Raw genomic sequence first — 288,358 nt, forward strand, 5'->3', positions numbered from 1 at the left:
GACAAGCATCGTTGAATGCACAACACATCAAACCTTGAACTGGATGGGCTACCACGAACATACAATCGTGGCCACAGGGGGTACCTGGTAAAGTGGCCACTGAGTATAAACCTCTGTTAGATCTCCCCTCAGCCTCCACTGCCTCAGAGGAAACAACCCAAGTTCGTTCAGCTTGCACATGCCCTCTAACCCAGGAAGCATCCTAGTAACACACATAAAAGTTGCTGGTGAACGCAGCAGGCCAGGCAGCATCTCTAGGAGGAGGTGCAGTCGACATTTCAGGCCGAGACCATCCTAGTAAACCTCTTTTGCACCCTCTGTAAATCCCCGACATCCTTTCCACAATGAGCGACCAGAACTGTATTCAAAAATCCAGATGTGGCCTAACTGAAGTTTAATAAAGCTGCAACATAACTTCCTGACTTTTGAACTCAATGTCTTCACTAATAAAGACAAGCATATCATCAGATCAATAAGACAAAGAAGCAGTAGGCCATTCAGCCCATCAAATCTGCTCTGCCATTCCATCAAGTCTGATCCCAGATCCCACTAAACCCCATACACCTGCCTTCTCGCCATATTCTTTGATGCCCTGACCGATCAGGAAACAATCAATTTCTGCCTTAAATATAGCCACAGATTTAGCCTCCACCGCTACCTGTGGCAGAGCATTCCACAGATTCACTACTCACTGGTGAAAACATTTCTCGTTACTTCTGTTGTAAAAGGTCGACCCTCAATATTGTGCAGACCTTCAGAGAATTCCAGATTTATCTCTGTCAGGATAAGAAGCCTTTGCCGGAGATTCTTCATTTGCAACAAAGACATTCAAAATAAAGTGACAGCTTTTGTATAATGAAAAATACACAATACTGGGAAACCTCAGAAGGGCAATAATGCAGTGGAAAGAGAAACAGAATTAATGCTTCAACTGTTAATGGTCCTGGCATCTTCTCACTTCCTTTCAAGTCCAGAAGAAGAGTCTTGGCTAGAAATGTAGACTCTTTATTCATCTCCGCAGATGCTGCCTGACCTGCTGAGTTTCTCCAGCATTTTGTGTGTGGTACTGTGGATTTTCAGCATCTGCAGAATTTTTCATGTTTATGATTTAATGTTTTAGGTTCCATCAGTTTCTTTTCTCCCTCCTTTATTAATCAATGTATTTCTTTCTCAGTAGCCTGTTAGACATTGAATACATCTCTCCTTAAAAATTTACTTCCTTTACGGTCTATGCAATGTTCATTTCATAATTGCTTGTTTTGGTTGTGAACAAACAGCCTATTGCCTTTCATCTAACCATATCAGCTCGTAATTTCATTTCCTTACCAAGACAAGTATTTAAAACCTAAAAGTTCTTGGACAAGTTACAGTTATACAGTATAACAGGGAAGTGCCCTTTTCTTCTGGTCAGATGGAGGTGAGCTGCGGCCTGTGTCAAGATTGTGGCTCAGATTTAATTGTTTCGTTAAGTTTGTAGGGATGGTTTTCATTTATATTTTTATTTATGTAGATCTGGCCCAATGAGCCATAATGCCTGGCAACCCACCTATTTAGCCCTAGCCTAATCACAGGACAATTTACAATGACCAATTAACTTCCTAACCCAGTACATCTTTGGATGGTGGGAAGAATCTGGAGCATCCTGAGGAATCCCATGGGGAGAACTTACAGACTCCTTACAGATGGCACTGGAATTGAATTCCAAACTCTAACACCTTGAGCTGTAATAGCATCATGATAAAAGCTACACTACTGTAGTGTCCTAGAGAGAGTTAGTGGTCAAGTTAGGGTTGATGGACAGTTGCTAGAGAGTTAGTGGTCAGATTAAGATTTAGGGATGGCGACTGGGGAGTTAGTAGTCTGGCCAGAATCTAGGGCTCCGCTCTGAGCTCCACATTTGAAGTCAAGTGACTCGGCTGAGTTCAGCCCTCCGCCCCACGCTCAAGTGCCAGCTATGTGGAGAGTGACAAAGGACAAAGGACATCTGTGAATGTTGGGCTGTCCCAGGTCGGTAGGCCCAGGAGTCAAATATCCATGCAAGCCGGAGACATGCGGCTGGCGAGTTGGTGTGCCTAGTGTTTGAGGCTGGAAGTCAGGGAGCCATCTTCAGCTAGTTTTGATACTGGAGATTGAAGCCAGCCGGTCAATCAGGAGTCCAGAATTTGAAGCCCAGTGACTGCAGCCTGGAGTCAAGAGGCCTGTCCTGGAATTGGAGGACTGTCCATGTATATGGGCGGGTGGGAGGTAGGGAAAGGGCTTATTTTGCCTAAGATTGTGCTGGGGGAAGCCAGCAAGTGTTGCCCACACATCCTAGCACCAACATAGCATGCCCTCATTACTCAGCAGAACAACACAGGACACAACAAAACAGAACATAAAAAGCAAAAATACAACAGCAGCAAAATAAGCCCTTTCCCTACCTCCCACCCACCCACACAAATAATAAATCAACCGTGATGGGATGGCAGAACAGGTTCGATGGGCCAAATGGCCCAATTCTGCTCCTATGTCTCATGGCTTTATGGTCTTACTATCTGAAGGATTGGATTTATAGAGAAAGGATAATATAACAAGTACTCAAAGAGAAGGAATATTGCCTGGAAATGAGACAGCAAAAACAATTTGGCTTGACATTATTAATGATCAAGTGACACAATAGACTCAGTTAACTGCCAGCACCAGATGAACAGATCAGCCAGTGTGCTGTCCAGGCATGTATGAAACTACAGAACATATTTTGATAGTCATATGGGATTTCAATATCCCACAGGCAAAGTACAAAGATCTAGTGGGGCAAGAAATGACTGCAAATATTTTCTTGTTTGCACATAGTAGAATGCCAAGCCAGATGTTAGATTTAGTATATAAGAGCCAACTTAGAATCATTCATAGTCCTGAAGTGAATAAACCGAGGCCTAAGAAGATAAAAGAAGTTGTGAAGATGACAGTAGAAACTAACATGAATGCAGAGAAAATTATGAGATTACTCTAAGCAAACCACAAGACCAAAAACCTGTCACTATAAATCTAACTACAGCATCTTCTTTCGCACTTCAGTTGTTTGTTAGTCTTTGTTTATGTTAGTTTTTTTTCATAAATTCTTTAGCATTTCTTTGTTTTCCTATAAATGCCTGCAAGAAACTGAATCTCATTGCAGTTCATGGTAACATATACTGCATGTATGATGATAATAAATTTTACTTTGACTTTGAACAGCAGCCATTCTATATGACAGGAATGGAAGAGTCAAAATGTGTTGTACATACAAGCTCTCCAAAATTACTTGAAAACATTCTACATAAGAGTTTGAAATAAAGATGAGAGAATGTAGAAGTGAAAGTAACGGTAGTAATAGTACTCCTGTGATCACTCGAGTTGAATATGAGTTTCCCCTCAGGGGTTCTCTGTTGGTAGGTCTCCGGTGGCTGTGGATCCAGGGTTCCAGACCTCACAATCCTGCTGCCTTCACCACTTGCTGATCGCCACTGGACTTAATCCGTAATGTCAGGGTCGATTCCCTTAATGAAGAATGCCTGTGCACGAATTTGCTTAACGTGGGGAGGCTGATGCATCCGTAGCCTCCACACGGTCCTTGATAGATCAGGGTCAGGTTCCAGTGTCATAGAATGCACGACGACTGGGGACCTGGGGAAATGAAAGTAACCGTGAGAAAGTCATCGATTTAGCAGCATGCAGAGAAGAATCAGGATAAATGACTCATTCATTTTCAAAATGTCATTTCTGTGCACTTTTTTTTGTAACAATCAGTCCTCTGGTGTATGTAATATTGGTAACAAACAATAATTATCGCTTCAGGGCTGTGACGCCCTTAAAGATCGTGTCAGGAAACCAACTGCTATCCGGGCTGCAGCAGCGTGAATAGAAATTTCCAAAGGCAATCGGTGAAGAAACTTTTATTAAACTGGAAGTATCTTGTTTGAATGCCTCTGATGAAGGGTCTCAGACTGAAATTTCACCTATTTATTCACCTCCATAGATGCTGCCTCACTTGGTGAGTTCCTCCAACATTTGTGATTACTGCTCAAAAATTCCATCATCTGCAGAATCTCTTGTGTCCTTTAGGACAGAGATGAAAAGGAATTTCTTTAGCCAGAGATTGGTGAGTCTGTGGAATTCATTACCACAGACAACTGTGGAGGCCAAGTGATTGGGTATATTTAAAGCAAAGATTGATTGGTTCTTGATTAGTAAGTGTATCAAAGGTTACAGGGAGAAGACAGGAGAATAAGGCTGAGAGGGATAATAAATCAGCCATGATGGAATGGAGGAGCAGACTCGTTGGGGCAAAATGGCCTAATTCTGCTCCTATATCTTACTGTGTTTGTGACTTCTTTCTGTTCCTATGTGTGAGTCAATACAATGTGGCTCTTTAGATATGAGAAATATACTGCGTACACGTATCTCACAGCAAAGATTGATCTCTAAACTATTTATAAAAAAGGTTTCAGAACTTGCTGCTTACAAGCATTCACTTATTTTTCTCATGAGAGTAAACAAAAGCAGACAGTGTTGGAGCCACAGAGTGTTTTTTTTTAATATCACGAAAGCGATGTGAAAAACTTCTGAGACGGTTTAGTTGTGTGTGAAAAGTGGCCACTCGATGTCAATTCATGCAGTTAAAAGAGTGAGGCCTCCATTGGTTGGGGTTGACCATGAATATTGCATTGTAGATGTCACCAATATGTGATACACAAGCTAGGTAGTACGACATGCAGAGCAAACTGCTGCCCATGCAGAAGGCTGCCCCGCTCCAAGCAGTTGATGAATCCAAAGATAACAGCCAAGACCGATACAATTTGGCAGTTGCGGTGACACAGGAGTTGCCAGGCAGTGTTGAATGTAACATAAGACTGCCTTAGGGACTCCTGCTCCAGATTCTTTCCTTGGGGTTTACTCCCGAAGCCTTCCCCATGAGTGGGCATGAGAGGTTTGAGGTCAGAGTTTTCCTTCTGCTAGATGAGATGCCAACCACGGCTGATGAGCCCCATCTGCCTAAAGCAACTGGATTTAAGGTGCCAGTAACCCGCCTTTGCCCCTTCCCTAGTCAGTAGAAACAGTTCTGTGGGGCTTAGTAGGTAAGCCACACATGAAGGTCAAGAGCTGGAGTTAGTTGTCGGAGGCTATTTGAGTTGCACGCCATTGGGAGCATTTAACAGGTAGTGGGAGCTTATCCCTAAAACCTTTCCCTGCTATATTAACCTTAAGGAATGAATAAAAATCTTGCCGATAAAAGAACGAGAATAATATAAAATACGTAAAAGGGATAGTGAAGGAAACTAATAAAAATGATTGGCATAGAGAAGAAAATCAGTTAGATTAAGTAGGACAGAGAGGTAAATGAAGGGGGTCTCCAAGAGCACCAGCAGGCAAACTTACAAATATAGAAGACAACACACACAAGATGCTAGAGGAACTCAGCAGGTCAGGCAGCATCCATGGAAATGAATAAACAGTTGGCATTTTGGGTCAAGACTTTTCATCAGGACTGAAAAGGAAGGGGGAAAACACCAGAATAAAAAGGTTGTGGGGGGGGGGGGGGAGAGGAAAGGACGCTAGCTGGAAGGTGGAGCTAGGCGGCTGGGGAAGGTAAAGGGCTGGAGAAGAAAGAATCTGATAGGAGAGGAGAGTCGACCATAGGAGAAGAGGACCCAGGAGGAAGTGATAGGGGGTGAAAAAATGTAAAAAGGCCAGAGTGGGGAATAGAATACAAGGAGAAGGAGAGGTTTTTTTTATTGTAAGGAGATTTATGCCACCAGGTTGGAGGCTACCCAGAGGGAATATAAGGTGTTGCTTCTCCATCCTGATGCATTGCCTGTTGAAGCAACACACATCAAAGTTGCTGGTGAACACAGCAGGCCAAGCAGCATCTGTAGGAAGAGGTGCAGTCGACGTTTCAGGCCGAGACCCTTCGTCAGGACTAACTGAAGGAAGAGTGAGTAAGGGATTTGAAAGTTGGAGGGGGAGGGGGAGATCCAAAATGATAGGAGAAGACAGGAGGGGGAGGGATGGAGCCAAGAGCTGGACATGTGATTGGCAAAAGGGGATACGAGAGGATCATGGGACAGATGGGGTACGACACCTTATATTCCGTCTGGGTAGCCTCCAACCTGATGGCATGAACATCGACTTCTCTAACTTCCGCTAGGCCCCACCTCCCCCACGTACCCCATCTGTTACTTATTTTTATGCACACATTCTTTCTCTCACCCTCCTTTTTCTCCCTCTGTCCCTCTGAATATACCTCTTGCCCATCCTCTGGGTCCCCCCCCCAGCTCCTTGTCTTTCTTCCCGGACCTCCTGTCCCATGAACCTCTCGTATCCCCTTTTGCCAATCACCTGTCCAGCTCTTGGCTCCATCCCTCCCCCTCCTGTCTTCTCCTATCATTTTGGATCTCCCACTCCCCCTCCAACTTTCAAATCCCTTACTCACTCTTCCTTCAGTTAGTCCTGACGAAGGGTCTCGGCCTGAAACGTCGACTGCACCTCTTCCTACAGATGCTGCCTGGCCTGCTGCGTTCACCAGCAACTTTGATGTGTGTTGCTTGAATTTCCAGCATCTGCAGAATTCCTGTTCGTTGCCTGTTGAAGATGCTTTTGATGGTGGGGTGGCTAATGCCCATGATGGAGCTGGCTAAACTTACAATCCTCTGCAGCTTTTTCTGATCCTGTGTGCTGGCCCTTCCATACCAGGTGGTGATGCAACCAGTTAGAATGCTCTCCACAGTACATCTGTAGAAATTTGGACCCTTCCTGAAATGAAGTGTGGTCTGTCTTATTTGATCCCCCATCATATCTTGCTGCAATTACTAGAGCAGATGCATAAACTGTCAAGAATATTTATGATTCTCAGTCCATAAGACGATAAGACATAGGAGCAGCATTAGGCTATTGGGTTCAGTAAGTCTGCTCCGCCATTCCATCATGGCTGATTTATTATCCGTCTCAACCCCATTCCTCTGCCTCCTCCCCATAACTTTTGGTGCTCTTACTAATCAAGATCCTATCAACCTCCACTTTAAATATACCTAATTACTTAGCTTCCACAGCCGTTTGTAGTAATGAATTTTACAGATTTTCCACCCTCTGGCTAAAGAAATGCCTCCTCATCTCTCTTCATAAGAGACATCCTTCTGTGCTGAGCTGTGCCCTCTGGTCCTAGACTCCTATAGGAAATGTCCCCTTTCACGCCCACTCTATCTAGGCCTTTCAGTGTTCGATAGGTTTTATTGAGATCCCCCCTCATTCTTCTAAACTCCAATGAGTACATGCCCAGATCCATTGAATGCTCCTCATACTTTAACCCTTTCATTCCTGGGGTCATTCTCGTGAACCTCCACTGGACCCTCTCCAATGCTAGCAGATCCTTTCTTAGGTAAGGGGCCTAACACTGCTCACAAATTTGACCAATGCCTTATAAAGCCTCACTCCAGTTCTTCTTCCCAAAGGTTGACTAAGGTTCTTACTTGCACAACCAAAAGGACGCCTTTTGGGTTGTTTCTGCAACTTCCCATTAGTCTGCCTAGATCAAACCTGATTTGTCCTCCACTGTTTCCATGTACCTGCTGTGAACTCACGGCAAGACGACCAGTCTGGCCTTATATCCAGCACCAAGAAGAGGGTGATTAGAGACATCCAAAATACATGTGGAATTTTTAGTAAGCATCCCTTACTCCCAAACACAAACTCTACAAGGCAATCTTCGGCACTAGAGTAAACTGGAGATATCTAATTTTGTTTTGCCTGAACATAAACATGGAACAGTACAGTACAGTACAGGAGCAGGCCCTCTGGCCCCTGATGTCGGTGCTGAACATGATGGCAAACTAAAATAGTATTAGGCAAAATAATTCCCTGATTTTGTTCTGCGCCTAAACTTCAGTCCCAGGTGTCTGTTATTTGCAGCGCTGATGGGCATAGAATATGGCAGAATGCAGGCCCTTTGGACCAATGATGTTGTACCAACCCTCTAACTTACTTCAAGATCAACCTAACCTTTCCCTCTCACAGAGCCCTTCATTTTTCTTTCATTCATGTGTCCAAGAGTCTCTTAATGTCCCTATGCATATAACTTTGACAGCACATTCCACACACCCAACACTGTGACCTCTGACATCCCACCTATACTTTCCTCCAATTGCCCTAAATTTATGCCCCCTCATATTAGCCATTTCTGCCCTGGCTGTCCACTTTATCTACACTTCATGAGGAGAGTTTGATTTAAAGGGGAGGAGTGTTGTATATTTGCAATTTATTGTGTCTGCCCTGCATTGCTGGTGTGCTGGCTGACAAGTAGTTAACCAGCAGGGGGAGGCAAGAGGAAAAAAATACTGTTGCATGCAGATGGACAACATATGCCTTCCTCAGTATGATTATAAAGGTTATAAGAACAGAGCAATAAGAGAGAGAGAGAGATCAGAGAAGAGAAATGAAAGAGAGAGAGAGAGCAATCAGAGGAGAGAAATGAAAGGGAGAGACATGTAGAGAGGAGAATGAAGAAGAAACAAAAATTGGGGAAAGAATCAGGGCAACTGAAGGAGGAGAGGAAAACACTAATAGAGAAATGAGGGGGAATCACTAACAGAGAACAAAGAATGAAAAATAGCTAGGTGATGGACAAGCTCGGTGAACGGGAGATAGAATCAGTAATGGAGGGATAAAGGGAATCATGACAGGGAGGGGGCAGAAGGAACTGGGAAAGGGAAGAATGGAGGGATTCAGGGCAGGGAGAGGGTTGGAGAAAATCATAACAGGCACAGAATTGTAACAGGGAGGGGGACAGGAATGCGTAACAAGAAGGGGTCTGTGGTATTTAGAATGGGGGACAGAAGGATTCATAATAGGGAAGCAAGATCCATAATGGTGGGTGGGACAAGACAGATTCATACTGGTGAAGACACAGAAAAGGATTTTTAATGGGGGACAGGACTCATAAAAGGAAGGGACAGAAGAATTTGTAACAGGAAGGGGGACATAAGGATTCATATTGAGGAGGGGAACAGAGGGTTTCATAACAGGGAGGGGGAACAGAGGGATTCGTAACAGGGAGGGGGAACAGAGGGTTTCATAACAGGGAGGGGGAACAGAGGGATTCGTAACGGGGGGGGGAACAGAGGGATTCGTAACAGGCAGCAGGGAAACAGAGGGTTTCATAACAGGGAAGGGGTAACAGAGTTTCATAACAGGGAAGGGGGTAACAGAGTTTCAAAATAGAGAAGGGGTAACAGAGGGTTTCGTAACGGGGTGGGCAGAGTGAATGGTATTGAGAGAATAGTAACTTGATGGGTGGAGAGAATCGGTAACGGTAACGGTGAACGGGATAGAGGAATAAATCAGTAACAGGAATAGAGAGAGTCAGTTAACAGGGAGAATCAGTTACGGGAATAGGAACAGGAAGAGCGAGCGAGAGAGAGAGAGGGGAGATAGAGATATAGAGTCAGTTGTAGAGTTGTGCAGAGAGAAGTCAGTTAACAGGGAGGGGGAGAGAGTGAGTGAATCAGTAACAGCCTTAGAGAGGGCGAGCGAGCGAGAGAGACAGACAGACAGTCAGTTTCTGAGAGAGTATGGCAGAGAATCAGTAAAGAGAAAAGGGGCGAAATAGCGAGAATTGATAACAAGGAGAGGGGGAGGCGGTCGGTTCATTAATCCGTGTCCGGTGGCACCGGGTCCTTTGCAACTTGGGCTGCTGGGCTGGGAGTGCCTGGGTGTCCCGGACCAGGCCGGGCCGGGCCTGTCTCCGCCCCTCCACAGCTCCCGGACCGGCCGCGCTGATGGCGCAGACGAGCTGCTGCGGATGTTCCGAGGTAAGAGAGCAGGCCGGGATGGAGGGGGAGGTGGCGACTGGGTGGATGATCCGGAGTGCAGGGAGGAAATGGGGAAAGGCTGGGACCTTCGCCTGGGCCGGCTTGGTTCGTTCAGCGGCCTTGGCCAAACCGGGGCGCCGGAGCTCGTGGAGCGGGCTCGGCTCAGGCCCACGGGGAGAATGATGGTGGTGCTAGGGGGTGGTATCCGTCGCAACACGGCAGCACGTCTCCGGCGGGCGAGGGGAAGAGAGCTGGGAGCCAGGGGGAAGGAGAGACTGGGAACTGGGAGAAGCGGGGGCGAGATCCCGAAGGAAGGGCGGGAGAGGGGGCCTGGGTCCTGGGGGGACGAACGCGGGAAGGCAGAGCCGAGGTCCCGAGGGAAGGGGCAGGGGAATGAGGGAAAGTGGGGGGAGGCTAGTCTCCTGTGGAATTGGGGTGTGATGGGGGGGAAGAGTCTGGGTCTGGGTCTCAGGGGGAGGATCAGGCAGAGGAAGGAGGGCCTGGGTCCCAGGTGGAAGTGGGGGCGAGCTGGGATCCGGGGGTGGGAGGAGGACCGTGGTTCCAGGGGCTGGGTGCCGAGTGGAAGTGTGTGTGCTTGCGTTGGGAGGAGAGGGGGTTCGGCGACCCGGGTGGCAAGGCAGGTGAAGCGGGGAAGCAGAGGTGGGCCAGTATACCGGGGGGAGGTATGAACGAGAGGAGAGGAGAACACTGGGCCCGAGAAGGGGAAGGGGAGCCGATAGAGCCTTGGCCCAAGACGGGGTGGAGAGGTTTGGCCCGAGCTAGGAGAAGGGTCGGGGTGGTAAAGGGCGATACACTGGAAATTGCTGTCGAGGTCTGTGGGTGCTGGGATCGGCCCTCAGCTCAGTGACTGGTCCTGTGAGATAGGGGGTTCCGTCCCGGGACCCCGCTTGCTCGCAGTAAAGTTATGCAACTCTTGCCCTTGAGTTAAAATTCCCTGGGGGAGGGGAAACTCTAGCTCTTTGCTTTGTGCAGAGTGGAGGGAGAAATCCCTTAAAACATTTCAGTAATGTTGCAGCTCTGCCCACGTGAGTTCATCCAACCTTCCACCCTCGTTTTAACTCACAATTTTAATACCGTGGATTCTAGTCAATTGGGCTACTTCGGGAACAGTATGTTTTGACCCAATTAAGTGGCTGCTCCATTTGTCAAAGTTTCATGGAAGTAGATAAAAAATGTATAATAAGACAAACTACCGTTTAACTGAGTAACAAATTATGTATTTAAATAAAATACAGAAAAAAAATAGAATACTACCAGTAGTACTATAAGACTGCAACACACACAAAATGCTGGAGGAACTCAGCAGGCCAGGCAGCATCTATGGAAAAAAGCAGTCGACGTTTCGGGCCGAAACCAGTCGAAGGGATTTCCCGTATCTGCAGATTTTTTCTTGTTTGTGGTTTACTATAAGACTGTATATTAGTTCCTAATAGTTATCAACAGAGGAATTCATCCAGTGTAGATAATGAAGAAAATCAGTGCAGATAATGCACTGTCTTCATGCAATGCTATTGACAATTGCATCTTCCAAATTTTTATTTTTGTTGTAACATTCAAGATGATTGTCAGTACCTTCACATTTCTTAGTACTTAACTAGTGAAGTAGTGAAGTCATTTCATTTTCTCTCCTGGGTGTTTCAGGTACTTCTAAACCTGAATGCTTGAAATTGCAGTGAGTAAAAAAAGTTCAGAATTCTCTTACTGCTTATTTTTTGCCAACTATCTGTGACAAAAATCACTGCTTTTTGAATACAAACACACATAACTGACAGTTGAAAAACTGTTCACTCTAATGGCCACATACCCTGGTTAGTCTGCATGCACTTGTGTGGCCGTTAAAACATTCGGCAACAGTCTCCTGCCCCAACTAAGTGGCATAATGTTCCAAATACATCCCAGTAATCTTCTTGATTAGTTAGAGTTGTCCCGAATAAGCAGCTGTCCCAACTAGCCGCTGGCCCAATTGACTGGAATCTAATGTATTTAACTTCATTGTGAGAGTCTTTTTTTCTATTGGTGGTGTATTTTTTTTCTATGAGGTTTATTCTGGGTCCAAATATCAAACGTTACAGCTGTGAGTGGGGCCCAGAAAGAATGTTTGAAATGAGGGAGCAAAACCCTGTACTGAATAACTTAATTCTAGCAGCAGTGTTTGTAACAGGAACTTGACTGGTCATAAGGAAAATAAACTTGGGCCACACGGACTGTGACGGTAGTCTGTTGTGTGTCATTGAAGTCGAGCGTCTGTTCTTAAGCTTTGTGTTCTGTTCATAGAAAATTAAATATTTCAGATAATGATTTCAAAACTCCTCTATCAGTTTTTCCTCCACCCTGTTTCGAGTTCTGGTTAAATGACTTAGATCATAAAACTATGCCCTTGCCACACTGAGTCAGATAAAGCTTTTCAGGAATATAATCAGGCTTCTCTCTGTTTTAAACAGTGACCTGGGCTAAGAGTAAAATCTTCACTTTGTCATGCTTAATGTTCCTTCTTTGCAGGCCTTATCCTTGACTATATTCTTTGTGAATCCAGCTTTTTAAAAAGTTGCAGCAATTTTGTGTATATCACATTTCTTTAAAATTAGAAGCAAGCATGTTGGGCCATTTCTGGTTTTGAGTTGGCAGGCAAATACATAGGTTATCTGAAAGTATTATTTTAAGGTTTGGACTGCTGAAAATTATGAGCATTGGTTATGTTATTCTGCATTTAATAACTTAAAACAGTATTTAGTGAAGTAACAAGGTAGCAATTTTCAGTTAGATGTCATTATTTTTGCTGTGAAGCTGTTTTGCTTGAATGAGTTAGAAAACAACTTTTTTCAGAATCAGGTTTAATATCACTGGCATACATTGTGTAATTTGTTGTGCAGCAGCAGTATGTTACAATACATAAAAACTAAGTTACAGTAAGATGTATACATGTATGTACACTGTAAATAAGTAGGGCAAAAAGTCTTTTAAAAAAGTGAGGTAGTGTTCATAGGTTCAATGTCCATTCACAAATCTGATGCCGCTCCTGAATCATTGAGTGTGTGTCTTCGGGCTCTTGGATTCCTGTCTGATGATAGCAATGAGAAGAGGGCATGTCCTGGGTCATGGGGTCCTTCATGATGGATGCTGCCTTTTTGAGGCATCACTCCTTGAAGATGTCTTGGATGTTGGGGAGGGTAGTGCCCATGATGGCGATGGCTGAGTTTATAACTTCCTGCAGCTTATTTTGATCATGTTCAGTGATGTAGCTAGTTAGAATGCTCTCCACTGTACATCTGTAGAAATTTGTGAATGTCTTTAGTGACATACCAAATTTCCTGAAACTCCTAATGAAATATCGCCACTGTCATAAGACCAAGAATTGATTGTGCACTTCTGAAGTCCACCGTCAATTCTTTGGTCTTACTGACATTGAGTGCGAGATTGTTGCTGCACCACCACTCAACTAGCTGATATATCTCATTCCTAGATGCTTTCTTGTAACCATCTGAAGTTCTGCCAACAATAGTTTTGTTGGCAGTGAATTTATAGATGGCATTTGAGCTGTGCCTAGCCACACAGTCATGTGTGTAGACCAGCCTTTCTCAACTTTTTTGCCCTGGAGGAACCCTTGAGATAATTTTCAGGTCTCAGGAAACCGCTCTAAAAATTATTATATCTACAGCTCACGCTAGCGAGATCAGTAAGGTGTAGATATGATAATCCAAAAATAATTGTCAATGCTCAATTAAGTAGAGGATGAATTTTTAGCCATCCTTTCTTGAAAAATAGAAGGTAGTTAAGCTTAGCTTACCTCTCTTGAAATTAATCTCTCTTTCTTTCCCTTTCATAAATTTGAAAAACTCATAAGACAAACATAATAAATTTCTGTTAAATAACTGGCAAGCCAAAGTGGGATTTAATTTTTCTAAAGGTAGGCACACTAGATTTAATTTTTTACTACACCGGTAGAGTTTGTTTGCTCCAATAAGTCAGTCAGCGGTATATAAGGGGAAGTTGGGGGAGATAATTCGAGAGGGAAAGGTTGATGTCACAGCTCAAGTTGGGCAAGTCTATTTAATGCTCGGGAAATGCATTTCACGCTCTTCATCAGCCTACCGTCCTCTCTCCGTGCAATATAGCGCTCACAATCAGCCTACAGTCCTCCCTCTGTGCAGTACCGTACTCACCAATTATCAATGGCCTCCCCTCTCTTGCATCAAAAGCTGAGAATGGACTCACCTAATAAACATGGTTCTGCTGTGCACTGCCATACTGGGCTGAGAGACTGTGAGTGAGGTTGCTAGAGGGGCTGCCCACCGCTGCGAGCGCTAGCATTGCACATTGCGCGAAGTTCAAAGAACAATGTTTTTTTTTAATCACGATCTCTCGCAGAACCCTAGGATTCCATGAAACCACAGTTGAGAAACCTTAGTGTAGACAGAGTCGAGTAGTTGGCGAAGCACACATCCTTGAGGTGTGCCAGAGTTGACTATCATAACATAACATCTCTGATAATTGTCGAATATTCCTATTTTAGACTTCCTTTAGTTGACTATAAAGTACACTTAATTTAAGGTTATATGACTGCTAAAATTTTCCTTCCCAAGAAAAGAGACCAGAAAGGATCAGGACCCAGGATGTTAGCAGAGATTAATCTGTCAACATTTCTCTCAACCTGATTTTTTAAAAAATAGATAACCAATGATCATGTGATATTTCTTTAGTTTCTGTTCTCTGAATGGATTCTTGACTACAAAAAACAAGTGTCCTCATCGTGTCTGTAGATCATTGACCCAGACTTTCGTGGGGCTTTTGAATTTGCTGCAAAAAAGGACCCTTACATTAAAGGTGTAAATGTCATGAGGCAGTTAACATGTACCAACCCTTGAATTTGACAGTAAATGACAGCAGCAGAAAACTAAATGCAATTTTCCTGAACTACTGCACCACACAGACACACACACACACACACACACACACGCACACACAATGCTGAAGGAACTCACAGTCACATAGCACCCATAATGGGGAATAAATGGTCGATATTTCGGGCTGCGTCCCTTCATCAGGACTGGAAATGAAGGGGCAGAAGCCAGAATAAAAAGGCAAAGGGAGGAGCACAAGCTGGCATGATGTAGGTGAGAGGGAGAAGGTAAGTGAATGGGTGGGGGAAGAGGGATGAAAGAGAATGATGTGACAAATTAGGAGGTGATAAGAGGAAGAGGCAAAGGGCTGAAAAAGAAGGAATGTGTTGGCCCTTTTCTATCCAGTCCCGATGAAGGATCTTGACCAGAGACATTGACTGTTGATTTCCCTCCATTGATGCTGCCTGATTTGCTAAGTTCCTCCAGCATTCAGTGTGTGTGTTACTCAGGATTTCCTGCATCTGCAGCATCTGTTTCACTTAACTACTAGAAACTGTTATATAGCAGCTGCATCAACTTTAACTTTCTAATATGCTGTGCTACGGAGAACTCTTCTGCAGTATATATATGTCTTAGATACTGACAGGGGTAATAAACTCCTAATTTTTAGATTAGGGTTTATATTGTCTGAATATTTAGTGGAATTTGTTGGATTTTAGGAAGTGAGGTGCTGAGAACTGACTAATAAATCTTTTATTGAATTCATAGTGCTACAGAAGCTTGCAATGAGGGAAAGTTGCTGTGGGGTTGAGTACTTGATGAGCTCCAACTGTGCTTTATGTGTTCTGACAGCCAGCAGCTCTCAAATATTTGCATCATATTTACCAAAGAGAGCATTGGCTTGTGGTCAAGCCTTTATATATTAATTTATTAATAATAGATACTGCATGATGCCATCTCCAAACAAGAAACTGTCCATCTTGAAGCATTTCAAATCATAGTCGGGGACTTCAACCAGGTTTGTTTGAAGAAAATCCTGTCCAGTTGCCATCAGCAAATAACCTGTAGCACCAGAGGTCCCAGCACACTAGACCGCTGTTATACTAAGATAAGGAATGCCTCCCATTCCATGCCCAGACCACATTTTGGTAAATCTGATCACTTGGCTGTTCCCCTCCTACCCACATACAGGCAGAAGCTAAAGAGCAAAGCTCTAGAGATTAGGACAACAAAGAGTTGGTGGCGGGAGGCAGAAGAGTGGCTGTGGAATTGCTTTGTGTCTGTGGACTGGGCTGTGTTTAAGAACTCATCTGTGGATCTGAATGAATACACCATGGTTGCCACGCACTTCATTAAAACATTTGTAAATGAGTGTGCCCCCACAAAATCATTGAGAGTCTTCCCTAATCAGAAGCCCTAGTTGCACCATGAGATCTGCAATCTGCTGAAAGCCAGATGAGAGATATTCAGGTCTGGTGACCAGGGATGTTGCAAGAGGTTCAGGTGTGATCTCTGGAAAGTCATCTCATAGGTGAAATGGCAAATCTGGACTAAATGAATCAATGAAGGGTGCTGGAGAGCTGTGGCAGAGCTTGAAGACTATCACATCTTATCGGCGACAGTAGGGCTTCGCTGCCGGATGAGCTCAATGCCTTCCATGCTTGCCTTGGCCTTCAAAACATAGGCGAACCATCGCGAACTCCCACTGCCCCTGATGAACTTACGATTTCAGTCTGAGGCTGACGTATAAGCAGCCTTCAGGTGGTTGAATCCACAAAAAGTATCCAGCCCAAAAGGGTACCTGGCCAAGTCCCCAAGACCTGTGCTGATCAACTGGCTGGAGTGATCACTAAGATCTTTCCATTCTCGCTTTGGCAGTGTGTACTACTCACCTGCTTCAAGCAGGCTTCAGTTATACCGGTACCCAAGAAAAACGTGGTGACCTGCCTCAATGACTATTGGCCAGTAGACCTCGCATCCAAAGTGATGATGTGTTTTGAGAGATTGGTAGTGAAACAGATCAACTCCTGTCTTAAGAAGCAACTTGAGATCTGCTCCAATTTGCCTTATGGAACAACAGGTCCACAGCAGATGCCATCTCGTTGACTCTTCACTCAACCCTGGAACATCTGGACTGCAAAGATACATACATCAGGATGCTCTTTATCGACTACAGCTGAGTATTCAATACAATCCCCTCAAAACCAATCAATAAGCTCCTAAACCTTGGCCTCAATATGTCCTTGCGCAATTGGATCCTTGATTTCTTCATTTGCAAACCCCAGTCTGATTAGATTGGCAGCAACGTCTCCACGTTCTCCATCAAAACAGGTGCACCACAAGACTGTGCTTATACCCCTGCTCTACACGCTTTACACTTATGACTGTGAGGCTAAGCACAGCTCCAATGTCATATTTGTGTTTGCTGGCGACCACCACTGTTGTTACCCGAATCAAAGGTGGTGATGAATCAGCATATTAGAGGGAGATTGAAAATCGGGCTGAGTGGTGCCATAACAACAACCTTTTATTGAATGTCAGCAAGACTAAGGTGCTGATTATTGACTTTGGGAGAAGGAAACCAGAGGTCCATGAGCCAGTCCTCATTGGATGATCAGAGGTAGAGAGGGTCAGTAACTTTAAATTCCTCAGTGCTATTATTTTGGAGGACCTGTCCTGGGTCCAGTACATGTGCAATTATGAAGAAAGCACGACAGCACCTCTATTTCCTTTGGAGTTTGCGAAGATTCAGTATGACATCTAAAACTTTGACAAACGTCTATGGATGTGTAGTGGAGAGTATATTGACTGGCTGCATCACAGCCTGGTATGGAAACACCAAAGCCCTTAAACAAAAAATAAGCCCATTGAGCACACCTATGTGAAACACTGTTAGGGGAAAGCAACATCCAATATCAAGGACTGCTGCCACCCATGACATGCTCTCTTCTCACTGCTGCCATCAGGAGCAGTGCAGGAGTCGCAGGACTTCACACCAGCAAGTTCAGGAACAGTTTCTACACCTCAACCATCAAGGTCTTGAACCAAAGGGGATAACTTCACTCAACTTCACTTGCCCCATCATTGAAATATTCCCACAGCCAATCTCATGTTCAAAATATCTATTGCTTAATTATTATTATTTTTTTTGTATTTGCACAGATTGTTGTCTTTTGCACACTGAGTGCCCACGGTGGCGTGATCTTTCTTTAATTCTGTTACGGTGATTATTTTATACATTTATTGAGTATATCTGCAAGAATCTGAATCTCATGGTTGTATATGGTGTCATATACATAGTTTGATAACAAGTTTACTTTATACTTTGAACTAATCTACACATGGCAAGTCCCTTGACCTGCTGATTGGCTAAATATTACTTTGGCGTATGATAAGACTGGCTTCTGCAACTCTCCTAAAACGTAGTTGTACGGGCCTAACAATAACTATGCAAATTGTATTTGTTGGCTTTCGCTAGGTGATGAGTAAAATGATTTTCGAGATTCTAAAAGAGTAGTGTATGCACCATTTAGGATTGAGGCTCTTAGAGATTCTGCAGGGAGTTGAGGTTGAAATAGTCAACCTCTGAATTCCTTTGCAGAGAATTGATGATAATATACTTTGTTTTCTGGTGTAGTAGAGAACAGTGTGTTTTCAGAAATTTCTGGATGAACTTTTCCATTGGGATCTGTTTCTTTTGAATTTGGAGGAAAATTGGCTTTTCCTTAATGCTATTGGCAAATTATTGGAAGTACTTTGGACAAGTCACTCTCAGTTTAGAGGAGCAACACCTCATATTCTGGCTGATTAGCATCCATCCTGAGGCTAGAGGTGGCATGAACATTGAGTTTTCTAATTTCCAGTAATTTCTTCTCCTTTCCCCTTCTTTCCATTCGTCATTCTGGCCAAATGTTTATTCAGCCAAAGCTAACTAACTGAATTCTGGCTCCCCTCTCACCCTTCTCTTCTCCTAACCTGCCTACCGCTCCCCTCTGATACCCCTCCTCCTTCCCTTTTCTTCCATGGTTCACTCTCCTCTTGATTCAAGATTTTCTTCTTCAGCTCTTTATCTTTTCTACCCATCACCTCCCAGCTTCCGATTTAATTTCCCCTTCCCCTCACCTGGTCTCAGCTATCAGCTGCCAGCTTGTACTCCTTCCCTCCTCTTCCCCCACCTTATTCTGGCTTCTTCCCCTTCCTTACAGTCCTGATGAAGGGTCTCACACTGAATCATTGATTGTGTATTCCTCTCCATAGATGCTGCCTGACCTGCTAAGTTCATCCAGCATGTTGTGTGTGTTCCTCTGGAGTTTTTGGTATTTGCAGAATCTCTTGTACTTTGGATACCCTTGTTCTATTGCCCAAGCTGCTTGCATTGAGGTTTCCAAAAAGCAGGTTTAATGTATTCCAATCACTGCAGGAGAAAATCTGCAGATGCTAGAAATCCAAGCAACACACAAAATACTGGAGGAGCTCAGCAGGCCAGGCAGCATCTATGGAACAGAGTAAACAGTCGACCTTCCCGAAATGTTGACTGTTTACTATTTTCCATAGATGCTGCCTGGCCTGCTGAGTTCCTCCTGCATTTTGTGTGTGTTGTTTTAATGTACTGTATGTTTGGTTGAAACTAATGGTATAATATCGTGTAGAATGCAAAGGATACATCTCTAGAGTAAGAATATGATCTTTAGTGCTTGATGGTGTGTTTCTTACCATAGTGCCCATCCAGAAGTTCATATGGAACTTGGTTTCCATGAAAGTGTCTCCTGTAACTTGGGACTCTTGGTCAGCATTTGGCTTTGGAATGATGGTACTCAAAGCTATGCAATCACCAAAGTACTTTCTAAGATACTCTGCGTCTTGCCCAAATAAATTTTTGTAAATAGTGACTTGTGAAAAATAAATCTCACCCTGAAGGTTACAGCTCTAAGCTAAGAAACCTAAGGTGAAGTGTCTACTGAAGTACAAACGTATGTAGACTGTGGACAGCAATTGACCCAAGCTGAGGCGAATTGATGCTTTTGAGGTGAGCGTATTTGGAGAATATGGTATCTTAAAGAACAAGAGTATTGTATATGTTTATGTATTTGGTCAAATATTGTTGCTAGTTGCAGGGCTATGCACACATGTAAAGGTGCCATTTTTTGAATGAAGTATTAAACTAAAGCCCTCTCATACAACGGACATAAGATTCAATGGTATTATTTCATAAAAGAGCAAGTAAACATCCACACAAAAGATTCTGGAGATGCTGGAATTCCAGAGTAACACACACACAATACTGGATGAACTCAGGCAGTGTCTTTGAAGAGATATAAAGAGCTGATGCTTTGAGCCAAGACTCTTCATCAGTTCCTGATCTGCTGAGTTCCTCCAGCGTTTTGTATATGTTACTCTAAGTAAGCATCCATGGTATTTTGTTCAATATTTAGTATGTAATGAACATAATGTATCAATACTATCTTGTTTTTGACAGTTTTGTGTTAGTCAATCGTTGAAGAGTTTGGTTCCATTAAAGATGTGATTGCACTGGTAATAAAGTGGTCTCAGTTAACCAGAGGCCATGGAAACTTTTTATTTCCATGAGGGTGTCAAGGATACTGGGATATTGGGGAAACCTGGCACCACTAATGCATTTTCTTATCAGCTAAATCTTAAAGACTGAGAGAGAAATGAAGGTAGGATGCACAGGGTAAGTTAGTTTTCAAGTTGGTGAGAAAAAGAGATATGAAAATTGATTTGAAGAAGAGTGAAAAATGACAATGGAAATATTTAAAAAATCTTAATCCCCATGAAGTAGTAATGAGACAATTGAACTGGCCTCTTTCTCGGCAAGAAGGGTTAATTAACATTACAGCCATAGAGTTGTAAAGTGCAGGAACAGGCCCTTTGTCCCATGTTGATGACTACCATTTTTCCCATCCACACTAACCCATTTGCCTGCATTAGGAGTGTATCCATCTATGCCTTGCCTATTTAAGTGTCTGATAAAATGCTGCTTAAATATTGTATCCAATTTCACTACCACCTCTGGCAGGATGTTCCAGATATCAATCACTCTCAGTGTTTTAAAAAAAAAAAAAAAAAAAAAAAATCCTGAATAGTCTTCTGCACTCCCGAATATATCACTGATCCTGTCCTTTTCATAAATCCTTCCAACTCAATCACCCACCTTCCCAGCTGCACCACCTCCTGTACTGTGAGCGCCCAAACCTTCCCAGACCTTTTCAGCCATTTTCCTGAGGGATCCGGAGGGGAGTTTCCATGGCCTGGTCCGTGATTCCTTTTCAGTGGGGTCATCTACCAGTATCCACGATTCACCAGATTGCTAATAATTGAGATTCCAGGATTGATACTGTGAATGCCTCTAACCTTTCCAACCCGATATGTATAATATTGGACCTTGGTTGTCTTGTCTTCATCTGATGGTATCAGGGTATTACCAAATCCAACATATGAAAGGTACAATTCCCTATCACCTTCTGCTGATAAAAAGACATTCTTCCTCAGGATGGCAATTGTGTTCAATTTTATTGGAATACTTTCAGTTATCTGTTGGGAGACTTGCATCAGTCAGTTTCATTTTCCTACCAGGTTTGATCATCTTAAGTGTTAGTTGTGATTGTGGGCTATCTGTATGAAGGAAAAGGCAGATATATTTATATGCCATCAAATGCCATATACATATTGACCAGTAAGTTTGTGACTTTGCAACTCATTACCACATCTCTTAATTGTCTGAACTTGGTGGGAGAGTTGGTTTTAAGTTATAGTGTGGTAATTAGTTCAATTATTCTCCTGCAGTTGAGCCATCTTTGACTGCCTCGAATCTAGCAATCCGGTTCCACCGCTGGTTCGGACATAAATTTCACCAGCCTAATTTCAAATTTCCCATGTCACTGCGCCAATCCGTTGCCTCTGTTTTGGTGGTGCCATTAGCAGAATTAGCTATTGGCATGGTCTTTAAAAGAAGTAAGTTGTTCTTCTGTGCTATTCTGCATTTATTTTCATGACCTGTGCTTCATGGGCAGCTCTGGGCCTGTATTCACTAGAATTCAGAAGAATGAGGGGTGAAAGGCTTTGATAGAGTAGATGTGGAGAGGATGTTTCCTATGGTGGGAGAGTCTAAGGCCAGAAGACATAGCCTCAGAATAGAGGGGTGTCCTTTTAGAACAGAGATGAGGAGGAATTTCTTTAGCCAGAGAGTAGTGAATCTGTGAAACTCATTGCCATAGGCTGCTATGGAGGCCAGGCCTTTATTTAAGGCAGAGGTTGATAGATTCTTGATTGGTCAGGGCACGAAGGGATACAGGGGGACGCATGGAGATTGGGGCTGAGAGGAAAATCAGATCAGCCATGATGAAATGGTGGAGCAGACTCGATAGACCTAATGGCCTAATTCTGCTCCTTTATCTTACAGTCTTATGGTCTTATTGTGGTGTGAAGCACAAATACCATATGTTATTTATACAAGATAAGGTGGAAGTTCTGAAAAAACTTGACAGTGGTGTGTCTGTGAAAATCATATGTGACTTGTATAACATTGGCTCTTCCACAGTTTATGATATAAAGAAACAAAAAGAAAAGTTGCTTCAGTTCTTTGCTGACAGCAAATCAAAAAAAACAGATGTCCATAAGGAAAACAATGAAAGATGAAAGATGGAAGATGTTCAGAACTAGATCAAGTTCTCATAAAGTGGTTTAAATCCACATCAGTGAAGGTAGAACTGTCAGGAGACATGGTGAATGAGCAAGCAAAATTTTGTCATGAAGAATTAGGACTGGATTATGAGTGTGACTACAGTGAAGGGTGGCTTCAGTGTTTCAAGCAGTGACATAGCATAACATTTTGTGCAGTGTGTTGTGAAACATGTTCAGCAGAGAAGGAAGCAGCTGCTGGGTTTGCTAAGTTAGTTTCTGATGAAAATTTAGGTCCTGAGTCAGTCTGCAATGCGGACGAAACCGCGTTATATTGGCGTTGTACTCCAAGACGAATGTGGACTACCGAGGATGAAGAATTGCCAACAGGCTAGAAAGCATCCAAAGATCGTGTCATTGTGTTGGGCTGCAGGAACCCACAGGTGTAAGTTGTTAGTCATCAGCAAAAGTTGAAATCCCAGAGCTTTCAAAGCAGTTTCCAGTAAATTATCATGCCAACAAAAAAGGATGCATTACAACTGACATTGCATTGGAATGACAAACAAGAGGATATCTGCAGGTGCTGGAAATCTAAGCAATACATACAAAATGCTGGAGGAACTCAGCAGGCCAGGCAGCATGTATGGAAAAAAATACAGTAGATGACTCCCTCACTACCATTCATGGCCCCAAACAGTCCTTCCAGGTGAGGCAACACTTCACCTGTGAGTCTGTTGGGGTCATATATTGTGTTCGGTGCACCCGGTGTGGCCTCTTCTACATCGATGAGACCCGATATAGCTTGGGATTCCGCTTCGCTGAGCATCTGCCAGAACAAGCGGGATCTCCCAGTGGCCACCCATTTTAATTCCATTTCCCATTCCTATTCCAATATGCCCATCCATGGCCTCCACCACTGTCAGGATAGGGCCACACTTAGGTTGGAGGAGCAATACTTTATATTCCGTTTGAGTAGCCTCTAACCAGATGGCATGAACATCAATTTCTCAAACTTCCTGTAATGCCTCTACCCCCCCCATCACTATTTCCCATCCCTCTGTCCCTCCCTCATGTTATCTCCTTGCCCGCCCATCGCCCACTCTGGTGCGTTCCCCCCCCCTCTTTCTTCTTCCATGGCCTTCTGTCTCTTTCACCAGTCAGCTTCTTTGCTTCACCCTTCCCCCTCTGTTTCACCTATTGCCAGGTGTTTCTCTCTCCCCTTCCCCCACCTTTCAAATCTACTCAGTTTCTTTTCTTCAGTCCTGATGAAGGGTTTCAGCCCGAAACGTCGACTGTAATTTTTACCATAGATGTTGCCTGGCCTGCTGTGTTCCTCCAGCACTTTGTGTGTGTTGCTTACGTTGGAATGATCTTTATTCCAGAAGCATCCCTCTGTGACTCTGATGGTCTGGACACAAATTTTAAGCTACTGCTGATTTTAGATAATTGCTCTGCGCATCCAAAAGCCAAACTCTTGGTAAAGAATAATGTGTATAGTATCTACCTGCCACCTAACTGTACGTCATTAATTCAATCCCTGGACAATGGCATATTAGCTCTTTGAAGGCTAAATATTGCTCCCTGCTTATGAAGCAGCTGCTGAGTACAGTTGATTCTGGCAGACCAGTATAGGAATTTGTGAAAGAATTGCTTTTCATTTGTTGTTTTTTTTTCTTCTTTATCCAAGGGTGAGGTGATCATCAAATGGGTTAGAGGTGTTTATTTATTTAATCGTAACCTAACCACCTGTGATTCAGCAAAATCACTAATCCAGCACTGTAGAGGTTCCAATCATTCCCGATTAGTGGTGGACACCCTGTACAAATGGTGGGTCAACTGAACTAACCTATGGGACTAGAACAGGGTAAGCTTTGACCTTATTGCTGATGGCCAAGTATAGTTTCCTTTCCATGTAATGAATCGCCTTAACAAGGATTTACTTGGATTGTGGCGCTTTGCAGCAGCAGTTGTGCTAGTGTGATTACTTTTTTGCCACCACATTGCCAGTTTTGACCATGTGCCCTTGGGGAAGTGAGAAATCAGAGAGCAAGTAATTTGTTATCTTGGTAAGGAGACCAGGCTTCATTGTTTTAATGTCTAACCTGCACGCTCAGGGTGCCCGTGATGATGGACTCGGTGAAGATGTGGGGCAATCATTGAGGAAATAAGGAGAAGCATTTTTAATCAGTGGCCACATTATTAGGTGCCATTTTCACCCCAGTGTAGTTTTCTGCTGCTATAGCTTCAATGTTTTCTGTATTCAGAGATGTTATTTTGCACACCACTGTTGTAATGCAAGGATCAGCTCATGATAAAATGGCAGAGCAGATGCGATGGGCCGAATGGCCGATTTCTACTCCTTTGTTTTATGGTCTTATAGTCTTAAGGTTATTTGAGTTACTGCCGCCTTCCTGTCAGCTTGAACCAGTCTGGCCATTCGCCTCCAACCTTTCCCGTTAACAAGGCATTTTCACCCACAGAACTGCAGCTCACTGGATTTTTTTTGTGTTTTCTGCTTCATTCTTTGTCAACTCTAGAGACTGTTGTGCATGAAAATCCCAGGAGATCAGCAGTTTCTGAGATGCTTAAACCTCCCCATCTGGCACCATCATTCCACAGTCAAAGTCACTTAGATGACATTTCTTTCCCATTCTGTCGTTCGATCTGAACAATAACTGAATCTCTTGACGAAGGGTCTTGGCCCGAAACGTTGACTGTACCTCTTCCTATAGATGCTGCCTGGTCTGCTGTGTTCACCAGCATTTTTTGTGTGTGTTGACTGAATCTCTTGACCATGTTTGCATGCTTTTATGCATTGAATTACCACCACATGATTGATTAGTTATTTGCATTAACGAGTAGCAGTACAGTTGTACCTAATAGAGTGGCCACTAAGTATGGAGAGGTACTTCAAAGAAAAATGCACTTAAGCTCTTGGCTTGCTCAGCAGTTTTAAAAATAGCCTGGTCCCTGAGTATATTTATATAACTCATGGAGGTATCATCTATTATAGTCATTTTATAAGAGCCTAATCTGCTTTGAGATTGAATTTGGTATTGAAAGTATCATGCTACACTTGCTGCAAAATTAACAATCTCTTTTCCTGACTAGGAGGATTTTTTTCATGGGAAATATGGGTTATTCTGTTTAAACTTTGAATATACTCTCATTTTATTTAAAAAAAAACAAATTATATTACTAAGCGGTGGTATTGAATCCACTGATATTTTCTTGAGGCTTTTAAATTGAGAAAACAGCAGTCTCACTTCACTTTTCAACACAATATTGTACAGAGGTTGGCAGTCTTCCTTGGAGTGACTGTAAGGATGACTCAAAGTTCAAAATAAGTATTATAAAAGTGCATATAGTAAATGTCCCTGAGATTCATTTCCTTGCAGGCATTCACAGTCGATACACAACAGAGTCAGTGAAATACTGCACACAAAGATGGGCAAAAGCCAGTGTGCAAAGGAAGTCAAACAGTGCAAATATAAAACTAACAGTAATAATGAATAAATAAAAAATAATTTTGAGAACATGAGTTGTAGAGTCCTTTATAGGTTGTGCATTCGTTCAGTGTTGAGGTGAGTGAAGTTACCCATGCTGGTTCAGGAGCCTGATGGTTGTAAGGTAATAACTGTTCCTGAACCTGCTGTTGTGGGACCTAAGGCCTCTGTACTTCCTCCTCGATTATTAATTATAAAATATAGTGAAATATGTTGAAAATGGTGAGGTAGTTGGTGTTCTTGATAACCCTAATTTATAAACTAATCAAAATTCAGGATTGGTTAATATCATTTCCTGTACAGAAGTGTAAGAGGAACAAAATAATTGTTACTGCTGATCCATTGCAGCACAAAAAAGCCACAGAAGATAACACAGTAACAATTAGAAAAAAAACTCAATAAATATAATTATATAAGATAGCTTATATACATTGCTTGTATGTCCATAAAGTGAGACTAGGTTGTACATAAAGTGTACATAAAGAAATAAAAAAAGTGGTGGTGGAATTGGTGGGTGGAGGCGGTGATCAGTTTCACTGTTTTTGACTCTGGTGGTACTGGCACGGATGCTACATAGCCTATTCCCTGACTGGAGTGGGACAAACAGTCCATGAGCAGGGTGTGTTGAATCCTTCATGATGTTACTGGCCCTTTTCGGGTACCTTTCTGTATACTTGTCCTTGGTGGAGGATGGGCTGGTGCCAGTGATGCGTTGGGCCATTTTTGACTAGAATTAAGTACCTTTAACCAACCAAAATATTTTGCCTTTCCTCCAACTGTAGATTTATCTTATATTAGACTTTACATTGGCAAAGGAAGCCAGGCAGTTATCAGGCCTTCCCCTTAGCCACTTCAGCAATTGTAAGGATATTGTAATGTTAACTTAATTCTAAAAGTGATTAGTACAGTTTTAAAACGGACTTATTCAAATATAGCTGTCTTCTTCAGAAGTTTGCGACAATTTGGCATACTATCTAAAACTTTGACAGACTTCTATAGATGTGTGGTGGGGAGTATATTGATTGACTGCAATAAAATATACAAGTATTCCATACAATCTGGGCAGAAAACAGTGATCAATTTGTTTGACCAAGTCCGGTTGTCCCTTGCCTGCTGAATGTACCAGTGAACTATAATAGTAACTTCATTGTGGTTTCTGTTCCCATGTTGACACTTCATATGCTTTGATTCAGATCATTGTGGAGCATTATACACATGGAGATGATCATGCATGATTATTAGCTTGGCAGAAGTAGTGTATCCGAACGGAAGAAATCACTTTCTGCAGTGCTGGGAGCATCTTTGATTTTGCTGCCTAAGCCATTTAATTGAAGTGCAAGGGATAAGAGGCATCCAGAGCAATCTGTTTTTCCTTGGGAGCACAGAGATATTCTGTGTGCTGAGCTTAAAGGAATGATATTGTGGTTGATAATCAATGATAGATTGTTTACTGTGAAAATTGAATTGCGCACAAAATGTAGGAAATGTAGTGGCACTGCAGAATTTCAACGGCATAAATTGTGGAAGTACAGGTTTTATTTGTAATCTATATTAGCTATTGCAATATTTATGAACTTATTGCTGTATAGTTGGTTTCTTTTACAAACTTGCGCCATAATAGGAATGAAAATGTGCTAGTATTATTCCTCTTCAATGCATATCAGGTGACAGCAATTCAGATTGGAAATCATGATAATTATTTTGAGTCTCTTATCCTTACTAATTTAATATTGCTTTGCATTTTTTTTCTGTTTATACTTTGCCTCTTTGCCATTTACAGTCTGGGTTGATAAAACAAACAATAGATTGAATCTTGAATCTAACGCTAAATGTAGCTCCTCTGGGATTGGTTGATTCAACTGTTGTAAATTTATCCCTAAATGATCTTAATGTATTTCTTTAAAAATCCCTTGTCTGAAAGTGGGAAGCTGGTGCATGTGGAATCTTTAAATTGGAAGTCAATTCCAGCAACTTCACTGTATTTTTCCATTGTGGAGAGCTTATTGTTCATTTGTTAATCAGAGAATATTTTTGTGCATTGATTGCCACAGCCACAAATCCTACCCAGATTAACATTTCTTTCACTTCAGATGTGTAGGATCCCTACTTTGTGGGACTCTATCTTTTTCTACCATGAATTTATTGTAACTTTTTTAACCAGTTTTGGCACAATAATTGTGCAAAATTATACTGCATCATTTGACCAAAAGAATTGGGGTGGCAGCATCTGGACATCTCCTAACGGGACATTTAGCTAACAAGTAAAAAATTTTTGAAGGCAATGCAAAGCATGTTGCAACCTGGTATTTTTTTCTCTTTTTAGGCAGCATCATTGTTACTAGTTGAGACTAGAAAGTCATTTAAAAGTTGTGGACTGAAATTCAATATCAAGTCCATAATAGTGTTGAGGTTTCTGTCCACTGAGAGGTGCCTGAGTCATCAAATCTGAGGCCATGAAAGATGCTACTCATATGTAAGTTTTTATTTCACTACTGTCATTGTCATATCATTACAAATGTTCATAAACACAAGAGATTCTGCAGTTGCTGGTAATCTTGAGAAACACACGCAGAATGCTGAAGGAACTCAGCAGGTCAGGCAACACTTATGAAGTGGAATAAACAGTCAACATTTCGGGCCAAGGCATTTCAGGTCACGATGAAGGGTCTCAGCATAAAAAAACATCAACTGCTTATTCCTCTCCATGACTGCTATCTTACGTGCTGAATTGTTCCAGCATTTTTGTATGTGTTACAATTTCTCAGCTGCTTTAGTTAGTATGGTTACTTCTATGGAAGGCATAGGTAAGCAAGAACTACAGTTCTTTCCACACCCCAAGTTTTTAAGTACATTGGAAAAAGATGGTGAGAAAAATGATAGTATATTTCAATTTTATATAATTATTCCTGACATATTTGGCAAAAAAAGTTTATAAGTTGTTGTAAGAGCACCTAATACTTCAAAGTACTTTGGATTCCGGTTAATTTGGCCATTGGTTAATAGGGGCAACTGCTTGATTGGGATAACTCTTAAAGTACCAAAACTAAAAGAAAATTGCCAGGATTCCTTTCCTTCATTTATTTGGGATACTATGCTGCTTAATTGGAGCAGGAGACTTTTGCAGAACTGGTTCTAACTAGTATCAGTTGTGGGCACGTGTGGCTGTTGGACGCTACACTGTACTTCGAGGGAATAGTTTTTAAGTAGCGCCAGTTGCATGTGTTTTTTGTCAAAAAGCAGTGTTTGTTTTCTCTGATAGTTGGAGAGGAAAGAGCAGCAAGACAGTTCTGAACTGGTTTGCTCACTACAGTGTCAAGCTTTCAGGCTTTGGGATGCCAGAAATGGTCAGTAGTGAAAATGAAACTACTTGAACAACTCAGGAACTATCAAAAATTTGAAGGTAGCTGTTGTGTATTTAACATTTCTGTAATACTTGAGTAATATTTTAAGGAGATGCCGGTAAGCAGTGGGTTGAAAGATGAAGTGGTACTTATGTTATTAATGCTGGTGTGTTATGTTATTATTCTGTTATGCTGTGTACCCCCAAGGCATGAACTTCGGGATTTTAATACCAAATGCTGTTTCTTCATTTTGAGTGTCACGGGCTTGAAATTCCCATGAGTAGTTTGGGTCATTGTATTTTTTTCAAGAAACTTCCCAGAATGTCCTTGAATCTTTTCCTTTGACTGCAACATAATCTCTTCCTACTATAGAACCTGAAGTAGAGCGCAGTTTTATGAATCTGGTTTTAGCATCTAAATGACGAGGCCTGGTGAGTGTAATGGGGGTGTCAATGTTAGAGATGGTGTTCTGGGAGAGAATGTTGATGTTGGTTTGTTTTCCAGAACCTAGGGGATCTGTGTGAACTGTGGTGACTGGCTCTTGTTAAAAAAATTTGTATATTACTGTGTTCATTTCCAAAGAAATTGTGTGAAATCAAATCATCCTCAAGCCCAACAGACTGCCTGAGGAGAAGGCCCAAAAGCCAGCCATTCTAATTCTACTCCCCATTCCCATTTCATCATGTCGGTCCATGGCCTCCTCTACTGCCGTGATGCTGCCACTCTCAGGTTGGTGGAACAACTCCATTTTCCGTTTGGATAGCCTCCAACCTTATTGATTTCTCCAACTTGTGGTAATTTCTCCCCCTTCCCCCTTCTCTCCTTTTCCATTCCATATTCTGGCTTCCCTCTGAAACTTTCTCTGCTTCTCACCTGCCTATCACCTCCCTCTGGGGTACCTCCTCCTCCCCTTTCTCCCATGATCCACTCTCCTTTCCAATCAGATTCCTCCTTTTTCAGCGCTGTATACAACCTTGAGATTCACCTCCTTACAGGCAGCCAGGAACCAGAGAACCCCAATGGAATCCATTAAAAACAAAGTAAGTCCAGTGTGCAGAGAAAGAACAAAAACACAGATCATGCAAACAATAGAAGTAAGTGATAACAATTCACAAAGCTAGGCATCACTGCAACCAGAAGTCCACTAGTTTCAGGCCATAGCCTCAGTCCAGCACAGAGACAAGTGAACCCAGCAGTGCAGTGAGCCAAACCGGCCCGTCTCTCGCCTCTGACCCCAACATCGTGACCATTTCACTCTGGCCTGGCGCTCAAATTGTCCGAACCTCAGGTCGTTCTTCGCTTTGAACGGGAGGGAGGGTCAGCCATTTGGAGCTCAACTAACAGGATTACTGCCAAGCCAGAAGCTGAGTACAATGAGGTAGGCTGATACATTGATGAGTATTGCAGTTGCAGGCATTTGTGGAAAAAAAATGATCCTTTGTTTCTGTGGTTAGGTGGGTATTAATGATTAGGAGAGTTCTACCCAATAGATTTGGGTATACATCCTGTGTATTTTTGGGACCTTGGAGTCATAGGGTTCACATGACTATATTTCAAAACTCTTGACATGTGCTTTTGAATGTTCTTATAGCAACACATAATGTGCTTCTATCCCATTCAAGCCTTTTCTGTTTCTTGTTTAGAGTTTTGGTAATTTTTTGACGGCTCTATTTGGACAACACAGTGCAGGGTTACGTTACAGTTTTGAAGTGTTTTGCAAAATCAATCACTTTGATTATCACTGACGGTCTGTCATGGAGTTAGTGTTTCATGATCTGTTCAAAAATCTGACGGAGAGGAGAAGAAGCTGTTGTTAAAGTATTGAGTGTGTGCTTCAGGTTCCTCCATCTGCTCCCTGATGCAAAGATGCTCAACTCCGACGCCACAGTCTTTTCTTGCTGCTGCCATCAGATAGAAGATACAAGAACCTCAGGACTCACGCCACCAAGTTCAAGAACAGTCGCTACCCCTCAACCATCAGGCTCTTGAACAAAGCTATACTTATTTAACGAGTCTTACCATGTCATTTTATGCTCATTATTTATTGCCATTTATTTATTATCTGTAAGCAGTTTGTTTACAGTTTATAGATCCTGTTTGCAGTTACTGTTCTATAGATTTGTTAAGTATGCCAGTAGAAAACTAATCTCTGGGTTGTATGAAACATAGAAACATAGAAAATAGGTGCGGGAGTAGGCCATTCGGCCCTTCGAGCTTGCACCACCATTCAGTATGATCATGGCTGATCATCCAACTCAGAACCCTGCACCAGCCTTCCCTCCATACCCCCTGATCCCCGTAGCCACAAGGGCCATATTTAACTCCCTCTTAAATACAACCAATGAATTGGCCTCAACTGTTTTCTGTGGCAGAGAATTCCACAGATTCACCACTCTCTGTGTGAAGAAGTTATTCCTAATCTCGGTCCTAAAAGGCTTCCCCTTTATCCTTAAACTGTGACCCCTCGTTCTGGACTCCCCCAACATCGGGAACAATCTTCCTGCCTTTTAGCCTGTCCAATCCCTTTAGGATTTTATACGTTTCAATCAGATCCTCCCTCAATCTTTTAAATTCCAATGAGTACAAGCCTAGTTCATCCAGTCTTTCTTCATATGAAAGTCTTGCCATCCCATGAATCAATCTGGTGAACCTTCTTTGTACTCCCTCTATGGCAAGAATGTCTTTCCTCAGATTAGGGGACCAAAGCCGCACACAATACTCCAGGTGTGGTCTCACCAAGGCCTTGTACAACTGCAGTAGTACCTCCCTGCTCCTGTACTCGAATCCTCTTGCTATGAATGCCAGCATACCATTTGCCTTTTTCACCGCCTGCTGTACCTGCAAACCCACTTTCAATGACTCGTGTACAATGACACCCAGGCCTCGTTGCACCTCCTCTTTTCCTAATCGGCCACCATTCAGATAATAATCTGTTTTCCTGTTCTTGCCACCAAAGTTGATAACCTCACATTTATCCACATTAAATTGCATCTGCCATGAACTTGCCCACTCACCTAACCTATCCAAGTCACCCTGCATTCTCTTAGCATCCCCCTCACAGCTAACACTGCCGCCCAGCTTTGTGTCATCCGCAAATTTGGAGATGCTGCATTTAATTCCCTCGTCTAAATCATTAATATATATTGTAATCAACTGGGGTCCCAGCACTGAGCCTTGTAGTACCCCACTAGTCACTGCCTGCCATTCTGAAAAGGTCCCATTTATTCCCACTGTTTGCTTCCTGTCTGCCAACCAATTCTCTATCCACATCAATACCATACCCCCAATACCGTGTGCTTTAAGTTTGCATACTAATCTCCTGTGTGGGACCTTGTCAAAACCTTTTGAAATCCAAATATACCACAACCACTGGTTCTCCCCTATCCACTCTACTAGTTACATCGTCAAAAAATTCTATGAGATTCGTCAGACATGATTTTCCTTTCATAAATCCATGATGACTTTGTCCGGTGATTTCACCGCTTTCCAAATGTGCTGTTATCACATCTTTCATAACTGATTCAAGCATGTGGTGACATGTTTGTACAATGATAATAAATTTTACTTTGAACTTTGAGAACGGGTCATGTCCTGGATGGTGAGGGTCCTTAAAGATGGATACCGCCTTATTGAGGCATCACCCATTGAAAGTGTCCTCGATGATGATGACAGCTTTAGCCCTGAGAATGATGTGTAATTTTAGTAGTTAAATTCCTTTATATTATGGTAAGAATTTTCAAGTTAATTCAAGAATTCAATATTATTACAAGCGCAAGGAGAATGAAATAATTGTTACTCCGGATCCGGCACAACACAAAAAAACCCACAAAATAACCCACAAAGTATAATGAACACAATAATAATTTAAAAAATGCAATAAATGTAAATACATAAGATAGCTTATAGACGTAGATTGATTGTATGTCCATAAAGTGAGGCTAGAATATACATAAAGTGCCTGACGGGAAATAAAAGTAGTGATAGAGGGTAGAGTTAGTGGGTAGAGGTGTTGAAAGTATCTGTTTTTGAGTCTGGTGGTCCTGGTGTCAATGCTACGTAGCCTCTGCCCTGATGGGAGTGGGACAAACAGTCCATGAGCTGGATGTGGGGGTCCTTCATGATGTTACTGGCCCTTTTCTGACACCTTTTCTGTACATATGTCCTTGATAGTGGGTAGGCAGGTGCCAGTAGTGCATTGGGCAATTTTGACTACCTGTTGTAGAGTCTTCCTGTCTGCCACAGTGCAGTTTCCAAACCATGCAGTGATGCAGCTTGTTGGAATGCTTGCTACTGCGCATCTGTAGAATGATGTGCGTATTGATGTGCATAGTCTGGCTGTCTTCAGCCTCGTCAGAAAGTAGAGTTGTTGGTGAGATTTCTTAACTACTGGGATCATGAGAGGATGTGTGTGATGTGTACTCCCAGGAGTTTGAAACTACTTACAGTTTTCACTGCTGTGTCACCAATATAAAGAGGGATGTAAATGGTGTGAGTTCTTCTGAAGTCGATAACCATCTCTTTTGTCTTGTTGACATTAAGGAAGAGGTTATTTGCCTGGCGCCAAGCCTCATGCTCTTCCACCTCCTCTCTGTAGGCTGTCTCATCGTTGTTGGTGATGAGTCTGACCACTGTCCTGTCATCAGTGAACTTGACAATGTGATTGCTCTTGTCTTTGGCCATGCAGTCATACGTGAACAAAATGGGCTCAGCACACTGTGCTGCAAGGACACCCATTTTGAGGATGATCAGGAGGGAGACGATGTCCATGAAGAAGTCAGTGAGCTGTTGTGCACCCCTCCGGGATGTTGTTTGGCTCAGCCGCCTTACAGGGGTTGATTCTACACAGTCCCTGTCACGTCTGCTGCTGTCACAGATAGTGGCTGCTCACAGGGGAGGAGGATGGCTTTTGTATCTGGCATTGTGTTGCGTGCCTCGAAGCATGCATAACAGTTGGTAGAGCATTGGAGAGGGGGGCATCACTGGTTCAGTCGACGCTGATTTTCTTTGTGTAGTCAGTAATGCCCTTGACACCCAGCCACATACCCAGGGATGGTTATCAGACAAGTTTTCCTGAATTTCTTTTGTGCAGACTGTCTTCTCCAGGCTGCTCTGAGAGCTGTTCTGTCACCGGACTAGAAGGCTGCGAGCCAGGCCTTTACTAGGGAGCGCATCTCTGCATTCAGCCGGTGCTTCTGGATGGGCTGTGAGCTGCCCATTCTTGAGGTACCAAAGTCATCTACACACTTACTAATGTTGCTTCTGACAGATGAGGCATATTCCTCAAGATCTGTGTCTGTTCTATTTGTGGTAGCCTCCTTGAGTGTCTGCCAGTTAGTCTGTTCAAGTAATGGTAATAAATAATAGATCAGCTTAGTAATGACTCCAGGCTTCACGTTATCATTTGAATGTGATAATCTTCAAATGTTCATTAACTAATTATAATGCAGTTGATTGGGCCGCAGGCTGCTTTTGGATTGTAAACTGAAACCCTGTTATTGCTAGTGATTACTGTCTGTCACTTCTTGTAGTTGCATAGTCTATATCAAGTGTGTTTCTCTAAGCTCTTGTTATAAATGTTCTGTCAAAATGTGAAATTGTATGATAAACACATTTTATTGAGACTTCTGAAGCTCAGTTGCTGAACCAATGGGCCTTGAGTTAAATTCCATTGTGCAGGCATTCTTTTGTTTTCCCATGGCATAATCAGGCCTTTTAAAGCTTTATTATCATCGGTTCTTATAATCACATCAGATTCCTTATGCCACCCTTTAAGTAGCCTATTTTGCAGCAATTATTAGCAACATAATATGATGCCATATAATAGAAAATGTGGTCCATTGTTCTGTGCCATCTCTTTGAAAAACATAAGTCGATCTACTGCAACACAAAATACTTGAGGTACTCAGCAGGTCAGGCAACATCTCTGGAGAGGAATAAACAGACAATTGATGAAGCCCAAATCGTTGACTGACCAAGAGTCTCAGCCCAAACCGTGTGTTGTTCTGAGTTTCCAGCATCTGCAGAATCACTTGTGTTTATAAGTAGCTCTACTTCTCTGATCTTTTACCTCCACTTGTTATCCCTTAAGACATTGTCTTGAAGGTTTTTACTTGAATCTGTTTCCACATCCCTTTCAAGTAGGAAGGTTTTCTTGATTTGGGCCTTCATCCCTGTTTAACTGGCTAATTTTAGTTTTGGAATCCAGTGAGCTTATGTATTCCTGTTGGGGAGAGTCCAGAAAGGATGAGTGATGGCATAGCTGGAACCGAGATTGTGATTTTAATTTTTAAAAAAAGAACTAAACAAAAGAGTAGACATCGCAAATGGACAGGTAGTGGCATAGAAAACCTTCATCAAGAATTCATGGTTCAATTAAAACTGGTAATATAATACGGTCAAATACGACAATCTGAAAACTCAAAAATAGGCCAAAAGCATCCTAAGTAAAGCAACTATTGGAATATTCTCAATGTTTTAAAAAGTTTCTGCAAATTTAATTGCATTATCATATTGAAAAACATTGTGGCATAAGTGTGCTTGATCATATAATTTTTCACTGGACAGAGGTCCAGATTTCTATCACTCTGTGCAAAGTCTTTTTTCAACATCTCACCCTTCAACAGGTTATGCTTCTTTGTTCTGGAGTCTCAAATCTAAGGATTAGATTCCCTCTATCATATAAAATCTGTCTAACTGCTTTAGAGTTCAATCGCCACTTAATCTTCGATATTCAAGAGAATGGAACATTTATCTATGTAACCTGACTATTTTGCCCCTAGTATCAGAGTATCGGCTGTGTTTCAATTGGTAGGATTCTTCTGAGTACAATAATCTAGAGAAACTACAGTGGAATGTTGATCACTGCCTTTTGTGAGATGTTGAATTGTGGTTATGTCTTCTCATTTTGATATAATGTAGGAACCTATGAGTTTAAAGTAAATCCAAGCCATTATTCATTCCTCAATTAATATTACTAAAACAGATGGTGATTACCGTGTTGCTGTTGGTGGGAGTTTGTTCCATGCAAATTGGCTGCTGCATTTACTGTGTTAGCAATGATGACTTGAGAATACATTGGCTGAAAAGTAAATGCCATGTGCTATATAAATGAAAGTCTTTTTCTAACTATTGTCCCAGTGAGTATGTTGTAGCAAGGATCTTGCTTCTGTTACACACAGTTGCTATTAGCTGTGCTGTTTTGTGCAAACATCTTACAGATTAATATCTGGTGACTCAAAGTGTTGGAATTGTGAGTACAGCACTTAGTGTGGACTAAGCCTAACGTTCGATCCAAAGGGTTATGTAAACACATCTTAGTTTTGTATTCCGGTAAGTGATAAGAGTGACTCAGATTGATGAATGGGAAATCTTAGTTTGATTTATAACATAAATGTGGGCAGTAAATGAGCTTGTCATAAGCATGAAGTTGTATATAAATGAGAAAAGGATGGTATGAGTTTACGGTGCAGATTCTATCTATTGATATATCACATCTCTGAAAAACAACACCTTTGGCGAACAAATTTAAAACTCTTATGCATTGGATCCCAGTGTATTGAATTTCAAATAAGTGGGTAAGTGGTAGAAATATTATCAGGCCATGTGTATTCTAGTGGTTAATTTTGGTACTTTTGTAAAATATGGAACTGTTCATGCTTGAAGCAGAGGTTACTCCTTTGTGGTTGAGTGCTTCTATTTTTGGTTTTACTCAAACAAAAAATTAGTGGTAGTGGTACTCGGCTAAAATAGAAAATTAAGTTCACAAACATGAGAAACTAAGTTTAAAAAAAAATCAGTTGGTTGCTATACCCCCGCCCCGTGGGTACCGTTAGCATCTGCCTTTTGGAACTCTTTAGAAATACTTGATTGTTGATTTTTATTCCACCTTACCATTAGTTATTTGTTATTAGTTTTTCGGATGTAAGTTTCAATTTTGCACATAAGACAGATGGCTGTACAAATGTGTAATGGCAACAGTGTGACCCTGTGGTTGATAATGTGAGTATTTAGTAACTTGGTCCAAGAAGGTCCTGGAGGGTTCTCCTGCCGGGACTTTGACAGGATTGGTGAAAGAAGTTGATAATGACCGTTCACATTGTTGGAGTGTGAAGTGGTTTCCAGTTGGAAAATCAGACTTTTGGCCCAGTGGTGTTTCTGTTGTTTGTAACATATAGCAGGGGTAAATAATTTATCATGCTAATCACCGGTTTGTGGCACATTTTTATTCCATTTGGTCACAGTTGCTGAACTTAAAACTCTTTGAATTTAATTCCAGAACATTTGTCTTTCAAAGTTATTTCTGTTTATGTTGTATCTCTGAGGGAGGATTAAAAGCATACTTGAGGCCTGATCAGCAGCTGGGAATTAGAACACCAAGAATTTAAAACACCCTGCAGTTTTACAATCAAAACACCAGTTAGGGGCGGATTAGGATTATCTTGATGTCACTACAGGTGAAATATATGCTTTCATATTCCAATGAGATCATATTGTTTTTTTTCCTTTGGAGCAGGCTGTAATGAGGGAGTTGGCTTGTAGTTATAGCTTTCCTTTTAACTGTTAACTGTGCAGGAAACATAACTTTTTAACATAATAGTTTGTGTTTATAAAGCATAGCAAAATCCCTCAAGATAAAGCAACTTTGAATAATCCTTTCATGTGAGCCAAGTAAATTGACATATTGTTCAAATCTGCACCATATGTTCCCCCAGAAACTGCGTTGTGACCAATAATGAGTAAGGATGTTAGCGGCAGTTTGTTCTGACCACTTGAGTTAAAGGTTCTGGTGATGGCTGAAGTACTTCCCTGGCTATTTTTAATTCCTGATTTTTAGTCTTTAAGGGCTATCTTCATGATTATACCTCTTCTCTTTAAATGAATTTTACAAGTATCTCGGCTAGAGCTGCTAATGATAACCACAAATAATGTTCTGTTGGCAAAAGAAATCATTCGAGGAGGGAAGTGCGTTGATAAAATGCCTTTTGGGTCCCGGAGATGTACCAAAGTAACAGTTATATCACTGGGGAGATCCAGCCCTTACTGATGTTAAACACGATAGAAAAGCTTATTTTTTAAAATTTATTTTGTGGTAAGGCAGGATAACAGACCCAACGAGTTCACGCTGCCCAATTACTAACATGTGACCAATTAATCTACTAACCTGCACATCTTTGGAATGTGGGAGGAAATTGGAGCACCTGGAGGAAAACCACATGGTCCCAGGGAGAATTCCTTACGGACAGTGGTGGGAATTGAACCCATGTCACTAGTGCTGTAATAGTGCTATGCCAACCACGACACTACCATGCGGTCCAGTCTACTGAACAGCATTGTAGTAATGACTAATAAATCTGGGACATTATTGAGAAATAGAAGTTGTGCATTTCCTTGGATCTTTTATAATAATTTTCACAAGTAGGAGGGCATTTGGTTATATGGGTCATCTGAGGGATGGCATCCTGAGCAATGCAATGTCAGTCCCGATTATAATCACTGTTCCCTTTACACTCTGTGGGTGCATGGCCACGCAGTAACTGAAATGCTCTTGCATACATAGCCTTTGTTGCCATACAATTTTTCAGGCCAATATATAAAAATAAACACATTTATGCTCACAGCAATGATTGGTCAGTGCAGTTGTAATTAATTAATAAGTACACTGATACATACATAAATAGAGGTAAAGTTGATTATAATGCTCAGGGCCCTGTGACCTTCTCATTCTGGTCCCTGCAGCCACTGAGCATTTCCTGGATTCCAGACAATTTGGCTGAAACTCAGACCTGCATGACATTCAGTTTATTTTTGAAATGTTTATTTTTAAGTTTTCTTTTTCATTAGCTTATTGTGACAATTCAGAGTTTTGGTATTAATTGTGCATGAGAGGTAAGAAGCTACTGTACAGGGAATTGAAAGTTCAGTTCTAATGCTTTGTTGTGTTATGAGCTTACCAGAGTGGTATTTCAAACTGGTATGTGTGATGGAACGCTGCAGTACAATACAGGCTCTTCAGGTCATGATGCTGCCTCAACTTTTCAACCTATTCAAAGATCAACCTAACACTTCCTTCCTACATAGCTCTCCATTTTTCTTTCATCCGTGTGACTTAATCTACATTATTAAGTAAAAAATAATGTTCTCATTTCTGAATCAAACAGTGATCCAAAACTAGTGCATTCTCCTTGGTGCTTTACTCTAGTGTATCATTAAATTAATTCTGTTTCCTATTGATGTAATAAATGATGCCTTATAGAAACTGAGAACAAGAATAGGTCTAAGGTATCATTTTCTGTCAAAGTCCTTCATAGATTGTATAAGTGTTCATAAAATCTGTACTTAACATTCTCTGATGAGAAGATTCCCAGATTAACATTTCTGAAGTCTCTCTTTCCAGGTACCATTCTAGTAAATTTAATTTGTACCTTTTGGGACAGCAGTTTATTGATGCAGTATCTGAAATGCCCCGCTTGAAAGGCAGTAGTGTCGTACTTTACCGACTGCTCTGTCAGACACTTTAAGCCCCATTTGAAGTAGTTGCACCCTGGTTCCTGCATTGGCCACCCAAAAACCAGGATGCAAGGAAGTTATCCTCTATCCCAACAGACTGCCTAAGAACAATCCAGAATAAGAATCTGTACTCTATTTAAGCCTAGCTAGTGTAACTAATATTTATCTATCCAATATCTATCCATCCATCCAGTATTTGCAATTTGTCTTCTTTTGCACATTGATTGCTTGTCAGTCTCTGTGTGTAGCTTTTCACTGATTCCATTATATTTCTTTCTAATGCAAATACCTACAAGACAATGAATTTCAGGGTAGTATATGATGACATATATGTACTTTGACAATAATTTTACTTTAACATAACAGAAGTGTAGTTCTTCCTCTGATGGGGCTTTCAGGAATAAGCTGACATGCGTATGTGAAGGAGATCAAGGTATACGTTCATTGTAGCATCTTTTATTACAAGAAATCATTCTAAAGCATTCTGTTGCCAACGAAGGAAGTGTCATCATTGGTGTAATTTAGGAAAGGTAATGATTATCTGTTTATGCCATAAATAATATTAACAATGTGTTTCTATGAAAAAACTTCATATACAAATTTGTGCTGATCTCCAAAAGCTTAGAGAATTTTGTGTGTTTTTTTTGTCATGCTTTCTTTTGATTGTAGCACAACATCTGTGTTATTAATTGTTCATTTTATCATGAATGCATAGTATGCTGAAATAGCTTTATTGCTGGGAAACCTTGCCAAATGGCAGTGGAATCTTTGTTACTTAAACTGAAAGTAAGTTGCTCAGAGCCGCATGGAAGAATAAAAAGCCTTGAACCTGTAGAAACTGAGAATAGTCTGGTTGGCCTGCAGCTTTATTCCGTGAGTTTAAATTGAAATATGGAGCATTTAACTTCCTGAATGTACCTTTCATAAAGGTACATTCTATATCTGCATGTCTTATTGGGCTTTTCTCTTTAGAGTGAAGGCGGATGAAAGATGATTTTTTAGAGATGTACAAGATAAGAGGCATAGATTGTGTGTTTTGCCAGAGACTTTTTCCCAAAGCAGTAGTTGTTCATACGAGAGGGCATAATTTTAAGGTGATTGGAGGAGAGTATAGGCAGTATGTCAGACACATCAAAGTTGCTGGTGAACACAGCAGGCCCGGCAGCATCTCTAGGCAGAGGTACAGTCGAGCCGAGACTCTTCGTCAGGACTAACTGAAGGAAGAGTGAGTAAGAGATTTGAAAGTGGGAGGGGGAGGGGGAGATCCAAAATGATAGGAGAAGACAGGAGGGGGAGGGATGGAGCCAAGAGCTGGACAGGTGATTGGCAAAAGGGATATGAGAGGATCATGGGACAGGAGGCCTAGGGAGAAAGAAAAGGGGGAGGGGGGAAACCCAGAGAATGGGCAAGGGGTATAGTGAGAGGGACAGAGGGAGAAAAAGGAGAGAAAGAAAAAGAATGTGTGTAAATAAATAAATAACGGATGGGGTAAGAGGGGGAGGTGGGGCATTAGCAGAAGTTAGAGAAGTCAATGTTCATGCCATCAGGTTGGAGGCTACCCAGACGGAATATAAGGTGTTGTTCCTCTGACCTGAGTGTGGCTTCATCTTGACAGTAGAGGAGGCTGTGGATAGACATATCAGAATGGGAATAGGATGTGGAATTAAAATGTGTGGCCACTGGGATATCCTGTTTTCTGTGGCAGACAGAGCGTAGGTATTCAGCGAAACGATCTCCCAGTCTACGTTGGGTCCAGCATCTGCAGATTTCCTTGTGTTTGCAGGATGTCAGAGGCAAGTTGTTTTTTTTACATAGAGCAGGGTGAGTGCTTTGAATGCCCTTCCACGTGTAGTCTTGACCTGACTTCAGGTGCTGTCTATGGGTCAAATCAAATCAGCAAGGATTGTGCTGGGGGCAGCCCACAAGTGTCACCAAACTTCTGGTGCCAACATAGCATGCTCATAATTTACTACCCCTAACTGTATGTCTTTGGAATGTGGGAGGAAACCAGAACATCTAGAGAAAATCTACATGGTCACGGGGAGTGTTAGGAAATATTCTGGAGTTAGGATATATAGCAAATATTAACTTCACCAGCAACCACTCTTCAAACATGAATGTAGATTGTAGACTGATTTTAAAATGCAGTCCTGAACAGTAGTTTTTCTGGAACTCTGTGGATGGAGTTGATTGCAAACCAGGCAGTGCTGATTAAAATCAATTTTGCGTGTCTGCAGTGTGGGTGCGAAGAAGGAAGTGTGTAAGAACTATATGTAATTCAAGGGAAGCATTGTAACTATAGAATTGTCCTGCTGTTACTTTTGACCTTTTAGCATAATAAAAGTCATGTAATGTTGGATCAAGAGGCCTCTTCCTCCAAGAGTGTCTCAATATTATGCCTGTTGCTCGTTTTTGTTGAATAAAATACTTCTATGTCCACTAGCTTTAGTGTCTGTCAGGTGATATTGTTCACGTTACAACAGGGAGAACGTACAAACTACTTACAGGCATCAGAAAAATTATCCCAATTCACTGGTGCTGTAACGGCATTACGCTACCCACAATTATAATAAGTATTTCAGGTGATATAGATTCAAACAGATCTTAGGACTGGTGCACTGATAGCTGGAAAAAAATCACTCAGATAAAAAATTCATTGAGTCAAAAATTGCAATGAATAGTGCCAGCTGTCACTTTGCTTCTGAATGTGAGAAAAGTCTGCCACAAAGATCTAGCAGAATCTGTGGCAAGAACTTCATGCATCAGTTCAAGCGAGCCCACCACCTGTAATATCATCAGGCTTCTGGTCAGCTAGCCATACTCAGTCCAGAGTTTAAATAGGACAAAGCAGTTTTTAATAGCTTTCTAACCAGAATAAAAAAATATATTTGATTAATGCAGAAGCAGAATACAATGTTAATGGCAGAATTCTTAGCTGTGTGAAGAAAGGGATACACTGAAAGTTGTGCAAATTGATAGGGTGTTTAAGAAGGCATTCTTAATGAAGGCATTGGTTTTGTTAGCCCTCATTATTTGGGGAATCAAGTTCAAGATCCACGAAGTAACATTGCAGCTCTATAAACAACAGGAGTTCTGCAGATGCTGGAAATTCAAGCAACACACATCAAAGTTGCTGGTGAACGCAGCAGGCCAGGCAGCATCTCTAGGAAGAGGTGCAGTCGACATTTCAGGCCGAGACCCTTTGTCAGGACGAACTGAAGGAAGAGTGAGTAAGGGATTTGAAAGTTGGAGGGGGAGGGGGAGATCCAAAATGATAGGAGAAGACAGGAGGGGGAGGGATGGAGCCAAGAGCTGGACAGGTGATAGGCAAAAGGGGATACGAGAAGATCATGGGACAAGAGGTCCGGGAAGAAAGACGGGGGGGTGGGGGTGGGGGTGGGGGGGGACCCAGAGGATGGGCAAGAGGTATATTCAGAGGGACAGAGAGAGAAAAAGGAGAGTGAGAGAAAGAATGTGTGCATAAAAATAAGTAACAGATGGGGTACGAGGGGGAGGTGGGGCCTTAGCGGAAGTTAGAGAAGTGGATGTTCATGCCATCAGGTTGGAGGCTACCCAGACGGAATATAAGGTGTTGTTCCTCCACCCTGAGTGTGGCTTCATCTTTACAGTAGAGGAGACCGTGGATAGACATGTCAGAATGGGAATGGGATGTGGAATTAAAATGTGTGGCCACTGGGAGATCCTGCTTTCTCTGGCGGACAGAGCGTAGACGTTCAGCAAAGCGGTCTCCCAGTCTGCGTTGGGTCTCGCCAATATATAAAAGGCCACATCGGGAGCACTGGACGTAGTATATCACCCCAGTCGACTCACAGGTGAAGTGTTGCCTCACCTGGAAGGACTATTTGGGGCCCTGAATGGTGGTAAGGGAAGAAGTGTAAGGGCATGTGTAGCACTTGTTCTGCTTACACGGATAAGTGCCAGGAGGGAGATCAGTGGGGAGAGATGGGGGGGGACGAATGGACAAGGGAGTTGCGTAGGGAACGATCCCTGCCGAAAGCAGAGAGTAGGGGAGGGAAAGATGTGCTTAGTGGTGGGATCCCATTGGAGGTGGCGGAAGTTACGGAGAATAATATGTTGGACCCGGAGGCTGGTGGGGTGGTAGGTGAGGACCAGGGGAACCCTACTCCTAGTGGGGTGGTGAGAGGATGGAGTGAGAGCAGATGTACGTGAAATGGGGGAGGTGCGTTTAAGAGCAGAGTTGATAGTGGAGGAAGGGAAGCCCCTTTCTTTAAAAAAGGAAGACATCTCCCTCGTCCTAGAATGAAAAGCCTCATCCTGAGAGCAGATGTGGCGGAGACGGAGGAATTGCGAGAAGGGGATGGCATTTTTGCAAGAGACAGGGTGAGAAGAGGAATAGGCCAGATAGCTGTGAGAGTCAGTAGGCTTATAGTAGACATCAGTGGATAAGCTGTCTCCAGAGACAGAGACAGGAAGATCTAGAAAGGGGAGGGAGGTGTTGGAAATGGACCAGGTAAACTTGAGGGCAGGGTGAAAGTTGGAGGCAAAGTTAGTAAAGTCAACGAGTTCTGCATGCATGCAGGAAGCAGCGCCAATGCAGTCGTCGATGTAGCGAAGGAAAAGTGGGGGACAGATGCCAGAATAGGCACGGAACATAGATTGTTCCACAAACCCAACAAAAAGGCAGGCATAGCTAGGACCCATACGGGTGCCCATAGCTACACCTTTAGTTTGGAGGAAGTGGGAGGAGCCAAAGGAGAAATTATTAAGAGTAAGGACTAATTCCGCTAGACGGAGCAGAGTGGTGGTAGAGGGGAACTGATTAGGTCTGGAATCCAAAAAGAAGCGTAGAGCTTTGAGACCATCCTGATGGGGGATGGAAGTATATAAGGACTGGACATCCATGGTGAAAATAAAGCAGTGGGGGCCAGGGAACTTAAAATCATCGAAAAGTTTAAGAGCGTGAGAAGTGTCACGAACATAGGTCGGAAGGGATTGAATAAGGGGTGATAAAACCGTGTCGAGGTATGCAGAAGTGAGTTCGGTGGGGCAGGAGCAAGCTGAGACAATAGGTCGGCCAGGACAGGCAGGTTTGTGGATCTTGGGTAGGAGGTAGAAACGGGAAGTGCGGGGCGTGGGAACTATAAGGTTGGTAGCAGTGGATGGGAGATCCCCTGAGCGGATAAAGTCGGTGATGGTGTGGGAGACAATGGCCTGGTGCTTCTTAGTGGGGTCACGATCGAGGGGTAAATAAGAGGAGGTATCCACGAGTTGTCGCTGTGCCTCGGCAAGGTAGAGGTCAGTACGCCAGACTACAACAGCAGACCCCCTTATCGGCGGGTTTAATAATAGGGTTAGGATTAGTGCGGAGGGAGTGGAGAGCAGAGCGTTCCGAAGGAGTGAGGTTGGAATGGGGACAAGGTGCGGTGAAGTCGAGACGGTTGATGTCCCGTCGGCAATTAGCAATAAAGAGATCCAGAGCAGGCAGAAGACCAGAGCGAGGTGTCCATGAAGAAGAGGAGGGTTGAAGACGGGAGAAGGGGTCATCAGTGGGGGTGGAAGAGTCCTTGCCGAAGAAGTAGGCTCGGAGATGGAGACGGCGGAAGAAAAGTTCCGCATCGTGGCGAACACGGAACTGGCTGAGGTGTGGGCGAAGGGGGACAAACGTGAGGCCCTTACTGAGAACAGAGCGTTCTGCCTCCGACAGTTGAAGGTCGGAGGGGATGGTAAAGACCCGGCACAGATGAGAGCTGGGATCAGAGGGGGGAGGGGGGAGGCTGGGGGTGTCAGTGGAGAGGGGAGGGTTGGGGTGAGAGGAATATGGAGCCTCTGAGGGCCCAGGAGTTGACAGTGGGATCTGAGGAAGATGGGGCTGCAGAGTGGTGGTGGGGGAAGGGGAGACGGGAGTCACAACAGCAGCACATAAAGACCTGGCCTGGAGTTGCAGTTGGTGGTTACGCAATCGCTGTGAAGGTGTCCATGGTCGTTGCTGGAGTCCGGGTTTTGAATATGCCCTGAGGTGTTGGAGCCGGCCTACATCTACGGACTCCAGAGCCTGCTGGCCCTGAAACTAGCAGGCATGAACTTCAGATTGCAGCCCCTGCCACTGATCTCGCCGGCTCCAACACCTCAGGGCACTGATCTCCCTCCTGGCACTTATCCGTGTAAGCGGAACAAGTGCTACACATGCCCTTACACTTCCTCCCTTACCACCATTCAGGACCCCAAACAGTCCTTCCAGGTGAGGCAACACTTCACCTGTGAGTCGACTGGGGTGATATACTGTGTCCGGTGCTCCCGATGTGGCCTTTTATATATTGGCGAGACCCGACGCAGACTGGGAGACCGCTTTGCTGAACACCTACCCTCTGTCTGCCAGAGAAAGCAGGATCTCCCAGTGGCCACATATTTTAATTCCACATCCCATTCCCATTCTGACATGTCTATCCACGGCCTCCTCTACTGTAAAGATGAAGCCACACTCAGGGTGGAGGAACAACACCTTATATTCCGTCTGGGTAGCCTCCAACCTGATGGCATGAACATCGACTTCTCTAACTTCCGCTAAGGCCCCACCTCCCCCTCGTACCCCATCTGTTACTTATTTTTATGCACACATTCTTTCTCTCACTCTCCTTTTTCTCCCTCTGTCCCTCTGAATATACCTCTTGCCCATCCTCTGGGTCCCCCCCCCCCCCCCCCGTCTTTCTTCCTGGACCTCCTGTCCCATGATCCTCTCGTATCCCCTTTTGCCTATCACCTGTCCAGCTCTTGGCTCTATCCCTCCCCGTCCTGTCTTCTCCTATCATTTTGGATCTCCCCCTCCCCTTCCAACTTTCAAATCCCTTACTCACTCTTCCTTCAGTTAGTCCTGATGAAGGGTCTCGGCCTGAAACGTCGACTGCACCTCTTCCTACAGATGCTGCCTGGCCTGCTGCGTTCATTTGCAGCTCTATATGAGGGCTAAGTTGGTGAGGGTTGACCATGGCTATTGTATCCTAGCTGTTGTGACGAGAATACACATAGATTAAGATGTTAGCTGTCCTGTGCTGGCACCATTGGGATCAGCAGTTGGTCTGCCACCTGTCTTCAGGAGAGAGAGAGAGATAAGGAAAACAATGGAGCAGCATTTGGTGATGTTAATGAAGGGACGGGAGAGAGTAACGGAAGGAGAGCTGTCAAGATCGGCTCCCCCTTTGAACCCTGAACTGTTTGAAGTGATGGACAGGCGATACCCCAGCAGGGGGATAAAAAGGGACAGGTTCGCTAAGGCAAGGCACACACGACACACCGAGGTAACGAGACCCTGGAAGCGGTGCGTCTCCCACAAGTCGGTGGGAAGTTTTTGAAGGCTGGTCGCGGGACTAAGCCATAGACGCACAGGGTGGAAAGGCACGATCGGCAGGAACCTGGTGTGTGTCCGCCCTTGCCTGGGTGCCAGGTTCACCGCAGAGAAACGATCGTATCTGGAAACGGAGGGGTCACGGTCGGTGACCTCAGAAGACATCACAAAGGGCTCCCCCGAAAGCTGACTGCGAAGAATATCGAAGGTCTGTGTGGAAGCCGTTTGAATATTCATTCGTTTTGCTCTCTCTCTCCTTCCCCCCACTGTCCATCTCCCACGGCAGCGATTACTGCGAATTGAACTGAATTCAATTGAACTGAACTTTGCGTCACTTTGAAACTGGTCATTTACCCCTAGACGACAATAGAGCTTGATTGATCCTGTTATTCTAATTCTGTGTACATGTGTGTTTATCATTGCTGAACTGTTGCATTTATTATCCTTTTGATTAGAGTACTGTGTTGCTTGTTTCTTTAATAAAACTTTCTTAGTTCTAGTAATCCAGACTCCAACTGAGTGGTCCATTTCTGCTGGTTTGGCAACCCAGTTACGGGGTACGTAAGACTGTCTAGATACCCGAGCCAGGGCAGTACAATATGGAGAGCGAGCTGTTGCATATGTCGCAAGCTGCCCCTCTCCACTCATACGATGAATCCAAAGGAACAGCAGAGACCGATACAGTTCGGCACTAGCAACATCACTGATTTGTCCCTGATGGTTCACTCCTGAAGCCTTCCCCATGAGTGGGTATAGCTGCAAGACAGCGGAGGTTTGAGATCAGAGTTTTTCTTCTAGATGAGCTGCCAACCACAGCTGACAAGCCACATCTGCCTGAAGGAACTGGTTTTAAGGCACCAGTATTCCACCTTTGCCTCTTCTCCTGTCAGTAGAAACAGTTCTGCTGGGCTTAGTAGGTTTGCTAAGCCATCCGTGAAGGCCAGGTGTTAGACCTAGTTGTCAGAGGCTGTTTGAATTGTGCGCCATTCGGAGCTTTTAATAGGTAGGGGGAGCTATAGGTAGGGCGTACAGCTATAACAACATTAAGGAAACATGCAGCTCTATAAAACCCTCTATATTAGGCCACACTTGGAATATTCTGTTCAGTTCTAGTTGCTTGATTAGAGAGCATGTCTTATGAAGAGGTGTTGAATGAGCTGTAACTTTTCTGTTTGGAATGAAGGAGGATGAGAGACAACTTGATAGAGATTATAAGAAGCATCATGGAGAGGACGGTCAGTAGCTTTTTTCCCCAGGATACAATAGCTGAAACTAGAAGATAGCCTTTTAAGGTGAGTGGAGGAAGGTTTGGGGGAAGATGTTTTTATTTACACAGAGAGTGGTGACCTGTAATGCACTGCCAAGGGTGGTGGTAGAGGTAGATACATTAGGGATCGTTAAGAGGCTCTTAGGGATCGTTAAGAGGCTCTTAGATGACATCCAGATAAAAGTAAATTGGAGGGTTATGGGCTATGTTGGGTTAGATTGATTGTGGAATGGGTTCAAAGGTCACACAGCATCATGGCCAGAGGGCACGTACTGTGCTGCACTATTTTGTTTTCTGTCTTACAAGCACAATGTTTAAAAATTTTTTTTTAAGTGTTTATGTTGGGAACTTACATTTGCTATTTTTTTCATTTAGCTCTTAGGTAGTTTGCAGTAATCATTATTTGTTTATACAACTAATTAAGCATAGGATTTTCTGGATAATATTTCAGGGAACTGCTGTATGAATATCCTAAACGACATCTGCTGTTGTGTCCTTTTCGGATTGCAAGAGAGAATGTTTATAAAAGTGCATCCAGTAGAGGCCTGTTGAATCACAGCAAATATCAGTGAATTTTAAACTAACCAAATGTTGACAATCTGGACATTGTGTTACTGACACTGTTTGCTGGTTCTCCTTTGTGATAGTTTCAATATCATTTAGGCCAAATACTTTATACTTTATTGTCGCCAAACAATTGGTACTAGAACGTACAATCATCACAGCGATATCTGATTCTGCGCTTCCCACTCCCTGGATTACAAATATTAAATATTAAAAATATTTAAAATAGTTACAATTAGTAAATATTAAAAATTTAAATTATAAATCATAAATAGAAAATAGAACAATGGGAAGTAAAGTAGTGCAAAAAAAACCGAGAGGCAGCTCCGGATATTTGGAGGGTACGGCCCAGATCCGGGTCAGGATCCGTTCAGCAGTCTTACCACAGTTGGAAAGAAGCTGTTCCCAAATCTGGCCGTATGAGTCTTCAAGCTCCTGAGCCTTCTCCGGGAGGGAAGAGGGACGAAAACTGTGTTGGCTGGGTGGGTCGTGTCCTTGAGTATCCTGGCAGCACTGCCCTGACAGCGTGCGGTGTAAAGTGAGTCCACGGGTGGAAGATTGGCTTGTGTGATGTGCTGGGCTGTGTTCACGATCTTCTGCAGCTTCTTTCGGTCTTGGGCAGGACAACTGCCATACCAGGTTGTGATACACCCTAGAAGAATGCTTTCTACGGTGCATCTATAAAAATTAGTGATGGTTTTAGGGGACAGGCCAAATGTCTTCAGTTTTCTCAGGAAGTAAAGGCGCTGGTGGGCCTTCTTGGCAGTGAACTCCGCTTGGTTGGACCAAGTCAGGTCATTTGTGATATTGACCCTGAGGAACTTAAAGCTTTTGACCTATTCCACTTGCGCACCACCGATGTAAATTGGGTCGTGCGGTCTGCTACTCCTTCTGAAGTCAACAACCAATTCCTTCGTCTTACTGATGTTGAGGGATAGGTTATTGTCTTCGCACCATGCCACCAGGTTCTTAATTTCCTCTCTGTACTCAAACTCATCATTACCTGAGATACGGCCTACAATTGTTGTGTCATCAGCAAACTTGTATATAGAGTTTGATGGAAACTTGGCTGCACAGTCATGGGTGTACAGTGAGTACAGCAGGGGGCTGAGTTCACAGCCTTGTGGGGCACCGGTGCTCAGAGTGATTGTAGAGGAGAGCTTGTCCCCTATTTTTACAGCCTGGGTCCTGTCTGCGAGGAAGTTGAAGATCCAGCTGCAGATCTGAGTGCTAAGGCCCAGGTTCCGGAGCTTAGGAATCAGTTTATTTGGAATGATGGTATTAAAGGCAGAGCTGTAGTCAATGAAAAGGAGCCTTATATATGTGTCTTTATTCTCCAGTTGTTCTAAGGAGGAATGTAGGGCCAGAGAGATGGCATCTGCCGTTGACCTGTTGCTCCGGTAGGCGAATTGCGAAGCATCGAGGTTGACTGGTAGGCTGTGTTTGATATGTGCCATAACCAATCTCTCGAAGCACTTAATAGCAACTGATGTCAGAGCCACAGGTCGATAGTCATTCAGGCATGCCACCTTGCTTTTCTTTGGCACTGGAATTATCGTTGCCTTCTTCAAACATAAGGGGATCTTAGACTGAAGCAAGGAGGAGTTGAAGATGTCAGCAAACACTCCAGCTAGCTAGCTAGCACAGGCCCGGAGACCCCGTCCTGGGACGCCATCTGGGCCCGTCGCCTTCCTTGGATTTATCTTCAGGAAGGCCCTTCTAACATCATCCTCGGTGACGATGAATCTCGATGCCACCAGGTCCGGTTCATCCGGAGGGAGCGGGATGCTCCTCTTCTGTTCAAATCTTGCGTAGAATACGTTAAGTTCGTCAGGGAGAGAAGCGCCACAGTTATTGATATTCCCAGCCTTTTCTTTGTGCCCAGTGATCTCATTTAGACCCTGCCATAATCTACTGGCATCCCTTTGGTTAGCCTGGGCTTCCAACTTGGCTCGATATTGACTCTTGGCGCCCTTAATGGCTTTCCGGAGTTCACGCCTGGATTCCGTGTAGCGACTGGTATCCCCGGACCTAAAAGCTGCAGCTCTAGCCTTTAAAAGGGACTTGACCTCATAATTCATCCAAGGTTTCCGGTTAGGGAATACCCGGATCGTCTAGCGAGACACACAGCCCTCCGTGCATTTCCAGATAAAGTCCGTGACAGCTGAGGCATACTCATCAAGGTTAGCTGCCGAGTCCTTGAATACTAGCCAGTCCACCGATTCATAGCAGTCACAGAGGACTTCATCTGTTTCCTCCGTCCAACAAAACACCACTTTTGACACCATTACCTCCTTCTTCAGTTTCTGTTTGTAAGCCAGGAGGAGGAGTATGGCCTGATGGTCAGATTTTCTGAAGTGAGGTCGTGGGACGGAACGGTAGGCATCCTTGACTGCTGTGTAGCTGTGGTCAAGTATATTCGGGCCTCTAGTGGGGTAGGAGACATGTTGGTATAACTTTGGCAGCGCCTTTCTGAGGTTGGCCTGGTTAAAGTCCCCTTCTGTAATGAGCAAAGCCTCTGGATACCTGGTCTCAAGTTCACTGATGTTGGCATACAGTATGTTCAGAGCACACTCCATGTCCGCCTGGGGGGGAAATATGTATTAAACTTCCAGGAAACATGCTGCAGCAACAGCCTTGGATGTCACAAATTTGTTGTTGATTTTTGGATAATGATTTAATGATCAAATTAGTCCAAAAGCCTCCATAATCTGGGATTATTTTGTCTAATAACTAATTTGTAAAGTCTCTCGTGTTTTTTAAAAAGAGTGATTGAAATATTCAAATTTCAAGCTTCTCCAAACATAGAATGTTGCAATTAGTGCATCAGTTTTGAAATAATAATTGAATACAGTTTAGAAATTGTGAATGCTTGCATCAGGAATGTTGTTTATAGAGGAGTGTAAGGAACTGGCGATATCCTGCAGTGATTTGACAGTGGTTGTGTCCTAGTTCACGTTCCTGTTGAAGTTGTACATACATTATTTTCTTCCAGAAAAGCTTGCATGTAAAAGAGCTTCTAGAATGTCATCTGGGATATCTTGCGCCCTAAACTATGTAATTTACATTTTTGAAAAGGCGAGAATTATTTTCATAGTCATACTTTATTGATCCCGGGGGAAATTGGTTTTCTTTACAGTTGCACCATAAATAATAAATAGTAATAGAACCATAAATAGTTAAATAGTAATATGTAAATTATGCCAGTAAATTATGAAATAAGTCCAGGACCAGCCTATCGGCTCAGGGTGTCTGACCCTCCAAGGGAGGAGTTGTAAAGTTTGATGGCCACAGGCAGGAATGATGCTCTGTGCTGCATCTCGGAGGAATGAGTTTCTGGCTGAATGTACTCCTGTGCCCACCCAGTACATTATGTAGTGGATGGGAGACATTGTCCAAGATGGCATGCAACTTAGACAGCATCCTCTTTTCAGACACCACCGTGAGAGAGTCCAGTTCCATCCCTACAACATCACTGGCGTTACGAATGAGTTTGTTGATTCTGTTGGTGTCTGCTACCCTCAGCCTGCTGCCCCAGCACACAACAGCAAACATGATGGCACTGGCCACCACAAACCCGTAGAACATCCTCAGCATCATCCGGCAGATGTTAAAGGACCTCAGTCTCCTCAGGAAATAGAGACGGCTCTGACTCTTCTTGTAGACAGCCTCAGTGTTCTTAGACCAGTCCAGTTTATTGCCAATTCGTATCCCCAAGTATTTGTAATCCTCCACTGACCCCCTGGATGGAAACAGGGGTCACCGGTACCTTAGCTCTCCTCAGGTCTACCACCAGCTCCTTAGTCTTCTACACATTAAGCTGCAGATAATTCTGCTCACATCATGTGACAAAGTTTCCTACCGTAGCCCTGTACTCAACCTCATCTCCCTTGCTGATGCATCCAACTATGGCAGAGTCATCCGAAAACTTCTGAAGATGACAAGACTCTGTGCAGTAGTTGGAGTCTGAGGTGTAAATGGTGAATAGAAAGGGAGGCAAGACAGTCCTGTGGAGCTCCAGTGCTGCTGATCTCTCTGTCGGACACACAGTGTTGCAAGCACACGTACTGTGGTCTGCCAGTCAGGTAATCAAGAATCCATGATACCAGGGAAGCATCCACCTGCATCGCTGTCAGTTTCTCCCCCAGCAGAGCAGGGCGGATGGTGTTGAACGCACTGGAGAAGTGGAAGAAGTTTGAGACATTGTTTCTTTAATCTCTTCTGCACGTTTTGTTTTTCCAAAAGCATTATTGCAGAGAGCAAGTTGAGAGCAAGCTTACAAAATTATAGCTAATTCCTTTGTTTAAATTTGTAATGCTGGACATTTGTAAATTGTGTGAAAAAGATATTGTTTGACCATAAGTTGCACTTGAATATGCAGTGCAGTGGGCTATGTCTTAACTGGAAAATCATAAACATGAGATTCTGCAGTTGTTAAAAACGTTGGTCATCCTCAGCCTGGAGGAACAACACCTTTCATTCTTTCTGGGTGGACTTCAGTCTGATGGCATGAGCATCAATTTCTCTAGCTTCTGGTAATTTTTCCCTCTTTCCTCTTCTGTTTTTTGATTCCCCATTCCCCGATAAGGCCCTCTTAAGCCTGATTTATACTTCTGCGTTAACTGGACGCCGTAGCCTACGCAAGTGACTTACGCGTGTTGTGAGCATTTATACTTGTGTATTGGTGTGTCTGCACTGCTCTGCAATTTGCGCACGTCACACATGTGCACTCACCTGCCCGCGCAAGACTTCATGGTCATGGTAGTCTTTCTCGGGGTAAACAAGAAGCGAGCGTCTTTTTTCGTAAAAGCAAAATGTGTCCTCCATAATTTTGGAGGTCTGTAAAGCTTGATGGAAAGCATTGCAGCCAGAATTCCTTCCCTGCTCTTCAATCACCCAATGGGAAACTATTGCAGTGTAGGATGAAATGCGATGTTTCCAAGCGGACCAATCACAGCTGTTGCATTCTGCGTTGCAGTGACACGCGGTTACATTTTGGGAGGGGTGCATGTCGCAGCAACGCAGGCTCTCGCGTAGGGTTCCGCGTCGACTTTGCATAGGGTTTACGGTGACGCAGACCTTAAGGCGACGTGTTGACGCGAAAGTATAAACCAGGCTTTACTCCTCATCCTCACCTACTTATCACCTGCTCCTTCCCTCTCTTCCATGGTCTATGGTCTATCTCGTTTACCAGATTCTTCTGCTTGAACCCTTTACCTTTTCCATCCAGCATCTCTTGGATTCTCATTTCATTCCCTCCTCCACCCACCTACCTATGCCCCTATCACCTTCAGTTGTACTCATTCCTCCCCCTCCCCCCAACCTCTTATGAAGGGTCTTGGTTTTGGCCCAAAATGTCGACTGTTTATTCCTCTCCATAGATGGTGTTTGACCTGCTGAGCTCCTCCGGCATTTTGTGTGTGTTACTCATGCACATACGAGCCATCTTTTAGCAGAACTGCAATCAGTTGCTTTCTGAGATGGTTGAAAGTTTAACCCATGGCGGAAAGTAGATTATCAAGATTAATTGTGGAGTTAAAATGTAGCATAACTTAATTGCTTATCTGTTTCTGCTGAAATGATGTAGCTCCTTTCTTCACAGCTCTCTTATAAAAGGAAGTTTGGCTTGTAACCAGTTCCAGGATACAGCAGACTGTTCGTTGGGGGGTCAAAGTCTGATAGAAACTTGTAGGTTGTCCTGTAGTCATCGAACGTGCAGCTCCTCCCGTGGAGGGTCAGACACCCTGAGCCAATAGACTGGTCCTGGACTTATTTTCCATCTGGCATAGTTTGCATTTTGTTGTTTGATTGTTGGGTTTTTTTGTATTGCTATATTTACGCTCTATTCTTGGTTGGTGCGGCTGTAACAAAACCAAATTTCCCTTGGGATTAATAAAGTATATCTATCTATATAACAATAAATATGATTGTAATGTTAAACATGAGATTCTGCAGAATAACTTTGGCAGTTGAACGGGGCACGACTGCGCAAGCACGTGGAAGTTGAACCGTGAGGCAGTGAGAAATTTAAAAAGCGAGCAGGTTGACGGAGCGGGTGATATTGTAGTGGACAATGGAGTAGAGGGAGACAGAGTAGGAAGGCTTTGGCTTGAGAGACCGGTGAGCAGAGGCTGAGGACTGGCTTCACTCCAAGTGAGGTAAGACCGGGTAAGTTCCTTAAATTAATTTAATTACTTTAGGAGTAGGTAATGGAGGCATCAGTTAGGGCAGTCAAGTGCTCTGTTTGCAGTATGTGGGAAGTCAGGGGCAGCACAATTGTCTCTGATAACTACACCTGTGAAAGGTGCATCCAGCTACAGCTCCTGACAAACCGAGTTAGGGAGCTGGAGCTGGATGAACTTCGGATCATTCGGGAGGCAGAGGCAGAAATACACAGGAGTTACAGGGAGAAAGTCACCCCTAAGAGTCAGGAGCCAGGTAGCTGGGTGACTGTCAAGAGAGGGGAGGGGAATAGACACAATGAGCAGAGCACCCCTGTGGCTGTTCCCACCAACAATAAGTATATTATTATTGGTGGGAAGAGGTGATAGACAGGAGCAACAGGCAGGTAGTCATCCCTAGGCTACAGGGGTCAGAAAATTAGGTGACTGTCAGGAGAGAGAAGGAAACTACCCGGATAGTGGAGAGCACACCTGTGGCTGTCCCGCTCAGCAAAAGGTATCTTGTTCTGGATGCTGTTGAGGGGGATGACCTGACAGGGGACGCCCACGGTGACCGGGTCTCTGGCACTGAACCTGATACTGTTGTGCAGGAGGGAAGGAGGGAGAAGAGGAATGCGGTAGTTATAGGGGATTCCATAGTCAGGGGAACAAACAGGAGATTCTGTGAGCCTGTTAGAGATACCCGCATGGTGTGTTGCCTCCCAGATGCCAAGGTACGGGATGTCTCGGATCAGGTCCTGAATGTTCTGAAGGGGGAGGGTGAGCAGCCAGTTGTCTTGGTACATGTTGGTACCAATGACATAGATAGGACAAGGGAGGAAGTCCTGAAGAGAGATTTCCAGGAGTTAGGAAGGAAGCTGAGAAGCAGGACCTCCAGGGTAGTAATCTCGGGATTGCTACCTGTGCCACGTGCTAGTGAGGGCAAGAATAGTAGGATCAGGCAGATGAATGCATGGCTGAGAGACTGGTGCAGGGGGCAGGGCTTCAGATTCCTGGATCATTGGGATCTCTTCTGGGAGGCGGGAAGCTTTAATAGAGCTGTTAGGGAGGGTTCAAACTATTTTGGCAGGGGGATGGGAACCGGAATGATAGAGCAGAGTAAGGGGAAAACAGAATTAAATCTAAGATAGTGAGTAGTAAAGATGTCAGGAAAGACAGGCAGGTGATGGGGCAAATTTGCAGCCATTGGGATAAGTTGCAGTGCAATAAAGTTGCAGTGAAATCAAAGTGAACAGTACCTAATACTGGTCTTAAGGTGTTATACTTAAATGCATGAAGCGTAAGGAATAAGATGGATGATCTTGTTGTACAGCTACAGATTGGCAGGTATGATATTGTGGCCATCACTGAGACCTGGCTAAAGGATGCATGTCTCTGGGAGCTGAACGTCCAAGGATACATGGTGTATCGGAAGGGTAGGAAGGTGGGCAGAGGGGGAGGCATAGCTTTATTGGGAAGAAATGATATTAGATCATTAAAAGAAGTGATATAGGATCGGAAGGTGCAGAATCTTTATGGGTTGAGCTAAGGAATAGCAGGGGTAAAAGGACCCTGATGGCAGTTATTTATAGGCCTCCAAACAGCTGCAGTAATGTGGACTACAAATTACAACAGGAAATAGAAAAGGCTTGTCAGAAGGGCGGTGTTATGATAATTGTGGGGGATTTTAACATGCAAGTGGATTGGGAAATTCAGGTCGGCACTGGATCTCAAGAGAGAGAATTTGTAGAATGTCTGCAAGATGGCTTTTTAGAACAGCTTGTTGTTGAGCCCACTAGGGGATCGGCTGTACTGGATTGGGTATTGTGTAATGAACCGGAGGTGATTAGAGAGATTGAGGTGAAGGGACACTTAGGAGGCAGTGATCATAACATGATTGAGTTCACTGTGAAATTTGAAAAAGATACGCCGAAATCTGATGTGTCGGTATTCAGTGGAGTAAAGGAGATTATAGTGGCATGAGAGAGGAACTGGCCAAAGTTGACTGGAAAGGGACACTGGCGGGAAGGACATCAGAGCAGCAGTGGCTGGAGTTTATGCGAGAAGTGAGGACGGTGCAAGACAGGTAAATTCCAAAAAAGAAGAAATTTTCGAATGGAAAAAGGATGCAACCGTGGCTGACAAGAGAAGTCAAAGCCAAAGTTAAAAGCAAAGGAGAGGGCATACAAGGAAGCAAAAATTAGTGAGAAGACAGAGGATTGGGAAGTTTTTAAAAGCTTACAAAAGGAAACTAAGAAGGTCATTAAGAGGGATAAGTTGAACTATGAAAGGAAGCTAGCAAATAATATCGAATAGGATACTAAAAGCTTTTTCAAGTATATAAAGAGTAAAAGACAGATAAGAGTAGATATAGGACCGATAGAAAATGATGCTGGAGAAATTGCAATGGGAGATAAGGAGATGGCGGAGGAACTGAACGAGTATTTTGCATCATTCTTCACTAAGGAAGACATCAGCGGTATACCGGACACTCAAGGGTGGCAGGGAAGAGAAGTGTGCACAGTCACAATTATGACAGAGAAAGTACTCAGGAAGCTGAATAGTCTAAAGGTAGATAAATCTTCCGGACCAGATGGAATGCACCCTCGTGTTCTGAAGGAAGTAGTTGTGGAGATTGTGGAGGCATTAGCGATGATCTTTCAAAAGTCGATGGTTCCGGAGGACTGGAAGATTGCAAATGTCACTCTGCTATTTAAGAAGGGGGCAAGGAAGCAAAAAGGAAATTATAGACCTGTTAGCTTGACATCGGTGGTTGGGAAGTTGTTGGAGTCGATTGTCAAGGATGAGGTTACAGAGTACCTGGAGGCATATGACAAGATAGGCAGAACTCAGCATGGATTCCTTAAAGGAAAATCCTGCCTGACAAACCTATTACAATTTTTTGAGGAAATTACAAGTAGGCTAGACAGTAGATTTTGAAAATTTGGATTTTCAGAAGGCCTTTGACAAGGTGCCACACATGAGGCTACTTAACAAAATAAGAGCCCATGGAATTACGGGAAAGTTACATACGTGGATAGAGCATTGGCTGATTGGCAGGAAACAGAGAGTGGGAATAAAGGGATCTTATTCTGGTTGGCTGCCGGTTACCAGTGGTGTTCCACAAGGGTCTGTGTTGGGGCGGCTTCTTTTTACATTGTACATCAACGATTTAGATTATGGAATAGATGGCTTTATGGCTAAGTTTGCTGATGATATGAAGGTAGGTGGAGGGGCTGGTAGTGCTGAGGAAACAGAGAGTCTGTAGAGAGATTTGGATAGATTGGAAGAATGGGCAACGAAGTGGCAAATGAAATACAATGTTAGAAAGTGTATGGTTCTGCACTTTGGCAGAAGAAATAAATGGGCAGACTATTATTTAAATAGGGAGAGAATTCAAAGTTCTGAGATGCAATGGGACTTGGGAGTCCTCGTACAGGATACCCTTAATGTTAACCTCCAGGTTGAGTCGGTGGTGAAGAAGGGGAATGCAATGTTGGCATTCATTTCTAGAGGAATAGAGTATAGGAGCAGGGGTGTGATGTTGAGGCTTTATAAGGCACTGGTGAGACCTCACTTGGAGTACTGTAGGCAGTTTTAGTCTCCTTATTTAAGAAAGGATGTGCTGAATTTGGAGAGGGTACAGAGAAGATTCACTAGAATGATTCCGGGAATGAGAGGGTTACCATATGAGGAACGTTTGTCCGCTCTTGGACTGTATTCCTTGGAGTTTAGAAGAATGAGTGGAGACCTCATAGAAACATTTCGAATGTTGAAAGGCATGGACAGAGTGGATGTGGTAAAGTTGTTTCCCATGATGGGGGATTCTAGTACGAGAGGGCATGACTTAAGGATTGAAGGGTGCCCATTCAGAACAGAGATGCGAAGAAATTTTTTTACCCAGAGGGTGGTGAATCTATGGAATTTGTTGCCACGGTTGGCAGTGGAGGCCAAGTCATTGGGTGTATTTAAGGCAGAGATTGATAAGTATCTGAGTAGCCAGGGCATCAAAGGTTATGGTGAGAAGGCAGGGGGATTGGGACTAAATGAGAGAATGGATCAGCTCATGATAAAAGGCGGAGTAGACTCGATGGGCCGAATGGCCGACTTTGCTCCTTTGTCTTATGGTCTTATATCAGCTTGGATACTGTTGATGGGGATGACCTACCAGGGACAAGTTGCAGTGGTTGCGTCTCTGGCATCGAGACAGGACCCTCAGCTCAGAAGGGAAGGAGGGAAAAGAGGAGAGCAGTAGTGATAGGGGATTCGATAGTTAGGGGGACAGATAAGAGGTTTCGTGGACGAGATTGAGAATCTTGGGTGGTCTGTTGCTTCCCTGGTGCCAAGGTCCGCGATATCTCGGATTGAGTTCTCAGTATTCGCAGGAGGGAAGGTGAGCAGCTGGATGTCGTGGTCCATGTAGGGACCAATGACATGGGGAGGAAGACTGAGGAAGTCCTGAAAGGCGAGTTTACAGAGTTAGGCGCCAAGTTAAAGGATAGGACCTCCAGGATAGTAATCTCAGGATTGCTACCAGTGCCATGTGCGGGCGGGTTTAGAAATAGTAAGATAGCGCAGATCCATATGTGTCTGAAGACATGGTGCAGGAGGGAGGGCTTCAGATTTATAGATAATTGGGCAGTTTTCCAGGGAAGGTGGGACCTGTTCCTGCAGGACAGTTTACATATGAACTGGAGGGGGACAAATATTCTTGCAGGTAGGTTTGCTAGAGAAGCTCCAGTGGATTTAAACTAGATATAAGGGGGGAGGGGAACCAGAGTGTCGGAACAGATGTAGGGGAGAAGGAAGAAAAAGAAAGTAGTAAAGTTGTTTGCACCGTTAGTGATAAACAGAGAATAAGAGGTGGAAAAATTCTTAAGTGCATTTATTTTAATGCTAGGAGCATTATAAGAAAGGTGGATGAGCTTAAAGCATGGATTGATACCTGGCAGTATGATGTTGCAGCTATTAGTGAAACATGTTTACAGGAGGGGTGTGATTGGCAACTAAATATTCCCAGATTTCATTGCTTCAGGTGTGATAGAATCAGAGGGACAAGAGGGAGAGGTGTTGCATTGCTTGTCAGAGAAAATATTACAGCAGTGCTCTGGCAGGATAGATTAGAGGGCTCATCTAGGGAGGCTATTTGGGTGGAATTGAGGAATGGGAAAGGTGCAGTAACACTTACTGGGATGTATTATAGACCACCAAATGGGGAGCGAGGATTGGAGGAGTAAATTTGTAAGGAGATAGCAGATATTTGTAGTAAGCACAAGGTTGTGATTGTGGGAGATTTTAATTTTCCACTCTTAGATTGGGAAGCCCATACTGTAAAAGGGCTGGATGGTTTGGAGTTTGTGAAATGTGTGCAGGATAGTTTTTTGCAGCAACAAAAACTACCAACTAGAGGTACCAACTAGAGAAGGGCAGTGTTAGATCTCCTGTTAGGGAATGAGATAGGTCAAGTGACCGAGGTATGGGTTGGGGAGCACTTCAGGTCCAGTGATCACAGTGTCATTAGTTTCAGTATAGTTATGGAGAAAGATAGGTCTGGACCCAGAGTTGAGATTTTTGATTGGAGAAAGGCTAACTTTAAGGAGATGCGAAAGGATTTAGAAGGAGTGGATTGGGACAACTTGTTTTATGGGAAGAATGTAATAGAGAAATGGAGGTCATTTAAAGGTGAAATTTTGAGGGTACAGAATCTTCATATTCCTGTTAGGTTGAAAGGAAAGGTTAAAAGTTTGAGACAGCCATGATTTTCAAGGGATATTGGAAACTTGGTTCAGAAAAAGAAAGATATGTACAATAAATATAGGCAGCATGGAGTTAACGAGGTGCTCGAGGAATATAAAGAATGTAAGGAGAATCTTAAGAAAAAAATTAGAAAAGCTAAAAGAAGATACGAGGTTGCTTTGGCAAGTAAGGTGAAAATAAATCCAAAGGGTTTCTACAGGTTATATTAATAGCAAAAGGATAGTGAGAGATAAAATTGGTCCCTTAGAGAATCAGAGTGGACAGCTATGTGTGGAGCCAAAAGAGATGGGTGAGATTTTGAACAATTTCTTTTCTTCGGTATTCACTAAGGAGGAGGATATTGCATTGTCTAAGGTAAGGGAAGCAGGTAGGTAAGTTATGGAAATTATGATGGTTAAAGAAGAGGAAGTACTGGTGCTTTTAGGGAATATAAAAGTGGATAAGTCTCTGGGTCCTGACAGGATATTCCCTAGGACCTTGAGGGAAGTTGGTGTAGAAACAGCAGGGGCTCTGACAGAAATATTTCAAATGTCATTAGAAACAGCAATGGTGCCGGAGGATTGGCGTATTGCTCATGTTGTTCCATCGTTTAAAAAGGGATCTAAGAGTAAACCTAGCAATTATCGGCCAGTGAGTTTGATGTTAGTGGTGCGTAAATTGATGGAAGATATTCTTTTAGATGATACATATAATTATCTGGATAGACGGGGTCTGATTAGGAACAGTCAACATCGATTTGTGCATGGAAGGTCATGTTTGACAAATCTTATTGAATTTTTTGAAGAGGTTACTAGGAAAGTTGTCAAGGGTAAAGTGGTGGATGTTGTCTATATGAACTTCAGTAAGGCCTTTGACAAGGTTCCACACGGAAGGTTAGTTAGGACGGTTCAATCGTTAGGTATTAATATTGAAGTAGTAAAATGGATTCAGCAGTGGCTGGATGGGAGACGCCAGAGAGTAGTGGTGGGATAACTGTTTGTCATGTGGGGGCCGGTGACTAGTGGTGTGCCTCAGTTATCTGTACTGGGTCCAATGTTGTTTGTCATATACATTAATGATCTGGATGATGGGGTGGTAAATTGGATTAGTAAGTATGCAGATGATACTAAGATAGGTGGAGTTGTGGATAATGAAGTAGGTTTTTAAAGCTTGCAGAGAGATTTAGGCCAGTTAGAAGAGTGGGCTGAAAGATGGCAGATGGAGTTTAATGCTGAATAAATGTGAGGTGCTACATTTTGGTAGGACTAATCAAAATAGGACATACATGGTAAATGCTAGGGCATTGAAGAATGCAGTAGAACAGAGGGATCTAGGAATAATGGTGCATAGTTCCCTGAAGGTGGAAACTCATGTGGATTGGGTGGTGAAGAAAGCTTTTGGTATGCTGGCCTTTATTAATCAGAGCATTGAGTATAGGAGTTTGGATGTAATGTTGAAATTGTACAAGACATAAGTAAGGCCAAATTTGGAGTACTGTGTACCATTCTGGTTACTGAATTATAGGAAAGATGTCAACAAAATAGAGTGTGTACAGAGAAGATTTACTAAAATGTTACCTGGGTTTCATCACCTAAGTTACAGAGAAAGGTTGAACAAGTTGGGTCTTTATTCTTTGGAGCGTAGAAGGTTGAGGGGGAACTTGATAGAGGTATTTAAAATTATGAGGGGGATAGAGTTGACGTGTATAGGTTTTTTCCATTGAGAGTGGGGAGAATCAAACAAGAGGACATGACAGTTAAAGGGCAAAAGTTTAGGGGTAACATGAGGGGTAACTTCTTTACTCAGAGAGTAGTAGCTGTGTGGAACGAACTTCCAGCAGAAGTGGTTGAGACAGGTTTGATATTGTCATTTAAAGTTAAATTGGACAGCTATATGGACAGGAAAGGAATGGAGGGTTATGGGCTGAGTGCAGGTCGGTGGAACTAGGTGAGAGTAAGCGTTCAGCACGGACTAGAAGGGCCGTCATGGCCTGTTTCCATGCTGTAATTGTTATATGGTTATATAACAAGCAAAATGGTGAAGGAACTCAGCAGGTCAGGTAACATCTATGGAAGAGAATAAGCAGTTGTCATTTTCGGCTGAGACAATTCATTAGGACTGGAAAGGAAGGGGGAAGAAGTCAGAATAAGTAAGTGAGTGGAGGGGAAAGAGTACAAGCTGGCAGGTGATAGGTGGAGCCTAGTGGTTGGGGGAGGGGGAGTGAAGTGGGAGGTGATAAGTGGAAAAGGTATAGGAGTGAGGAAGAAGAATAAGGAATCTGTTAGGAGAGGAGAGTGGACATGAGAGAAAGGGAAGGAGGTGGGACACTTGGGGGAGGTGATAGGTGAGAAGAGGTAAGAGGGGAGCCAGAGTGGGGAATGGAAGAAGGGGGGAGGGTGAGAAATTACTGGAAATGAGAGAAGTCATTGTTCATGCCATCAGGTTGGAGGTTCCCCAAATGTAATATCAGGTGTTGTCTCTTCTATGAGTGGCCTCATCGTGGCTATAGAGGAAACCATGAACCAACTTGTTGGGATGGGAGTGTGGAGTTGAATTATAATGTTTGGCCATCAAAAAATCCTGCTTGTTGCAGAGGGATTGAAGGTGCTCAACAGTCTGCATCGGTTAGTCTCGTGAAACCATGGATTTGCGCCTTGGAAGGTGCAGGCCTGGGCAAGGTTGTATGGAAGACCAGCAGTTGCCCATGCTGCAAGTCTCCCCTCTCCACGCCACCGATGCTGTCCAAGGGAAGGGCACTAGGGCTGATACAACTTGGCACCGGTGTCGTCGTAGAGCAATGTATGGTTAAGTGCCTTGCTCAAGGACACAAGACGCTGCCTCAGCTGAGGCTCAAACTGGCGACCTTCAGATTACTAGACCAACACCTTAACCAATCTCATCAAAGTAGCAGAGGCTGTATCAGGAGCATCAGATACAGTGTAGCACCCCAAGAGATTTGCAGGTGAAATGTTTCCTCACCTGGAAGGACTGTTTGGGGGCCTGAATGGAGGTGAGGGAGGAGGTGAATAGGCAGGTGTAGCACTTCTGCTTGCAAGGATAAGTTCCAGGTTAGTGAGGAGGGATGAATGGCCAAGGAAGTTATGGAGAGAGTCATCCCTGTGGAAAGCAGAGAATGGGAGTGAGGTAAAGATGTGTTTGGTGGTAGGATCCCATTGAAGGTGGAAGACTTTGCAGAGAATGATGTGCTGGATAATGTTAGTTTATTAAATTATCTTTTGGGGTTTCATAAAAAAAGATATGTGGAGAAGCAAATCAGTCATGCATTTTTCATGACTTCTTTTATTACCCTACTATGCCCACAAAAAAGCAGCAAATATGTGGATCCTGGAATGGCCTCTGGAGCCACCTGAGGACTCAACATTAGATAACCCTTTAGGAGAACATCATACTGAAGTGATCATGCTACTGTTATTTATAACATATTTCAATATACAGTGGATTCTGGTTAATTGGGCCATAGGTTAATCGGAGCAGCCACTTGGGACAAATCTTAAAGAACAAAAACTAATCAAGAAATTTGCCCGGATTCCCTTGTTTATTTGGGACACTGTGCCACTTAATTGGGTCAGGAGACTGTTGCTGGACAGTTTTGAATTAGCATCAGTCGCAGGCACTTGCGTGGCTGTTCGACACTATACCGTGCTTTGAGCAAACAGTTTTTAAATAGCATCAGCTGCATGTGTTTGTGTTCAAAAAGCTGTGATTTTTATCACTGATAGTTGGTGAGAAATAATCAGTTAGACAATTCGGAACTGTCTTGCTCACTGCGGTTTCAAGCATACAGGCTTGGAGATGCCAGAAACAGCCAGGAGTGAAAATGAAACTATTTCACTGCTTCAGCAAGTTAGGAACTACTAAGAATTTTAAAATATCGACAATCGTTTGAATGTTAGAGTGAAAATTAAGATTTAAAAGATGCAATTGTTGATAGGATTGTATGAAGGTAGTCCATTATCTATACTCAGTGTGCGCGTTGATTGTGTTCGTTTACAGGAGAACACGGCAGTGTATACTAGTTGAATTCTTCCATCGGTTACTGTAAGGAATCAATACACAGTTCTATAAGACTATACTAGTAGTATTGGTAGTGTTCTAATTTGTTCTGTATTTCATTTAAATACATAATTTGTCACAGTAGTTGAATCCAGTTAAGATGGCTCAAGTGTACAATGCTTCCTTGGTCAACATCTTTCAGATAGTCCCAAAAACTGCTTATTTCACTTCTTTTATGTCTGCTTTTCATCTTAAATGTGTTTATGGGGTTGTAAGACCTGCAATATACAGTTCGGAGATCAACTGAGTGATCTGTGCTTTGCTGTTTCCAAGAAGATTCAATGAAGCAAGCGCAAGCTTGAGTGGCCTCGAGGTGATGAAGCTTTGAGACTCCATTTTGCCGATTAAACAATCCATTAATTGCCAAGTAAAGCATCGAAAATTGAAGCATCAAGGTGAATGTGGAAGGCGAGCGAGGGTTCAGTGACGACTGTCTGCCTTTTGGTCGCGAAGAGACAGATCTCTGTGCTGCCGGAGAAGGAGACTGTGTGGCGGTCTATTGCTTGCTGTTGCTGGAGGGTAGGCCTCTGCGCTCAAGTGGTCTCTCTCTGTCTGTTGTCAGAGGATGTTACCGAGGTTCTGCATTTATGGATTGGACTATGGACTTTTTCAGTCTTATGATTTTATATTCGTCCATTCTTTCTCATTGCTGTATGGTGCAGTTTTGGTGTTTTTTTTTGTGTGAGGGGCAGGGGTTTGGGGGTGGATATTTGTGTTGCATTTTGTTAGTTTTTTGTGCTGGGGATGGCGGCTTGGGGGGTTGATGTTCTTACTGCCTTTTTTTTTGTGCTGTGATCATTTTCTTTGAACAACATCTGTGGTTTCCTGTGTTTCATGGCTATCTGGAGAAGACAAATCTTAGAGTTGTATACTGCTTACATACTTTGGTAATAATTAAATGTTTAAACCTTTAGTTTGTCTTTTTTATACCATTTTATCTGTTTCCATGAAACTTTGGCTAAATGGGCAGCTGCATAATGGGGCCAAAATGTACTGGTCTCAATGTGTCCTAATTAACCGGAATCCACTGTATATGGTAATTTATTTTGTCAGGGGCTTTCTTGTGTTACTGAATCTTTGGAATTGTTTGTTCTAATAAATCTGTATCAATTTTTATAAGTATCTTGCCCAATTTGAATTAATCAAAGTAATTGTTTTCTGTAAAAGTGTTGACAATTTCAAAGTAGAGCATAGTTAACAAACTGAATACAGGAGGGTGAAGATGAGAAACTGAGATATGATGTATGCTGTGTTTCAGTATTCTGTATAGCAGGATTCGGTGTTAAGTCTGTTAAATGCTGTTAGTTAGTTGTAGCCAATTTATCTTGCAAGTTTCAATTTGAGATGTACTTGCTGAGGTTCTGTTTGAAGTGCTGGCATGCATTAATTAATATAATAGAAAAGGGAAACCTTGTTGAGTCCATTGGAATAATCTTGTCTTGAAGTAATTCATATTAGTCATTGAATCACTTTATAATATTCCAAAGCTACCCACTGTGTAGTTATAGGTCGATATAAAAAGATAGCGGTCATATGAAGGGAAACCAAGCATTAGTCAGTTCCTTTTTTATGACTGATCAGATTTACATTTCCTTCCCGTTTTCCAAGAAATTTAATTTGGAAAAGCAGAAATTATATTAGCACTGGAACAAAGTTTTCAATATTTTTGATGCCTCCACTGATAAGGGTGTAGTCATTTACAAAGTGTGCAGGTATTGCTTCTTCCTAAAGGTGAAGAATCTTCGGAATTTTCTGTTTTTTTTAACGTAACAACTCTGGGTCATTTACACTGTGGAGCAGTTTATCAAAAGTAAAAATTTGGTGCTTTTTGGTAAGTCATAGTGAAACCTCAATATTTCTGAAACAATATATATTGGGTGATGCTCTTAACAATGTTATGTCCTTGACTTTATCTTGTTATGGCTGTAGTTGAACTAATTATAGTCATCTGATAGTCATAGCCCACTGCTTCCTGCCATTTTCTTATGGTGTATAGGCGAATGTAACTATGTATAAGTAAGGTGATTATATTATCGTGTGCTACTGTTGTTGGTCCATATATTTAAAAAAAAATACAAGCCACTCATAGTAATGAACAGGTTCCATATTTACAGATGTACGTAAATTGATTTTGTCTGCATGTTGGAAAGTATACGAAAGTTAAAGAAAATTTACTATCCAAGTACGTCTATGTCATCATCTAGTATCTTTACAGGACAATAAAGAAATACAATAGAATTTATGAAAAACTATACACAAAGACTGACAAACCAGCAACGTGCAAAAGAAGACAAATTGTGAAGATTAAAAAAACTAATACTGAGAACATGAAGTGTCAAGTCCTTGAAAGTGAGTCTGTAGGTTGTGGAATCAGTTCAGAGTTGAGATGAGAGAAGTTATTCATGCTGGTTCAGGGGTCTGATGGTTGTAGGGTAATAATCGTTAAGGCTCCTGTACCTCCGACTTGATGGTAGTGGTGAAAAGAGTGCATGGCCTGGTTAGTCAGGGTCCTTGATGATGGATGCTTCTTTCTTAATGGCAGTGCTCGTTATAGATGTGATCAATACTGGGAGGCTTTCGCCTATATACTTAGAAAGCAATAAGAATATTCTTCACAGGACTATGAGTCAGCCCATAAGGGTTAAAAGTGACTTCCTCCACTCCAGTGTTTATGGTCCTGAGGTACCAGGAGAGTCTTGTATTTCATTCACATATTTTGCCATGTGGATTGGATAGTCATGTAGTTTGGGAGGCTTTGGGCTTCTGTACTTTGTGCCTGGCCTTCCATACTCCCATGGAAGACTCCTTATGCCTTTAGTGATTGTTGATCTCCCATTATGGATAGTTAGAGGCCAGAGATTCCCATAAACTGGCTTGGATGTTGCAATTTTTATAGGAAACTTTAACAGCAATGAAGACATCTCTTTGCTTTCATGGAAAATCATTCCTAATATGTTTGTTTCTGGAGTTGGATATTTGGCATGTAAACAATGTAACCTATTCACTGGAGTTGTTAATGTATGATGATGTTGGATCTTGATGCTTTTGTAATCTAAAGGCTCTTTGGAAGTCATGGTTTTCTTATACCAGACTAGAGATAACAGCAAATTCCAGTGATAATAATTAACCTATAAAGTAGCCAGATTCACGTGAGTTTACGTTCATCATCTGCTACTGTAGCCTGTCCACTTCAAGGTTCGAAGTGTTGTGCATTCAGAGATGCTGTTCTGCACACCACTGTTGTAACATGCGGTTCTTTGAGTTACTGTCCCATTCCAGTCAGCTAGAACCAAACTGGCCATTCTCTGACAGTTTTCGCTCACAGAACTGCTGCTTTCCAGATTTTTTGGTTTTTCGCACCATTCCCTGTAATCTCTACAGACTGTTATGCGTAAAAATTCCAGGAGACCAGCAGTTTCTGAGATATTCAAACCAGCATGTCTGGCACCAACAAACATTCCACAGTTAAAGTCTCTCAGATCATATTTCTTCCCCATTCTGATGTTTGGTCTGAACAACAACTGAACCTCTCAATCATATCTGCACGTTTTCATGCAATGACTTGCTACCACATAATTAACTGATTAGATGATTGTGTTACTGAGCAGGTGTACTGGTGGCCGACTGAGTGAATGGGCATTCAGCAGAGTATGTAAATCCAGACCCGGATCAGCTAAACTGAGCAGTGCTACTTATTAGATTGGATTCAACTTTACTGTCATTGTGCTGAGTACAGATACAAAGCCAATGAATTACAGTTAGCATCTGACCAGAAATGCAAAGAAGAGTGTTATTTACAAAATAACTGTGAATAAAAAGTAAGTGCTACAGCACACAAATATAAAAGTACTGAGACAGTACAATATGGGGCAATACTGCTTAGCGTTGTGAGGTGAGGTTCAGTAGGGTCGCAGCCTCAGGGAAGAAGCTCTTCCTGTGCCTGCTGGTGCGGGAGCGGAGGCTCCTGTAGCTCCTACCAGATGGGAGGAGAGTAAAAAGTCCATGGTTAAGGTGAGATGAATCCTTGATAATGCTTTTCGCCCTGCCCAGGCAGCGTTTATGGTAGATGTTCTCAATGGTGGGCAATTGGGTGCTGATAATTCGCTGGGCAGTTTTCACCACACGCTGGAGTGCTTTGCGGTCCGATATGGGACAATTGCCATACCACACTGAGATGCAGTTGGTGAGTATGCTCTCAATGGTACAGCGGTAAATGTTCGTCAGTGTTCTGGGACAGAGGTGAGCTTTCTTGATGCTCCACAGGAAATAAAGGCACTGTTGCACCTTGTTGATCAGGATGGAGGAGTTCAGGGACCAGGTGAGATCCTTGGAACTGTGGACACCAAGGAATTTGAAGCTTGATTCCTGCTCCACTACAGCTCCGTTGATGTAGGTGGGGACGTGAGTGTGGCTCCTAGCATGCCTCCTTATGCAACCTGTGCAATGAAGGGAATTCTCTTCCAAGAAAATATTCTTTTTGACAAGAAAATCCAGGAAAAAAATATTTAAAGCCATTGGTGTACATCATCTGTGCGACTCATGGAAAGCAATGAAATTTTAACATTGCAGTACAAATCAATATTCATTTGGTAAAAATGTAAATTGATGCATTGCTTGATTGTTTTGCCCTGCATAGAGAGAACAAGAGGAGAAAATTTAGAGCAACACAGTCAAAATACTGGAGGAACTCAGGAGGTTAGGAAGTATCTATGGAGGGGAATAGACAGTCAAAGTCACAGTCTGAGACCCTACATCAAGACTGGAAAGGAAGAAGCCAAAATAAGAAGGTAGGAGGGGAAGGAGTATAAGCTGGCCGGTGATAGGTGAAACCAAGTGAGGGGGAAGGTGGGTGGGAGTGGGGATTAAATGAGAATTTGGGTAGGGATAAGTAGAAGAGGTAAAGGGCTGAAGAAGCAATCCAATAATAGGAGTGAAGCATGGATCATGGAAGAAAGGGAGCGGGGAGGGAGCATCTGTGGGAGGTGGTGGGCAGGTGGGGAGAAGAGAAGGGAGCCAGAATTCAGTTAGCTAGCTTGGCAGAATGTACCGAACAACAGTGCTTCAAGGCAGAAGTTGGCCAAGAAATCTGAAGCTCACTTGGATGGGTATGTTTCGGGTCCATGGGAATATTCTGAAATTGTACATTCCACAATAGAAGTGAGATTTTTAAAGAAACATTCACAGATGTTATAAGCTGCAAGGTATAAGAGTGATATTATACACCATGGCCTCTGCCATATTCACTGGAAAAAAAACAGGTAGAGCAGTACAAATTAGAAAATAAAACTGTCTTGGTGGAAGTTACCCAAAACGTATGGGCAATCCAAATTGTGGCAGTATCCAGGACTGATAAGCAATGAGATTATGAGTTGATCATAAAATTACCCATAGCTGGGTAGCCAGTGGTGAGCAATATCCATGGTGACATCTCATGATCTCTTTGCAGATCTGTAAGCAGCCAAGTTCCTCTCAACCTCGTACAGTGCACACAGGTTCAGTTAAACATTGATAATCAACATTACTTCACAGATAAAGGTATGCACTGTACACAGTTGTTTACCAAGTTGCTAATATGAAATCATGTTTTCATTAGAGAGCATACAATATCAATAACCAAAATGATCTCTTCATACTTGTGGTTAATGCAGCAGATACTTTTTCACATTGTTTTTAAGCAGGTGTTCAAGAGGCTTCATTGCCACAATGTGAAAATTAAATGATGTGAATGTATATCTGAACTGCTAAATACTCTGACAAAATTGAACTTATTATGGGAATCAGTGTTACGATGTGTTTTTATGAACCTGTGGGAGGTTTTTGTGAGGTACAAGCAATGATGACCGCCAAGGTATGTGAAACAGCCAGGGATTTTGATCAATATAACTGAGATATTTTTTTTTGTACATCATATGCTCCTTTTTCCCAGTGGAGACCAAGAAAAAAACCAGGGAAAATTGTAAAGCATCACAAAATAAGAATTCAAAAGCTGAAATGAGAGCAGTTCAAAAATATTCATCTCCCCTTTGCTCAGTACTTAGTTGAAGCATCTCTTGCAGCTATTACAGCCAGTAGTCTTTTTGGATAAATCTCTATTAGCTTTGTACAATGTGATAGAGCAGGATTTGCCTATTCCTCCTTGCAAAATTTCTCAATCTCTGCCAAGTTAGTTGGGGAGCATCGGTGGACAGCAATCTTGAGGTTGCCATCTTGGTTTGGTCTGTTGAAAATCTACCATACTGAGAGAGAGGGTATTTATTCTTACGAATTCATTGACAACAGGTGGTCTTCCAATTGTCAACATCGACAAACTGAGTGAGTTGGTAAGGTAATATATAGTATTGGACCTGAGGGAAGTTCTGTATAATGTGAAACTAGTTGTGGGGGCTGAATAATTTTAAAAGGCACTGGAAGTCGCCAGAGAGAGACTGAAGCTGTTGATTTAAAGGCCTTGATTCATCAGAAGCAGGCACTCTCCCGGACACCCTCTTGATAGTCTCCAAAACTTGAAACTCCAAAGATCAATGATAATAGCCGATGATTCAGCCAATGAATTTCAATCATTGCAATGATCTTGTTTACTTCAGGTGCTTCTTTTGAATTACATATCTACAGTGGAGACATATCTGGAAGTTCAAAGACCTTTGCTTGGGCAATGTAATTCACACAGATGGTCTAAAAGATTCCAAACATCTAAAATTAATGTTGTCTGGACTGACTCAAGTAGCCCAACTACACCCTATCCTCGTTATATGCGGGGAATATGCTCTCGAAGTCGACGCATAATGTGAAAATGCAGAATGTGAATAATTATTTAAATGGAGAAAATAGGGATGCATTCTTGAGGTCTTCCTAAATATGTTTTATCTGTAATTTATTCACATTTTCATACCAATACGACACAAAAGCAGTACCACAAGGCAATATTCGTATTATATTTCATCAATTTAAGGTCATATTCAACGTAATAAATCATAGAAAGTTAACATACGAAGGTGTACAGTACTCACCAACAGTGGCAGGTGTGTTGACTCCGGGAGATGAGTGGTTGTTGTGGTGTCGGGCAGCTTTACATGGATGAGGTGGATGGTTGTCTGTCATCAGGATCATCAAGGACAGCAAGGGGTGAAGGAAGACTCACAAAACTCTCAGTACTGCTGGCAACAGGAGATGACACCAGTTTGAAGAAAGTGGTTGAGGATTGTTTACTTGGCAGCATTTTGTTTTTCAGCATAAATTTGCTTGTAGGGAAGAAGGCTTGACTGCAGGGAACGACTGAAATGCTGACTCCGTTCTAAACTTGGGTCCATGTCCATTGCCATTTGTGCCAAGTGTTCCACAGCCTTAAAAAAAATTTTGCCAGTTGCTTCGGAGTGGAAGACCTGACTCTTTCCAGGTTGTTGTTGATGGCATGTCTAATGTTGAAGGATTTCCACCATTCCCTCCCCATTGGTAAACTCCCCGGATTTTCAAAATGGTCTGTTCCTTGCAGCATCTGAGAGACAGTTCTCTGTTTAAAAAAAAATGCCTTGAATGTGGATGTCACACCTTGGTCGAGTGCTTGAATCAGCGATGTTGTGTTAGGCGGCAGGAAACGCACTGTTATGTTAGGATGAATGCTGTCCAAATGTTTAGGATGGGCTGGCGCATTGTCAAGCAACAAAAGAACTTTAAAGGCAAGATTCTGTTCTCGGCAGTAGGGTTCAGCCTCAACAGCAAAATGGTTAGCAAACCAATCTTCGAAGATTTGACCAGTGACCCATGCTTTCTTGTTAAGGAAGCATATTCTTACTCAAACCCTTAAGGGCATGGGGGTTTAGTGAATGGTAAACTAAGAGAGGCTTCATCTTACAGTCTCCTTCGGCATTGGAACACATAAGCAAAGTCAATCTATCCTTTGCTGCCTTGAAACCTGAGGCCATTTTTTCATCCATACTTACGTAAATGTGTTTCGCCATACACTTCCAAAAAAGCCCGGTCTCGTCTGCATTAAACACCTGCTTTGGTATGATGCCTAATTCAGCTATCATAGCCAGCAACTGCACAGGGTAGTGTCCCAGAGCTGTGTTAACTTCACCTGACGCCGCCCTGTTTATAATTTCCAACTTATTTTCCAAGTGTTAAAGCGGTTCTCTGCCGCTTGGCTTATGGCCCAGGACTTGACATCGGATGCTTAGGAGGCATAGTTAAATATTTCAAGCACAAAATCACTGCACCGTAGGTAAAAACACAAAAGTTTAAGAGCGTAAGATTGCACGTCCTTACGTTGCCGAAACCAATGCGGGAGTGAGACTGTGAGGCGTGCGCACGTGACTTGTATTTTTGGAAAAGCAGTGCTCCTCGCATAACTAAGTTTTGGGCGCATATAATGAGAAATTGGTAGAAATGGGTTCCTAGCATAACTCTGGTTCTGCATTGTGTGAAGACGCATATAACGAGGATAGGGTGAATTGATTGATGAATATACCTGTGACCGTATTCGATATGCTAAGTGATAACATCAGTTTGGTCTGCCAACTTGAACTTTGTCACACTGGTGCAAATAACTCAGGTGTTGCCTGATTCGATGCAGGCCAATTAACATACCCCCATTGTTTTATGCTTGACTGATGCAGATGAGAATGCCTCGTGGCCCCTTCACTTTTTAAACCTGTGGGCCAGCAGCCTGCAATCTGTAGACAGTGCTGCACTTTTAACTTCAAACTGATTTCTGCTTGCAGTGCATTAAGAACTGAAGACTGGTTCTTGCTTGAATTACACATAATTTCATAATTCTGGAATTATCCCTAACATTGTTACCATCATAAAACTGATATAGTCACTTTGGATTCTCTAATCACTGACTCAAGCCACAGCAGCTTGCAGCATTACATAATTAGTATCGGATTTCCAAACAAGATGCTCCAAGGAAACCAAGTTACTAGATGATATTGTGGTGTAATTAAAAAGCACTGTCTTCTGTCTTCACTAAGCTGCCAAGCACACTGGAGAGAATGCTATTGATATGAATTTATGCAACCTCTCCTTGTCACTATAATAAGGATATTTATTTTTGGTGGAAGGTGATTGATGCTGTTGTGTTAATCATTTGCAGCAGTTCATACCAGTGTTGTGGATACCTTATAGGAGCCAAGATTCAGCTACAACCAATAACAGTTCTTTGCCACACTTGCCAAGTGTAAATAAATGTATTACCCATGTAAGGTTTCTGAATTTAAAACCTTCATTCCCTTCTCGCAGTTTTAGATTGTTTAGTGATGTCTGTGGTAACACTCATAGCTGTACCCATATTTGGAAAACATGATTTCATGAGAACAGCAGGACTAATGACTGCAAATTTCAATTGCTTTTTGTCTATTCACTCAAGTAACAACGGCTAACTGCTCACCATTCTAGTTGACTTGGATATCGATATCATGTGAACTTCAATTCACAGACAGGTATACCACGGTATACTGGAAAATACACTACAGCAGCTTTAGTTTCATTGGAAGGAACACGTGTTCCATCAGCTTTCAGACACATACATCTGGAAGTATGGATGTTTGTGAAATCTTTAATTAAATATCACATTAAAACATTCTAGAACAACCTTTCTGTGTCTGAACTTTCAGAAGCATTGAAGAAAAATCAGTTTACAATGTTATCTTTAATATTAGAAAGTAGGATAGTTGGAGCATGTTCTGGTTGGAGAACATCTGAAAAATGATCATACACCATTAAATTTGGAGCGTGTGCGAAAAATGAGTGGGATATTCAAAGTGAAGCGATGCGTAGAAGAGTGGAAGTGTCGAATCTCGAGGGCTCAATTCATTAATGTAGTGTAGGTCTGACCTAGGTGGAATACAATCAGAGTCCATCAGATAAAACTGATAGGAGGGCTTAATGGAAGAAATGCTTCCTTTACATGTTTGGCAAATTACTGTGAAGGGCTCATGGGAAAAGATAAAGCATTTAACGCTTGCAACAGGAATTCTGCAGATGCTGGAAATTCAAGCAACACACATAAAAGTTGCTGGTGAACACAGCAGGCCAGGCAGCGTCTCTAGGAAGAGGTGCAGTCGACGTTTCAGACCAAGACCCTTCGTCAGGACTAACTGAAGGAAGAGTGAGTAAGGGATTTGAAAGTGGGAGGGGGAGGGGGAGATCCAAAATGATAGGAGAAGACAGGAGGGGGAGGGATGGAGCCAAGAGCTGGACAGGTGATAGGCAAAATGGATACGAGAGGATCATGGGACAGGAGGTCCGGGAAGAAAGACAAGGAGGTGGGGGGGGGGACCCAGAGAATGGGCAAGAGGTATATTCAGAGGGACAGAGGGAGAAAAAGGAGAGTGAGAGAAAGAATATGTGTATAAAAATAAGTAACAGGTGGGGTACGAGGGGGAGGTGGGGCATTAGCGGAAGTTAGAGAAGTCAATGTTCATGCCATCAGGTTGGAGGCTACCCAGACGGAATATAAGGTGTTGTTCCTCCAACCTGAGTGTGGCTTCATCTTTAGAGGAGGCCGTGGATAGACATGTCAGAATGGGAATGGGATGTGGAATTAAAATGTGTGGCCACTGGGAGATCCTGCTTTCTCTGGCGGACAGAGCGTAGATGTTCAGCAAAGCGGTCTCCCAGTCTGCGTTGGGTCTCTCCAATATATAAAAGGCCACATCGGGAGCACCGGATGCAGTATATCACCCCAGTCGACTCACAGGTGAAGTGTTGCCTCACCTGGAAGGACTGTTTGTGGCCCTGAATGGTGGTAAGGGAGGAAGTGTAAGGGCATGTGTAGCACTTGTTCCGCTTACACGGATAAGTGCCAGGAGGGAGATCAGTGGGGAGGGATGGGGAGGACGAATGGACAAGGGAGTTGCGTAGGGAGCGATCCCTGCGGAATGCAGAGAGAGGGGGGGAGGGAAAGATGTGCTTAGTGGTGGGATCCCGTTGGAGGTGGCGGAAGTTACGGAGAATAATATGTTGGACCCGGAGGCTGGTGGGGTGGTAGGTGAGGACCAGGGGAACCCTATTCCTAGTGGGGTGGCGGGAGGATGGAGTGAGAGCAGATGTACGTGAAATGGGGGAGATGCGTTTAAGAGCAGAGTTGATAGTGGAGGAAGGGAAGCCCCTTTCTTTAAAAAAGGAAGACATCTCCCTCGTCCTAGAATGAAAAGCCTCATCCTGAGAGCAGCTGTGGCGCAGACGGAGGAATTGCGAGAAGGGGATGGCGTTTTTGCAAGAGACAGTGGCCACACATTTTAATTCCACATCCCATTCCCATTCTGACATGTCTATCCACGGCCTCCTCTACTGTAAAGGTGAAGCCACACTCAGGTTGGAGGAACAACACCTTATATTCCGTCTGGGTAGCCTCCAACCTGATGGCATGAACATCAACTTCTCTAACTTCCGCTAAGGCCCCATCTCCCCCTCGTACCCCATCTGCTACTCATTTTTATGCACACATTCTTTCTCTCACTCTCCTTTTTCTCCCTCTGTCCCTCTGAATATACCTCTTGCCCATCCTCTGGGTCCCCCCCCCGTCTTTCTTCCCGGACCTCCTGTCCCATGATCCTCTCATATCCCCTTTGCCAATCACCCGTCCAGCTCTTGGCTCCATCCCTCCCCCTCCTGTCTTCTCCTATCATTTTGGATCTTCCCCTCCCTCATCAACTTTCAAATCCCTTACTCGCTCTTCCTTCAGTTAGTCCTGACGAAGGGTCTCGGCCTGAAATGTCGACTGCACCTCTTCCTAGAGATGCTGCCTGGCCTGCTGCGTTCACCAGCAACTTTGATGTGTGTTGCATTTAACGCTTGAACTACTTAGAGGAAGTTGCAATGAAAGCGCAAAAAGAGAGGCTGCGGCTAAATTTTACGGTTCAGCTTGAAGAACAGGCAAATCTAGAAAGTGCAGAGAGGAAGTGAGAAAAGAAGAAAAGCATCTTTGGGGACAGTAAAGCATGTCATAAACACGCATATGGTGAAGGACAGTGACAGGAAGGGTGGAGCCCATTAAGACCCAGAAAGGAAATCGTGCAGAGGCAGGTTGAGGTGTTAAATCTGTACTTCAGCACATGCTTTTTTTAGCTCATTAAAGCAGATGTAAATTTACTGAAAAGAAAGGTTAGAAAAATTGGATAGCATACAAACTGATTCACAAAGTTTCTCAGTAGTAGAAAAGTCACTTAACTAGTATGAAATGCAGTCTGGGCTGCCATGAGAATTGAGGGGAAAAACAAATACCTTGATCTGACTCTCAATTTTTCATGGATAAGAGGATTAGAAATCATAATTGTCATTAAAAAAAACCATGGGCAAGTTTTTCAAAATTAAAATTTTAAAAAATGTGGATTAATAGATGACAACCAACAGATTTATTAATGGCAAATGATGTTTAACAAACTTGAGTCCCTCCAGTGCGTAAGATGTTTCAGGAAGATGCTGTGATCACAGTAGCTAACAAAAGGTGTTTGGTTTCCATTTATTGACAAGCCTTCTTCAGTGAAATTTGAGCTGTTGGCAGTTTGGTTCCAAAAATGAATAAGAGACAAAAACAAAACTGTTGTGGTTAACAACTATTTCACACTGGGCCATAAGAAGACTATAATTCACAGTCTGTCTTTTAGCAGCAATTTTGGCATTTAATCCAAGTTTCAAGATGACACTGAATTGTGACATTTGTTGAGTTGCATCTCAGATTTGGTTGTTTTTTAATTGTTTAATTTTAATAGTTTTTTTGGGGGTTTCATGGGAATGATTTTGGGGATGTAGAAGAGCGTTAGGACTCAAGTGAGGGATTAGGGACATGGATGTGGGGATATTAGAGGTCAGGCTGGAATCTGTTTGCGGTCTGTGCTTGAAGGCTAGTGACATGGACGTGTGACCTCACATGGACTTGGATCGTGTCATCTTCAGGTCAGCGTGTTGTCGGTGAATTCAGAGTTGGATTCATGCGGGCAGGAGGAACAACTTCCACTGCCGCCATGGGTTTGTGAACTAGTGAGAATGGTTTTGATGCCTAGTGATTGGTGTACCGTTTTTGGAAAGTTTGGAGTGTGAGGCCTGGCGTTCAGTTATCGGCGTGTCCTTGGATCATTGCTGAGGGTTAAGGCCAGAGAGACGAACTGGAAGCCTGAAAGTGTAGGCCCTTTGTCTGGAGCTGAGTCTGTGAATCACTACAAGTCTGCTGGGGAGGTTAAAGTTCAATGTCTGGAGATGTGTCCCAGGGTTAAAAGTGTGTGTGAAAGAGATTTGCTACTGTTGTTTTGTTGCTTGTTGTGTTTTGTGTTGTTCTGTTGAGCATGGTGGGCACGCTATGTTGGTGCCGAAATGTGTGGCAACACTTGTATGCTACCCTCAGCACATCCTCTGGTGTGTTGGTTGTTAGTGCAAGCGATGCATTTTAGAACACACTCAAGTGTATTTCACTACACTTTGATGTATACATGACTAATAAACTTGTATCTTGAATCTTTTGTTTAAACTACATCTCTTTGCCTTTATAAACTTCAGAACCGGAGGTATTGGGTACAAGAAGAAACTTTAAAAAATCATTGATAAATTTGCACCTGGACACTCTGCATACCACAAGTGCAGAAAGTTGCCATGACCATAGAGAATGCAGAGGGGAGATTTACTGGAATGCTACCAAAAATATGTTGAGTGCTATGACAGCTTTGGGAATACTACAGCAGATACTTTTAAGGGTGGAGGGTGAGATTTGCAGTTTTGCAGGATTTTGATTGATGGACAGGGTAAAGTATTATATGCATGGTTAACCATGGGTCACAGCTATTAAGGTAATGTGGATAGTATTTAGAACTTTCAATCAATGGATTTGCTGTTCAATCAGAACAACTAATTTCTGCCCACTTGAGATTAGAATTCCTCAGATCAAGCCTTCTGTTTAGTTGACCACCACTCTTGAGGAATCTGCACTCTTAACAGACTCATCATGGGGTCCATCAGGGGGTAATCACTTCCCGGTGATCATTCACCAAACACATCTGTACCTTCCCCCACTCTCTGCTTTCAGCAGCCACTGCTCCCTCCATGATTCCCTGATCCATCACTAATCTCTCCTGGCACTATTCCCTGAAAGTGGCAGAAGTGCTGCACCTGCCCATTCACCTCCTCCTTCACCCCCATTAAGGGCCCCAAACACCCTTTTCAGGTGAGGCAACACTTCACCTGCGAATCTTTTGGGGTTGTCTGCTGTATCCGGTGTTCCCGATGTGGCCTCCCTCTACAGTGACTAGAGCCGACGTAGATTTGTCAGACACATCAGTTCCATCTGCAAAGAGTGAAATTTTCTGGTGGCCGATCATTTTAATTCCTATCCTCATTCCAATTCCAACCCTTTGTCCATAGTCCCCTCTTCTGCCCTGATGATGCTACTCTCAGGTTGGTGGAGCAGCACCTTATATTCTGTCCAATTTAATGGCATGAGTATCAGTTTCTCTAACTTCTGGTTATTTTTCCCCTCCCCTTCCTGGCATCTTGCATCTTCACCTACCTGTCACTTCCTCCTGGTGCCACTCTTTCCCTTTCTCCCATGATGCAGTCCACTCTTCTATTAGATTCCTCCTTCTCCAGCTGTGTGCCTTTTCCACTCACCTGCCAGCTTCTTTCCTTATTCCCATTGGGGGATGCTATTGGCTGACATGCCTATCTGTACTATTGTACTGTTCTATCTATCTGTACTATTAATTGTTTTTTGTTTATTTGCACAGTTTGTCTTGTGTACATTGATTTTTTTTGTCAGTCTTTGTGTGTGGTTTTTATTTAATTTTATTATCATACTGTGAATGCCTGTGAGAAAATAAATCTCAGGGTAGTATATGGTGACACATATGTAGTGTGATAATAGGTTTATTTGAACTTTGAACTTCAGACAAATGGATGCAATGCCTGTTAAGTTTGGATATGTTTTGTTTAGGGCTTGTGGCTTGCTGATCAGTGTGGATTTGCAAGGCAGGCAACTAGTGAGGTCAGGCAACTCGCCAGTTAATTCACCAGATCTGGCCCAGAAAATTATTTTGATCTGGAATGTACTACTTAGAAGGGTAGAGGTAGCAGACTCAATAGGAGCATTCTGAGAAGAATTGGATATTTACTTTTGGTCTGAAGCATTTGGGAGCACTGGAACAGGATCAGGGGAGCTGCACATGAGATTAAGTTCTGGTGATTGTTTTTGAAGTAACATTACTTATTTTATACAGTATATGAGGCAGCCAATTTACCCAAGTCCAGGTTCTGCTGAAAGCAATGTGATACTAATCAAATAATTTCCTGATAATAGTGGATTGGCATTGACCCAGTGAATAGTGGATCGAGCTATAGTGCCTTGTAAAAATGTTCAGCCCCCAACCCTTTGTTCACATGAATGAGTATTACCAACAGGGATTTTGATCAATTTTACCCGGATCTCACTTTTTTAGATATCTACAGGTTAGAAACTTTTTAATTACTGTTTCTCCTAATTTTCCACACTCATATCCAATGGATATTTTGGGAAAAAATTTAGATTTAAATCTCTGTCAGAAAGGTGTTGTAGCAATTATTCATAATATAATTATGAATTTATGTCCTGATGTATCTAATAAAATTAAAACTGATTGGGAAAGAGAACTTAAGATTATTATACTGATTCAAAAATGGGAAAAAATTCTTCAATTAGTTAATTCATCCTCTATATGTGCTAAGCATGCGTTGATACAGTTTAAAGTAGTGCACAGGGCTCATATGTCCAAAGATAAATTATCTCGTTCTTACTCTCATATAAATCCTATATGTGATAGATGTCAATCTGAGATAGCTTCTTTAACTCACATGTTTTGGTCATGTCCTTTGTTGAAAAAATATTGGGAAGACATTTTTGATATTATTTCAACGGTTTTGAATATAGACTTACAACCTCACCTAGTACTGCTATTTTTGGGCTACCAATGATAGAATTAAATCATTTAACCTCTTCAGCTGGTCGGATGATTGCATTTCTCACTTTAATGGCTAGAAGATCCATTTTGCTGAATTGGAAAGAAATTAACCCCCCCCTACTATACTTCACTGGTTTTCACAAACTCTGTTGTGTTTAAATTTGGAAAAAATTAGAAGTATGGTTTATGACCCTTCCATTAAATTCGAAAAGACTTGGAGGCCATTTATTCAGCATTTTCATATGATGTAATTTGACCATTTCCAAACTTATTTTACTTCTCTGTAATGTTGGTTGAGAGGAACGGAGTCGTTGACACTAAGATTTTCTTTTCTCCCATTTTTTATGATGTTAAAACAGCCCAGGTCTTTTTTTAGTTTAGTTGATTAATTCTGTTTAGATTAGTTTTTTTTTGGTGGGGAGGGTTTTTATTTTCCTTTTTCATGATTTTTGTCTAGTTATTTCTTTGTTCTGTATTATCCATTGGTATCCTTTATGATTGGGAGTTTTGTCAATTAATTTTTTAGTTTTATAATTAATCATGTTAATTATAACAATGTATTCCCAATAACTTTGTATTACTACTTTGTCATGTTTATATTTTGTGAAACTAATAAAAAGATTGAAAAAAAGGATTTTGATCAATTTAAATGAGAATTTTTACTTGTGAATCGCATTCCTTTTTTTCACAGTAGTGCCCAAAATAATAGGGAAAGCTGTAAAAACATGAAAAACTAAAAATTCAAAACACTGAAATGTCAGCAGTTCAAAAGTATTCATTCTGCTTTGGTCGGTACTTAGTTGAACCACCTCTTTCAGCTATTACAAGCAGTAGTCTTTTTGGATAAGTCTCTATTAGCTTTGTTCAATGTGGTAGAGCAAGGTTTGTCCATTCCTCCTTGTAAAATTGCTCATCTTCCCATCAATCCTGGCCAGATTTCCAGACCCTGCTGCTGGAAAGCATTACCATAGCATGATGCTACCTCCACCATACTTTACAGTGGGAATGGTGTTAGCTGGTCGATGCTCAGTATTAGATTTACTATGCAAACTGTTTGGTGTTGAAGCCAAAATTTCCACTTTAGTCTCATCCGGTCACAAAGTCCTTCTTCCACATCTTAACAATATCTTCTAAGTGATGCTTTGCAAAGTTTTTACGAACAAGGATGTGCTTTTTTTTAGCCAGTGCTTCTTCCTTATCACTCTTCCATAAATACCATTTTTGTGCAAGGCCGTAGAGATTTTGGAGCCATGAACTTCATTTCCAGTTGCAGCCACTGACTTCTGCAACTCATCCAATGACAGTTGGTGTTACAGTAGCCTCTCTTACAAGCACCGTTCTTCTCCAGCGACTGAGTTTATAGGGGCTTCTTAGTGTGGCTGTGGTTTCATACTTTTTTCCACATTTTCTTGATGGACTACACTGGGCTCTGAGGTATGTTCAGTGCTTTTAAGATGATCTTGTATCCCTGCCTAGATTTGTGCTTCTCTAATATCATTTCCCTGACTTGTCTTGAATGCTCCTTTGTCTTCATTTTGGTTTGGTCTATTGATAATCTATTGATGTTGGACCTTACAAAGAGAATTCTTATGAATTCTTTGAAAACAGGCGATCCTACAATTTTCTACATCAACAAATTGGGTGAGTTGGTAAGGTATTATGTATATTGCATCTAAGGAAAGTTAGTGCAGTAATTACAAAGGGGATGCATACTTTTTCAGCCTCACAATTTTGATTTTTAATTTTTCATAAGTTGTTAACAGATAATGGAATTTCTCTTTTGATTTGACACGATGCACAATGTTTTGTAGATTAGCTCAAAAACTCTGACTTCAATATATCTTAACAATAGAAAAGAAACACAAAAACCTTAAAATATTTTGGGGGCTGAATACTTTATCAAGGCACTGTATTTATCCAAAGTAATGGCATGAGTTAGCTATTTTGAATTGGGTGGAGAAGTTCCTTTAATGTCTTATTGAAAAGATAAGATAGGATAACATTATGTCCTTATCGTATTTTGGTCTAAATTTGATGTTCAAATCTTCAAACTCATGACTTAATGTCTCCAGGATGACAATTCTAACAGTGATCCACAGTTAACACAAGCTTTGCTATTTGATTTGTGCCTTTAGAGTTTTACTGGATATTAACTTCTAAATAAATTTATGTGCCTTCACCTTTTTAATGAAGGTGATCTTTTGTGATGGGCCTTTTAGAGAACTGTATGACAGTCATGGATCCTTTCCATAATTTAAAAAAGTAGAGAGTTCTATTTTATCTCAATGAAAGTGCCAGCATATTCAAAGAATCTGAAAGTCTATCCAGATTTTGTTTAAGTAGTCTTTGGTTGGCAGACGATTCTATAGCAACTTTGACTTTTAATTCTTCTAGAGTGCACAGCTTGATAAATAAATTTTATAAGTTAGACATTTGCATTTTTAATGCAGGATTAACATACTCCTTCTCTATAAAAATGTGTAATTGCAAAGTTGGCAGAAAAGGGCATAAAAGTATTTCTTTATAAATTCTGAAATCTAACCAGTGCTTGAGAAGATGGGTTGGAGGAAGTTGTTGTTCAGCTTTTACTTGGCAGAGACAGAGAAGAACCATGTGAGTGAGCAATAATATTACATAAAGCATAGAATACTACAGCACAGTACAGGCCCTTTGGCCCACAATGTTGTGCTGACCCTTAAACCCTGCCTCCCATATAACCCCCCACCTCAAATTCCTCCATATACCTGTCTAGTAGTCTCTTAAATTTCACGAGTGTATCTGCCTCCACCACTGACTCAGGCAGTGCATTCCACGCACCAACCACTCTCTGAGTCAAAAACCTTCCTCTAATATCCCCCTTGAACTTCCCACCCCTTACCTGAAAGCCATGTCCTCTTGTATTAAGCAGTGGTGCCCTGGAGAAGAGGCACTGGCTGTCCACTCTATTTATTCCTCTTAATATCTTGTATACCTCTATCATGTCTCTTTTCATCCTCCTTCTCCAAAGAGTAAAGCCCTAGCTCCCTTAATCTCTGATCATAATGCATACTCTGTAAACCAGGCAGCATCATGGTAAATCTCCTCTGTACCCTTTCCAATGCTTCCACATCCTTCCAATAGTGAGGCAACCAGAACTGGACACAGTACTCCAAGTGTGACCTAACCAGAATTTTATAGAGCTGCATCATTACCTCGCGACTCTTAAACTCTATCCCTCGACTTATGAAATCTAACACCCCATAAGCTTTCTTAACTACCCTATCTACTGGTGAGGCAATTTTGAGGGATCTGTGGACATGTAATCACAGATCCCTCTGCTCCTCCACACTACCAAGTATCCTGCCATTTACTTTGTATTCTGTCTTGGAGTTTGTCCTTCCAAAGTGTACCACCTCACACTTCTCCGAGTTGATCTCCATCTGCCACTTCTCAGCCCACTTCTGCATCCTATCAATGTCTCTTTGCAATCTTCAACAATCCTCTACACTATCCACAACACCACCAACCTTTGTGTCATCTGCAAACTTGCCAATCCACCCTTCTACCCCACATCCAGGTCGTTAATAAAAATCACGACAAGTAGAGGTCCCAGAACAGATCCTTGTGGGACCCCACTAGTCACAACCCTCCAATCCGAATGTACTCCCTCCACCATGACCCTTTGCTTTCTGCAGGCAAGCCAATTCTGAATCCACCTGGCCAAACTTCCCTGGATCCTGTGCCTTCAGACTTGCTGAATAAGCCTACCATGTGGAACCTTGTCAAATGCCTTACTAAAATCCATGTAGATCATATCCACTGCACTACCCTCATCTATATGCTTGGTCACCTCCTCAAAGAACTCTATCAGGCTTATTAGACACGATCTGCCCTTCACAAGGCCATATTGACTGTCCCTGATCAGACCATGATTCTCTAACTGCCCATAGTTTCTAACTCTACAAATCTGTTCCAACAGCTTTCCCACCACAGACGTAAGGCTCACTGGTCTATAATTACCCGGACTATCCCTACTATCTTTTTTGAACAAGGGGGCAACATTCGCCTCCCTCCAATCTTCCAGTACCATTCCCGTGGACAATGAGGACATAAAGATCCTAGCCAGAGGCTCAGCAATCTCTTCCCTCACCTCGTGGAGCAGCCAGAGGAATATTCCGTTAGGCCCCGGGGACTTACCCGTCCTAATGTATTTTAACAACTCCAACACCTCTTCTCCCTTAATATCAACATGCTCTAGAACACCAACCTCACTCATATTGTCCTCACCATCATCAAGTTGCCTCTCATTGGTGAATACCGAAGAGAAGTATTCATTGAGGAACTTCCACTTCCACAGCCTCCAGACACATCTTCCCACCTTTATCTCTAATCGGTCCTACCTTCACTCCTGTCATCCTTTTGTTCTTTACATAACTGAAGAATGCCTTGGGGTTTTCCTTTACCCTACTTGCCAAAGCCTTCTCATGCCCCATTCTTGCTCTCCTCAGCCCCTTCTTAAGCTCCTTTCTTGCTACCCTATATTCCTCAATAGACCCATCTGATCCTTGCTTCCTAAACCTCATGTATGCTGCCTTCTTCCACCTGACTAGATTTTCCACCTCACTTGTCACCCATGGTTCCTTCACCCTACCATTCTTTATCTTCCTCACCGGGACAAATTTATCCCTAATATCCTGCGAGAAATCCCTAAACATCGACCACATGTCCATAGTAAGATTTCCCTGCAAAAACATATCCCAATTCACACCGCAAACACGAGGAATTCTGCAGATGCTGGAAATTCAAGCAACACACGAAGGGTCTCAGCCTGAAACATCGACTGTACCTCTTCCTAGAGATGCTGCCTGGCCTGCTGCGTTCACCAGCAACTTTGATGGTGTTGTCCCAATTCACACCCATAAGTTCTAGCCTTATAGCCTCATAATTTGCCCTTTCCCAATTAAAAATTTTTTTGTCCTCTCTGATTCTATCCTTTTCCATGATAATGGTGAAGGCCAGGGAGCGGTGGTCACTGTCCCCCAGGTGCTCACCCACTGAGAGTTCTGTGACCTGACCCAGTTCGTTACCTAAAACTAGGTCTAGTATGGCATTCCCCCTAGTCGGCCTGTCAACATACTGTCCTGGACATACTTAACAAACTCTGCCCCATCTGAACCATTGGAACTAATCAGCTGCCAATCAATATTAGGGAAGTTAAAGTCACCCATGATAACAACACTGTTATTTTTGCACCTTTCCAAAATCTGCCTCCCAATCTGCTCCTCGGTATCTCTGCGGTACCAGGGGGCCTATAGAATACTCCCAATAGGGTAACCGCTCCCTTCCTGATCCTGACTTCCACCCATACTGACTCAAAAAAGGATCCTGCTACATTACCCGTCCTTTCTGTAGCTGTAATAGTATCCCCTGACCAGTAATGTCACCCCTCCTCCCCTTCCCCCCCCCCTCCACCTCTATCCCTTTTAAAGCACTGAAATCCAGGAATATTGAGAATCCATCCTGCCCTGGTGCCAGCCAAGTCTCTGTAGTGGCCACTACATCATAATTCCATGTATGTATCCAAGCCCCCAGTTCATCACCTTTGTTGCTGATGCTTCTTGCATTGAAGTATAACGCACTTTAGCCATTTTACCTTACTACCTTTACACCCTTTATTCTGCTTCACTTTCCTCAAAGCCTCTCTATATGTTAGATCTGGTTTTACTCCATGCACTTCTTCCACTGCTCTATCGCTCTGAGTTCCATCCCTCTAGCAAATTAGTTTAAACCCTGCTGAACCACGCTGGCAAACCTACCTGCAAGGATATTGCTCCCCCTTGAGTTCAGGTGTGACCCATCCAATCTGCACAGGTCACACCTTCCCCAGAAGAGATCCCAATGATAGAAAAATCTAAAACCCTGCTCCCTGCACCAACCCTTCAGCCACGCATTCAACTGCCATCTCCTCCCATTCTTACGGTCACTATCACCTAGCACTGGCAGCAATCCTGAGAACGCCACCCTTGAGGTCCTGTTCTTCAGCCTTCTACCTAGTTCCCGAAACTCACACTTCAGGACCTCATCCCTCTTCCTGCCTGTTTTAAGAAATATGTTGGTTCATTTGTATGTGAGTACATTTTTGCAGAAAAAACAAAGAGGTCCATAAGAGACTCATTTGCAATTTTTTAAAACTGATTTCCTTGTGGACCCAGTGGTAGGTGTGGGGTGGTGCTTGTGAGGGGAGGATCACGACAATGCTTTACTGTTCACCCATCCCTTGCTGACATCCTGTCTTTACTCGGGTGACTGAAATCCTGCTCTTGTTTACCAGTTTATTTGCTGGCTGGATAGGATTTGTGCTTTGTAGATTTAAGTAAAACTAGACAACAGCGTGACCTGTTGGGGCACCCTTTGAGAGAAGAGTAGTGCAGTCTGATGTGACCAGAATGAACATTAAATTTTCCTGATTGCTATTGGTATCGCTTTGCTTTGGAAACTGAAGTAGAAAACCTCAGTTTATTTAAGAAGAACGACGCGTAGCAAAGCAAATGTAGCTGCTCCTCATTTAACGAAGGACACGTTTGATGGCATCATTTCTGGTTTATCTGCCACCCTTGTGCCTCTACTTGTCATTCTGGAGACATGCAACCCTTTCATCCCCCCGTCTCTTCATCTCTTCTGCTGTTTGTTGTTTGTCTTTGATCCTGGAGACATGCATGCCTCTCCTCCTCTGTCTCTTCTTCTCTCATCTGATTTTGTCCTCACTGTTTGATCCTGGAGTTGTGCGGCCCTGGCCTCATCCGATTCTTGTTCTCTCCCTCTCCTTGCTGCTTCCCGATGACGTTTGGTGTCATCTCTTGACCATAATGTCCCCCTTCCCTTACCACGCGGCATAATTAGGCTGACCATTTTTTTTTTACCCTAATGCTGGATAGAAGATATGAAGCAGCAACACCAAAGGAATCTGATTATTCTTGATGATGTGGTTGGTGCTCTCCTAAATGGATGTGATATAGTCACCGCTGTCCTTTGACTGCAGCCAAGGGTTATATAGGTGTCTCGAAGTATGTCATTACAGTAAGATTTAATTATCTCTTATTGATGGATGGCAGTTAGATCTGTCCCAATCCTGCACATGCTGATGGTGGTGACTAGCAGAATGTGACCCTGTGAAATAGAGCTGCCCTGCCCTTTTGCTCCGGTAGGTGTCGCTGCTGAGACTGACCGTGTGCATGCGTCGGGCTGTCGCGTCTTGATTTCCATGATGGCCAATCGGGTCTCGGGTTAAAAGGGAGCCTGTTTATTTCGGCGAATGAGCAATTTTATACGAATATATAACCGTGAACTTTGCCTGCATTCTGTAAACTAGCGCATTTTAATTCGATTCAGCCAAAAAAAAGTGCCGCTGTAATGCATCATTTGCGCTAATTGGAGGTCACAAACAGACAGACAGAGCATGAGAGTTTTAGTAGCATTCGATGGCAAAAGCTCTGTTATGTTCGAAATAAAAGCAGAGGCTGCTGGGGATACTTTGAAGGGGGGCAGCTCCGTGGAGAGAAAAACACAGACCACTTCCAGATAAAGAATTCCTCATTACAGCACTAGGAACTTTAAAAACTCAGTCAGTACTTCAGAATGCAAGTTCCCATTTTGGAGATTCAGATTCTGCCAATATTTTTTTTCTGCACATTAAGACACCTGAAAAGCAAGAAGCCTCTAACTGAGCAAAGCACCAGGCAAGAAAATGATCCCCAGCACAGTCAGACATGTGGGATGTTGCTGGGTGATGGGTGGACTGGCAAAGCGGGAAGGAAAGTTTGTAATGTGAGGATTGATCAGAGGTATGGATGTACGGTTTCAGGGAAAGAGCAGAGGGCTGACCTTCATATCATTGTGGGAGGGGCATAGCTGAATTGTTTAAAAGTTTATTTGGCCTATTCCCCCAAGGAATTAATCTGACTTTTATAATATTGAATGTTTTAGAAACAGGTAAAGTTGTATCTATTAGCCAGTGGCAGCATTACTAAATGAATGAAGTGAATATTGAGAGGCAGTGTTAAAATAAGAGTTAAAATAAACATTACTACTTTCCATAAGATCAAATTTGAAAATGTTTAAATTGCACAGCAGGTCCAAAACCTGAATAGAAAAAAAAGATGAGAGACATTGTTCAGGATTTTTATTCAACACATACATGCCCCAAAATCTGACACATCATTGCCAGTATTTTATGAGCAAGTCCAGCAGAAAATTGATCCAAGTTAATTCAAAGTTCATAGTAAATTTATTATTGAAGTATGTATATGCCACTATATACTACCCTGAGATTCATTTTCTTGCAGGCATTTGCAGGAAAATAAAAAAAAGTACAGTAGAACTTTGAAAAACTATGCACAAGCAAAGACTGACAAACAACCAGTGTGTAAAAGAGAGGAACTGTGCCAATAATAAATAATAGATTGTGCTAGTTATCTTTTCCAATGAAATGTGCCCATCAGGAAAATTGGACTAGGTATTTTTGTTTGTAATTGATCTGAAACATGGGCTCTGTTTATCTTCGTTGTAGCCTGACATGCTGAGCATTTCTAGCATTTTCTGTTTGTTCTCCTTTGCATTATCGTTAAGTTTGTTTGCTTAAAAGTACGCCGCTGACTTTAGGAAACATGACTGAACAATTCCAGAACCCGCTGCGTGCTGCTCAAAAGGCTTTCAAAGTTCACACAGTGTACACAAATTAAGAGGATGCGTTTTTTTTTCTTTCTGCAGTTAGACAAATTCAGTCGTGTCTACTTCAGTATAGATACAGCCAACAGCAGAACATTAACAACTTTTCTTCTCTGAGGCAAGGCAAGGTTTACAGCAAAGCCTTAGTGCATTGGCTTTGATTATTATGAATGGTTTTGGACCCGTTATCTAGGAAAGGGTGTGCTACCAGTGGAGAGGGTCCAGAGCAGATTTCATGCAAATGATGCTGGGAATGAAAGGGTTAACATATGAGGAGCATTTGATGGTGATGGGTCTGTACTCACTGGAGTTTTAAAGAATGGGAGGGGTGTGGATTTCATTGAAAACTACCAAATATTGAAAAGCCAAGATAAAGTTGACGTGGAGAGTCTAGGACAAGAATGCACAGCCTCAGAGTACAAGGACATCCCTTTAGAATAGAGATGAGGAGGAATTTCTTTAGCCAGAGGTTGGTGAATCTGGAGAATTCATTACTACAGGCAGCTGTGGCAGCCCAGTCATTGGGTATATTTAAAGAGGAGGTTGATAGGTTCTTGATTAGTAAGGATGTCAAAGTTTACAGGGATAAGGCAGGGGAATGATTTGAGGGTGAAAGTAAACCAGCCATGATGGAATGGCAGTGCAGATTCAATGGGCCTATTGACCTAATTGTGCTCCACTGTCTTATGGTCTTGTGGTCTAAGCCAGAAGCCACAACATTAGTGCCATTTGTTTCTGAATACTAAAAGGTATGTCTTGCCTTAAACATTGATACATCCCAATTGCCTGACTGAACTCAGAAGCATTTATAACAGGAAAAAACATTACATTTTTCAACAGTTGTTTTACTTTAATGGTTTTCACTACAATGACAGAACTTGGTTCCTTTTCGGTTTCACTACCTTATACACTATGTGAGCTTCACAGTCCTAATGCTCAGTCACAGAATCTTCAGTCTAACAGTAGTTTGAATGCTGGAAATGCTTTCATTTGTGAGTCTGATTAGACGTTGGTGACAACATATATAAAGCTTGTTCCCTTGATCTGACCTCAGACTGCTACCCGGTGCCTCATCTGTCTGTGGCTCACAGTTGCTGAAGGTGTTGTAATGGCAGGGGATTTGATGCTTTTGATGTGGCATCTGCATATTTAGCAACTAGACAGTGCCTAGTCCAGTTTCTCTCAGTTATCTCTGCACAATCTGAGCAGTACTCTGTTCACATTAGAGAAGGTTACAAGTGGGAGTCAAAGCATGGTGCAGTTTGTCTTTGCCCCAATAGAGGAAAATTTAAGTATCTTCTCTCCAGGAGCAAAGAACAATTAGCCCTAAATTGGCATTGTTTCATTGACATCTAGGTACTAATGTGCAACAAATCCACATTTTCCTGTGGACAACCACTAGACATTTATAGGTTGCATTGTGTGCTCACTAAGAACAGAAATCATTGATGGCATCTCACTACTTAGGACGGCACTTCCTTGATGACGACACCAAGATGTTCAATGTAGCAGATTGCTGTTCCTTCAGAGTTGCAAGCTGCTCCCTTGAACAGGAGACCAGACCTCCAGCTGAATTAGTGTGAATTCTTCAGTCGCATTCGTGACGTGTTGCATTTTATTATATTCCCAGAATAAGCACAGATGCAATTTGGATGAGTTGTGTGCTTCGAATATGAGGAACCCTCAACAGTTAAGTTTACAGTAGCTACACTTCGTGTTTCTGCTGTAAACTTAAGTGTTGAAGGGTGCTACGGTAGTATGGTAGTTAGCACAATGTTTTTACAGGGCAGGGCTGTTCAATTCTGGTGCTGTCTGTAAGGGATTTGTACGTCCTCCCCGTGTTCATGAGGGTTTCCTCTAGGTTCTCTGGATTCCTGCGACATTCCAAAGATGTACTGGTAAGTAGGTTAATTGGTCATTGTAAGTTGTCCTATGATTAGGTGAGAGTTAAAGAGGTGGGTTGCTAGGCAGTAAGGGTCAATGAGTTGGAAGGGGCTGTTTCGCACTTTATTTCTAATTAATTAATTAATTAATTTAAAATACATTTGGACTTGCCTAAAATACATGGATAAGAAAGGTTCAAGTTGATATGGACCAAACATCATGAAATGGGACTAGTTCAAAGGGGATGTGGGGGGTAAGTGTTTTACTCAGAGTGGTGGATACCTGGAATGTACTACCTAGTATGTTGGCAGAGACGAACACATTAGACGCTCTTAAAGTCGTTTAGATAGGCACATGAACTAGAGGAAGATAGAAGTATATGGACATTGTGTAGGTAGGAGTGATTAGTTTTTGTTTTTTTTTTAATTTACTTTTTAGCTGGTTCAGCATAACATTGTGGGCCTAAAGGTCCTGTTCTGTGTTCTATGACAATGTGGTCAGCATGGATGAGATGGGCGGAGGGCTTGTTTCAAAGCTGTAAAATTCTATGTTTGTGGAGAATTGATCCACATGTAGATGGGGTCAATACAGCATTGAAGCTGGCCATTCGGCCCACCACATGCTCATTGCTAGTTGCTCATCCATATTAATCCTAATCTTCTGTGCCCAGGAGATTCGGGTGTTCATCTAGACACTTACGTGCTGTCAATTGATGATTCAGATGTGTGAGGACTCTATCATCTGATCCACCTATCCTGTCCTCACTGTTGCCAGAATAAAGGAATCTGATTTCTGTGTAACTAATGTTCTGCTGCTCCACTTATTTATTGGAACTCTTCTATATGGCAAGTACTTCTTGTTGCAATTGTAGAGGAAGCGCTGTGTTTCAGTCACCGCAAAAATGACTTGTCTACTTAGAGGCTTCTTTATTAGATACAGGAGTAGCACCCAGTATAGTCTTCTGCACACTACTGTTGTAACGTACGGTTATTTGAGTTACTGTCGCTTTCCTGTCAGCTTGAAACGGTCTGTCTATTCTCCTCTGTCCTCTCTCATTGCTGCTTATTGGATTTTTTTTTGTTTGTTTTTTTTTTGTGTATCATTCTCTGTAAACTCTGGAGACTGCTGTATGTGAAAACACCAGGAGATCAGCAGTTTCTGAGATGCTCAAACCACCCCACCTGGCACCAACAATCATTCCACAGTCAAAGTCACTTAGATCACATTTCTTTCCCATTCTGATGTTTGGTCTGAACAACAACTGCACCTCCCGACAAGGGCTGCATGCTTTCATGCATCGAGTTGCTGCCACTTGATTGACTGATTGGATATTTGCATTAATGAGCAGGTGTACTTAATAAAGGGGCCACTGAGTATATACTTCAAAGAATAATTTTCAGTGATTAGACACTTACTTTGGATGTTGCCATTCCATGATTACACCGAGTCATTTATCAATCAGCTTCACTGCTGGGAAACTGTTCAACGCATCACCTCCCTCTGGTGTGCCTCCTCTTTCGCTTTCTCCCATTGTCAGTTCTTTCCTATTAGATTCCTCCTTCTTCCACCTATCACCTCCCAGGTTCTCACTTCATCCCTCTTTCCCCACCCACCTTCTTTCCTCCTCATCTGGTTTCGCCTATCACCTACCAATTTGTATTTCTATTCTGCTCTCCCCCCCGCACCCCCCCCCCCCCCAGTCTTCCTACTCTGGTTTCTACCCCCTTTCTTTCCAGTCCTGATAAAGGGTCATGGCCCGAAACATTGACTCTTTATTCACCTCCATAGAAGCTGCCGAACCCACTGAGTTCCTCCAGCATTTTGTGTGTGTTGCTCTACATTTCCAGCATCTGCAGAGTCTCTTGAATGCAATGAAAGTCTATCTGTGTGATCACGTCCACGACAGCCTGTTTCCCAGCACGTAGCAGTTCCATTCACAATTCTCCTTTGCATTCAATTCACTAAAAAAAAAGTTGGGGAGACAGAGAGGGGGGTCAGGCAGTTGTCAGGTTCACTCAAAGCAGAATGTGGGTGATTGATGAAGACTAAATTATTCTTTCTGTAAATACCCAAACATGTGTTATTGTGAACCAAAAAAATATAGCTTGCTGTATCTTTTGTTACTCACTGAACCCTTTGTAACTCGACAAGTTTGTTAAGGGTTCAGGCACAGTTGACATAATTACTATATTTAATCCAGCAAACAGCATTTGTTTTAAATTTGCTTTTTGACTCTTGTCGGCGCTGAACACATTGCACGGGTTTCGGAGTAGACATTTTTCATTGCTGCAGGCAAGTTGAGATTTATCATGCTGGCAACCTATTCGCTTCCTCTCAGCTGATTGTCTTGTGGCATCTGTTGTTTGAGCTGCAGAAGATTTATTCTTGAAGAGTTCTGCTCTCATTTTAGGTAACAAAAATGCTCCTACCTCATGTGAACTGGCTATGTTTACCGATTGAGTTGGTTTGGTTTATTCTTTGAGATTCCTTTAGACACAGTCATTTATGTAGAAAGTTTGCTTTGATAATATACGCCATCTCTAAGCTAGTGTGTATTCATTTTACTGTCCAAAGCCCTCACCTCGTTACTACCATTAGAAAGGCGTACAGGAGCCTGAAGACACACACTCAACAATATAGGAACAGCTTCTTCCTCTCCACAATCAGATTTCTGAACTGACAGTAAACTGATGAACACTAACTCACTATTTTTGCTGTCTTTTTGCACTACTTTACCAAATGAAGTGGCCACTGAGTGTATGTTCATGGTCTTTTGCTGTTGTAATTTGTGTTCAGAGGCACTCTTCTGCACAACACTGTTGTAATGCATGGTTATTTGAGTTACTTTTACTTTCCTGTCAGCTTGAACCAGTCTGGCCATTCCCCATGGACCTCTCTCATCAGTAAGGCATTTTCTCTCGGAGAACTGCCTCTTACTGGAATTTTTTTTTTTTTTTTTTTTTTTTTTTTTTTGCACCATTCTCTGTAAGCCTTAGACACTGTTGTGTGCAAAATCCCAGGAGATCAGCAGTTTCTTGAGTTACTCAAACCACCCTATCCGGCACCAGCATCATGTCATGGTCAAAGTCACTTAGTCCTCCCCATCTGATGTTTGGTCTGAACAGCAAGTGTATCCCTTGACCGTGTCTACATTCTTTTATGCAATGAGTTGCTGCCACATGTTTGGCTGATTAGATATTTAAAATAACAAGTGGGTGTACGGGTGTACCTGATAATGTGGCCACTTATTCTGGTCAATATCCTATCCTCTGGGCCTGGAACAGTTGTATGTAAAGCAAAGTCTTAAGATATGAAGTAGTGTGAAGAAGCTGAGAGTGTGTATGTACAGTACTGTGGGAAAGTCTTAGGCACGCGTAAATAGCTCAGATGCTGAGATTTTTGCACAGTACTATAATTGTCAACTTGGAGCAGAGAGTGAGTTTGTAAATTTATGTGTGTGTGTGTGTGTGTGTGTGTGTATATGTATATATATATATATATATATATATATATATATATATATATATATATATCATATATATATATATATATATATATATATATATCATATATCATCACCAAATTAATTAATGACAACTAATTAAACTAATCCCTCCTGCTTGCATGTGGGTCCATACCCCTCCATTCTCTGCACATTTATAAACCTATCTAAGAGCCTCTGTTGCATCTGCCTCTATTGCCATCCCTGACAGTGCATTCCAACACGGCACCCAACAAATTCTGTGTAAAACAAGAACAGCATGCCCCAAACTTATTTGAACTTCCCCTTCTCACCTTAAATGCCTACCCTCTAGTATTAGATTTAATTTAACTTTGTGTATTGTTGTATTTAATGCTAGGAATAGGCTTGACACTATGACATGCTCTAAACCTGCTCATTATATCCTAATTTTTTAAATATTTAAATGGTATAATGTAATGAAGTCTTTGTGTTCTTCTGCAGGATATGGAGGTCATGATGTTCACCTGTGATTTAGAAGAAGAAAAGAACGTTAGCTAGATTGATCCAAAGAGCATCACTGAGGCCATTACTGTGCAAAAGGAATTGTACACCTTCGCCAGGATGAAGAAAATCAGCCTTAAAACCATCAAAAAATCCTTCAATTTGAGCAAAGGCAAAGATGAAAACGAATTTGTGGTCGTCCAGCCATCGTCGCTTGTGAATGACTTTGGGAAGGAAGATTCCCTGTTTAGTTGTTATGGGAAAGATCTGACTGGTAATGATATAAACAAATCCGACGAGGATGACAAAGGACCAAAAAATAAAACAAAAGGTGAAGGGTTGATGGGTACGCTGAAAAGGAGGCTTTCTGCAAAGCAGAAGCAGAAGCCTAAAGGAAGTTCTCCTTCTGTTGGCTTTGTGGAGGATGATCGATTTTCCTCCTCTTCGACCCCTGCAAGCATTAATGATTTAAAAGCGCAAAGACCCTTAAGGTCCACATCGCTTCGTGGCCACCATTACAGTCCTACCCCTTGGCCATTGCGATCGACTAGCTCTGAAGAGACCTGTATTAAGATGGAGGGTAAAGTTAAGGCATTGGTTCATAATAATAGCCCGAATCAGGCATTAAATGGAGTTCGTAAAGAGTTCCATGACATGCAGACAGACCATATGTTTCAAGAACAGAGCAACACAGTCAAGGAAATTGACTCTCAAAATGGCAACTCCCATCCAAATATTGATGAATCTTGTCATGTTCCTGTTGTAATTGGATTAATGCCTCAGAACTACATTCAATACACAATGCCTTTAGATGAGGGAATGTATCCTATGGAAGGGTCACGTAGTTATTGTCTTGACAATCCATTGCCAATGGAAATTGCTTCAGTGCCATCCCATGTATGCAGTAGCACACTACAGACAGATGAAGGACATATAGTTCCAGATTTAGTGGTTGCCTCTGATATCTTCTTGGACCCCCCTGTTAATGGTCTTTTGATTGGTACTACAGGTGTCCTCTTGCAGAACTCAAGCTCCAACCACACTGATATCCCTCCACTGTCTCCACTCCTACCTCCAGGCTCCAATCAAATGCAGTTGACGTTTCCGGGATTTGTCGGTACAGCAGCTCATGTAGCAGAAAGAGTACGCCATCATCTAAACTTTGATCCAAATTCTGCACCAGGAGTGGGAAGAGTTTATGACTCTGTACAAAATAACGGTCCGATGGTGGTCACAAGTCTCACAGAGGAGCTGAAAAAACTTGCAAAGCAAGGATGGTACTGGGGCCCCATAACACGGTGGGAGGCAGAGGAGAAGCTCGCCAATGTGCCTGACGGATCTTTTCTTGTGCGTGATAGTTCTGATGACCGATATCTTTTAAGCCTGAGTTTTCGTTCCCAAGGCAAAACTCTTCACACTAGAATAGAACACTCAAATGGCAGGTTTAGCTTTTATGAACAGCCAGATGTGGAAGGACACACATCCATTGTAGAGCTGATTGAGCATTCAATTAAAGACTCTGAAAATGGAGCATTTTGCTATTCTAGGTCTCGCCTACCTGGCTCTGCAACGTATCCTGTAAGACTAACAAATCCAGTTTCCCGGTTCATGCAAGTCCGTTCACTACAATATCTGTGCCGTTTCGTTATCCGTCAATACACTCGAATAGACTTAATTCAAAAATTGCCTCTGCCAAACAAAATGAAGGATTATTTGCAGGAAAAGCACTACTGAGAAGTTTTGAAGTCTTGCAGATTGCACTTTTCAGAACTGGAATGCATTGGAATATTTTTTTTAAATATAATTTATCGAAAATTAGCTGAAAAAAAATCATTGTTTATTTGAAGGTGTTCCTTCATTTTGTAATCACGGGCCTCTATTCGTTAATGCATCTCCCCCCAGTCCTTCCACCATGTACCCATCTAAAACTAAGTCCAGCCTATTTACAAAGTAAAGTTGTCGAGGTGTAGCAGTATCTTCTCACCTGTGGAAAAAGTACTGAAGCTTGTCCACGCCTAATCTTTGTACATTTTACACTATTAACTCCAGATTTCTATCCTTGCCATCCAGATCTATAAAAGAATCAGTGGAATAAACTCCCAGGACCTATCAGATAACTAAAAGCAATGATTAGAACTCAACATTTTGCTTCTCAACACCTTCTGTTGAACTCCCACTAATTGGTAATGATATGAATGATATTGCTTTGGTCATTAATTATTTAGCTGTACATTTATACATTGAAATTGAATAAATATCTTGGTATATTCTCGATATATTACATTTAAAAAATCTAGTCCCACTATGTTAACGTCAGTGCTTCTATTCAAAATTAGCTGTGCTCAAAGAAAAGTGACCTCCCAGGGAAAAGTGCACCAAATAAGGTAGTACCTGGGCAATTTATCTGCTTTAAAATCAAGCTAGGATTTGTTTTTAATTAAAAACAAAAATGCTTAATGGAGAAAAACAACAACACAATGTGTTCAATTCAGCAGATGGTAGAGGGGCTCATAATCCACGTGCAATTTGCTCTTTATTTCTGTTTGGCATATTAAGCTAAACAGTTGCTGGCAGGCTGAAAGATCACACCTTGTGCCACTTACCCTGCAGACAATGTACTGTACTCTGTTTCTCTTTCTTACGTAATTTTTTTGTACAGACCTCTGTGCAAGTCCAAACTCTATTTCTTCGATTGGAATTATTTTCCTTAAAAATTCCTCCTCAGAGTTTAAAAACATTATTCCAACATTTGTCCTTTTTGCATTTTAAATTTGTTCATATTTTGTGTTTGATTCGAAAGATTGTCTCCAATTGTCTTTTTAAGGTAGAGCACAATGTAGATTTATTTTGAATCACCCTGGTTGGCACATCAGGTTCTTGTGCCAGTTTGTGCTTGTGAGCCCAGGACCAGTTTTGTAAAAGGCTGTCATGCCAGTATTTTGAGTAATAGTTTAAAATCCAGTGGGACACCACATAGAAATCAGTAAATATTGATAAGTATTGTCCCTGGTTTTAAAGGGAACTATTGAGCTTTATGTGCATACTTCAAATTCTGTGCATTTTGGATGAAAGGTGTAGGGCACCAGCATTCATTTCTTAGAGGTAATACAGAATTTTATGAATTCCTTTGTTTTCAGTTACACGAATTGTAATTTGGAAATCATGATTGAGGACTTTGAGTAATTGCTTCATGTCCCTGTGTCCTTGTAGACATCAGGTAAAGATTGATTAATCATGCCAATGAGATAAATTGGATTTTTTTTGTGTTCTCTTTTAATCAGTTGGCATATTATTCCTGTAGTTCATTTGTATTTCAATAGACCAGTTGGCTGAAATTTATCAATAATTTCCTTCCTTTATTTTTCCTCCTTTTGTTCATGTACTTTGTGCACTTTTAGGTTGTGTTCAGTTTCACATTTTCCTGTATTGCCATATAGAAAAACCTCTGTAGTGTACAGGCAAAATTGTCCCGATAAAATCATTCATAATATACCATTTCTTAGTGTGCATTGTCATTCGTCACTCAGTATAACAGTTTCTGATTGGTCTTCCTCTATATCCTGTGAGTGACATAAGTAATAAGCCATTTTGTATATTCAAGTATTATCAAATCTGAAATCACAGGATTAGAGCCAGTCAGCTGGAAAATGATATCTGCGGCTTAACCAGACTGGGTGCTTTGGAATTCACTCTGCAAAATGTTCAGTGCCCAGTGACATTCAGCTTTGAATTATTAATTTAGCAATTTTTATACCCACAGTTTCCTTTTTTTTAAATTCAACTGTAATTGGGATAATTAAGAAAACACAAAAGATTCTGCAGATGCTGGAAATCCAGATCAGCACACACAAACGTAGCAGGTCAGGCAGCATCGATAGAAATGAATAAGCAGTTGATGTTCAGGGCTGAGACCCTTCATCGGGACTGGATAGGAAGGGGCTGACAGATTCCTTTTTCAACCCTTTGCCTCTTTGTCTGTAACCTCCTAGCTTCTCTCGTCATTCTCTTTCATCCCTCTCCCACACCCACCCACCTACCTACCTGGAAATGAAGGGAGAAGATGTTAGAATACGAAGGTGGAGAGAGGGGAAGGGAAGGATAGAGAAGAAGGAATCTGTTAGCAGAGGAGAGCGGACAATGGGAGGAAGAGAAGAAGGAGGGGCACAAGGAGGAAGCTGGTAGGCAAGTGAGGAGAAGAGGAAAGAGACCAGAGTGAGGAATGGAAGAAGAGGGTGGGGGAAGGGGGAAAGGTTACCGGAAAGAGCAGGACGGAATAGGAGGTGTTGCTCCTCCACCCTTAGAGTGGCATTAATGTAGCAAAAGAGGATGCCATACACTGACATGTCACTATGGGAATGGGGATAGGAATTAAAATGATTGGCCACTGGGAAATTCTGCTTTTGACAGATGGAGCAGAGGTGATCAACAAAGTAGTCCACCGGATAATTCATGTTGGTGGGGAGCTTTGATAGAGGTGTACAAAATTATGAAGGGTATAGATGGGGTAAATGTAAGCAGGTTTTTTTCTGCTGAGCTTGGGTGTGACTACAACTAGAAGTCATGGGTTAAGGGTGAAGGGATAAATATTTAAGAGGAACATGAGGGGGAAGTTTTTCACTCGGAGGGTGCAACAAGCTGTCTGAAGTGGTGGATGTGGGTTTGATTTCAAAATTTTAGAAAAATTTGGATAGGTGCATGACGGTAGAGGTTTGGAGGGTTATGGTTCGGGTGTAAATTGATGGGACTAGGCAAAAAATATTTTGGCATGGATTAGATGGACTGAATGGCATCTTTTTGTGCTGTAGTGCTCTTTGACTCTTACATTATAAAGATATCAAATTTAAAAAATTCCAAGTCTTTACAGTGCTCCTGCTCTGCAGTGCAGTGGCAAGGGTGACAGAGTGTCTATTAAATTATTACTGAACCATAATTTCACCTATTTATAGTGCAGGTACACAAAAAAAAAAGGTGTTGTACTGGTGACTAATGGTGCTGCCAGATTACTTAGCTGAAAGGCATAAGGAAGATAATCGTACTCAAAATTCCAGAAGTGTCAGTATACGTCTCAATCTTCATTGACATTGAATCTGTGATTGTTGATCGATAGTGATCTGAGGAAAAACAATAATGGATACAATTGCTAAAAGATCAGCATTATTTGAGCTTTATTACAAAGAAAAATGACATTCCCAATGGATAGAGAAGGAAGATCATTAAAAAAGGATATATCCTAACTTTTTACAGTGACATTTTTTTCCTATATCTGTAATGAAGTACCAAAATAAAAGAGCAACTGATACTTGTAATCATACCCTAAAGTGACCAAGTGACCATGTGGATTACCCCTCCACATGATTTTGGGTAGTAGAAAAGTATCCAATGTTGATTTTCTCCCTGTTCTTTCTCATAACCAAGTGTGTTTTTTTCAGCGACTTTCAAATCTTCTATGTTTAGCTTGAAGACATTAACTTGTTCTGTAAGTATCAGCACACAGCAAAAGATTCAAGATTCAAATTTATTCATCACATTTACATCAAAACATCCAGGGAAGTGCGCTGTTTACATTAACAACCAGCACACTGTTGGGGGCAGCCCGTAAGTGTCACCACACATACCAACGCCAATATAGCATCATCGCACAATGACAAAGAACAAACCAAAGCACAATGAGCAACTGAACAACAACAGCAAAACAAGCCCCTTTCCTCCCTCCCACCGACTCTCATACCCACATAGGCAAACCTTCATCTCCAGTACAGGCCACCTTCAGTTTTGTTTTGTTCTGACTGTATTGACTTAGAGGTATGTTGGAACATTCCATTCTAATCAAATTGCAGATTAAGGAGTAACATTATTGGTTTCAATCACCTTTGCAGGTCCATGTAATGGAAATTATTTCCAAATCACGAGCAAGTCTATTTTCTGCAACTTTTACACTTTTTAAAAAGAACTAAATTAAATGCATCTGTTGCTTTTTCAGATTTTTCCTTCTTGTTCAAGAATGGGTTTTAAGTTTCCCATCACCGCCATGCAAAATGGGATTGAGTTTCTTATGTGAAAGAGAGCGTGTGATATGCTTTGAAGAGGACCAATATTCAATTAAAGTTAAAGTTGGAACAATACCCGAGCCCTCTGCACCCCACCCCACTTCCTTATTTAATCACCTGTTAGCAAAATGTTAGTTGAGGCATTTGACTTAATCAGGGAGCTATGGTGACAATCAGAATCAAAACCTGCAGAATAACGCACACAAAAAGTTGAAGGAACTCGGCAGGTCAGAGGGCATCTATGGAAAGGAATAAGCAGTCGATATTTCAGGCCAAGAACAGAAGTCCTGATAAGAGATCTCGGTCTGAAATGTGGACTGTTTGTTTTGCTCCGTAAATGCTGTCCGACCTACTGAGTCCCTCTAGCATTTTGTGTGTGTTATTCTGGAGTTCCAGCATCTGTGGAATCTCTTGTGTTTTCAAAACCTGCAGATGTTGGAACGCTGAAATCAAAACAAAATGCTGGATATAGTGGACCCCTTGTTAGATTCCGTTGAAATTGATTTTGTTCTCTTTCCACAGTTGCTATCTGACCTGCTGTGTGTTTTTATTCAGTGAACTATTAAGTTTTCCAGTCCATTGGAAAATTTGTTCACAACTTCCTAGCCACACTCAACTTCAGCCATTTGTTCCATCTTCTGCTATTCATTGTTCTGAGATGGGCCCCACCGGACAACAGTCATCTCCTAACTTTGGCCTCTGGAACTTCCTCAGCACTGTCAGATCCTCATTTTCCCTTCTGCTTGCTGCTTAACTCCTGTAGACCACGTTTTCACATTTTCTGCTTTCAGTAATTATTCTTTATTAATATTTACAACCTGTAGCGAGTAACTGGGTAGATGGAGAAGACATTTAACTTTATTCCTCAGCTGCCTGTGTTGATTGTGTTGCTGCAATAGCAATTACGATATAATTCTGACAAATTCATTCATTCCAAAGCATAAGTTTAATTAAAAAGACACTCAGTGACCACTTTATTAAGTAACTCCTGTACATAATGAAGTGGCCACTGAGTATATATTTGTGCTCTTCCATTGCAGTAGTCCAACCATTTCAAGGTTTGACAAGTTGTGCATTCAGAGATGCTCTTCTACACACCATTGTTCATATGTGTGGTTATCTGAGTTACTGAATCCTTGCTGTCAGCTTGATCCAGTCTGGTCATTCTCCTCTGACCTCTCTCATTAACAAGGCATTTTCACCCACAGAACTGCCACTCTCTGAATATTTTTTCTTTGTTTTTTGCACCATTCTCTGTAAACTAGGAGCTACGGTGCATGAAAATCTCAGGAGATCAGCGATTTCTGAGTTGTGTACTCAAACCACCTCATCTGGCACCAGCAATCATTACATAAAGTTCAAAGTAAATTTTTAACCAAGTACATATCTGTAACCATATTAGATCAATGAAAGACAACACCAACAGGACAGACAACCAGTATGCAAAAGGCAGCAAAATGCAAATATGAAAGGTAAAAACATAATATTAAATAAATATGCAATACATATCGAGAACATAAGATGAAGAGTCCTTGAAATTGAATCAAGGTTAGTTGGAACAGTTAAGTGATGGATTGAGTGAACTTATCTCCTCAGGTTCAAAAGCCTTATGGTTGATGGGTAATAACGGTTCCTAAAACCTGGTAGGCTCCTGTACCTTCCTGATGGCAGCAGTGAGAAGAAAATATGACCTGGGTGGTGGGGGTCAATGATGATGGATGCTGCTTTGCTGTGACAATACTCTGTGCTGCTGTGCACCGTGGGAGGGGGGTGTCGTTACCCATGATGGGCTAGGCCATGTCCACTACTTTTTGTAGGATTTTACATTCAAGAGCATTGGTGTTTCCATACCAGGCTGTGGTGCAGCCAGTCAATATACCCTCCACCACACACCCATTGAAAGTTGACGAAGTTATAGATGTACAGGATCTTTACAAACTCCTAAGGAAGTTGAAGTGCTGCTGTGCGATGTAGTTGTGGGGCCACTTAGCAAGATTTTCAATCTCCCTTCTCCGGCAGGAGTTGATGTGCCTTATTACCAACCTCTCAAAACCTTTCATGACTCTGTATGTAAGTGCTACTGGATAATAGCTATTGAGGCAAGTTACCAGTGTCTCTGTGGGCACTGCTAGGACTGAAGACTGCTTAAAACAGGTGGGTACCTCAGACTGCAGAAGTGAGAGGTTAAAGATCTCAGTAACACACCAGCCAGTAGATCAAGCACAGGTCTATTGTACTTGGCTAGGTATCCCATCTAGACTGGATGCTTTCTGTGGGGTCACCCTTCTGAGGGATGCTCTTGTGTTGGCTTCAGAGGCTGAAATCACAGGATCATTGGGGGCTGTAGGAGTTCGTGATGGTTCCTCCATGCTTTAATGGTCAAAGCAAGTGTAGCCCCTGCCCCCGGCCAGCTTCAGGGTCGCTCGGCTCACTGTCGTCTAGGGAAACATCCCTCGGCCCCGGCAAACTGGGTAATTAGTTCGCGTGTATGCTGTGTGATGTACCCCACCCCGCCCAAATAACAGACAATACACCAGATACGATTAAATGATTTACAGTTTATAGATATTACTGGAACGATATAATTAATAAAAAATAAAAGATGCCACATGTATCAAAGTTCAATCTCTTCGTGCACAAACAGTTGGAGCTCAGGACCCTTCTTCACCCTGCGACCCCTCGGGCCGCTTGGGACCAACAACGGTAGTCGACCAGACACTCCACATGAGTCTGTCTCCGTCTCCTGTCCTCGCCCAACACCCCGCTCAGGGTCCGACCCCGTTAGCGGACTCACTGCACCTGGTCCATCCTCTATCTCTCTCCCGCCTTCTCACCCAAAACCCCACGCATACAATATCTTCAGATACACCAAAAACATAACAACTATCCCAATTGGTTCGTAGCATCTTATCACAGTCTAACCCAAAACAAGCTGCTAGCGCAAGAACTTTCTCAGTGTTTAACATAACAAAGAAGCCATTTTAATTAGCCTATGCAGTAACATAAAAGACGAAACCCCCTTACACAAGCAAAGAAGGCATTGAGCTCATATGGAAGTGAAGCATTGTGGTCACCTATGTCACTTGCCTTCTCTTTGTAGGAGGTGATAGCATTCAAGCCCTGCCACTGCTGTCAAGCATCCTTTGATTCAAGTTCAGCCCAGAATCATTTAGGTCACATTTTTCCCCCATTCTGATGTTTGGTCTGAACAATAACTGAACCTCTTGACCATGTCTGCATGCTGCTGTGCATTGAGTTGCTGCCATATGATTGGTTGATTAGATATTTGCACTAACAAGAAAGTGGCCACAGGGTGTAGATTCATTCATTTCCTATTTACCACAAGTGGGTTGATCATTTTGCCCCATTATCTGAATCTCTGTGTGTTTGCTGGAGAGGTCGAAGTCCGGTATCTTCAGGTCTGAGTCATGTTCGCTGGAGGCCTGACCTAGTGTTAAAGGACTGTGTTTGTGGAAGGAAGGAACAAGGCTTGTTTTTGCTGTTGTGTAGTTGCTCGTGGTCTTTGTTATTCTGCTGAGCATTGTGGGCCTGCTATGCCAGTGCCAGAATGTGTGGCAACACGCTCAGGCTGCCCACAGCACACCCTCAGGTCTGTTGGTTGTTAACTCAAATGACACATTTTTCAATGCACACATGACAAATAATCTTGAATTTTGAATCTTTGAACAGATGCTTCAAGGGCTTTTGACCTATGTTGCAAGCTCGTACATTGTTAAAAATCCACTCCAAATCATTGTAAATCTGGTGATCCTTGCAAGCTACAAGATTTCAGCTGCAGAATACCAGAAGGTTAAGAGAGACCAAGGTATGGCAACCTCCAGTACCAAAAATGAAGTCATTGCAACAAGAAACAAATGAGAAGTTCCTTAAATATTATTGTGCTTGACCCTAGGGTGATGCTTATTATCAGCTTTATTTAAATGTAGGTTTCATTGACTGAATGCAAATAATAACTACACAAAAATTTCATCATTGGTGTTGACTGACTAAGTTTCCAGTAGATGTAAGCATCCACCTATAAGCGGTCTGGAGAGGAAAGAATTTCAAAACAGCTTACAATGGTTTGTGCTAAAATATAACATTATCATTTGATAGATTATTCTATTTTGAAGATGGTTTTTATGCTCCGGTGCTTAGGAACCCAGCTGTGTTAATAGTATTTCCAGAACATCAGGATGCTATCCTGACATGTCAGTCTGTGGCTGCCTCTATGGTCACCCTCCCCTGCCCTTTTTTCCCATTCGTTCTGGCTCCCGTCTTAACCTTTTCCTTCTCACCTGACTATCACCTCCCACTGGTGCCCCTCCCTCTCCTCTTTCTACCATGACCTCTCCTATCAGTTCCTTCTCACTCAGCCATTCTACCACCTATCATCTCCCTGCTTTTCACTTCATCTCCCTGCCCCACCCATCCATCTTTCTTCTCACCTGGTTTCACCTATCACCTGCTAACTTGTACTCCTTTCCCTCCCCTCCACCCACATCCACCTTCTTTTCCTGGAGTCTTCCCCACCCCACCCCTTTCTTTTCAATCCGAATGAAGGTTCTCAGCCAGAATCATCTCTGTAGATGGTGCCAAACCTGCTGAGTTCCTCCAGCATTTTGCATTTATTGCAGTATTTGTGCTGCTTTTGAATGTTAGCTTTAAAACCATGTAAAACTTGCAATGAAAGGAATACTGGAGCTATTCAAGTCAAACAGTATGTATGGAGAGAGAAACCGATATAAGGATTTTATGTTGAAACATCCAACATAATACTGTTTGTTGCTTTGAAACAATACAAGGAAACCAAAAGCAGAAATGGGGTTTCAGGTTCTTGTAGGATAAGGAAACATAGACACATAGAAAACCAAAGCTGTGCAGAACATGTCCTTCCCTTAGAAATTACCTCAGGTTACCCATAGCCTTCTATTTTTCTAAGCTCCATGTACTTATCCAGGAGTCTTTTAAAAGACCCTGTTATATCCGCCTCCACCACCGTCGCTGGCAGCCCATTCCACGCACTCACCACTGTCTGCGTTTTAAAAAAAAACTTACCCTGACATCTCTCTACCTACTTCCAAGCACCATAAAACTGTGCCCTCTCATGCTAGCCATTTCAGCCCCGGGAAAAAGCCTCTGACTATCCACAGATCAATGCCTCTCCTCTATCAGGTCACTTCTCATCCTCCATCACTCCAAGGAGAAAAGGCTGAGTTCACTCAACCTATTCTCATAAGATATGATCCCCAATCCAGGCAACATCCTTGTAAATCTCTGCACCCTTTCTATAGTTTCCACATCCTTCCTGTAGTGAGGTGACCAGAATTGAGCACAGTACTCCAGGTGGGGTCTGACCAGGGTCCTGTACAGCTGCAACATTACCACTCGGCTCCTAAACTCAATCCCACGATTGATGAAGGCCAATGCACCTTCATCATGCCGCCTTAACCACAGAGTTAACCTACTGAGCAGCTTTGAGTGTGCAATGGACTCAGACCCCAAGATCTCTCTGATCCTCCACACTGCCAACAGTCTTACCATTAATACTATATTCTACCATTATATTTGACCTACCAAAATGAACCACCTCACACTTATCTGGGTTGAACTCCATCTGTCACTTTTCAGCCCAGTTTTGCATCCTATCAGTCTCCTGCTCTAACCTCTGACAGTCCTCCACACTATCCACAACACTCCCAACCTTTGTGTCATCAGCAAATTTACTAACCCATCCCTCCACTTCCTCATCCAGGTCATTTATTAAAATCACAAGGAGTAGGAGTCCCAGAACAGATCCCTGATGCACACCACTGGTCACCAACCTCCATGCAGCATATGACCCATCTACAACCAGTCTTTGCATTCTGTGGGCAAGCCAATTCTGGATCCACAAAGCAATGTCTCCTTGGATCCCATGCCTCCTTACTTTCTCAATAAACCTTGCATGGGGTACCTTATCAAATGCCTTGCTGAAATCCATATACATTACATCTACTGCTGTACCTTCATCAATGTGTTTAGTCACATCCTCAAAAAATTAAATCAGGCTCGTAAGGCATGGCCTCCCTTTCACAAAGCCATACTGACTATTCCTAATCATATTATGTCTTTCCAAATGTTCATAAATCCTGCCTCTCAGGATCTTCTCCATCAACTTACCAACCACTGAAGTAAGACTCACTGGTCTATAAATTCCTGGGCTATCTCTACTCCCTTTCTTGAATAAGGGAACAACATCCGCAGCCCTCCAATCCTCCGGAACCTCTCCTGACCCCATTGATGATGCAAAGATCATCACCAGATGCTCAGCAATCTCCTCCCTGGCCTCCCACAGTAGCCTGGGGTACATCTCGTCTGGTTCCGGTTACTTATCCAACTTGAAGTTTTCCAAAAGCTCTAGCACATCCTCTTCCTTAATACCTACATGCTCAAGCTTTTCTGTGAGCTGTAAGTCATCCCTACAATCACCAAGATCCTTTTCTGTAGTAAATACTGAAGCAAAGTATTCATTAAGTACCTCTGCTGTCTCCTCTGGTTCCGCACACACTTTTCCACTGTCACACTTGATTGCCTATTCTCTCACATCTTATTCTCTTGCTCTTCACATACTTGTAGAATGCCTTGGGGTTTTCCTTAATCCTGTCCACCAAGGCCTTCTTATGGCCCCTTCTGGCTCTCCTAATTCCATTCTTAAACTCCTTCCTGCTAGGTTTATAATCTCCTAGATCTCTATCGTTACCTAGTTTTTTGAACCTTTCGTAAGCTCTTCTTCTTGACTAGATTTACAACAGCCTTTGTACACCACGGTTCTTGTACCCTACCATCCCTTCCCTGTCTCATTGGAACGTACCTATGCAGAACTCCACGCAAATATCCCCTGAAGCTCTGCCACATTTCTTCCTTACGTTTCCCTGAGAACATCTGTTCCCAATTTATGCTTCCAAGTTCCTGCCGGATTGCATCATATTTCCCCTTACTCCAATTAAACGCTTTCTTAACTTGTCTGTTCCTATCCCTCTCCAAAGCTATTGTAAAGGAGATAGAATTGTGATCACTATCTCCAAAATGCTCTCCAAGTGGGAGATCTGACACCTGACCAGGTTAATTTCCCAATACCAGATCATGTCCAGCCTCTCCTCTTGTAGGCTTATCTACATATTGTGTCAAGAAACCTTCCTGAAACACTTAACAAACTCCACCCCATCTAAACCCCTCACTCTGGGGACATGCCAATCGATATTTGGGAAATTAAAACCTCCCACCACAACAGCCCTGTTGTTATTACAGCCTTCCAGGATCTGTTTACCTATCTGCTCCTTGATGTCCCTGTTTCTATTTAAAAAAACACCCAATAGAGTTATTGACTCCTTCCTCTTCCTAACTTTCACCCACAGAGACTCCGTAGACAATCTCTACATGATTTCCTCCTTTTCTGCAGCCGTGACACTATCTCTGATCAACAGTGCTATGCCCCCACCTCTTTTGCCTCTCTCCCTGTCCTTTCTGAAACATCTAAAGCCTGGCATTCGAAGTAACCATTCCTGCCCCTGCACCATCCAAGTCTGTTATGGCCACAACATCATAGCTCCAAAACTGATCCCAGCTCAAAGCTCATCCGCTTTGTTCATAATACTCCCTACATTAAAATAGATACATCTCTAACTATTGGTTTGAGCGCGTCCCTTCTCTATCACCTGCCTATCCTCCCTATTGCCGTCTCTTCAGTTCAGTTCCCACCCCCCAGAAATCCTAGTTTAAACTCTTCCCCAATAACCTTAGCAAACCTCCCCGCCAGGATATTGGTCCCCCTGGGATTCAAGTGCAACCCGTCCTTTTTGTACAGGTCACACCTACCCCAAACGAGGTCCCAATAATTCAGGAATTTGAATCTCTGACCCCTCCTCCAATCCCTTGGCCATGCATTTGTCCTCTGCCCGATTCTATTCCTATACTTACTGTCATGTGGCACCGGCAGTAATCCTGAAATTACTATCTTTGTTGTCTTGCTTTTCAACTTCCTTCCTAACTCCCTGTAGTCTGCTTTCAGGACCTCCTCCCTTTTCCTACCTATGTCGTTGGTACCAATATGTACCATAACCTCTGGCTGTTCTCCTTCCCACTTCAGGATATCGTGGACGTCATCAGAAACATCCTGAACCCTGGCACCTGGGAGGCAGACTGCCAAACAGACTCTGTGCCAGAGGTGAGGCCACTGTTGCTGTTGCCCCAACAGTACTCAAGCAGAAGTACTTATTGTTGAGGGGGACAGCCACTGGGTTACTCTCTAGCCTCTGACTCCTGCCCTTCCCTCTCCTGACTGTTACCCACTTATCTGTCTCCCCGGACCCTAGTGTGACTACCTGTCTATCACCACCTCACTCTCCCTGACTAGACGAAGGACATTGAGCTGCATTTCCGTTTCCCTAGCCCGGTCCCTAAGGAGCTGCAGCTCAACGCACCTGGCGCAGACGTGGCCGTCCGGGAGGCTGGGAGTCTCCAGGACTTCCCACATCTGACACCGGCCACAGAACACCTGCCTCACACACATACCTCCTGTCTGTATTCTACACAGGCAACCTACCTCGCCTCGACCCATTATCGCCAAAGATAAAAAGAGCAGAGGGGTTTAAGTTGAGAAGAAAAGAGGAGCAGATGTAGTTTTTTTTTGATGAACACATTGGAATGGCTCACAGCTCACTAACCCTTATCTTACATCTTTGGAATGTGGGAGGAAACAGGAGCATAAGGAGGAAACCCATGCAGTTACAAAGAAAACGTGTAAGTTCCTTTCAGACAGGAGCGGGAGCAGGAATCCAACTCCAATCAATGCAGTTGGTGCTAAACTAGCACTACGCTAACTACTACACCGCTGTGCTGCTCCCAATAGTCAACATTAACCTTTTTTGATATTAAAAATTAGCTGCTAATTCACGTGCAACTATTTGATACACCAAGAGTTGAATGCAACTAAAATATTGAATCTCATAAATTTGTGGTTAGTGAGCGCACGCTAGTCAAGAACAACTTTGAGTTAATTCCACTCCCTAGGCAGTGCGTTCTAGATGACCATCGCTCATTGAATTCTTTTTCTTTGTGATTACCTGCTAATCTTTTTGCTTATTTACTTAAACCTATGCCCTCTTGTTACTGACTTCCCTGCTAATGGAAATAGGTCCTTTGTCTTAACACTCGTCTCACCATCTCAAAATGACCAAAACACTACACCGTGGCTGTAGCCTAAATAAATAAGGCAAATATTGAAGTGTAAATGAATTTAGAAAGCTGTTCAAACTCTATCCTTCCATTATAGCTTGCTGGACTCCACTTCAATCCAAAATGTCACTTTTCTCAGTCTGCTGTAAGTTATTCCAAGATGTTCATTTCTCATTGGCCAAATATGTGGAAGTTTGGAACAGTATAAAGAGAGGACATGGATTCCATGTTCTTCTTGCATTTGGAATTAGTTAAAAGCAGTCCTAATGCAAATTAATAAAGTACTGGATTTAACAGAGGGCTATAAAGTCAAGTGCATGTCTCAATGCAATAAAGACAACCAATTGACTCCACCTGCCCCTTCACGCCACTTTCCATGTCCCAGGATAGATCTTGACGCTATCCTCCTTGGATAATTTTTTATTCTTTACACTCTAATTCTCCCCTATTTTCCTTCCCTATTTTTTTCTCCATTCTCCCTAAACTTCTTCACAACCTATTCTTTCAGTCAGGTCCAATTGTACCGACCCCTTAACCTTACTTGAACTGAAGCTGCATTTGAACAAGATAACCTGTTTGTGCCAACCTCTCTGGAACACAGTGAGGGACTGTATTTTCAAATGGGTATTGTCTGAAAATTCAGTTGTTAAATGGAATTTATTTTTACAGAATTATGCATTTCAAAGCTTGTTCTTTATTCTATTCACAATAACAACATTTTCACTTTGCAACAAAAACTGCAGATGCTTAAAATCCAAAGCCAAAATGAAAATTGATAGGAGCAGTCGGCAGGGCAGGAAGCATTCACAGGGAAGAAACGGTTTACTCAGTGACTGCATTGGAATCAGAAAATTGAGCAAACAAGTGTATTTTAAGTTGAAAGAATGCAAACCTAAGTGGTCAATGCAACTATTAGTTTAAAACATTAATTAGGTAAAAAAAAAAGAAATAATTTGAAACAAAGGCATAGCCACATTTGTGGAGGGGAAAACAAGTTCACATCTTAAGCACTCGATATTCAAATTTATCGAAGTTCAAAGTAAGTTTATTATCAAAGTACATATATGTTATCATAAACAAACTGAGCTTCATTTTCTTTCAATGAAAATAGAATCAATGAAAAACAACACCCAACAGGATAGACAAATGGCCAAATTGCAAATACAAAAGAAAAAATAAATAAGTGTGTAATAAATATTGAGAACATGAGATGAAGAGCCCGTGGAAGTGAGTCCATGGGTTGTAGGAACACTTTGGTGATGGGGCAAGTGAAGTTCATTGAAGTTATCCCCTCTGGTTCAAGAGCCTGATTACTGAGGAGTAATAACTGTTCCTGATCTTGGTGGTGAGGCTCCTGTACCTTTTTCCTGATGGCAGCAGCGAGAAGAGAGCATGGCTTTAGTGATGGGGGCCTTGATGATGGATGCTGCTTTCCTGCAACAACACTCCATGTTAATGTGCACAGTAGTGGGGAGGGCTTTACCTGTGATGGACTGTGCTATATCCACCACTTTCTGTAGGATTTTCCATTCAAAGGCATTGGTGTTCAATACCAGGCCGTGATGCCACCAGTCAATATACTCTCCAATACCATCTAGAGAGGTTGGTCAAAGTTTCAGATGTCATACTGAATCTTCACAAACTTCTAAGGGAGTAGAGGCACTGTCGTGCTTTCTTCATAACTGCACTTGTGTGCTGGACCCAGAATAGATCCTCTGAAATGATAACGCCAAGGGATTTAAAGTTGCTGACCCTCTCCAGCTCTGATCCTCTGATGAGGACTGGCTCATGGACCTCTGGCTTCCTCCCCCAGGTCAATAATCAGTCCAGTTGACATTGGGTAAGAGGCACCACTCAGCCAGATTTTCAATCTCCCCCCCCCCCCCATATGCTGATTCATCATCACATGTGATTCAGCCAACAACAGCACTGTCATCAGCAAATTAAAATATGCCATTGGAGTTGTGTTTATCCTCAAAGTAATAAGTATAAAGTGAGTAGAGCAGGGAATAAGCACACAATCTTGTGGTGCACCTGTGCTGATGGAGACTGTGGAGGAGATGTTGCTAAGCCAAACTGACTGACATCTGCATGTGAGGAACTTGAAGATCCAATTGCACAAGGAGGTATTGAGGCCTAGGTGTTGAAGCCTATTGATTACTTCTGTGTGGATGATAGTATCGAGGCCGAGCTGTAATCAATAAAGAGCATCCTGATGTATGCATCTTTGCTGTCCGGATGGTTAATTGGTGATTGTAAATTGTCCTGTGTTTAGGCTAGTACTAAATAGGTGGGTTGCTGGGTGGCAAGGCTTATTGGGCCTGCAGGGCCTGTTCTGCACCGTATCTTGAAATAAAAATAAATAAATAAAATTTGAAAATAAGTACGCTAAACTGGAGAAAGTGCAAGTGAATTGCTGCATTAGCTGGAAGGATTATTTGGGGCCCTGGCTGGAAGGAAGAGAAGAGGAAAATGAGCAAGTGTTCCATTTCTAGTGGCTATGGGCCACAAGAGGAACGGGTTACACCTGAACTCAAGGAAGACCAATATCCTTGTGGGCTGGTTTGCTAAGGCAGTTGGGGTGGGGGAGGGGTTTAAACTAATTTGGCAGGGGATGGGAAGCTCAGTGATAGGGCTGATGATGGGACAGCTGGCATACAAGCAGAAGCAGAGCGTGGTGATACGGTCAGGAAGGACAAGCAGATGATATTGTAACATTACAGTCAGTGGGATGAGTTGCAGTATAACGGGTACAAAATCGATAAGAGAGATGATTACAGGACTGAATGCACATGGTATATGGAATAAGGGTAGATGATCTTGTGGTGCAGTTAGAAGTTGTGGACATCACTGAGTCGAGGCTGAAAGACAATTATAGCTGGGAGCTTAATATCTAAGGATACACATTGTATCCAAAGGACAAGCAGATAGGCAGAAAGGGTGGTGTGGCTCTGTTGGTAAAAAAAAATTAAATCAAATCCTTAGAAAGAGGAGATATAGATGCAGAAGATGTATAATTGTCATCTGTCGAGTTAAAAAACTGCAAGGGTAAAAACATCCTGATTGAAGTTATAATCTGCCTCCTAACAGTCGCCAGGATGAAGGCTACAAATAAAAATAGATAGAAAATGCATGTCAAAAGGGCAATGTTATGATAGTCATGGAGGATTTCAATATGCAGGTAGATTGGGAAAATCAGATTGGTGCTGATTTTGGATCCGAAGAGAGAGAACTTGCATAATGACTCCGAGATGGCTTTTAGAGCAGCTTGTGGTTGAGCCCACTATGGGATCAGCTATTCTGGATTGGGTATTGTGTAATAAACCAGAATAGATTAGGTAATTTAAGGTAAAGTAACCATTAGAGGAAAGTGATCACAATATGATAGAATTCACCCTGCAGTTTGAGACGAAGAAGCCAAAGTCAAATGTATCAGTATTCCAGTGGACTAAAGGGAATTACAGAGGCATGAGAGAGGAGTTGGCAAAAGTTGATTGGAAGGAGGAACTGGTAAGGATGACAGCAGAGCAGCAGTGGCTGGAGTTTCGGGGAGCAATTCAGAAGGCACTGGATAAATACATCCCAAAGATGAAGTAGTACTCTAAAAACTGGAGACGCAATCATGGCTGACAGGGAAGTCAACGCCAACATAAAAGCAAAAGAGAAGGCATATAATTGAGCAAAAGTCAGTCGGAAGCTTTTTAAAAACTAACAGAATGTAGCTAAAAAAAAAAGCCATAAAGAGGTTAAAGATGAAATGTGCAGGTAAGCTAGCCGATAATATAAGAAGACACCAGAAGTTTTTTTTTTCAGATATATAAAATGCAAAAGAGAGGTGAGAGTAGATACCAGACTGCTGGAGAGGTAGTAATGAGGGACAAGGAAATGCAGGATGAACTGAATAAGTATTTTGTATCAGTCTTCTACAGTGAAGCACTAGCAATATGCTGGAGATTTGAGAGTGTCAGGGGCCAGAAGTGTGTGAAGGTGCCGTTACTAGAGAGAAGGTGCTTGGGAAAGTGAAAGGTCTGAAGGTAGATAAGTCACCTGGACCAGATGGTGTACACCCAGGCTTTCTGCAAGATGTGGCTGAAGAGATTATAGAGGCATTAGTAATGATCTTTCAAGAATTACTAGATTTTGGCACAGTTTTGGAGGATAAGAAAATTGCAAATATCACTCCACTCTTCAAGAAGGGAGGGAGACAGAAGAAAAAAGGAAATTATAGGCCAGTTTGTCTGACCTCAATGGTTAGGAAGACGTTGGAGTCGATTATTAAGGATGTGGTTTCAGGGTACTTGATAATTAAGGTCATAATCAGCATGGTTTCCTCAAGGAAAAATCTTGCCTGACAAATCTATTGGAATTCTTTGAAGAAATAACAGGCATTCAGATAAAGGAGAATCTGTTGATGTTGTGTACTTGGATTTTCAGAAGGTCTTTGATAAGGTGCTACACATGAGACTGTTTAACAAGCTATGAGTTCATGGATAGCATGGATAAAGCCATGGCTAATTGACAGGAGAAAGGAATGGGAATAAAGGGAGCCTTTACTGGATGGCACTGTCTAGTGTTCCATAGGGGTCTGTGTTGGGACTGATTCTTTATAAGTTTTACATCAATAATTTAGGTCAGGGATTCCAAACCTGGTGTCTACAGACCCCTCAGTTAATGATAGGGGTTCATGGCATAAAAAAGGTTAGGGAGCCCTGACTTAGATGATGGAATTGATGGTTTTGTTGCAAAGTTTGCAGATGATATGAAGATAGGTGGAGGGGTAGGTAGTTTTGAGAAAGTAGAAAGGCTACAGAAGGACTTAAACAGATTCGGAGAATGGGCAAAGAAATGGCACATGCAATACAGTTTTGGGAAGTGTATGGTTATGCCCTTTGGTAGAAGGTGTCATCTATTTTCTAAACCAGGAGAAAATTCAAAAATCCATGGTGCAAAGGAACCTAGGAGTCCATGAAGATTGAAGTCCACAAGGATGAGTGCAGAAGGTGAGCAGGTGCCTGCGTTTAACTGGTCTCCCTCTCCCTCTTGCTCGCTGCTGCCAGAGAAAGGTGTCAGAGTCTTGGGTATTGGGCAACTTTTGATCGGTGTGTTTTGTGGATTGGACTCATTTTTAGAGGATTCTGCAGTTCATGTTTTATGTGTTTCTGATTTTTGGTTACCCTCATTTTATTGCTATTTTGCACAATTTTGATCAGAGTGGACCAGTTCGACAGCCGGAGGTCAATGAGTGACACAGTACTAAACTGCACTGAACATTCCTGGGCTGTTTCAGGTTCTCTGTTTGAAGTTTAATATTTTGTGTGTTAATCGCCTGTTTGTTACTGTTTGTGCACTTTGTTCTTTTTTTGTGCATTGAGTGTTTGATGTTCCCTTCGAATGGATTCCATGACATTTCTTTGTTGCGTTGTTGCCTGTGGGAAGACGAATTTTATACTGCATGCATGCTTCAATAATAAATGTACTGTGAACTGTGGAATAGAGTTCTTATAGGATAGGAAGAGGTGCAGTTGATATCAGTGTAGAATCTGTGGTTTATATTAGATACTCACAGCTAACCTATTCTCTGAGATCACAAAACAACAATAAACTTGTCGAAGCAGACATAAGCACATATGTTCTTGTGCTAATCACATCCCCACCAGCAAGGTCACTTCTAGCCACAGCCCCATCTTGGTGTGAGGACAACACAATTTCAGATGCAGTGAGTCAATAACCAGATTCTGGATATCTTTCACCCATACTCTATTGCACTCCAAAATGTGCAGTGAAACTTCCAGACATAAGTGTCCCATATAAATGAAATGAATTACTGCATTCAGTTGTGATTGGAGGCCTCTATTGATGTTTGAACCCTGAATTATTTTCTTTATGGTTAAGGATCAACTTTATTCGCCATATACATTTACATGTGTTAGGAGATTGCTGTGGTGTGTTGGCATTCTTCAGCATCATTACATTCCGTGTTGTATGATGTGGGCGATCGTAGTCTATCCATGACCATGATTGTTCTTGGCAAACTTTTCTACAGAACTCATTTTCCATTGTCGTCTTCTGGGTAGCGTCTTAACAAAATGGGTGACCCCAGCCATTATCAATACTCTTCAGAGACTGTCTGCCTGACGTCAGTGGTTACATACAGAGAACTTGTGATATGCACCGGTTGCTCATACAACCATTCAACACTTGCTCCCTTGGCTTCTCGTGACCCCGATCTTGGGGCTAAGCAGCTGCTACACCTTAAGGGCGATCTGCAGGCTAGTGGAGGGAAGAAGCGCATTACACCTCCTTTGATCGAGATGCCACCATTCTCTGTTGACATTGCATGCAATAAAAAGAACAACAACATTCAACAATTATAAAATACTATATAAAAATAAAGTTAGAAGTGATGTGGAATAAAATGTGCGTAAATACCAAACTGCCAGCATGCATTAACAATGTAAATAATATTATAAAACCTGATTTAGTATTTACAGACGCAAACACGAGGAAATCTGCAGATGCTGAACTTTCAAGCAACACACATAAAGGTTGCTGGTGAACGCAGCAGGCCAGGCAGCATTTATAGGAAGAGGTGCGGTCGATGTTTGGGGCCGAGACCCTTCGTCAGGACCAGTATTTACAGTCCAGTGCAGTGACAGGGGCAATAAGTGGATGGGGGTGGGGGGCAAATTAAAATGGTTGATCAGATTAACTGATTAAAAGAAGCTTTAAAGGGATGTGAAGTTTTTGTTTCAATAGCCTTGTAGCATCTTCCAGAAGGGAAAAGGCAATTTGGAAAGAGTATCCACGATGATTTTTACTGCCTGCTTCATTGTCCTGGATATGTACAAGTCCTGCGGTGATGGTAGACTGCCGCCAATGTTCTTTTCTGTTATCCTGGCAATCCACTATAGTTTTGTACAATGTGAGAAGACACTGCTCCAGACCAGACAGTAATGGCTGATGTGAAGATGCTCTCTATGACGGCAGTGTAGAATTGCACCAGTAAGTTCTGGGGAAGATGAAATTTTACCAACTGCTGCAAGAAGTGCATCCTCTGCTGAACCTTTTTGTTACTCCCACATGAGGTCCTGGGAAATAATGACACCCAGAAACCTGAATGTTGAAGCAGTGCTAACCGTAGAGTTGTTGATGATGAGTGGGTGGAGAGGAGACTCATTTCTCCTGAAGCTGATATGCGTCTCCACTGTTTTGAGGTCATTCAACTCCACATTGATGTGATTGTATTAGTATACTAACTTGTTTACTTCATAATTGTACTTGAGTTTGTCACCTCTGGTCTAAGGTTCATCTAAAGGTAAAGCTAATTATTTTTGTTGCTTCCATTGCTGACTATATCTTTGAGCAGAGGTGTTGAATCTTGCTGATGGGACAGAAATCACCATGAGCCAATTTTGCCTGGTTGTGATAAACACGTCATAAAAAAATGAAGCCTTAGAGTAGTCATCAGATCTATTGAAGATAGCAAAGTCAACTGATACTCTTTAACCGTGCCTGCAAACTTCAAATCTTTTACCCAATTCTTAACTTTGTTATTTCAATATCCCAAATCTGGCCAGTTTCCCAGAAGTTTTATGTTGCTGAGTCATCACAAAGGAACATGTGCACTAACATCTGTCTACATGAATATTTTTAACATTTCTTCAGGTCCACGTTGCCCTATTGCTTATTTTAAGTATATACATTTTGACTAAAGACCCTAGTATAAAGATCTTCATATGATTCCTCTTTTATTCTAATGTCAAATCCTACCTCCTCTAAAACCTCAGGAGGGAGCTGAAGCTTTAATAGGCATTGGTCAGACCATATTTAGAGTATTGTGAGCAGTTTTTGGCCCGCTATCTAAGAAAGCACGTGCTGGCAATGGAGGCATTTGATAGGAGGCTCACGAGAATGATCTCAGGAATGAGAAGATTAACAAGTGTTTAATGGCTCTAAGCCCCTGTACTCGCTGGTTCAGAAGAATGAGGGGGGATCTCATTGAATCCTAGCAAATATTGAAAGGCCTGAATAGAGTTGATGGAGAGAGGATATTTCCAATAGTGGGAGAGTCTAGGGCCAGTGCGGGAGGCGAGGAGGAGTTTTTTTATCAGAGGTCAGTGAACCTATGGAACTCATTGCCATGGAAGGTCAAGGAGACCAAGTCATTGGGTATATTTAAAGTGTTGGTTGATAGGCTCTTGATTACCAAGGGTGTCAAAGGTTATGGGGAGAAGGCAAGAGAATTATGTTGAGAGTTGTAATAAATCAACCATGATGGAATGGTGGACCAGATTACCTAATTCTGCTCCTACATTTTATGGTTTAGGATGTTATGTACCACTCAAGTTTTGTTTTCTCCAGTGGACCATTCATTGTGGGATAAATTCCACCGGCTGAGGTAGGAACGGACTCTGTCTCGATAGACAAATTATTGTGGACAAGAATACGAAAATGCGGTAGCATAAAATGTGAAAGCAGTTTTGGATGATATCGATTTCTTGTTACAGAATCATTAAATGTTGGAAATAGGTTATTAGAGATGTGTTGTAAGTATAAATTTACCAGCTGCTGCTTTCAATAGCAAACTTGACAAGCTGGTGCAGTAGAGGCATAACAAGAGAAAAAGTATCCATTAATGGTTAACTTCCACATGCTCGTGCCTCTTTACTTCCTCTCACACTGTCAGTATATTGTTTTATCCCCTTCTTCCCCTCGTTCAACACTGATCTCATGGGAGAATAGATCTGTCAATGCTCTAGAGTACTGAATCTCCTGGAGATTTCGACATTATCTTTGGATTAGTTCCAGAATTTCTTTTTTCTCTCTGTTAGGTTCATCATATGGTCAGAATCAGGATCAGGTTTGTTATTCTGACGTGTTATGAAATTTGTTGTTTTGTGGCAGCAGTACAGTGCAATACTTAAAAAGTGCAATAAATTATAATAATAAATATATATCAGAAGTTAAGTTAACACAAAAAGAAAGTAAAAAATTGATGAGGCTCGTGGATTCATTGTTCATTCAGAATTCTGATGGTGGAAGGGAAGAAGCTGTCCCCAAAACATTGAGTGTGCGTTCACTTCTCTGCTGCATGCCTATTTCATCTGATCTCCCACTTTGCAAAGTTCTATCTATCACACCCCTCTGTTCACAACAACTGAATAGCTACAGCCCCCTCTGGATGAGAACGGCAAACGTTCGCAATGCTCTGCCTCTGTGTAGTTCCCCTCATCTCTTTTCTGTTGTCTCCAGTTAAAGGAAAGCATTCAGCCCCCATTGTGTCAAGTTTGACATCCTTTGTCCCTTTGAGATCAAATTACATTCTTCGATACTTCCAGCAAGTGGTTAGCACGATGCTATTACAGATCAGAGTGTTGGAGTTCAGAGTTCAATACTAGCACCGTCTGTAAGGAGTTTGTACGTTCTCCCCGTGACCGCATGGGTTTCCTTTGACAGCGCTGGTCTCCTCCCTCAGTTGTACAAGTTAGTAGGGTAATTGGTAATTGTAAATTGTCCCATGATTAGGCTAGGGTTAAATGGGTAGGTTGCTAGGTGTCTCGGCTCATTGGACCAGAAGAGCCTATCCTGTACTGTATCTTTAAATATACAGTAAAAATAAATTAATTAATCTCTCTTCAAGCTCTAAACTTCGGGAATAAATCTGCTGGTTCCGTAAGGCCAGTATTCCCTCCTTTTGGTATTGAAATTAGAATTGCACACAACATTAACCAAAGTCTAGAAGAAATGTTAGAGCATTTTTGTATTCCAGATCCCCTGCAGTTAGAGCCAGCAAAGTATTTGCTCTCCTAATTACTTCCCCTTTACCCTCTAGTGTCTCATGGACCTAGTACCAAGGTCTTTCTCTGTCCAAAGGCTTCTCATTGTTGTCTTGTTTTCCTATTCTTCCTTTCAAAATGCACAACATCAAATACTTCACTCTTCTGTAACTTTGCCCAGAGTCCATTATCTTTGCGCAGACTCTTCATTGCTTACTTTCTCAACCAGTTTTGTCTAATCAGTGCATTTAAGTTCATTATATTTCAACATTTCATTGATATTAATATATAGGGTGAGGGTCCCCAACAGATCTGCGCAGCAAAGCCCCTGTGGTCAGTTTGCCAGCCTGAAAATGACCCATTAATTCTTCCTGGTTGTTTTCTGTCCTTTAACCAATGTCACTCCATAGTTTTATTTGTTTATTGAGATACAGCACAGAATAGGCCCCTCTGGCCCCTAGAGCCATGTCATCCAGTAATCCCCTGATTTAATCTCAGCCTAAGCACAGGACAATTTACATTGACTAATGAACCTACCAACAGGAAACCAGAGCACCTGGAGGAAACCAGCGCGGTCACATGGAGAATGTCTGACGTTCCAAGAACTCCATGAAGCATATTATCCAATGTATGATTAATTGGCACTGATTTAATAAAGGATTCTTAAGAGGGCCTGTTAGATCAATTATTTAACAAGACGAGACTGGTTACTCAGGATTACGTTATGATGTTTTGTAAAAGCAGTTCCTGTTTTTTCAATCAGTTTTCCAGATTCTTGAGCACATCCCAATGTGACTCAGCAGGGGAGTAGCGCTTTGGCTGCTTCATTCTGCTTGCTTTTGATAGTACAGAGTGTTAAAGCATTGAATGTATTAAATCTTATTAATTGATAGTCAAGGAAAGGACTGCAGATCTTTCTAATCTACCCCTTATAATTGCTCCCAGCATTGTTCATTTACAGGAAGCTATTTCAGAAAGGTGAAAATACAGGTTTTTGAAATTACACTGAAGGCAACTGACCTCTTAGAACAAGGTGATCAGAATTCCAGTCTGTACCTGCTCCCCTTGTGTAAAACTATACAGTGGAGTAATATTTACCATTTAGAAAATTGTGTACCCTTTCATTTCTTCTACCACATTGCATGACCACACACTTTACAACAGTGTATTCAATCTGCCACTTCTTCACCCAATCTAAATCCTTCTGTAGCTACTCTACTTCCTCAAAACTACCTGCACCTCCACTTATCTTCATACTGTCTGCAAACTTTGCAACAAAGCCATCAATTCCATCATCCAAATCATTCATGTCAGACAAGATATTCCCTTGAGGAAGCCATGTTGACTACAGCCTATTTTATCATGTGCCTCCAAGCACCCTGAGACCTCACCTTTAATAATCAACCCCAACTTCTTCCCAACCACTGAGGCCAGACTAACTGGTCTACAGTTTCCTTTCTTTTGCCTCTGTCCCTTCTTGAAGGGTGGAGAGACCTTTGCAATTTTGCAGTCTTCCAGAGCCATTCCAGAATCTAGCGATTCTTGAAAGATCATTACTAATGCCTCCAGAATCTCTTCAGCCACTTCTTGCACAACTCTGGGGTGTACATCATCTGATCCAGGTGACTTATTTACCTTTAAAGAACCTTCTGTCTGGTTGTGGTAATTTCATACACTTCATGCCCCCTGACACCTGCAACTTCTACAAGACTGCTAGTGCCTTAGACTGCCAGAGTGAAGGCTGATGCAAAATACTTCATCAGTTCATCCACCATTTCATTTTCTCCCCATTACTACCAACCAGTATCATTTTCCAATGGTCTAATATTCATTCTCACCTCCCTTTTACACTTTATGTGAAAGACAAAGGCTAGAAGAATTAAGATCTAGTACAGTCACAAAGAGCACATAGATGTGATGGGGTGAAGGACCCTTTTCTGTCCTGTAAAACTATCACTATGTCAAGATCTCAAGCCTAGTACAAAGTCCGTCTACCAGGCACCAATGATCCTTGCCCTTGTACTGTATATACTTTCTAGACCAGGTCTAGCTGGAGTGTGGCCTTAAGGCACTGGATAGATACAGAAACCCACTGCAAGAATCAGCAAGATAATGTCAGTGTCCTCTCCCAGCCCAAAGTCCCCAATTACCTTTCATGTTCATGTATAACAAAGCACATTATTCATCTGCCTGACAAACATGACATTCTATCCTATTCTCTGAGAAAGAAATTACTGGATGGATATAGAAAAAATTAAAAAAAAAATTAGATGTATTTTGAAAACTGATTCAAAAAATCCAACATTCTCAATGATTCTTGGGAATTCATGGCGAATGATTAATCAGAATGGAGGAGGAGGATTTGATATGGCATTCAGACCTCAGAATTATGCCCGACATAAATGACAGGAATGCATCACCTCATCTTTCCTATTGAGCACATTTGTCCAGTTCTTACTAGTTATCTTAGAGTCCATCCTAAGGGACTTCCTTAGGGGATAGTTAGATAATCTGGATAATAGATTCTATGGCCAAAGTGTCAACTCCATGCTGTTGAATCCTGATGCTTTTCTATTCCAAAGGTTCTTCAGAAGTCAAGAATAAGCATAACGTTTAATACTTACAATCGTTTTATTAGATGTTACAGGAATGGGAAACAAACAAGGAAGAGGAGCAAAGAGAATAAATAAAATAAAAAGTGGAAAAAGAAGGTGTGGTCATCTCATACTCAGGCTAGAGATGACCAAAGTTCGAGTAATAACAAATTAATCTGTAAATTGGCAGATCCAAGTTTCCTGACACCTGTTACTGAAAACTAAGAAGTTTCTTGACCAAATACAAAACAACTATAGTAATTACTGGAAAATTCACTGAACAGTTTCATGTGTATAGGTGATGCTGTAATACAAGCATGTGTAGGAAATGTAAGCTACAAGAAATCAACAAGAAAAAAGCAGAATACTGCACCCTAATCTAACAATGTTAACCATCTTTTCACTTCCATAAATACAGCTTAGCCCTTTGAGTTCTTCTGGAAAGTTATTATTTTCTGAATAATGGATGTGCTGTTGAAAGTTCAATTGAAGATCAAGCCAAACTAAATCTGCAGGATGTCAGCAACAAAACTTAAAGTGCTAGAAGAACTCAGCAGGTCAAACAGCAGATGTGGAGGCTAAGGGATGGTTGACAGTTTGGGTCGCGATCCTTAGACTGAGAGCGTAAAGGGATGAGAGCCAAATATAGAAGAGAGAGGGAGTATTGAGACTGAGGTCAGTAAGTAAGAGGAGAAACAGATAAGGAAACTGGAATTTATTTATTATTCAGATTCATGTTTATTTATTATGTACAGTACATCAAAGCATTTGGTGAAATATCACAAACATGAGAAAATCTGCAGATGCTGGAAATCCTAAACAACCCACACCTGATGAAGGAACTTGGCCTGAAACATCGACTGTTCACTCTTTTCCATAGAAGCTGTCTGACCTCTGAGTCTCTCCAGCATTTTGTGTGTGTTTAATATAGTGAAATACAGTATGTTGATTGAGTTAACTACCAGCGTAACCGAAAGATTTGCAGCAGAAACACATTCTGGTTCCAACATAGCGCACCCATCTTGCTTAGCAGAACATCACAGAACACAACAAGCTACAAAGCACCAACATCAAAACAAGCCCCACTCCACCATGCCAACCATCCATTTTTATCACCGAGTAACCGGACTCTGAAAACTCACACTCGTTCCTCAATCACACTTGATTTTACTTGTGCACAAGGAGAACAGCATGGCCCCTGTAGCCACACTGTTATGAATTCTGACAGATAAATGCTATTTTTATACAGATTGGACTAACAGTTATGGATGGTGACCATTTGGTAAACTGTGTATGTTTAAGTTCCTTTTTTGCAACATCAATCGCCGTTTACAATAGAGTTGTTAAAAGCCAGTAGAATCTACAAGCTAATAACTGTTTATATCCTGCCATTAGTAAAGTAATTGCCCCTTAGTTTGTCTGTGTGGTTTGCATCCTCCTGCTACATTCTTATCTCATCTCCGTAAGCAAAATGGCTCTGGTAACCTGCTGTGCAAAGGGAAGCTATGTTTTTCAAAGAAATTTCTTGCCCGGGCTGTCTGCACTCTATCTGCATTCTATCCTTGCCTGGTCATTATGTTAACCCTTGCCTTGCTGCAATTTCCACACCACCCTTGTGGTGTGAATATACAGTCCTCTAACTCCAGGATGAGGCTGTTTTCTCCAGCCTCCTGCTTCCTGCATACTGGAGGATCAAAAACATTGCACCTTCGACTCCCCCAGCAGATCTGCAGACACTCGCGGACTCAGGTACAAGGTTATTGTCACATGTTTTAAGGTACTGTCAAAAGCTTGTCTTGCCTAACATTCATACAGATCAAATCACTACACAGTGTGTTGAGGTAGAACAAAGTAAAATGATACAGAATAAAATGGAACAGCTACAGAGAAAGTGCAGTGCAAGTAGACAGTAAGGCGTAAGATCAATAAGAAGAAGATAGTGAGGTGAAGAACTCAGAACCCATTCAATGTTCTCACATTAGCTGGGTAGGAGGTATCCTTGAGCTTGGTGCAAGATCACAATAAGCTAGAGTGTGAGGTTAGATGGAATTACGGTCAGATAGAAATAGGAGGGGAGGGGTTAAGAAAGGAGAACCAATGGAAAAGAGACCTAGGTGGCTGATGGGCAGTTGGAACCACCTTTGAGAGGCTAACAAGTCTTGGTAAGAAGGTAGCCTGGGGAGTTGAATGGAAAAGATGGAAAATGGAAGAGGGATACTGAGTGGGCTCGTAGGAGTCTGAAAGGAACGCAAGGGGTGTGGGTTATCTAAAACTGCTACTTTCAATGTTGATGTCATTGTTCTATAGTCCACCCAATCTTCTTGGAGGATTGCCACCTTCCTGTGCTGGACAGGCTTGTGAGCTCCTGAGATCCAGAGAGTGATACTGTCTGCAATTCAGCCTTGGTGGCAAGGTCAAGGGGAAAGTTCCAGACATGGAGTAATCTAACCGAGACCTCAACAGTTGAGCTGGTGGAAGATGAGGACACAACACAACAGTCGTAAGGGTGGAAGAAGGCTGTAGCCATGAAGGGTCCCTAGTTGTCTTGCATTCCATGCTGCTGGACCCTGACCTCAGTTTGTGTGGTGGTGCATACACTAAGCAAAGTCATGCACAACATTCTTTATTCAGGGATTCCACCCTAATATCCTGGATATGTGGATTCCAGATCAGTCTCTGCCACCTGAGGATCTACCAATAGCCAACCCCTTAGACTGTAACACCTGACTCAAGTGATCACACTGAAAAAAAATGGCTACGCAGGTGGAATATGAGATGGCATTGGAGTTAGTGTTTAGCATTGTAGAAGGATGAGGACAGATGTGGAGTTAAAATTACTTGCAGCCATTTGCATAGATGCTGCCAGGCCTGCTGAGTTCATCCAACATTTTGTGAGTGTTACTCAGATTTCCAGCATCTGTAGATTATCTCTTGTTTGTAGTCACGCTGGCCAGTGTGGATGGATTGCTAGTGCTTTGTGAAACAGCTGCTTTGGCTATACTTGAACTCACTGAAGCAGAGGAAGCTGCGCTGAAAGCACCAAATACAATAGATCATGTTGGAGGAAGTGCACATGAATCTCTGCCTCATCTGGGGAGCTTTTTTGTGTCCATGGATGGTGGTGGTGAGGGAGGAGGTGAAGGGAGAGTTATTGCATCTCCTTTAGTTGCAGTGGAAAGTATGAGGAGACGTTGAGGAAGAGATGAGTTAACCAGCGGGTCATGAAGACTGTGGTCCCTGCAAAATAAAGGAAATGGAAGTGGGTGAGGGGCCTATTTTTGGGTTCTGAAGGAGATGATATGCTGGATGCAGAGGTCAGTGCAGTGGAAGGTGAGAATGAAAGAAACTATCTTGCTCTGCCTGGAGCGATAGAGGAGTGAGATTTATTGTATGGGAATTGCAGAAAAATGCACTCAGTGGCCACTTTATTAGGTACACCTGTAAACCTGCTCATTAATGCAAATATCTTATCAGCCAATTATGTGGCAGCAACTCAATGCATAAAAGCATACAGACATCGTCAAGTGGTTCAGTTGTTGTTCAGATCAAACATCAGAATGGGGAAGAATTGTGACCCAATTGACTTTGACCAGGGAATGATTCTTGATGCTAGATGGGGTGGTTCGACCATCTCAGAAACTGCTGACCTCTTGGGATTTTCACACGGAACAGTCTCTAGAGTTTACAGAGAATTGCATGCAAAACAAAGGAAAAAATACCATCCAGTGACCAGCAGTCCTGTGGAGGAAAATACCTTGTTAATGAGAGAGGTCAGAGGAAAACGACCAGACAGGCTCAAGCTGACAGGAAGGCGACAGTAACTCTAATAACCGCGTGTTACAATAGTGTCATGTGGAAGAGCATCTCTGAATGCACAACACATTTAAACTTGAAGTGGATGAGCTACAGCAGCAGAAGAGCACATTGGGTTCCACTCCTGTACCTAATAAAGTGGCTACTGTGTGTATATGATGGCTCCATCAATCCCAGAAGAAAGGATTTCCTGAGAAAGGGGGGTCATTTCACGCCTTGGAGTGGTGGAATGGAAAGAATGGAGTCCTTTCAAGAGACAAGGTGGGAGGGAGCTGTAGCTGAGGTAACTGTGGAAGTCTGATTCAGAAGGTATAGGAGCACACTTGCACCATTCCGCCATTGAGTCTGCTCTGTGATTCTATCATGATTGATTTACTCAATGTAATTAAAGTAAATTTGTTAGCAAAATACATGCAGTATACGACACTATATACAAACCCTGAGATTCATTTTCTTCCAGGCATTCACAGTAAATACAAAGGAAAAAAGGGAAATAATAATAATAAATATATAAGCAATAAATATTGAGAACTTAAAATGACAAGTCCTTGAAAGTGAGTCTGAAAGTTGTTAGAACAGTCAGTATTGAGGTGAGTGAGGTTGAATAAAGTTATCCCTCTGGTTTAAGAACTTGATTGTTGAGGAGCCTGCTTGTGTAGGTCCTGAGGGCTCCTGTGCCTCCTTCCTAATGGCAGCAGAGACAAGAAAGTAAAATGTAAAGAGTAGTAAAATGGATTCAGCAGTGGCTGGATGGGAGAGGCCAGAGAGTAGTGGTGGATAACTGTGTGTCAGATTGGAGGACGCTGTCTAGTGGTGTGCCTCAGGGATCTGTATTGGGTTCAGTGTTGTTTGTCATATATATTAATGATCTGTATGATGGGGTGGTAAATTGGATTAGTAAGTATGCAGATGATACTAAGATAGGTGGAGTTGTGGATAATGAATTAGGTTTTCAAAGCTTGTAGAGAGATTTAGATCACTTAGAAGAGTGGGCTGAAAGATGGCAGATGAAGTTTAATGCTGATAAATGTGAGGTGCTACATTTTGGTAGGACTAATCAAAACAGGACATACATGGTAAATGGCAGGGCATTGAAGAATGAAGAACAGAGGGATTGAATAATAATGGTGCATATTTCCCTGAAAGTGGAATCTCATGTGGATAGGGTGGTGAAGAAAGCTTTTGGTATGCTGGCCTTTATAAATCAGAGCATTGAGTATAGGAGTTGGGATGTAACGTTGAAATTGTGTAAGGCATTGGTGAGGCCAAATTTGGAGTATTGTATACAGTTTTGGTCACCGAATTATAGGAAAGATGTCAATAAAATTGAGAGAGTTCAGAGGAGATTTACTAAAATGTTGCCTGGGTTTCATCTCCTAAGTTACAGAGAAAGGTTGAACAAGTTGGGTCTTTATTCTTTGGAGCGTAGAAGGTTGAGGGGGGATTTGATAGAAGTGTTTAAAATTATGAGGGGGATAGATGGAGTTGACGTGGATAGGCTTTTTCCATTGAGAGTAGGGGAGAATCAAACAAGAGGACATGAGAGTTAAAGGGCAAAAGTTTAGGGGTAACATGAGGGGGAACTTCTTTACTCAGAGAGTGGTGGCTGTGTGGAACAAGCTTCCAGCAGAAGTGGTTGAGGCAGGTTCGATGTTGTCATTTAAAGTTAAATTGGATAGATATATAGACAGGAAAGGAATGGAGGGTTATGGGCTGAGTGCAGGTTGGTGGGACTAGGTGAGAGTAAGAGTTTGGCACGGACTAGAAGGGCCGAGATGGCCTGCTTCCATGCTGTAATTGTTATATGGTTATATGGTTATAAAGCATGGCCTGTATGGTGGGGTCTCGAATGATGGATGCTGCTTTCCTGCATTTTGGTGAGTTTAATGGGTGGGAAGGTTTTTCCCATGATGTACTAGGCTGTATCCGCTACTTTTTGTAAGTTTTTTCCATTCAAGGTCACTCGTGTTTCCATACCAGATCATGATGCAACCAATCAATGTACTATCCAATACACATCTATAGAAGTTTGTCAAAGCTTTAGATGACACGCTTCCATGTTTTCACGTTCAAAGCAAGCATAAAAGCCATTGAGCTCATCTGGGAGTGAAATCTTGTTGTCTCCTATGTTGCTTAGTTTCACTTTGTAGGAAGTGATGGCATTCTAGCCCTGCCCCAGCTACAGAGCATCTGTAGCATAGCGGTTGGCGTGACTCTGTTATAGCTCAGGGCATCGGAGTTCATAGTTCAACTCCGGCATCTTCTGTAAGCATGCTTTTACATTCCTTCCCATTTGTTTGTGGGTTTCCTCTGGGTGCTTCGGTTTCCTCCCCCAGTTCAAAAATGTTCCAGTTAGTAGGTTAATTGGTGATTGTAAGTTGACCCATGATTATGTGAGGGTTAAACTGGTGGGTTGCTGGGCAGTGTAGCTCGAAGGGCCTACTTCATGCTGTACCTCTAAATAAATAAATGAAGTTTGGTCTGGAATTGCCACTTTGCATGTGGAATGGCTTTCCCAGAGGTTGTATTTGAACTTTCGTTATTTTACATGATTGCCAGACCTGAGTGTCACCGATATGGCCTTCAGCAAGATCATTATCCCTCTCATCCTCATTCGCCTGCATTCTCCCATAACCTCTCACGTCCTTATTAATCAAGAACCTGCCAACCTCCACCCTAAATACACAGAATGACTTGATCTCTACTGTTTTATGTGGCAATGGAATTCATTGGATTCACCACCCACTGGCATCCTCATCTTTGTTCTGAAGGGATGTCCTATTCTGAGACTGTGCCCTCTGGTCCTGGACTCTCCCACTATAGGAAACATCCTCTCCGCATCCACTCTGTCCAGGCCTTTCAATACTTGATAGGTTTCATTGAGATTTCCCCCTCACTCTTCTAAACTCCAGTGAGTACAGACCAAGAGCCATCAAAAGGTCAAGTTTAGCCATAGTCAAAGGATGAAAGTGGAATGGATCTGGTGATTTGGGGATGTAGTTTGTGACGTAGACTGAAGGTGGCAGCTTTGAGCTTGCCAATAATTAAGTGGAGGAGAATCGCTGGCCTGGCAATAAAGGATATCAAAGTTCAAAGTAAATTTATCATCAAAGTACATATATGGTGCCATATACTATCCTGAGATTCATTTTCTTGCGGGCATTCACAGTAGGACAAAAATACAATAGAATAGGTGAAAAACTACAATCAAAGACAAACAGCCAATGTGTAAATGATTACAAACAGTGTAGGTACAATAAATAAACAAACAAACAAACAAATAAATAAATGATACTGCGAACATGAGTTGTAGAGTCCTTGAAAGGGTGTCCATAGGTTACGGAATCAGTTCGGAGTTGAGGTGAGTGAAGTCACCCGCGCAAATGCAGGAGCATGATGGTTGAAGGGTAATGACTATTCTTCATGTTGGTAATGTGGGACCTAAGGCTCCTGGACCTCATTCCTGGGAGCAGTGGAAAAAGAACATGGTCTTGATGGTGGAGTTCCTTGGTGATGGTTGCTGTTTACTTCTGACAGCACTCCATGTGGATGCAATATATTGCATACAAGCAATATGAAAATCAAAAGCAGTGAAGATTTTTGTGAGGTGGTCGCGATGTAGGATTAGCTATTACCGGACTGCTTGTGGAACCTGATGAATTTACAGCTGATGTTGCTGAGGGAGAATGGAGATAATCAAGGACAGAATCTGATGGATTCCAGTGGCAATAATGCAGGGGTGGGAAGAGAGTATCTGCAGGAGATTCACTTGTACTACTGCATTATTAGAAATAGAATTAGGTGCTGCAAATTAGAAAAGAAGGAGATGAAATAGGATGATTTGGTCACCCAAGTGAAGATCAGCAGATACCGTAGATATAGTCATGGAGCACTACAGCACGGAAACAGGCCCTCAGGCTACCTACACACGCTGAACTGTTATTCCGCCTAGTTTCATCGGCAAACACATGGACAATATCATTCCATATACTTCCCATCCAGGCATATTCCACACTTCGTTCCACACTTGCACCACCCTCTGAGTGAAGAAGTTCCCCTTCAGTATTTCACCTTTCACCCTTAACCTATGATCTGTAGTTCTACCTAACATCAGTGGAAAATGCCTGCTTGCGTTAACCCTGTCTAAAATCCTCAAGTGATTTTCACTTTGTTGTCGTAAAAAAAAAGAAATCCAGCATAGTTGAGCTTTTATCTTGTTAAATATATGCATTTTTACATAAAACAATTAATTGTAATTCATTAGAATGTATCAATATGTACAAAATCCTGAGGGATCTTACAGAGGGTGGACGTGGGAGAAGATGTTTCCTCTTGAATGAGAACCTGCAGCTAGAGATCTCTGCTTAAAAATAAGGACTCATTATTTAATTGATTTTGGGCTGTTGGAACTCTCAGTTTCAAAGAGCTAAGTCTCTGAATATATTAACACAGTGGTAAACAGATTCCTGATAAGCATGGGGCAGAAATATTACTGGGAGGAGATGAGAAGTTTTGGTTATAATGAATATAATTTGTGATGCATATCAGAGATATTTTAGTAACAAAGGCAAAGATCTAATTGAAGAGCTCTAACATGGAACCACTGAAGCAATTTTTGGAAGCAAGAATCCGTTCAATTGAGACACAAGCAAGAGAATGTAGACACTGGAAATCAGGAACAATACAGACAAAACAGAGGAATTCAGCTGCTCAGGCAGCATCTGTGGAGGGAAATGAACAGCTGATGTTTCACGCTAAATGATCTTGGGCTGCCCGAGTTGCTGAGTTCCCCCAGCATTTTGTTTGTGTAAATCATTCAATAATTTGGAAGAGATTGGAGGGTGTTCTTGGCTTCAGAAAAGTATTTTGGATTTCCTGAATGTAAAAAGCACAAACCCCTGTTGTGTACTTCAACTAGTCCTTCTCCCAACTTTACAGGCTTGTATTTTTTCATTGCAATAATGGCTCATGTTAACGTTTAATGCTTTATCCAACCAGCTTCATCAGATGTGGAAATACTCCATAGCTGTATTTTAAAAATATTTATAATTTGTTGCTTGTAAGAGCCTGGACTGAAGGCATATAGAGAAACAACATGATTTTGACTTGGGTATCAATCCTGTTGCAACAGTGGAATTGCAGCATTAACTAATCAAATTTAGATAGGCTGTTTCTGGTTGTATTTGAATAACATTCATGGGAATGACCAATAGAAACATTTGGTCCGTAAATGTAAAGCATTTGTCACTGATTCTAAATTTATTCTCTACTGAGCCAAAGTATTCCGAATATTGTATTCTGTTCCATCATATCGACTATCTCCACTGCAAATATATTCTCTTCAGCTGGTCAGGCAGTATCTATGGAAGAGATTCAGATTGAAAGCTATGGGCTTCTTTCCACACACACAACCCGACCTGCTTAGTGTTTCCAGCATTGACGTAAAAACAATCCCTTATAACTATTTCAAAGAAGAGCTTGGAAGCTGTCATCAGTGTCTGGTGTAATATTTGTCCAATTAGCATTACTTCTAAACAGATTAGTTTGTCATTGCCACATTGCTGTAGAAACATGCTGTTTGCAAATTAGCTGCAGTGTTACTTACTTCAAAAAGTAATTAATTGGTTGCAAAGTATTTTGACACATCCTGAAGCTGCAAGGCAACTCTGTAGGAGAAAATCTTTCTTCCCGCTCCATTAACTGGATACAACAACATGATGAAGCTAAAATGAATGTTCCGAGTATTGAACAAGTGGATACAGGCTTCATCCAGGTACACTCAGTAGTTACATTATTAGGTACCTCCTATATTTAATAAAGTAGCCACTGGGTGTATGTTTGTGGTCTTCTGTGCTGTAGCTCATCCATGTCAAGGTTTGACATGTCCCAGATGAAGAACTGGCCAAGAAAAATCATTGCGGCTACTAACCAACCTGCAAACTGCCTTCTCTGAAATCTCTCCTCTGGAAAGTGCTATAGGACTATTAGAGCAAAATCTTCGTGCCATCTTAAAAGTTTCTTTCCCCAGGCAGTTAATCTGATCAATCATTCTAGTAACCTGCTCCGTCTCTCTTCACCTATTACCCCAGTCACTGCATGGCTCTCTAAACACTTTAAACCAGTTTTTATAATACTCTTTACATTGTAAATACATGCTGGAATTTATGTATTTATGTATAATGTGTTATGTATTTATTCAATATCTGTACTTCTAACTTTACTTTTTCTATAATTTTTCATTCTTTATAATTGTTGAATGTTGTTTTTTGTTGTGTGTTGCAACCTGACCAACACACTACAGCAAATTCCTAATATCTGGACAAGTCTGTCAAGTCAAGTCACTTTTTATTGTCATTTCAACCATAACTGATGGTACAGTACACCAGTGGTCCCCAACCACCAGGCCGTGGACCAGTACCGGGCTGCAAAGCATGTGCTGCCGGTCCGTGAGGAAATGATATGATTTGACGGTATAATCAGTAAACAACAAACGTCGCTGGAGAGTTTCTTTAGAAGAGGTGGTAGGGGACATAAAAGGCCTAACGATGATGATAACACAGAGACAGCTGAGGCCGAGACTACAAAAAAAAAAGAAATCTGCCTTCAACAGAAAATACGACGAGTCGTACATAAAATATGGCTTTATTGCGACTGGTGACTCCTGTGTGTGATATGTGGAGACAAGCTGTCTAATGAGGCAATGAAGCCCTCAAAACTGCTTCGGCACCTTGAGTCCAAGCACCCTGCACTTAAAAGACAAACCCGTTGAGTTTTTTGAGTGGAAAAAAACGTGAGCAAGCGGGACAGAAGCAAGTGCTGAGAGCCACCACCTCCACAAATGCTGCTGCTCTGAGAGCATCGTACTTAGTGGCTAACTGTATTGCTAAGGCTAAGAAACATCTGTTTGAGCAGCTTTGCGAGGAAGTGGATGCAGAGCACAAGCGCCTTCTCTTACACACTGAAGTCAGAAGGCTATCAAGGGGGAGAGCCCTAGCCAGTACTTTTGAGTTAAGTGAGCAGCTACAGAGATTTCTTTCAGGAAAAAAGTCACCACTGGCAGCAAACTTCAGTGACGAGGAGTGGATACTCAATTTGTCACTTCAGGGGAGAATGACAACTGTCTTCAAGTTGGCAGATAAAGTGTCTGGTTTCAAAGCCAAACTGGAACTGTGGGGACGGCGAGTGGACAGGGGCATATTTGACATGTTCCCAACATTAGCTGGGATTTTGGGAGAGACTGAGGCTCACAGCTGGTGCGCGATCACCTGTCTTCGCTGTTGACAGAATTTGAGCGTTACTTCCCAACCGCAAATGACCCAAGACGTGCAAAGGAATTGGTTCATGACCCATTTGTGGATGTCCCTGGTGAATCATCCATGTCAGCACTGAAAATGTTGCTTCCATTTCCAGCATCATATCTCTGCGAAGCGGGATTTTCTGCAATGAATGCAATGAAAACTAAATTGAGGAATAGACTGGACATAAGGAACCCCCTTCGAGTATCGCTGTCTCCCATCACCCCTCGATGGCATCGTCTAATTGCAGAGAAACAAGCTCAGACCTCCCACTGATTCAGCGATATTGGTGTGTTGCAATGATTTTATATGCTCACACGAGGAAAATATGCGCTGTGTTTAGTATCCAAGTGTTACCTAAAATGTTATGCTTTTGACTTATAAGTGTCTTATAATTGACTTATCACTATATTCATACGAGGAAATTGAGTGCATTAGCCACTTATAAGTGACTTATAGTTGACTTATCACCTATATTCCGGTCGTGATTAACACCACCACCCCCCGGGTCGGCCAATCCGCAAGAATATTGTCAATATTAAACCGGTCCGCTGTGCAAAAAGAGGTTGGGGACCCCTGCAGTACACAGTAAAAATGAGACTATGTTTTTCAGGACCATGGTGCGACATGAACAATACAAAAACTACCCTGAACTAAGTAAAAGAACACAAAACTACACATGTATGTCTGTCTGTAGTATGTATATGGTATGTAGTATGTAAAACTACACTGTGTGTATGTAGTATGTATCTGGGCTCCATATTAATGCTGTGGTTAGTACAATGCTAATACAGTTCAGTGTGCTGGTGTTCAGAGTTCAATTCCGGTGCCAGCTCTAAGGAGTTTGTACGTTCTCCTAGTGACCAAGTGAATTTCCTCCGGGTGCTCTGATTTCCTCCCAAAATCCATAGACCTAGTAGATCAGAATCAGAATCAGGTTTATTATCACTGGCATGTGGCATGAAATTTGTTAACTTAGCAGCAGCAGTTCAATGCAATATATAATCTAGCAGAGAGAGAAAAAAATAATAATAAATAAAATAAAACAATAAATAAACAAGTAAATAAATTACATATATTGAATAGATTAAAAGAAGTGCGAAAACAGAAATACTGTGTATTTTAAAAAAGTGAGGTAGTGTCAAAGCTTCAATGTCCATTTAGGAATCGGATGGCAGAGGGGACAGTGTGATCGTGGGACTGTCGCAGCAGGAGGAGGAGCGAGGGGCTCTGAAGAGCACTGCTGGGAAGCAGCTGAGGAGAGTGCTTTAAAAGGAGCGCAGAGCGGGGATTCAGGACAGTGTGATCACGGGACCGTCACAGTGGGAGGAGGAGCAAGGGGCTTGGGAGAGCGTTGAGTGATGGGAAGCAGCTGAGGAGCTGAGATGAGTGTGCTTTAAAAGGAGCATGGAGGGCAACTGAAGGGTTAAACAGAGTGTTGAGTAGTTGATTAGAGGGAGTGAGTACTTGAGATAATTGGCAGGGACAAATGAAAGGAGGGGTAACTGAAGAGGAGCGGCCAGTGTATGAGTAGCTCAGGGTAGGAGTGGAGCTTTGAGGCTTTGGCTCGAGAGGCTGAGAATGAGCTTGCTCCCAGTGAGGTAAGGCCGGTAAGTTCCTTTAAATTAATTTAATTAACTTAAGAGTAGGTCATGGAGGCATCAGTATGGGCAGTCGAGTGCTCCGTTTGCAGTATGTGGGAAGTCAGGGCGAGCACAATTGTCCCTGATGACTACACCTATAAAAGGTGCATCCAGCTACATCTCCTGACAAACCGAGTTAGGGAACTGGAGCTGGAGCTGGATGAACTTCGGATCATTCGTGAGGCAGAGGCAGAAACAGGCAGGAGTTTCAGGGAGACAGTCAACCCTAAAAGTCAGGAGGCAGGTAACATAGGAACATAGAAAATAGGTGCAGGAGGAGGCCATTCGGCCCTTCGAGCCAGCACCGCCATTTATTATGCTCATGGCTGATCATCCAACTCAGAACCCTGCACCAGCCTTCCCTCCATATCCCCGTAGCCACAAGGGCCATATCTAACTCCCTCTTAAGTATAACCACTGAACTGGCCTCAACTGTTTACTGTGGCAGAGAATTCCACAGATTCACCACTCGCTGTATGAAGAAGTTTTTCCTAATCTCGGTCCTAAAAGGCTTCCCCTTTATCCTCAAACTGTGACCCCTCGTTCTGGACTTCCCCAACATCGGGAACAATCTTCCTGCATCTAGCCTGTCCAATCCCTTTAGGATTTTATACGTTTCAATCAGATCCCCCCTCAATCTTCTAAATTCCAACGAGTACAAGCCTAGTTCATCCAGTCTTTCTTCATATGAAAGTCCTGCCATCCCAGGAATCAACCTGGTGAACCTTCTTTGTACTCCCTCTATGGCAAGGATGTCTTTCCTCAGATTAGGGGACCAAAACTGCACACAATATTCCAGGTGTGGTCTCACCAAGGCCTTGTACAACTGCAGTACTACCTCCCTGCTCCTGTACTCGAATCCTCTCGCTATAAATGCCAGCATACCATTCGCCTTTTTCACCGCCTGCTGTACCTGCATGCCCACTTTCAATGACTGGTGTATAATGACACCCAGGTCTCGTTGCACCTCCCCTTTTCCTAATCGGCCACCATTCAGATAATAATCTGTTTTCCTATTTTTGCCACCAAAGTGGATAACTTCACATTTATCCACATTAAATTGCATCTGCCATGAATTTGCCCACTCACCCAACCTATCCAAGTCACCCTGCATCCTCTTAGCATCCTCCTCACAGCTAACACTGCCACCCAGCTTCGTGTCATCCGCAAACTTGGAGATGCTGCATTTAATTCCCTCATCCAAGTCATTAATATATATTGTAAACAACTGGGGTCCCAGCACTGAGCCTTGCGGTACCCCACTAGTCACCGCCTGCCATTCTGAAAAGGTCCCGTTTATTCCCACTCTTTGCTTCCTGTCTGCTAACCAATTCTCTATCCACATCAATACCTTACCCCCAATACCGTGTGCTTTAATTTGCACACTAATCTCCTGTGTGGAACCTTGTCAAAAGCCTTTTGAAAATCCAAATATACCACATCCACTGGTTCTCTCCTATCCACTCTACTAGTTACATCCTCAAAAAATTCTATGAGATTCGTCAGACATGATTTTCCTTTCACAAATCCATGCTGACTTTGTCCGATGATTTCACCAGTTTCCAAATGTGCTGTTATCACATCTTTGATAACTGACTCCAGCAGTTTCCCCACCACCGACGTTAGGCTAACCGGTCTATAATTCCCCGGTTTCTCTCTCCCTCCTTTTTTAAAAAGTGGGGTTACGTTAGCCACCCTCCAATCCTCAGGAACTAGTCCAGAATCTAACGAGTTTTGAAAAATTATCACTAATGCATCCACTATTTCTTGGGCTACTTCCTTAAGCACTCTGGGATGCAGACCATCTGGCCCTGGGGATTTATCTGCCTTTAATCCCTTCAATTTACCTAACACCACTTCCCTACTAACATGTATTTCGCTCAGTTCCTCCATCTCACTGGACCCTCTGTCCCCTACTATTTCTGGAAGATTATTTATGTCCTCCTTCGTGAAGACAGAACCAAAGTAATTATTCAATTGGTCTGCCATGTCCTTGCTCCCCATAATCAATTCACCTGTTTCTGTCTGTAGGGGACCTACATTTGTCTTTACCAGTCTTTTCCTTTTTACATATCTATAAAAGCTTTTACAGTCAGTTTTTATGTTCCCTGCTAGTTTTCTCTCATAATCTTTTTTCCCCTTACTAATTAAGCCTTTTGTCCTCCTCTGCTGAAATCTGAATTTCTCCCAGTCCTCAGGTGAGCCACTTTTTCTGGCTAATTTGTATGCTTCTTCTTTGGAATTGATACTATCCCTAATTTCTCTTGTCAGCCACGGGTGCACTACCTTCCTTGATTTATTCTTTTGCCAAACTGGGATGAACAATTGTTGTAGTTCATCCATGCAATCTTTAAATGCTTGCCATTGCATATCCACCGTCAATCCTTTGTGTCATTTGCCAGTCTATCTTAGCTAATTCACGTCTCATACCTTCAAAGTTACCCCTCTTTAAGTTCAGAACCTTTGTTTCTGAATTAACTATGTCACACTCCATCTTAATGAAGAATTCCACCATATTATGGTCACTCTTACCCAAGGGGCCTCTCACGACAAGATTGCTAATTAACCCTTCCTCATTGTTCAAAACCCAGTCGAGAATAGCCTGCTCTCTAGTTGGTTCCTCGACATGTTGGTTCAAAAAACCATCCCGCATACATTCCAAGAAATCCTCTTCCTCAGCACCTTTACCAATTTGGTTCACCCAATCTACATGTAGATTGAAGTCACCCATTATAACTGCTGTTCCTTTATTGCACACATTTCTAATTTTCTGTTTAATACCATCTCTGACCTCACTACTACTGTTAGGTGGCCTGTACACAACTCCCACCAGTGTTTTCTGCCCCTTATTGTTATGCAGCTCTACCCATATCGATTTCACATCTTCCCAGCTTATGTCCTTCCTTTCTATTGCGTTAATCTCATCTTTAACCAGCAACACCACCCCACCTCCTTTTCTTTCATGTCTATCCCTCCTGAATATTGAATATCCCTGAACCTTGAGCTCCCATCCTTGGTCACCCTGGAGCCATGTCTCTGTGATCCCAACTATATCATAATCATTAATAACAATCTGCACTTTCAATTCATCCACCTTGTTACGAATGCTCCTTGCATTGACACACAAAGCCTTCAGGCGCTCTTTTACAACTCTCTTAACCCTTATACAATTATGTTGAAAAGTGGCCCTTTTTGATGCTTGCCCTGGATTTGTCGGCCTGTCACTTTTACTTTTCTCCTTACTACTTTTTGCTTCTACCCTCACTTTACACCCCTCTGTCTCTCTGCACTGGTTCCCATCCCCCTGTTGTGAACTAACCTCCTCTCGCCTAGCCTCTTTAATTTGATTCCCAACCCCCAATCATTCTAGTTTAAAGTCACCTCAGTAGCCCTCGCTAATCTCCCTGCCAGGATATTGGTCCCCCTAGGATTCAAGTGTAACCCGTCCTTTTTGTACAGGTCATGCCTGCGCCAAAAGAGGTCCCAATGATCCAAAAACTTGAATCCCTGCCTCCTGCTCCAATCCCTCAGCCACGCATTTATCCTCCACCTCATCGCATTCCTACTGTCACTGTCGCGTGGCACGGGCAGTAATCCCGAGATTACTACCTTTGCAGTCCTTTTTCTCAACTCCCTTCCTAGCTCCCTATATTCTCCTTTCAGGACCTCTTCACTTTTCCTACCTATGTTATTGGTACCTATATGTACCACGACCTCTGGCTCCTCACCCTCCCACTTCAGGATATCTTGAACAAAATCAGAAATATCCCGGATCATGGCACCAGGGAGGCAAACTACCATCCGGGTCTCTGGACTGCGTCCACAGAATCGCCTATCTGTCCCCCTTACTATCGAGTCCCCTATCACAACTGCCCTCCTCTTCCTTGCCCTACCCTTCTGAGCTACAGGGCCAGACTCTGTGCTGGAGGCACGGCCACTGTCGCTTCCCCCGGGTAAGCTGTCCCCCCCAACAGTACTCAAACAGGAGTACCTATTGTCAAGGGGCACAGCCACCGGGATACTCTCTATTACCTGACTCTTCCCCTTCCCCCTCCTAACCGTGACCCACTTGTCTGCGTCCCCTGGCCCCGGTGTGACCACCTGCCTGTAACTCCTCTCTATCAACTCCTCACTCTCTCTGACCAGACGAAGGTCATCGAGCTGCAGCTCCAGTTCCGTAACGCGGTCCCTTAGGAGCTGCATCTCGATGCACTTGGCACAGATGTAGACGTGCGGGAGACTTGGAGACTCCAGGGCCTCCCACATCCGACACCGAGAACAACGAACTGCCCTCACACTCATACTGCCCCTCTCCTCAAATAACAACAGAAAATGACTGCCAACCCTTCCTCGCCTCGCCCGTTTCCGCCTAAGCCCGTTGAGCCGAAGCCCTTAAGCCTTCACTGTGCTCCCGGCTCACTCCGCCGCCCGCAAACTACGCTGCCCGCTGTACGAGGCTCTGTTCCTTTTAAATCTGCCGCGCTGCACTGCCCGACGTCACACGCCTGTGCAGTCCCGCCTCTCTGAACGCCGTTGGAGAAAAAAAAAATGAAAATTTCAAAAATGTCTTCCTCCGCACTCCCGCTCCAACTCTCAGACTTCCTTCTTCAAAGGTAGCTGGGTGACTGTCAGGAGAGGAAAGGGGGATAGACAGAAAGAGCAGAGCACCCCTGTGGCCGATCTCATCAACAATAAGTATACCATTTTGGAGACCGTTGGTGGGGACGACTTACCAGGGACAAGTTGTAGTGGACGCGTCTCCGGCACCAAGACTGGACCATCAGCTCAGAAGGGAAGGAGGGAAAAGAGGAGAGCAGTAGTGATAGGGGATTTGGTAGTTAGGGGGACAGATAAGAGGTTCTGTGCAAGAGATCGAGAATCCCGGATGGTCTGTTGCCTCCCTGCTGCCAGAGTCTGCGATATCTCAGATCAAGTTCTCGCTGTTCTCAGGAGGGAGGATGAGCAGCCAGATGTTATGATCCATGTAGGGACCAATGACATGGATAGGAAGGAGGAGAAGGTCCTGCAAAGAGAGTTTAGGGAGTTAGGTGCAAAGTTGAAGGACAGGATCTCCAGGGTTATAATCTCAGGATTGCTACCCATGCTATGTGCTAGTGAGATTAGAAATAGGAAGATAATGCAGCTAAATAAATGGCTAAGGAGATGGTGCAGGAGGGAGGGCTTCATGTTTATGGACAATTAGGCTTTGTTCCAGGGAAGGTGGAACCTGTTCCGACAGGACGGTTTGCACCTGAACTGGAGGGGGACTAACATCCTTGTGGGTAGATTTGCTAGTGCTGCTCTGGGGGGTTTAAACTAGATTTACAGGGGGAGGGGAACCAGAGTGTTAGAGCAGGTAGTGAGGTGGAGGAGGATAAAGGTCATAACAAGGACTGCATGTATAGACAGAAATCAAAGGTTTGTATGTGATAGAAATGTTCTCAGGTGCATCCATTTCAATGCAAGGAGTATTGTAGGTAAGGCCGATGAGTTTAGGGCGTGGATTGGCACGTGGGATTATGACATTATTGCTATTATTGAGACTTGGTTGCAAGAGGGGCAGGACTGGCAGCTTAATGTTTCGGGTTTCCGTTGTTTCAGGCGTGATAGAGGAGGAGGGATGAAAGGGGGAGGAGTGGCATTAATAGTCAGGGAAAATATCACAGCTGTGTGTAGACAGGACAGCCTGGAGGGCTTGTCTACAGAGGCCATATGGGTGGAGTTAAGGAATGGGAAAGGGCTGACCATACTAATGGGGTTGTATTATAGACAGCCCAATAGTCAGAGAGAATTGGAGGAGCAAATCTGTAGAGAGACAGCAGACCGATGTAAGAAACAGAAAGTTGTAATAGTAGTAGAAAGTTGTAATAATTAATTTTTCACATATTGACTGGGACTCCCACACTGTGAAAGGGATAGATGGCTTGGAGTCTGTCAAATGTGTTCAGGAAAGTTTTCTAAATCAATATATAGAGGTACTATGAGAGAGGATGCAATACTTGATCTCCTATTAGGGAACCAGACAGGTCAGGTGACCGAAGTATGTGTAGGCAAACATTTTGGGTTCAGTGACCATAATGTCATTAGTTTCAAGTTAATTATGGATAAGGATAGGTTTGGTCCTGGAGTTGAGGTTCTAAATTGGAGAAGGGCCAATTTTGTGGAGATGAGAAAGGATCTAGGAAGAGTGGATTAGGATAAGTTGTTTTTTGGCAAGGATGTGTTCAGTAAGTGGAAGCTCTTCAAAGGCAAAATTTTGAGAGTGCAGAGTTTGCATGTTCCTGCCAGGATTAAAGGCAATGTTAACAGGCATAGGAAACCTTGGTTTTCAAGGGATATGGCGATCTGGTTAAGAAAAAGAGAGAGGTGTATAGCAGGTATAGGCAACAAGGAACAAATGAGGTACTTGAAGAGTATAGAAAATGTAAGAAAATACTGAAAAAGGAAATCAGGAAGGCAAAAGGAAGACATGAGGTTGCTTTGGCAGATTATGTGAAGGTAAACCCAAAGGGTTTCTACAAGTATGTTAAGAGTAAAAGGATAGTAAGGGACAAAATTGGTCCCCTAGAAGATCAGAGTGGTTGTCTATGTGTGGAGCCTCACGAGATGGGGGAGATCTTAAACAGTTTTTTTTTGCATCAGTATTTACTCACAAAACTGGTGTAGTGTATATGGAAGGAAGGGAAACAAGCAGTAGTGTCATAGAACATAGAGATTAAAGAGGAAGAGGTGCTTGCTGCCTTACAGTGAATAAAGGTCTATAAATCTTCTGGGCCTGACATGATATTTCCTCGGACTTTGACAAAGACTAGTGTAGAAACTGCAGGGGCAGAAGTATTTGAAATGTCCTTAGCCACGGGTATGGTGCTGGAGGATTGGAGGGTAGCTCATGTCGTTTCGTTGTTTAAAAAGGTAAACCAGGTAATTACAGGCCGGTGAGCCTGACATCAGTAGTAGGTGTTCTGAGAGATCAGATATACAAGTATTTAGACAGCCAAGGGCTGATTAAGGATAGTCAGCATGGCTTTGTGCGTGGTAGATCGTGTTTAACAAATCTTGTAGAGTTTTTCGAGGAGGTTGCCAAGAAAGTAGATGACAGAAAGGCTATGGAGGTTGCCTACGTAGACTTTAGTAAGGCCTCTGACAAGGTCCCATATGGGAGGTTAGTTCAGAAGATTCAGACACTAGGTATCCATGGAGAGGTTGTAAACTGGATTTGAAATTGGCTGTGTGGGAGAAGACAGAGAGTGGTAGTGGATGGTTGCTTATCAGACTGGAGGCCTGTGACTAGTGGTGTGCCTCAGGGATCTGTGCTGGGACCATTGTTGTTTGTTATCTATATCAATGATCTAGATGATAATGTGGTAAATTGGATCAGCAAGTTTGCTGATGACACTAAGATTGGAGACGTTGTGAACCGCGAGGAAGGCTTTCAAAGCTTGCAGAGGGATCTGGACCAACTGGGAAAATGGGCCAGAAAGTGGCAGATGGAATTTAATGCAGACAAGTCTGAGGTGTTGCATTTTGGAAGGACAAATCAAGGTAGGACATGCACAGTAAATGGTAGGGCACTGAGGAGTGCAGAGGAACAAAGGGATCTGGGAGTTCAGATACATAATTCCCTGAAAGTGGCGTCACAGGTAGATGGGTTGTAAGGAAGGCTTTTGGCATGCTGGCATTCATAAATCAAAGTATTGAGCATAGGAGTTGAGATGTTATGGTGAGGTTGTATAAAACATTGGTGAGGCCAAATTTGGAGTATTGTGTGCAGTCCTGGTCACCTAACTATAGGAAGGATATCAGTAAGATTGAAAGAATGCAGAGAAGATTTACTAGGATGTTGCCGGGTCATCAGAAGTTGAGTTACAGGGAAAGATTGAACAGGTTTATTCCTTGGAGCGTAGAAGAATGGGGGGGGGGATTTGATAGAGGTTTACAAAATTATGAGGGGTATAGACAGAGTAAATGCGAGTAGGCTCTTTCCACTTAGATTAGGAGAGATAAATATGAGAGGACATGGCTTTAGAGTGAAAGGGGTAAGGTTTAGGAGGAACATTAGGGGGAACTTCACTCAGAGAATGGTGGGAGTGTGGAACGATCTGCTATCTGATGTGGTAAATACAGGCTCACTCTTAAGTTTTAAGAATAAATTGGATAGATACATGGATGGGAGAGGTCTGGAGGGTTATGGGCTGTGTGCATGTCAATGGGACTAGCGGAATAAAGTTTCGGCACAGGCTAGAAGGGCCGAATGTCCTGTTTTCTTTGCTGTAGTGTTTTATCGTCGACTGAGTCCCAAGAGGCCAGCGTCGGGCATTTTCATGCCTTACAAGGCGCGGAACGAAAGACTGTGTGGCGCGCCACTCCTCACACAGACATAGAGCAATGTGTGGTTAAGTGCCTTGCTCAAGGATACAACACGCTGCCTCAGCTAAGGATCAAACTGACGACCTTCAGATCACTAGATGAATGCCTTAACCACTTGGCCACATGTTCCTCTTTGGCCTGAGTCGACGATCCCTCCCTCCCCAATGTTCTATGGTTCTATGGGAAGAAGCTGTCCCTAATCGCTGAGTGTGTGCCTTCAGGCTTCTGTATCTCCTACCTGATGGTAACAGTGAGAAAATTATTGGTAATTGTAAATTGTCCTGTGATTACGCTAAGGTTAAGTCAGTGGGTTGCTGGGTGCCGCGGCTCATTGGGTCAGAAGGGCCTTTGCCATGTTGTATCTCTAAATAAAATAAAAATAAATATCCTGAATAAAGCTGATGCTTGAACGTTTGTTGGCTAGGGTAAGGTGATAAAGGAGCAGCCAGATGGCTGAATTGTGCTGAGCAGCAACCTGGGTTTTTAATGACTAATACAGGAGGTAAACTGTGTTTACAGGGCCTTTTACTACTGAATCTGATCAGCTCAAGTCTCCCAGAGCCTCGCTGTCTGTTCTGCAAAACCCATTAGAAAAGGTCAGATTAAATCTGACTTTGGAGGGAGATTAGACTGAAAGGAGTCAGCACTTGGTGTTGTGATAAGCACCCCTCAGAAGTGATTCAAATAAGAAACAGACAAAGGGGCAACTTCACCTCAGGTTTCTCTGTCCCTCATTATTTTAGTTGCTGTAGCATATGAATAGGAGATCGGTGTGCCCAAATCTTAATTAATAATTGTTTTTTAAGTTGTTTCTGAATCTTGTACATTGAGGATTCTCACTTGCCATGGGTCCTTCACTTGCTTTTGTAGCTGTGGGACTAAAGGCAAGAAAATGTGGAGCTCCATAATTCCCCTTGATAATTTTAAACAAGGTCCATTTCTTTTTTAAACATAATAGCTTCACTGCAAAATCATGATGATTTAAATTTATTGGTGTGAACGAAATGGGAAAACTACATGGTCACTTTATCAGGTACTCCTCTACAGCTGCTCGTTAATGCAAATATCTAATCAGCCAATCATGTGATGGCAACTCAAAGGCATGCAGACACAGTCAAGAGTTTCAGTTGTTGTTCAGACTTAACATCAGAATGGGGAGGAAATATAATCTGACTGTAGAATGATTATTGGCGCCAGATGGGGCTGTTTGAGTATCTCAGAAACTGCTGATCTGGGATTTTCCTACACAATAGTCTCTAGAGTTTACAGAGAATGGTGTAAAAACCAAATAAAAAAATCCAATGAGCAGCAGATCTGTGGGTGGAAACATCTAGTTAATGAGAGAGGTCAGATGAGAGTTGTCAGACTGGTCAAGCTGCCGGGAAGACAGCATGAACTCTAAAGAAGCACATGTCTCTTGTGTGCAGAAGAGCATCTCTGAACCCACAGCATGTCAAACATTGAAGTGGACGGGTTACAGCAGCGAAAAATCACAAACATACACTTAGTGGTCACTTGATTAGGTACAGGAGGTACCTTATAAGGTGGCCACTGAGTATGTGATCCACAAGCATTTTACAACGTGCAATATATTTTATAATCCTTCTAAGCTATGTATTTCACTCTGAACTGTAATTTTTTAAAAACTAACATTCATGCAACAAAGCAGAAAATTTTGGATTCATCTCTGATTCAGATTCAGATTTATTTGTCACAAGTACCTCGAAACGCACAGTATAATGTGTCATTTGAGTTAACCATCAACACAGCCAAAGATGAAACTGTAGCGGAGCTGAGTTCCACCCACACTCCTGTACAGGTCAGAATGCTGATATCTTGGACAATGTCTCTCATCCAGTGCATAATGTACTGGTTGGGCACAGGAGTACATTCAGCCTGAGACTCATTCCACCGAGATGCAACACTGAGCGTCATAGGAAGTCATTCCTGCCTGTGGCCATCAAACTTTACAACTCCTCCCTTGGAGGGTCAGACACCCTTAGCCAATAGGCTGGTCCTGGACTTATTTCCATCTGGCATAATTTACATATTATTATTTAATTATTTATGGTTTTATATTGCTATATTTATACTCTATTCTTGGTTGGTGCAACTGTAACAAAACCCAATTTCCTTTGGGATCAATAAAGTATGTCTATCTATCTCTCTATGACAGAGAGTGACCTTGCCAAGCTGTCGTCATTCCACACGATGCGCCTCCAGAAGATCCTCTGTATTTTCTGGCCAAGAAAGATCTCCAACCACACCTTACTCCTTCCATGTCATCAAGAGGACATGGCCACGATCATCATGAGGAAATGCAGGAGATGGATTGGGCATGTGTTGAGAAGAGGAGCCAACTCCATCATCATTGAACACCTGATGGGCGGAGGGATGCAGGAGACCAAGGACAACTTGATGACCCTGAACCACTCCTGGGACACAAGAGGGAAGATGGCTAAGGACAGATAGAGATGGAGGACCTTCATTGCTGTCCTAAATGCCAGCGGTGCAATGGGCAGTAACTAAATAGGTACACTCAAATGTGTGCTGGGGGCAGTCTGCAAGTGTCACCACATATTCCAGTGCCAATATAGCATGCCCACAATACTCAGCAGAACAACACAGAAAATAACAAAATGAACATATCAAGCAACAAAGCAACAGCAGCAGAACAAGACCCATTCCTCCCTCCCTCCCACTCACCCTCCCATACACATACACAGTCCTCTAACTCCACGACAGGCTGGTGGAATTGTGGATTCGCTGACATTGAGCCTTCGACTTTTCCCAGTAGACTTGCAGAGGTTCGGAGACTCGATGCTCTGGTGTCAGGGCTTCCAATCAACCTTCATTTACTTGAGCAAATTCATACTTGGTGCAAAAGTGAAGGAATTCTGCGGTGTAGGGAATGCCATTTTTCCAATAAAAGAAAAAGCTATGGTTCTGTCTTTTCTCTTAGGTCAACAGAAAGATTCACTGACATTATTTTGAGGAAGATTAGAGGTGTTATCTTTGACATAGACAGTATTTGTTCCTCATTCAACAAAACTTAAAGTAGATTATTTGGGAGTTTTCTCCCAACATACTCTACACTATGTTGTATTTCTAATCTTTGGCTGCAAAGTGTACTGTCACAATCAGAAAGGCACTGGAAAACAATTCACTCTCAGTGGCCACTTTACTAGATACACCTGCTTGTTAATGCAAGTATCTAATCAGCCAATCACATAGCTGCAACTCAATGCAAAAAAAGCATGCAGACATGGTCAGGAGGTTCATTTGTTGTTCAGACCAAATATCAACATTGGGAAGAAATGTTATCTAAGTGCCTTTGACAATGGAGTGACTGTTTGTACCATATGGGGTGGTTTGGGTACCTTAGAAACTGCTGATCTCCTGGGATATTCACCCATAACAGTCTTCAGAGCTTTTAGGGAATGGCGGAAAAATAAAGAAGTGAGTGAGCAGCAGTTCTGTGGGTGAGAACACCTTGTTAGTGGGAGAGGTCAGAGGAAAGTAGCCAGAATGGTTCAAGCTGTCAATAAATCAAATAACCACGGATTACAGCAATGGTGTGCAGAACATCTTTGAATGCTCTTCTTGGCACCAAACAGGGTTGTTTGAGTATCTCAGAAACTGAACCTTGAAGTGGGTGGTCTACAGCAGCACAATTCCACAAGCGTACACTCAGTAGCCACTTCATGAGGTAGCGGGTGGGGAGGTGGGGGACCTAAAAAAATGGCCACTGAATGCATATAAACATGCTTTTATTCTAACATTGAATTCACTCTGTGATGTTATAAGTGCGTTGGAGGTAATATTGGCAACAATGTGCTCAATATAAACTCTTGGCTTTTCCCCACAGCACAAGTTAGACTTCCCTAATAATGTTTAGCAGATGATATTGTAGGAAATGCTGTCATAATTAACTGCAGTTCTCTGCAGTCTTAAAGGAAAGTTCTTCTGGTGCCATGTGGAAGCTATCTGAAACATCTTTTCACAGTGGATGAAGAAGGGAGATTCTGGTCCAAGAAGAAACGTTTGTTCAGCTGGTCAATCCCTTTGGGTATAAACAATAGTGCAAAATTCAGTACAGGAATTGCATTATGCTGCCAAAGGAAATAGAAATGTCATGAGTAGACTAGCAAACTCTTTTAACGGATCTCTTAGGAGCTGAGTAATACAATAGACCCTGTAGGTTGATGAGATTTTTTTGGAGGTGAAAATCCTATAGCATAATCTGTCTCCTTAGAAAGACGGGAAAAGAAATATTGAATTATTATAGAAGCTTGAATTTCAGCTCTGCGGAGGAAAATGGATAGCGCTCATTTTGCCTGCTATTAAATCTACGAATCTCTCTGGTGTTTATAATCATTACTGCAATACATTTATGAGATGTTGAACAAAAGAATGTACATTATAACTTTATTTAGCTTCTTACCTCTGTCACGTAAAGACAAATCAAATAACCAAATAGTTCACAGAATAACACAATTAACACTCGAATTTCTAAGCTTCCAATGCCGGAAAAATAATGGTCTGTATTTCTTCTTTCTGGTAACCCAAGTACTTGGCTGGGTTCTTTGCTTTGCTAGATTCCAATGACAAGGTAATTCATTTTGAAAAGGAGATCGTTAAATTCGGTGCTGTTTCAAATTGCAATTAAACCTGGAGTCTGCTGTTTCCTTCCGGAAAGTTTTAACAGGATTACTTCTGGAGAAAATATATGCTTTTAAATAAATAGTTAAACAAAGAATTTTCACGTAATGCAGCTGTTAATTTTGTGGAAATACCATTTCTGATCAATGAGAAGGAGATTTTGTGTATCTGCTTATTTGTGTGGAACTGTGTAATACAATAGACTCTGTAGGTTGATGGGATTTCATCTGAAATGAAAATCTCATCTGTCCAATGAAAGGTTACTTTGTTTTATAAAATACTTAAGCCCTCCAAGATATCAGAATCCTTAAACACACAGTGAATATGGATTAGTTTGATCTCTGGACCGTGCTGAAGTATTGTGTCACAGAAGCAGTGGAATTTTGAAGTTAGCTTCTGTCCCATGATTTGGGTGGAAGGAGATTATAAAGAGATCTAGTCCTACTGGTGATACACAAACTGCTGTTTTGTTGGGTTTATAAAACTATGTTCACCTGTTGTTACAAGATTTTTTAAAATTTTAACAAAGGTGTATAAAATAAGAATGGTGACCGGGAATGAATTCTGCAATCTGTCATTATACATTGCTCCACTTAGTACTCAGTGCCCTTTGAATATTGGTGGAATGGGGAAATACTTAAAAATGAATCCTGTCATAAAGTAGATCATAAAGCCTAATTAGAGTTAGCAAATACAATTAACGAAGTCTATAATTGGCACATCTGAACCAATTAGCAAGTATGTTGCTTTAATCCCTAGTTGATTCTTAATTCTGTATTTAGTATTTGTACAGAAGTAAACTGGGTTTCCTTGCTCAAGCCCAGCTGTTGAGGAACATGAACTTGTAACTCAGTAGAGTGCATCTCCTAAGTGTCAGCTCAGTATTGTTGGCTCTGTGGATAACACTTTGGACCCCAATGTCTTTCACCTCCATTTTCCTTAAACAAGGAGTTCTTTCCAGCATGGTGACTGGGCCTGTGGTCTTCCAATTTCACACCTTTTTACCTCCTGAACTGGCAATGATCATTCCATATATGCATCTCATCAGTTTCCTCCTGTACCTAATAAAGTGGCCACTGTGTGTATATTATATTGGTCCAAATATATATTATTTAATGATGAAAATAGATACATAGTATTATACACACTGGCCACTTCATTAAATGTTGTGTATTTAATATTTCACTAACATTTGAACAATATTGTAGGTTATGTTGTTTGATTAAATATTCCTTGTTGTTTACATAATTCATCATGGGTTATAAATAAAAGTATATGAATGGCACATGTCATTATGCTATAATGTCATATATTTGTGCCTTGCAAAAGTGAAGAATGAAGCCAACACATATATCTTCTGGCTCTGTTTTTCTTTCAATTAGTTTTATGTTTTGGAGTGATGATGAGTAAGGTTTAAAACAAAGCCAAGACAACTGCCTACCAGTTGAAGTACAGTGAGATGTTTGAGTTAAAAATAAAGCAAAAGATGGATGAAACTTATGGGTTCATAAACAATGAGTGATAATAATAATATATTTTAAAAAATCAGAAATGGACACCTACATCGGAAAGATAGATGTGTTCGGTTGCACAAGAGATTAACTGGTTGATGTATACTGAGCAAATTGAGCAGTATTTTGAAGCAAACAAAACAGTCAATGAAAAGAGATTGGTAGTTTTGCTGAGTGCATTAAGTAAGAAAGAATACAGTTTGCTTAGAAGATTGGCTGCTCCAGTAAAACCAGCTGAAGATATAGTGAAAGTTATGCAGGAACATTTAGAACCAAAAACATTGTTGATTGCAGAACAAAAGGAAAGTAAGACCGTTTCTGCATACGTGGCTAAATTCAAGAAGGTATCTGAGCATTGTCAGTTGAATGCTTTAAGAGATCATATAGTTTGTGGAATCTTACAGGAAAGTATTCAAAAATGGCCCCAACTGAAGCAAGACCCACATTTAAAAGAACAGTTGAAATTGTTGTATCCATGGACACAGCAGATAGAGATACTATTGAGCTGTAGTCAGAAATGAAAGTGAGTGTGAACAAAATTGCAACTTCTAAACAGAAACAGGTTTGGCCACACTAATTGTGGTACCATTGTAGCAGGGACTCATATACACCAGACCAATGCAAGTTTAAAGGTGAAACTTGTAGATAATGCAACAAAGTAGGACACATACAAAAATCATGTCAGGCAGACAAAAATAAATGGACTGCACAGGGACGAGAAAAAAGATAAAAAGCCAAGTTGCCGTTTCAAAAAGAGCACTAATCTGTGTGCTGTTGGTGGAAAATAGATAATGATAAGAATGACACAGGACTGGGTAGCCTGAGATTTACAATGAGAAAACTAACAATAGACAAGCAATATTACTTACACCAGAAGTGAGTGGCAAATCAGTTAAAATGGAATTGGACACTGGCTTGCTGTTGCATTCATTGCACAAAATGAGTTTGCGTGATATTTTAAAGATACTGAATTGAAGCCTGCCGATATTCAACTAAGAACTTATACTGCAGAAAAGATAAGTCATGTGGGAATGACAGTCATAACATTTAAAATGCAATAACCAACAAGTCACAATGGGCTTGTATGGAAAGGTAACAGATGATGTCACAGCAGTGTTCAAGGATGGCGCAGGAAAACTCAAACATATCAAGGGTAAAATATTTTTAAATTAAAATTCTACACCCAAGTTTTACAAAACCCATCTGGTTCCTTAGACCATCTGTGATAAATTAGCCAGTGTGCGAGATTACATTGAAGTAGAAGGATTTCTTTCCAAGAATGAGTGGAGCCCGAGGGCAATATCATTGGTCCTAGTAGCCAAGAAGAATGGGTCTGTCAGGATCTCTGGTTGATTTTAAAGTCACCATCAACACAGTGCTAAAAGTAGATGAATACCATCTTCCCAAGATAGAAGATCTCTTGGCAAACTTTTCTAGAGGAAAATACTTCAGCAAAGTGAACTTAGCTGGGCCTAATACAAATGGAAATGGAAGAACAGTCCAAAGTGTTCCTCACTATAAACACTCACAAAGGGCTTTATCATCACAATAGGCTTATTTTTGGAGTAGAGTCTGTACCTGCACTCTGGCAGAAAGCTATGGACCAGGTGCTGTAGGGCTGTCCAGCCACTCAGTGTTACCTGGATGACATCATTATGCTGGTAAGGATGACAAGGAACATCTCCAAAATCTCAAGATGGTGTTAAAAGGATAAGAAGGTTATGGGCTCAGAGCACGACACGTGTGAATTTTTAAACCGAGCATTTCATCATTGCACAAGGATGACACAAGTGTGCTGTGAAAATTCATATAACCATATAACAATTACAGCACAGAAACAGGCCACCTCGGCCCTTCTAGTCCGTGCCGAAAATTCAAGCTGTGATAGATGCGTTAAGGCCAAAGGATTTGTCACAGTTGAGGTCCCCTTTAGGGTTTATCAATTACTAGAACAGGTTCCTTCCCAACCTGGTGACTGTGCTCCACCCCTTAAACTCATTACTACAGATTGGGAAGAAATGGCAGTGTACAAAGCCGTGTGAGGTGGCTTTCCAAAAGGTAAAGGAAATGGTGATGGCAGACACCGTATTCACACATTATGATCCATATCAAGGCACTGAATCATTGTGAGTAGAACTAAGGAACCATAAGGGTAAAAAGGCCCTGATGGGACTTGAATACAGACTCCAAACAGTAGTAAGGATATGGCCTACAAATTACAATGGGAGATAGAAAATGCATGGAAAAGGGCAATGTTACAATTGTAATGGGGAACTTCAATATGCAGGTAAAATGGGAAAATCAGGTTGGTGCTGGATTACAGGAAGGGGAAATTTTACAGTGCCTGTGAGATAGCTTTTTAGAGCAGCTTGCAGTTGACCGACTAGAGGATCAACTATTGGGATTGGGTGTTGTGTAATGAACCAGAATTAATTAGAGTGCTTAAGGTAAAAGAAACCTTAGGGGAAAGTAATCATAATATGATCAAATTCACCCTGAAATTTGAGAAGGAGAAGCTAAAGTCAGATGTATCAGTATTACAGTAAAGGAAATTACAGAGGCAGGAAAGAAGAGTTGGCCAGAATAGATTGGAAAAGGACACTGGCAGGAATGATGGTGGAGCAACAATGGCTGGGATTTCTTGAAGCAAATCAGAGGGCACAGGATAAACACATCCCAAAGAGGAAGAAGTATTCTAAGGAAAGATGACACAACCATGGCTAACCAGAGCTGTCAGAACCACTTCCTACAGTCCCAAAGTCAACTTCTATGACCACCACAGAGGAGGCCCCAGGACTTCAGATCATTTCACAGCCACAAGTCTCACCTGCCAAGCAGAGTGACCACCCCTGTCAGGAAAGACTTCATCCCACTGGTAAGAAATCCTCCACAGCATTTAAATACTTAGCACTGAATGGGACAGTTTAAAATTTACTATGCTGTGAAGGTTTATATAGTAATTGCATTATATAGTATAATGTGTATACAGTGAGATGCATTTTATATTCATTGGAGTTTATAGCTAAGCAGGGAGGAATGTTTGTGTATTTAATATTTCAGGAATGTTTGAGTAATATTGTAAATATATTGTTTGATTAGACATTCCTTGTTTTTTACAGAATTCATGATGGATTAGATATAAAAGCACTGCCATATGTCATTACGCTGCCACCTCATATGTGCGCACCTCGCTAAAGTGAAAAAACAAAAGTAAGACACGTATCTTTCGGCTCTGTGTTTTTCTTTTAATCAGTTTTATGTTTTGGAGTTACAAAACATAACAGTGCCTTCTGTACCTAGTTTATTAGGTACCTCCTATGTCTACTAAACTGACCACAGAGGGTATATCCGTGGTTTCCTGCTGATGTAACCCATCTACTTCAAAGTTCGATGTGTTGTGCATTCAGAAATGCTTTTCTGAACTCTGCTGTTGTAACACATTACCATTTGTTTTACTGTCACTATCCTGTCAGCTGGAACCAGTCTGGCCATTCTCCTCAGACCTGTCTCATTAACAAGGTGCTTTCAAGCACCGAACTGCCGTTCACCGAATTGTTGTTGTACCATTCTTTGTAAACTTGAACGACTTGTGTGTGAAAATCCCAAGAGGTCAGCTGTTTCTGAGATACTCAAGTCACCCCTTCTGGCACCAGCAATCATTCCACGGTCTAAACCACTTAGACCACATTTCTTCCCCATTCTGACATTTGGTCTGAATCACACTGAACCTCTTGACCATGTCTGCATGCTTTTATGCATTGAGTTGTTGCCACATGAATGGCTGATTAGATATTTGCATCAATGGGCAGGTGTAAAGGTGTACCTAATAAAATGGCCACTGAGTGCCCGTATATAAAATATATTAGATTAGATTAGATTGGATTAGATTAGATTCAACTTTATTGTCATTGTGCCAAGTACAGATACAAAGCCAATGAAATGCAGTTAGCATCTAACCAGAAATGCTAAGAATAGTGTTATTGCATCTCAGTGTGGTATGGCAATTGTCCCGTATTGGACCGCAAAGCACTCCAGCGTGTGGTGAAAACTGCCCAGTGGATTATCGGCACCCAATTGCCCACCATTGAGAACATCTACCATAAATGCTGCCTGGGCAGGGTGAAAAGCATTATCAGGGATGCATCTCACCCTAACCATGGACTTTTTACTCTCCTCCCATCCGGTAGGTGCTACAGGAGCCTCCGCTCCCACACCAGCAGGCACAGGAAGAGCTTCTTCCCTGAGGCTGTGACCCTGCTGAACCTCTCATCACAGCGCTAAGCAGTATTGCATCCATATTGTACTGTCTCAGTACTTTTATATTTGTGTGCTGTAGCACTTTTTTTATTCTCAGTTATTTTGTAAATAACACTATTCTTTGCATTTCTGGTCAGATGCTAACTGCATTTCATTGACTTTGTATCTGTACTCGGCACAATGACAATAAAGTTGAATCTAATCTAATCTAATTTACAAAATAACTGCGAATAAATAGTAAGTTCAGACTTGAGATTCTAACTCACTTCAGCACTGGCAACAGGCCTGTTTTCACTGTAGTGCCTGGGTCCACCCTTCCAAGACCCATTCAGTTCCTCACTGCAGCTTCCCATATGTGTGCAAGAGAGGTGTTTTATTTCTTCATTTTCTATTGCTTTGAGGTCCCTTTCATCATTGTCATGGAAGTAAATTATGTGCACTTCTTTCGACATAGCTCAGAGTATCTACTACCTTTTGACGTAGGCTCCTCTATATTGAGAAAACCAAAATCAAAATGAGCAAACAACAGGAATTCTGCAGATGCTGGAAATTCAAGCAACACACATAAAAGTTGCTGGTGAACGCAGCAGGCCAGGCAGCATCTCTAAGATGCTTCCTAGAGATGCTGCCTGGCCTGCTGCATTCACCAGCAACTTTTATGTGTGTTGATCAAAATGAGCATTCACGTTTTGTGCCCCTCTGCTCAATGTGTAAGTAAGTCTTTCAACTTTCAGTTACTTCTCATTTTAATGAAGAAGAAGTTCAGCTTTATTTCCCACGTGTACATCGAAATATAGAGTGAAATGTTTCATTTTGTGTCAATGCCCAATATATTCTGAGGAATACACTGGGAACAGCCCACAAATGTTGCCATGTTTCCAGACCTAGCATTGCATGCACATTACTCACTAACTCTGACCTGTACATTGTTGGAATGAGAGGGGGAACCAAATCTGTGCCTCTATTGTGTGACAAATTTTGAAGTAAGCAATATATTTGAAACTCACATTCTCAGGCACCAGGTTAAACAGAGATCTTGTGGGAAAGGAAGGATTAGTGATGGGGTGTCAGATTTCAGATTAAAAATTAGCTTTATTTGTCACATATACATCGGAACATGCAGTGAAATGCGTCGTCTGCATCAAGTCAAATCAGTAGTCCACAAGTTTCGCCACACTTCTGCTGCCGACAAGCTACGTGCACACCTCAATAACCCTGTTTGAATTTGGAATGTTAGAGGGAATCAGAACACCCAGAGGAAACTCATGTAGTCATGGGAAAACATACGAACTACTTACAGACAGCGGCAGGAATCAAACCTGATTACTGGTGCTGTAAAGCGATTGCATTACCCGCTATGCTGCCTTTCTGCCCCTCTGTTTTAATTTTCTGCCCAAGTCACCTTCTGAGCGCTTTGCTTCATGCTACATCCTTCAGCCAGACAGATTGGTGACTCAATATTCATAACATTCAGGTCATTGCTGATTTTTACAGATTTCAAGTGTTGGTAATGATCTGCTGGACTTCTAGTCACTTTCACCTGTGACCATGTTATGATTTTATTATCCTGGCACCCTCTTGCATTTTCACACACTTTCTGTTCCTTTTCAAATACATTTCTGTTCTGACAAAAGTTCACCATTCATGCTGCCTGGTTATTTCCAGAAGTTTCTGTTTACATTTCCAGACAGATGGACCTCTCCCAAGTGAACCCTATTTAAAATTAGACTGTGCTGCGTGGCAACGTGTGTCTTATGACATTGTCTTCATAAGGAGTGTTTGGTAGTCACACCTTCTGATGGCATTATTATTCCTTTGACATGTATTTGAAGATAAGAAGGTAATTTCTCCATAACGTTGAAATTGTTTCACGCCAATGAAGGAAAAGATTATAAGACCATAAGGCATAGGAGTAGAATTCTCTGACTCAAGAAGGGTCAAGTCTACTTGCAATACAATATTCTCCCTTTGGATCCAGATCTCAACAATGTATGTGACCTGAAATTCACAGCTTTTACATCTTCCTTTGTATGTTCTCCCTATTATTAATCTGTCAATGAAACTACTCAGTAAAACCAACAGAGTAATTCCAATGATTCTGACTTCACCCCATCAGAAATATTTCCTTGCCCTCATCGACTCCCTCTCCCTTCCACTCTGTAGCTAAGACACTAACTTGCTTTCTTCTGGTTTAATTCTCCCTTCTCCTCTTCTTGCTTTTTCTATTCTCTGTTCTGGTTCCCTTCTTACCTCTTCTCTTCTCCTTATCTGCCCATCACCTTCCTCTGGGTCACCTCCTCCTTCCCGTTCTCTCATGGTCCTCTCATCAGATTCCTTCATCTTCAGCTCTTTATCCCTTTTAGCTATAACCTCCCAGCTACTCACTTCATTCTCTCTCCCCCACCCACCTCCTAGAAAACTATAGAAACCATAGAAAAACTACAGCACAGAAACAGGCCTTTTGGCCCTTCTTGGCTGTGCCGAGCCATTTTCTGCCTAGTCCCATTGACCTGCACCTGGACCATATCCCTCCATACACCTCCCATCCATGTATCTGTCCAATTTATTCTTAAATGTTAAAAAGAACCCACATTTACCACTTCATCTGGCAGCTCATTCCACACTCTCACCACTCTCTGTGTGAAGAAGCTCCCCCTAATGTTCCCTTTAAACTTTTCCCCCCTCACCCTTAACCCATGTCCTCTGTTTTTTTTTCTCCCCTTGGCTCAGTGGAAAAAGCATGCTTGCATTCACTCTGTCTAATTTTATATACCTCTATCAAATGTCCCCTCATTCTTCTACGCTCCAGGGAATAAAGTCCTAACCTATTCAACCTTTCTCTGTAACTGAGTTTCTCAAGTCCTGGCAACATCCTTGTAAACCTTCTCTGCACTCTTTCAACCTTATTAATATCCTTGCTGTAACTTGGTGACTAAAACTGAACACAATACTCCAGATTCGGCTTCACCAATGCCTTATACAACCTCATCATAACATTCCAGCTCTTATACTTAATACTTTGATTAATAAAGGCCAATGTACCAAAAGCTCTCTTTACAACCCTATCTACCTGTGATGCTACTTTTAGGGAATTTTGTATCTGTATTCCCAGATCCCTCTGTTCTACTGCACTCCTCAGTGCCTTACCATTTACCCTGTATGTTCTACCTTGATTTGTCTTTCCAACATGCAATACCTCACACGTGTCTGTATTAAACTCCATCTGCCATTTCTCAGCCCATTTTTTCCAGCTGGTCCAAATCCCTCTGCAAGCTTTGAAAACCTTCCTCACTGTCCACTACACCTCCAATCTTTGTATCATCAACAAATTTGCTGATCCAATTTACCACATTATCATCCAGATCATTGATATAGATGACAAATAACAATGGACCCAGCACTGATCCCTGTAGCACACCACTACTCACAGGCCTCCATTCTGAGATGCAATCCTCCACTACCGCTCTTTGGCTTCTTCCATTGAGCCAATGTCTAATCCAATTTACCACCTCTTCATGTATACCTAGCGACTGAATATTCCTGACTAACCTCCCATGCGGGACCTTGTCAAAGGCCTTACTGAAGTCCATGTAGACAACATCCACTGCCTTCCCTTCATCCACTTTCCCGGTAACCTCCTTGAAGAACTCCAATAGATTGGTCAAACATGACCTACCACGCACAAAGCCATGTTGACTCTCCCTAATAAGTCCCTGTCTATCCAAATGTTTGTAGATTCTGTCTCTTAGTACTCCCTCCAATAACTTACCCACTACTGACATCAAACTTAGCGGCCCATATTTTCCTGAATTACTTTTCGATCCTTTTTTAAACAACGGAACAACATGAGCCATTCTCCAATCCTCCGGCACCTCACCCATAGACACTGACATTTTAAATATATCTGCCAGGGCCCCTGCAATTTCAACACTAGTCTCCTTCAAGGTCCGAGGGAATACCCTGTTAGGTCCTGGGGATTTATCCACTTTAATTTGCCTCAAGATAGCAAGCACCTCCTCCTTTTCAATCTGTACAGTTTCCATGATCTCACTACTTGTTTCCCTTAATTCCATAGACTTCATGCCAGTTTCCTTAGTAAATACAGACGCAAAAAACCCATTTAAGATCTCCCCCATTTCTTTTGGTTCCGCACAAAGCCGACCACTCTGATCTTCAAGAGGTCTAGTTTTATCCCTTACAATCCTTTTAATATACCTGTAAAAGCTCTTTGGATTATCCTTCACTTTGACTGCCAAGGCAGCCTCATGTCTTCTTTTAGCCCTCCTGATTTCCTTCTTAAGTATTTTCTTGCACTTTTTATACTCCTCAAGCACCTTATTTACTCCCTGTTTCCTATACATGTCATACAACTCTCTCTTCTTCTTTATCTGAATTGCAATATCCCTTGAGAACCAAGGTTCCTTATTCCTATTCACTTTGCCTTTAATTCTGACAGGAACATACATGCTCTGCACTCCCAAAATTTCTTCTTTGAAGGCTTCCCACTCACCTCCTCACCCGGTCTCACCTATCATTTGCCTGCTTGTACTCCTTCCTCTCCGCCACCTTCTTATTTTGGCTTCTCTCCCTTTCCACCTTCCTCTCCATTCCTGAGTAAGTGTCTTGGCCCAAAATGTTGTCTGCCTATTCCTCTCCATAGATGCAGACTGATCTGCTGAGTTCCTCCAGCGTTTTGTGTGTGTCACTCTGGATTTCTAAAAATCTGTTGAATTTCTTGTGCTTTTGCTCTCTTGCATTCCCTGTTCTGCTGAAATATTCAGCCTGAAACATTATCTGTTTCCCTTTCTGTGGGTGTTGCCTAACCAACTGAGCTTCCAGCATTTTCTGGTTTTATTTCAGGTTTCATGTAGTTGCAGCTTTCTTTTAAATGAAATTCCACCAGGGTGGACTCTGCTGAGCACACTCATTACTAAGCTATGCTAACTATGCTCACTGGCTCTGTCTACAATCCAAGACTGTTCTGAAGCCAGATGGCAAAGCTTAACGTAATGCCAGGGGATGTAACTGAGACATCCCCAGATTCAGGTCAAACAAACTCCACCCATGGAGTTCCTCTGGGATATTCTGACTACAAAGTCATGCTCTATGCTCAGCTGTCAAACTTTCAATGCTTCTGAATGCCTCGGAGCTTGTGGTTGTGCGATCCAATGCTTGTGGTGAGTGAGCGCGAGATTTAAAAAGCGGGTAGAGCTCATTAAGACTTTCTGCGGAGCTCGAGATTGTTATGCAATAAAAAAGAAGTTAGGTTTAAGCAGAGCAGCCATTGTGCGAGAGGCCATGGTGTGAGTGGGTCAATGTTAGAGTGGGGAGCTGAGGCATTGGCTCAAGAGTTTGGGGGAGAAGAGGTGGAAGCTAAGATGAGCTTCTGGTAAGTTTGTTTCTTTCCTATGGTATGGTTTGAACAGTGGGAATGACCATCAGTACAGTGGAGTGCTCCCCTTGGGATAGGTGTTTTGCAGCACAGGGATGTGTGATAAGTTGCAGGACTTCAAAGTGACAAATTGAGAGTACAGTGTTTATATGTTCCTGTTCGAATAAATGGCAAGGCTAACAGGTTTAAGGAACCTTGGTTTGCAAGAGGTGCTGAGGTCTTGGTTAAGAAGAAGAAGGATGTGCTTAGCAGGTACAGGCATTCAGCAAGCAGTAAGGTTCTTGAGCAGTATAGGAAATATAAGCGGGAAACCAGGAGGGCTAGAAGAAGGCATGATGTTCTGGCAGACAAGGTAAGGGAGAACCCCAAAGGTTTCTGACAGATATATTTAAAAGGGAAAGGACAGCAAAGAGCAAAATTGGTCCTCTTGAACATCATCATGGTCATCTATACATGAAGCTGAAAGAGATGGGGTGATATTAAATGGAGTTTTGAATCTATATTTACTCAGAAGGTGGTTAGAGGTTCTATAGAACTGAGAATAAACAGTAGAGAGGTCATGGGCAATTTTCACAATACAAAAGAGATGGTGCTTGATGTCTTGAGTAAAATTAGGGTGGGTAAGTTCCCAGGGCATGAAAAGGTGTCCCCTTGGACATTGTGGGAAGATAGTGCAGAAATTTCATGGGCCCTAGCAGAGGTATTTAAAATTAAAACTTCGTCAACCATGAGGTGCTGGAGTACTGGGAATAGCTAATGTTATTCTGTTGTTTGAGAAAGGCTCTAAGAATAAGCCAGGAAGTTATAGGCTGGAGAGCCTGACATCAGTAGTACGTACATTATTGAAAGGTATTCTAAGGGATAGGACTTGGATAACCAGGGACAGGTTAGTTGTTAGCTAACGTAGCTTTATTCTGGTAGGTTGTGTCTTACCAATCTTACAGAGCTTTTTGAGGATGTTACCAGGAAAGCTGATGGAATGAAAGGCAGTGGATGTTGTCTACATGGACTTCAGCAAGGCCTTTGACAATGTTCTGCATAGGAGGTTGGTCTAGAAGGTTTAGTCACTTGGCATTCAAGATGAGGTTGCAAATTGAATTCAACATTATCTTAGTGACAGAAGCCAGAGAGTGGCAATAGATGATTGACTCTCTTACTGAAGACCTGAATAGTGGTGGGCTGCAGGGAGCAGTGCTAAGCCCATTGTTGTTTGTCACCTACATCAGTGATCTGGATGATGACATGGTAAATTGGATCGGCACATTTGTGGATGACACCAAGATTGAGATGTAGTGGACAGTGAAGAAGGTTATCAAAGCTTACAACAGCACCTGGACCAAATGAGAAAATGGGCTGAAAAATATCAGGTGGATTTTGATGCAGATATGTGTGAGTTGTTGCACTTTGGGAGGACAAACCAGGATAAGATATACACAGTGAGTGCTAGGGCATTCAGGTGTTTGGTAGAACAAAGGAATCGGGGAATACAGATCCATAATTCCTTGAAAGTGGTGTCACAGATGGATAGGGTCATAAAGAAACTTTAGAACATAGGAACAAAAGAAATAGGAGCAGGAGTAAGCTATCTGGCCCATTGAGCCTGCTCCGCCATTCAAGAAGATCGTGGCTGATTTTAGGATAAGAGTTAATGATGAAATATTAAAGGGAAAGCTGAGGAGGAATTTCTTCACTCAGAGTGTGTTGAGCATGTGGTATGGGCTGCCTGCAATAGTGGATGTGGGGTTGATTGCAACATCTGAAAGAAATTTGGATAGGTACATGGATGGGAGAGGTACGGTGGGATATGGTACAGGTGCGGGTTGATGGGATTAGGCAGAAAAACAGTTCAGCATGGACTAGATGGGCCAGAAGGTCTGTTTCTGTGCTGTAGTGCTCTATGACTCTGTGACTAGGATGAAAGTGGTGCAGGGTTTTTCAAAATATTAATATTTGGGAATCTCAGCCAGATTCTGTTCCGGTATTGGATTCCATGTAGATTCTAGTGTTGGCACAATAAGGAAATCCTTGGCAGGCTTACCTGGTTCAGGACTTCCACATTGTCTCAGCAGCATTGAACATGTTGGCTCCTTTAACATCAACTGCACAACTGCCAACAAAGCCTAGTGAATTATAGGCCACTGAAGAGTTCTTATGCTAACTACCTTATCTGATATCATCTGTATTGAACTGTTGACGATTAAGACATCCATAACCCAAGCTGCCACACAGCTATTCTTTGATAAACACGGGCGATTCTGCAGATGTTGGAAATCCAGAGTAACCCACCTACAAAATACTAGAGGAACTCAGCAGGCCAGGCAGCATCTTTGGAGAAAAATAGGCTGTCAATGTTTTGGTCTGAGACCCTTCATCAGGACTGGAAAGGAAGAGGGGAAAAGCAAGAATAAAAAGCTAGGAGGAGGGGAAGGATGACAAGATATCAGGTAATAAGTGAAACCAGATGAGGTGGAAGGCGGGTGGGTTGGGGAGGGGGAATGAAGTAAGAAGCTTGTGGTGATCGGTGGAAGAGGTAAATTGCTGAAGAAGAAGAAACCTGACAGGAGAGAATAGTGAACCATGAAAGAAAAGGAAGGGCAAGGAGCACCAGGGGGAGGTGATGGGTTGGTTGGAGAAGGGAAGGGATGAGAGCAGAACCAGAATGGGGAATGGAAAAAGAGAGAAGGGGAAGGGGAGAAACTGCTAGAAGTTAGAGAAATCTCTGTTCAAACCATCAGGTTGTAGGTTACTGAGATGGAATATAAAGTGTTGCCCCTCCATCATAGAGTAGCCTCATTGTGTCAACAGAGGAGGGCTGCAGAGACATGTTGGAATGGGAATGGGAAATTGAATTAAACTTGGTGGCCATCAGCAAATCTTGTCTTTTGAGGCATATGGAGCAAAATTTGACGGAGCTATCCCCCAGTCTACGTCAGGTCTCACTGATATAGTGAAGACTGCACCGGGAACACCAGATAGACTAGATGACCCCAACAGACTCATAGGTGAAGTATCACCTCACCTGGAAGGACTGTTTGGGATCTTGTATGGTGGTGGTTGCTCAGGTATCAAAGTAGTCACTGTTGTTCCTCTCTTAAACCAGAGAAAATATGCAGATGCTGGAAATCCAAGCAACACACACAAAATGCTGCAGGAATTCAGCAGGCCACATGAGTTTCCTCCAGTATGTTGTGTGTGTTGCTATTATTCCTCTCTTGTCCAGTAATGCTGAACTTTCCCAGGTGAGTTGATTGTGCTGAAACTAGTTTTGTGAAAAAAATATTGTTTTACTAGTGTTAAGAGTTAGTTCTAGTTAGCTATACACTTGTGAAAAACATTTTAGAACAGCTTAGTAGACCCTTCAAAGTATGCGCTAGGACAATACTGTCGCTACTGAACTTAGCTGAGTTCCAGAATGGATAGTGATGTAAGCTTCCTTTCCATTTTGAGGTAGAAAAGATTGAAGCAGCTCCCATCGATCAAAAGCTTGATGCTGATGCCATGAAGCAGACTGTTCCAAAAGATCATTTTAATCAAATAGCATAGAAATGGTAAAAAATGCTCCTCATACAGGACTGATCCATGTATTGGGATTGGATGAATGAGAATAGTTGGCTCCCTTCCCTGAAGGTTTTACAATTCTCTTTCAGATCTAATCAAATTTTCCATTTATTGGATTTAAATTTTACAAACTACTACAAAAGGGTTTGAATTCCCAATTTAAAGTAATTTCATGCAAGAACCATTCAGCTATCCTATCCAAAATTCACATCTTTGAGGTTTGAGAAGCATTCCTATATTATCCATGGCTTGTTGAAAAGGTTGGCACATTACAATGAATATGTGACTCAATACAGCCTTAATGCAGCCATGTATTCTCAGTCAAACAGTATAATGTACATCAATTCAGGAAACAAAACCTATTCCCTGATTGAACACACTGATGCTGAAAAGAAAATCAAAACTACTGAGGTGAATATGTTCCAATGATAAAAAAATGTGCTGACTGAGTGTTAATGGTGTTAACATAAACATTCACAGAATAGGACCATAAGACATAGGAACAGAATTAAGTCACTTAGCCCATTGAATCTGCTCTGCCATTCTACCATGGCTGATTTATTATTCAACCTCATTCTCCCACCTTCTCCCCGTAACCTTTCATGCCCTTTCTGATCAAGGAACTATACACTTTGTTTTAAATATACCCAATGACTTGGCCTTCACAGCCATCTGTGGCAATGAATTCCATAGATTCACCACTCTCTAGCTAAAGAAATTATTTCACATCCTTGTTCTAAAGCAATATCTTTGTGTTCTGAGGCAAAGTGCCCTCTGGTCTTAGACTCCCCCACTAAAGAAAACATCTTCTCCACATCCACTCTATCTGGTATTGACAGTATTCGATATGGTTCAATGAGATCCTCCCTCATTCTTCTAAGCTCCAGTGAAAACAGGCCCTGAGTCTGTTCCATGCCTGTGACTAGTTAATATGAAGTAGATTATATCTGATTGTTACATGTACTTTTCCCATTGCATTTCTTTTCACTTCTTTCTCTTCCCCACTACTTATGTCTTCACTTTGTGAACATATTGTGTGTGTGCCTGATATTTTTAGGAAGAGGTTTAGCCAGCCTGGAACCCACAGAACTGAGGTAGTAGGAGATAATTCTTGACCCTGAATTACCAATGAGTAGAAGAAGGGGTGAGCATCTAAGGTTATTGGTTACATCTTTTTCTATTCCTGCCAGTTTTAAAAAAGGCAGGATACATCTGACAGGAACTTGGGCAGATGGAAACCACAAACCAAGATATTAAACCACAGCCTCACTGCTTCTGAAGGTTTGATTTTTGTTGCTGGTACTAAAAGAGCTACGAAGGGTGATTGATAAGTTTGTGGCCTAAGATAGAAGGAGAAAACCTAGCACATTCATTTTTCTACATTTACACACTTAGTCCAGCGGTCATGGAGCATACGGATTCCTTCTTTGTAGAAGTTGGCGTCTTGGACCTCCAGAAGTGGTCCACAGCAGGGGTGATTGATAAGTTCGTGGCCTAATGTAGACGGTGATGTTATTAACTTCAAACTTTCTGCATTTGCACTCAAAGAGTTGAACTGCACATTCATGTAACAAGAGCTGTATAACTCATCGCCTTCTACTGTAGGCCATGAACTTATCAATCACCTCTGCTGTGGACCACTTCTACAAAGAAGGGCTCCACGACTGCTGTACTAAGTGTGTACATGTAGGAGGGGACTATGTTGAAAAATAAACGTGCTAGGTTTTCTAAAATTGACTCTTTCTACCTTAGGCTATGAATTTATCAATCACCCCTCGTATAATAATGCCTGTCTTCCCCATATATATGGTTTATAGTTCCTGTATTTAGGTGAGAGATACATGCTTAGAATTCACAAAGATTAGGTTGTAGTGAAAGCACTACAATCTGTTAAGCTGGCTTAAAGTCCCACTGCCACAAGCCATTTCCTAGGAATAAAAGGGTTAATGTATGAGGAGCATTTGATGGCTCTGGGCTTGTAGTCACTGCATTTTAGAAGAAAAAGAGGCGATCTCATTGAAATCTATCAAATATTGAAAGGCCTGGATAAGATGTTTCCTATAGTGGGGAGTCTAGGACCAGAAGGCATAGCCTCGGAATACAAGGATATTGCCCCTTTAGAAAAGAGATGAGGGGAAATTTCTTTAACCAGAGGGTGATAAATGTGTGGATTTCATTGCCACAGATGGCTGTAGAGACCAAGTCATATGGTATATTTAAAACAGAGAATGATAGTAATGGTGCCAAAAGTTACTTGGAGAATGCTGGAGAATGGGGTTCAGAGGGAACGTAAATCAGCCATGATGAAATGACGGAGCAGACTCAATGAACTGAATGGTCTTATTCTGCTCATATGTCTTATGGTCTATTTTTGCCAACCTACCTGAGATGAGTATTGAGAGCCAAAATAATATGTGCAATTCATGATGCAGATTGTATCCTTTCATGTCCTCACGCTTCCTTATCCCTGTAACCTCCTGCATTCAGCCCTTTGGTAAATTCTGGTCCACATTTATAGATCCCTCAGATTTGCCACACAAGATATAGGATGGTTAAGAAGATACTTTGAGCTTTTGTAGTAAAACTGAGGCCAGATTCATAGTGGTTTGCCACAAACTTCATAGGGTGGTTAAGAACGCATACAATGTGATGACTTTCATTGGTTAAGGGACTGAACTCAACAGCCACAAGGTAATGCTACAGCTCTATAAAACACATGTAGTACTGTGTTCCGTTCTGGTCACCACATAATAGGAAGAATGTGGAAGTTTTGGAGAGGGTGCTGATGAGATGTATCAAGATGCTGCCTGGATTGGAGAGCATGTCTTATGAGGATAGCCTGAGCTTTTCTCTTTGCAACGAATGAGGATGAGAGGTGATTTGATGTAGGGTGTATTAGATAAGGCGTAAATTGAGTAGACAGCCAGAGACTTTTTCCTAGGGTGCAAATGAATAATATGAAGGAGCATAATTTTAAGATGATTGGAGAATGTCAGAAGTACATTTGTTTACACAGAGTGGTGGTGAGTGTGAGGAATTTACTTCCAGGGGTAGTGGTAGAAGTAGATACATTAGAGATATTTTAAGAGACTCTTGGGTAGGCACATGAATGAAAGAAAAATAGAGGGCTTTTTGTTAGGGAAGGATGAAATTGATTTTGAGTAGGTTAAAAGATCCACATACCATCACGGACTGAAGGGCTTGTATTGTACTGTACTGTACTAAGTTCTATCAGGAAATCCTGCTGAAGGTCTGCATAGTGTTATAGCAAACTAATCAGTATACCTTCTCTGTGATTTGAAGACTTGATTCCTGAATGACACACGGGCAGAGGTAAGATATGGTGGCATTGATTGTGTTGATGGAAACCCAGGGAAACTGAAAATTTAAGGTCCCTAGTGATTTAAATTTCTTTATAATAAAATTACCCAATATTGTCAAAAAAATTTAAAGAAACATCCAAATGGAACACAACCAAAAGTATAAAAAATGAAACATTTAAGCCACCCTCATGTCAAACAATTAATGGCCACAATATAGAAGTGATCAGGAGACAGATAAGGCAGGGGGACACACCCAGGCATTCTTGGAACACTGAATTTAACTATGGGAAATTGACAAGGTGCTCAAACATTAAATTGTATCTTTCAGAATCTCAAGGCTTTTAGACGAAAGGACAGTATTTCACTCGAACTGAGCTCTCCTTTGCCGCACTTTCTGTTTGAATCAACATTGCTGGGAAGTAAGTCCCAGGGAACGGACATTCAAAAATCTCTCAAAGTTCAGGTTTACTTCCTGTTCATGCCCTTGAATTGCCACACCAATCTTTATTTTTAATTATTTATTGTATTTTAGAGATACCGCACAGAAAAGGTCCTTCTGGCTCAATGAGGCGCACCACCAGCAACCCACCTATCTAACACTAGCCTAATCACAGGACAGTTTACAATGGCCAATTAACTGACTAACCAGCTTGTCTGTGAACAGTGGGAGGAAACGGGAGCATCTGCAGGAAACCCACACACTCACAACAGAACAGGCAGCGGCGGAACTAAAATCCAAACTCCAACACCAACCCAGCCGCACCCCACCCCCGAGCTATAATAGTGACCGCCACATTACCATGACACCCCAGTCTTCTATGAGGCTACTCATGGGCCAGCTGAACATAATGTACCGACCCTCTGGACGTGCTGTTCTGTTCATCCAGATAGAATAACAAGTCGACCCGTTCTGGTGGATTCATTCACAAAAGAATCCCTCTGACACAGCAGCCCATGATTATGAAACTGAGCAGATTTAGTCTCATTGAATGTAATGTCAATGGAAATGGGTCTTAGAGCACTGACATAATAGAACATAGAGCAGTATAGGCCCTTTGACCCATGATATTGTACCAACCTTTTAAGAAAGGAATGGAAGAAAAGTTACAATGTGCAGTTAAAAGATGAGAATCAAAGTTAAGAGCTAAGGTTTGATAATTCAGAAGAAACTAAGATCATTGTGGTGAGGATCTTAAGAGTGTTGGATTTTTTTCTGAAAGTGCTGATACGTTTGAAGTCAATCATAGGTAGTCTGAACGTTCTGCAACTGTAGGCACCATGTTGAGAGAAATTTTTCCAGGGAGCTGAAGTAAGTGATCGAGCAGGAAAGCACTTTCCTGATCGGATGGTTAATGAGGTGTCATGGTCCGGTCCGTGAAGTCCGCATTCCGGTTCATGGACCGGTCCATCGATCCTTATTCCGGGTTTTCTGATTTTCCCTTGATTCTAATTTTGGGCTGGCTACATAAACAGCTCCTGGGTTCAGCTTCAGTCCCCTTCCCCTTCCTTCTGAAGCCACACCTGAAACCTCGCCTGCTACCTTTGCCTGAAGCCTTACTTACTATCTTCACCTGTAATGCCGTCAGGTTCAACCGCCAGGGAGGATTGGGCCCTTGCTGTGTCTAGATAAGGAACTGTCTTTCGTTGTTTGGAACTGTCTCTTTGTGTCCTCGCCTTTGTTAGGTAGGTCTGGCCGTTTCTGCTACCTTTAGTTGAGAACTGTCTCTGTGTCCACGCCTTCGCTAGGTAGGTCCAGCCGTTTGCCATTACCTTGAGTTGAGAACTGTCTCTGTGTCCATGCTTTCTCTAGGTAGGTCCGGCTGTTTGCTGCTAGCTTGTGTTGAGAACCGTCTCTTTGTGCCCTCGCCTCCGCTGGGTAGGTCTGGCCGTTTGCCGCTACCTTGAGTGGAGATTTGTCTCTCAGTGTTCTGTGTATGAGTCCCGGCCCTACGTCCTGCTCCCTAGGAGGGGTCCCGACTCTGTGTTCTATGTTCCTGTTCTCTCATGACCAAGGCTCTGCGTTCCTGTTCTCTCACGACCAAGGCTCTGTATTCCTGTCTCGCTCGACCAAGGCTCTGCGTTCCTGTCTCCCTTGACCAAGTCAAGGCTTCGTGTTCTCGTCCTGTCCATGTGCCTTGCCCAGCCCTGTGCTGGGGTTCCCTCGTCCTGTCCAGGAGTCTCACATCCAGTCCTGTTGCCTTGTCACATCTTGTCCTCGCCTAGATCCGGAGTCCGAACCCAGGTCCCTGTTCAGTCTCTGGCTCGGAGTCCTTGTCCAGGTTCCGAGTTCCTAGTACCTCGTCCAGGTCCCACTTTCCTAGTCTAGTCCTAGCCCAGGCCCTGCATCCTAGTCTCGTCCAGGACCTGTGTCTTGTCCAGCGTCATTTCTTCCCACTTCCCTTGCTTTCTTGACACACCTAGTCCTGTTCCTAGTACCTCAGTGTCTGTGCCTTGCATTTGGGTCCGCTCCCAGCGCGCCTCCATATGACATGAGGATAGAATTGGATTCTCATTGAAAAGGATGCCCTCATATGTGTTCATGTTGAAGGATGGGAAATTCTCTCAATGTGAAGGCAGCTAAAGATCAGAATCAGGTTTATTATCACCGAAATTTGCCGTGGAGGCAGGACAGGCAATGGCTTTAATCTGAAGCTTCTCTTAATCAACTACTCAGAAAACCCAGGGGCTTCAAAGGGAAACTCAAAGGCCAGTCTTCTATTGGTATATTATTCTATTGCTGCATATGGAGGGCCCTTAGGATTGGTCCTTGCATCCATCCCACTGTCTCCATGACCCCTTACCATCAGGCAGAAGGTGCTGTAGCATTAGAACAAGGAGTGTTAGGATGGGAAACTGCTTTTCTCCCCTGGCCATGAGACTACTGAACTCCCTGCCACCACCCACGTCTCATCAATTATGAACCAGTGGCATTATACTGCTTACTTTTTATCTCGTGTCGTAAATGCACCTTAAGCTAAATGTCAATCTTCTGAAAAATATTTTATTGTTTGTTAATAAATTTGTGGTAATATTACTTTTTGAAATACACAAAAATTGCTGGAGGAACTCAGTAGGTATGGAAATGAATAAAGAGTCGATCTTCTGGGCTGAGACCCTTCCTCAGGACTGGAAAGTAAGGGGGATGATTCCAAAATAAAAAGGTGGGGCGAGGGGAAGGAGGGTAGCTAGAAGATGATAGGTGAATCCAGGTGGATATGAAAGGTAAAAGGCTGAAGAGGAAGGAATCTGATAAGAGAGGAGAGTGGATCATATGAGAAAGGAAAAGAGAATGGGACTCATGGGGAGGTGATAGGCAGGTGAGAGGGGAATTGAAGAAGAGGGGAGAGAGAGGGAAAAATATCTTTACTGGAAGGAGAAACTGATATTTATGCCATCAGGTTGGAGGTTACCAGGATGGAATATAAAGTGTTGCTTCTCCATCCTGAGAGTGGCCTCATCTTCCGATGGGTCTCACCAATATAGGGAAGGACATATCAGGAGCACCGGACACAATAGATGACCCCAGTAGATTAACAATTGAAGTGTTGCCTCACTTGAAAGAACTGTCTATGGCCGTGAATGGAGGTGAGGGAGCAGGTGAATAGGCAGGTGCAGCACTTGGCTGCTTGCAGGGTTAAGTGCCAGAAGGGAGATCAGTGGGTAGAGAGAAATGAGCGAAGGGATCATGGAGAGAGTGATCCCTGTGAAAAGCAGGGGAAGGTTAAGATATGTTTGGTGGTAGGATCCCTTTGGAGATGGCAGAAGTTGTGGGGAATGATGTGCTGGATGTGGAGGCTCGTGCTGGTGGGTAAGGGCAAGAGGAACTCCATCACTGGTATGGCAGTGGGAAGATAGGGTAAGCATGGATATTCGGGGAACGGAGGGCGGCTGAGGGCAGCATCAATGGTGGAGGAAGGGAAACACCATTCTTTGGAGAATGCCCTAGTCTTTTTGTGTTGTGTGCGAGCTATATGTACTGTGTTGTGTACCTTGGTCCGGAGGAGCGTTATTTCATTTGGTGATATACATGTATACAGATGAATGACAATAAATTTTAACTTGGACTTGAACAAACAAGCCAGAATATATGTGGTGTTCCTTTAAAACTTTATCATGTCCTTTTTCTCCTACTTCTTTGAAAAATATTGCAAGGGGTAAGTGAATAACAAGGCTTTGTTCATCATAGACAACATAACTAAGCATCTCATTAAAATCAAGATAGTGACTAACATCTGGTCTGTGGATTTATCGGCTCACATCACTTCATTATTATGACACATGGACCCGGGTCCTAACATAATGTTCAAGGCCTGTTACCTACAGCCTATATTGAAGCATGGCATTTCAGAGCTGAGTGGCATTGAGAAACCCATCGTCAAGAAAAGAACGGCATTGCCCACGTTCATTTATTTATTATTTATTTTATTTTTGTTTTATTTAGATAGACAGCATAGTAACAGGCTCTTCCAGCCCAAATGAGCCTGTACAGACCAATTACAAGGATGTTGCCTGGATTGGAGAGTGTGCCTTATGAGAATAGGTTGAGTGAACTTGACCTTTTTCTCCCTGGAGTGACGGAGGATGAGAGGTGACCTGATAGAGGTGTATAAGATGATGAGAGGCATTGATCATGTAGATAGCCAGGGGCTTTTTTTTCCAGGGCTGAAATGGCTAACATGAGTGAGGATAATTTTAAGGTGCCTGGAAGTAGGTACAGAGGGGATGTCAGGGGTAAGTTTTACACTTAGAGAGTGGTGGGTGCATGGAACGTACTCCCGACAACGGTGGTAGAGGCAGATCCAACTGGGTCTTTTAAGAGACACTTAGATAGGTACATGGAGCTTAGAATAATAGAGGGCTATGTAGTAGGGTAATTCTAGGCAGTTTTAGAGTAGGTTTCATGATCGGCACAACATTGTGAGCCGAAGGGCCTGTAATGTGCTGTGGATTTCTATGTTCTGTGTTCTATGTAATTACACCCATGTGATCAATTAACCTATTAACCCGCTCATGTTTGGAATGTGGAAGGAAACTGGAGTATCTAGAGAAAACCCATGGCATCAAGGGGAGAAAGTGCAAACTCCTTACAGACAGAGGATGAAATGAACATGGGTGCTACGCTAATTACTACACTACAGTGCTGCCCTTGCATCCCAATGTATCACAAGTTATTGTGCCAAGTACTGTCCTCTGTATTCCAGCTGAGCTCAGAATCAGATTTATTATCAAAGTTCATATTTAAAAGTCCAAGGTAAATATATTCTCAAAGTACATATACGTCACCATATACAACCCAGAGATTCATTTTCTTGTGGGCATACTCAACAAGTCTATAGAATAATAACTATAACAGGATCAATGAAAGACCACTCAACTAGGGCGTTCATCCAGAGCGCAGAAGACAAAAAACTGAGCAAATATATAAAAAAGAAACAATAACAATAAATAAATAAGCAATAAGTATCAAGAACATGAGGTGAAGAGTCCTTGAAAAAGAGTCCATTGGTTGTGGGAAAATTTCAATGATGAGGCAAGTGAAGTTACTGTCTTATATGATGTGAAATTTGTTGTTTTCTGTAGTAGCAGAGTACAAAGGCGTTCAGAGCTGTACGACTACCAGAGCAAAGGGGACTCAAGCATGCTGAATGTGCATGAATCTTCCAATGAGGATGTCTATCCAATCGTGTGAAGAAGTTGAAGCCGCAATATGATCACTGAAGTGCGGGAAGTCGACAGGAGTTGACAACATCCCTGCTGAACTGCTGAAGCATGGAGGAGAGGCCATGATAGACATACTTACCACCATCTGCAATAAGATCGGCCGACACCTTGGACTCAGTCGTTGATCATTGTGCTTCCCAAGAAAGGGGATCTCCAACTTTGCCAGAATTACCGTTCCATCAATTTGATCAGCTCTGTAAGCAAGGTAATGCTCAGAATCATCTTGAACAGACTGAGACCTCAGGCAGAAGACATTATTGCCGAGGAACAAGCAGGCTTCCGTAAGCACCACTGAGTAGATTTTCAACCTCTGCACCCTCTGTGAGAAACACCTTCAGCACTAGAGAGAGTTCTACCACGTCTTCATAGACTTCAAGAAGGTATTTGACAGAGTCTGGCATGATGCCTTATTGGCCACCATGAAGAAATTCAACATAGGGCAGAAGCTGATTCATACAATCCATCAGCTTTACACCAAGGCGACCAGTGCAGTACTCGTTCAGGGCACCATCGTGGAGTGGTTCCATACCTCTGTAGGAGTCCGTCAGGGCTGTTTCCTTTCCCCCACTCTCTTCAACATCTTCCTGGAATGAATCATGAATGTTGCCCTTCAGGATCATGTGGGCACAGAGAGCATCGGAGGGAGGAACACACAAACCTAAGATTTGCTGACGACATTGATGGACTTGCAGGAAAAGAGGATGAACAGGCCAACCTGGTCAACCATCTTGACAGAGCCTCCACAAAGTTTGGAATGGAAATAAGTGCCGAGAAAACCAAGCTCATGGCAAATGCCAACGGTACCATCACACCAGACATCTCAGTCCATGGTCAGAAACTTGAGACAGTGTAGCATTTCAAATACCTAGGAGCAATCATCAGTGATGAAGGATCAAGACCAGAAGTCCTGGCAAGAACCACACAGACAATGACTGCATTATCCATACTCAAGACAATATGGAGGGACAGCAACATCACCATGAAGTACAAGATGAGACTCCTGTGTGCATTGGTGTTCTCCATCTTCCCTCACATGGACTCTCACAGCCGAGCTACAGAGGAAGATACAGGCATTGGAAATGAGATGCTATCACGACATCTTGGGTACCTCATACTTGGACCACATCACAAATGAGCAGGTCCGCAAGACCATCCAGCACCACATTGGCCCCATGAAGACCTTCTCACAACCGTGAAGAGAAGAATGCTGAGATGGTATGGCCATGTAACAAGATCCAGTGGTCTTGCAAAGACTGTTCTACAAGGAACTGTGGAGGGGAATAGAAGGAGAGGTAGGAAGAGGAGAAGATGGATGGACAACATTAAAGAATGGACAGGGAAAACATTTGCAGTGACCCAGGCTCTGGCACACAACCGTGACAGATGGAACAGACTGGTGCAAAGCTTGACATGACGGCACCCCGATGACTCCACCAGGAGTTAAGGGCTCAAGGCAAGGCAAAGCAAGAGTACAAAGACATAAAGATCTCTACAAAGTAAATAGTATGAAAACACTTTATTTGTTTGTATTCCTGACCTCTAGATAATAAAGTCCACCATTCATTGGCATTTCTTAATTTTTGTTTATTTTCTGTATCCAGTTTTTATACTTTATGAGATTTGAATGTCCTGTTCATACAGACTGTGGAAGTGAGTGAGGTCCTCAATGAATACTTCTCTTCGGTATTCACCAATGAGAGGGAACTTGATGATGGTGAGGACAATATGAGTGAGGTTGATGTTCTGGAGCATGTTGATATTAAGGAAGAGGAGGTGTTGGAGTTGTTAAAATACATTAGGACGGATAATTCCCTGGGGCCTGACGGAATATTCCCCAGGCTGCTCCATGAGGCGAGGGAAGAGATTGCTGAGCCTCTGGCTAGGATCTTTATGTCCTCGTTGTCCACGGGAATGGTACCGGAGGATTGGAGGGAGGCGAATGTTGTCCCCTTGTTCAAAAAAGGTAGTAGGGGTAGTCCAGGTAATTATAGACCAGTGTGCATTACGTTTGTGTCTGTGGTGGGAAAGCTATTGGAAAAGATTCTTAGAGATAGGATCTATGGGCATTTAGAGAATCATGGTCTGATCAGGGACAGTCAGCATGGCTTTGTGAAGGGCAGATCGTGTCTAACAAGCCTGATAGAGTTCTTTGAGGAGGTGACCAGGCATATAGATGAGGGTAGTGCAGTGGATGTGAGCTATACGGATTTTAGTAAGGCATTTGATAAGGTTCCACACGGTAGGCTTATTCAGAAAGTCAGAAGGCATGGGATCCAGGACAGTTTGTCCAGGTGGATTTAGAATTGGCCTGCCTGCAGAAAGAAGAGGGTTGTGGTGGAGGGAGTACATTCAGATTGGAGGGTTGTGACTAGTGGTGTCCCAGAGAGATCTATTCTGGGACCTCTACTTTTTGTGATTTTTATTAATGACCTGGATGTGGGGGTAGAAGGGCGGGTTGGCATGTTTGCAGACAACACAAAGGTTGGTGGTGTTATGGATAGTGTAGAGGATTGTGGAAGATTGCAGAGAGACATTGATAGGATAAAGAAGTGTGCTGAGAAGTGGCAGATGGAGTTCAACCCAGAGAAGTGTGAGGTGGTACACTTTGGAAGGACAAACTCCAAAGTAAATGGCAGGATACTTGGTAGTGTGGAGGAGCAGAGGGATCTGGGGGTACATTCCACAGATCCCTGAAAGTTGCCTCACAGGTAGATAGGGTAGTTAAGAAAGCTTATGGAGTGTTAGCTTTCATAAATGTAACCGGTTGACCGTCGGATCTAATTCAGTATCGTTAAAAGTGTACTTAGGCATCCATCTGGGTAATGCTAGAATAGTTGTCTGTGCCTTTAAGGGAGACAGTGATGTCATTACGCACGCGTGAGATAGTGGGAAGACCATTTTGCTTTCTGCTGAAGACGCTGGTAGGGCGTTGGAATCTGGTCTTTCCCAGAGAGTGCTGGGCATGGTGAGGAAAGGTGAGCATTAATTGACGATATCCATGTGAATTCATTTATTCTTGCTGGTGAATTGAGAATATCGGTAGTTTGACATGTTTTACACGTGGATGCTTTAGATTTTCTCGAGTGAATGACTCAACGCTGGATCGTGTGGCTTGGGCAAAGTTCCTCACCAGCCAAGTAGGTCAGGCTTCCCGTAATGTAACTACCAGCCAATACCTTGTAAAGGTTGTGCCAAAGTGTACCTTTTGTTTAACTTTATTGTGTCAGACTGATTGTGCATGTAACCGTGTAGCGTGAATGTTTAGTCTCTGTTCAGGAGTCAGCATGTGTGTACGTCTTAGATCAGATGTATTTGCTTACATTTTTCACTGTTATGTATAAGATGCAGGGTGGGTGGGATTCTAATGTTGTTTGTATTGTGTTCCTTCAGGATTGCCACTACTGTATTTGTACTGTATTAGTTCTGGTATTTTTATACTGCATACGTAATTCTGTCCATACACGAGGGTGTGGATCGAAGTTAAACTGAGATTGTAATGGCAAGAACTAGTTGTAAATTCGTTCATTTTGTTTTGCGACCCTCTCCTGGCACTTAAGCATCTAAAATAGATAAAGGAATTAAAACCCGAAGAAGTCTTTGGTGTCCTGAGTGTGTACTTTTTCCCCCAGGCTACAAAATCTGGTACCAGGAGTGGGGTTAATTCCAAGTCAGTTCAGAGGGTCTCTGATTTTTGTATGCAGTATAATATAAAAATAACAGAACTGATATGGTACTAATACGGTACAAATATGGTAGCGGCAATCCTGAAGGAACACACTTCCGAACAGAGACTAAACATTCACGCTACATGGTTACATGCACAATCAGTCTGACACAATAAAGTTAGACAAAAGGTACATGTTGGCACAACTTTTACAAGGTATTGGCTGGTAGTTAAATTACAGGAAGCCTGACCTACTTGGCTGGTGAGGAACTTTGCCCAAGCCACGCGATCCAGCGTTGAGTCATTCACTCGAGAAAATCTAAAGCATCCACGTGTAAAACATGTCAAACTACCGATATTCTCAATTCGCCAGCAAGAATAAATGAATTCACATGGATATTGTCAATTAATGCTCACCTTTCCTCACCATGCCCAGCACTCTCTGGGAAAGACCAGATTCCAACGCCCCACCAGCGTCTTCAGCAGAAAGCAAAATGGTCTCCCCACTATCTGCGCCTGCGTAATGACATCACCGTCTCCCTTAAAGGCACAGACAACTATTCTAGCATTACCCGGATGGATGCCTAAGTACACTTTTAACGATACTGAATTAGATCCGATGGTCACCCGGTTACATAAGTTGAAGGATAGAGTTTAAGAGTCGCGGGGTAATGACGCAGCTCTGTAAAACTCTGGTTAGGCCACACCTGGAGTACTGTGTCCGGTTCTGGTCGCCTCACTATAGGAAGGATGTGGAAGCATTGGAAAGGGTACAGATTAAATTTACCAGGATGCTGCCTCGTTTAGAGAATATACAAACGTTTGTACATTATGATCAGAGATTAAGGGAGCTAGGGCTTTACTCTCTGGAGAGAAGGAGGATGAGAGGAGACATGATAGAGGTATACAAGATATTAAGAGGAATAGATAGAGTGGACAGCCCCAGGGCATCACTGCTCAATACAAGAGGACATGGCTTTAAAGTAAGGGGTGGGAAGTTCAAGGGGGATATTAGAGGAAGGTTTTTCACTCAGTGAGTGGTTGGTGCGTGGAATGCACTGCCTGAGTCAGTGGTGGAGGCAGATACACTAGTGAAATTTAAAAGACAACTAGACACGTGGATGGAGGAATTTAAGGTGGGGGGGTTAAATGAGAGGCAGGGTTTAAGGGTTGGCACAACATTGTGGGCTGAAGGGCCTGTACTGTGCTGTACTATTCTATGTTCTATTCATACAGACTCTATTGCTACTAGTTTCTCACCATTTAGAAAACTCAGTAGCCACTTCATTAAGTATACCTGTACACCTCATTAATGCAAAAATCTAATCAGCCAATCACATGGTGGCAACTCAATGCATAAAAGTATACGGACATTACCAAGAGGATCACTTGTTCAGACCGAACATCAGAATGGGGAAGAAATATGATCTAAGTGACTGACTGTGGAATGACTATTGGTGCCCTGGTGATTGTTGGTACCTAATGAAGTGCCTTCTGAGTGTATAATCTAAGCCAGCATACAATGAATGGTGTATGGTGGAATTAATGGGCAGAGTGCATACAAGACTTCTTTGGGTTCATGTCTCCATGCTGTCTTTAAGTTGGTAATGAGGCTTGATTTGACGAAGTAGAACAAGATGGTGTGGAATTGCAAGGTGATCAGCTCACAGATGGAAGATCTGTTGGAACTCAAGCAAAAGAAGTTCTTGGAAGAGCAAGATGTCGGCATCACCATGAAGAAATAACTCAACACAAAGATGCTTTTGAAGGTGTTTACTGCACCGAGAAGGCAATAACAATCTTCCAAAAACAATCAGAATCAGGTTTAATATCACTGGCATATGTCATGAAACTTCTTTGTGGCAGCAGTAAATTACCATACATGATAATATAAATTACAAATAAGAAATATACAGTAGAAGAATTAAATTAAATAGGTAGTGCAAAAGGAGAGCCAAAACACAGTGAGTTAGTGTTCATTGGCTGGTTTAGTGTCTGTTCAGAAACTTGATATCGAGGGGAAGAAGCTGTTCCGAAAATACGGATGTGCCTCCTCCCTGATGGTAGTATGGACACAATAATCCCAACAGGATTACAGGACTACAGGACTACATGGACTAAAGGCCACAATTTGATTTTCAGACCTGGATGAAGAAGAAGAGAACTAATGAAATATTAATTGACATTTTGCTTAAGATTCATGTATCAGGCGCTCAGGAACAATCACAGGAGGAGCAGTGCAAACCACAGGAAACTTGGATACACCAGCAACATTATCATCCAAAGACAAAAGACAACCCAGTCACTCTCCTCCTCTGTTGTCACTTTCATATCTAAAGTCACCAAAAATTCAAGACACAAGACTCAAGATTGTTTAACGTCATTTCCGATACACAAGTGTAAAGGAGAATGAAATAATTGTTAGTCCAGATCAGAAGCAGCACAAAAAACCCACAAGAAGATAAAGAACACGTAAATATAAATGCATTTGATAGATTAAATGCATGGGTTAATTGTAAATTGTAAAGGTACAGGAGTATCTGTACATAAGGTGACTCTGACAGGAAATGATTAAGTGGTGGTGCGGGATTTGGTGGTCTGGTTAGTGGGTAGAAGTGTTGATTCGCCTTACTGCTTAGAGGAAGTAACTTTTTTTTTGAGTCTGGTGGTCCTGACATGGATGCTATGTAGTCTCTTCCCAGATGGGAGTGGAATAAACAGCCGATGAGTAGGGTTGGTGGGATCCTTTGTGATACTGCTGGCCTTTCTCCAGCTCATTTCTGAGTAGGAAAATATAGAAAACAAAAATTAAGAGCAGGAGTATGCCACACAACCCCTCAAACTTGCTCTGCCATTCAGTGAGGTCATAACTGATCTGCTTGCTCTTTGAACTCCACACTTCCACGTATGCAACATCCCAGCTGGAGTTCCTCAAAAGATGAAAGTACAGATGTTCCTGGATATACCAAGGGGTCACACTCCAAGAAATCATTTCGCAAAATGAACATTTATATATCAACAAGTGTTTTCTTTAAGTTTCTTTGTAAGATCTCTGGTTGCAATCCAGAGCTCAAGGATTTAGTATCTGGGATGGGCAGTCAGAGGTAGTAACCACAATCTCTTGGATAGCTCTTGTACCCAATAAAGTGGCTACTGAGTGCACGTTCATGGTGTTCTGCTGATGTAGCTCGTCCACTTCAAAGTTCAATGTACTTTGCACACCACTGTTGTAAAATGTTGTCATTTGAGTTACTGTCAGCTTCCTGTTCATGGAAACATAGAAAACTTACAGCACAATACAAGCCCTTTGGCCCACAAAGCTGTGCCAAAAAAGTCCTTGCCTATTTTTCTGAGCTCCATATACCTGTCCAGGAGTCTCTTAAAAGACCCTATACATCCGCCTCCACCACTGTTGCCGGCAGCCTATTCCACGCACTCACCACTTCCTGTGTAAAAAAACTTACCCCTGACATCTCTTCTGTACCTACTTCCAAGCACCTTAATCACTGTGCGCTCTTGTGCTAGCCATTCCAGCCCTGGGAAAAAAGCCTCTGACTATCCACACAATCAATGCTTCTCATCATCTTATACACCTCTATCAGGTCTCTTCTCATTCTCTGTCGCTCCAAGGGAAAAAGGCCAAGTTCACTCAACCTATTCTCATAAGGCATGTTCCCCAACCAGGCAACATCCTTGTAAGTCTCCTCTGCACCCTTTCTATGGTTTCCATATCCTTCCTATAGTTAGGCGACCACAACTGAGCACAGTACTCCAAGTGGGGTTTGACCAGGGTCCTATATAGCTGCAACATTACCTCTTGGCTCCTAAACTCAGTCCCATAATTGATGAGGGCCAATGCACCGTATGCACTCTTCACCATAGATTCAACCTATGCAGTAGCTTTGAGTGTCCTATGGACTCAGACCCCAAGAACCCTCTGATCCTCCACATTGCCAAGAGTCTTAGTGTTAATACTATATTCTGCCATCATATTTGACCCACCAAAATGAACCACTTCACACATATCTGGGTTGAACTTCATTTGCCACTTCTCAGCCCAGTTTTGCATCCTATCAATGTCCCACTGTAACCTCTGACAGCTCTCCACACTATCCACAACACCCCCAACCTTTGTGTCATCAGCAAATTACTAACCCATCCCTCCATTTCTTCATCCAGGTCATCTATAAAAATCATGAAGAACAATGATCCCAGAACAGATCCCTGAGGCACACCACTGGTGACCGACCTCCAAGCAGGATATCACCCATCTACAACCACTCTTCGCTTTCTGTGGACAAGCCAGTTCTGGATCCACAAAGCAATGTCGCTTGAAACAGGATGCCCATTCTCTTCTGAACTCTCTCATTAACAAGGCATTTTCACCTCCAGAACTGCTGCTCACTTGATTTTTTTTTGTTTTTTGAACCACTTTCTGTTAACAGGGATTTCCAAACTGGGGTATACAGACCCCTCGATTAATGGCAGGAGTCCATGACATAAAAAAGGTTGGGAATCCCTACTCTAGAGGCTGTAGTATGAAAATCCCAGGGGATCAGCAGTATTGAGGGTGAATATCCTAGAAGGCTGCTCAAACAGAATCATGTGGTTAAACAAAAAGGGCAGTGTCACACTGCTGAGGGCATATTGCAAACTTCCCAAAGTCAACAGGACAGTAAGGAACAACTCAGACCATCCTGTCTTGCACTATCAAACATTCTACCTTCAAAATCACGTAGATCATATTTCCTCCTCATTCTGTTGTTTGATCTGAACAACAACTGAACCTCTTGACCATGTCTGCATGCTTTTATGCATTGAGTTGCTGCCACATTAGGTATTTGCATTAACGAGCAGGTATACAGGTGTACCTAATAAAGTGGTCACTGGTTGTAACAATAGATAAAAAGCATTTTACTTCTGGTAAGATGTCAGTGCATTTGAACCCAGCGGCCTCGCATGGGCCAAACAGAGGTGGACCTTTCTTTTTAAAATGTGTTTTTTTTTATGATCATAAGAGTATACTGTAATCCAAGAACAACAGATACAGCAGGTCTATCGCATCAGTGATCTGTTCATTGTTCGGAGCCGCTGGCCAGAGTGTTGAAGCAGCTGGTGGACTGATTGAAGAAGGAGAAGCTAGTGGATGCCGGGAGAAGGTGAAGCCGGTGCTCGGCCGGGAGAAAGAGAAGCTGGGGCTCAGCTGGAAGGAGGAGAAGCCAGTCGTCGACCAGTAGAGGGTTTGGAGGACACTGGATGCAGACTGTGCTGCTGCCGGCTATTCGAAGACATTGGAATTGGTGCACTAAAACAACGTGCAGTGTAACGATGAGTGGCTGACTTGGACGTTTCTTTTGCGATCGCAAGTCCCTGTTGGACATTGATGATGTGAGACGCTGCAGGCCTGTTTCCCTTGTTTGGTGACGAGACAGGTGAATTGTCAGCAGCGTGGCCTCATTTATAGTGAGGACAAGGCCTCAAATTGGCTTGCCTGCTGCTGCAATCTAGGCGAGATGATGCTGGAGGCAGCGTAGTGTGTGCTCGGTTGGGAACTGGGCTCTTCTGTCAGTGCTGCCCTCCAGTGTCTGACTGGCAGAAGGACAGGCTGGGTTGTCCAAGAGCTGTACCATCAATTTGAACGTTGCTTAGGGACTTAGACCATAGATGTGATTTCTTCTGTAATGATGTGTGGGTTTTTTTCTCTCTCTCACTAATTTGAATGCATGTTACACACCTGGGCCCCAGAGGAATGCTGTCTTGTTGGACTGCATCCATGTATGGTCAGAATGATAATTACACTTGATTTGATTTCATTGATTGAAAGGTACCTGAATGAGTAGGGTATAGGTGGATAAAGAATTAATTCAAGCAAGTTGGTTTAGTATTAGACTGTAGTTGATTTGGATGTGATGGACTAAAGGGCTTGTTTCTAAGCTGTACAACTCTATAACGATGAAAAGAGTTTGTGATCTTGCTCTTCTTAGAAAAGTACTGATTCATCAGCTGGGTTTAGCTTGGTAGGATTGGGTGACATGGAATCAGCAAATCATTTCCTTGTTTTATGTTGGTCTGTTAAAGAAGGGGCTGAGAAGAGCAAGAAGGGGGCATGAGAAGGCCTTGGTAAGTAGGGTAAAGGAAAACCCCAAGGCATTCTTCAATTATGTGAAGAACAAAAGGATGACACGAGTGAAGCTAGGACCAATTAGAGATAAAGGTGGGAAGATGTGCCTGGAGGCTGTGGAAGTGAGTGAGGTCCTCAGTGAATACTTCTCTTCGGTATTCACCAATGAGAAGGAACTTGGTGACGGTGATGACAGTATGAGTGAGATTGATGTTCTGGAACATGTTGATATTAAGGCAGAGGATGTGCTGGAGTTATTAAAATCCATTAAGACAGATAAGTCCCCAGGGCCTGATGGAGTATTCCCCAGGCTGCTCCACGAGGCAAGGGAAGAAATTGCTGAGCCCCTTGCTAGGATCTTTATGTCCTCGTTGTCCATGGGAATGGGACCGGAGGATTGGAGGGAGACGAATGTTGTCCCCTTGTTCAAAAAAGGTAGTAGGGATGGCCCGGGTAATTATAGACCAGTGAGCTTTACGTCTGTGGTGGGAAAGCTGCTGGAAAAGATTCTTAGAGGTAGGATCTATGGGCAATTAGGGAATCATGGTCTGATCAGGGACAGTCGGCATGGCTTTATGAAGGGCAGATCATGTCTAATAAGCCTGATAGAGTTCTTTGAGGAGGTGACCAGGCATATAGTGTCACAAAGGGGGCGCTGGTAGCCGACCCAAATGCAAGACAGACACTGAAGTACAAGGAACAGGACTTGACTAGAGTAAGGACATGACAGGATACAGACAAGGAGCAGGGACAAGAATGCAGATTTGGGCTAGGGCATAGACAAGACAGGGAACCCAGACAAGGAACAATGCACTAGGATCCTGAGCTTGGGGATCTTCGAGGCTTGGGACCTTGGGCTTGGAGACAAGCTGGCGTCTTGGATCTTGGGCTTGGAGACTGGGAGCTGGGTCTTGGATCTTGGGCTTGGAGACTGGGAGCTGAGGTCTTGGATCTTGGGCTTGGAGACTGGGAGCTGTGGTCTTGGATCTTGGGCTTGGAGACTGGGAGCTGGGGTCTTGGATCTTGGGCTTGGAGACTGGGAGCTGGGGTCTTGGAGACTGGGCTTGGAGACTGGGAGCTGTGGTCTTGGATCTTGGGCTTGGAGACTGGGAGCTGGGTCTTGGATCTTGGGCTTGGAGACTGGGAGCTGGGTCTTGGATCTTGGGCTTGGAGACTGGGAGCTGAGGTCTTGGATCTTGGGCTTGGAGACTGGGAGCTGTGGTCTTGGATCTTGGGCTTGGAGACTGGGAGCTGGGGTCTTGGATCTTGGGCTTGGAGACTGGGAGCTGGGGTCTTGGAGACTGGGCTTGGAGACTGGGAGCTGTGGTCTTGGATCTTGGGCTTGGAGACTGGGAGCTGGGTCTTGGATCTTGGGCTTGGAGACTGGGAGCTGGGGTCTTGGATCTTGGGCTTGGAGACTGGGAGCTGGGGTCTTGGATCTTGGGCTTGGAGACTGGGAGCTGGGGTCTTGGATCTTGGGCTTGGAGACTGGGAGCTGGGGTCTTGGAATGCAGAGGTTGATAACTCGGAGGCTAGAGCTCGGAGACAGACTGGGAACAGTACATCAACAGAGAGCCGGGATTTATTCTTCGAAAAGCTGGGACTCATCTTTAACTCCCCACCAAGGTGGGACAGGTCCACCTGTTGGGTAACGGCAGAATGGCCAGACTTACCTAACAGAGGGGAGAACAAGACAAGACAGGTCCCCCCCCCCCCCCCGCAGGGCAATGGCAAAATGGCCTGACTTACCACTTACCCCACGGAGGCGAGGACAGGACAAGACAAGACAGGACAGGACCCCCCGCAGGGCAACAGTAGAATGGCCTGACTTACCCCACAGAGGCAAGAACATGAAGAGACAAACACCAAAGAACAACAGACAGTTCCATCTCTGCTCCAGGGTAGCTCCAAGTCTCAGTTCAGCCAGCAAACTCAGCTGGCTGCAGAAACAGCTGGATCCTTGCCTAGCTCAGAGTGGCCAGCAGCCACTCAACTGGCCCGGGAAACAGTCAAATCCATACCACAAAGACAGCTCCAACTACTGACAGCAAAGCTCCATGAAGCGATGGTTCTCCAACACGGCCTAAAGATGGCGAGTGGCGGCTCCAGCCTTCCACCAGCAGGTTGCTCCCAGGGGATCTTGACAAGACAAGCCAGCAGCCCACACTTCTTCTTCTCTCTCCGGCTGTTTAGACGCATCTAGGCGTATTACAGCCCTCCGCAGGATGTGTAATTATTTATAGAACTTCAAGGAACTCAAATTCTCGTATACAACCTAGTCTCACGTGTAAACTGAATGATAGATTCTTCAATCAGATGTTGATTCTCTTGATGGCCAAACAAAGATTGAATAGAAAACCAAAATAAATTTAAGCCAGATAGCCTCTTGAACAACATGTTTCCTTCAATTTTGTATCGATTACAGCTCAGCAAAATGTGCTGGACTGTCTCTGGACTACCACAGTCACATAATCCAGTAGGATGTTTTCCTGCAACACACATCAAAGTTGCTGGTGAACGCAGCAGGATGTTTTCCTATTATCTTTAAATAATAGTTTAGCCCACAATGCCCCAACCTAAGTCTTGTAAATTTCACCATATCTCTACGACTTAAAAGGTAACAGTCTGAGACCTTTTTAACGAGTGGGTGACTAGAAAAATAATGCCTGCCCCTTAATTCATTTTTCCAATCCTCCTGCCACTTCTTCTCTATACCTTTTTTAATCCTACTTCTCAATTCTGCTCTGCCTAGGGGAAACTCTAATTTCGACTTGCCTGCTCTATAAGGAAGACTTTGCGATGCCATCCACAATTTCATTTCCCTCTGCCCCAGCATGCCCAGGTATCCATGAAAATCTAACTGCACAACCCATCTTCCTTACCCTAAACAACACTAAGAGAATCTCAATAACTATGTCAGGATGAGCTTTTGATTTATTCCCTTTTATAGCCTCTAAGTCAGCAGCAGAATGCGAACAGATGATAACCCTACGTGGTCGAGAGTCTTCTATCCACCATAAGGCCCAGAGGATTGCTAATAACTCTGTTGCAAAGACAGAAACACCATCTGAAACCCGGTGACCAATCTTAACTCCAAGTTGAGACACATACATCCCAAATCCTGCCCTACTGCTCTCTGGGTCCACTGAGCCATCAGTAAAAATCTTCAGATAAGATCCTCATTTATTATTTAAATATTCATTTGTGATCAACGCTGATGAAATTGCACTGCTTCCTTGAAGCTGAAAAAGGAGGAATAGGTCTACTTCTGGTTCTGAAAAGAGACAAAAAGGGACAGGTGGTAGGCAAATTTGGCCAACCATGTCTTCCTCAGTCAGTTTCAATTTCACAGCCCAGTTATTAACCAAATCTAAAAATGGGTATCTTTTAATTTTACTTTGGTGCTTTGACTTCCCCTGCAAAAGACACTTTGATAGACAGCTGTGATTGAATCCATTTAGTTTTGCCCAATACTGCAGGCACAACTGAATTCATCTTAAATGCAGAGGCACTTCTTCCATCTCCACACATAATGCTGGGACTGATGTTCTAAAAGCTCCACAGCAGAGTCTAAGTGCTTTGGACTGCACAGTGTCTAGTTTTCCAAGCACTGCCATAGCAGCAGAACCATAAACAATACAACCATAATCTATAACTGATCTAATCATAGCTAGATATATTAAGTACATAGCTTCCCGCCCTGCTCCCCAGTCGCATCCAGCAATAATTCTCATAACACTTAAAACTTTCTCACACTTTCCAATTGCTTTATCTATATGAAACCTCCAAGTAAGTGTTTCATCAAACCAGACACCTAAAAACTTGAATACCTTGACTTTTTCTAGAGGAGAATCATATAGACACAATTCACAATCAGGAATCTTTCTTCTAAAGCCAAAAATCATGTATTTGGACTTAGAAGCAGAAATCCTGAAACCCCATTTATTAGCCCAGTTTTCAACTGATCTTAAAGCCTTCTGTACCTGACTTAATATATACTTAATGTTTCTTCCTCTTTTCCAGATTGCACCATCATCTGCAAACAAGGATTTGCCAAATCATAAGACCATAAGACAAAGGAGCAGAAGTCGGCCATTCGGCCCATTGAGTCTGCTCCACCATTTTATCATGAGCTGATCCATTCTCCCATTTAGTCCCACTCCCCCGCCTTTTCACCATAACCTTTGATGCCCTGGCTACTCAGATACCTATCAATCTCTGCCTTAAATACACCCAATGACGTGGCTTCCACTGCTGCCCGTGGCAACAAATTCCATAGATTCACCACCCTCTGACTACAAAAATTTCTTCGCATTTCTGTTCTGAATGGGCGCCCTTCAATCCTTAAGTCATGCCCTCTCGTACTAGACTCCCCCATCATGGGAAACAACTTTGCCACATTCACTCTGTCCATGCCTTTCAACATTCGAAATGTTTCTATGAGGTCTCCCCTCATTCTTCAAAACTCCAAGGAATACAGTCCAAGAGTGGACAAACGTTCCTCATATGTTAACCCTCTCATTCCCAGAATCATTCTAGTGAATCTTCTCTGTACCCTCTCCAATGTCAGCACATCCTTTCTTAAATAAGGAGACCAAAACTGCCCACAGTACTCCAAGTGAGGTCTCACCAGCACCTTATAGAGCCTCAACATCACATCCCTGCTCCTATACTCTATTCCTCTAGAAATGAATGCCAACATTGCATTCGCCTTCTACACCACCGACTCAACCTGGAGGTTAACCTTAAGGGTATCCTGTACGAGGACTCCCAATCCCGTTGCATCTCAGAACTTTGAATTCTTTCCCCATTTAAATAATAGTCTGCCCATTTATTTCTTCTGCCAATGTGCATAACCATACACTTTCCAACATTGTATTTCATTTGCCACTTCTTTGCCCATTCTTCCAATCTATCCAAGTCTCTGTGCAAACTCTGTTTCCTCAGCACTACCGGCCCCTCCACCTATCTTCGTATTGTCAGCAAACTTAGCTACAAAGCCATCTATTCCATAATCCAAATTGTTGATGTACAATGTAAAAAGAAGCGGCCTCAACACTGATCCCTGTGGAACACCACTGGTAACCGGCAGCCAACCAGAATAGGATCCCTTTATTCCCACTCTCTCTTTCCTACCAATCAGCCAATGCTCTATCCACGTCCCTACCTGATCAAAGATATCATTTATCATGACATTAAAAAGAACTGGACTAATGACACTTCCCTGAGGGGTACCATTACCTATTTTAACTGACTTGGAGCTTGTTCCACGTATTCTTACTTGAATTAGCAGCTCACACTCAACCCCAAGGCTACTTTTATTCCAAGCCACAAGATGGGAATCAGGTATCTAAGATTAACTCAATCAAAACATGGGACAGCTGGAAGACCCGGAGTCCTGAGTCCACGAACTAGACCGTGAACCGGAATGCGGACTTCACGGACCGGAACATGACATATCGATGAGGGTAGTGCAGTGGATGTGATCTATATGGATTTCAGTAAGGTACTTGGCAAGGTTCCACACGGTAGGCTTATTCAGAAAGTCAGAAGGCATGGGATCCAGGGAAATTTGGCCAGGTGGATTCAGAATTGGCTTGCCTGCAGAAGGCAGAGGGTTGTGGTGGAGGGAGTACATTCAGATTGGAGGGTTGTGACCAGTGGTGTCCCACAAGGATCGGTTCTGGGACCTTTACTTTTCGTGATTTTTATTAACGATCTGGATGTGGGGGTAGAAGGGTGGGTTGGCAAGTTTGCAGATGACACAAAGGTTGGTGGTGTTGTAGATAGTGTAGAGGATCGTCAAAGATTGCAGAGAGACATTGATAGGTTGCAGAAGTGGGCTGAGAAGTGGCAGATGGAGTTCAACCCAGAGAAGTGTTAGGTGGTACACTTGGAAAGACAAACTCCAAGGCAGAGTACAAAGTAAATGGCAGGTTACTTGGTAGTGTGGAGGAGCAGAGGGATCTGGGGGTACATGTCCGCAGATCCCTGAAAGTTGCCTCACAGGTGGATAGGGTAGTTAAGAAAGCTTATGGGGTGTTAGCTTTCATAAGTTGAGGGACAGAGTTTAAGAGTCGTGATGTAATGATGCAGCTCTATAAAACTCTGGTTAGGCCACACTTGGAGTACTGTGTCCAGTTCTGGTCGCCTGACTATAAGAAGGATGTGGAAGCATTGGAAAGGGTACAGAGGAGATTTACCAGGATGCTGCGTTTTATACATATAAAAAAATGGAAAAGGTTATATGTGTGAAAAAAGTACATGATATTTGTGAATTCCTTATCCAAATAAAAATAAAATTAAAAAAAAAAGAAAGCATGGATTACGATCAGAGCTGAAAAACTCCTGTGTTTGTGAAGGGGGAAGGCTCCAGCTTTGAGCTAAGTGCTCCTTCCATCTCGCACACACACCCTGTCTACGTGACTCTGTGCATTGCAAAAGGTGGACACAGAGAGAGAAACAAGTGGAGTGTCAGTAAAAAAAAAGTAGCCATCTTTTCCTGACAAAATCATGAGTTTCAAACATTTTTGTAATGTCAGTGTTTAAACATATTCTGGGAATATTACTTGTTGATTTTCATAATCCTTGTTTTGCTCCTCCGCTCCTGTGTTATTGGACTTGGGATATTTTCTGCTCCCTCCCTTCCCAACTGCCAGCACTTGACTCCATCCAGCATGACTATCCCACAACCACCAGTGTCAGCCTCCGTGTGTCTCTGGACTCAAATAGCCATCTGAATGAGTCCATAAAACTATAAGTCCATAAGACACAGGAGCAGAATTAGGCCATTCAGCCCATCGAGTCTGCTCTGCCATTCTATATTAACCCTTTCAACCCATTTTTTTCCTGCCCTCTCCATGTAAACTTTGACAACCTTACTAAACAAGAATCTATCAAACTCCTCTTTAACTATACCAATGAATTGGCCTCCACAGCAGTTTGTGGCAATGAATTCCACAGATTTACCACACTCTGGTTAAAGATATTCTTCCTCACCTCTGTCATAAAAAGATGTGCTTCTATTCTGAGGCAGTCCCTTCTGGTCCAAGACTTCCCCACTACCGAAAACATCCTCTCCATGTCTTTTCAGTACTCAATAGGTTTCAATGAGATCCCCCCCTCATGCTTCTAAACTCCAGTGAGTATGACCCAGAGCCAACAAAGGCTCCCCATACATTAACTCTTTCATTTCCAGGATCATTCTTGTGAACTTCCTCTGGGCCCACTCCAACACCAGCACACCCTTTCAGAGATAAGAGGCTGAAAGCTGCTTATATTATTCGAAGTGTGATCTGACCAATGCTTTCTGCCTCAGTTTTACATCCTTGCTTTCATATTCTAGTCCTCCTCACAAAATGAATACTAACATTACATTGGCCTTCCTTACCACTGACTCAACCTGTAAGTTAATCTTAAAGGACACTTGCACAAGGACTCACAGAAATCATAGTCATAGTCATAGTCATAGCCATACTTTATTGATCCTGGGGGAAATTGGTTTTCGTTACAGTTGCACCATAAATAATAAATAGTAATAGAACTATAAATAGTTAAGTAGTAATATGTACAATATGCCAGTAAATTATGAAATAATTCCAGGACCAGCCTATTGGCTCAGGGTGTCTGACCCTCCAAGGGAGGAGTTGTAAAGTTTGATGGCCGCAGGCAGGAATGGCTTCCTATAATGCTCTGTGCTGCACCTCAGAGGAATGGGTCTCTGGCTGAATGTACTCCTGTGCCCACCCAGTACATTATGTAGTGGATGGGAGACATTGACCAAGATGGCATGCAACTTAGACAGCATCCTCTTTTCAGACACCACCGTGAGAGAGTCCAGTTCCATCCCCACAACATCACTGGCCTTACGAATGAGTTTGTTAATTCTGTTGGTGTCTGCTACCGTCATCCTGCTGCCCCAGCACACAACAGCAAACATGATAGCACTGGCCACCACAGACTCGTAAAACATCCTCAACATCGTCCGGCAGATGTTAAAGGACCTCAGTCTCCTCAGAAAATAGAGACGGCTCTGACCCTTCTTGTAGACAGCGTCAGTGTTCTGAGACCAGTCCAGTTTATTGTCAATTCGTATTCCCAGGTATTTGCAATCCTCCACCATGTCCACACTGACCCCTCGGATGGAAACAAGGGTCACCGGTACCTTAGCTCTCCTAAGGTCTACCACCAGCTCCTTAGTCTTTTTCACATTAAGCTGCAGATAATTCTGCTCACATCATGTGACAAAGTTTCCTACCGTAGCCCTGTACTCAACCTCATCTCCCTTGCTGATGCATCCAACTATGGCAGAGTCATCCGAAAACTTCTGAAGATGACAAGACTCTGTGCACTAGTTGGAGTCTGAGGTGTAAATGGTGAATAGAAAGGGAGACAAGACAGTCCGCTGTGGAGCCCCAGTGCTGCTGATCACTCTGTCGGACACACAGTGTTGCAAGCACACGTACTGTGGTCTGCCAGTCAGGTAATCAAGAATCCATGATACCAGGGAAGCATCCAACTGCATTGCTGTCAGCTTCTCCCCCTGCAGAGCAGGGTAGATGGTGTTGAACGCACTGGAGAAGTCAAAAAACATGAACCTCACAGTGCTCGCTGGCTTGTCCAGGTGGGCGTAGACACGGTTCAGCAGGTAGACGATGGCATCCTCAACTCCTAGTCGGGCTGGTAGGTGAACTGGAGAGGATCTAAGTGTGGCCTGACCACAGGCTGGAGCAGCTGCAGGACAAGTCTCTCCAGGGTCTTCATGATGTGGGAGGTCAATGCCACCGGTCTGTAGTCATTGAGGCTGCTGGGGCGCAAGGTCTTCGGCACAGGGACAAGGCAGGATGTCTTCTACAGTACAGGAACCCTCCGGAGCCACAGGCTCATGTTGAAAACATGGTGATGTACTCCACATAGCTGAGGGGCACAGGCTATGAGCACCCTGCTACTGACACCATCCGGTCCTGCAGCCTTGCTTGGGTTGAGACGTTTCAGCTGTCTTTTCACCTGTTCAGCCATGAAGCCCACTGTGGTGGTTTCGTGTGGGGGAGGGGTATAGTCATGAGAGCAGGGTGGGGGACTGTGAGGAGGGGTAGGAGGGGAGAGCGGAATATGTGTTGGTTGGGGACCGACAACAGATGGCTCATGTGGGGGATGGGCAGGGGTCACAATGTCAAATCTGTTAAAGAACAGGTTAAGTTCGTTGGCCTGTCCATACTGCCTTCAGCTCCTCTGTTGCTAGTTTGCTGAAACCCAGTGATGGTCCTCATCCCCCTCCAGACCTCTCTCATGTTGTTCTGCTGGAGTTTCCACTCAAGCTTCCTCCTGTACCTGTCTTTAGCCTCCCTGATCCTGGCTTTCAGGTTCCTCAGATGGTATCCCCGGACGAGGTAGAAATTCACCATACCCACGAATTCCTGCAGGTCTTTGATTGTGTTGGGTTGGGGGAAGTGGCAGACCGCGTCTACCTTGGCGGGCAGCGGGGTTGCCCCGTCTTTAGTAATCCTATGGCCCAGGAAGTCGATGGTATCGAGTGTGAACTGGCATTTGGCTGGGTTGATTGTGAGGCCAAATTCGCTCAGGCGGGAGTAGAGCTGGCGGAGGTGGGACAGATGCTCCTGACGACTACTGCTGGCTATGAGGATGTCGTCCAAATAGATGAATGCAAAGTCCAGGTCGCGTCCCACCGCGTCCATTAGCCGCTGGAATGTCTGTGCGGCATTCTTTAGACCGAACGGTATTCGGAGGAATTTGAAAAGTCCAAACGGGGTGATGAGTGCTGTTTTGGGGATGTCGTCCGGATGTACCGGGATTTGATGGTATCCCCGGACGAGGTCTACCTTGGAAAAGATCCTTGCGCCGTGCAGGTTTTCTGTGAAGTCTTGAATGTGCGGCACAGGGTAGCGGTCTGGCGTTGTAGCCTCATTCAGTCTGCAGCAGTCACCGTATGGTCTCCAGCCCCCCGTTGCCTTGGGCACCATGTGCCGGTGGGAGGCCCATGGGCTGTCAGACTGTCGTATGATCCCCAATTCCTCCATCTTCTTGAACTCCTCCTTCACCAGTCAGAGCTTGTCCGGGGGAAGCCTTCAAGCACGAGCCTTCAGCCTACCCCCCCATCCTACAAAATATTCAGTAACCTGTGTATAAACACTTTAAGAAGTGTTAAGACCCTTCCCTCTGTCCTGAACGATAAAATGACCAAAAAATTCTCCAAGCATAGTAAATGATTCTGGCCCTCCCCCAGAATCAGCAGTCAGGAGAGTGGGTGGTAATGATTACGCACTCATGCAGGCAGTGACCAGCTGAATGGACAATCTCAGAGTGTGTGAAGTAATGCAGATAGCCGATCAACATCATCCCACAGGGTCAAAGCCACCCGTGATAGTTTCCATCTCCTCTCACCATAAATATCTTACTCCTCAATCATTATAAAACCGTTGAATATCCTGTATTTCAACTAGAATGTAGTATTGCTATTTTTCTTGTATTTTCCTTGTAGTTTAACTTTCCTATGATTGCTTGGATTTTTATATAATGTATGTAATGTAATGCATTAATTGTTCAGTCAATTTTTCAGTAATGATGGGACAGTTACTTCTGTATTTTTCAGAAACTTCTTAGTTTTCAGTAGCAGGTGTCATGCCACATGAATCTGGCTATTTTAAACACTAATCATTATCAATTAAATTTTGCTATATCTAGTTGGAGTATGAGAAGTACTTTTAATCTGTTCTTTTCCGTGTTCTCTCAACACTTCTTCTTTGTTCTGGTAACATTTAATAAAACAATTGTAAGCAACAAGTTTTATGCCTCATTCTTGACTTCAGAAGAACCTTTGGATTGCAAAAGCATCAGGAGTGAGGTAGTGTTCATGGGTTCAATGTCCATCTCGGAATCGGATGGCAGAGGGGAAGAAGCTGTTCCTGATTTGCTGAGTGTGTGCCATTGGGCTTCTGTACCTCCTAGCTGACAGTAACTGTGAGAAAGGGCATGCCCTGGGTGCTGGAGGTCCTTAATAATGGACGCTACCTTTTGAGACACTGCTCCTTGAGGATGTCCTGGGTACTTTGTAGGTTAGTACCCAAGATGGAGCTGACAGATTTACGACCCTCTGCAGCTGTACTCCCCCCATCCCCCCAACATACCATGTCAGAATGCTCTCCACGGTACATTTATAGAAGTTTTTGAGTGTTTTTGTTGACATATCAAATCTCTTCAAACTCCTAATGAAGTATAACTGCTGTCTTGCCTTCTTTATAACTGCATCGATATGTTGGGACCAGGTTAGATCCTCAGAGACCATGACACCCAGGAACTTGAAACTGCTCACTCTGTCCCCTTCTGATCCCTCTATGAGGATTGATATGTGTTCTTTCGTCTTACACATCCTGAAGTCACAATCAGCCTTTTCGTCTTACTGACGTTGAGTACCAGGTTGTTGCTATGACAGCACTCCACCAGTTGGTATATCTTGCTTCTGTGTGCCCTCTCATTGCCACCTATGATGCTACCAACAATGAAACCATAGAAACCATAGAAACTACAGCACAGAAACAGGCCCTTTGGCCCTTCTTGGCTGTGCCGAACCATTTTCTGCCTAGTCCCACTGACATGCACACGGACCATATCCCTCTATACACCTCCCATCCATGTATCTGTCCAATTTATTCTTAAATGTTAAAAAAGAACCCGCATTTACCACCTCGTCTGGCAGCTCATTCCATACTCCCACCACTCTCTGTGTGAAGAAGCCCCCCCTAATGTTCCCTTTAAACTTTTCCCCCCTCACCCTTAACCCATGTCCTCTGGTTTTTTTCTCCCCTTGCCTCAGTGGAAAAAGCCTGCTTGCATTCACGCTATCTATACCCATCATAATTTTATGTACCTCTTTCAAATCTCCCCTCATTCTTCTACGCTCCAGGGAATAAAGTCCTAACCTATTCAACCTTTCTCTGTGACTGAGTTTCTCAAGTCCCGGCAACATCCTTGTAAACCTTCTCTGCACTCTTTCAACCTTATTTATATCCTTCCTGTAATTTGGTGACCAAAACTGAACACAATACTCCAGATTTGGCCTCACCAATGCCTTATACCACCTTGTCATAACATTCCAGCTCTTATACTCAATACTTTGATTAATAAAGGCCAATGTACCAAAAGCTCTGTTTACGACCCTATCTACCTGTGATGCCACTTTTAGGGAATTTTGTATCTGTATTCCCAGATCTCTCTGTCCCACTGCACTCCTCAGTGCCTTACCATTAACCCTGTATGTTCTACCTTGGTTTGACCTTCCAACGTGCAATACCTCACACTTGTCTGTATTAAACTCCATCTGCCATTTTTCAGCCCATTTTTCCAGCTGGTCCAAGTCCCTCTGCAGGCTCTGAAAACCTTCCTCACTGTCTACTACTCCTCCAATCTTTGTATCATCAGCAAATTTGCTAATCCAATTTACCACATTATCATCTAGATCATTGATATAGATGATAAATAACAATGGACCCAGCACTGATCCCTGTGGCACATCACTAGTCACAGGCCTCCATTCGGAGAAGCAATTCTCTACTACCACTCTTTGGCTTCTTCCATTGAGCCAATGTCTGATCCAACTTACCACCTCTCCATGTATACCTAGCGACTGAATTTTCCTAACTAACCTCCCATGTGGGACCTTGTCAAAGGCCTTACTGAAGTCCATGTAGACAATATCCACTGCCTTCCCTTCATCCACTTTCCTGGTAACCTCCTCGAAAAACTCCAATAGATTGGTCAAAATGACCTACCATGCACAAAGCCATGTTGACTCTCCCTAATAAGTCCCTGTCTATCCAAATGCTTGTAGATTCTGTCTCTTAGTACTCCCTCCAATAACTTACCTACTACCGATGTTAAACTTACCGGCCTATAATTTCCCGGATTACTTTTCAATCCTTTTTTAAACAACGGAACAACATGAGCCACTCTCCAATCCTCCGGCACCTCACCCATAGACAGCGACATTTTAAATATTTCTGCCAGGGCCCCTGCAATTTCAACACTAGTCTCCTTCAAGGTCTGAGGGAACACCCTGTCAGGTCCCGGGGATTTATCCACTTTAATTTTCCTCAAGACAGCAAGGACCTCCTCCTTTTCGATCTGTACAGTTTCCATGATCTCACTACCTGTTTCCCCTAATTCCATAGACTTCATGCCAGTTTCCTTAGTAAATACAGATGCAAAAAACCTATTTAAGATCTCCCCCATTTCCTTTGGTTCCGCACATAGTCGACCACTCTGATCTTCAAGAGGACCAATTTTATCCCTTACAATCCTTTTGCTCTTAATATACCTGTAAAAGCTCTTTGGATTATCCTTCACTTTGACTGCCAAGGCAACCTCATGTTTTCTTTTAGCCCTCCTGATTTCTTTCTTAAGTATTTTCTTGCACTTCTTATACTCCTCAAGCACCCTGCTTCCTATACATGTCATACAACTCCCTCTTCTTCTTTATCAGAGTTGCAATATCCCTTGAGAACCAAGGTTCCTTATTCCTATTCACTTTGCCTTTAATCCTGACAGGAACATACAAATTCTGCACTCTCAAAATTTCTCCTTTGAAGGCTTCCCACCTACTGATCACTTCCTTGCCAGAGAACAACCTGTTCCAATCCACGCTTTTTAGATCCTTCCTCATTTCTTCAAATTTGGCCTTCTTCCAGTTAAGAACCTCAACCCTAGGACCAGATCTATCCTTGTCCATGATCAAGTTGAAACTAATGGTGTTATGATCACTGGAACCAAAGTGCTCCCCTACACAGACTTCTGTTTCTTGTCCTAACTCGTTTCCTAACAGGAGATCCAATATTGCATCCCCTCTAGTTGGTCCCTCTATATACTGATTTAGAAAACTTTCCTGAACACATTTTACAAACTCTAAACCACCTAGACCCTTAACAGTATGGGAGTCCCAATCAATATATGGAAAATTAAAATCCCCTACCACCACAACTTCATGTTTCCTGCAGTTGCCTGCTATCTCCCTGCAAATTTGCTCTTCCAATTCTGGTTGACTATTGGGTGGTCTGTAATACAATCCCACTAATGTGGCCATACCTTTCCTGTTTCTCAGCTCCACCCATAAGGACTCAGTAGACAAGCCCTCTAATCTGTCCTGCCTGAGTACTGCTGTAATATTTTCCTTAACAAGCAATGCTACTCCCCCACCTTTCATTCCTCTGCCTCGATCATATCTGAAACATCGGAACCCTGGAATATTAAGCTGCCAGTTCTGCCCCTCCTGTAGCCAAGTTCCACTAATTGCTATAACGTCATAATTCCACGTGTCAATCCACGCCCTCAACTCATCCGCCTTCCCCACAATACTCCTAGCATTGAAATATATACACCTCAGAAGACTTTTACCACCACTCGCAACCTTTCTATTAGCGGATTTCCTTGAACTTTTAACAACATTTATTTTCACCCCAGCCATACTGTCAGCTCTGGCACTCTGGTTCCCATCCCCCTGCAAATCTAGTTTAAAGCCTCCCCAATAGCACTAACAGACCTCCCTGAAAGGATATTGGTCCCCCTGTGGTTCAAGTGTAACCCGTCTCTCTTGTGCAGGTCCCACCTGCCCCAGAAGAGGTCCCAATTATCCTGAAATCTGAAACCCTGCCCCCTACACCAGTTCCTCAGCCACTTGTTCATCCTCCAGAGCATCATTCTTTCCGCTGGTCACTGCCTGCATGGTTGTATCATCAGCAAATTTATTGATGGTACTTGAACTATGCCTATCCATACAGTCATGGGTATAGAGAGAGTAGAGCAGTGGGTTAAGTACACACCCCTGAGGTGCACCAGTGTTGATTGTCAGTGAGGAGGAGATGTTATCACCAATCCGCACAGACTGTGGTCTTCCAGTTAGGATCCAATTGCAGAGGGAGGTACAGAGGCCCAGGTTCTGTAACTTCTCAATCAGGATTGTGGGAATGATGGTATTAAATGCTGAGCTCTAGTTGATGAGCAGCATCCTGACAGAGGTGTTTGTGTTGTCCAGGTGGTCTAAGGCCATGTGAAGAACAATTGAGATTGCATCTGCCATTGACCTATTATGGCAATAGGCAAATTGCAGTGGGTCCAACTCCTTGCTGAGGCAGTTCAGCCTAGTCATGACCAACTTCTCAAACAACTTAATTGTAGACATAATTATTTGAAACACACATAACATACAGAAGTCAATAACTGAAAAACAGTCAGTGATAATATTCATAATTATTGATAATTATTGATATAAGGTTTATTTGTCTTCATCTGTACCTGTTAATACATATCACAATTTTATTAAAAATCCTGAAAAAGTGCTCGACATTTTGACAGAAAGTAAAACATACTTCTTACTTAAAGGGGAAATCACAGATAACATCAATTTATTTGTTTACAAACTACATATAAAATTGTATCATCATGTACCTCACAACTAATCACCACTCAGACAAGCACAATATACTTACAGAAGAGCAGAATGGATGCCGTAAGTGTTGTGTATTTAATATTTCAGTAATATTTGACTAATCTTATATGTATATTGTTTGATAAAGCCTTCTTGTTTAAATAAATCATTATAGGTTATATGTATAAATATGTGAATTGCATATGTCACCACGCTATCATATGATTGGTGTGTGCCTTGCTTAAAGTATAACACAAAGATAGACTCACATTTTGAACTCCTGTGTCTTTATCAGTTTAATGCTTTGAAGTTGCACAACACGACATTGATGACAAGGTATTTTTAAAATGAATCTGAGATGGGTACTGACCTGTTGAAGCACAACGAGATGCTTGAACTAAAAAAAAAACACAGTGAGGGACAGCAAGTAAAGAATGCAGTCCAGCACATGCAGAAGCAGTCAAGTTGAAAAATAGCAGTAAATGGAGGAATTCAGGGTTCAAAAATTTGAGTACTGGATGATAAGAATCATAAAAAAGAGCAAAAATGGCTGGCTACATCAGAATGACAGATAGACATGCTTGATTATACAACAGATAACTGGATTTTATATTCTGAGCAAATTGAACAGTATTTTGAAGCATATGAAATAGTCAATGAGAAACAAATACCAATTTTGCTGAGCTCATTGGATTTAAAGGCATACAGTTTGCTTCAAATTTTGCTCCAACTAAAACAGTAGAAGTGAGCTTGCTAATATTGTCAAAGTAACACAGGAACATTTAGAACTGAAGCCATTGTTGATTGCAGAATGCTTTAGGTTTCATAAGTGGAATCAAAAGGAAGGAAGTCCTGAAGAAATTGTCTGAGCACTGTTAGTTCAATGATGGACTTAATGACGTACTATGAGATCATTTAGTCCGTGGAATCTTACAAGAAAGCATTCAAAAACAGCTGCTAACTGAAGCACAACTTACATTTAAAAGGGCAGTTGAAATGGCTGTATAAATAGAAACAGCAGATAGAGATGCAATTGAGTTGCAATCAGGAATGAAAATGAGCATGAGCAAAATTTCAATGTCTTAACAGAAACTAGCTATGCCAAACAAATTGTGTTACTGTTGTGATAGGGGTTCACTTACACAGACCAATGCAAATTTAAAGGCAAAACTTTCAGAAATTACAACAAAGTAGGACACATACAGGGTGGACAAAAATAAATGTACTGAACAGCGAAGAGAAAAAGATAAAAGAAAATCAAGTTGCAGTTTCAAAAAGAGCACTAATCTGCATGCTGTTGATGAAAAATCTGATAATCATGACAGTGATACAGGACTGGGTATCCTTATCCTTCAATGTGAAAACTAACAATAGACAACAATATGGCTTATGCCTAAAGTGAATGGCAAATTAATTAAAATCGATTTGGACACTGATTTGACTGTTTCATTCATTCCACAAAATGAGTTTGAACAGCATGTCAAAGATACTAAACTGAAACCTGCAGATATCCAACTAAGAACTTATACTGGAGAAAAAGGTAACTGCTGTGGGAATGAAATACCATAACCAACAAGCCACATTGAGCTTGTATATGGTAAAAACAGGAGGGCCAGTATCATGGGGCCGTGATTAGCTGAGGCAACTACAAATTGGTTGGAGATCTGTTCATCATTTGCATGCCAAATCCCCTACAATAAAGACAACTTAATTTGAAAGTAAATTAAGAAAGGTACTGAACAACTGTCTCTGTGCAGAACACCATGAACTGTTGTCCAACAGACAACAAATATGTGTTGGTGCCAACCTCTGTGTCTCTGGTTGGAAAGCATATTGGAAGGACCATGCTGCTCAGAGGAAACATGAAAGTGACAAAAGCACTGGTCCAACAACAACAGTTTTTGTAGGCAACACATCTAAGAAAGCTTCTGATATCCTTATCAGGCAGTTATGTGTGAAATGTGGCTTGGTGTTGAACTGGCAGAGAGTTCAAGGAGCTTTAGGAAAGTTGAAAACATTTGGTTTTTTTGAGTATCTACTCTGTATGCATTAAGGTTATTGGATGAACTTCAAGTGTGAGATAAAAATCTGGTTGTAAAGGTAAATGCAAAGAACAAAACCCAACTGGATGAATGGAAGGTCAAAAAGAAAGGAGTCAAAAGCAGAGGGTTCATCAGATAATGTGGATGAGGAAACCTAGAGGAGAGATCAGATTGAAAAGGTAACAGAAGAAGGATAAATAAGAGAATACTCCAGTGAACTGAATGCACCTTCCTAACATTAAGATGCACAAAATGGAAGCAAAGGGAAAAAGAAGAAATATGCCTGGAGTTGCCAGATCCACTTCCTGCAGTCTCAGATTCAACTCCAATAACCACCATGAGGAGGTCTCAGAACCTGAGATTGTTTTCACAAGCAGAGGGATTCCTCTTGTCAGGAAAGATGTTATCACACAAGAGTAAGAATGCCTCCACAGCAATAAATATTTAAGTCTGAATGGGACTATGCTGTGAATGTCTGATTACGAGTTGGATTATGTAGTTTATTGTGTATATGGTTGAGATACATTCTGTATTGATTTGGAGTTTATAGCAAAGCAGGGAGGGTGTTAGGTATTTAATATTTCAATAATATTTGAGTAATCTTAAATGCATATTGTTTGATTAAACATTCTTGTTCATTTAAGTAATTCATTATGTGTTATATTTATAAATACGTGAATTGCATATGTTATCACGCCACCACATGATATGAGCGCGCCTTGCTTAAAGTAAACATGAAGTCAGACTCACATTTTGGACTCCCATGTCTTCCTTTGGATTTGTTTAATGTTTTGAAGTTACAAAACATAATAGTAAGGGAATGAAAGGATGTCAGAACAACTGAACTCGGAGGTGGAGTGAAGTGATGATGGCACTAAATGGCATCCCTTTTGCTTGCATCTTCGGAAACAGCTCTATTTCCATCTTTAATATCTCTATTTTCCCTTTCAGGGTTCCTTTGAAGATCTTGACCTGGAGTTACACGCTGAATACGGTTCTTTGTGGGAATAGGACTTGCTCTCGGGGTTTCATAACTGGCCGTTGTTCAGCACGCCAAGGGTTCAGACCGAGAGTCTGGCTCAAATTTGGAAGCCTAGGATCTCTGGGCTCTGGAGATGGGTGGATTGAAGGTTGCCGTTATGGCAGGAGACCTGTGTGTCGTTGGGCGAGTCGGAATATCTATCGCTGTGTGCACAGAGACTCGAGATCTTTGGGCACAGAGCTCGCAAAAAGCACCATAATGGACTCTTAACATCGTAAACCAGTGAGTTGTTTGTTTTGTCTCCCTGCTCACTGTGAAATGGAGGCACCTCTTTCTCCTATATAAGGGAGAGAGAGCCAGTGGCATGTTGAATGCCAGGTGAACAATGTAGTCTTGGGGTAACTGCAAGCCTGTGTCTTTATCGTTGCCTTGCTCATGCTTGAGTGCTCAGTGGTGGGTGCTGATGATATTTTTTGCTGGTGTGGGGAAGGGGGAATTGTTGCTTTGCTGCCGCTTATGCGTGGGAGGGAGGGGAGCTGGGGGGGTACTTTGTGGTTCTAAACATTTAACTGTTGTTCATTCCTTGGGCCACTCCTCTGTTTTCATGGATGGTTGTGAAGAAAAAGAATTTCAGGATGTATATTATATACATTTCTCTGACATTAAATGTACCTTTGAAACCTTGAAACCTTGAAACCTTGATAATGGATTCTGTATATCTAAATCAAGCCCGGCTGAAAAGCAGCAATCTTTCATATTCTTATATTGACTACAAAAAAGCACTTGATTCTGTCCCACTCTCATGGTTAATAGAAGTTTTTAATACTTACAAAATTCCTACAACATCATGTGAAGTATTGGCATACTATAATCATTCTATTAACAGCCAAAAACAATAACCACTATTATCAAAATAAAGCAAAGCATGTTCCAGAGCAACTCTCTTAAGTCCACAATGGTTTTGCCGAGCTTTAAACCTGCATTCTAAATTACTGAATCAGTGAAAATCGGGTATCAGATCAGAAACAACCAAATGAATTAGATCTTGATACACCTTCTATACATGGATGATTTGAAATTATACACTCCTTCATCAGTTAAGTTAAAACAATTCAAATAGTAGAACTATTTCCGAAAAATATAAACATAGACTTTGGACTAAATAAGTGCAAAACATTAAACATAAAGGTGCAAATGAGCAAGAAGAACATAAAACAGAGTAGCAAGATACAATACAACTGATTGATGAATATGAAATATTTAAATATCTGGGATATCACCAATAAAGAAAATAGAGCTTAGTGCAATAAAAGGATTTTGATAGAATTTACTTCAAGACTTAAGAAAATCTGCCAAGTAGAGCTTAATAGTAAAAATTTAACAAAGGCAATAAACACATCTGCTATACACATTTTAAAGTATTATTTTGGCATATTATATTGGCCTGAAATGGATCTGAAAAATTTACAAAGAAAAATAAGAACATAAATTGCTAATTTTCAAAAACACTATGTGCACTCGAACACACTAGGACAGAAGGAGGAAGGAGAATAACCGACATTAGAAATTTACACAACGGTCAGTCAAATCATCTAAAGATATATTTTCATCAATGAAAATAGGATTTAGCACTCCACGCTAGCATATGCTATACAATCTATTCTGGTATCTGTCCCCACTTATCCTTCGCTACATCGACGACTGCATTGGTGCTGCTTCCTGCACGCATGCTGAGCTCGTTGACTTTATTAACTTTGCCTCCAACTTTCACCTTGCCCTCAAGTTTACCTGGTCCATTTCCGACACCTCCCTCCCCTTTCTAGATCTTTCTGTCTCTGTCTCTGGAGACAGCTTATCCACTGATGTCTACTATAAGCCTACTGACTCTCACAGCTATCTGGACTATTCCTCTTTTCACCCTGTCTCTTGCAAAAATGCCATCCCCTTCTCGCAATTCCTCCGTCTCCCCCGCATCTGCTCTCAGGATGAGGCTTTTCATTCTAGGACGAGGGAGATGTCCTCCTTTTTTAAAGAAAGGGGCTTCCCTTCATCCACTATCAACTCTGCTCTCAAACGCATCTCCCCCACTTCACATACATCTGCTCTCACTCCATCCTCCTGCCACCCCACTAGGAATAGGGTTCCCCTGGTCCTCACCTACCACCCCACCAACCTCCGGGTCCAATATATTATTCTCCGTAACTTCCGCCACCTCCAACAGGATCCCACCACTAAGCACACCTTTCCCTCCCCTCCACTCTCTGCTTTCCGCAGGGATCGCTCCCTACGCGACTCCCTTGTCCATTCGTCCCCCCCATCCCTCCCCATTGATCTCCCTCCTGGCACTTATCCTTGTAAGTGGAACAAGTGCTACACATGCCCTTACACTTCTTCCCTTACCACCATTCAAGGCCCCAGACAGTCCCTCCAGGTGAGGCGACACTTCACCTGTGAGTCGGCTTGGGTGATATACTGCGTCCGGTGCTCCCGATGTGGCCTTCTATATGTTGGCGAGACCCGACGCAGACTGGGAGACCACTTTGCTGAACACCTACGCTCTGTCCGCCAGAGAAAGCAGGATCTCCCAGTGGCCACACATTTTAATTCCACATCCCATTCCCATTCTGACATGTCTATCCACGGCCTCCCCTACTGTAAAGATGAAGTCACACTCAGGTTGGAGGAACACCTTATATTCTGTCTGGGTAGCCTCCAACCTGATGGCATGAACATCGACTTCTCTAACTTCCGCTAATGCTCCACCTCCCCCTCGTACCCCATCCGTTATTTATTTTTATACACACATTCTTTCTCTCACTCTCCTTTTTCTCCCTCTGTCCCTCTGACTATACCCCTTGCCCATCCAGTGGGTTTCCCCACCCCCACTTTTCCTTCTCTCCGGGCCTCCTGTCCCATGATCCTCTTGTATTCCCTTTGCCAATCACCTGTCCAGCTCTTGGCTCCATCCCTCCCCCTCCTGTCTTCTCCTATCATTTTGGATCTCCCCCTCCCCCTCCCACTTTCAAATCTCTTACTAACTCTTCCTTCAGTTAGTCCTGACGAAGGGTCTCCGCCTGAAACATCGACTGTACCTCTTCCTAAAGATGCTGCCTGGCCTGCTGCGTTCACCAGCAACTTTGATGTGTGTTGCTTGAATTTCCAGCATCTGCAGAATTCCTGTTGCTAGCATATGCAATTCTGATAAGAAGTACACACCACTAAACTAAAATGAAAGTACAACTCAGAAAAAAGAAGTAATTATCACTGCAGAAGAAAATTTTAACCAATGAAAGAGTATGACCCTCCATGAAAGACATTCCCATGATCTGTGCAGACTAGGTGTTGACAAGGAAGTGTCGAATGCCTGGTTCAGAGTTGGAGACCTCTTCCCAGAAACAGAGGAGTTACTCTCTTCCTTTTTCTATCTTTTTATTAATTTCATAATAATAAACATACCATAGTATTGATACAAAGTTGTTGGGATTACATTGTTATGATTAACATGATTAAATATAAACCCAGTTGATACATGAGTATTAAACCTCCCAAACATACAGGATGCAAATGTAATATACAAAAAAAAATAGAAAAAAAAATCATGAAAAGGGAAAAAAATATACTCCAAAAGAAAAACTAACCTAAACAGTGTTAATCAACTAAACTAAGAAAAAAAAGACATTGGCTGTTATATAACATCAAAAAAAAAGGAACCATTAGTGTCGTCGACTCCGCCCGTCTCAACATACATTAAAAAGGAATAGAATAAGTTTGGAAAGGCCAAAAAACAGAGATGTTACTGTGGCAATATAGGACCAGGTGGTTAACATACAAAAAAATCAAAAATACATCATGGAAGACCAACAAGTTCAAGATGATAAATGCAGAAAATGGCAAGAGAAACAAGAAACAATCCAACACATTACAGGATCCTGCAGCAGTTTAGCTCAATCTGATTACTTGCACAGGCACAAAAGACTCTATACCCTACTATAAATACAAGTCTAATCTAGTTTTAGTGTCAGAGTTCAGCAAATTATATTACTACTGATCCATTATTACAGTTAGGACAATCCATAATAACTGTCCGGATATAATATTATAAGATAAACTTGCAAGAACAACTTAGTTAATAGAAGTAGCCATTCCAAAGATGCAGAAATCAATAAGTGAAAAACACCAGAAATCTGCTGAATTATAAGACGAAATTGAAAGACTATTGGACATGATCAGATTGTAAAGGGAGCAATTGAAGGATTATTGTCCCATTGGTATAACTACAAATGGTCTCATCCCCTACACAGTAGGATAAAACAATTAGGCCTGCACAGCAATAATTATGTAAATGTTCAGGAGGCCACAGTACTCAAATAACCTGAAAGTTCCAAGCAAATGAGGAATTGCTATGCCTGTACTTCAGATTTTACCATCTTGAGCTGAGAATACATAAATAGATATTTAAATAAATTAATAATATTGAAACGTGAGTTGTAGAGTTGCTGCAAGAGAGTGCATAGGCTGTGGAATCAGTTCAGCGTTGAGGTGAGTGAAGTTATCCACTCTGGCTCGGGAGCCTGTTGGTTGAAGGGTAATAACTTTTCCTGAACTTGGTGTTGTGGGACTTAAGTCTCCTATACCTCTTTCAAACAACACAGAAGCAGGACCTTTAACTCATTGGGTCCATGCTGAACATCAAGTAGCCTTTGCACTAATTCTACAGTAATCTCATTTTATTCTGGCTACATTTTTATTAACTCCACTCTGATTCTACCACATACCCTCACTACAGAAAATTTACAGTGTCTAATTAACCTACCAACTGGAATACCTTTGGAGGAGATTGTAACTCCCTGAGGCAGACAAACCCACATGATCAGAGCACCAATGTGCACTCCTGAGGCAGACAATGTCAGAGGTCAGAATTCAATCAGTACTCTCAGAAGCTAACTCAATTTCTTCATTTGGCTATTTACCGGCTGTCTTCAAATCATGTCCCATATTATGAAGTGATAAGTCAAAAGAGGCCTTCATTATGCAGCCAACAAAAGCCCTCTTTATTTTGAGGATCCTTTCAGTTTTTCTCTGCCATGCAACCTCTCAGTATTAGTTGAATTCTTTATTGTGGTTTCTCTTTTTATCTGATAAACCATTCTTATTAGACACCCCTCCCCCCCACCCAGCACTCACTATCTATTGCGCCCAACACTGCACTATAAGCAATTTAAACCATTTGTTTTATAATGCTGTTTACATGGTAAATACACGTAATATGTGTGTATTTACGCACATTTTATTCAATATCCAGATTTTAACCTCTAACTTTATTTTTATTTAATTCTTTGTCTTTATAATTGTTGAATGATTTTTTTTTGTTGCAGGTCTTTTGCAATAAGTGTCAATCTTTCCTGTTCATCGAAAGCTACTTGTAGCTTTCCCTTTCTAGCTCGGGACCGGCCTGTTTGAGGAGTATTGCAGCATTTCCATTGGCTGCCTGTTGGCACCAGCTGATAATGTCACAGATCCAATAAAATATAAATCTAGTGTGCTGAACGCACTTGGTCTTTTTCTGTTTTCACTTTGCAAGCTCACTGACAGACCAGGCCATGACTGGTACCGCAGGAACAGTGAGAGAGGGCCCGAATACACACTTTAGATACGTAAGTATTTGCAACTGGGTGTAACTAGGTTTACCGAAAGTTTAGTGTCTGTCTTGTCCTGTAAGTAAACAGTTAACTACTTACTGGTAGTGAGTGTCTTCTGTCCCCACTCACCGAACCCACAGACCTGATTCCACATCACAATGTCGCCCTCTGACCAACACACTGAAAGAAGTTCTGAATACATGTATATATGTCAGTCGAGTGTAATGAGGTTGTCATCTGGGGTGTTAGGATGGATTCCCTTAATGGAAAACACCCATGCATGATTTTGTTTCACATGGGGTGGCTGATACACAGCTCCTTGACAGATCAGGGTCAGGGTACAGTGGCATGGAAGCAAGATGTCAGGGGACTCCTTCACTGCTGTTGTGATGCCCCATCATCTTCCGCCGATGTATATGGTGAATTAGGATGATCATTCTTCCTTGATCACCTGTTACTTTAATTCCTTCTCTGAAGGATTGTGGTGGAGAGTCCTCTGAGTTCCTACGATCCCAAGTGTGATACTATCTAAAGCTTAGCTCCTAGGAGGGTTACCCTTGGTGGTAAGTTTAAAGGAGAGGGTCCAGACAAAGAGCGATCCATCCAAGACCTCAATGAAAATGGTGGAGCAGGCAGAAGGTGCTGACAAATCGCAATGACAGTGAAGGTGGAGGAAGGCTGCAACAGTGAAGCGTCCACAATCATCTTGCAATCCACACCACTCGGTCCTGACCCAGATCTGTCATGGATAATGTGGTGGTTTCCATGAAGCAGCCTCCCCACTTTAAACAAAGTCACGCACAGGCGTTCTTCATTAAGTAAATAACACTTATTGGACAATAACATCATACTCAACTTACTCAACTTGAGTGATTAATATTCGCTATGTAACATAAAGAACATAACCATGTACAGTACAGTACTCCAAGTGTATATAACCACGTACAGCACAGTACTCTAAGTGTGCTCTAATTCAGTTCCACACAGAGTTAACATCATTTCTCTGGCATTTTTACCACAAGAATTTTCTGCTTCATTTGAAGGAAAAGACTTCATTGTTGGCTAGAATGCTGGGGTCTGGCATGTCCTTCTTGGGCGTGGGCAGGGGCTGCAGGGAATATCTGTGTATTTACTTGATGATCTCAGGGAGTTTACAAATTTTCTTGTACTTATCAGGCCCTGTCTTTGCTTTTGGGAATATCTAAGTCTTAGAGCTGCCAAAGTGAACAGCTGGACATTCATACCCTGTTCAAAGTATTATTATCAGATTGCTAGTACTGAAAAAGTAGAAATGGAAAAATTGCATGGCAGATCCCCAGGATTTTGTCTCCCACTGCATATATGTAATGAGGCATGTCATGTATTTGGTGAACTCACTTGTTCTGAGGAAAAAAATCCAGTAAGTTTTCACTTTGATTTATCTCATTGTTTGAATATTATTTCTTAATCCATTTCTTTAAGGTAATGGTTGATGGGGTCTGCCACAGACCGCTGCGGAGGCCTAATTGGCTATATTGGGCTATATATATTAAGTTCTTGATTGGTGAGGCTGTCAAAAAGTTAAGGGTAGCAAGCAAGAGAAGTGGGTTGAGAGGGATAATAAATCAGCTATGATAGAATGGCAGGACAGACTCAGTAGGCCGAGTAGCCTAATTCTGCTCCTACATCTTATGGTCTTATAATTTTATTCCAGCTGGAGGTCTGTGATCCATGGTGGCCCACCGGGATCTGTTCGGGAACCTCTGCTATTTGTGATATACTGCACATAAATGACCTAGGTGAAAGTGTGGAGGGCTGGGTTAGTAAGTTTATAGATGATTTGAAGTGTGCGGTGGACTATGTAGAAGACCAGCCAAAGAATACAGCGAGGTATAGACCTGTTGTAGGTATGTGCAGAGAAATGGTAGATGGATTTTCACCTGCCAAATGTGAAGTTTTGAACTTTGGGAAATCAAATGTAAAGAGACAGTAGCCTGTTAATGACAAGAGCCTTAGCAGTGTTGATGGGCAGGGAGATCTTGAGATCCAATCCATAGCTCCCTAAAAGTGGCTACACAGGTTGATAGGATGATAAAGGGGGCATATAGCATGCTCGCCTTTATTAGTTGAGGAACTAAATTCATGAGTCATATATATTCAGAGTCAAGAAGTTGTGTTGCAGTTTTATAAAACTCCAGTTAGGCTGCATCTAGAGTTCTGGTTACCCCATTATAGGAATAGGAGGCATATTAGGGCTTTGGATAAGGTGCAGAAGAGATTTATTGGGATGCTGCCTGGATTAGAAGGCATGTGCTTTCAGGAGAGGTCAGACAAATTTGAGTTGTTTTCTCTAGAGTAGTGAAGGCTGAGGGGTGATCTGATCAGGGTTTATAAGTTTATATGAGGCATAGAGTGGACAGCCAGTACCTTTCCCCAGAGTTAAAATGTCTAATACCAAAGGGTGTGCACGTAAGGTGAGAGGGGGTAATTTCAGATGAGACGTGCAGGTGTGTGCCTGGAATGCACTGTTTTGGATATTTCAGTAGAGTTGTCCAAGAGGCTCTTAGATAGGCACATGGATGTGCAGGAAATGGAAGGATTATGGACATTGTGTAGTCAGGGATTGGCTTAGTTGGGCATCTGATTATTAATGTAATTAGTTCAGCACAATATTGTGGGTTGAAATGCCTGTTCCTATCCTGTAACATTCTACGTCCTATTGTTCACAATTTGAAATGTGACAATGCATTTATTGCATGCTGCAGTATTTTCTGTCCTGGGGCAGATTAGTCGACAGCTTATATTACAAATGGACAAATGTGCTAAGCGTAACCTACTCCCTGTCAAGTTAGTGAACTACCCATAAAACTGTGTAAACCAATGTTTCTGCCAAGTATTGAGTCTAGTGGTTAGTTTTCTCAGTGTCACAATGTGGTTATGTTATGGCAAACACAGCATGCTTGACCCCTGATATGCATTAAATGGAATATTCGATAGTGTGAGCACCAGGTCCAGGCAGCAAGTTGGCTCAGAGTGACCTAACCCAACATATGCATATGTGGTAAATGTGATCAAAGCCTAGCCATGCAATGACCTGACAGAGCCATGAACCCAGAAACGTACAAGTTTATCTCTGCCTGTGTCCTGTTCTGGCCTCAGGACAGACACACAAGAAGTAGTGCCCTGATGGTGACCTATAGACGGAAGAGGTTCTGGGATTGTTTATTTCATGAAGGGGTTGGATCCTATGAAGTCTCATTGTAATGGACCAGCACAAAGGAGGAAATGATTTGTTGATTCCATGCCACCCATTCCTACCAACCTAATGCCAACGGATGAACCAGTGCTCCTCCATATCGTCATTAAGAAGAGATGGACCAAAAACCCACTTCTTGGTGGGACCATTAATTTCACCAAGCTGGTTAGAACCTTGGGAAGTTGAGGAAACACACAACAATCTTATCAAGGGTTCAACAATGGAAAGGATGGACCACTTCAAGTTCCTGGGTGCCAACATCTCTGAAGATCTATCCTGGGTCAAGCAAACAAAAGCAATTATAAAGAAAGCACATCAGAGGCTGTATTTCATTAGGGGTTTGAGGATATTTGGCATGTCACCAAGAACTCTAGCAAATTTCTACCAGTGTGCAGTGGAGAACATTCTGACTGGTTGCATCACTGTTTGGTGAGCAAGGGGGCCACTGCACAGGATCTGAAAAAGCTGCAGAGTGTTGCAAACTCAGCCAACTCCATCATGAGCACTAGCCTCATCACCACCGAGGACATCTTCAAGGGACAATGCCTCAAAAAGTTGGCAGCTTTTATAAATGACCCCACACCCAGGAAATGCCCTCTTCTAATTATTGCTGTTATGTATTGCTCAGAAGCTGGGTGGCTGTGAATAACACACACAAGAGATGGAGAGGTATGGAAAAAATGTGCTACTGTTTATTTTATTTGTAAGTTTTCTTACCTGAATGCCCTTTCACATTATATTCAGCATGTAATATATGGGGAAGCTTGAGCAACCCATAAGGATTAAAATATACATGAATACATAATGAGTTCCTCCCTATATTATAAAGTTACTCCCCTTTCTCTTACCCAGACCAGCTGCTGAAATATTAACATTCAATGGAATAATCATCAAATTCAATCAACAACAGAAAACATTTCTTTTCTAAATTAGGGAAAGAGGGCAGACTGCCTCTATTCCCAGACTTAACCCTGGGGATCATTCTGGCCCATGTGCTGAGGGTTAGTCATTAGACTAGAGATTTAATCTTTCCAGAAGCCCCCTGTTCCTGTGAGGGTACTGACGACATGGGGATGATGCCAAAATCATTTTATAAGACCATAAGGCCATAAAACAAGAGCAGAATTAGGCCATTTGGCCCTTTGAGTCTGCTCCACCATTTCATCATGGCTGATCCATTGTCTCTCTCAGCCCCATATCCCTTCATGCACTGTCTAATCAAGAATCTATCAACCTTTGCCTGAAATATACATTCATACTTGGTCTCCACAGCTGCCTGTGGCAATGAATTCCGCAGATTCACCACTCTCTGGCTAAAGAAATTCCTTCTCATCTCTGTTCTAAAAGGACACCTCTCTATTCTGAGGCTGTGTCCTCTGGTCTTAGACTCTCCCTCCATATCCATTCCATCAAGGCCTTTCACAATTCATTGAGTTTCAATGAAAACACCCCGCATTCTTCTGAATTCCATTGAATACAGGCCCAGAGCCATCAAATATTCTCCATATGACAAGTCATTCAACCCTAGAATCATTTTTGTGAACGTCCTTTGAATCCTTTCCAGTTTCAGTACACCCTTTCTTAGATAAGGGTTCAAAACTGCTCACAATACTCCAGGTGAGGTCTCATCTGTGCTTTATGAAGTCTCAACATTACATCCTTTCTTTTAAATTTTGGTCCTCTTGAAATGAATGCTAACAATGCATTTGCCTTTCTCACCACAGACTCAACCCGCAAATTATCCTTTAGGTAACCCTGCACAAGGACTCTGAAATCCCTTTGCACCCCAGAATTTTTAAAAAGTAATTTTATTTCTAGAAATTTTTTAAACCCCGAACCCTTGAGTCAGTGTTAGAATTATGTAAATCATAGTTTACAAAACATAAAATTATCTATAAAATAAAAAAATATGGCAGAAATAAATATCAATATAATAACCATGTGTGTCTACTTAGACCTCTAATAACAGAAAAGGCTGCCATTCAGTAATATGCTTCACCACTATGTTCACAACTATTCTGCCCCCCCCAGGAAACCTAAATATTTGCCCCATTTTTGTATTTTCTCTCCACTTAGTTTTTGTATTTTCTCTCCATTTAGAAAATAGATAGCCTTTTCATTTCTTCTTCCCAACACTGGCCGTACACCTCCTGACATTGTATTCCATCTCTCACTTCTTTCCCCATTCTCTTAATCTGTCTAAGTCTTTCTGTAGCCTGCCCCTATTTCCTATCTTCATGTTGTCTGCAAAGTTTGCAAAAAGGCCATCAATTCCATCATCCAAATCATTAACATATAACACCAAGAGAATCGGTCCCAACACAGACCTCTGTGAACACCACTAGTCACCGGCAGCCAACCAGAAAAGGCCTTCTATATTCCCACTCTTTGCCTCCTGTCAGTCAACCATTGCTTTATCCATGCTTGAATCTTCCCTGCAACACCGTGGGCTCATAGCTTGTTAAGCAGCCTCATGTGTGGCACCTTGTCAAAGGCCTTCTGAAAATTCAAACGTACACGTCAACTGATACTTCTTTGTCTATCCTGCTTGTCATTTCTTCAAACAATTCTAACAGATTTGTCAGGCAAGATTTTCCCTCGAGGAAACCATGCTGACTATGGCCTATTTTATCATGTGACTTCAAGTACCCCAAAACCACATTTTTAACAATCGACTCCAACATCTTCCCACCACTGAGATCAGACTAACTGGCCTATAATTTCCTTTCTGCGCCCTTTCTCCCTTCTTGAAGAGTGGAGGGACACTTGCAATTTTCCAGTCTTCTAGACCATTCTAGAATCTAGTGATTCATGAAAGATCATTACTAATGCCTCCACAACCTCTTCACCACATCTTTCAGAACCATGGGGTGTACATCATCTAGTATAGGTGACTTTTTCTACCTTTAGACATTTCATTTTCCCTAGAACTTTCTCCTTAGTAATGGTAACTTCACATACTTCATGCCCCCCGACACCTGGAACTTCCACCAGACTGCTAGTGTCTTCCACTGTGAAGACTGATGTAAAATACTTACTCAGTTCATCTGCTATTTTGTTGTCCCCCATTACCACCTCTCCAACATTGTTTCCAGTAGTCCAATATCCACTCTCACCTCCCTTTTATACTTCATGTATCTGAAGAAACTTTTGGTTCCTCTTTAATATCATTGGCTAGCTTACTTTTGTATTCCATCTTTACCTTCTTAATGACTATTTTAGTTGCCTTCTGTTTGTATTTGAAAGCTTCCCAATCCTCAAACTTCCCACTAAATTTTGCTCTATTATATGCCCTCTGTTTGGCTTTTATAATGGGTTTGATTTGCCTTGCTAGCCACGGTTGTGTCATCATGCCTTTAAAATACTTCTTCCTCTTTGGAATGTATATATTCTGTGCCTTCTGAATTGCTTCCAGAAATTCCAGCCATTGCTGCTCTGCTATCATCCCTGCCAGTTATCTCTTCGTGTCGTATGTATAGACTTGGGCTTGGGTACTGCATTGTCAGTAGAGGGCTCCTGAGAAAGCACAGGTAATGGAGGAGCATTGGCTGTGTCATTTGACCTTCATGGAGGATCTGCAGTCATTGTCTCAGAATCCCGTTCCATTTCTTCAACTGGATCTGGTTTGGTCAGTTTGTGTTGGTTTTCAAAAGTGGGCAACAGCTGAGAAAATGCCTTCTCTGGATGTTGTGGTTACTAGTGACCACTATGTATTGCACAGGACCAGTTTGTGCTACCATGTATTAGTGTTAGGCAAATAACCACTTTGATCCAGAGATGCAGTTGTGATGGAGAGTGTATCGACTGGTTGCAACACAGCCTGGTATGGAAACATCAATGTCCTTAAACAGAAAATCATACAAAAGGTAGTGGATATGGCCCAGTCAAACATGGGTAAAGCCCTCCCCTCCATTGAGCACATCTACATGGAGTGCTGTCACAGGAGAAGAGCATTGACTATCAGGAACGCTCACCACCCAGGTCATGTTCTTTTCTCACTTCTGCTATCACGAAAAATGTACAGGAGCCTCAGGACTCGCAACACCAGGTTCAGGAACAGTTACTATGCTTCAACCATCAGGCTCCTGAATCAGTGGGGATAACTTCATTCAACATCACTTGTCCCATCACTGAACTGTTCCCACAACCTATGGACTAACTTTCAAGGACTCTTCATCTTACATTCTTGATCTTTATTGCTTATTTATTTGTTTTATTATTTTCTTTCTCTTTTTTTGCCTTTTGCACACTGGTTGCTTGCCCACCTTGCTGGGTGTAGTCTTTCATTGATTCTATTATGGTTCTTAGATTTAATAAGCATGCCCTGAAGAAAAAGAATCTCAGGGCTGCATATGAACTTCGATAATAAAGTTAGTTTGAGCATTGAAGTATTCTGTCTCCTGCTGTGAATCTTCTGTACTAAGCTTTAGCACATCTTTCTGTTTAGATTTTCTGTTCACTTAGCACAATCTGTTTTGTGTTTGGGGGTCTAAGCAAGTCAAGCTGAGCGCCAGGCTGTCTTTTCATCTGTGCAGTGGCTGGAGCCATTTTGGTGGTGACATGAGGTGTATTGCGGTATGTCAGCAAGAAAGTGCTAAGACACGGGTTGAGGGGTCCATTTCCCACTGAAGTCCTGAGGGCCTTGTTTCATTGTATGTATGAATCATTCAGCAAGACCATTAGAGGCTGACTTATGTGTTGAATACTGTTTGCTCCCATAAATGCCTTGAAATCTTCAGTTGGGAGTTGTGAGCTAAAGATGGAACTTAGCTCCTCAATGCATTATTTAGATGTAGTGCTCTTCATGATGGCAACCTCAGGCCATTTGCTGTGTGTGTCCACTACGATCAAGAACACGTGGCCTTCTCCAGGTCCCGCAAAATCTATGTGAATCCTCTGCCATGGTTCTTCAGACAATTTCCATGGATGCAAAGGAGCAAGTTGAGGAGCATTTCTCACTTACTGACAATATGGACATGTTTTAGTCATAGTCATAGTCATACTTTATTGATCCCGGGGGTAATTGGTTTTTGTTACAGTTGCACCATAAATAATAAATAGTAATAGAACCATAAATAATTAAATAGTAATATGTAAATTATGCCAGTAAATTATGAAATAAGTCCAGGACCAGCCTATCGGCTCAGGGTGTCTGACCCTCCAAGGGAGGAGTTGTAAAGTTTGATGGCCACCAGCAGGAATAACTTCCTATGACGCTGTGTGTTGCATCTCGGTGGAATGAGTCTCTGGCTGAATGTACTCCTGTGCCCACCCAGTACATTATGTAGTGGATGGGAGACATTGTCCAAGATGGCATGCAACTTGGACAGCATCCTCTTTTCAGTTACCACCGTGAGAGAGTCCAGTTCCATCCCCACAACATCACTGGTCTTACGAATAAGTTTGTTGATTCTGTTAATGTCTGCTACCCTCAGCCTGCTGCCCCAGCACACAACAGCAAACATGATAGCACTGACCACCACAGACTCGTAAAACATCCTCAGCATCATCCGGTAGATGTTAAAGGACCTCAGTCTCCTCAGGAAATAGAGATGGCTCTGACCCTTCTTGTAGACAGTCTCAGTGTTCTTTGACCAGTCCAGTTTATTGTCAATTCGTATCCCCAGGTATTTGTAATCCTCCAACATGTCCACACTGACCCCCTGGATGGAAACAGGGGTCACGGGTACCTTAGCTCTCCTCAGGTCTACTACCAGCTCCTTAGTCTTTTTCACATTAAGCTGCAGATAATTCTGCTCACACCATGTGACAAAGTTTCCTACAGTAGCCCTGTACTCAGCCTCATCTCCCTTGCTGATGCTTCCAACTATGGCAGAGTCATCAGAAAACTTCTAAAGATGACAAGACTCTGTGCAGTAGTTGAAGTCTGAGGTGTAAATGGTGAATAGAAAGGAAGACAAGACAGTCCCCTGTGGAGCCCCAGTTCTGCTGATCACTCTGTCGGACACACAGTGTTGCAAGCACACGTACTGTGGTCTGCCAGTCAGGTAATCAAGAATCCATGATACCAGGGAAGCATCCACCTGCATCGCTGTCAGTTTTTCCCCCAGCAGAGCAGGGCGGATGGTGTTGAACGCACTGGAGAAGTCACAAAACATGACCCTCATAGTGCTCGCTGGCTTGTCCAGGTGGGCGTAGACATGGTTCAGCAGTTAGACGATGGCATCCTCAATTCCTAGTCGGGGCTGGTAGGCGAACTGGAGGGGATCTACGTGTGGCCTGACCATAGGCTGGAGCAGATCCAGAACAAGTCTCTCCAGGGTCTTCATTATGTGGGAGGTCAATGCCACTGGTTTGTAGTTATTGAGGCCGCTGGGGCACGGCGTCTTTGGCACAGGGACGAGGCAGGACGTCTTCCACAATACAGGAAACCTTTGGAGCCTCAGGTTCATGTTGAATACATGGCGAAGTACTCCATATAGCTGAGGGGCACAGGATTTGAGCACCCTAGTACTGACACCATCCGGTCCTGCAGCCTTGCTTGGGTTGAGACATTTTGGCTGTCTTCTCACCTGTTCAGCTGTGAAGCCCACTGTGGTGGTTTTGTGTGGGGAAGGGGTATAGTCACGAGAGCAGGGTGGGGGACTGTGAAGGGAGGGGAGAGTGGAATATGTGTTGGTTGTGGGACGACAACAGATGGCTCATGTGGGGGATGGGCAGGGGTCACAATGTCAAATCTGTTAAAGAACAGGTTAAGTTCATTGGCCCTGTCCACACTGCCTTCAGCTCCTCTGTTGCTAGTTTGCCGGAACCCAGTGATGGTCCTCATGCCCCTCCAGACCTCTCTCATGTTGTTTTGCTGGAGTTTCCACTCAAGTTTCCTCCTGTACCTGTCTTTAGCCTCCCTGATCCTGGCTTTCATGCCCCTCTGTATTGCCCTTAGCTCCTCCTTATTTCCATCTCTGAACGCCCTCTCTTCCATGGTTGCATCTAGTACTGGCCACCAGAAGTAGCTGTGTGTAATTACTTTCATGCGCACTACAACACCTGCATGTAGCTGGTCAAGCGCTTGCTTTCTCAATGGTGGAGGAATGACGACATGGTAATTCCAAAGTAAGCATCCCACTTGGAATGTGAGCTCCTTCTGTTGAGCCTGGTAAGGTTTAAATTTCTATGGTTGGCTCTCCCTTCCATTCATGAGCTATCACGTCCACCACTTTAGATAGAACAGGGTCAGTACATGTGTGCTTCTGGACTAGCTCTGCAGTTATTGGAGCTGTAGGTGCTCCTTCGATGTAAAAGCACTCTTTCAGGGGATGGCTCTGGAGCTCTAACAATAAAGGGAAATCTGGATAGTCCACCAGTATTTGAATAGTGCTTGGACATCCCGTACTTTATGTCATACTGATGTGCTGAAAGTAACAGAGCCCGACAGTACATTCGACTAGCAGCCGGGGAAGGAATACCTGCACGTGGACCAAAAGTTGATGTCATGGAGTGATGATCTGTCAATAATGTAAATCGTTGACCAAAGAAGAATTGATGGAATTTGTTAACTCCAACGATAACTGCGAGGGTTTCCTGCTTAATATGGGGTTAGTGGCTCTCTGCCTTGATTAATGACCTTGATGCAAAATCAGTTGGAAGCTCTTCACCCAGATGCATGATGTTTGAGATAACTGCCCCTACACCATAGGGTTATATGTCGCAGGCCAGCTGCATGGGCAATGATGGGTTGAAGGATGTGATTGCTTCAGATTGAGACAAAATTATTTTGGCCTTTTAAAAAAATGTTTTCACAGCAATCTGTCCACTGCCAGTGTGTTGAATTATTTATAAGCTCATTAAATGGTTTCAGCATGCTAGCTAGGTTAGGAACAAACTTTGCGTAGTATGTTAGTAGTCCTTTGAGAGATCTTAATGGTCTTACATTCTGTGGTGATGGAGCAGAAACGACTGCTTTCACTTTTGATGGTACCTTGGGAAGCCCTGAGTTATCAATCCTACGGCCCAAATATTCTGTTGAAGGTCAAATGCCCTTCCGGACCCTTAGTCCATTTTCCTTGAATTTTTGTGGTGAAGCATCCAAGTTTTATAGGCACTCATGCTCATTTTTCCCAGTAACGAGTAAGCCATCCAAATAGCATTTCACCTCTGCCAACCTGATCAGGAACTGGTCCTTTGCTTGCTGAAAAGGCGCAGGAGCTGAAGAGATGTTAAAAAGAGGCCTTTGGTAACTGAAGAATTACTATGGCCGACAATTCCCATGACTCTGTCTCCACTTGCATCTGCAAATATACTCAAGTCAATCTTGCTAAACGTCTGTCCTCTGGCCAAACCTGCATAAAGGTCATCAGTGATCGGAAGAGGGCATTGTTCAACCATAAGAACCAGGTTAATGATTACCTTGAAGTCTCCACAAAACCTTAAATATTTACCCATTTTTAGGACAGGAACCACTGGAGTTGCTCGTTGCCTAATACCTTAATCTGGACCAGCGTTTCCAATTCAGTCTCTACCTTTGATTTAAGGGTGCATTGAACAGGCCTTTGGGTATTATGTTGGGCTTAGCAGCCAGTTTAACATAGGCCCACTTCTGTATTGAATACTTCTGTGTTTTTCTTCAATACCTCTTGTAAATAAGTGCTCCCTCCAATCAAATGCACTTTGCGCCAGTTGAGTTTGAGCTGCTTCAACCACGAGTGGTCCAGAAGTGCTGGATAGCTATCTTTAAAAATGTAGAGTGGAAGTTTCTTTCTCTATTCGTTATTCTCCACTGTAACATGCACTACTCCCTTTACTGGAACAACCTCACCAGTATAGGTCTTTAAGTCAACCTTTACTCCATCTGGGGTGAGATGATGGAATTTCTCCTTGTAAACTGTCTCTGACACCAGTGATTCTGCAGCACCCATGTCCAACTGCATCTTCACTGTGGCCCCATCCAACCACAGGGTCACCAAATAGCCGTCTTTGTCTGTCCTCAATATGCTCCATCTTGTTCATGTTTCTTTGTGTTTTTCCTGTAACGCTCTGTAAGGTTTCACTCCTAATGTAATGGTTTCTCTGTAAGGTTTCACTCCTAATATAATGGTTTCTCTGTGGCAGCACTGTTTGGGTCATGACTAGGGATAACGGGGCTTTGGAATGTGCGCCATCCAATGAGAGGCGTGATGCTTCTTTCCTGTGTGTCTGAGAGAAGGTATTCGCAGGGATTTTGTTCAGTGGAAGATAGAGAGAGAAGATGCCAAAATGGAGACTGAGTGGATGTGGGATGGTGTCAGGAGTTGACGATGCCCAGGGGAAATCAATGAAGAATGAAAGTCATGAGCTCCAACACGCGCAATAGACTGTTTGATTAAAATGGGCCCTTTTCTTTTTGTTTTCTTTACTAACCCTCCGGTTAAATTAAGAATTATAAAGCTAAATCGTTTAATTGCATATGGTGTACTGTTTGTTATTTTGTGGCATCCACACAAATGAGATTTCACAAATTTGGCGGGTCGGAGAGTATCTTTCCCTACACTAATGCAGCCCCTCGAACCTGGGGGTTATATTCCAAAAGTAATTCTTCTTTATGACTGTGTTTTTGGTTGACAGCATCTTCTTACTTTTACTGCTGAGTTCAATATGTCCCATTTTGCCACGGCTTCGGCAATGTAAATCCTTATACCAGCATTCTTTTACTGAATGTTCAGTTTTGCCATGAAGGTAACATAGATTACCAATAGGTATCTTATTCTTAAAGTCAATAGAAACTTTATGAACTTAGGAAGATGCATTTAATAGCTGTGCCTCTTTAGCTGCCATCTCCATAAATGTACTAATCCCAATTGCCTTCTGTATTGTTAGTCAATCTTCTATAACCAAACACTTCTGAACTGTGAGATGAGTGTGAGGTGGTTCACTTTAGTAGGTCAAATACGATGGCAGAATATAGTATTAATGGTAAGACTGTTGGCAGTGTGGAGGATCAGAGGGATCTTGGCGTCCAAATCCATAGGACACTCAAAGCTGCAGTGCAGGTTGACTCTGTGGTTAAGAAGGCATAATTGGCCTTCATCAATTGCGGAATTGAATTTAAGAGCCGAGAGGCAATGTTGCAGCTATATAGGACCCTGGTCAGACCCCACTTGGAGTACTGTGCTCAGTTCTGGTCGCCTCACTACAGGAAGGATGTGGAAACCATAGAAATGGTGCAGAGGAGATTTACAAGAATGTTGCCTGGATTGGGGAGCTTGCCTTATGAGAAAAAGGTTGAGGGAACTTGGCCTTTTCTCCTTGGAGCGACGGAGGACGAGAGGTGACCTGATAGAGGTGTACAAGATGATGAGGGGCATTGATCGTGTGGATAGTCAGAGGCTTTTTCCCAGGGCTGAAATGGCTAGCACGAGAGGGCACAGTTTTAAGGTGCTTGGAAATAAGTACAGAGATGTCAGGGTAAGTTTTTTACGCAGAGAGTGGTGAGTGCATGGAATGGGCTGCCAGCAATGGTGGTTGAGGCGGATATGATAGGGTCTTTTAAGAGACTCCTGGACAGGTACATGGAGCTTAGATAAATAGAGGGCTATGGGTAACCCTAGGTAATTTCTAAGGTAAGGACATATTCAGCACAGCTTTGTGGGCCGAAGGGCCTCTATTGAGCTGTAGATTTTCTATGTTTCTATGTTTCTTTGTTTCTATGAATTACCTCACTATGCAAAACACATAGGAGTCTATCACATAGCATGTCCTGTTGTAACCTAATACAATACTCCACACTGTCCACAACCTTCATGTCATCATATGCTAACTTTGATTATGTGCTCTTCTCATAATTTGAGAACTTGATCTTATTGGATGCAGAAGAATTTTAAATAAGAACATACAATGCTTATAGCAGCTGTGTCTGGGTCTGGGTTTGGGTTTGTGTGTTTGTGATAGTTACTGAACAGTCAGGATCTGGGTCCCACCGAAACACAGTTGGCCTTTGGTATTCCACTGACACTCAATGGCTATTTTATTAGGCACATTTGTACAGCTGCATGTTAATGAAAATATCTAATTGTATGAAAGCAACTCAATACATAAAAGCATGCAGACATGATCAAGAGGTTCAGTTCTTGCTCAGATCAAACGTTTGAATGGGAAGGAAGAGTGATCTAAGTGACTTTGATCATGAATGATTGTTGGTGACAGACAGGGTGGTTTGAGTACCTCAGAAACCGCAGATCTCTTGGGATTTTCATGCTCGACGGTTTCTGGATTTCTCAGAGGATGGTGACAAAAACAAAAATGAAAAATCCAGTGACAGCACTTCCGTGGGTAAAAATGCCTTGTTAACAGGAGAGGTCAGTGGAAAATGGCCAGACTGGTTCAAGCTGACAGGAAGATGACAGTAACTCAAATAACCACACATTACAACAGTGGTGTGCAGAAGAGCCACTCTGAGTGCTCAGCATGTTGTTGGATCTCGATTATTTTTGACCCCTGGGTTCTTTTAACAGTTCAGGATTGAGTGAAAAACTTTGATTCATTGATTCTTCACTATTTATTTTAAAGTTTAAACAAAGATACAGAGCATTTGAAAGTGTGAGGAACTGAGAAGCAAAACAGAGATTCATTAGATTCAATATGGTGTTTTGAAAAATCTATCACTTTTTTAGTTGAGGTAACAGAAATTCTTTAGATAACAGAATCCAATCAAAAGGTTACACAATTCAAACAATTTTAACACGCGTATAACGTGCTAATAGCCAATTAAAAAATGAAAAGGTACATATAACTGCTATACCACCTTCTGCCAGTAGGTGGGGATGAACCACCACACACTGTGAAAAATACATGAATTTGTTAAAGATACAAATTTTTAAAAGTACATGTTATGTCAGTAAGAAAAAAGCTACAATTAAAACTGTAATTTTAGTCTTACATTAATTCAACTAATATCTTACAAAATACTAAAAAAATCAACCAATTCCAACAACGTTGAACCTTGACATGGATGAGCCATAGCAGCAGAAGACCACAAACATACACTCATTGGCCATCTTATTAGATAAGGAGTGTACAACATCTGTTTGAGAAAGTTCCACTCAATTATACTCCTAAAGGACAGCAGCCGACATCTGCTGTCTTTCTATGTATGAATACATTTAAAATGCAAAAAGAGTAGGGTAAGATAAAAATGTTTTGCAGTTGGCTTATTTCAATCTTCTTACAATTCCATCTTGCCACGCAAATAAATATAATATGCAGCTTCAAAGCAACCCACACAAAATGCTGGAGGAACTCAGCAGGTCAGACAGCGTCCATGGGGAAGAGGAAACAGCCTGACCTGCTGAGTTCCTCCAGCATTCTGTGGGTGTTGCTTTGGATTTCCAGCATCTGCAGACTTCCTTGAGTTTTTAATATGCAGTTTTCCCAGGCTAATTAAAATGTTCCTGGATCATATTAAAATAGAGTTACAATATAAGCTAGTTTGTCTAAGTAATTGCGTGCATCTTATTTATGCATCCGGCTGGCAGTTCACACCAATATGTTATGTCCCATACAAACTTGTTCAAAGTTTTACCTGAAGACCAGTCCTCCTGTTGTGTTTTCTAAGTCTGAAGCATTCTAGCTCTGGATTATAGCTGACCCCTCATATTGTGCACTTATCATATGTCTGATTTTGAAATCTAGCATTAAATAAGGAAACACCAATTCAGCACGATACATTCTGTACCTCTATGTCAATGCTGTCATTGGCTCCTCTGTTATTACACTGTATAACTCCATGGATGTGGATACTAGCCATCTGACCAAAGACCTGAACCTAGCCCCCAGCACGATTCCTAATTCCCAACCAAAACCATGATCTAAAACCCCAACCTTCCAATGAGAGTGATCTAACTCTTGAAGGAGGTCTCAGTCCAGCTACATCCAATCCCTGGCCCTCTCCCCTGTGAGCATTGGCCCCACAGGCAGACCCCAACTGCAGTCAGGCGTACATCACAGTGCTCTTGGTAATGGCGTAGACTAAAAGAAAGTGTGTGAAGGCAACTCAGTAATGGTCAAAGTCTTAGGCCTCGGGCACTGATGCAGATCCATGACTAAAATGATCTTTTGTGTGCGATACAATAATGCTGTAATGAAACACGCAACTAAGGCCAGAGGACTCAGCGGGTTGGGCAGCATCTACATAGAGGAATTGGGTAGAGAGCCTTCATCAGAAACCTGTAATGGATCTCCCCCAGCACCAATGCAATTCAACGCCAGCAAGTTAGCCTCTCCAAAGAGAGTTTCAATATATATTCGGTAGGTTTCAATGATATCCTCCCCTCCCCACCCCAACCATTCTTCTAAAATCTAGAGCCATCAAATGCCCTTTAATTCCTGGGACCATTCTCATTAACTTCCTCTGAGTCCTCTCTGATGCCAGCACATCTTTTCTCAGATATGGGGCCCAAAACTGTTCATAATATTCAAAGTACAGTATGACCAATGCCTTATAAAGCTTCAGCATTACATCCTTGCTTTTATATTATGTATAAAATACTCACATTTTATGCTGTAATGGAGAGGGCAAATGGAAATTATTGACCATCTGATTGCATGGCTTCCAATGTACTAGAAAAAGGAAATCATTTTGTTTACGTCAATACGTTTATGTTACTGAGATTTCTCAAAGAGCTTCACAAAGTTATCAACTTCTTCTGGGTTATAGTGATTGGTAAATTTACATATATTAAGAATCTCTCATTCATATTCAAGTGTTAATTAACCTGCAGAGGACTTCCTCGTATTCAGTCATCAGCAGTGTAATATAAATAAAGCATTACCTGGCTCATCTACAACAGTGTGCAGTGGAGTCTCGTCTCACATGGATGAGTTCCGTTAGCAAGCTACGCAGAATCCTTTTCTACATATCACCTCCCAACTCCTCACTTTATCCTCACCCTCCTCCGCCCACTGACCTTCCCCTCACCTAGTGTCACCTATCATCTTCTCGCTTGAACTTCGTCCCCTCCCTCCTCCTTCTTATTTTGGCTTCTTCCTCCTTACTTCCCAGTTGTAATGAAGGCTCGTGGCCCAGAATGTCGACTGTTTATTCCTCTCCAGAGATGCTGTCAGACCTGCTTCATTCCTCCAGCATTTTGTGTGTGTTGCTCTGGATTTCCAGCCTCTGCAGAATTTCTTGTGTTTAGAATCCTAGAGCTATTGCCTTTCAGTGATGAATTGCCTGGGGAGGTAACAGTGCGTAGCATCTCATCATGGAAAGATTTCCGCATAATATGTTAGTTGCTCTTGGCCTGCTGGACATTTTATGCCATTCTGCTATTAGGACTGTAAAAGCACTCTCAGCTCTAACCTCCTCTAAAATCTTCATAATGTAGCTGCATTTCCATATTAATTGTCCATTAAACGCCACATGCAGACGGGTTTAGTGATTAGCAAAGTAAGTATCCTCTTAATAATGCAATGTTGTTAATGACTGCCAATCTACTTCCCTGTTGCAGAAAATGAGCAAGTGTAAAGTTTTGTTCTTTTATGTTTAGAGCTACAGCACATTAACAGGCACCTCCAACCAACGAGCCTGGTCTGCTTAGATACAGCAGTGTCACCAAGTCTCTGATTTCATCCTTCCCTTCTGCCTTAGTAAGACCAACCATAAATCAGAAGGACAGAACCTCACATTCTGCTTGGGTGGCCTACAGCCAAATGGCTAGACTATTGTTTTTTGACTGTAGCTCTGCCTTCAATACTCTAACCAAAGTAATCTTCAAACCTGTCGACCTGGGAGTCAATGCCTCCCTTTGCAACTGTATACTTGACCTCTTGACCAATGGACTACAATAGCAAGGATAGGCAGCAACAACTCAGCCACGATTGTCCTCAACACTGGTGCCCCACAAAGTTGTTTCCTCACACCTGTACTCTACTCCCTGTACACTCACGACTGTGTGGCCATATACTGCTCTACCTCCATCTACTAGTTTGCAGATGATACCACCATAGTGGGCCGAATCTTGGAGTTGGCTGGAGAGCCTATTGACATCATGTCATGACAATAACATTTCCCTCAATGGCAGCAAGACAATAGACAATAGACAATAGGTGCAGGAATAGGCTATTCGGCCCTTCGAGCCAGCACCGCCATTCACTGTGATCATGGCTGATCATCCACAATCAGTATCCAGTTCCTGCCCTATCCCCATAACCTTTGATTCTGCTATCTTTAAGAGCTCTATCCATCTCTGTCTTGGAAGCATCCAGAGACTTGGCCTCCACTGCCTTCTGGGGCAGAGCATTCCACATATCCACCACTCTCTGGGTGAAAAAGTTTTTCCTCAATTCCGTTCTAAATGGCCTACCCCTTACTCTTAAACTGTGTCCTCTGGTTCTGGACTCACCCATCAGTGGGAACATACTTCCTGCCTCCAGCGTGTCCAATCCCTTAATAATCTTATATGTTTCAATCAGATCCCCTCTCATCCTTCTAAATTCCAGTGTATACAAGCCCAGTCACTCCAATCTTTCAACATATGCCAGTCCCTCCATCCCAGGAATTAACCTTGTGAACCTATGCTGCACTCCCTCCTCAAACATGGAGACCAAAACTGCACACAATACTCCAGGTGTGGTCTCACCAGGGCCCTGTACAGCTGCAGAAGGACCTCTTTGCTCCTATACTCAATTCCCCTTGTTATGAAGGCCAGCATGCCATTAGCTTTCTTCACTGCCTGCTGTACCTGCATGCTTGCTTTCAGTGACTGATGTACAAGGACACCTAGATCTCGTTGTACTTCCCCTTTTCCTAACTTGACTCCATTTAGATAATAATCTGCATTTATTAGATAATAAAGACAGAAGAGTTGGTTATTGACTCCTGGAAGAGGCAGTGTCTGTGCTCCTGTATACACCTCTGATGCTGAGGTTGAGAGAGTTGAAAGCTTCAAGTTTGTAGGATCACCATTAACCTGCTCTGGTCCAGCCATGTAGACATCATAACTAAGACAGTCCACGATAATTCCTACTTCCTTAGGAGTATACGAAAATTTTGTACATCCCAGGACCTCTATCAATGCATCATAGAGAGCCTTCTATCTGGGAAACGTACGGAAGGAATGTGGCAAATGTTCAGGGGATATTTGCGTGGGGTTCTGAGTAGGCATGTTCCAATGAGGCATGGAAAGGATGATAGGGTACAGGAACCATGGTGTACAAAGGCTGTTCTTCTAGTCAAGAAGAAAAGAAGAGCTTACGAAAGGTTAAAAAAAAACTAGGTAATGATAGGAACCTAGAAGATTATAAGGCTAGCAGGAAGGAGCCTAAGAATGAAATTAGGAGAGCCAGAAAGGACCATGAGAAGGCATTGGTGGATAGGATTAAAGAAAACCCCAAGGCATCCTACAAGTATGTGAAGAGCAAGAGGATAGAGCATGAGAGAATAGGACTAATCAAGTGTGACAGTGGGAAAGTGTGTATGGGACCGGAGGAAATAGCACAGGTGCTTAATGAATACTTTACTTCAGTATTCACTACGGAAAAGGATCTTGGCTATTGTAGGGATGACTTGCAGTGGACTGAAAAGCTTGAGAATGTAGATATTAAGGAAGAGAATGTACTGGAGCTTTTGGAAAGCATCAAGTTGGACAAGTCACTGGGACCGGATGGGATGTAGCCCAGGCTACTGTGGAAGGTGAGGGAGGAGATTGCTGAGCCTCTGACAATGATCTTTGCATCATCAATGAGGATGGGAGAGGTTCCGGAGGATTGGAAGGTTGTGGATGTTGTTCCCTTATTCAAGAAAGGGAGTAGGGATAGCCCAGGAAATTATAGGCCAGTGAGTCTTACTTCAGTGGTTGGTAAGATGATGGAGAAGATCCTGAGAAGCAGAATTTATGAACATTTGGGGAGGCATAATATGATTAGGAATAGTCAGCATGGCTTTGTGAAAGGGAGGTCGTGCCTTATGAGCCTGATTAAAATTTTTGAGGATGTGATTAAACACATTGATGAAGGTAGAGCCATAGATGTAGTGTATATGGATTTTAGCAAGGCACTTGATAAGGTACCTCATGCAAGGCTTATTGAGAAAGTAAGGAGGCATGGGATCCAAGGGGACATTGCTTTGTGGATCCAGAACTGGCTTGCCCACAGAATGCAAAGACTGGTTGTAGATGGGTCATATTCTGCATGGAGGCCGGTGACCAGTGGTGTGCCTCAGGGATCTGTTCTGGGACCCCTACTCTTTGTGTTTTTTTTTATTGACCTGGATTAGGAAGTGGAGGGATGGGTTAGTAAATTTGATGATGACACAAAGGTTGATGTGTTGTGGATAGTGTGGAGGGCTGTCAGAGGTTACAACAGGACATTGATAGGATGCAAAACTGGGCTGAAAAGTGGCAGATGGAGTTCAACCCAGATAAGAGTAAGGTAGTTCATTTTGGTAGGTCAAATATGATGGCAGAATATGGCATTAATGGTAAGACTCTTGGCAGTGTGGAGGATCAGAGGGATCTTGGGGTCCGAGTCCATAGGACACTCAAAGCTGCTACGATGGTTGACTCTGTGGTTAAGAAGGCATACGGTGCATTGGCCTTCATCAATCGTGGGATTGAGTTTAGGAGCCGAGAGGTAATGTTACAGCTATATAGGACCCTGGTCAGACCCCACTTGGAGTACTGTGCTCCGTTTTGGTCGCCTCACTACAGGAAAGACATGGAAACCATAGAAAGGGTGCGGAGGAGATTTACAAGGATGTTGCCTGGATTGGGGAGCATGCCTTATGAGAAACTGTTGAGTGAACTCAACCTTTTCTCCTTGGAGCAACGGAGGATGAGAGGTGACCTGATAGAGGTGTACAAGATAATGAGAGGCATTGAGCATGTGGATAATCAGAGGCTTTTCCCCAGGGCTGAAATGGCTAGCATGAGAGGGCATAATTTTAAGGTGCTTGGAAGAAGGTACAGAGGAGATCTCAGGGGTAAATTTTTCATGCAGAAAGTGGTGAGTGCGTGGGATGGGTTGCCGGCAGCGGTGGTGGAGGTGGAAACCATAGGATCTTTTAAGAGACTTCTGGATGGCTGCATGAAGCTTAGAAAGATAGAGTGCTGTGGGTAAAGCCTAGATAGTTCTAAGGTAGGGACATGTTTGGCACAGCTTTGTGGGCCGAAGCGGCTGTATTATGCTGTAGGTTTTCTATGTTTCTATTTTTCTATGGATGCATGACATTCTGGTATGGCAATAGCTCTCGTGGGACCATAGAAAAATGCAGTGAGTTATAGACACAGCCCAGCATATTATGGAAACCAGCCTCTGCTCCAAAGACTCTGTCGATTCTTCTTTCTGCTTTGGTAAAGCACACTCCATACATTCTCTCTTCTTTCCCCTCCTGTCCAACAGAAGGTGGAAGGATATAAACGATGTACCACCAACCTCAAGAACAGCTTCTGTCCCACTGTTATAAGATTAATGAGTGGTCCCCTGCTGCGATAAAATCTCATAATCTATTTCATTATGGTTTTGCACCTTATTGTGTCCCAGCACTGCAGTTTCCATTATGAATTACCTTAAAGCACTGTTATAATGAAATGATCAGTATGGATGGAATGCAAGTCAAGTTTTTCAGTGTACTTTGGCACATGTAACAATAATAATAATAAGCCAATAAGTCAATATCAATATGCAAGACAAGGATTTGGCTGTATCTCGGTGCATGTCATAATAATTCCGATTCTAAAAAAAAACACCATTTGAAGTATTTTTATCTTAAGAATGACATGTAATTTCTATAAATGGGATCGGGTTTATTGGAAGAACTGTACTCTGTCTAAATCTCCTCTGCCATTGTATCACCAATTTAAGTTTCAAAGATGATGTGACATCTCTATTGAATACTATTTTTTTTGTTCAAATTGCACTATAGTTTCAACTTTATTAATAAAATCTTCAGCCTTGAATTTTCTGAAAGCTGTTTGAATATTTTTGACTTATATAACTAATAACAAGAAGTTCACATTGAAGTCATTTTATACATCATTGCTGTAGAATTCTTACAATCCTAAACAAAGGCTTTCCTTTGTCTTTTTCTTGTTTTTCTTGCTACTGAAAGCTTTCCAGTAATTGTTCTGAGATTGACGTTTTACAAGGAGCACAGCCACAAGGTCGCAGCATCCATCACCATAGACTCCCCAGTCATCCAGGCCGTGCTCTCTTCTCGCTACCACCATCAGAGGGTACAGGAACATTAGGTGCAGCACCACCAGGGTTCAAGAACAGTTCTTACCCTTCAAACATTAGGGACTCAACCAGCTTGTAGAACTTCCCTCACCTCAACTCTGAACTGATTCCACAACCTATGGACTTACTTTCAAGGACTCCACAACTCATGTCCTCAGTGTTATTTATTTAATTTTATTTGCACAGTTTGACTTCTTTTGCACATTGGTTGCTTCTCAGTCTTTATTTATATATATATATTTTTCATAAATCCTAGTGAATTTCTTTGTTTTCCTGAAAATGCTTGAAAGGAAATCTTAAGGTAGTACAGTATATGGTGACATTAATGTACTTTGATTTTGACTTATAACTGCTGGTGTTGCAACTACATCACACAGATTCTTACTGGACACACTTACGTTGATTGGACATAAAACCTGGAAATGTATGCATTTAATTACTTATTTAGTGACACAGTGTGGAGTAGGCCCTTCTGGCCCCTTTGAGCCACATCACCCCAGCAACCCATGGCAAACCTGATTAACCCTAACCTAACCAAGGGACAATTTACAATGACCATTAACCTACACGGTACATCTTCGGACTGTGGGAGGTAACTGGAGGACCCAGAGAAAATCCATCCATTCCACAGGGAAGTCAAATAGAGACTCCAGCAACATAGCTGAGTTAAAAAGCTGTGGCACTTCCCTGTATCCAATGTGATTTTGCATCCCTTTATTCACGAATGCTGCCACTACCAGAAGATCTCCCAGTTAATGATCCCAGGAATGAGAGAGGGAAGGTATAAGGATTGTTTTAAGGCTCTGCTTGTACTCACTGGTGTTTAGAAGAATGAGGAGGATCTCATTGAAATCTATTGAATATTGTAAGGCCTAGATGGAGTGGACTTAGAAAGGATGTTCTCTATAGTGCCTGAGTCTAGGACTGGAGGGCACAGCCTCAATATACAAGGATGTCCCTTTGGAGTAGAGATTAACTTACTTTATTTTACTTGAGCCAGTAAATCTGTGAAATTCATTGCCACCAATATCTGTGAAGGTCAAGACATCAAGAATATTTAAAACAGAAGTTTATAAGTTCTTGATTAGTAAGGGTGTGAAAGATTACAGGAGGATGCAGGAGAATGTGTTGAAAGCGATAATAAATCAGCCATGATGGAATGGTGGAGCAGACTCAACGGGCTAAATGGCCAAATTCTGCTCCTATGCCTTATGGTCTTATGGTTTTAATCTTTTGCTAATGGAATTTGGCTGTTGTGATGTCCAAACATAAGAAATAAATATGAAATTTAAGATCCTTGGAGAATATATTTCAGGCAAATTTTTAGGTGTCATTTCCATTATTTCATGCCAACAGTCATTTTCCTAATGGAGAAAAGGAAATAGCTCAAAAGAAGAGGCAAAACTAGGAAATAAAGTTCAAAGGACACAACTGAGTGGGAGGAAGGTAGATTTTTCAGACACTACAACTCAGGAAAGGTCGGAGGCTTAAGACCTGTAAGAATCATGAAAGAATGTGCGTTGCTTGGCACTGAAGAAAGAAATGAATAAGAGCGCTGGACAAATATTTAACCTCCAGCCCAACAAACTCCCCAGGCAAGTTGTTGATATTTTGGCCATTCTGTTGCATTATTATAGGAATGCATTTAAAATTTTGTTTCAAGTAGAAATCTTGTGGAGGGCCAAATGGAAAAGAAGTTCCTATAACATCTTTCATAGCCAATTTTAATGAAGTAAGCTACTCCGTTTTTTTCACAGGAACAATTATCATTTGAAATGAGCAAAACAAAGTGATGTAAGCTTGGTTTAAGAAATAAGCAGATAGAAAGTGTAAAGAGGGAATTCCACATCTTAGAACCTTGGCCATTGAAGACATGGCCGTGAATGGCTAAACATCAGGGAAAGAGGTCCATCAGGAGGAAAATGGAATTAGGAGGACAACGTTGTTGAAGTTGTATAAGACATTGGTGAGGCCCAATTTGGAATATTGTGTGCAGTTTTGGTCTCCTACTGACAGGAAGGATATAAATAAGGTTGAAAGAGTACAGAGAAAACTGACAAGATTGTTGCTGGGAGAGGAGGACCTGAGTTAAAAGGAAAGATTGAATAGCTTAGGACTTTATCCCTTGGAACATAAAAGACTGAGAGGAGATCTAATAGAGCTATGCAAAATTATGAGTGGTATAGATAGGGTAAATGCAAGCAGGCCTTTGCCACTGAGGCTGTGTGGAACTACAACCAGAGGTCATGGCTTAAAAGGCGAAAAGTTTAAGGGAACATGAGGGGATACATCTTCATTCAGCTATGGACTATAGCTGTGGGCTATGGACCTGGTGCAGGTCGATGGGAGTAGGCAGATTAAATGGTTCAGCACAGACTAGATGTGTTGAAGGGCCTGTTTCTGTACTGTACTGTTCTACGATTTTATGGCTCTATGATAGAAGTAGCTTCCTTGAATAGAAAGGAGACAGATCACAAGAGATTCTGCTGATGAAGGAAATCCGACAACACCCAAAATGCTGGAGGATCTTGGTAGGTCAAGTGGCATCTACGAAGGGGAATAAATTGTCAACATTTTGGTTTGAACTCCTTCATCAGGACTTATAAAAAGGAATTAGGAAGAGGTTTACTCTCCAGCAAGGGGAAAGTAATTACTTCTCTCTTCATCTCAGCCAACACGCAGTGACATTGATTATATAATAAGCAACAATATTCAGTGTTGCTGCTGGACTGATTTTTAGTCATGCTGTATTAGGCAGATATAATACAGACGCTCATTAAAAAGAAAGTATCCATGTGTTCCCGTGCAGACAGAGCATGCTGATATTGCAGCCTCACACAGTGATTTTCTCAGGGCCTTGTGCTAACTTTATTTTTCCGATTGGCAGTGCCAATCATTTGTTCTTTCTCATTCCGTCAGCCATAAAATTGTTAGGCTGTTACTTTGGTTTCTACTCTCACTTTACAATGTTACTGCTGATGTGTAACAGACTTGTATCTGTCATCAGGATCAGAACTGGCCCTATTCCAGTACACTGTGCCAGATTACGCTACTGACTCCTCCACCTAGTGGCAGTTATCTGTTACTACTCATCGGATTGAAGCAAATTCCATTTATTTTCTGGACACTGAAAAAAATTAACTCCTTCAAGAAAATTGAAACAAATTCATTTGATGCTTTTGATCCATCATTGATCTTATTAACAGAAGAATATTAGAAATAAAAACAAGACTGTATGATTCCGTGAGTCAGTTCCGCTTATAAATAACCTCTTGGCTGGCCTAATCAGTGGTCTCAACTCCAGTTTCTCCATAAACTCCATAACCTTTAATTCCTCTGTACATTAAAATGCTGTCCAACTCAGCTTTGGATATACCTAACAGCTTTGGTCAGGTCAGAGTTCTAAAGATTCAGATTCAAATTTATTTATAACGGGCATCAAAAAATACTGTGAAACATAGAAACATAGAAAATAGGTGCAGGAGTAGGCCATTCGACCCTTCGAGCCTGCACCACCATTTATTATGATCACGGCTGATCATCCAACTCAGAACCCTGCACCAGCCTTCCCTCCATACCCCCTGATCCCCGTAGCCACAAGGGCCATATCTAACTCCCTCTTAAATATAGCCAATGAACTGGCCTGAACTGTTTCCTGTGGCAGAGAATTCCACAGATTCACCACTCTCTGTGTGAAGAAGTTTTTCCTAATCTCAGTCCTAAAAGGCTTCCCCCTTATCCTCAAACTGTGACCCCTCGTTCTGGACTTCCCCAACATCGGGAACAATCTTCCTGCATCTAGCCTGTCCAATCCCTTTAGGATTTTATATGTTTCAATCAGATCCCCCCTCAATCTTCTAAATTCCAACGAGTACAAGCCTAGTTCATCCAGTCTTTCTTCATATGAAAGTCCTGCCATCCCAGGACTCTATGGCAAGGATGTCTTTCCTCAGGTTAGGGGACCAAAACTGCACACAATACTCCAGGTGTGGTCTCACCAAGACCTTGTACAACGGCAGTAGTACCTCCTTGCTCCTGTACTCGAATCCTCTTGCTATAAATGCCAGCATACCATTCGCCTTTTTCACCGCCTGCTGTACCTGCATGCCCACTTTCAATGACTGGTGTATAATGACACCCAGGTCTCATTGCACCTCCCCTTTTCCTAATCGGTCACCATTGAGATAATAATCTGCTTTCCTATTTTTGCCACCAAAGTGGATAACTTCACATTTATCCACATTAAGTTGCATCTGCCATGAATTTGCCCACTCACTCAACCTATCCAAGTCACCCTGCATCCTCTTAGCATCCTCTTCACAGCTAACACTGCCGCCCAGCTTCCTGTCATCCGCAAACTTGGAGATGCTGCATTTAATTCCCTCGTGTAAGTCATTAATATATATTGTAAACAACTGGGGTCCTAGCACTGAGCCTTGCGGTACCCCACTAGTCACTGCCTGCCATTCTGAAAAGGTCCCGTTTATTCCCACTCTTTGCTTCCTGTCTGCCAACCCATTCTCTATCCACATCAATACCTTACCCCCAATACCATGTGCTTTAAGTTTGCACACTAATCTCCTGTGTGGGGCCTTGTCAAAAGCCTTTTGAAAATCCAAATATACCACATCCACTGGTTCTCCCCTAACCACTCTACTAGTTACATCCTCAAAAAATTCTATGCGATTCGTCAGACATGATTTTCCTTTCACAAATCCATGCTGACTTTGTCTGATGATTTCATCGCTTTCCAAATGTGCTGTTATCACATCTTTGATAACTGACTCCAGCAGTTTCCCCACCACCGACGTTAGGCTAACCGGTCTATAATTCCCCGGTTTCTCTCTCCCTCCTTTTTTAAAAAGTGGAGTTACATTAGCCACCCTCCAATCCTCAGGAACTAGTCCAGAATCTAACGAGTTTTGAAAAATTATCACTAATGCATCCACTATTTCTTGGGCTACTTCCTTAAGCACTCTAGGATGCAGACCATCTGGCCCTGGGGATTTATCTGCCTTCAATCCCTTCAATTTACCTAACACCACTTCCCTACTAACATGTATTTCACTCAGTTCCTCCATCTCACTGGACCCTCTGTCCCCTACTAATTCTGGAAGATTATTCATGTCCTCCTTAGTGAAGACAGAACCAAAGTAATTATTCAATTGGTCTGCCATGTCCTTGCTCCCCATAATCAATTCACCTGTTTCTGTCTGCAGTGGACCTACATTTGTCTTTACCAGTCTTTTCCTTTTTACATATCTATAAAAGCTTTTACAGTCCGTTTTTATGTTCCCTGCCAGTTTTCTCTCATAATCTTTTTTCCCCTTCCTAATTAAGCCCTTTGTCCTCCTCTGCTGAACTCTGAATTTCTCCCAGTCCTCAGGTGAGCCACTTTCTCTGGCTAATTTGTATGCTTCTTCTTTGGAATTGATACTATCCCTAATTTCTCTTGTCAGCCACGGGTGCACTACCTTCCTTGATTTATTCTTTTGCCAAACTGGGATGAAATGTGTCATTTGCATTAACAATAAGGATATTGCTGGGGGCAGCCCATAAGTGTAGCCATACATTCTGGGGCCAATAACCAAACTTAGCGGGACACAAAATCAAGCAAAACAGAACATACCAAGTGACAAAGAAACAACAGCATTAAAAGCCCCGTTCCTTCCTCCCTTCCAACCACTCATATACACAGTCTCCTAACTCCTGTACAGGCCGTCTTCTTGGGCCTCCAGCTCCCAACAGGCTGGTGGATTCATAGATACTGGGTCTTTGACTTCTCCAGTGGACTTACAGAGATTTGAAGACTTGGTGCTCTGGCCCTCGGTTCTTAAGAAAAGGAATTTATTCTCACCGCTGGATAAATAGGCCCATCATTTATCTGAAGGTACTTCAAGCATTTTGTTTTTTTGCTTATACATTTTTTTTGGTTTATTTCTTTTACTTTTTGATTTATTTATTTCCTTATCACAGAGATCATTTGGCCCATTGGATTTATGCCAGCTCTCAGAGCAATCCCTTCAATCCCAAACCTCCCAGGTATCCTGGCACTCTTTTCTCTCTTTTACCCTTTTACATCACGTTATTTCTCCCCTGTTGCCCAGCGACATTGGCAGTGATCACAGTAGCTAATTAACCCAACAACCAGCACATCTTTGGAAAGCAAAGTTCGATGTTCAAAGTCATATCAAATCAAGTTTAATTGTCATTCAGACCATACATGGATACAGCTGAATGAGACAGCATTCCTTTGGGGCCAAGGCACAAAAACGTACCTGCTCATTCAAAATAACGAGAAAGTAAAAATTATATATATATATATATATAAATATTCAAAGTATGTGTACTCTAAACAACCTTGAGATTTGTCTCCTTATAAGGAGCCACAATACAAAGAAACCCAATAGAATCTAGAAAAAAAAGGGAAACTGTCAAACACCCAATGTGCAGGAAAAAAAACAAATTGTGCAAACAATAAAGGTAGGCAAATATCAACAGAACTGAAGTTCATGAAAGTGAGTCCACAGCCACAAAGCCAGTCACCACTGCTGCCGGTCTGGGAGTCCTTCAGTTGCTGGTCATAGCATCAGTTCAGTGTAGAGATGAGTAAACCTCGCAGAAAAGCAAGCTGAACACCAGCTCATCCCTCTCCACTTGTCCCGACACCTTGGCAGTTTCAATCTGTCCTGGTGCTTAATTCAGCCAAACTTTGGGTCCCTATCAGCATGATTTGGCCCATATTTGACCCTTCCAATCTGGTCTGGCGCTTAAATTGGCCAAAACATGGGTCATTCCTCACTCTCAGACCTGGGCCATGCTGCCTTGACTCTGCCTTGGTTCTGCTGTATTGAATCACATCCAGCAATGGCCAAATATTGACTCATTTCATTTCCCTGCTCTCGATCCTGGGCTCCAATCCCTTATGTGCCACGCTGCAACTGTCCTCCACCTTTGAAAGTTCAGTTCACTCCACAAAATTGCTAGGTCGTACAGGTTGTTCTAAAGCTCAACTCCGAAAGGAAAGTTACAGGCTATTGATTGCAGTAATTGTATCTGAGGAAATGTCTGATTAGTTCAGTAATTTATAGTTATGTTTGCTTTGCTTGCTACCAAGAAGTCATTGTTGTGATACACCACAGCCATCTTAATCCAAATCTCCAAGAGAAAAACACATGGTTAAAGGGAAACGTGACAACTCCTTATCAACAGCATCAAAGGTCAGAATTGAATCACAGTCACTACAGCATCTCTACGTCCTGGTCCTTGATTCCCAAATGAGGCAAAATATTATTAGAGTATCTACCTCAACAAGTTGTCTCATATATATTTCTAAAAAGGGCAATTTCATTCTTTTAAATTTGACTGTGTTTAGCTTCAGCCTGCTCAACCTTGCCTCAAAGTATCATAGAATAGTTACAGCATAGACATAAATTATGCAAACCCCTCAGGAAATGCAAGTCACTGTTATTTATTTTATCGTGTCATAGAGTCAGAGTCATGGAGCAGGACTGCACAGAGATAGGCCATTTCCATCTACACCCATCAGTTTACTCACTTTTCCCTCAAACAATCCAGTGGTCCCCTGATGGATTTGAACATTGCACTCTCTGCAAAGTTTGCCCACGCCATTGTATCCCATATCTTACCTGACATCAACACCCATTCACCTACTTCTAGTTTTAGATAGAGTCATAGAAAACTACAACACAGAAACAGGCCCCTCAGCCCATCTAGTCCATGCCAAACTATTATTCTGCTAAGTTCCATTGACCTGCATCTGGACCATAGCCCTCCATTACCCCTACCATTCATGTGCCTATCCGAATTTCCCTTAAATGTTGCAATCAAACCCACATTCTTCACTTCCACTGGCAACTCTCTGAGTGAAGAAGTTCCACCTCACGTTCCCCTTAAACGTTCCACCTTTCACCCTTGACCCATGATCTCTAGTTCTAGTGTCACCCAATCGCAGTAGAAAAAGTCTGCTTGCATTGATCCTGTATATACTTCTCACAGTCCCAAGATTGTGCTGGGGGCTGCCAGCAACTGGTACCATGGTTCTAACTGAAATTACTTTTGGTTTAACATTATCAAGACCAAAGATATTTTATTTCTAGCGACAACACAGTGAAAGATATGCATGAGTTCAAAGATAAAGATTACTTTTTCGTCACACGTACGTTCAAACATCGAAGCATATGTGAAGTGTATCATTTTGCGTCGACAACCAACACAGTCCAAGAATTGTGCTGGGGATGGCCCACTAGTGCCTCCACACTTCTGGTGCCAACATAGCATGCCGGACCTCGGGTTTGCCTGTACAGATAGTATACATTTTTTCTGTTGTCACAAGATTTCTTCTGTGAGCTCTGACTTCTTTCAGTATCCCTGAGATATGCTGGATTGAGAAAATAATTTTTAGGACTACTGGGAAATAAGGAGATGACATTGGGACTAATGAATTACTCTCCTGGGAGGTCACATAGACCCAAAAGACCAAACAGTCTCCTTCTGCCTGCATTGGTGCAGCACCCTCTCACAATCTACAGCAAACTGTCAGATTAGCAGAGAGGGTCATTATCTGCAGTCTACCATCACTGCAGGAGTTGTATGTGTCCAGGATAAAAAAGCAGACAGGAAAATCATTGTGGACACTACACACCCTGCAAACCGCCTTTGCAAAAAGCTCCTTCTGGAAAGTACTATAGACATATTGAAAAAAAAACTTCACACCATCTTTAAAGTTTTTTCCCCCAAGCCCAATCAACCATTCTAGTGACCCCCCCCGACAGCCCTCTTTTACCGCTCCCATTACTGCACTGCACTGTAAACACTTCAAGCTCCTTTATAAATCATACATTGTAGATACATGCTGGTATTTAAGTACTTGCGCATGTTTTATTGATTTCTATACTTTAACCTCTAACTGTTAAAAATCTAATTCTTCATTCTTTACAATTGTTGAATATTGTTGTTTTTTGTTACATGTCACACTCTAACCAACACAGCACAGCAAATTCATAATAAATGGAAATGTGGATAAAGTTGATCTTGCTGTGTCATTGAAAATTTAAGGCATACTTTATTAGCAACTAACTGCTTTCCTACTACTTTCAGAAATACTTAATGATGAATACCAATGCAATGTATGAAGATATAATCCATAAATACACTTAGTGGCCACTTTATTACATACTTCCTACACCTAATAAAATGGCCACTGAGTGTATGTTCATGGTCTTCTGCTGCTGCAGCCCATCCATTTCAAGGTTCGATGTGTCATGCGTTCATAGATGCTCTTCTGCACATCATGATTGTAACATGTGGTTATTACCTTCCTGTCAGTTGAACCAGGCTGGCCATTTTCCTCTGATCTCACTCATTAACGAAGTATTTTTTGCCCAAGGAACTGCCACTCACTGGATTTGTTTTTCACTTTTCACACCATTCTTTGTAAACTCTAGAGACTGTTGTGTGTGAAAATCCCAAGAGATCAGCAGTTTCTGAGATACTCAAGCCATCCCAACAATCACTCCACCAACATCCACCAACAATCATTCCATGGTCAAAGTCACTTAGGTCACATTTATGCCCTTTCTGATGTTTGGTCTGAACAACGACTAAACCTCTTGACCATGTCTCTATGTTCATATGCATTGAATTGCTGCCACACGATTGGCTGATTAGAGAAGCATTAACAAACAGGTGGAAAGGTGTACCTAATAAGGAGGCCACTGAATGTACAACTTCTTAATGTATGTATAGTGGCATGCAAAAGTTTGGGCACCCCAGTCAAAATTTCTGTTACTGTGAATAGTTAAGTGAGTAGAAGATGAACTGATCTCCAAAAGTCATAAAGTTAAAGATGAAACATTCTTTTCAACATTTTCAGCGGGATTAGTGTATTATTTTTATTTTGTACAATTTTAGAGTGAAAAAAAAGGAAAGGAGCACCATCCAAAAGTTTGGGCACCTCAAGAGATTTGAGCTGTCAGATAACTTTTACCAAAGTCTCAGACCTTAATTAGCTTGTCAGGGCTATGGCTTGTTCACAATCATCATTAGCAACTAACTGCTTTGCCAGGTTGTGCAAATTTCAAAGCTTTACAAACAACGTTCCCTCTAATTTTTAGTAGTCAGTGTGTGCAAAAATCTTATGTTGTGCAAATTTTTTTCCTGTGACAAAAGTATGTGCGCATTGAATGCACACATGGCACAGTTTATGTAGGCTTACAAAATATCTGACATAAAACTGCATAGAATAACAACAAAATAACATACATATTTAAGTCACTCAGTTATTTTTTCTCTCTCCTGTCTTTGGGAATTACCCATTCTTTGTAAACTCTGTCTAGACTAATAGAGCTTCCATCCAACTGATAACTTTTGATTCTCATTAACATATCCAAATGACATTCACCTAACTGGTTTCTCAGCTTGTTTTTGAGTTGAAACATTAGGCTAAAACCTTGCTCACAGTCCGCACTAGACACAAGAAAGGTTCCCCCAATGTCCATCAACTGTGCAAGGTTGCAAAATTGTTCATTTTGAAGTACAAATGCCACCATTTGAGCAAAGTTTGCAATCAGTTTGGATTTAATTTTTTCTTGCATAGAAAATTTGAAATCATTAAACTGTCTAACTATTACAGTATTTTGAGCTAGAAAATCATGATATTTTAGACATAAGGCATTAACTTGTTCATTACCAAATGTGAAGTCACAATCCACAATTGCGGAGAAATCAAAAGGTGACCATTCTTGTACCTCATCTTCAGGAAACCTTTCTTCTAAATGAACACAAAAACTATTTATAAAAGTCAACAGCGAACTTGTATCTACTGTGACGTTTTCTTCCCGTTGTCGGCTTAACAGAACTTTAACTTTGTCACTCCATGAAACATTGTCTCCCAGATACCGCCTTCTTTTCTTGTTAATTTTGCCTCGTGCAAAATGAAGTGAATTAATTGGTGTCAGGCCACTCTTTTGCAGAATCTTGCACAGTGCAGCCAGTTCGTCAAAGACATCACTTAAAACCTGTAAAGTTTCACGCCTGTTGCTTGTTTTGAATTCAACATAGTGAATCAATTTTTTTCAATAAAAACTTAGTAAGCTACCTACAGGATTTGAAACAGATCTTTGTAAACTTTATGATATGAACACTGTCCGCCAAAGATGGCTGCCGCCATGATGCAACTGTACAAACTGGAACAGGAAAGGTGAGGTGACGTAAATTAGTGACGTGCATTGTGATATTTGAAAAACCGACTAACTATTTAGCAGCAACATTTAGCTAAAAGGTTGTTTTCAATAAGTATTATTATTAATTACTACATTATTTTAGGTAACTAAACTTTTGTGCGCACATTAATTTCCTTTGTGCGCTGGTTGAAAAACGTGTGTGCACGCACACACATGCACAGCTTAGAGGGAACATAGTTTATAGATACCCTGACTCCTCAAACCTTGTCCCAACAATCAGTAGCCATGGGCTCCTCTAAGCAGCTGCCTAGCACTCTGAAAATTAAAATAATTGATGCCCACAAAGCAGGAGAAGGTTATAAGATGATAGCAAAGTGTTTTCAGGTAGCCATTTCCTCAGTTCGTAATGTAATTAAGAAATGGCAGTTAACAGGAACGGTGGAGGTCAAGTTGAGGTCTGGAAGACCAAGAAAACTTTCCGAGAGAACTGCTCGTAGGATTGCTAGAAAGGCAAATCAAAACCCCGTTTGACTGCAAAAGACCTTCAGGAAGATTTAGCAGACTCTGGAGTGGTGGTGCACTGTTCTACTGTGCAGCGACACCTGCACAAATATGATCTTCATGGAATAGTCATCAGAAGAAAACCTTTCCTGCATCCTCACCACAAAATTCAGCATCAGAAGTTTGCAGAGGAACATCTAAACAAGCCTGATGCATTTTGGAATCAAGTCCTGTAGACTGAGGAAGTTAAAATGGAACTTTTTGGCCACAATGAGCAAAGGTATGTTTGGAGAAAAAAGGGTGCAGAATTTCAGGAAAAGAACCCCTCTCCAACTGTTGAGTATGGGGGTGGATCGATCATGCTTTGGGCTTATGTTGCAGCCAGTGGCACAGGGAACATTTCACTGGTAGAGGGAAGAATGAATTCAATTAAGTACCAACAAGTTCTGGAAGCAAACATCACACCATCTGTAAAAAAGCTGAAGATGAAAAGAGGATGGCTTCTACAACAAGATAATGATCCTAAACACACCTCAAAATCCACAATGGACTACCTCATGAGGCACAAGCTGAAGGTTTTGCCATGGCTCTCACAGTCCCCCCGACCTAACCATCATCGAAAATCTGTGGATAGACCTCAAAAGAACAGTGCATGCAAGACAGTCCAAGAATCTCACAGAACTAGAAGCCTTTTGCAAGGAAAAATGGACAAAAATCCCCCAAACAAGAATTGAAAGACTCTTAGCCGGCTACAAAAGTGTTTACAAGCTGTGATACTTGCTAAAGGTGGTGTTACAAAGTACCCCATGCAGGGTGCCCAAACTTTTGCTTTGGGCCCTTTTTTTTTGTTATTTTGAAACTGTAAAAGATGGAAATAAAAAAGTAATCTTGCTTAAAATATTAAAGAAATGTGGCATCTTTAACTTTATGTCTTTAGGAAATCAGGTCATCTTTTACTGCTTAGCTATTCACAGTAACAGAAATTTTGATCAGGGATGCCCAAACTTTTGCATGCCACTGTATATTATTTGAAAAATCATATATTTTATGCAGAGTTAGCACTGCAGGTTTGCTAAGTCTTTATTCCAGATGTATTTTTGGCATGTGTCCCTAGCTATTATATTCACTCCTTATGTTGTTGACATTCACAGTTGCCTGATGTCTAGGCAAGTTTTCACTACTCCCAGGATGCCAAGCCTCTTCTTGAGATTCAATCTGGCTTTCAGTTCTGGCACATTTTTGAGGTATTGAGAATGAAGAGAGTGCCTCCAGACTGGGATTTAAGTGATAATTTCCAACTGATTTGTTTTACGCAGTAAATTAAAGAAAACAAATAAATTACATTTTTATGCTGCATCATATTGAAAGCACTCATCCTTTGTTGTATTCTCCGGAGGGAGGTATTAGAGTAGCATCCAAATTGTTGTTTTTATTGTGTTTTTCCTTGTAGACTTAGCTTTCTTTATGCTTGGTTATACACCCCTGTAATCATCTGTTTGTCTGTAGGTTTTTAGGAACTTGTAGGGTATCTGCTTTTATACTTCTCAGAATCAGAATCAAGTTTAATAGCACTGTCTGTGGATTTGTACCTTGAAAGGTTTCCAGGGCGCAGGCCTGGGCAAGGTTGTATGGAAGACCGGCATGCTGCAAGTCACCCCTCTCCACGCCATCGATGTTGTCCAAAGGTAGGGAACTAGGGCCGATACAACTTGGCATTGGTGTCGTCGCAGAGTAATGTATGGTTAAGTGCCTTGCTCAAGGACACACATGCTGCCTCAGCCAAGGCTTGAACTCACGACCTTCAGATCACTAGACCGACGCCTTAACCACTTGGCCACGCGCCAACCCACATATATATCTATTTCTGAATGGATACTGAACCCATGAACACTACCTGACTATTAGTTAAATTAAATAAGTAGTGCAAAAAGAGAAAAAGATAGTGAGGTAGTTTTCATGGGTTCAATGTCCATTCAGAAACCGGTTGGCAGAGGCTAACAAGCTGATCCTGAATCACTGAGTGTGTGTTTTCAGGCTTCTGCACCTCTTCCCTGTTGGTAACAGTGAGAAGAGGGCACGTCCTGGGTGATTGGGGTCCTTAATGATGGACGCCGCATTTTTGTGGCATCACTCCTTGAAGATGTCCTGGATGCTGGGGAGGCTACTGCCCATGATGGAGCTGGCTGAGTTTTTGTGCAGCTTATTTTGATCATGTTCAGTGCCTCCCCCACCCCCATACCAGAAGCTAATGCAGCCAGTTAGAATGCTGTCTGCAGTACATTTGTGGAAATTTGCAATTATCTTTTGTGACATACCCTATCTCCTCAAACCCCCAATATGTATGGGTTTCTTTCTCATTGCATTGATATGTTGGGCCCAGGACAGATCCTCAGAGATGTTGATACCCAGAACTTGAAGGTGCTCACTCTCTCCACTTCTGATCCCTCTATGAGGACTGGTGTAAGTTCCCTCCTGTTACCCTTTCTGAGGCCCACAATCGGTCCTTTGGTCTTACTGATGCTGACTGCAAGGTTGTTGCTGTGACATCACTCAACCAGCTAATATACCTTCCTCCTGTACGCCTTCTCTTCACCATCTGTAGTTCTGCCAACAATTGTGTGGTCAGCAAATTTCTAGATGCCATTTGATCTGTGCCTAGACACACAGTCATGGGTGCAGACAAAGTAGAGCAGAGGGCTAAGCACACACCTCTGAAGTGAACCAGTGTTGATTGTCAGCGAGCTGGAGGTATTATTTTTGATCCGCACAGACTGCGGTCTTCTGGTGAGGAAGTCAAGGATCCAGTTGCAGTTGGAGATACAGAGGCACAGGCTTTGGAGCTTTTTGATCAGACCTATAGGAATAACTGTGTTAAATGCTGAGCTGTAGTCAATAAACAGCAGCCTGACATAGGTATTAGTATTTCTGTATTTTAGTACCTCTGTAGTTTCTTTGTCTGCAAAGCTGACGTGAAATTCAGTCAGTACCTGTTAAACATGTTTTACTTGTAAACCTGTGCAGATTGGTTTGCTTTATGAAAGGAAAGGATATGCTCAGGTTCCTTCCTTACTTCTTGTTGCTTCATTTATTTATTTAGAGAAACAGTGCGGACAGACTCTCCCAGCCTAAAGAGCTGCACCACCCAGCAGCTCAGCTATTTAACCCTAGCTAATCAAAGGACAATTTACAAAGACCAGTTAACCTACTAACCGGTACGCCTTTGCACTAACCAGTGAGAGGAAACTAGAGTACCTGAAGGAGACATAATGTGGTTCACGGACAGAATGTACAAATTCTTTACAGATTTGAACTCCACAAGGCCCCAAACTGTAATAGCATGACACTAACTCCTAAGCTACTTTATTTGATCTTGCTTGCTGATGCATGCTGACGCTATCTGACCTGTACCGTGATGAACCTCCAATAAACTGGCTTCATCTGTAACATTTGTGCCTCATTCTTGACTTCTGAAGAACTTCCTGGGCATCATCATCTTCAGATCTGACAAACATTGAGTGGAAGGGATTTAACATTTGGAGAGGGCTAAGGTACACAAGTTCCAAAACTTTTCTGAGAGTTTGTGTGGCGCACAAAAAAGAGGAGGAACTCCGCAGTCAGACAGTGTCATGAAGTCCAACAAGTCAGTTCTGATGAAGGATCTCGGTCCTAAATGTTGACTGCTTTTTGCCTCCATAGATGCCGTCTGTCTTGCTGGGTTCCTCTAGTATTTTGCTCAAGATTTCCAGTATCTGCAGAATTTCTTGTATCCCTGAGTTTGTGGTCTGGAGCCTGGTCTCAGAGTGATGTAAAGATTAGCTTTGTTTGCCACATGCACATTGAATCGTACAGTGAAATGCATCGGTTTGCATGAAATCAAATCAGTGAGGATTGTCCTGGGCAGCCCACAGTTCGGCTGCCAACATAGCATACCCAGATTTCACAAACCCAAACCCTAATGTTACACCTTTGGGATGTGCAAGGAAACCAGAGCACCGAAAGGAAACCCACATGGTCATGGGGAGAATGTACATACTACTTACAGACAGCAGTGGAATTTGAAACCGGATTAATAATCGCTAGCACTGCAAAGCAATGCGCTAACCTCTACGCTACTAGACTCCCTTTGAAACAGGCCAGTGATCCAATAGGTCCTGGTATCAATTTTCTCCATTCAGCAGATGCGAGCAAATACTGCAACTACATGAGGGATTTCCATGGCCGGCCCTAAGTTAGTTGCAAAGGAGGAGAATTGGGCATGGGGCTAGCAAGCCCACCCCTTTGAAATCCAAAATGCCTCATCCCTGGAAGAGGAAGGATCTTCGATGTGCTGCTCCTGGGGACAACTTGAAAGACTGGCCCAGAACCGTGGACTCTGGTGAGCTGCTGTTGGCGGCCTATGCCCCAGTAGGGGTGATGGGCTTAAGTAAGTAAAATAAAATATCACTGCATACACAGAGCTAGGGCAAGGAGTACATTGTCCCACCTTGCTGGATCTCTCAGCTGAGAACGGCAAACCAGTCTAAGAGAATAGAATTCCAAATTGATGTGTGCAGACTTATAATGCATTTCTCAGCGAAACAATCAAAATTTCTCAAATGACATACACAAAATATACCAATGTACTTTTTGTAAATGCGTAGGTAACAGTCATATGAATGGATGTCCTGATACAAAATGGAATTCCCAAGTGCTCTTTACTCTTATTTTGCTTTGAAGAAGTCCTGAGGTACTTGCAGGCTCTGCTATGTAATGTTCTTAGTAGCCATTATAGTTATTTTGATTTGAAATTATGTTAAATATAATTTCTTTTCCCTTTTACAAAGCATTGTATTTCTTTATTTTCTTGTAAATACCCACAAGAAAAAGAATATCAAGGCAGGATATGAGTACATGAGGACATACACACAGTGGCTATTTTATTAGGTACACCTGTATACCTGCATGCTAATGCAAATATCTAACCAGTGAATCATAGGCAGCTACTCAATGCATAAAAACATGCAGATAAGGTCAAGAGGTTCAGTTGTTATTCAGACCAAGCATCAGAATTGGGAAGAAGTTTGATTTAAGTGACCTTGACCGTGGAATGATTGCTAGTGCCAGATGAAGTGGTTTGAGTATCTCAGAAACTGCTGATCTCCTGGGATTTTCACACACAACAGTCTCCAGAGTTTACAGAGAATGCCACATAAAACAAACAAAAAAATTCCACTGCATGGCAGTTCTGTGAGTAAAATCATCTTGTTAATGGGAGAGGTCAGAGGAGAACGGCCTGACTGGTTCAAGCTGGCAGGAAGGCAACAGTAACTCAAATAAACTTGTGAGATAGGAGTGGTGTGCAGACAACATCTCTTAATGTCTAACCCATCAAACCTTAAAGTGGATGGTATAGAGCAACAGAAGACCACAAACATACACTCAGTGACCATTTTATTAGGTACAAGAGGTACCTAATAAAGTGGCCACTGAGTGTATCCCTACTTTGATAAAAAATTTACTTTGATTTTGACAAAACATTACATGTTTATAACTTCACCATTTGTACACAAGCTAAACTTTGACTGAGTGCTTTCTATGAACAGATTAAATCAGTATTGCATTTGAGATTATCTGGAGGGAGAGCTTCAAAAGACATATGTACTAATGGCTCCTAATATCATTACTGTATTGTGCTTCCGTGACTTACACTCAGCACATGCTCATGGTCTTCTGCTGCTGTAGCCCTTACGCTTCAAGGTTTGACATGTTGTGCATTCAGAGATGGCCTTCTGCAAACCATTAGTGTATTGCTTGGTTATTTGGGTCAGTCACCTTCCTGTCAGTTTGAACCAGTCTGGCCATTCTCCTCGGACCTCTCTCAGTAACAAGGTATTTTCACCTACAGAACTGCTGCTCACTGGATGCTTTTTATTTTTTGCATCATTCCCTGTTGTGCGTCAAAATCCCAGGAGAAAAGCAGCTTCTGAGATACTCAAACCACCCCATCTGGGACCAACAATCATTCTGCACTTAAAGTCACTTAGATCAAATTTCTTCCCCATTCTATTATTTAGTTAGAACAACAATTAAATCTCTTGACTATGCCTGCGTGATTTTATGCATTGAGTTGCTGCCACATAATTGGTTGATAAGATATTTGCATTAATGAACAGGTTTACAGGTGTACCTAATAAAGTGGCCACTGAATGTATACCATGTTCACAGCAGCATCATATCCTTATTAACTCCACTTTAGAATCCCCATTAGAGGAACTCATTTCTGAGAGTCCACCTCAAACCGTGAGGGCAGACTTCTATTGTGCATTAAAATACATTTTTGCCCCTGTATAATGAAATATTATTTTTCTTACAGCAGTCCAGCCTTTGCTTTGTAATAGAGATGACACCTTATTTCAACAAACCATTTATGAATTGTAATATCTTTCTGGGTTAGTTGGCTTTGTAAGTGTTTTGGTCATATTTGGAGCAGTGAGATGCATTTTTCCTTACATAAGGATTTGGCTTGAACTTTCCATTGAATAGTGATCTGACAAATTAATTTGCCAAACTATGTTTTTATGCTGAGTATGTGTACTTCTTTGAAGCACAGTCATCATTGAAATGTAATATCGGCCCTTTCCCTGGTTACCATTAATGCATTTTGCTTTCTACATGTCTCACGTTGGCAGATGCCTGTTCTATCCAAGGCAATGTTTCAGTATTACTCCCCCACACCTCATATTGTGCAGACTCTAATTCCTTTGCCACCTCACTGGATATACTGTTCTTTATTTGTAATGTCATCTCTTTATAGTGTGGGCACGTGGCCAAGTGGTTAAGGCATTCAACTAGCAACCTGAAGGTCACGAGTTTGAGCCCCAGCCGAGGCAGCGTGTTGTGTCCTTGAGCAAGGCACGTAACCACACAGTGCTCTGCAATGACACCAGTGCCAAGCTGTATTGGCCCTTCTTTTCCCTTGGACAACATCGGTGTCGTGGAGAGGGGAGACTTGCAGCATGGGCAACTGCCGGTCTTCCATACAATCTTGCCCAGGCCTGCACCCTGGAGAGTGAAGACTTTCCAGGCGCAGATCCATGGTCTCGCAAGACTAACGGATGCCATCCCTTTATCACTTTTTTTGTCATCAGAGGAGAGAAACTACCAGGATAAATGTCACTTCTCAAGGGTTACTCTGAGCCATCAGGCTCCTGAGCCAGCGTAGGTGACTTCACTCACCTCGACGCTGAGCTGGTTCTAAAGTCACCACACTCACTTTCAAGGACTCTACAGCTCATGCTCTCAGTATGTTTTTTGCACTGTTTGCCTTAATTTGCACTTTTGTTGTTTGTCAGTCTTGTTATATATAGTTCTTTCATAACATAGACAACGCAGAACATAGAACAGTACAGCAGAGGAACAGGCTTTTCGACCTATAATGTTGTGCTGAACCAACTGTAAAATAAATCACCCCCCCCCCCCAAAAACTAATCCTTCTGACTTACACAATGCTCATATCCCTCCATCTTCCTCACATTCATGTGCCTATTTCAATATCTCTTAAAAGCCTCTAATGCATTTACCTCTACCGCCATACCAGGCATTCACCACTCTGAGTAAGAGACTCACCCCTCACATCCCCTTTGAACCTATCCCCTCTCTCCTTCAATGCATGCCCTCTGCTAATAGACATTTTTCATAAATTATGTCGCATTTCTTTATTTTCCTGTAAATACCTACAAGAAAATATACCTCAAGGTAGTTTATAGTAACATATATGTATTTGGATAATGAAATTGATTTTAATTTTGCAACACTTTGAACTCGAGAATGACTAAACTGGACAGCAAGGGCAGAGTTATTTGGTGGGCCATGAAGTAATTCTCCGACTGAGAAAACCGGACAGACCACTATTCTGCTCAATTCCTGAAGTTCAATCCATGCTCTTTTCAAGCTCAGTTAAGTTTATGATCATGTTCACAGTGTGGTGAGTTGCAGGTACAATGAAAGGCTCACTTGCAGCAACATCACAGGCACATAGATTCAGATGGACATTTAGGGAGAGAAGAAGAGAAAACTTCCGGTGTGGAGAGGGTCATAAACTCTGTTGTTTGTTTTACTGAGGCAGTAAGAAGTGTAGATGGAGTCTCTAGAGGGGAGCCTGGTTTCTGTCAAGTGTGGAGTTGTGTCTGCAGTTTTTGGTGGACATGGGCAGAGTAGTTGCCATACCAATTCGTGATGCATGGAAATAAAATGGTTTCTGTGGTGAGTGTTGAAGACGACATGCCAGGTTTCTTCAGCCTCCTGAGAAAGTTCAGACATTGGTGAGCTTGCTTGACCATGGTGTCAATGTGGCCGGACTTGGGCAGGCTATTGGTGATGTTCTCTCCTAGGAATTTGAAGCTCTCAACCCTCTTGTAAGTAGAAAACGTGCTCCACACCACTTACTGAAGTCAATCACTCTTTTATTTTGCTGACACTGGGGGAAAGATTGTTGTAATCACACCGAGTCACTAGTCTCGTTTCCTCCTTCCTGTACTATGACTCTTCATTTGAGATAAGGTCTGAAAACAGCAGTGTGATCTGCAAACTTGTGGATGGAGCTTGAATGGAATCTGGCCATGCAGCCCTGAGTGTGTAGGGCATAGCGTGGGCACTGAGGACACACCAGTGTTCGGAATAACCATGGCGGAAGTGTTGCTGCCTATGCTTACTCGTCCCAGTCTGTTGCAAAAAAGAATGTGACGTTACACTAAGGTACAACCAAGGAGGGAGATTTCAAAACAGAACATTGACCATGTGGCAATAATAAAAAAGAGAAAGACTGGTAGCTGACTTTAAGAAAGAATATCATTATATTCTGAACAGTGGCCAAAGCAGCTCCACAAGCATCCAACCATGCTGCAATCATGGACATAAGGACAGTTGGGAGGTGTCCTTCCAAAGGAGATATTAACAGAATTTCTGCTGATATTTGGCAGGGAGATATAGTCAGATAGGAATTCTAGGTTGGGAGTCAGGCAACATCATTATTAGTACAAACTTGGCTATATTTGTTCATGAATAATTTTACTGTGCAAGTAATAGAACACAGAACAGTACAGCGCAGTACAGGCCCTTTGGCCCATGATGTTGTACTGACTTTTTAACCTATTTTAAAATTGATCTAACCCTTCGCTCCTACATAGTCCTCCATTTTTCTATCATCCATTTGCTCATCTAAGAGTTTCTTCAATGCCCCTAATGTATCTGCCTCTACCACAACCCCTGGCAGGGTATTCCATCCACTCACCACTCTATGTAAAGAAACATATTTATGACATACACCCCTATACTTTCCTCCAATCATTTAAAAATTATGCCCCCTCCTATTAGCCATCACTGTTTTGCGAAGAGTCTCTGGCTGTCCACTCGATCTATGCCTATTAGATGCCGTGTATACCTTTATCGAGTCACCTCTCATTCTCCTTCTCTCCAAAGAGAAAAGCCCGAGCTCACCCAACCTACCTTCATAAGACAAGGATAATAACGGGAGTCTAAGTCATATTTCGCCTCCATGCTTTGGATTGGTATGCTTTTCTTTTAACTCAGCACCTCCTTACTTATAAAATTAAGAGAAATTAGTTTTGTTCTGCTGTAGGGGAAGGTATAGTGAGGGCTGTGGAAGTAAATTGCACCAATGTGATAACAGGGACACACAGACAGAAGCAGAGACATGGAATGTAACAGTGACCACATCCAAGTTTCAGGAACTTCACTAATTATGTTTTACCGTGCACCCATTGTTCTAATAGTAGAACTCTCAGTGGATACGATTAAATATTCTCGTTGCAGCCTGATACAGTTAAAAAGCACAACTGCTTTCAAGGTCAGTACAGTCAACAAAGATGCCTTAATTAATCTACTCAATATATGTATACTGTTATTTATTTATTTTCTTCTATATTATGTATTGCATTGAACTGCTGCTGCTGAATTAACAAATTTCATGACATATATGCTGGTAATTATAAACCTGATTCTGATTCTGATAATAGAAAATTCAATTTACTGTTAGTTCTTTTATGTATATATAAAAGTTAAATTAATAAGTTGTGTAAGAAAGTAGTGAGATAGAGTTCATTTGTTAAATGTCCATTCAGAAATCTGATGGCGGGGAAGATGCTGTACCTGCGTGGATACAATAGGGTCTTTTAAGAGCTTCTTAGATAGGTACATGGAGCTTAGAAAAATAGAGGGCTATGCAGTAAGGAAATTCTAGGCAGTCTCTAGAGTATATTACATGGTCAGCACAACATTGTGGGCTGAAAGGCCTGTAATATGCTGTAGATTTCTATGTTCTATTCTATGTTTTATTGAGGATGTTCCTTTAGGCTCCTGTACCTCCTCGCTGATGGTAGCAATGATGATAGGTGGGTACGTCCTGGGTGATGGGTGTCCTTAATGATTGATGTTGTCTTTTTGAGGCATTGCTCCTTGAAGATGTCCTGGATGTTGGGGAGGCTAGTGCCTGCGATGGAGCTGACTGACTTTACAACTTTCTGCGGCTTACCTTGATCGTGTGCAGTAACCCTGCCCCCCCATTACAAATAGTGATGCAGCCAGTCAGAATGCTCTCCATGGTACATCTGTAGAAATTCGCGAGTGATCTGCGATCTGCGGATAATTACTCTATTCTGTAATCAGGACCTAGTCTGTTACTTAGTTAAGTCTTTCCATGGCTAGTATTATGTTACCAAAATGTAGTTTTACTGGTGTTCTTATCAACTGAGAATGTAGAAGCTCTACCAAATCCATGCTCAGGTAGATCACCTTTGGCTGATCTCTTGGTGCACTTCATTTTTTAATAAATCACTCATAATTTTGAACTCCAGCTCTGTGTGATCTTTCAGAATGCTCCTACAGTGCAATACATTTCAACCTCTCAGCAATAGTTCAAGAGATACCCATATGGCAAGCCTAGAGAAGCATGCTCTTTTCTGTTACTCCGGGTATCCAAATCCAGTGGTGGTAGCTGTATACTGGCTTTAATCGATGATAGCTTTAGTTTTATTTGAACCATCAGTACTGAGGTCTTTGTCTGAAAGGAGCACCACATGGATTATTAGGAATTTCCTTCAGGGAAAGGAGATATCTTTCACAGAAATGTTAATGATTTCTTTGGTTGTCACTCGTATCTGACAATGGCATTTAGATAGGTGCGTTTCATGATGTGAACTGCATGAAGGAGTCTGTCTGAGAGCTTTTAAAGTGGAAAAACTGTTGCACTGGGGTAGTTCCACTCTCTTGACTTTGTAAGTCTGGGTCCAGTGGTACAAGTAGTCATCAGAACTGATGACCATGAACTTCTGTGACTTGTCATTCCCTTTGTTGTCCACGAAGTGTTGCAGAACCAACCTTCTGGCCATTGGATCTCCAGAGCAGACTTTGCATGCTGGGAAAGCATGTCCCTACCTGCTGGCTACACTCACCAGGTTTAGCCAGTGTGTTGAAACAGTGTACCGGGATGTGACCACTGTCAGATGCAAGCGGCTACTTGGAACCAAGTGCCCCGTGGGGTCAAAAGGTGAGAGAACTACCTCTTAATTGACACGACAAACCCATTTAACAGAGATGCTACCCCTTCCTGGGCACCACATACACCCTACAACAATATTGTGCACACACTTATTGCCACTGACCTTGCATCTAATCAACAAGCTCTAAAACCTGGGCCTCCAACCCTCCTTCCACAACTGGATCCTCAACTTCCTCACTGGGTGATCACAGTCTGGGCACCTCCTCCTCGCTGACGATCAACAACTGCACACCGCAGGTATGTGTGCTTAGCCCACTGCTCTACACCTTCTACACCAATGACTGTGTGGCTAGGCACAGATCAAACATTATCTAGAAGAATTGCTGATGACACATGGCAGAATTTCAGATGGGGATGAGGAGGCGTACAGGAGATCAGGCTGGCTGAGTGGTGTCACAGCAACACCCTTGCACTCAACACCAGTAAAACCAAGGAATTGATAGTGGACTTCAGAAAGGGGAAGTCAAAGAAACACACACTCATTGTCATTGAGAGAAGTGGAAAGTCTGAGCAGTTTCATGTTCCTGGGTATCAATATTTCTTAGGATCTATCCATTAAGGAGTTGAGGAGAATTGTTATGTCACCAAAGACACTCGCAAATTTCTACAGATGTACTGTGGAGCATTCTTACTGGCTGCACCATCATCATCTGGTACAGAGGAACCATTGGAGAAGATTGAAAAAAAGCTGCAGAGATGTGTAAACTCAGTCAGCTCCATCATGGGCACTAGCCTCCCCAGCATCCAGGACACCTTCAAAAGGCAATGCCTCAAACAGAGGCATCCATCATTAAGGAACCCCATTACTCGGGACATACCCTCTTCTCATTGTTACCATCAAGGTGCAGGTACAGGAGCCTGAAGACACACACTCAATGTTTCAGGAACAGCTTCTTCCCCCCTGTCATCAGATTTCTGTGTGGGCAATGAACCCATGAACAGAACAACAGGTTGCATGACATATGCCAGTGATATTAAACATGTTTCTGATTCTGCATTACCACATCTTGCATCCCTGAGTATGCGGTCCCAGAAGGCTGCTGCTATACTTTCAGAGACTTTGAGCAGTTACATGACAAACTCCAAGTCAGAGAGGTGCTCCTCCTCTCCAGGAAATCACTGATTCCTTCCTCCTTTACTCATCCACCCCATGTCCCCATCATTCACCCATCTTCATTCCTCCTTCCAATGAAGAGCACTTCAGAAGAAGCACACCTTTCTTTTCCCAAGCCATCGGGCTGATCAACACCTCCACCCATTAACTCAGCCCACTACCCCCACCACCACTACATACACCTAGCCTCACTGTCAGTACATACAATCAGTGTATGTATACAACAATTACTTGCACGTTCTGTTTCATAGGATTGATTTTATATTTTTATCCATTATGTTCTTTATGCTTTTGTTTATTGATGCTAAGTTGGATCTGGAGTGTAGTAACTTCCCCCACTTCTTCTGTCCCCCACTCTGACCTTTCACTTCTTCTCAACTGCCTATTACTTCCCCCTGGGTGCTACCTCCTCCAATCCCTTTCCCCTATGGTCCACTCTCCTCTCTTATCAGATTCCTTCTCCTCGAGCTTCTGACCTTTCCCACCCACCTGGCTTCACCTATCACCATCCTCTTTCCCCTCCCCCATCTTTTTATTCAGGCATCTTCCCCCTTCTTTCCCAGTGCAGGAGAAGGGTCCTGGTCCAAAATGTCGACTGTTTACTCTTTTCCATAGATGTTGCCTGACCTGCTGAGTTCCACCAGCATTTTGTATGCGTTGCTAATCACTTCATTCTCCTTTACATTTATTTACTTAAGAACAACAATAAACAACCTTAAATCTTGAATCTTACACTCTCACAAAGAAGTACCACGGTGGAGAAATCTAAACACTTGGAAAGCACACCTAAGATGAATGAAGTGAAGTTGCCATGGTAACACCGAAGGATATACTGACATTTTGTTTTGTATGAGGAAGAGTTGCCAAGTGACTTTGGCAGATGAATAGTTACTTGTGAACAAAAAAGTGAGGAATGTCGGATCAAAGGTGAGTGGAAAATTGGATCCAAAGTAAGCTCAGTGGTAGTAAGCAGAGGGTAACCAATGATTGGCGTTTCAGTGACAAGATGGCATCTACTGGTGAAGTTCCTTTCAGTGTATGATGCGATCTATATCCCTCTTTATTTGGACTTACAGGTAGGGTTCATGATACAGAAATGTGCAGATAATGCAAACATTTATCATGTGGTTTGCAGGAAGGGTGGGATTGCTAGTATTTGCCTACATGGACTTTAACAAGGTCTTCAACAATATCTCATGTGATAGGCTGCTTCAGAAGATTAGGTCATATGAGATACAAGGTGAGCTAGTAAATTGCGTACATTATTGGCTTGGTGGTATGAGGCAGTGGGTGGTAGCGAGGGCTGTTTTTCAGATTGAACCCTATGACCAGTGGTGTGCCCCAGGACTGGTGCTTTGTCCACTGAATATTAAGTGATCTTGAAAAGGTTGTTGGTTGCACAAATAGTAGGTATGTTGATGACACCAGAATTGGTGTTACAGTTGACAATAAAGAAGGTTGGGCAAAAGAAGAATGGATGGTATTCAACTCAGACAGGTGTGAAGTGATGCATTTGGGATTTGGGAAATTAAACTGGGCCAGGACATGCTCAGTGAATGCCAGAGTTTTGGTGCGCTGTTGTTGTACAGTGGGACCTAGGGGTACTAATGGATAAGCAAGGTAGTACAGAAAACATATGGCATGTTTGCCTTCATCACCCATGGCACTGAGTACAGGAGTTGGGGTGTCATATTGCAGTTGCACAAAATGTTAGAATGCCTCTGAAATATTGTGTGCAGTTCTGGCCGCCACACAATGGGAAGAACACTATTAACCCAAGAGGGTGAGGTGAAGGTTTGCAAGGGACGTTACCTGAATTGGAGGACTTGAGAGAAGGAAGCTGGCTGGGCCTGTTTTCCCCGGAGTAAAGTAGGCTGGAGAGTGACCTTCGAGAGGTTTATAAAATTATGTGAGTCATAGATAGGGTATATAGTCACAGTCTTTTCTACAGGGTAATGGAATCTCAAACTAAAAGGCATAGGTTTAAGATGAGAGGGGAACGATTTAAAGAGGATCTAAGAAGTTAGTTTATCACACAGGAGGTGGTGGGTACATGGAATAAGCTGCCTGTAGCAGATGCAATTGCTACATTAAAAAAGTATATATTTTACACAGGTACATGGATAGAAAGGGTTAAGAAGGATATGGGCTAATTACAGAGAGATGGATTTAGCTTAGGTAAGCATTTTGGTTAGCATGGATGGGCTGGGTCAAAAGGCCTGTTTCTATACTTTACAAGTCTATAATTCTATGAATCTAAGAAGGAAAAATAACCTTTTTCCCTTCTTAGTAAAAACAAGAACATTCTATACCTAAGAAAATGGCAACAGAGTGTAAGTTTGTAGCCTTCTGCTGATTTAGACCATCCATTGCAAGATTCGACATGCTGTGCATTCAGAGATGCTCTTCTGCACACCACTGTTGTAATGCTGTATTAACACATGGTTCTTTGAGTTAGTGTCACCTTCCTGTCAGCTTGAACCAGTTTGGCCATTCTCCTCTGAACTCCCTCATTAACAAAGTGTTTTCACCCACAGGACTGCCACTCACTGGGTATTTTTTGTTTTTAGCACCATTCTCTGTAAACTCTGGAGACAGTTGTGTGTGGAAGTCCCAGGAGATCAGCAGTTTCTAAGGTACTCAAACCACTTTGACACCAACAATCATTTCACGGTTAAAGTCACTTAGGCTACGTCTCTCCCATTCTGATGTTTGATCAGAACAACAGCTGAACCTTTTGACCATGTCTGCATGCTTTTATGCATTGAGTTGTTGTCACATGATTGGCTGATGAGATATTTGCATTAATGAGCAGGTGTACAGGTGTACCTAATAAAGTGCCCATTGAATGAATAGGTTGTACTCTCAATCATAAGGAAAATTACTCCTGTAATTGGAGATACTTTTTTAATATCTTACTGCAGGATTTCGCTGATTCGGTGTCCTCAGAACATTCTAAAATATGCTGCAGGATGTTTGATTAAGTCTGGAGATGGGAGTTTGAATGGGAATTTAAATGATCATTGCAGCCTTGTCTACATCTTTTTCCTAGAATCTTCAACAAAATATGCATAAGACGATTCAGACTTATTGGATAAGAACTTGCTGTTTGTTGCTTGATGCAGTCTGTGTTATCCTGCTGAGCATGGGGAGCATGCTATGTTGACGCCGGACTGTGTGACGACACTTGTGGGCCGCCCAGCACACCTTCGAGTGTGTTGGTAGTCAACGCAAACAGCACATTTCACTCTGTTTCAATGTGCACGCTACAAATAAACTTGAAAAATATCTGAAAAGTCACACATGATATATGTGCATTGGTTTGTGTACACCTGCCGTTATGTGTAACCACTTGTTTAAAGTGAATGAGCTCTCCAGCGTCACAAGAAACTATGGTGTGTTTCACTCAGCAATGTTACATGTAACATGCTTCAGTTCAATTCAGTTTTCTGTGAGTTTAAGTTCTGCTCAGTGGTATAATTAAAGTTATTCTCTCATGACTTTGTGTGAGTAGTTACAAGGAGAACTAGGTAGCTACAAAAAATGTTTCTTTTATTTCAGAATCAGAATCAGGTTTATTATTACCGACATGTGTCGTGAAATTTGTTAACTTAGCAACAGCAGGTCAATGCAATACAGTACATGATAATGTAGAAAGAAGAAGAAAATAATAAGTAAATCAATTACAATATCTATATTATATTGAATAGATTAAAAATAGTTCAAAAACAGAAATATATATTAAAAATAGTGAGGTAGTATTCATAGGTTCAATGTCTATTTAGGAATCGTATGGCAGAGGGGAAGAAGCTGTTCCTGAATAGCTAGTGTGTGCCTTCAGGCTTCTGTACCTCCTTCCTGATGATAACAATGAGGAGAGGGCATACCTTGGGTGATGGGGTCCTTAATAATGGACACAACCTTTCTGAGGCACTGCACCTTGAAGATATCTTGGGTACTATGGAGGCTAGAACCCAAGATGAAGCTGATAAATTTTACAACTTTCTGTAGCTTCTTTCAGTTCTGTGCAGTAGTCCCCTGCCCATACCAGATAGAAATGCAGCTCTCCACGGTACATCTATAGAAGTTTTTGAATATTTTAGTTGACCAACTAAATCTCTTCAAGCTCCTAATGAAATATAGACGCCCCTTGCCTTCTTTATAGCTGCATTGATATGTTGGGACCACATTAGATCCTCAGAGATCTTGACACCCAGGAAATCTTTGCACTTCTGATCCCTCTATGGGGATTGGTTCATGTTCCCTCGATTTACCCTTCCTAAAGTCCACAATCAGCTCTTTCATCTTACTGACATTGAGTGTAAGGTTGTTGCTGCGACACCTCTCAACTAGCTGGTGTATTTCATTCCTGTACACCCTCTCATCTCCATTTTGTGCAACTAAATCAAAATACAGAGGAGATACGTGACAGAAATCCTAAATAAAGTGGATACTAAAATGCTGAAGTGCTGGGAGCAATAGGTTAGGCAGTATCTGTGAAGAGGAAACTACTGCAGTTAACATTTTATGTTGATCGTTCAACTGTGATATAGCATTAACATGACCTTTTTTTTTAGCACAAAAGCAGCCTTGCTTTAAAGTATTGCTGTACTAGAGTGAGCAGTAGTGCTATCACTCGAGTTGAGTATGATGTTCTCCTAAGGAGATGTCTATTGGTGGGTCCTCAGGAGGCTGTCAAGTTCTATCCAAGACCCACATATTCTGGTGTAGTATGGGTAAGCGTAAGTGGTGGCTGTCGTTAGTGCTTGGGTCTTTTGGCTTTGCTGTCTCTCTTTGCACAGCTGCCAATTTTTCTACTCTGCTTAGTGGATCTTTTTAGATTTTATGCTCACTTAATACGGTCTTGAACTTCACAGAAACACACACAAAATTCTAGAAGTACTCAGCAGGTCAGTTAGCATGTACGGAAAGGAACACAGAGTCAGTGTTTCAGGCCAAGACACTTCATCAGTCCCAGCATCATTGATTTACACTTCACAGGCTGGCATCCTGGAGGAGGGAACATAGCTGATTTAAGACCTCCTTAACTTGGAGATGTTCATTCATATTCCCTGCTACCCTGGCCGAGATCCAGAACAATCAAGACCAGAGTGAAAAACACCAGCTGCTCAAACCATTTGATAAAATAAAATAAGTTAACTCTGTTGACTTGTTCAGGAGGAAGAAACACAAAATGCTCGAATCTATTATTAAGGATGAGTTTTCAGGGATTTTGGAGGCACATGACAAAATGGGCAAAAGTCAGTATGGTTCTCTAAAGGGGAAATTTTGCCTGACAAATCTGTTGGAATTCTTTGAGGAAATAACGGGCAGGATAGACAAAGGAGAGTCAGAAGATGTGGTTTATTTGAATTTTCGGAAGGCCATTAAGAAGGTGCCACACCTTAGGCAGTTTAACAAGATAAGAGCCCATGTATTACAGCTACAAGCATGGATAGAAGATTGGCCTACTGACTGAAGGAAAAGATTGGGAATAAAGGTGGCTGATTCTTCTTGGCTATCAGTGACTAGCGGTGTGCCACCAAGGTTGGTGTTGGGACCACTTCTTTTCATGTTATATATTAATGATTTGGATGAAGGATTTGACACCTTTGTGACCAAGTCTGCAGATAATACAAAGATAGATGGAGAGGAAGGCAACGTCGAGGAAGCAGGCTGTCTGCAGGAAGACTTGGACAAATAGGGGGAATGGGCAAAGAAGTGGCAAATGGAATATTGTGTAGGGAAGTGCATGACCATATACTTTGACAGAAGGAATAAAGCCATGGACTATTTTCTAAATGGAAAGAAAATTAAAAAATCTGAGGTGCAAAAGGACTTGGAGGTCCTCATGCAGGATTCCCTAAAGGTTACTTACAGGTTGAGTTGGTAGTGAGGAAGGCAAATGCAATATTAGCATTCATTTCAAGGGGACTAGAATATGGAAGCAAGGATGTAGTGTTGAGGCTTTATAAGGCATGGCTGAGGCCTCACTTGGAGTATTGTGAGCAGTTTCGGACCCCTTATTTATGAAGCGATGTGCTGGCATTAGAGAGGAACTAGAAAGGGTTCATGAGACTGATCCCAGGAGTGAAAGGGTTAACATACGGGCAGTGTTTGAGGGCTCTGGACCTATACTCGCTGGAGTTTAGAAGAATGAAGGAAGATCTCATTGAAACCAACTGAATATTCAAAGGTCTAGATAGAGTTGATCAGGGGAGCCTAGGACCAAAGGGCGCAGCCTTAGAATTGGGAGACATCCATTTAGAACAGGGATGTAGAGAAAATTCTTTAGCTGGAGGGTGGAGAATCTGTGGAATTCATTGCCACAGATGGTTGTGCAGGCGAGTCACTGGTCATATTTAACATGGAAGTTGCTAAATTCTTGAATAATCAGAGAATCAAAGGTTACAGGGAAAAAGCAGGAGAATGGAGTTGAGAGGAATAATAAACCAGCCATTATGGAGAAGTAGAGCAGATGCAATGGGCAGAATATCCTAATTCTGTCCCTACGTCTTATAGTCTTATGGTTTTATCGTAACTCAGGAGGCATCGATGGAGGATTAGATTAGATTAGATTATGAGAGCACTCAGTCCTCTTTTATTGTCATTTAGAAATACGTACATGCTTTAAGAAATGATAAAATGTTCTTCCAGAGTGATATCACAGAAAAACAGGACAAACCAAAGACTAACACTGACAGAACCACATAATTATAACATATAGTTACAGCAGTGCAAAGCAATACCATAATTTGATAAAGGACAGACCATGGGCACCGTAAAAAAAAAGTCTCTAGTCCCGATCGACTCCCGAGTCCCCGATAGCAGGCGGCAAAGGGAGAAATCGCCTGCCATAAACCTCCAGGCATCGACAACTGCCGATGCATTGGAAGCAGCCGACAAGAGCCGACTCCTGAGTCCGCCCTGAGAATAAACAGTTGATGTTTTGGGCTGAGACACTCCATCTGTTATTCAGTCTTGACCATGGGTACTGACTGTCTAGAGTTTGTATATTCTCCTCAGGAGTCACCAGTTTCTTCCCATATTCCAAACACGTGCTGATGAGCTGATTGCATAATTGGAATCCAGTGGGAATTGATAGGCATGTGAATTAAATAAGGGCTATAGGGAAACATAGCGTCCTGTAATATTCATTAGCTATTAAAGTCCAAATTGAACGGCTGATGATAAAGAAGTTTTTGGATGATTCAAAAATAGCCCCATATGTGATGGCACACATAAAAATCTCAGATTTAGGGAGGATGTTGATGATTTGGTTAAGAGCTCTGAAAAATGTCTAATAGAATTTACTTCGATGAAGTAAGAGTTAATGCAACAACAATGAAGAGGATATTGAATATTATGCAGGAATAGAGAAATCTTGGAGTTATGTGCACAGACTGTGGTAGGTGGAAGAATAGGTCAATGCAAGGCATACAGGAAATTATTCTTTAATAGAAGACGTGAGAAGTTGTGCAGGGACTGCAGAGTGATGGACAGACACATTGTAGACAGCTGCACTCATCATATCACAAGAAGGATGTGATTGTGCTGGGATTGTGCAGGAAAATAGTAGCTTTGAGGTAAATTGGGATGAACTAGGGTTGTTTTCTTTGCAACAGTGGAGGCTGGGAGAAGCTTAATTGAAGTATATCAAGCTATGATGGGGCTAGATCAAGAAGCTAGGAAGTTATTCGCTGACTATGTCACAAAACGAAGCCATTCAGTCCGTTAGATATATATTGACTCACAGAAGAGCAATGCCAATAGTCCCACTTTCTCTGTATCATATCCCTGTAGATCTTACTTCTTCTCATTGCTATTAATTCCTGTCTGATTCCAATTATCCAACTGGCTCCATAACCTGCTTTTAGAATGTGAGAGGTGTTCAAGATAATAGGAGGCACAGAGAGAGTGCACTGCAAGAATCTTCCTTTCCAGAGCAGAAATGGCTAGTACGAGGGCATAACTTTATGATGATTGGAGGAAAGTACAGGGGTGATGTCAGAAGCAGGTTTTCACACAAAGCGTTGGTAGGTGTTTGGTGTGTGCTGCCAGGGGTGGTGGTAGAGGCAGATACATTAGAGGCATTTAAAAGACTCTTGGATAGGCACATGGATGACAGGAAAATGGTGTGCTATATGGGAGGAGAGGATCTTGTTGATCTTAGAGTAGGTTAAAGGGGTGGCAAAACATTATGGGCTGAAGGCCCTGTACTGTGATGTAACGTTCTATGTTTTGTGTACATGGTTCTCATGGAACTGCACCTTGATATCATTCATTGATGAATTAGACGTATAGACAAGACTGTCCATGATTTATTGCTCATCTCATATTTGAGTGAGCAGATTGTCTTTCTGTATTATGTATTCCCACGCCAAGGAGCTTAGTTTTATCTGGAGAGGGATTTTAAGTCATCAAATTGGATTATACGTCGGCACGGACATAGCATAATCAATGTTAATTTGTTTGTGTAATGTAATATGAGTTTAGGGGCATATGAACATTTATTATGAGAGAATCAATGCATCAGTGCAAAAACAGTAAATGTTTGATTAACTCTTTGATTGCTTGTATAAGATTCTGTGAATAATGGATTTTATAATTCTGAATCCCAACGAAAGTATACTGTATAAAAAATTTTATGAGGATGGGTTGAGACTTGTAAGTCCCAATACCAAAAATAAAATACATTTTGACTTGTGTTCCCCCCACAATTCTAAATACTTATTTGTACATTTAACAAATACGACTTAAAGGAATTACCGTAATATTTAAGCAACACTCATATTCAGTTGAGTACAGATGGCACTAACTGAAAACATAGTTGTAGAGTCAATATAGGTTTATGCATCACAGTTATAATTATACAGCTCCCTTGACAATTGTAAGTTATTTATGTCAAAAGCACAACTTCAGAACTATGCTGTTTAGGTTGTAATTCAGTATGTCTCACAGATATTTGTTAACTCATGTACAGTGAACACCTGTCAAGTTGAACTAAGTGTAGTTGAACTTTTAAAAACCTGTTCCACAGTGTAGATATAGGAGAGATGACTTCCAGTTCCACCACAGCCCTTGTGTAGCATGTCTAGCAGCAATTTCCCTACAAGTTGTGCAATTTCTACATCTAAATAAAACAGGGACAAGAAGGAACTTCATAATAACCAGATAATACTGTGAGTGTAATATATCTTAATTCTGCTCTCTAATTCGCAACACTGCAGCAGGCAAGACTCCCAAGGATAACTCACACACACACGGATGGGTAATATTTGTCAGAAGAAAATTAAGCTTTTAAAGAAGGGAGCATTGAGAAATTTCAATAACATGTTTGAAGCTTTTTATTTGTTCAATATTTTTTGATTTTCTTCCTTAAACTTTTTGAGAGTTGTGATAATGATGATGTTTGTACTGAAACATTTCTTTTCCCCAAACAGCTCTATTAATGTGATCAATATGGTTTCTAATCTGTGCCTCTGTATTGTGCGACTGATTTTGAAATAAGCAGTACTTTTGAAACTTACAACTCAGTTAGGAATTAGCTTAAACAGAGATATTGTGGGAAAGCAAGGATTAGTCAAAGGGTGTTCAACACCATCATACCCTCAGTACTAATCAATAAGATGCAAAATCTGGGCCTCTGTACCTCCCTCTGCAGCTGGACCCTCAACTTCCTCACCGTGAGCCCACAGTTAGTGCAGGTCAGAAATAACATCTCCTGCCCACTGACAATCAACACTGGTGCACCTCAAGGATGTATGCTTGACACAACTAAGTGGCTAGGCACAACTCTATAAATTTGGCGATGACACGACTATTGTCAGAATTTCAGATGGTGACAAGAAGCCATACGCGAGAGAAGTAGATCAGCTGGTTGATTGGTGTCATAACAACAACCTTGCACTCAGTGTCAGTAAGACCAAGGAATTGATTGTTGACCTGGGGCTCAGGATGGCTGGTGTTTACAAGATTCCCTGTGAATGTGGACCAATGTATACATTGAAAACCCACATCAAAGAGCACAGGAGATTTATACATTTGGGTTACCTGGAGAAATCGGTGGTAGTGGAACACTGCATTCGCAATGGCCATAGCATTGACTTTGATGGCACAAAACTACTGTACCTCGCCAATAGTTTTGGGACTACTTAGTAAAGGAAGCCATTGAAATAAAACCAGAGGAAAAAATAATTTTTAACAAAGATGAAGGTCTCGCTCTAAGTAAGAGCTGGAATTTGATTGGGAACAAGGTGAGACAGCGGAAGCCTAATTGGGTATAATCCCTGATGAAGGTGGGATTGAAATGATTGTTAAAATCGATACCTGTACCCAGCTAGTAGCCCGAGAAAAGTTTAACAGTCTCCAAAGTTTACAGAGAATAGTGTGAAAGATAAAAAAAAATCCAGTGAGTGGCAGTTCTGTGAGCAAAAATGCTTTGTTAATGAGAGAGAACAGAGGAGAAATGCCAGATCAGTTCAAGCCGACAAGAAGGCAACAGTAACTCAAATAACCAGACGTTACAACAGTGGTGCGCAGAAGAGTTTCTCTGAATGCATAACATGTCGAACCTTTAAATGGATAGGCTACAGCAGCAGAAGACAATGAACATACACTCAGTGGTCACTTTATTAGGTACTGAAGGTAATTAATAAAGTGGTTATTAGTATATTTCCAATTTCATGTAAGCACTTCTCTGCACTGATTTATGTGGATTATTTCATTTTTCTAGCAACTAGCAGCCAGCAGATAGGAGTTACGTGCTGGGAGGTTCAATCACTACTCTGTTTTCTCAGACTTTTCCTTCAGTTTATTTTCCTCTAGGATTCTTAGACCTCTTTGCATGACCAGATAATATTGAAATAAGTTCAAGGTTCCCATGGATAGCAAAGATTATTTTTTCTCAATTCTGATGATTCGCTTTAACTGTCTGAATCCCTTTAAATTATGTTTTCTTGCATTTCCTTTTACTGAACTTTTGCTTGTGTCCCTGCGTGCATTCGAATTAAATCATGTAAAATGGCTGGGCAAATGAGCTGAACCAGAATTTTGTTCTTTACTGTTGCCAACCGTGCATAATTCAATTACAGGAGCAGTCATGGCATTGTCATTACACAGCGAAGGATCAGGGAAGAGGAGCCTGATTGACAGATTGAGGATAAGAATACCCTGAGGTCAATGGAACAGAATCTCAGAAGCGGAGTATAACCCAAGTCTGCTGCTGTATCTGGTATTTTGCATGTGTGACTGACGACAATTTCTACTGCAAGAATTATTCATAGTCCTCCTTGTAAATACTAGAGTTTCTGTGGATGCTGGACATTCAAAGTAACATATGCAAAATGCTGGAGGAACTTGGCAGATAAGGCAGCATCTTCTGGAGAGCAATAAACAGTTGACATTTTGACCCATGGCCTTCCATCAGGACAGTCCTGATGGTCCTCTTGGTGTTATCAGTTCCTCTTAGTATTGTCTATCTCAGATTCCATTGCTGAGAAATTAATCCACAATTGAAGTAAGTTTTGGAGATAAAGTTGGGACTATGTAGTGTGATTAGACCCACTGACTAGATGTTAACATTTATGCTTCTCTGTTTGGTGATTCTTGGTGCTTGGTTTCATGTTTTATAGAATTGGTAATTTCAGTGCAACATTTATCGACTTGTATGTTTGTGCCCCTATAATCCTCATTTAGATCAAGGATTCCCAATCTGGCGACCATGGACCCCTCAGTTCATGGTAAGGGTCCATGGCATAAAAAAGGTTGAGAACAGCTGATTTGGATACTACATCCCCAGGGCTATCACAATACAAGCAATCTATATTTATATTAATGTCATCTGCATTTTATTGTGACCCTCTTACACAAGAAACTCATGACCCCACCTCTTTATTCTGGAATTGTACTTCGAGTTCTAATGTCCAAACTATTTTCCTGTAAAGCTTGAATAAACAATGACATGGACACTGCTTCCTATGGCGTCTCATTTCCCACCTCTCATCCGTCTGAAGAATTGTCTTTCACCCACCGCTCCATGTTTCCTGTCTCACTACTGCTTACCCCGACTTCAAGGATCAGACATGGAAGCATTGTTGGGGGCCCCCACCATCCAGACCATGCTCTCTTCTTTCTGTTATTATCGGGCAGGAAGGCCTTTGGTCCCACACTCCAGGTTCAGGAACTGTTATTACTACCAAGCTTCTGAACCATTATGGATAATTCCACTCAACTCAACTCCTACCTGATTCCACATCCTGTGGAGTCTCTTTCAAGAATTCTACAACTCATGCTCTCGGTATTATTTATTATTTGCACAATTTGTCGTCTTTTAGACATTGAATGTTTGTCAGTCTTTGTTTATATATAGTTTTTTTTGAAGAAATTCTATTGTATTTCTATATTTTCCTGTAAATTCAGCAAGAAAATTAAATTTACTTTGGCTTTGACCATTGAATCAGTCTTTGCCACCAATACTAGCAATGTCTTCCAGGTGCCTATCCCTCTCTGTGTAAAAAACCTGCCTCTGACATCTCCCCTCAGTGTAAATGGATGTCCTCTGGTATTTGCCATTGCTGCCTGGGGAAAGATGGTTTCCCAAGTACAGCTTTCACAAATTCTATTGTGGAGTATTTCTCTTATTTTTCTTTAAATGCCCACAATGAAATGAACGGCTACATAAGTGTACTTTGATAATAAATTTCCTTTGACTTTGACTTTGCTTATGCAGAAGATCCATCCAAGAATCCCCCAGAATCACAAGGGAAATCCTTTTCCATACTGTGTACGAGGAGTTCAGCGAATAATCAGTGTGGATTTTGGATCTTAAGCAGGGTTACATGCAGCAGGTAGGTGTGATTTCAGCAAGTTCACTTTATATTGGTGAACTCCTGGTGAGGTGATCTCTCAGAAAGTGGTGGATCTCTCTGGGAGCTACACCTGTAGCGTCAACAGCAAACAGTAGGTCTGATCTGGGTAGCTGTTCACCGAGAATGCAGCACTGATGCAAGTGTGGGTACTATGCTTCTCTACCAGATGATAATAAAGTTTCTCCAGGATCTGGATGCCTGCAGGTCAATAGTGGTAGTGAAGGTCCAGCCATTCTCTAATCCCAAGATGGAATCCAAATCGAGGTTGGTGATCCAGACCTTGGGTTCCGAAATCTGCGAGGGTCTGAATAATGGAATCACTGTGGTGTATCAGAGGTGGAATTCGTGGTACAATGGGACGGCACGGTAGAACAGCAATCAGCGCAATCACTTTAAGTGCCAGCTGATGATCAATGATTAGGGTTCAATTCCCGCTGCTATCTGTAAGGAGCTTGTAAGTTCTCCTGTGACCGTGGTGGTCTCTGCTGGCTTCTCTGGACTCCTCCCACAACCCAAACACATGGGCCGCTCAGCGCAATCCTTCCTGATTTGATTTGACACAAACAGTACTGTACATTGCAATGTTTCAATGTACACGTGACAAATAAAGATTACCTTTTCTCTGGCAGACTAAGGAGCTTGTTGGGGAGTCGCGTAAGTAACTTTAGAGGAAATAATGCTGAATGGCATCTTTTTCACTCAGCAGATCTCTCCTTTCTCCAGCTCGTCAGGTTCTTCGGGTTTTCAGAAACCTGGCTTGTCAGGTTAAGATACTTAATTTTTTAAATTTAGAGATTCAGCAGGCCCTCTTAGCCCAATGAGCACTTGCCACCCAATTACACTCATGTGACCAATTAACCATCTAACCCGTGTGGCTTCAGAATGTGGGAGGAAACCCATGCAGTCAGGGCCAGAATATATAAACTCCTGACAGACAGTGGCAAGAACTGAACCCAGGTCACCTTCTTTATAATACTGTTATGCAAACTGTGGTGTCCCTACACATATTTATTACAGAACTGAATCTCATTGGATTCTGTGGTAATCTTCTTTACTGTCCCTTTCAACCATCTTTTTAACTAGATGAATTGAGGCTGAAGTCAGAGTTAAAACCTTAACATCACGGACCACGGGGTTTTGTGTTTCAAATGACATGCCATGACTGAATGAGATTACGAAAGAATGGGCAATATTAGTGCAATGGTTATGGTATCCATGGACTTTCCAAAGATCTGTAGAAATTTCCAGAAAATTTCTGCAGACGTATCATGGAGGGCATTTTACCTGCTATGGAGGGGCCACTGCACAGGAGTAGAAAAAGCCTCAGCGGGTGTTGTAAGCTCGGACAGCTTCATCTTGGGTATAATTCACCCCACCGTCGGGGAGATCTACAAAAGGTGGTGATTCAACAAGGCAGTATTCATTGTTAAGGACCCCCACCATAGAGGACGTGCTCTCTTTTCATTGCTACCATCAGGGTTGGGGGGATGGGGAAGATATAGGAGCCTGAAGATACATACTCAACATTGTAGGAACAGCTTCTTCCCCTCTACCATCAGATTTCTGAACAGTCCAGGAACAGGCCGATATACCTCATTATTTTAATACTCTTATTGCATTACTTATTTAATTTACTCTTTTAAAAATATGCAGTATATTTCTTATTATAATTTATCACTGGCCCAGATAGACTGCAAGGCAGGGTATTGAGAGTTGGGTGAGGTTAGATTGCTCCTGGAACTGAGCCGATTTGGAGAGGCTAAGAACGGCTTCTCCAGCACTGATTCATTGGGTCCTAGTATAAGGTTTAGACAATTTAAACGCCGGCCAAGATAGTCTGGGGCTCCTCTCTCCACAACACTAAGGCTGTGAGACTACCCCTACCTGTTGTGCTTCATGCCTGTGAACTCTGCTGCGATTTTCCCTGCTAGTACGATGAACTGAATACCAAGGCTTTGGGCCTATGAGAGCTGCTCTGGAGATTTGGATCTAAGGACTCAAGTTGGTTCAGAGTGCTGTTGATGCTGCTGGCTTCTATTGTTTGCATGTTTTGTTTTTATTTCTCTTTCTCTGTGGGCACGGTGGGGGTGGGGTTTAGTCTTTTTTTTTAAATTGGGTCCTTTCAGGTTTCTTGCTTGCCAACCGCCTGTAAGCAAACAAATCTCAAGGTTGCATAATTTATATATTCTTTGATAATAAATGCTCTTTGTATTTTCGAATCTTTGAATTTGAATAGCTTTTAATGTATTGCATAGTACCTGTGCTGCCGTTGGAAAACAACACATTTTATAGCATATGTCAGTGGTAATATACCTGATTCTGATTGTGACTCTGGTGAAAGCTGGGCAGTAAGAGGTCTGGCACAGTAGTTAGCCTGATCGCTTTACAGCACCTGCTGCAAGATCAGAATTCAATTCCTGTTGCAGGGAATTTGTATGTTCTCCTCATGACCGCGTAGGTTTCCTCCATGTGCTTCAATTTCCTCCTACACTCCAAAGATGAATGGTTAGGGTGAGTGTGTTGTGAACATGCTATGTCGTTGCCAGAAGTGTGGCAAAACATGTGGGCTGCACAACAGAGTCCTCACTGATCTGATTTGACACAAATGACACATTTCAGTGTGTGTTTCTAAGTGCATGTGACAAATAAATCTTTTCTGTCTTTTTCTTTACGGGGCATATTGCAGTTTACCTGACTGATTCCTTGAAAAGATACATCATTATTTTATTGCAACAGTTGGTTTCTCATGTCAAGAAACAGAACATGTTATTTATATTGTCTTAGCACAACATTCTGAAATAGCTAAGACATTTGGAAATCAACTTGAATGGGAACAAATTGGCCCGAGACAAACATTTGTTTGAGAAATGGTGAGGGTTGTATGAAAGAGTTCTTTGCTCCTCTTATGGAAGATCATTGATTTAAAAAAAATCTCTAATAACAGTGCACCTCCGGGACTTTGGTGGTACCACACGAACATAATTACCATCTTGGCTGTTATTCCTAATGATACCCCAACTGACTTTTATTTCACTTTTTTAACATGTTATGGAGTAAGTTTTTCAATGAACCTATTGGGTTAGAAGACAGTAGTTCATTTCAGCTAGAGACAAAGATCCAATTATAATAAGCACTGAAACACATAGGCTCCTCAGACTCAGACTCATATTTATTTATTGCATGTACATTAAAACAGAGAGTGAAATGGGTCGCTTGTGTTAACAACCAACGCTACCTAAGGATGTGGTGGGGTAAATGTCACCACACATTCCAGTGTCCACAGAACATGCCCACAGTGCTCTGCAGAACAACACAGAACACAACAAGCAACAAAGCAACAGCAGAAAAAACAAGCCCACTTTTCTCTCTCTCTCTTTCTCGTACACACACACACACACACACACACACACACACACACACACTCACACACTCACTCCTGACCACCCCAGAGCAGGCCTTCAACATCCAATGGAATCACGGTCTCACAGACAACGTGCCTCCTGATTTCCCTGACTCATAAACCCAGGGCTTCAATTGTCAAGCTTTGACTTTTGGACTTGATCGACCTTCAGGCTTCGAAGGCAGGACTCGCCAGTGATGGGACCCTGAACTCCAAGCTCTGGACTTGCTGTTTCACATCCCTAGGCAGTCACTGGCCCTCATGCTTCCTGCTTGCACGGACATCTGATCCCAGAACACATGGCCAGGGGCATTCAGTCAGGAGGGACCTGATCCTGGCTCAGTCTATACCCACAACCCCAGATGTTCCTTACCTCGGCTAGACAGAGACTCCACAGTCTAGACCCCATGGTCTAGGTGCTTGCAGTCTGGAATCCTAGCTTACAGTCCAGAGTGCAGTACTACTGAGTTCCTAAACAACAGGATAGTGTATTGCCAGAATTTTAGAGATTCTAACAATACCGATACCAGAAGCATCAAAATGAAAGACAGTGAAGGACTACTAAAGTAGGAAAGAAGAATTATCTGCTCAGGAAAGTTTCAAATATGATTCAGGTATGCAAGCTGTGAAACCATAGCTGACTGTGGTGTGAAAGGGTGGATAAAGAAGAACACTATGGCAGTAATTAGCACAATGCTTTACAGTTCCAGTGATTGCCAGTCAGCGTTCACTGTTTTGTGATTTGCAAGGTGTTTGTTGTGATGGATCTTCACTGTCCTGGGTGAGGAGGTCTTGTTTTTTGCCAGGCTCAGCTTTCAACACAGACCAGCTGACACTTCTAAAGTTCAAACAGCTGTATTTGAATGTTAAGCCTCCAACTAGTATTTCTTTGTCTAGCTTCTTGATATCGAAAAGGAGCCATTTTTTAGTTCTTAAAGTAAATGGAAAGTAGTAATCAATTAGTTAAAAAGACAGCTTTGCAAACAAACACTGTATTTAGAAGAGGATGTTGATTATGAGCACCTGGTCTAACCAATCAAGAGGTGTAATGTAAGTCAATAAGTTTATGTAATTTGGCTGATTTCAAACTAGACACCACAGGCTAATTTATTTAGTTTAAGAAAGCTTGAGACCAGATGGATGCTATCACTTAACATATCAAATAACTAATATATTAATAAGTTGGGAGATTTGCGTGCCAAGGAGATTGCTTCACAGAATTAATTGTGGGTATCTGGGAGCTGTTTCTCTAAGAAGCTTTCAGACCGCTTATGTTGAAAGGTACCTGAAAGAATACCACATGTGTGTGAAGTCACCCAGGTAGCAAAGAAATAGTATACATTTGGAGAGCAGCTCAGGCTTTTTGGGAATGGCTAAAGAACATCAAGAATCATGACAGAAACACGAGGTGAATTAGAATCCATCCATCTGCCTTTGATTTCTGTGACTGTAGCTCATGGGTATCTCTTTTTAGGCTATTGGAATTACATGTGTGATTTTGAACTCCTTTGTGTTTTAGAAAAGGCTTGTAGTTTGGAAGCCTTTTATAAGATAGAAATCCTCTGTGTGCTTTAAATGTGTTTTAAAGATGTTGTTTGGACTTAAATGTGTATAACTGAAAATAAATGAGCTGTGTTTTAAACTACTTTGTTAGCAGGAAGAATCTTCTCCTTAGTAGAAAGGGGGGACCAACAGCTCAAGTAGTGGTTACAGTATAACCTCCCTTTAGTGAGAGTACCTGTGGCTATTTATATCCAATAGGGTTTAAGGTGTTCCTTTGAGTTTCGAACTTTGTAGTGAGCAAATGCAAGACCCTCACATTGTACCTTCTCCCATGACTGCATGGGTTTCCTCTGAGCGTTCTGGCCTCCTCCATAGTCCAAAGCTGAGCGGTTAGGGTTAGTGAGTTGTTGACATGCTATGTTGGTGCCAGACGGTTGGCAACACTTGCGGGCTGCGCCCAGTGCAATCCTTGGGCGGTGTTGGTTGTTGATGCAAATGGCTCATTTCACTCTATGTTTCGATGCACATGTGACAAATAAAGCTAACCTTACAACCTTCAGTCAACATGCCACAAAGGGAAGAATACCAAAGGAGCTTAGTTCAGGAAACGGAGATGATGATGGTGACTGTTGCCAAAGTAATCCCATTGTAAATTATAGTTCCATGACCTCTGGCTTTTCTGGCACTAATAGTGTACATTTAGACAATAGGGCCATCAGACATAGGAACAGAATTCGGACATTTGGCCCACTGCATCTGCTCCGCATTCCATCATGGCGACTTATTAACCCCTTCAGATCCATTCACCTGCCTTCTCCCTGTAACCTTGACACTTTTACGAAGCAAGGACCTACGGAACTCTGCTTTAAATATTCCCAATGACTTGGCTTCCACAGCCATCCTTGGCAATAAATTCCTCAGATTCACCACCCTCTGGTTAAAGAAATTCCTCTTCATTTCTGTGGTAAAGGAACATCCTTCTATTCTGAGGCTGTGTCTTCTGGTCGTAGACTGCCTCATTATTGGAAACATCCTCTCCACACCCTCTTGCTCTAGGCCTTTCAATATTTAACAAGTTTCAAAGGGATCCCTCCACATTCTCCTAAACCTCAGTGAGTACAGGCCCACAGCCATCATATGCTCCTCATATATTAGCCCTATCATTGTAGTAAACCTCCTTTAAACCCTCTCCAATGTCAGCAACATTTCTTGGATAAGGGGTTTAAATTATTTAGTAATGATTAAACTGGGTAAATACTTGCAGTGATGGTCACCAAGAGCAATGTTATGTTAATGTCCAAGCTAAGTAATATCTGGAGACGGGATTATTATGGTCACACAGCAGAGAACAGATAACCTTGCCTATCGTGGCCATGCTGACCAACTTACATGAATCCTACATTTATCCTGTTTTATTCTTCTCACATTCTCATCCACTGCCCTCCTACCCACCACCCTCCATTGACACACTTACACACTAAAGGGAATTTACAGTGTCAGTTATCCTACCACTAATATGTCCTTTGGGATGTAGGAAGAAGCCAGAGTAAGACCATAGATCATTAGATATGGGAGGAGAATAAGGCCAGTTAGCCCATTGAGTCTGCTCCACCAGTCCTGATAGCCATGGCTGATTTATTATTTAGTTATTCTTGAAAGAACTGGAAAGAACCTATGCAGATACGGAGAGAAGGTGCAAACTCTACACAGACAGCACTGGAGGGGCAGGTTTGGGCCCAGATCATTCTACCCATGAGGTAGTAGTTCTACTATCTGCATCACCATGAATTCAGATCCCAGCATGGCAACTGTGGAATTTAAGTTCAGTGAATTAAATAAAGCCAGAATTCCCTAAAATGGAAACCATGGAGATAAAGGAATGTTATAAAAACCCATTTGACTCTCTAATGTTGTTCAAGGGATGAACATTGCATCTTCACCTGTCTGGCCCAATCCTTTTGTGACTTCAGACCAATGTGGTTAGAACATAAGAACATGTCAAGTAGGAGCAGGAGTGGGCCATCTGGCTTGTCGAGCATGCTCCGTCATTCAATAAGATCATGACTCATCTCCACCTACCCGCCTTTTCTCCATAATCCTTAATATCTCTACTATGCAAAAATCTATCCAACCTTATCTTAAGTATATCTACTGAGGTAGCCTCCACTGTTTCATTTGGGCAGAGAATTTCACAGATTCCACAGATTCTGGGAAAAGCATTTCCTCCTCATCTCCATTCTAAAACTACTCCCCCAAACCCTGAGGCTATGTCCCCTAATTCTAGTCTCACCTACCTGTGGAAACAACTTTCCTGCCTCTATCTTATCTATCCCTTTCATAATTTTATTGACTCTTAAATGCTGAGCAATCTGCTCAGTTCTCAGGATGATGACCTCCGGCCTATGCAGACATCTCACAAGAGATTGAAGAAAAACAAGATAAAAGCAAGATAAGTTATATCTTGTGGCACAGTATGTCTCATTTGGTAGCCAGATGCGTTAGAGTCTCACAACAAAAATGGAGTCAAATGGCAGGCTGTGGAATGGCCAGCAAAGGGTTGCTGAAACTTTAACATTTAGGTAGACAGATTTCCAGACAGGTACATTTTTTAGACTAAGAATTGTAAGGCAATGTGGATGATGTTAAACTAAGGAGAGGAATAATATAAAGGAATGGTGTACCAAAATACAAAACATAGAATAGTACAGCACAGCACAGGCCTTTCGGCCCACAATGTCATGCCAACCCTCAAACCCTGCCTCCCATATAAGCCCCCACCTTAAATTCCTCCATATACCTGTCTAGTAGTCTCTTAAACTTCACTAGTGTATCTGCCTCCACCACTGACTCAGGCAGTGCATTCCACGCACCAACCATTCTCTCAGTAAAAAACCTTCCTCTAATATCCCCCTTGAATTTCCCACCCCTTACCTTAAAGCCATGTCCTCTTGTATTGAGCAGCGGTGCCCTGGGGAAAAGGCGCTGGCTATCCACTCTATCTATTCCTCTTATTATCTTGTACACCTCTATCATGTCTCCTCTCATCCTTCTTCTCTCCAAAGAGTAAAGCCCTAGCTCCCTTAATCTCTGATCATAATGCACACTCTCTAAACCAGGCAGCATCCTGGTAAATCTCCTCTGTACCCTTTCCAGTGCTTCCACATCCTTCCTATAGTGAGGTGACCAGAATTGGACACAGCACTCCAAGTGTGGCCTAACCAGAGTTTTATAGAGCTGCATCATTACATCGTGACTCTTAAACTCTATTCCTCGACTTTTGAAAGCTAACACCCCATAAGCTTTCTTAACTACTGTATCCACCTGTGAGGCAACTTTCAGGGATCTGTGGACATGTATCCCCAGATCTCTCTGCTCCTCCACACTACCAAGTACCTGCCATTTACTTTGTACTCTGCCTTGGAGTTTGTCCTTCCAAAGTGTACCACCTCACACTTCTCCGGGTTGAACTCCACCTGCTACTTCTCAGCCCACTTTTGCATCCTATCAATGTCTCTCTGAAATCTTTGACAATCCTCTACACTATCTACAACACCACCAACCTTTGTGTCATCTGCAAACTTGCCAACCCACCCTTCTACTCCGACATCCAGGTCATTAATAAAGATCACGAAAAGTAGGGGTCCCAGAACAGAAGTATGTAAACAATCTTGCAGAGCAAGTGGATGAGTAGAAAATAAGTTAAGTAAAAGGGAATTCAGTTTAAAACAAGAAACAAGAATGGTCTTATTCCTTTGTAGCAACTCAACTTCATTGACTGACTTCCACTGACTACAGCTCGCATTCAATACTATCGTCCCCTCTATTGAGGCCTAGGACTAAACTTCAAGTCCTAGGCCTCAATACCTCCTTGTGTAACTAGATTCACATTTTCCTCACTTGCAGATCCCAGTCAGTTCAGATTGGCAACAACATTTCCTCCGCAATCTCTGTCAGCACAGGTGCACCACAAGGCTGTGTGTTCACTCCCCTGCTCTACTTGCTTTATGCTTTTCACTGTGTGGCTAAGCACAGCTCCAATGCCATACTTAAGTTTGTTGACAACACTTACCGTCATTGAGCCAAATCAAGGGTAGTGATGAATCAGCATATAGAAGGGAGATTGAAAACCTACTGAGTGGTGTCACAATAACAACCTCTCACTCAATGTCACCACGACCAAGGAGATGATTATTGACTACAGGAGGATGAAACCAGAGGTCCATGAGCCAGTCCTCATTCAGGGATCAAAGGTGAAGAGGGTCAACAACTTTAAATTCCTCAGTGTTACCATTTCAGAGGACCTGTCCTGGGTTCTGCATGTAACACCTCTCTTTTCTTACTAGTTCGTGAAGATTCGGTATGTCATCTGAAACTTTGACAAACTTCTATCCATGTATGGTGGAGAGTATATTGGCTGATTGTATCATGGCCTGGTTTGGAAACATTAATGCCTTTGTTCAGAAAACCTATAAAATGTAGTGGATACAGCCTAGTCCATCACATGTTAGGCCCTCTTCAGCACTGAGCATATCTACACAGAACGCTGTCACAGGAAAGCAACATCCATCATCAAGGACTTCCACCATCCAGGCCATTCTCACTTCTCATTGCTGCCATCAGGAAGAAGGTGCAAGAGCCTTAGGGCCCACACCACCAGCTTCAGGAACTGTTATTACCCGTCAACCACTAAGCTCTTGAACTAGAGGGGATAACATGACTCAACCTCCTTCACTCAATCACTGAACAGTTTCCATAACCCATGGACTCACTATCAAGGACTCTTCATTTCATGTTCACGATATTTACTGCTTTTTTTATTATTATTTCTTTTGTTTTAATCTTTCTTTTTGTATTTATACAGTTTGTTGCTTTTTTTTTTTTGCACATTGGTTATTGTCCATCCTGTCGGGTGAGGTCTTTCATTGATTCTATTGTATTTCTAGTATTTGCTGTGTTTGCCCGCAAGAAAATGAATTTCCAGTTTGTATATGGTGACATATATGGCATTTTGGCTGCCTGGATAGATCACAGCTAGAGTAATATTTGTAATTCTGGTCTTCATGTTATTAAAGTAGCATGAAAACCAGAATTATGTTTTAGAGAGGATTCAGGGGAAATTTAGCAGAAATAAGCTTTGAAGAGAATACAGAGCAGATTTATCAGAATACTGCCTGGATTAGAGAGCATGCCTTATGAGGATTGGCTGAGCAAGCTAGGACTTTTCTCTTTGGACCGATGGAAGATGAGAGATTATTTGACAGAAGTACTCAAGATAATATGAGGTATAGTTTGAGTAGCCTTTTTCCTAGGGCGGCAATGGCTAACAGGAGGGTGTTAATTTTAAGCTGATTGGAAGAAAGTATAGGAGGGGTGTCAGAGGTAAGTCTTTATTTTTGCAGTGAGTGGTAAGTGCATGGAATACCCTGCCAGAGTTGATGATAGAGGCAGGTACATTAGGGACATTTAAGAGACTTTTAGATACACACATGGATAATAGAAAAATGGAGGGCAACATAGGAAGGAATGGTTGGATTGATTTTACAGTAGGTTGAAAGGCTAGCACAACATCGTGGGCCTAAGGGCCTATACTGTGCTACAATATTCTATGTACTATGTTCTAAAATGACACTGAAGTACTGGCAAAAGTATAAACAGCAAAATAGAACTGAATGTGTGCAATGACTGCAAAATATTGTGCAGACCTGAAATCTTTGCTTCAAAATAAAAAAAGACAAAGAGGACAAGGGTCAGAGGTCTTTAGATGATCTATGATCCTTAGGCCTCTCAAGGTCAAACTCTACATCTCCATCATGAAAAGTAGAAATAGGTAAGGCCAGCCAACAGGGCTCTGGTGAAACTGTGTAGGCCAATCCCTTGTATGGTGGGTACAATGGATTATTGAAACATTAATGAACTCCAAACACACCATTGACTTTGGGTGAAAAAGATGGGAGGTCAACAATGGCCTTTGCTTCACTGTGAGCTAAGGGCCCTAGAAGATGATCCTTAGGTGATTTGAAGGCAATCTTTAGATTCTGTATAGGTCTTCACCATTTGCATGTTCAAAAATTTTTAAAAAATTGTGTATGGGTTTAAAAGGAGCAACATAAAGAAATTACTGATACGTCAAATAAAGAAAAACTGTAGAGATGGGTGAGGATGTGCAGATTTCTAGTGTAGTTGAAGCAGATTGCACAGGTATGTTCAGTCAGTGGCTTGATCCATTTTTGAGGGGAAAAATGAAGTGGAAGTAGAACAGGGTGAAATAAGGTGATCTGAAGTAGTTGAGGCTATGAATTAATATCATTCTATGAAGAAAGGCAACTGATAGCAATCAGAACTAAAAATAAATCACGAAGCAGAAAAAGCAATGAACTAACCTTTCATGCATAAGCTCTTTGTCAGAACAGGTTGAAATGATGGAATATCAACCACCATAAAGATTTCAGGTGGCACAGTTGCACACATTCATTCCTTCAGGAAATTGTCAATGACTTACAATATTGATTCTCACTTTAACACAGGCATCTTTTTATTTGCACAGTGTCTCAGTGCAACAATTCTTTGCACACCATTAGATTAAATTGAATTACTTACCTGAAAAGAACAAAATGTTACAAACCCCCTCATCGTTATACTTTTGACTCATGGGAAAGGATAAAAAGTATTATAACATGTTTCATGTCTTCCTTTTCTTCTTAGGCAGCTCTTCAGAATTGAGGATGATAATACTTCCACTCCAGCTAAGTGACATGTTATGATGAGCACCACCTTTCCTGTATCCTGTTAACAGAGTCAATTTTCTGAATTTGCCTGATTGTTGATAGGATCCATATCCGATAGGAAAGGTATGAAATGGTCTTGGGTTTGCTGACCACATAGTCCTAAACTCTAAAGAAGACTTTAAGCCCTATCTGATATAAATAACCAGGAGTACTCTCACTAAAGGGAGATTATAATGTAACTTCCCAATCTTCAAAGACTAGTTTACTTCCTTGTTTATTTTCTATGGTGAGTCTGGCCGCCAATACCGAATATTCGAGCAGTGGGTGCGCTTGCCCTACCAAGGAGAAGATACATTCAGCTAATAAAATAGTTTAAAACACAATTCATTTATTTTCAGTAAATACAGTATATGTTTAAATCCAAGCAGTATTCTTAAAACACAGTTAAAAATCACAGAGGATTTCTATCTTAAAAAATTCTAAATCACAAACCATTTCCTAAACATAAAGATCAAAGCACAAAGAGTAAAGGATTTCCAAACACATGTAAAGTTCAAATAAATTAAAAAGGCATACCCACAACTTTCAGACAACCAAATAATTCATCACAAAAACCAAAGCTGGAGGAACGGATTCACCCCATGTTTCTTTTATGTTTTTTGATGTTCCTTACCCGATTCCTAATAAACCAGAACTGCTCTCTACATAATACCCTTTTCTTCCACTTGAGTGACCACAAGCATGAGATTTCCTCAGATATTTAACACAAATGATTTAAAAGCTCTTTTGAACACATAGATCTCAATTAATGCTGTAGATACGTGAAGATAACCTTCTTCAGCACGAAACCTTTCAATTATAAGTATATCAGTTATTGATAGACTGAGTTATATTATCCATCTGTTCTGCAAGCTTCCTTGAACTAAGCATCTTAAGAGTCAACTTGTCTGTTTGAAACAACCCAAATTAAACAAACCATTGCTTCATACTGAATTTTGAGTGGTAAAAAAGCAGATGTAATGACTTGCACCTTCTCTTCATAGACAGAGGGCATTCAAAATATAGAGTATATTTGTAAAGCTGTACTACAGAGAGTGCCTTTTTTAACTTCAAGTTGATTACTGCTTTCCATTTCCATATTAAGAACTGAAGACTAACTTGCATTTATGACCAGAAACAAAACAAAGCATAGTTGGAAGTTTACTTATAAGTGTATTTGATCTTACAAGTGGCCAATACTGTGTTTAGAAAGCAAGGTTAGTGATAAACCAAAGAGTGAATATGTATCACACATGGTTAGTAGTATGGGATGCAAGACCCCTCCATTTTCTGTCTTTACAGATTTTGTGATATGATTTTGCTCCAAACTATGAAACAACTACCTGGGCTTTAGGCTTTGAAGTGTCGTCACGTAGACTAAGTTTACATCCATTTAAGATTTTTTTTCATATCCCAGGTTTTTATTTTGGACTGTGGTAAAAAAAAAAGGCAGCTACATAAACATACACCTAATTAACTGACACACTGAATGTATGCTCATGCTCTTCCACTGCTGTAGCCCATCCGCTTCAAGGTTCGGCAGTAGAACATCTTGACTATCGTTGCATGGTTTTATGTGTTGAGATGCTGCCACATGTTTGGCTGATTAGATGCTTGCAATAACAAGCAGGTGTGCCGGTGTATCTCATAAAGTGCCTACTGAGTATACAGTGATTATAATTAGAAAGGGAAATAATGCAGGAATTTGGATTAAAAATGCTAATCTCAGATAAGCCGGGTGCAGCAAGATACTGACTTATAATTTAGTAAGCTTATAACTGAGATATTCAGTGTACCTGAGGTATCAAAGTGTATATATTTCACCGTATACGATCTTGAGATTCATTTTCTTGCAAGCATTTAAAGGAAAATAAAGAATACAATGGATTTTATGGAGAACTATAGATAAACGAAGACTGGTAAGTAATCAATATGAAAAAGAAGATAAATTGTGTAAATAAAAAATATGAGTTGTAGAGTTTTTGAAAGTGAGTCTGCAGGTTTTGGAATCAATCCAGTGTTGAGGTAAGTGGAATTATCCATGCTGGTTCAGGAGCCTGGTGGTAGAAGGGTAATAACTATTATTTAACTTGTTTGTGTGGCACCCAAGCATCCTGTACCCTCTGCCTGATGGTAGTAGTGAGAAGAGGGCATGCCTGGATGGTGGGGGAACTTGCTGATGGATGCTGCTTTCTTGTGGCAGTGCTCCTTGTGGATGTGCTCAGTGGTGGGGAGGGATTTTCTTGTGATGGACTGCTGTGTCCATCACTTCCTCTAGACTTCTCCATTCATGGGCATTGCTGTTTCTGACAAGGTTTTAGATGACATACTGCATCTATGCAGTGTTTGAAGAAAGTAGTGGGACTGTCATTCCTTTATTAGAAATATTTTCTCTCGATAATATTGATCAGTTGGACATAGATAGAATTTCTATTTACTGACAAGTACCTTTATCGGCTTAACTAACAAACACTTGAATTTACAAAACCAAGTACCTGTGTGCACACCCACTAGGCTTCCCTGACCCTCTATGACCAGTCAAAGAGAGGAAAATCAGTCTATCCTAGTCAGGTGTTCCTCTTGATCCTGATTTAATTCCAGGTTTCAGACGTGGGGTCATCCGCTGCTGCGATGGTTGGTCTCCACAGAGTTGTCACTGTCTGTGCCCACGAAATCTTTCAATCTTATCCTATTCTTTACCAGACCAATCTGCTGATTAGTGAAATCTTTCAATTTCATTGGCTGAAGCTCATCTGACTGACCTGTGTCAGCTTTTCATTGGCTCTGGCCCAAGGCTACAAGTCGTATTACCTTACAGTCCTTTCTCCCAAACCTGTGTTCTCATCTGAAAACAGTATCAGTTTTAGCAGATCATCAGCAGAAAACTCACTGTGTCCATATTCAGTTGCTCTGATTAAGTTAACCCCGAGGAAGAACGAGTTCACTAAACAGATCACAAAATAACTGCTGCAAGAAGAATCTCGCAACGTGGCCACCTACATTCCTGCAACCCCATAGTAATAACAAAGATTTCCTTTGTCGATTTACACTGCTCTTGCCTCATTCCTGTTTGCTAATTTGTAGATAGTTGTTGTTCCTGGCCCACACCTTCTTTATGATGACCTTAGGACTTGTCTTCTGCTATGATAATGCTAAGGAATTTAAAGTTACTGACCCTTCCCACCCCCAATCCACTAATGAGGACTGGCTGACAGACCTCAGGATTTTTCCTCCTGTAGTTAATAGGGACATTTAAAGGACATATGTGCAAGAAAAAAATGGAGGGTTATGGACTATGTAGAAGAGAAGTTTTAAATTGATCATAGAGTAAGTTGATATTGTTTGGCACAATATCATGGACCAAAGGATCTGTACTGTATTGTGCTGTTCTATTTTCTATATACACACCAACTATGTTGTTGCCTATTCACTCAGCTGATCTCTATAGTCCTCTGCATTTTCATAAACTTAGTAGCAAACCACACACCCACCACTTACATCTAGTTGCTCCACCATGATGCACATTTCACTCACTGTACGCTCATTACTGTCTAGTCAGATTCTGCTCTAATGCCAGGTACAAGGTTGCAGATGACACCACAGTTGCGGGCTGCATCTCAAATTCTGACTCTTCGTAAGATTAGCTTTATTTGTCACATGTAGATTGAAGCATACAGTGAAATGTGCTGTTTGCATCAAATCAAATCTGCAGGGATCGTGCAGAGCTGATCACAAGAGTCCCCATGCTTCTGATACCAACATAGAACTCCCACCGCTCACTAACTCTAACCCGTATGTCTTTGGATTTGGGAGCAAACCAGAGCACCCACAGGAAATCCCAGTGGTCATGGGGAGAATGCCCAACCCACTTACAGACAGCGGTGGGAATTGAACCCTGACCTTACAGTTGTCGCTGTAGAGTTTTTCTGGGTGTATTTGCGGGGGAGGGTTGATGCTCTAATTGCCTACTGAGTGATTTAATTTAGTGTGATCTGTAAGATTTTTTCACGCAGGGGAGATTGGCATTTTGTGTTCTCACGGTTAGTCCGACTTGTTTTTCTGTTGGTGTTAGGGGTGGAGGCGGGTTTTGTTGATCTTGCTGCATTGAGCAATTTAAAATTGGTGTGATTTGGCTTGGGATCTGATGTTTGATGTTCTTGCAGTTTGCCTGATTTGTCTTTCTGTAGGGAGGGTTTGAGGCACTGGGGCAATTTGTGTGTTTGTGTGTGTGTGTGTGTGTGTGTGTGTGTGGTGGAGCGGGTTGGTTGTTGATGTTTTTCCTTGTACTTCCATTGTTTTCTTTGTTTCATGGCTATCTGGAAAAGAAGAATCTCTGAAATGTATACTGCATACCTACTTTGATAATAAATAAACCACTGAACCCTTTTTTTTAAACCTTTAACCACTACACTACCATTCTGTCCCACATATTAAGTATGTAATATACATAATACAGGCCTAATTAGTATGTAAGGTCTTTAATTTTAATCTATATAAATGCAGTTCAGTAGCTTCACTATAAAGCATCTACAACATACACTGTATTTGGCTTGGCTGGGTTATTGAACAGCATACCCCCAAAATTTGAGACCTTGATCACTAAGAACAAATGCCGTTGCAATGGGAAGATCATTATCTCAGGTTATTCTAGAAATTAGCTACTATCATGACTTAGACATACATTAGTGACTCTCACTGTTATAGGATCATAAAGTTAAAGAGCACTACAGCAGAGAAGAAGGTCCTTTGGCCCATCTAGTCTGTGCTAAACTAAAATTTTGCATAGCCTCATCGACACGCAAACTGAACCATAGCCCTCCATACCCCTTCCATTCATGTACCAATCCAAATCTCTCTTAAATTTTGACAACAAACCTGCATCCACCACTTCTGCTGGCTGCTCGTTTCACACTCACACTGCATTCTTAGTGAAGAATTTCCCCCTCAGGCTCCCCTTAAACATGTTATCTTTTCACACTTCAGCCATGACCTCTAGTTCTAGTCTCATACAACCTCAGTAGAAAAAGCCTGCTTGCATTTACGCTATCTCTTCCCCTGATAATTTTGTATACCTTTATTAAATCTCCTCTCATTCTCCTTTGCTCCAGGGAATAAAGTCTTAACTTATTCAACCTTTCCCTATAACTTAGGTCTTCAAGCCCCAGCAATATCCTTGTAAATTTTCCTTGCACACTTTCAATCTCATTGATAACTTTCCGGTAGGTAGGTGATCAGAACTGCACATAATGCACCTAATTAAGCTTCAGCCATGTTTTATACATCTTGAATATCCCAATTCTTGCACTCAATGCTTTGATTTATGAAGACCAATATGCTAAAAGCTCTCTTTACAACTCTATTCACCTGTGACACCATTTTCAGGGAATTATGGATTTGCTGTCCCTGGTCCCTTTGTTCTACCACCTTCTGTTGCTTTGTCTAAATCTTCCTCAACTCTCTACCAAACAGAACTTTGGGAGACTTCTTTCACACAAGGAGCTACAGAATTCAAGAAGGCAGCTCGTTATTACCATCTCAAGAACAATTAAGGATGGGCACTAAATCCTGGTGTTTGTCCATATTCATAGAAACTGAAAATAAATTTAGAAATGTTTTCTTTTGGGCACTTTTCAGATTCCATCAAGTAGGAGAAACTCAAAGAGTAAAAAGTACGAATTAAACATATTGGAAAAATAAGTCAACATTTACCAACAGATGTCAAGAATACAAGCAAATGATTCTGAAACAAAATACAATGATTATCTAAAACCAATTGAAGTTAGCTTTTGTAAGTTGATATGATTCCAAACTGCACTGTCATTTTGGTTACAACTTCAGATAATTTTCCCCTTCCCCCTTCTCTCTTTATCATTCCCCACTCTGGCTCCCCCTTTCTTCTTCTCTCCTCACCCACCTAACAACTTTTCCCAGTGCCCCTTCCCTTTTTCCCATTGTCCACTTGCCTCTCCTATCAGATTCCCCCTTCTCCAGCTCTTTATCTCTTTCATCAATCAACTTCCCAGCTCTTCACTTCTCCCCTCCCCCTCTCCCGGTTTCACGTCACCTACCACCTTATACTTCTTGATCCCCTTCCTCCTACCTTCTTACTCTGACTTCTTCTCTTTCTTTCTGTCAGAAATGTTGACTGTGTACACTTTTTCATTGATACTGCCTGGCATGCTGAGTTCCTTCGCCATTTTGTATGTGTTGCTGTTGATGGCATGACTATGTTTCCCTCCCCCTCCCTTCTTCTATCCCCGCTCTGTCTCTTACCTCTTCTTACCTGCCTACCACCTCCCCCTGGGTCCCTTCCTCCATCCCCTTCTCCTATGGTAAAGTTTCTTTGCTTAAAAGATTTATTTTTCTCTAGCCCTTTATCTCTTTAACCCACCTGGCTTCGCCTATCACCTTCCAGCTATCCTTCTTCCTCTCTCCCCACATTTTTATTCTGGTATCTCCCCCATTCCTTTTGAAGGGTCTTGGCCCGAAATGTTGACTGTTTATTCATTTCCGTAGATGTCACCTGACCTGCTGGGTTCCTCCAGCATTTTGTGTGTGTTGATCTGGACTTCCAGCATCAGCAGAATATCTCGTGTTTATTCTTCAGCTCTTCACCTTTTCCACCTATCACATCCCGGGTTCTCAGTTTATCTTCACCATACTCCCTTCCCCACAAACCTGGCTTCATCTGTTACCTTCTAGCTCGTACTCCTTCCTCTAACTCCCCCCCTCCAAAAACATCTTATTGTGGTACCTTCCCCCTATCTTTCCAGCCCTGATGAAGGGTCTCATCCCAAAACGTTGACTGTTTATCCATTCCCAGAGATGCTGCTTGACCTTCTGCTGGGTTCCTGCAGCATTTTGTGTGTGTTGATCTGGAGTTCCACCATCTGCAGAATCTTCTGTGCTTATGACGTGTATCATTTTCATGCTGTCAGCCCCTAGAAAAGCAAGGAAGAAAATGTTATCCTCAATGTTACTCTTTTAAATATGGGGCCTTTTATTCATCTGAGAACTTGCATCATCTATACATGTATTATGTTACCAAGATACCTGAACTTTCTATTGTGCTGCTTATATCATCATGCTTTATTTAATTCACTTTGCATGTGACTCCTTTACTGTTATCCTTGATAGGTCATCTGGAAAAAAACTGTAGTAATGTAATGCACAAAAAGCAAAATCAAACACAGGGAGATTCATCTTGTAAACAGAGTACTGATGTGAAATAATAATAAAGGTTTTATTTTCACACTGCAAACATGATAAACAGGCAGTTCCCATTAAAAGCAGCATTAGATTACACAAAAGTACTGAAACTCATTAGAACACTTCACTGGAGTGATGTTAAATTTACTTAGCTTCATCCATAAACAACTAAAATAAAAACTCTACATAATCCAACAACTCAATAATAACTGCACCTCATTCAAAGCACTTTGTGTATGTTGCAGGTAGTTTATTTTTCACAGTTTATTATTTAAGCAATAATGATTCTGCTTTACAAACATATATTGCAAAATGAAAAATCAAGTTTTGTTTTCGCTCATGAATTATTTATTTAAATATAAAGGCACACTTGCTATACTGAAATTATTACATGCTTATATTGAAATCGTGCTTGAAACTTCTAATTGCTTAGCTTATGAGGTCCCATAGATTCTTGGAAACCAATTCTAGCAGATGGAAAACCCAACTGGTGAAGTGATTAGTTCTTTTAATTAGTTTTTAGCTGTTAATTTAAATTCAACCCAAGGAAACAGTCTAGTTGAAAACTGTAGGATGTTTTGCCAAGTCAGTTTTTTCTTACTTTTGCAAAGCAGGCAGTTTGAAGAAGCATGTGTTCTTGCAATTTTCTACAGATGTACCATGGAGAGCGTTCCAACTGGCTTCACCTCTGTCTTGTATGAGGGGGAAAGGGGGTCACTGCACAGGATTGAAAAAAGCTGCAGAAAGTTGTGAACTCAGTCAGCTCTATCATGGGCACTAGTCTCACCAGGATTTAAGACATCTTCAAGGAGCGATGCTTCAAAAAGGCAACATCTATCATTAAGGACCTCCATCACACACATTGCTATCACCAGGAAGGAGGTACAGGAGCCTGAGGTACACTCTCAATAATTCAGAAACTGCTCCTTCCACTCTGCCATCAGAATTCTGAACGGACATCGAAACCACTAATCCATTGTAGAGTCCTTAAAAGTGAGCCGATGGCTTGTGGAATCAGTTCAGTGTTGAAGTGAGTAAGGTTATCCATGCTGGTTCAGGAACCTGATGGTTGTAGTGTAATAATTGTTACTGAACCTGGTGGTGAGGGATCTAAGGCTCATGTACCTCATTCCCAATGGCAGCAGTGAGAAGAGATCATCGCCTGGATAGGGGGGTCATTGATGATAGATGCTGTTTTCTTGTGGTTGAATGGTGGAAATCAGCTGTAATGGATATTTATATAGAATCAAGGTATTATCACACCCTTACGAATGGTTGGGAGGACCATCGGCAAAAAATTAATCATTAAGAACTTCTGTCCCACTGAGGCCAAATGATGGCTCTACATCTACCACCTTTACCTGATAGCCCCAAGAATCCACTTTATAATCACTCAAAGGTATCTGGAAAACACCACGTGCAGATGATGCCATCTAGAAAAAAAAACAGTATAAATATTAGAAATCATTGGGGATTGTTAGGAATGACAAAGAGAAGCACAAGATCACAAGACCACAAGACAAAAGAGCAGAAGTAGGCCATTCGGCCCATCAAGTCTGCTCCGCAGCTCCCCCATGAGCTAAACTATTCACCCATCTAGTTCCAATTTCCGGCTTGTTCCCCATATCTCTTGATACCCTGACTAATTAGATGCCTGTCAATCTCCTCCTTAAACACCCTCAATGATTGGGCCTCCACAGCCATATGTGGCAACGAATTCCACAAATCCACGACCCCCTGGCTAAAAAAATTTCTCCTCATCTCTGTTTTAACTGGGTACCCTCTAATTCTAAGACTATGGCCTCTTGTCCTGGACTCACCCACCAAGGGAAACAACCTTTCCACATCTACTCTGTCCAACCCTTTCAACATTCGAAACGTTTCTATGAGATCCCCTGTCATTCTTCTATACTCTAATGAATACAATTCAAGAGCTGACAGACGCTCCTCATATGTTAGCCCCTGCATTCCAGGAATCATCCTCGTAAATCTTCTCTGAACTCTCTCCAACATCAGTATATTCCTTTATAAGATAGGGGGCCCAAAACTGCACACAGTACTCCAAATGAGGTCTCACTAATGCCCCATAGAGCCTCATCAACACCTCCTTACTCTTATACACTATTCCTCTTGAAATGAATGCCAACATAGCATTCACTTTCCTTACCGCCGATCCAACTTGGTGGTTAACCTTTAGGGTATCCTGCACGAGGACCCCCAAGTCCCTTTGCACTTCCGATTTTTGAATTTTCTCCCCATCTAAATAATAATCTGCCCGATTATTTTTCTTCCGAAATGTACAACCGTACATTTGTCAACGTTGTATCTCATCTGCCATTTCTTTGCCCACTCTCCTAAACTGACTAAGTCTCTCTGCAACCTTTCCGTTTCTTCAACATTTCCTGCTCCTCCACATATCTTGGTGTCATCCGCAAACTTGGCCACAAAACTACTTAATCCATAATCCAAATCATCGATATACATCGTAAAAAGAAGCGGCCCCAACACCGACCCCTGCGGAACACCACTAGTAACCGGCAACCAATCAGAATAGGATCCCTTTACTCCCACCCTTTGCTTTCTGCCTATCAGCCAATGCTCCACCCATTCCAATATCTTTCCTATAATTCCATGGGCTCTTATCTTATTAAGCAGCCTCATATGCGGCACCTTATCGAAGGCCTTTTGAAAACCCAAATACACAACATCCACAGCCTCTCCTTTGTCAATCTTACTCGAGATTACCTCAAAAAATTCCAATAAATTGGTAAGGCAGGATCTTCCCTTCATGAAACCATGTTGGCTTCGGCCTATCTTGTCATGCACCTCGACGTATTTCATAACCTCGTCCTTGTGGATTGACTCCAATATCTTTCCAACCACCGATGTCAGACTAACAGGTCTGTAATTTTCTTTTTGCTGCCTCCTTCCTTTCTTAAATAGCGGAACTACATTTGCGACCTTCCAGTCCTCCGGAACCATGCCAGAGTCTATTGATTCCTGAAAGATCATTTCTAATGCTTCCACAATCTCCAAAGCCACCTCTTTCAGAACCCTTGGGTGCACCTCATCCGGGCCGGGAGACTTATCTATTCTTAGTCCACTTAGCTTCCCATCCATGATACCTCTGGCTATCAGGTATATTGCTCATGTCTTCCACTGTGAAGACTGATGCAAAATACTCATTCAGTTCCTCCGCCATCTCTTTGTTATCCATTATAATTACTCCAGCACCATTCTCAATCGGTCCCATATCTACCCTTGTCACTCTTTTACTATTCATATATTTTAAAAAACTCTTAGTATCCTTTTTTATGTTAATCGCCAACTTCCTTTCATAATTCATCTTTTCTTTCCTAATGACTTTCTTAGTTTCTTTCTGTAAGTTTTTAAAGGTCTTCCAGTCCTCATTTTTCCCACTAATTTTTGCTTCCTTGTACGCCGTTTCTTTTGCTTTTATTTTTGCCTTAACCTCTCTCGTTAGCCACATTTGTGCCATTTTTCCATTCATGATTGACAG

General features: G+C 42.2%; 1 protein-coding gene and 1 long non-coding RNA gene across 3 annotated transcripts; one reads left to right on the forward strand and one right to left on the reverse strand.

The window, feature by feature from the left end:
• Nucleotides 1-9,182: 9,182 nt before the first annotated feature.
• On the forward strand, nt 9,183-97,080 carry socs6a (suppressor of cytokine signaling 6a). Of its 2 annotated transcripts, none has more exons than XM_072262553.1 (2): nt 9,183-9,821; nt 95,263-97,080. In XM_072262553.1, exon 2 carries the CDS (start codon nt 95,383-95,385, stop codon nt 96,994-96,996), a length of 1,614 nt encoding a protein of 537 aa, XP_072118654.1. In that variant the 5' UTR covers nt 9,183-9,821; nt 95,263-95,382; the 3' UTR covers nt 96,997-97,080. The 2 variants fall into 2 exon arrangements, with proteins under 2 accessions (XP_072118654.1, XP_072118664.1); XM_072262563.1 differs by lacking the exon at nt 9,183-9,821 and adding an exon at nt 36,666-36,739.
• A 3,235-nt stretch (nt 97,081-100,315) lies between these two features.
• LOC140199993 (uncharacterized) lies at nt 100,316-223,376 on the reverse strand. Its single transcript, XR_011886541.1, has 3 exons — nt 223,317-223,376; nt 223,038-223,104; nt 100,316-100,373 (listed from the first exon to the last, which is right to left on the reverse strand). It is a non-coding gene; the product is annotated as an uncharacterized lncRNA (long non-coding RNA).
• Nucleotides 223,377-288,358: the final 64,982 nt, after the last annotated feature.

The sequence above is a fragment of the Mobula birostris genome, chromosome 1 (genome assembly GCF_030028105.1).
Source record: "Mobula birostris isolate sMobBir1 chromosome 1, sMobBir1.hap1, whole genome shotgun sequence".
Taxonomy (NCBI): Eukaryota; Metazoa; Chordata; class Chondrichthyes; order Myliobatiformes; family Myliobatidae; genus Mobula; species Mobula birostris.

Bases quoted from the DNA above. Each gene is read 5' to 3' on its own strand.
- socs6a (XM_072262553.1), top strand. From the start codon at position 95,383: ATGAAGAAAATCAGCCTTAAAACCATCAAAAAATCCTTCAATTTGAGC.